We start from the raw sequence: 234407 nt of genomic DNA, 5'->3' as shown, positions 1-234407 counted from the left end.
AGGGGCGTGTGGCATCTGTGCTACAACTACTGCCCTCTCAGTCAGCTGCAGTGTCTGGCATGGGTTAAGGAGGGGCTGTGGCAAAAAACCTACAAAGTTTGAGTTGTATGGCAAATGACCATGTGGTCCTGAAGCTCCTGAGCTAACCTCTGTTTACATGAAACAACAAGCTTCAATACAATGTGATGAATGAAAACTGTTTCATAAGGTTGGTGACTGGTTATTTGTCTATACCTTATTAACTTTTACTGTTCATACTGTGTTTGGATACGCCTGTGAAAGCTTAAGCTATTTGTGAACTAATGATGTATGATCTGCGTGGGAGCACTGTGGACTCGCCTTGGCCAGGAGCTGAGTTTGGTAGGAGTTAGCTGAGTGTGGTGGCAAACAGGGTGGTGCAGGCGAGAACTGAGTATTTCTGTTGTGTGGGCTGTGGCTCAACAGCTGACAGAAAAGCACGTGAGGTGCTGGAAAGGCACACAGCAATCTGACAGGGGACTGATCTGATTAGTGGCCTGCGCTGGCATCTGGCTATGATCAGCAGTAGAGACTGGTGCGGGGGGAGATGTGGTGATGTGAATGTCTGACGCTGTTACAGCTGAGCTCTACTCATGAGCCTGATGCTGCTGCTCAGCCGTGCTGTCTCACTGGAGGAGTAATTGGGGATGGTCAGTTGTGTGTGAAAGATGTCCCTGACATTGCCTACCCCGGCTCAGCCCACTTAGTAAACTGAATGGAGCAATATCATGTCCTTTCCTCACTGTAATCTTGATTTCCTAAATTAGTACTCATATTGATCTAAAAAGAGAGAGAAGGCTAGAAAATTAAAAAAACAATTTAATTTGATTTAGTTAATTTAACTGTGGTGCTGCACTCAGAGATGTTCTAAAAAGGATAGTGGGTCAGACACCTCATTTCTCTGCTCTCTGTAACTCAGTTTTCTAGAATTTAAGACCCACAAGTACCTATGTCAGGAACTCATGCATAAAGATATAACCCAGTACAAATTCTATGCATTATTTCATCTTCCACTGTAGTTAGTTTGTGTTTCTTCAATATCCTTTTTGGGGAAGAGCTTTCTTGTTTTGTCATTTTCTTCTACTGATTCCTCATCGAGTCAGCTTACAGTTAGAAAGATGACTTTTCTAAACCAAATACCCTCTGAATTTAGTTTATATTCTAATCCGTGACCTAGGAACATGGAAGTGCTGAAATCCCTGGTGTAAGTGCAGCCATACCTTTTATATACTGGTTGCACCTGCATTATGAGCACTTAAAATAAGGTTCCTCTTTGTGTACTTACTTACACAGCAAAATAAACCCCAAACCTCCCCCCTTTTTTGTAACATCTTATTTTTTGGCTTTAAAATACCTTGTACAGTGGATCTGGCAGCTCCAGGTTCTGCTGCGTGTCTTGGCTCTGCCGTCTGTGGGGAAGAGCATCAGTGATTAAGGACACTGCTCCTCCTGCTACCCCTCCACACTGTGGGGCAGGAAGAGGCTCCTGAAATGGAGAGACAGTAGCCAGAAAGCAGTGAAAGGAGAAAAAGGGCTTGTGTGTGATGGATTAGGACAGAAAGCAACACCTGGGAGTTCTGGTGAAGAGCAGGGGGCAGTGACATGAGGCTTTGAGTGTAGATGAGAGGTAGAGAGTGAGGACGGCACTGGGTTGTGGAGGAGAAATGTATCTGAATGGTATGGTAGGGAGATCTTAGTAAATACATTGGGCTTTGCTTTCTTTTCACCTTCTGTCCTGTGTGCACCCTATTGTACTATAACCACTGGTTTAATAATCCGAACGTACTGCAGCACTTCCCAGCTAACAGTTACAGTTCTGATAACCCTACACACGTTTCTTGTTGATGAGTAGAAGAGTCCTTAGAACATCACTGTGCACCTTCTACTCTGCATCTACTGAAGTGACTGATGGTGTGTCCAACAGATGGGTTCACCGGTTGCAGATGTGAGATTGTCAAGTACTGAGTAAGGAACTTAAATTTTCAGAAGACAACACTTGGTCTTTTTAAGGTTCACAGTAGGTCTCTAGGAAGTATTGGACAACTGAGATGGACTGTCAAACCTCAGGCTACTGTGTCTGCCCTTTACCTGCCAGAAGGGGCAGAATGCTATGCCAGAAGAAAGGCTTATGAAAAACCCTATTAACCAGGGGACATGGAGCCATAAACACCAGAAGGGTTTTCACTCTTCATATCTTGACATGCTTTCAGAGAAAATAATCTGCCTTGGTGGTGCCTTGTGGTGTCCTGGCTCCAAAACGTTGCTTGTGCTCCAGAATGCAGAGTAGGCTCTGGTGACTTATATTTGAAAATGCACTTTGTAGTCTACATCCAGGCTATTCAGGTGGCTTGTGTTTTATATTGGGATGAGATGGAATGAACCACATCCTGGAAGTGCCTGTCCCTCCCACTGGAGATGACTGTGTCTGAGGTAAACATCTACAGTATGGACATCATTTGTCCAGGTGAGTCACGCTCCTTGTTTCTGTAAGTGATATACAAATGTAGGAGGAATCTTGACTGTTGAAGATGCTGAATAACCCCCCCACACACACATTGGCTTCCTCCTGACATGCAGAGGGTTTAACATGATTTTAAGTTGTGGGTTTTTTTTTTTGTTTGTTTGTTTTTTGTGGAATGAAGGGCTTCATCACTGCAGGTATGGGATGAATCCTTGTCTCACCTGCTTGTTATTCTTTATGTCTGTTGCAAATTGAGTTTTATCTTGTACCTTCCCCTGCCCACTGGTCATCTGTAGTTATCTGTGGGTTTCCCCTTCCTTTTTAATATGTAATTCCTGACTTGGCCAAGCTGACTGCTTAGTACAAGTTACATCCTTTGTTTGCAGTAGGATGGCTGCTGGCTGTGATCTTAGTTGGTTGTTCTAAAGAAAATGTCAGCTCCCATAAATCATTTTTTTTCATTACACTTGATTCCCACAGGATCTTACCCAAGACTTTTGTCAATTTACTGAATGCAGTTTCTTTATCTTGTTTTCTCCTCTCCTTTTCGGCCTCACCAGTGCCGAGTGCAGGGGAATGATCACTACCCTGGTCCTGCTGGCTATGCTATCTCTGATACAGGCCAAATGCTGTTGGCCTTCTTTGCTGCCTGGACACAAGCTGGATCATTTTCAGTGGGTGTCAATCGGGTCCTTTTCTCCTCAGCAGCCTACCAGCCACTCTTCCCCAAGCCTGTAGCATTGCATGGGGTTGTTGTGGATAAAATGCAGGACCCAGCACTTTGCCTTGTTGAACCTCATACCATTGGACACAGCCCATCAATCCAGCCTGTCCAGATCCCTCTGCAGAGCTACTGTGCTACTCTAAGATAAATTGTGCTTCAGAGGTGTGTGTTTTTCCCCAGCTATTCTAAAATGCAGAATGCAGACAGACTGAAGTGATCACACGGGTCCAAGTCTGATGAAGGTCACCTGACATGGATGCCATCTTAAATGTAAAAGTAGCTGCTCACGTCTACTGGTAATGCACATTTCATCTATGTGAAGAAGAAATAGTAGAAAAGGAGTTGAACAGACCCAGCAGAGAAAATCTGAAAAGTCATAGGAAAAAAAACCCTTTAGCTGAAGTTACGTCTTGCTTTCACTATACAGCAGCAGGTGTCTGGGGACTTTTATCAAATGAACACTTTGGGATTCATGGCAAAAGGATACTTGTCCTAAAAGTAAAACATAACCGACTGATAGTAATTTAAAATGGAGTCTCCTTTTGTGTTTTAAAATGCTGGAAATTGAAGCGGCAGTACTTCACATGAATGCTAGTACATATATCCAGCTTTTTTTGTTACACATTTGAGCAGCACTTTTTATGTCTTAAGTACTTCCGTAACCACCAGTTTACCCAACAAACTCTACTACTTTTTAAGAGAGCCTATGAAAGTAATTATGACACCTCCCATCCTCTCCTCCCATTTAAAAAAAACATGTCTGAAAACAGAAGCTTACACATTTGTTAGACTTTCACTGTATAAAAATGTACAGTGGCTTTATTGACATGTACATTCCATTATGTTTACAGCTGCAAGATATGAGGCACACTCAGTATTGCACTTCATTAAAATTTCAGGCTCAAACATAACCCAGAAGTTTAAATGAAACTGCTGTTGTAATTTAATAATTCTTATACAGGACAAACATTGATACCTTTATATACAGCATGATACTTGTTACATTTATGTCTTCCTAACACAATTGTTTTTTATAACAGTCTAGGAAATAAACCAGAATATTCCTCTTTCCCATCCCCACTTGTGATGCGTTACAATTGTACAAGATTACAAAAAGTCAGTATACAATAATCAATATTTTTTTCTTTCTCCTGAAAGCCAGCATCATTCATAGTCCACAGACACACAGATCCTTTAATAGTAATTATTTATTTGTAAATGTCCAATGTTTCCTAGGCGATGACTGTAATGGCCACATGCAAACACCTCACAAGTTTTGATGTCTCAGTTCAAAAAATGTCAATATCTCACAGCAAGAATTATGTACACGGTATTTGGCATCCTTCTTGCACTGTAAATTGTTCCTTTTACCTGGGTTATGAAATGGTCCCGTCCTCATCCCAGCTGGACTTTATTTTCAGGACACTTGAGGGATGAGGGCACCTGTTTTGCTCTGGTAAAAAAAAAATGCTAGTCTAAAAAGTGTGAGCATTTCTGCAAACCCCACAACCCAGAGCAAATTCTTCACCAGTGGGTGGATGGACAACGTGAAGTGGACATTCTGTTCCTTCAAGTTGTTTACCTTTGGGACCTACAGTGAATTTAAGGGTGAGGGGGAAAAAAAAAAAACAGAGAAAAGATTAATGGTTGCAGACAATGGAAACAAATGCGTATATATATACACACACACACACACGTTTCCTCAAGAAACACCATGCTAAGTGAATGTAACTTCCATAAGATAAATTTATAAGGCATCAAAAATGAAGGCTTAAGAAGCAGCAGGTAGAAAGGTGCCTTCACACAGTCAAAATCAAGAAGTCTAAAGGCTTAATAAACCAAGAGACAGTATCAATTAGATCTTACAAAACATGACCGAAAACTGTTAGCTCCTTAAAACACTTATGTCAAATGCTGAATTGGTATTTGAAGAAAAAAAACCCCAAAATGATCCAAGTGCCATGGAATTTAAAATAAATCAAGTTCAATGTAGAAACAGCTTATAGGGAGAATCACCCAAATAAGCTTAATCTCATTAATAATGGTGGGAGAAGTTCCACAGTCTAAAAGCAAAATCAGTAAATAGGAACAGGGACTAACACTGCAGGAAACAATCGGGTTATATACCAAGAACTGTATTTTTTGTTTACTTCTTTCATGTAAATACCTTTAAAAGATTGATCTCACTTTTTTTTTTTTTCCCAACAGCAAGGTAAATGATGTGATTGATTAAGATCAATTCAGTGGCACATGAAGTTAGAAACTAAGGCCTTGGGGCAGGTTTGCACATGGCAGGTACCTAGCTACAGATACAGCATTTAATAACATGTTAACTTTTTCAATATGAATTTAATGCATTGTCTCACCAGGTTGGACGGAGCTTTGAGCAACCTGGTCTAGTGGAAGGTGTCCCTGCCCATGGCAGTGGGGTTGGAAATACATGAGCTTTAAGGTCCCTTCCAACCCCAACCAGTCTATGATTCTATAATCAGGAGTCTGAACTGCAATTGGGAATAGGGAATTTGAAATGTCTTTCTTTATCAAAATATCTAATGTTTAAATGATCAGTGTGATGACATTGCCTGTTTTATTGCCAGAAAAATGAAAGAAAACAAAAGCAGGTATAGAACAAATTCTAGTATAATTCCAGGTACTGAACTTAAAATTTATATGCCAAACTCTGTGGTTTTCCTAAGGATTATCAGTATGAAGGGTATCAATTAGAACTTATCTCAGAATTCAGTGTGGTAAATTTGCTTTGTAAAAATACTACCTGCAGGACAGTGTGGGAGTTCTTCTTTAGGGATGCTTGTCATTCTTTGGAAATCATCATGGCAAGCATTGCAAAAATGTGTTGTCCCAAAACAGAAGAAAACAGCAACTGAACAGCAGTAGCGGCATTTGTACTCTAAGAAATCCGTACCGTGTTTGGGACACATCTAAACAAAAGAAAACAAAAACCAGTAACTGAAGTACCCATGCTGCAACAATGCAAGTACACACTTCTACATGCTGTGGTAATATTATACAATACATGTAATGACAAATGACTGTGAATTGCTGTACAGCTCAGGTACTTGGAGCTTCAGAATGAAGTAAAAACAGGCATCAGGGTTCTTTACTTACCTGAGCCCTTGAAACATCAGAGCACGCACCACAAATAAGCTCTCTTGGATCATAGTCATCTCCTTGTCCAGCCTCAGCATCACAACGAGCTTCACCACCAAAATATGCCTTAATTTTATACAAAAATGATTGCAGATTAAACCAGAGACAATTAGTATTTTAACAAATTCAATTTGTAAGAGGGAAATGATGAATAACAGCCATTACAGTTGTCTCCACTATTCTAGCATCTCTTGACTATGATTCCAGACACACGTTTTTGAGGCACTAAGACAGTATCTCTCGATCTCAGGATAAACAAGACCAAAAATTGTGCAAGATGCTCTGACCTACTGCAAGTGAGTGTAAGGCTTTTGAAACTGTTTGGATGCTCTATCAACTGTATGTAAGAAAGAGAGGACTGAGGCTGAAAGCAGCAGATAAGCATTCTACCAGGGCTTTTTACCAGCTGGAAGGATTATCAGGTTTTATGCACATGTGGGATCCTTTCTCACAAGATTTTGCTGTTTTCTACAGATTCTTTCTACTTTCTCATCATATTCTACCATGACACACTGGGCACAAAAATGTACCAACGATGAATTTCCTCGTCTACTAAAGCATTTTCACATGGAGTGGTGAGGTGAGGCAATAAGTAACTAACTTCCTTCCTTTGTTATCAGTTTATTAACTAATTAGACAACACAGGAAGTTCTTGCTCTCAGCAATTCTCGCCTTTTTGCAGTGATTGTAAAAGGACAGGGAAAATGGTCTTAAGGCAACTATGAGGAAGAAGGAAGTCCAGCTTCCCCCAAACTCTGCAGACTAAAAAGAAAAGGATAGTCCTATGGAACGTATGTCAGGGAATTAAAACTGTACATACATCACCCAGAGTCCATCAGGCTAGACCACACATTTCCTCCTTTTCCTTTTTCATTCTTCTAACACTTCACCCCCCCCCAAGTCAGTTTACTGCAGTTGCAGTGAACTCCAACTTGGCAAAACTTGTATTTCAGTGGAATCTTAGGTTAGGAACTTCCCATATCAGACTTAGAATGAAACCTGTATTTAGACTATTTTAATAGTCATGTAAAGTATAAGTTGGAAGTGGAGGAAGGGACAGTTGGTGTTCTAACACAGCATCATCTGCACATTGTTCTAAGAAGGCTACTGCCTCAATATGCTTTTGGTTTCTGACCTGCTCTGTATATACCTTTGAGCTTTACAAGGTAAGACATTATGTATGTTTAATTTGCCCAACACTTTGTTTTTATAATGATTTAACAATGTTTTCTTTTCCTGCTTCCCTCCTCCATACACAATACACTAAATATATGTTAAGACATTACTTTTGAAACGATAACATTTCATTTGAGAAAGTACTAATCCTCATACCTTTTTGCACTTGTAGCAAACATAATAGGCATATCTGTTCATAGCGTAGCCAGCTGGGTCATTATAAAATCTAACACCTGGTGTTGTGATGGCCTCGCTCTTGTGCAACCCTTCATACTCCAATCTCATTAGTGCTTTTCTCCTTACGTCTTCATAGAGTTCTTTGATTGGATCAAGCAAATCCTTTAATACTGTATGATTGATTTTGTTCTGAAATAAAAAAAACCAGCTGATTAAAGTATTCTGTATCTTTATTACAACAGCTGTGATAATCTGTATTATGGTGAAACACAAAAGCATAATGAATGTCATAAAACCTAAGAGCTCAGGTAATGGACATTTCAAAAAATTACTCATATAGTGTATGCCTTATTTGCTGCAAAATGCTTTTTTGCTGCAAAAATAATAACCAGGAATGCTATTTATATGGTCCTTTGTTACATGAAATCATCAGCCCTTACAACAGACTGTAATAACCACAGAGGGATGGTAAAGGGTACATGAAACGTGCACCACAGCACAGGAGTATTCTGACTGTATGTTTTCTCTAATTTGGGTCCTTTTTGACTTAACTGTGATTAGGACTAATGACTAACAGTCCTCATTACTGCAAGCTATTCATCATTTAATGATCACGAGCTATTCCGTAAGTTATCAACACACAGCATGAAGGAAGAAACAGAGCATGCAGAATGGCTGGTCATTCACAAATTTCACATTCCTAGGGTGTTGAGGTGCTCTCCCTTCCCTGCAGCTATCATATGCTTGTGCTTATAGCAATTACAATTTTGTAGAGCACAAGAGGAAGTTTTAGTAATTTAAGCTGAATCGAGTACATGTATTCTTCAGCTCTGTCCTCATACTGAAAAGCAAAGCAGCTTTAAAAGGGTTTAGTAAAATAGAGAAGCTAAGTTTTCTGCTTCAGATAATAATGTGCATTAAGATTACTTCCTCCCCTCCCCACTGTCCTCAAATATTGGGAATTTACAAACTGATGGTGCTAAGAATAAATCAGCATTAATATAATGTCTCCATTATGCTTTCTTTTTAAGAGGACCTTTACTTCAGGGAACAGTATGGAAAGGTAAGAAGATACATCAAGGATACCTTTTCTTTAGTGACATGAAAAATTTAAGGAAACAAGTGACGTACAAGTAATTTATATTGTGACAAGCAATATATTATTAATAAAAAATTAAAAATAGAGACAAGACAGTATTAGGTAGCTTGTTTGACCTAGGCAGTAAGCACATAGCTCATTTACCTTGCAAATCGGACAGGACATAAACCCAAAAGTTATCCTTGGCCCAAGCCATCTGTTTTCTAGTACTCGTTGACAGCATTGCAAATGGAAAACGTGGCTGCAGTCCAGCTTTAGAAAAGAATACATGTGAGTGAACAGTTCAGTTAACCACTGAAGTAGAAGATCAAATGGCAACATATATCAATTACAGAATTAAATCCTAGAAGACCCGTATTTTCTTCTTAACAGAAAGAATATAAAATGGTCATTTAAATTATAACCTTTCCACTCCAAAACTACCAGTGAACATATGAAATATATGAAGTATATCCATTAATTACCTCAGTTGTTTTACTTATTTATAAATTAGTGTACATTTTAATGAAGCAGACACAGCAATCTAAATTGATACAATCTGCTGTCTTGAAACAGCAGTAGTGCCAGACAGAAAGCTCTTTAAGTAATTTATGTACTGTTACAGTGTCTGTCTTGAATTTCTTAAAGAGTATGATTTAAAGGACTTCATATTTTAACTTCTTCCACAATTAATATTTCAGCCATAATATTACTCTCTAAATGGGGAGAAAAAAGATAAACCTGGATAGCTGGTGCTGCTGAAAGTGCTTCGGTAAAGCAGATCATGCACATGTCATCAGCATCTTGTTTAAGAGTTGTAGCATTCTTATCACAGCCATGCAAGCATGGCAAACAGTGCTCTTCATTCTTGACGCCTCCACATGGATGGCCACAGGGGTGTGTCTTGCTGCAGGCAATTTTAGCATACTCCTATTAAAAGTAAATGAAAGTAAATAATTAATCAATCCCTTTTTTCCCCTCTGGAAAATACCAGACCACTGGATGGTCTGATACAGTGTTGCTTTTTGAAGCATTACTGGTTTGTGCAGGAAAGAATCATGACTCACATTGTTTCACTGCTACAGCAGGTACTTGAGAAAAACTGCACCTTTTGTACAGTGTGTGTATTAGGATACATTTGACCAATCTGGCCAAGCCCATGTTCTATGCTTATGTAATAAATAGATTGTTAACACAAACTACTTTTATCAAGATTTCCAGTACACTAGGCTTCACGTTGACAGTGTGCATATTGTGAAAACTTAAGATACTTTTGAAGACAGTATTGAAACTACCCAATATTTTGGTCGACTACTGGTGTTTGTAGCCTGTAATTAAACTAAACACTTGCAAACTCAGAAGTATTTTAAATTATAATATTCATTATTAAAACCTTTTCATATGAAAACTCTGATTTAAAATGGAGCACAGGGATGAACAAGGTGTACTCAAAAGAAGAAATCAATTTGATCGTACAGTCTTTTCTATTTATGTAATTAATAATGTTTGATACTTGTTAATACACACCTGGCAATCTGTATCAGAACAAACGCTTCCCACTGCTGATAACTCTGTTCCACTCCTACATCCACAGAAACGACACGCTTCAGAACTGCTGGTGGTTGGCTTGCCTAAGTCCACAAGAGTAAACAAAACCAGAAATTGTTGTAATGAAACAGAAGAGACTGATATTCTAACTACAGACATTTAAACAACAACTGCAGAAAGCCACCAGAAAAACAGCAATTCTTATGCAGTTGAACTATTTTATTTTTATTAGCAAATGATTAAAAGCATTGCCCTAAACCAGGTAAAAACCCCAACTGATTTGATTCCCAACCCCTTGACAAATGCTCATTTAAAAGATAAAAATCATCAGGATAAAGAGCAGTAACAGTTGTTTTACCTGTCTGTTCTCTAAACTCCACCATAGCCTTCATAGTTTTAGAATCTGCTAGTGCCATCAGCCAGAAAAGTTTGGTCCTGCCACAACCCTCGTGGAGATCAACTTTGATAGCTTCTTCTTCTTCTTTGAATACCTGTCAGGTTAACCAAACAGGTAATAAATAGCATCTCTATATGTTACCTCTGTCACTGCTTTTTTGGGTTGTCATCAGATGTTTTATAGATTCTCTGGAGTTTGTCTACTGCAAGCTGCTTTTCTTTAGGCATTCTATAATTTGTATATATTGCAGAATGGATAAAGGTGTTTTTAGAAATAAAAATATGTAAGATTAATGCTGCACAACATTTTTTCCACTTTAAAAATATGGACTTATGACTTCGTAACTACTATCCAACTCATCTAGTAGGCCACAGTATATTAAAAGCACAAGGTAACACTAGAAATATCTTCACGTATCTTCACTATACTAGTAGCTGATCAAAGCAACACTGATAATTACGATTATAACAATATGTACTATGCAGTAACAATTACTTAAGTGTGTAATATTAATATTTTTGAGTTTTATATAAATAGTGGATGCTTTTGGCTACAATGAGGAAAATACGAAATTTTTGCAAAATCAAAAAACCGCATGAAATCCTTAGTGGACTTTATGCAGTTTCTTCTTTTTCTCCTTTCCTAGGTTTTGAAGGCAGTTCTGTTCTCATTCATTTCACCTGCAATGCAATAGAAGTTAGAATTTTCCTGGGTATGGGGATGTATTCACTCAATTTAAACTTTGTATTACTTCTAGAATCATGGAAATAACCCCTAATTACTTCACAGAGTATTTGCATAAGCAGATCACAGTAACTTACAAGCTGTCCTTTCTTGAAGGGAGAGAAAATACACTAGAGAGGAATGTATGACAGAAGATGGACAAAGAACAAAGCTAACAGAAAACAGGAGACAGGGAACATGACAGTTTAAATTTAGGTACTTAACACAAGAGATGTAAAGGTAAAAAGGTGGTGAATAAAGAGTAGAAGTTTAAACATGCTTTTAGAAGTAAATAGGAAAAAATCTGATAAGTAGCTATTTTGGACAGATTAAAGGAGAGATGTGAGGACTTCTGTGAGATAAGAACTTACTTTTTATCAACTGTAATCTGAACAGGCTATATAGGAGAAATCAGAGAAATAAATGAGACTAGACTGTGCTGTGCATGAAGGAAGAGTAGACATAAAAAAATCATCTTCTTGGGATGACAAAACAGGAAAATTTCAAAGGGGATTGCAAAGATTCTGGCAAAGAAATAGAAAGTAACAGATCCCCATGCAACTTCCAGGCCGAGTCTACACTGCCAATGCTGAGGCACCAAGGAGATCTGTAGAGTCAAACTCAGTGCCCATGACCTGATGTTTATATCACACGTACTCTAGACTAGCTGATCCCCTGCACTGATGACCATTAGCGCTGTGTCCCTTCATTTATCTTGTTTTGTTGTTTTTAGTCCTACCAGAAAGGAATCCAGTTCATGCACTCCAAAGCTGTTCTATAACACAAATCAATGCATGTTAAAGAGAGATAAATTTATCTGTTTCAAAAGCCCATTCCTGATCCTAACTAAAAAGCTGAGGTAGATACACTCTAGGAGAGGGAGAAGAGGAATGATTTCTATTAAATTAATTTTATTAATGTGTCGTTTTATATTTAGCTTTTGTACATATGTAAATAATCAGAGAAAAGGGAAAATAAAGGACTACAAAGGAGAAATAGTCAAAAAAGGGGAAATGTTCAGTAGTTTCACAAGTAACAGCATTAATTTCAATTAGAAAAAGAAATATTCAAAGGAGAATGTAGTTTCAAGTTTAGAGATTAAGAGGATAAAAGAATAACAAAATAAAACTAAATAGCAGAGTACAAAGCAATTTATAAAAACTCGTATAAATCAAACAGGTGAGATGTTTCAATTCTGAAAACAAGACCAAAAGAAGTCAGGAAAATTTCAAGGTTATGGGTATGACAACATACTTAGCTGTGAAAGACAGTGAGAGCTGGAGGAATATTGAAAAATAAGAGAAGACTGACATAAAGGAACAAGTAGGGACATCTGCTGTCAAGTGGTCTTCCTGGATATTTAAAAAGGTATCTACATTGAAAATTAGGGGTTGACAAGCACTGACTCATATGACAGAAGTAGTAAACGAGATGACAATTTAACAGAAGAACCAAAGTTTACTTAAGAAGTGCCTAGATTCTCATAAAAATGTTCTTAAACAATGTCAGAACAGGAGAGAAAAAAGCTTACGTAGCATAAGTGTTAGAATTAGGGACTGCTACAGATTTGCTAATCTTCAAAAGATAAAGGACAAGGGAATTTAACTGAAAAAAAAAAACAAACCTAAAAAGAATTCAATGGAAAATTATCTATCCCATTTCCAAAATGAGGGAAAATGCCATTTTCAGATTTGATGCTTGCTACTGCCTGTTGGTTATATATTAATAGGGGAAATGTACACCATGCATGCAGTGCCCACAACACGATGTCACGTGTACTCTACCTGTCTCTGATGAGTTTTTGTTCGCCGATGGAGATGAAGGAATCGGTCACAATCTGTACACAAGTTCCCACAGACATTACAAAGAATGATTGCGGCAGTTTCACCATCATCATGGTTATCACACATTGGCTGAAGGAAAAAAGAAGAAGAATTAATTCTATTAAATCCCTCATTTCCTTTCTGCATCTGTTTTTATTCTCTCCCCATTCATACCCCCAGATCAATAAAGGGAGTAAAGAGCTTGTTTAGACTATTAATTGTATCTTTAGAATCATCAGTATCTAAATAACTACTCAGGGACACAAACCCCTCCCCAATTTACTACATCAGTTCTTCTGATATTCTTCATCTCTTATTTTGCATGATGTAGAAAAAATGTGGCTTCCAATAGTATAGTTGAGACACTTTTCAACTAGTCTGAGAAAATATTTATGTGGTAACAATAACGGGTTATGGGCATGTTAACAGAAAGGTTCAGCTATGAGTACTTGGGTCAGTCAATAGGCAGGATATTTACCCTTCATTACTTTGATATGGCCTGTTTACTCTGTTCAAATATTAATCAAATCTGTAGGCCACCTATAACTCAGAGATAATACAGCTATAGTAATAAACTTTAAAATCCATCATAAAATTGAGTTGCTCCACTGATACATATATATATTTAAATTTAACACAGTTCTTTTTGCAGTTCAAAATATCTGTACAAACGATGAGTTCAAGGACTGATTTGATTATGCATATGCATACGTCTGAGAACAAGTTTCCATCGTACTCCCCGAACACTGGTTTCCATGATACTGCTCAAGCAACTTAGAATAGAATCCTTTCAACAACAGTCCTGGTAGGGGGACACACAGTTCACCTCAACATCTGAACATCCTGGTACAATATAGGAGTGGGGAATTTCAGACTGGGTTCAGCATCCCTGCTTGATGGTGTCTTGGACCACCCCTCTGACATTTCCAAAGCTCTGCAGAAGTCCCTTGACTTTCTTAATCACCTCAGCAGGGTTTTAGTCCTTGCTGCTGCTGCTGCTGCAGCTCTGTGTCTCCTGTGTTCTCATTCTAACTATACTAAACTACTTTGGAAGCTTCTTTGCTCTAAGCATCCTCAGCTGCTAGTGGAAAGTCACAATATCCCCTTGCCTCCCACAGGGATGCACCTAACCAAGTTATAATGAGATCAGCTTCATTATTTTCCTCTTTCCAGATGGGTATTAAAAAAAACATAAGCTTTTTGTGATACTGGAAAAATATAGATAGAAATTCAATCCATCATATTCCATATTAAAGTTATAAATTCTCTGGGTAAATGGTAGCTTTACTAAATCCAGTTTGAAAGTTTCTTTCTCTTTGGGGTAATCACTCTCCAAGATGGGGAAGAGGAAGCAAAGTTACAGAGAAGTTATTGCACAAAGAAAGAATTGACTCTATTATGTGACAGAGATCCAGAGAGAAAAAAGCTTTGATAGAGCATGTCACATCTGCTCTCAAAAATCCATCCTACAGGTGTTAGGAAGGCCTTGCTCCATCCTGAATACCAATAGAATTGCCACCTGTTTTAAGCTGGAAATTTGTTTTTCTGAGCAGTGCTTGTTTAGAACGAATACTTCAAGCATGTATGTACATCTCCACTGGGAACAAAAGGGAGCAATAAGGTTAGGCCAAATCTATCTTTCCCTATCATTCTAAGTTCTCTGACTACTGAATAAATCAAAATAAACACAAAAAGGTCTGATTCAGTCTCACCATCTGTTTCTGTTGTCCATCCTTTCCCATCCATCTTCCAGAGGATAATCTATCAACATGATCCTGATCAAGTACACAGAGGGATGCTAATGCCAGCCATAGCTATTGACAGGAAAGGTAGAATTAAATGTTTTAGAAATATATATATACATAAATAAATCCAAACAAAACTCCAAGCAAAAAATCCCCAAACAAACGAAACCCCCCGTCCAAACACTAAAGATCCAAACTTTGGCAGATAAGAATGTCACTGTTACCTATAAACAGTGTCATCATCAGCTGAAGCCTGCTCATACAATGCAAGTTTTCTATTTTCCACAAGAAGTCAAGCACACAATAAAATTCACTGACTTTCTGGGAACTACCTTGTTTCTTTCAGGTATGTCAACAACAACAGAACTTCAGCTCAATGAGACCATTTGGTTTCCGTATGTTCTACCCTTGCTGCATGGGGTGTTTGAGATTACCTAGAAGAAGGTTCTGAGCTAACTATTCTTCAAAGGAAGCTTCCCTCTTTTCCTCTCCAATGACTACAGTGAAATTTTAGAGAGACAAGCTATGTGATGGTAATTTATTGGCAGGCCTGCAATCCAAACTGGAATACACTTGTCAGGTGCATTTTCCAATGGTTTTGCTCAAAGGTTTGATTTCAACAAAATAGCTTTTGTAGAAAAAAGTCTGTTGGACTCCCAACCCCCAAAGAACACCTCTATGACACAACTAAGTTGACTGACAAGGAGAGCTAGCCTGGTGTTCAGGGCTCCTCTAAGACCTGCTTGAACTAACACAGTGACAGCAGGAGCTGGTGGTACTCTGAGATTGTGTCTTCCAAAAAGCAGAGAATATAGGAGTAATGGGATGAACAGGATAAGTGGCACAGCCTTTTGAGATGAAAAATAACATGAGTGTCAAATGCTTGTAACCATTGCAAACCTCTTCTTTTACATGTTGTTATTATGCTTGAGAAGCCATGCAATAATTTACAAGTATGCTTTTCAAGCAACCTAATAAGGTTAAATTAGTCCCAACTTCTATAAAAGATTCATGGAAGAAGTAAAGGGAAAGGAAAAAAACCCCACCCTATGTAAATAATAATGGGCTCAGCAAATGTTTTGTCATTTTGAGACTAGACAGAGGTGAACTTTAGCTTAATTGTCCTAGAGAATGTTTGTTACTGAGTGTTTCTGTAATAGCCTTGAGATGTGGCTGATGACCTAGAAGTCAAACTACTTAAAATAATTGTGTTGGAACAAGACAGCTGACACGTATTATGAAATTTTCTACACAAATGGGCTCATAAATTGAGTAAAATTTATCACAAATATCACAAACTTAAAAGGAGAATTACACCTCAAGGATAAAACCCCAAATGTATAAACATAACACTTTTTCTTCATTATTTGGGAGGTACCCAAGATGCATATTTAATCACAATTCGGTTTTTACTGGTGTATTTCTGCTACAAAGAATAAAACTGTATCTGGTGTGACACAGAGAAAGCAAGACTTATCAGGAGAAACACTACCTCTCCATAATGCACACAGGTAGATTTGGAGACTATAAACCATATACTTTATGTATTGTTTCTTGAAAAATCCTGTATAAGGAAGGTTTTTCTAAAATATAGGAAGGCTCCTGGATAGGCTCCTACTGCACATTTACAGTGAACTAATGTGAAGTGTAGTAAAATTCTTACCCTGGTTGTTGCAATGCACCTCACTGGTGATCTGTATTCTTCTTCCATTTTGGTCAGAGCTATGATGGTTTCAGCAATAGCATTCTTTGTCACACGAGACCAAGCTTCTGACAGATGGCCCTGTTAAAGAGGAAACTTAGTTTATTACAGCTTTTATTAAGAACAACTAAAACTGCAATTAGAGCTGCTACAAGCAACATCAGGTTAGCATCGCAAGATAGAGGAAGTCAGGGATGACTTTGACAATTCATGTGGTTTTAAATCAGACAGATCTCAAGTATCAGCTCTCAAATACTAAGGTGACTGACTAAGGTAGTCTCTGAGCAGCTACTGCAATAACCAACTTGGTGTAGGTAGAGGGCATATGATTTGAAGAATGAAAAGGCATATTCCTAAAGCCCCCCCCAGGAGAAAGATACAGAGCTGAAGAACAAATAAGTGACTGAACAACACACAGATTACAGTGGATCCCTAGAGAAACAGCTTCACTTGCCCAGTTTGGTGTTCCTGAATACTCTCCACAGTTTCAATATTTGAAACAAATAAAGAGGAGTACACAGAAAACATCAGAAATGTAGCATACTTTCTTAACCAGCCTTGAAGATTCTGAACCTATGGCACTGCCTCATACCCCAAAGGTCCTGATTCAGAGACCGCTGAATCCTAAATGTAATCTCTAAATTTCTAAACCTCACGCTAAAAGTGACAAAAATAGTTAAGACTCACTGGACTCTAAAAAGGAAGGCTAATAGTGACTGACTCGGATGTAGATACAGTTCTAAAAAGCTTCAGATAAAAGTTTTTAAACTAGGACCCCTCTATTCCCCCACTCCCCTTTGGGTAACAGGGCTGAACCCCAGAACAAGTTTCGAGTATGCCTAAACCACAGAGGTCCCTGACAAAACATAATCAGGAAACATTACTCCCACCCTTAAACAGTCTCAGTCAGGTCTCCCTCATCTAGAATGAAAGGGAATAAAGTCCAGATCTCTTCTTCATAGAAGAGGAGAGGAAGAACCTTATTGTTTGTCTGCTGAATACTTCAGAGTAAACTCAGTCCCAGCCATTCCTTTAGGAGCTGCTACTCTTTAAGCAACTCGGAATCTATTGAAAGGGATCTATATACACACCTGAGAGGACTACACTCCAGCTAAGTGACTTGATCCCTTTCTTTTTGTAATAAATATTTACATTCTCTTAAACGAGAATTCAAGACCCAACAGCCAGCACTATTGGAAAGCTATCACATATGTGGGAGATGGAGCCTAGCATACCCTGGATAAGCATACAAGTTGCCATATCTAACATCAGAGGTTTAAGAACTTTCCTACTAATTCTACACTGGTTTTGGAGAACCAGATATTAGCAGATACAAAAGTTTCACTGGTGAAGGTCTTGGCTGGAGGAGATGCTTAGACAACAATACAAGCATCTGATTCTAGTCAGCCAGCCATTATCTATTTCTACTGACCTCATTCTTTGATACCTGGCAAAAGCTTCTGCTCAGCTTAGTTTTAATCAGCTCTTGATTAAGGGACAGGCTCTCCCATCATCATGTGAGCCAAAATCCCATAAAACAAGGACCACAGAGTTTGCTTTAAAAGACTTGCCCAAAACTATTTAAAAATGCAGCAGAAGAGAATCCAGCATTTTCCTGATGTTTTCCTGCTTACCCAAAGCATACCTACCGAAATAGCTACAGATGATACTGACAACCCTTAAAAAAAGTCTTGACAAGTTACCCCTCCCTCAATTAATTCCCAGTATATGTTGTATCTTACACACCAGAAGAAGCAGGGTGCCTGAGGAAAACATATGGGTGTATACATACAGGTGCGCACCACCTTAATCCTGGCATTTACTATGTTCTGAGTACTTAATTGCCTTTGCAACTGCTATTTTGGGGGGTCCTAATTTTTATATGCAATTTCCTAAAATGTTGATAAAGTAAGCAGAAATAGAAATCCATCATGCAGAATCACAGTGGCACCTACAACAGACCTTTTCCCTCTAGTCACTGGACCATTGGAAGCAAAGACTAAGTGACCATTTTATGCAAGGATCAGCACTGCTGAGGGATGAGACACACTTTAATTGTAACTCTTAACTAAAGATGAATTGTGAGATTCTGAAATCTTGGTCAGAATCAACAGCAGCAATTGCAGAGAATTCCCATCCAGCTTCAGCAACTTTGAGAAGGCATCTCCTTAATCTAAACACAATGAATGACTTAGAAAACAGGACTCTAAAGTTGAACATATTGAAAAAGCTTTCAAAGATTAATCAAAGGGAAAATCTGGGTCATTTAGAGCATCTCATTGAAATAGGTACAGAACTAAGGAAAACAAAACCAACCTCCCATCTAAACTCTTTTCCCAGTAATATATAGAAAACCTGTTGTGTTTTGTTTTTTTGACTTTGGAAATAGGTGAATCACTTTCTATTGAATTCTTCTGCCAAAAAACTTGCCTGTAGCAGAAATAACTATGGAAGAATTCAACCCGGATGGTTAAAGTAATAAAAAACTATAAATGTAGATTTCAGTAAGACTGAAAGGCAGCAGTCTTAACATGCAGTCTTTACCAGAAATTCCACATACAAAATCTACATACAGTGACACGAAAACAACACTATTCTCTTACTCCACAGACACCTTGTGGTTCCAAGTGGAGTTCTGAGTGCTCAAGATTAAAAAAAATCAGGCTTCTAAGTTAATAATGTAGAAAATGACACACAATTACTGTTTACTTCTTAAGTTTCTGGGACAAGTGACTTATTTAAAAGCTTATTTCAAAACTAGATTTCTCTTTAGCAGAATCAGAACTCAGTTCCTATTGCTTCTAGGCCGAGACTCTACTTAGAAGACTATACCCTTTTCTTTTTCAGACTGACTCACGTTTAAACAGCTCAACCCAGTACTAAGTGTAACAGAAAGTAATTAAAATATCTACTCTTCATTATCAGAAATATCTGAATATCCTCCACACATTTAAAGGACAGAAACTTACTGCTGCCATGTCTTTAATGAGTTTAATAATGATCTCTGAGATCTGTGTAGGTGTTGAACCCTTCATCCACCAGTGGCTTTCACCTCGCCGAATATAGCTGCAAAGGACATGAAATAAATTCAAGTAATTAGTTACTACTTGTCAAAATCCAGCAGAGAAATTCATACTCAGTTACAAATTTTTTTCCATTTATAAAACAAAGACAACAGAACTGACTTCAAAGAATGTCATTATTTTGTGTTTTTAGCTTGAGAATATATACACATTTTTAAACAAACCTTGAATTGAAGATCATGGGAAGTGTGACTGTAGTAACTCCTTTGCCTGCAGTAGTACCAGCTGTCCCTGTTATTGTAGTTCCTTTGGCTTTTAGCTGTACAGTGAGGGCTTTGGCAATGCATCCCAAAAACATGTCTAAGATACCTAGTTTGTTCCAGTCTCCTTTTTCTGTTGAGTGAATGATATCACTTATATCTGCAGGCGGAAGAGACTTCACTCCTATAATGCTGGCCAGGCGACTAGGGGTTACTTCGGGCAAAACACGTCTTAGTAATGACGTTACCTGGAGAATAAAATCAGACCACCACAATTCTTACTGAGACAGCTGGAGTTTTCAAACAAAATCAAATAAGGTCTTTCTTCACAAGTTATTTCAGTAAGAAGGACTGAATCTACTCTCTGCACTTAATCACAAGCGTAAGAAATTCTGCAAGGTTTGTATCTTGCTTTGAAGTGCTTATTAATATACCCAACGAGACAATGACAGAGTCTAGAACCAGTCTCACTCAAATAATACTTGGTCTTCATATAATAACCAAAATATGCTTGGTACTAGAGTTAGGACAACTGTGATAGAGTTATTTGTACAACTCACTCTCAGACCCTTTCCCTACAGTGCAGTGGGCATGAGTTCTTCCTAAAAAATAAGCAGTCACCTCAGTAGTTTCCTTCCACACCTGAAAACTTAACTGCTTTTTATACAGAATTCTTATATGCAATAAATAAACAAAAACAGCTTTTAAACTTCATACTTTTGAGATATGGAAAATTAATAGCTCATATTTAAAAGGAGCACCTCTGGTTCTTGCAATTACATGTAATAATTTATAAATAAGGGAGACATGCAATGCATGAACTTCAATTTTGAAATGTACCACATAACACTGGTCTAAATTTAAGTACTGCCATCACAAGGCAGTGCCAACTTCAGATTTTGACCTTTCATATTAAAAAGGACTTTTTAGTCATTGTGACAGAAATACCTGACAAACTGAACATATGTAACATTACACGGATGAATTGAAATATGAACAACTGGGATGCTGTGAAGTAAGATTCACTGAATACTGTGAAGTTTAGATTCACTGAAGAATCCTTTGCAGCATCACTCCAAAATGAAAGCCGTTTCCTTGTGAAAGATCCCCATTAGGACACACAAAATGATTAACTGCTTTTGTGCATCCTACTTTATTTCAGTAACAGCCCCTGCCAAGCAAACCGTATGTCCCTTTATTGTATGGTTTGAGAAAGCAATTTATCCTGCCCTATTCCAAATCCTTCAGAACAGAGACATGAAAAGGGAAGAGTGATAATACTCAAAGGTGTTTCAGAATAGTTTGCTGACTGAGGTTCATAGTGACATAAGCATTAACTAAGCAGCTCTGGGTTCCTACACCCGAGTTCTAGCTCTTGGAGACAGCGCATTACAAACTTACTCAAAAGTGAATTTGCTTCAATTTCGTAACTGTAGCCGTCATTTTCTTCAACACTGTGCTTCCTACAAATAGTTCTATACAGTCAAATTTTGGTGATGCTGGACTTTTTTATATGTATTCATATATCAAACACGTAAAACTTTATCATCTTAACCCCATTAAAAAACTGGGGAAAAAAAATCCCAAGCCTGACACTTAAATTCCAAAAAAAGATTTTGTAATGTGTTGTTAAAGGCTCACCAGTTGTGCCCTCTCCTCATGACTGCAATAGCAAAAGGGATGGCTTTTACAGTTACTCTCTACGTGGAATACAGAGATGATCTGAACATCATTGGGAAAACATTTTTTAAAAGAAAACACACACAAAAAAAGAAGTTCAAATACATATTATACTATCATGCACACAATTACAGGATTTGAGACTTTTTCTAGGAATACCAAGACAAGGAACAGTTAGCACTCACCTGTCTCTGCACCCTGGGAGAAGCAGTGTGTAGCAATGAGAAGAGATCCTGGAGCAGAGTCAGCTGCTGAGCCAGATACTGCCGGCCTACGTTGGAACCGCTCAGTGCCAGAACCATTGACAGCAGCTCAAAGCAATAAGCATCAGAAGAGGCATCTTCATCGTTAGGCTGCGAGTTGGCGTTCTCTTTGCTGGAGATGGCATGCTCCCATTCTTCACGCACACGGGTTGCTTCCATTCGTATGGCCTGGACTATATGAGCACATACCTATCCAAACAGAAGCCGAATACATAACAACTCTTTACAAAGCGAAAAAGATTGCGTTTTATGTAACTTCACAACTATGACTAAGGGAAGCCTGTGAAATTTGGTCTGTACTTAAATTACTTTCAACATAAATTCAAATGAAGAATAAAGTTTAGATTTAAATTCAGAATAAAGATCAAAATTCTTCATAATTGATATTTAGATTTAATACTGAATTTGCTCGTCTTCATTCTGGAAAATTTCATTGAAATAAGTATTTTCTTATTGTAGTTTCTACCTTTTAATTTGCTTTTTGCATATAATTCAGGTTAACACTACTTCCTCCTTCCCCCCCAAAAAAACAACCAAAGAAATACATTTACTAAACACTCACAAAAGAAAAGGACTTACTAAAATACTTAGGCTCTTCTTTAGTTTACTCTTCAGGAAGCTTAAAAAATAAATCTTAGAAACTGTGTTTTCATTTTAGCAATAGCATGTTAAAAAGCATACTGAAGAGATTTGAAAGCTTTCTAGGATGGGTGACAAAAAGGTAGATTAGACTTACTAGTCTAAAAAACTTCAAAATTAATCCAAAACCTCTTGTATTACTGTGAAAATCTTTACAGCAATGTCTGTCTCATGATAGCTTTAATGAAGACAATATTAGAGATGCTTTAGTTGGTATATTAAAAAGAAAGTATTAAAAAAAAAAACAAAAGAAAACCCACTTTTTTAAGAAAAACAAAGATAAGTAAGAAGACCACAAAGCCAATCTTTCACTGGCTGCAGGAAATAATAATTTAATGATATATGCATGGATTACTTTTTTATGATTAAATTTTATCAAACCTAAATACTTTTTGATTACAGAAATGGGCTGAAAAAGTGCAAACTTAAGAATCTAAACTGTCACTGAACCTCTCCTAGAAATTTGAGGTGGCTTACTATAATGCTATTATTACCAGCAAACATGAATGAGTACCATTTATAACTCAACTATAAAGTTTTCAAATTGAGTATAATAGCATAGGGTTTTTTTTTAATCCTATTAAAATGGATTTTATTCAGTGTCAGTTTCAGCAGGTTTTTCATATAAAATACACACACATGCTATTTAAAATGTAAATAAAAATTTGATTATAAAGAACAACAGAAGAACTGAGGGTGTCAAATAAAAGGTTCTATATTCATTGAAAATGGGCACATTTATTATAACACACAAATATTTAAACTACAAAGCATTTCAGAATGAACAAACCTGCTTCTGCAAATTTGTCAGTTTGCTCCGGCTGAATATGATCCCTACCATGTGCTCCTTGAGGTCTGCATCTGATGTTGCCTTTATAAAAAGTGTATTTAATATTAGATCAAGGGTTTCAAGAACATTTCCTAATTACTGTAGCAATTGGCATGGAATGTCAACAAGCTGTTGTAAAAGTTTGTAGCTTTCTGTTACAGAGAAATAAGATATCTAAGCACAATCAATTTAACTATGGTTAATAAATACCCCTTAGATGTATTTACTTTCTTAGAGGAAATTTGATCATGAAATAAAATAGAACATAAATATAAAATAATCTATAAGCAAAACAAGTCAAGTATAATTATCCAAGATTCAGCCTCTTCACTGATTACTTCTGTAAAGCAGTGCATGGAATATACTTTTCAGTTCATACATTTCACAATAAAAGAAACAGGGAACACATAACTAAGTTACCACACAGCATGTGTGAGAAAAATACACTGTTAGAAATTAATAATTCAGTTATGGAACTTATTGTCACAAGGTTCTGGCTAGAGCAAAACCATCTATAATCTGAAAACCAGAATACCTTTCACTGGGGACAGTCCAATTTTGGCTGTTAAACACAACAGTCCATATACAGGGACTTCTTCAGGAGCAATTATGAAACTATTCTTGCTGGAAGATGGAAGACTATGGGATAAAAGGATACTAGTGTGGTTTCTTAATACTAGAAACACCAACAGAGCCCCTCCTGAGGCACAAGATAATAGGCAAGAAGGACTTTCAGGCTGATCATCGCTGCAGGTGTCAAGTATTTCTGTAATTGTAGGCATAATTGATGCTTCCATTAAAAGATATGCCCCAATTATAATTTACTAATAAAACCCAGTATCAATGATTAATTTTAAAAAATAAGCAATTGTGACCTTTTATTTCTGTTCTGATCTGAAAATTATTTAGCATAAGACATAGGACAAATACTGAAAATCATCCTGAGTAATGTTTTCAGCAAAGTATTATTGATAGAATACAAATAAATACATTGTGTACTTTTTCTTCTCCTTCTGGGGAAGACAACAATGCTTTTTCCTCTTGTTCTGGGGTTGGCTCAGCATCTCCGGAGATGAGTTTTCCAAATACCTGGAAGAAAGACTGTGACAATTAGCTTATCTGAAAGATAAACTTGTGCAAGTGTGACATTTTACATTATAATATAAACATAAAGTACTGCAAGTCTACAACTTACACTAACTTTCATAGTATTTAATGATTTCACATCATTAAATGATTATTATTTCACATAATTAAATGACTGTTTAATGACTTCACATCATTAAAATCCCACCTGGGATGTAATAAGTCGGAATACTCGCAGTGTCTCAGATTCACAGTTTCTTTGTTGAGCAACACTTGCAGAAATCTGGCCTGCTATTTTAATGCTTTCACCATCTTTCCATCCAAGAATTTTCACTTGTCGAACTCTTAGTGTGTTCTCTGGACCCTTCAATTCAATTTTGATGATGTGATTATCACCCCCAGGAAGTTCACTTGTTACCCAGCCAATATGTCTTGAATCCAAGTCTACCTATTAAACAGGAATATGGGAAAGATGGGAAATGACATAACATCAAATGAAGTAAGTCATTTACCTCTAAAACAAACCCTTCATATATCAATGGAGCCAATATAGTTTCTGAAATGAAATTTTCATCCTGTGCAGTAAGACTATCATGTGTAATTATAAAAACATTCAACCTCATGAATTCAAATTAAAAATAAACTTATAAACCAATGACATACAGCCATTTATTTTTTGTTTTTAAAGCCTATTAGAAATACTGGCCTAGCTACACCTTTTACCCTCTAAGCAACAGTTCACACATTCAAAACCACTTTGAAATATTTGCTCACTACTTTTAATTAGAAGAACACAAAAACCCCCAAACTGCCATAGTTTAAATGAAAATATAACACACGCTTATCAGTAGTTATTTCATTCCTGTTCACATAAAACCCTGCCACAGAAATTGTAACTCTGTGGAAGTCAGTGTCCGATATCAAGAGATGCAAGACTTAATAACTGAAAAAAGGACAAATGAACTGTATCAAATTCAGATTATCTTAAAATAAATATGCTTTTAAAAATACTGTCATATGATTTAAACTGTGATGTCACTACTCATAGGAAAAAAACGCAGTGCCTCACATCTTTGCTCAGAGCAACCCAAGTTGGCATAAGTCTCCCTTGGGTTGCTCTAAGTCCTCCCTCACATCCATAGGCTCAGTGATAATGAAGCTAACATCTGTTCTTTCCCATTTCTGTGCTAATGCTTAGTGTCTGCCACTGAAATGCGCTGCAGCAGACAAGACTGACTAATTTTTTTAAATACCGTGAGACAGAAATATGCATGAGTTAGGGTACAGTATGTGGGTGTGTTTGAAGATAAAAAAACCTGTTGGAGAAGCGACAGAAGACTGTCCAGCAAAGAGAAGCAAAGCTTAATCAAGTCCCACCTGTCTTCTGGGAGTGAACCATCCCTGGAAAAATGCCTGGGCACTGGGTTTGAGCAGACAGAAGTAAGGCCAGGGAGAAAGATAACAAACAAGCTGTACAAATGATCCTGAGTCCAGCACTTGAGTTCTGCCATGGCCTTCTTTTATTCAGCTAGATGGCCAGGCATACCATGTCAGTATCCTCACAATAAAATAATAAATGATAAATAATATTTTTTTGGGAGTGTATGTGTCCATCAATATTTTTCATCTACATATATACACTCACGAGAAACACACACACACACACACACACTTTAGATCTGTTTGCTTATATACACACTCACACTTCACTGTTTAGTATGAGCCCACTATACCAAAGTATTGTTTGTTCAGATTGGTAACATCTTTTGGAGCTGTATCTGTGCCTTAAATGCTTTCTGAGGCTATGAAGTAGAGAAAAGCAAACTGTCTCTCTGTAGTAAGAAAATGTGTCCTCCTGAAGAATTTTATCACTGACTGTCGATAATCCAAACAATAAAGTTTTGAGCCCAATATGGTACCTGCTTGCTTGAAACCTTAGGTATCTTTGATGGGTCACATCAGTGTCAAAATACACTGTTCAACGTACACTGTTCTATGTGTAAAAACTATGCATCTCTCACATAGCTTAGCAACAGAAGTACAAAGACTGAATACCATTCTGAACTTGAGTTTCAGTACAGAAGTCTTCAGTTACCTGAAGAATTAAAATGGCAGGATAAAATGTGTGCTATAGATATGTATTAGAACATGTAACTAGAAAAACTTGTGCTGAGGACAAATGATTTATTTTCTCCTTTCTCATGGCATTCTGCTAACTTTTAAACTGCATTTCTCTAACAAAAAATGATTCCATGAAGCAGATAAAAGGCAATGACAGTTTTACACTAGGCTGGGCATCAGAATATTGAACAATGAGTAGTACTACTTAATGCAAGTATTTCAGGTATATTCAGATAGAAGTACCCTAAAAGAAATCAAACAGCTTGTTGGTCCTTATAAAACACAACCTAAACAGTCTTTTTTTTTTAACTTTCTAGATGATCTCTTCTCCTTTCTTTGATGCTGTTTCTTCCAGCTATAGTAATAAAAAAAAACAATCTAAGGAAGATTTTATATCACCCTGTTCTGTTTCAGTAAAAGAGTAAAAGCTTGATCAACACTTAGTAGAAGGTGTCCCTGCCCATGGCAGGGGGAGATTGGAACGAGATGATCTTTAAGGTCCCTTCCAACGCAAACCATTCTATGATTCTATGACAATATTCAGTATATATGATTGAATTCCATCAGTAATAATACCGTATTTTCCAAGAATATTACGATGCCTGATACCTGTAATGTAATTTATCTACTATGAGGAATGGAAGCAATTTGCTTAGAATTTTCTCTGCTACGTAGAGCCAAAAAAATGACAGCAATTTTTCAGTGTCAACTATTAAAATGTTTACCTGCTTTATTCTGCAGAGATCTTCTACTGCCTTGCCAGTTAGGAAGGTCATTGAAGTCACTTTGTTCTGCAACAGACAAGCAAAATAAGAACAAAACACTTCACCTGACTTCTATTTCTTCTGTATTAAGAGAGTACATTCATAGAAGAGACAAGCTGTTTTGTCAAAAAAAAAGAAAAAAAATTAAAAATGATCAAAACCAAGACAAAGAATTCCAAAGCACAGCTCTCTCTCTCTCAAAAAAAAGAAAGAGTGTAATCTGCTCCCTTATTAAAGCTGGAGCAGAAATAAAGACAGACTTGTAATATCACTGCACAGATCAATAAACATGCAAACATAAAATAAATCTAGAAAATATTTTTGATTTTATGAAAACTCCTTATTTGAATGTTTCTATAAAAATTGTGAGCAGGAAAGGTAACTTATGAAAATATTAAATGCTTGAAAACACATTTGAAATTGAACATGCCACTGAGAACTGTTTCCCAGTCACGGGTTCATGCAAACTGCAAATTCAGTTGGATTGGTCTGATTCTACCAGGTACTGCTTTCAAGACCACAGGAATTACAAAGTTTACTTTGAAATGCGAGGTTCTAAATTAGAATTACAAACTGAACTGGACAAAGAAAATGGTGGTTCTTGATTGATAAATGCATACAGCTTTGACTATGTACCTTCAGTAAGAGACATTTCATTTCAATCTCCTCTTACCCCAAGATCTCTGGAATTGTCTACATGAACACACACATAACGTGCATTAATTCCTTTTACACAGTTAATTGTGATGTTTTTAGTTTTGTTTTTATCTTCATCTCCTGACTCCCAGAACGTTTCTGTAGATCCATCTGTTAAACTACCAATCATGGCAGGTCGGCTTGATGTTTTAATGTCAACAATGCTGGTTAGGTCTTTTAGACAAACTACTATACAGAGTTCCTGTGAAAACAAATGGAAATTGCTACAATATCTGAAAGCAAGCCCAAATACAGGCATTATTTACAATTCTTAAAACTATATAGACACTTCTGAAGGAACATACCCTTTGATTCATAGAATAAATTTGTCATTTATTGGTTCAAATTATTCAGTCCTTTAAACAAAGGAAGTATTAATACCTAACAGCTAAATATATTAATAAATGCCTAAATGTATTAATAAATACATTTATTAATATAAATATAGGAAGAAAACACTTTAAAGATATTCATCAGGAGTATTAATTTGTGCTCCTCAGAATAACAGAAGAAAAAAATCTAAGCAAGTACAAACTAGAAGTACACAGCATTTAAAAGATTAACTAACTCAAAGAACCCAAACGAATTACCTAAATGAACTGTAAGAGATCCCCAATTACTTTACTTGCAAACAAACTCTTACAAGCATTGCTCCAGATACTAAGGGTCAATATTTGAAACTCTGAAGCCAAGCATGAGAACCTGAATATCAGCAACAAGATTCCAAACTGAGACACATTCAAGGAAATACTACAATGCACAGAAGAATGTTTAATTTAAACAGAATTACCATAGGAAGTACAGGCTGTTCACAACTGACCTCTGCTTCTGAGAGGTATAATACTTGCCTGATTCATGACTTCAAAACCAGACTGAACACTGATACTGAAACTCTCTTCACTATCTCCATCATCAGATTTAGACAAAATATTGTTGATATGATGAAAAACATTGCTCTGGTGCAGGAACTGGTGATCCGATTGTTTGAATTTGAGACTCCAGCACCTGAAAACACATTAAGTGCAATCTGAAATTTTGCATATTGTTTAAAAGACACAACCCACCAGTGGAACAATTACACTTATGTTTCTCAAAATATGTTCTATAAACTTTTAACTTCAAATATTTGCAGTATCTTAAGTGGTTCCACACATCATTTTGAGGAAGGCAGCAATAAACTTCTCCTAAATTTTAACAGCTGATTATTGGTTATGATTTTTTTTAATAGTGGATACAATAAAGAATGTAAGAGCAAATATGTTTTTCTTTACACATCCTTTTTATACAATTATTCATATGTATAAACACATAGAGATCTTATATCTTTCCTACATGGAAAGACATGCTCCTTTTTACACATACACACAGTTGCCTCAAACTTCCTATCTACATTACAAAATCTTTTCATATATAATGTTACAGTGTTTCCAGCCTTTTGTGATTTTTCTTAATTTGTGCTTACCTTAAGGCCATTTGCTGTAATGCACTACCACTGGGAAGAGACATCATAAGATCAGAGATTGTCTGGAGCAGGCGATGAAATGTGTGGGGTAATGGGTGGGCTGCTTCGCCAGCAATCACTATATCTGACAGAGGATGTTCACATACTCTTGTGTCTTTTTCCTAAGATGCAAAGCAATTTGTATGTCAAGAGACTTTAGAGAAAATAGGTTAAGTAAGTAGAAATAAAAACATTTATGGTATTTGGTTGAAGAGTAACTGCAACAATCCTGTAACAAATGTAAATTTCAAAGCAGCTCCTGTCAGAGAATTTTTACAATAACATTTTATATATGAACACCTAACAAGGAATTTGGGAAGTATTCTGCATACTGCCATATATTTGTCACGAGTTAAAGATGTGAAAAACTGTGTTGCAATAATTTGAAAATAAACAAACTAGAAAAAAGTAACATATTCCAGCTGTAACAACTTTTTTGAGCAGCAAACCCCCGCCATAACAAACTTGGTAATGAAGCTAAGGCTATCAGATGCCTTATTTCTTCAGAGCTGTGGAAATGATGATTCTTAATTAAGGTGTGTCAGTATCAGAATGGTTGTGTAGTGGGACAAGTTCCACTGAGCAGTAAGTACAAAGGCAGAGGACTAAAGAGGATAAGGTCCAACAAGATGTGTTATGAGGAAGATTACCAGAGAAAGAGAAGAAGGTTCTGATCATGATACCCTATTTCAAAAGGCAAGGACAGACTGATCTATGAAGGACAGAAACTCTTTCCCCTGCTACTCTATTAAAAGAAAATCTGATCCTGCTTGAACCACAAAACCCAGGGAAATTTTTTAATTCTCCCCTTCATTACATCAAAAGAGAAGCAGCATTCTCACCAGAGCAGAAGTGACTTAACACTCCCTTCCAGTATCCTTTATCTTTCAGTCAGTAATTATCCAAACTACAGCTAAGACAATATTTCATTTATACAGTAAAGATTCTTATTTTGGAGGCTGACCAGGATAAGGACCAGTTACAACACATTTCCTTCATTCTAGCTGTGCTTTTGATGTAGCAGCTCAAATTACTACAGGCAGAAAACTGTTGGAGCCAAGCACAGGAACAATCTTCAGAATATAATACATAGAGCTACTGCAAATCAGCTTTAATGTATACATAAAAGAATTTGGCACACTTGATAATAAGTTGAATTATAATTCTGCATGTTGAAACAGTAACTTTGGAAAGCTGATATGCCACATAAAATTCAAGACAAGAATAGAGTTGCTCTGTAAATGACAACAGCAGTGTACCAGGGCTGCAATGCTGAAAAGACTCATTTCAGAACTTCTTTCAAAGCTGAATTAGATTTGAAGATAAAAATTACCCTGACTTACTGATAACACAAGCATAATTTCTTGAGCTATTCATTGTGGACATGATTATGTTTTCAATTAGAGCTAAATCTAGAAGAGATTGAAGATACTTTTTGGAAGAGTGAAATGGTAGGCTATACCTTTTTATGTGCTACATTTTCAGAACTATAGATTTTTCTATCTGTAGTGTATATATAATTAAAGCACTAAAAGACACAACAGACCAAAGAACAAAGTTTTTCTCAAAACATTTCCTTTTTTACCTGTTCTTTTTTTTTTGGGGGGGGGGGGGGCGGGAGGGGAGGGACAAAGCAAGAATAAAAAGCCAACGGTAATTTGTTTTGATCCTGGATCAGCAATGTGCGTATGCTTTTGCCTTTTGTTTTGTTGGGTTTTTATTTTATTTTTTAATCTGGCAATTTAAAAGAAAAATTTATTTATCTATAACTATCAAAAGACTTCAACTACAATTTAAGACTATGAATTTTTATTACATAATTAAGGTTCTGCTTCACAAAGAGAGGATTATTTTTGTTGTTGTTTGGGTTTTTTTCAACACATAATAAACTGCAAAATCCACAGAGACACTGTATTTACAAAATGAAGGCTCACTTGTTCTGCATTTTCTTTATTTGATTTATTTTCTTCATCTTCCTCTTCTTCAGGCTCTACAGGTGCAGGAGTCAGGGAAGCCACAAAATGCCACAAAATATCATGAAGAGAAGTTGTCTGAATGACATTACAAAGAAGCCAGTTGAAAGCCTAAAATAAAATATACACAAAGAGTTATCAATTGGTTACGGAAACCTGGAGTAAAACCATTTCTTAAACCATTTATGTAAGTAAGGAGGTGCACTGATGCTTTTGGACATGTAAGTAAGGTCTTCAAGTGAGAGGCTGAAACAGTTTATTAAAACGACAACTGTATTACAGGGGACATAGCAAAGTAATGTAGAAACACCTTAAACAAAAATAAGTTCTTTGACAAAACCTCTAAAGATAAAAAAGGCAAAGTTCTTATGTATTTTTAGGCACAATTATAGGACAAAGTAAGCACTCCTTACTAATCGAATCGGTTAACAAAGTAAATACCCTTTTTAATTTAGAACTCTCTAGGCTGAGATTTGGTTTCCTTGTTTGGTCTCTGCCATTGACATAATTAATAAAAAAAAAATCAGACACAAAAAAAATCAACCTAATGAGGGAAAAAAAAGGGTTTTTTAAAAATTGTAACATTCGTATGTTCTTCTAAAACTCCAATATTGCTGCATATTGATGTTTGGAAATTTGATGGGTGGTGTTTAACAATAGAGTTGTGGTACTTAATCTGAGAAAATCCACCTATATTTTCACGTTACAAACGCCTGAAAAATACCATCCTGTATACAGGTTCAGAAGAAATGCTACCAAATCTTAGCTGGAATTAAAAAAAAAAAAAGATGGCCTCAGCTTTTACTGAAGCAATTAATCTTTAATGGATCTTTTGTCTGCTCATTCACTAGCTACATAACAGGGGTAGCATTCACCCATATCAGAAGGAAGTTATGAAGTATCTAGATATTACCAACATCAAAACAATTCTAAAGAAAGACCTTAAAAAGATAAGTAGAACCAGGAAGATGCTCAGCAAATGAGGAGAAAACAGTACTTCTGTAACTGATTAATAGTATTTTTATCAGACATTTTCTACATGACAGATAAAACTACTGAAGGTTTACAGGCCATACTTCTGTATTAACACCACTTAAGAGTGACTAATATTAGTAAGCAAACTTTCAGAATAGGGTTACTGCACATCAAAAGTTAATTTTTAGAAGAAATATGAGACAAAATTTAAAAATGTCTCATTTTAATCACACAAGATCCATTAGTATGTTAATACCTCCATGGCAAAGACTCGGCAAGCAGATTTCCGTAAGGCTTGTTTCATTGCTACTTCAAGTCCTTCCAGATCATGATGCTGGATTACAAATGCCAATACTGGCCACTGGAAATTTCTCTCTCCTTTGGAAAGAGAGCTGTGGGCGGAGATTAACCGAGAAAGTTCAGGAGATGGATGTCTCAGGAGAGAGGACCCCACTTCTATTCAAAAGCATAAAAATATGCATACATTAGATTCTTTGTGCATTTTAATTGTATAGCTACAGTAAAAATAAAAAGCAACAGAGCAATTTTAGGACTGATATTTTAAATCATTTTTTCCATGAGGAAAATGCGTTAAAAAAAAAAAGCAATGTGGAAAAATGGTGTTTCAACTGAGAAAGAAAATACCACTTTAACTTTTACATCAAGCACAAATGATGCACCACAGATTTCAGAACCACGGTAATTTCTGAACTGTTTTTAGGTTAATTCTGTGTGGATTAACAAATAGATAATGTTTATTAATAAACAGAAATAAAAGCCATTACATGTAGTTACAAACCCCCCCTATTTGTCTACAGTTTCCAAGAAGAACTGCAAACCCAGTGCCATATCCTTGAATATCTTTTCTCCTGCTTCTCATGTCTGTGCTCTTACCTGCATCTCCACTGTTGACTCGTCTCCTAGGGATTGCCTTTACACGTGCTGGCAAAATTGAGTGCTGTTTGTCATACTCTGATGCAACAACTGAGTATGATCTTTGAAAGACTGTACGCTTCGCAAGATCTGTGTCTGTTATTGGACTGGTTTCCAAACTACAAAGAAATCAGTGAAGTTACAGACCCATTAATGAATATATAGGGTATACTTGAATTTGATATAACTATTAAAATAAAGACACATGCATTTCGTTATGGCAGTGATAGTACTGCATGAAACTGTTTCTTATGTACCTAATAACTGTTTAAATGCTGGAAAAGAAGGAGTATTAGAATTACACATTGTGAAAATGCATGTAAAGTGCTTTATAAACAAATGTACTAATATACACGGTAAGTTCCAAGAATTTAGGTATTTTTTAGATAGAACATAAACATTCAGATCATGACTAAATCGACACTTCAGACCAAATTTGCCGAGAATGCACGCGAAAACTTCTATGGGGTGAATTTTTAATATGCAAGCCAACTGAAATTTAGAACTTTATGTGAAGCAACATTATTAGTCTTAAAGACAATATTCAATTGCTATGGCTATGCCTCTGACATGTTTTACTCCTTACCTTCAGTGGACTTCTTACAGTCTGCAAAAGAACTCCCAGCTTCTGCTGTCCCTATAGGCCTCAGGAGACCACAGTGTCCACAGTTTCAATAAAGGAATCTACTAGTATGATGCACTCTTAAGGAGTTTTTTCAGAAAAGTTATATTTCGGAAAAGACTACATTGTAGACTGTAATATTCCAATAAACTGTTCTTGCAATCAGTATGAAATGTAACAGATTGCAATAAAAACAGATTAAAAGCAACTTTTCTCTTCATTACATCCTCATTATGAGGAATCACTGTCTGACACCTGAAAACACAGAGCATCTAAGCTGATTTCAGGCTATTATTAAGAAACAATAAGAGCCTTTTTTTTTTTTTTCTCCCCTTATAATTGCTTTAATTAGATCATAGTAAATTTAATGAGGTAAGAAACTGCCTTAACCTGACAGAAACCATCTAGCACTCTTGGTCCCAGATAGCACAAAATTATAATTTCTTCAGTGTTATTTTAACTTCTTACAGAATCAGCAACATTTACTTTGAAAAACGTAAGGTGATGGAATTTCCTCCTCTTCAAAATTCCCTTCAGAATGAGATCCTGAAAGGAAGATAACTGCCACTTCCTTTCAAAAAAGCCATTAATCTGCACTCCAGCCAGTTATGTTATAGAAGTACAGGGGGAAAAACACTGCAACAGCTATGGTCCTTGGACCATTGCTCTTTAGATCAGTTCTTCATTTCTGTAGTTCTGAAGATTCTGGAAAAATTGTATTTGTGTCTATGGGGAAATAAGCAGGCCTGGAATGGATGGATGGATAAATTTCCCTGAGGTATGCTAAGAGCCCTCACCAATTTCTAAACAAACTTTTTTGATATTCAGGTTGTAAACCTAAGACTTTACTACAGAAAAGTGATTTCAGAGATGGATCTGGGCTGCTTTTTTTTTAACTGGTGCTATGCTAATGCTTTAGCATTTGTATGTAGTACCTAGAGTTACAAGAAGTACCTTGGGGGCATAGATTTCATGTTACTTTCTGGCTCTTCAAAGACATTAGGGCTTGCATCAGGAGTAACTGAGATGTACGGTGCAGGTACTGAAGTTGAGCGCAGGTACCTCATCTCGTCCTGGAAGAGGTTGTCATCCTGGTACCCAACAAAGTTTTCATGATGATGCCTACATCAAATTAGATTTTAAAATTAGGATTAAGAATTACAAGTTCCTGAAACACACAAACACACAAGTCCTTTGTCAATACATTTTGCCAGCCAACGCTATTCCTTTACTCATCACCTAATGCATTTAAGCTGACTGTGACTTAAAGTGCCAGTGGAAAATATAATAACATTCTCAACCAACAGGGAGAGGGAAGCACCCTTTGCTGTAATTTAGTATTAGGCATTTCCATTATGTATTGTATGCGCAAATGTCGATCCATCATAAACATGAGCCACTACAGTGAAATCTACTTAGAAATACCAAGTAAGAACAAGTCTTCTGGTTTCCTTCCTACTATTTTTAACTGTGAAGAATGAAAAGCAGCACATATGTCTGGTACTAACACACTAAGTTAAACTCTTTAGGAAATTCTAAATTCTTTGAGTAGAAACTAAACTCTTGTTAAAAAAACATTCAGCATCCAAAAGGTACTCAGGGTATATTTGATCCTTGAATCAAATATGTGTAATAAATTGAACAAGATCATGGAAAGGGAAGAAAAAGAATAAAGATCATAAAGAATTAGGAAAATATCTATTTTTCTATGTACATATTAGTTTAGTTTATACACATATTTTTATCCAACACTATAAATAGTTAAGTATTAAAACCTATATTCATAAACGTCCTTTAATTACCTTGCTAAAGTCTGTAGATAGAGACATGGCATTTTAATGGGAAAGTCTTCAGAAATTCCCTCTTTGACACTGGGAAGTTGAGACTGGAATGCCTTTGCAGGGTGATAGCAGAGGATACTGGGCTCAGCAGCGCTACTCAGTGACAGTAAATACAGTGCATTGGCTTTAATCACTTGATGAGCTTCCATAGTTGGCAAGGCACGAGGAGTTTTAACTTGCATTGGTTTTCTCCTAGACTGTTTAATCTAGAGAAAATAGAAAAATGTATATTTAAACCATACTTCATCACAAGGAAGCTGACAGTGTCACGCATACTGAAGTTGCTTGGTGTCTCCTGTTATAAAATATTTTATATTACAAAATGGCACTTCCACTGTTTTCATAACTTTGCAAACTTTTAATAAACGGAAGCTTTGATGTTTGCCTCAGGATGAATTTTGTGTGCAAAAAGTTTCAACAAATCTAGTTTAAAAAATAAATTAACATTCTTCTGCCTATCTTAAAACACCAACTTTTTCATATGATTTAAGCATGAATTTGAAATTGGACATGGAAGATGAATACAAGCAAAACATCTTTCGTACTATTCCCATTAAAAACTGCTCTAGTCTGCCCAGTGTTTGGCATCTTATATCCAATCATATTGAGGATTAAGTTCATTAAAGAAACTATAAGCATATAAAGTTAAAACAGTACTCATATTTCAATAAACAAATAGAAGTTAAACGAGCTGGCACATGCTTTAAAAAAATTAGGTACTGCATTCTATACTGCAGTTATACAGGGATAAGAAAATAAAATTACTTTATAAAATTGAAAACACTACTGTTTGAAGGGAAGAAATCCAGTCAGAAGTAACAAGCAAAGCTTCTGTCTTAGTATTTTAAACCTATAAATGACACAAGTGGATATTCCAAAATCTTCTGAAATTATGAATTTTTTAAACTGGTCCTACCTTATTTTCAAGTTGTGAACACAGTACTATTAAGCAGATAAGAGTGCTAAGCATATGAAGATGAAATTAAAATACCTTCTCTCTTGCTGCTGCTTGCTTTTCACGGAGATATTTTTCTCTGCATCGATCACAAACCAAATACCAAGTGCTTCCTCCAATACCACCATCACCACAATTACCAGCCCATCCTCCACAAAAGTGCCCAATGCTATTATAACCTTGGCCACCTGCGTAACGGCCACAACCTATATTGAGAAAAAGACAGGAAAAGAGTTATTTCAAAAGAAGATTTATTATTATCTATTACTGTCAAAGAGGGATGAAGAAGGGGAAGGAAAATGCTTGTCTTTTCCTGGCCTTTCTCTTTCTGTATCTCTGAACTGATTAAAAAGCAAACTGCATGTCCATGTGTCGCACCAGTACCCAAAGAATACAAATGCATTTTAGTTTTTGAAGTTTTTATTATGAACTTATCCAAAGCATCAACAGCTCCCTGTTCAGACAGCTAAGGGATGGTAAGATCAGTATTATATATTAGCCAAGATTAACACAGAAATAATTTAACACAGAAAACCTTCTCCCTGCCTAACAAAGCTTAAAAGGGAATTAAGTGCATTCCTTTGAGATTACTGTTTCTCAGAAAGGTTCACGGCATTCATAACTGAATAACAAGGCTCCTTACTTTTGTTTTACTTTCCATACAGTGCTAAAACAAGCTCATACATCTTCAGCCTGACAACACAGTTATGTTTACAAACTAGAAAACACAGAAACAATTTTGTCTTTAACAAGGTTATTTATTACGAGCTACACTGCAGCTAATTCATTCTATTAGCAATCTCTTTTCTAAAGAAAACACAACCTACATACTTTTTGAACTCATTTGACTGGCTAAGATAATGCCCACCTAGCACTGATGTGCTCCATTTTCCTAAAAATAAAGTCCTAAAAAAAAAAAATCAGGGACCCAAATCAAGAGACAAAATATGAGACTGAGGTTGTGTTTTACCATACAAATCGTCTAGAGGCATGGACTAGATCTTTTTAAGATACATTTTAAACCCCCAAAATGAAGCTACTGATACCCAGTGCTGACACAGCAGATAAAGAAGTTTTCTACTATTTACAGTAGGAAAGTAATAGAAAATGTTTGTCAATGTAGAAACTCTAATTAATCAATCTCATTTTTTATTTCCAATTTTCTCAGCATAACTTCAAGTCCTAAAGTTTAATAAATGGCATTTTTCTGCTCTGAATATCTACTGTAAAGTTAGCTTGCTATTTTGGCCTTGTTTCAAACAACTTGCTTGAGCATCTTTGAAAGCTTAGATCCGTAACTACTTAAGGATAACATATAAAAACATGTAATTTCTACATTTCAGTTTTATTTTAGCTTATGAAGCAAAACTGTGTTATAATGTTAAACAAGACAGCCTGACATATTTTCATAACAGTAGCTAATACCAAAATGTGTATGTGCAATGTACTTTAAAGATGGAATTGGGAATTAAAAAATATGCATCTCTTACCTGGATGAGCTTGTCTCATGTGGTAAGTCACTGGATATGGATGGGATTCTCCACACAACTCACAGATGGTATCTTTTTCAGGTCCTCCCACTGCAAGCTGGGCCATCTCGCCAAAAAGATTTCCTCTTGGCCTAGTCTCAACCTTTTCTTTTTTCTTTTTCTCTTTTTTAGTTTTCTTGTTATCTTTGTCACTTTCCTTCTTCTTTAACACTGCGCAAGAACCAGGACTTGGAAAAATCATGTTTTGGGAAGCTGCTTTAATAGTTGCTAGAGAAATATCTTCCCAGAAAGCTACCAAGTGCTGCAATGTTAATGGAAGAGGAGACTTGGATTTTATTGTGTGGTGACTCGATGTTTCGAAGGAGGTAGTTTCAGTTTTTCCATCTTCACACTTTTCATGTAGAGGTGGTTCTTTTAACATTGAGAGAACTTTGTTTTTATTGATGCTACCCATTTTAGATATATCTGGTCCATGAGGCGAGATGTTGAACATGTTAAGAGCAGATGATATTTCCAATGAATGTCTATTTTTCAACTTTGTTTCTTTTTCCTCTGCAGGTTGTTGAGTAAGACTGCTTCGAATTGGTGCATGCTCTTTGGACAGCTCTGGATTAAACTTCAAAAAAGATGAACAAGCCATAGCATCATGAACAATACCTTCATGCCAGAGAAATGCAGCAAATACAGCTCTAGCACATTCTGCAACAGAAGGTGACATTGCTTGCTTGGCAGGCTCTACAGGCTTGGAGCCATCTCCTTTGAAAAGAAAGCTGGATTTTTCCTTTTTGGGTCTTGTGTGTCTACCAGCACATTTACGGCTCACTTTCGGAGATGCTCTCATGTCTTGCTCATCTTTCAGTGGTGCTTTTCCTATGCTGAAATGAACTTTATTAGAACCATCGTCCAGACTTCTGAATTCTGTGTTGTCTTCACAGGTACTATCTATAATACTGTTAGTCTTTAAAGTACTTGAAGTACATACTTCAACTACCTCGCTGTGAAGATTTTCTTGTACAACATGAGGGGAAGGAGCTCTATTTTCAGTTTCTGTAACAGGTTTTCCATCTTTTGCAATAGTTTTTGGTTTGGGTGAAGTGGACCTGCCCCTCAAGGGTTCTGTTAGCGGTACTTTCTTTTTGCGAAGGGTATCTGGATCTAACGTGTAAGAATCTGATTTGGAGCGTTCTCGAGGAGGATCAAGCTTTGTTTTTACAGGGGAAGGAGCTTTCTGAGGTAGAGTTTTGTCATGTGGTGATGAGGATCGTGGAGAACTAGCACCAGATCTAACAGCTGTAAGTGTCTTTGTCTTTGGAGAAGATGATCGGTTTCCTGGCCCTGGAGATTCAGCTCTCAGACCAGTAGTTGTTCTACCATCAGTTTTTAGTGTTTGCAAAGTGTTATGATTCGGAGACAAAGACCTGCTGTGAGAGTCTGATCGCAATTTTGCAGCATCTGATTTCAGCATAAGAGACTCACTGGCAGATAAGCCATCTGTATTTCTAGGTTTCTTCTGGTCAGCTGCAGCTCTATTTATTCGCACATCAAGCTTGGGTGACCTGCTGTCAGCTCTATGTTTTGATGACATGTCTGATTTTCCTGATGGAGAAATTGGTCTAGCAGCTCCTGTGAAATTCATTCGGTCACCTGTTTAGTATATTTTATAATTATTATACTTTGACAACGATACCTTTAATAATAGAAAACAACAATACAAAAGGATTAAAAAGATCTGAACACAAGATAAAAATCAAACATGTGCTTCTGTTCACAGCAAAATGAAAGGACATAGAGAGGGACTTTCTTTTTCTCTAGAATGTTTTCAACACATTTCTTGTCCCAAAGATACATGCAAACAAGTTTTAGGAAATATTTACAGAGAAACACTACTACGAAGGTATCAAAAGGTACAGTTCTCTGTACCCAAAAACAGTAGTAAAGGAAGCACAATCCTTAGGCAAATGTCAGGAGTTATCCAAGTTTACCACAGTTGCAACAGAAAACAGGGATTATTTATTTATTATCTCTGTGAGTTACAGCCTGACTGCAACAAGAGACTTGCAGAAAGACCAAATGTATTAGCAGACTTATTTTCTTTGATGCTCAAAAGTCAGGAAACGTAGAAAGTAAATACAGCTACAAGGCAAATCAAGTAAGAGGTTTACAGACATACCTAAAATGATTCACATTGATAATCTGAGGTATACACCTTTTAAAGGCCACAAACTATCAGTGTTCTGCTACCAGAACACAACCTACTAAAAAACCACCCAACAAACCAACCCACCTTTTCCAATCACTAAACTATCAGCTGTGATCTATGATGTCCTCTTATTTTGATGCATTAATTTATTGTTCCTTTGCACATTGATTTGTACATATATTAATCCACAGAACTATAAAAACTATGGGTAGCTAATATAAATACATAAACCCCAAGTATATGCAAAGTAGAAGCTCATTAAAGCAATCTGCTCCTAGTAATTCTGTGAAGACAGTCTTGTAGAATTGTATTTTGAAAATTAAGACAAGCAATGTTGAAATTACTGGTGAGCAATGCAGCAGTTGTGAATTAAATATAGCTGTTTCTCTACAAAGTGAGACTTTACACTGCAAAGTCTTGAAGGTACAGTTAAGTCCTTCTGATCTGGATGGGTTTTTCACTAGTTAAAGGTAGGAAATCTGTTTACTTCTTTTGAATTATGGGATCTGAATCATCTTCTTCCAGTTCTCACTCATGAAGCCTTATCTGTATGCTAGAAAATATACTGGAGCAGTTTCTCCTACTGTTACCTCTCATAGTACAAAAACAAAAGCAAAGCCTAGCAACCCAGATCTTTCCTGAAGTTACAAAACAACTGTTTTTTCTACCTCTGTATTTAAGTAGCTTATAATAAAACAAATAGTAACAGGAAAAAGTGAAGGATACCTATACTGGAATATTTGACAAGCTTGACGGCTAGCATACTCTCCTGGCTTCCCAGGAGATAGGACATGGTAGGAGTTAATACTTCTCCAGGCAGAGAAGAAATATTTTGTCTATGATTCAGAAACAATATGCCAAATATAAACAGCAGAATATAATGAGAACATCACAAACATGAATAAATTTTGAGAGCCTAATCCATCTTTATTCTTTTTTCTTATGAGTTCTGTAATTATTTTTTTCTTCAGAAGGAGGGGGAAGATGAAGGGAAAACAGCATGGTACATCATGATTTATAAAATGATTGTTTTTGCAAGAAAAAAGACCCAACAAACAAACCCAAAACTAGAAGGTTTCTTTCCAAGCATTTTGCTTATGTCAGCTCACTTATTCACCAGTTCTACTGACGAGCTATTTTGAGATGTCTACTTTGTGAGACACGAATTCAGAAATGTAAACAGTTATTACTTTAAACACACTTTTCCCACAAACAAATAAAAAGATTAATTTAAGGTCTGGTCATCTTCCAGATGAGAAAATTCTCTAGACAGAAACTTTTTACAGAATTCCTTATAAAGGAAAGTATACTGAAAAGTCAACAAGGACATAAAACACTGCAAGCCATTCAGCAATGTATCAAATTCAAAATATATGCATGACTAGTGAATATCAAGTAGGCCAATGTTCTCGAATGAAACTGCTTATGAAAGGCATAGCTTAACAGCAGCTTCCAGCAAGAAAAAAAACCACAAAACTTAAAAAGCAAAGGTTTCAGTTTGCATATATACAGATAAATAATCCTAATTCTACACTATCAGCAAAAAAAACAACCCAAAGCAAAAAACCCAAAATGAAAAGCTGCATAACCATGTAGCAAACTGCTTTAACTGCAAGCAAACAAAAAACCTTGTATTTTTTTCCCTTTCTTCTTCTATATTTCATTTGCCTGTTGTCTGAGAACAGGCCTTATTGGATCAGATTAACAGTCATCTTTCTGTTTGCAAAGCAGAAAGAATTAGCCAGATCACGTATCATGAAGTTGAGGCAACTCAGAAAGGCAACACTGAATGGTTATACCAAACAAGCTCCCAACAAAGACCAAACCTTAACATTTATTTTCAAAACATTATTAAGTGAATGAAATGAAAATGAATGGAAGGAGGAAAAAAAACCCAACCCAACAAACAAAACCCAACCAAAACCACTCACCAAAAAAACCCATTTTGAATGTAAAAATCTGAATAACCTTGCTATGTTGACATGCATACCCACCCTTCAGTTTGTGAGAGAGAGATGAAATAGCAGAGGCAGGCCCAGCTACATCACTAGTTTTGTAAATACGCTCACGAGAAGCAAGGCAGCAGGATGGAGTTTCTACAGTGGAAAACAGTTGCACAGAAGCAGCACAGATTCAATGGAAAAAGCAGTAAAGGCAAAACAAGCACTTCAAATGATATGCATCTCCTTTGTTAAATATTTGGATTTTGTTGTTTAAACTCCTGCATTAGTTTTAACTGAGAAACAGTTACTTCAAGATATTTTCCCTGAACTAAATTTTAAAATAATAAAAGATAATCTGTGATTTCAGCATTAGCTTCTAGGGTCTAAAAATATGTGTAGATTATTCAATGAGAGGTATGGTTTTGAGAAAATTAGAGACAATCTAGATGTTTGTGTTGGAAAGTTTCACTGGAAAGAATGAAGAAAAATATATTAAACCCATCAAAACTACATGTTTTCAAGTCTGAATGCACCTCAATAATATAATGCTCTGGAAAAGTTCATGTACACAATGTGAACTGTGGATTCTCAGTATTATCAAGAAACATAACTAGCAGAAGAGTTTCTCTATCAAACAGTAAAGACATAAACCCAAGTCTGTATCAACCCAAAAAATATTGTTGCCTTCAGCAAAAGTTAAATCTGATGCAATCCAAGGTAATTTCAGTAGAGAGGCTATTGACATTGAATCTGTTAGAGGTACAGCTCCAAGTGAAACTTGGAGTGAGATAACAGCAGGAACCTTTAAGTATCAAATCTATCATTTTGCATTCCTATAATCTAATTTTTAGTTATAATTCCAATTCCTGTTCCTTCATTTAGAAAAAGTAAGTCAAATTCTCACTGCGTTAATAATTTTAAAGAGATTTTGTACGTTAAAAGACACTTTTTTAGAGAGACCCCTTTGTACAACTGGAATAAGACACACGTATTGAAAATAAGTTATTGCAATTCCTGCACTGCTTAAGACATCTTTTTGTCTGGTAGTACATTCAACAACTTGTACATATAAATATATTAAACCCCGTATCTCATGCAATGAGCTACATTCTACAGACTCTCCAACAAGATGTTCACACATTTGAAGTAAGAATTTCAGTCTTTAAAACAACAAAATACTCTCTATTTTCTTAATCCAGGATTAACACAGATTTAAGAACAGTATTGCCTACTTTGATACCTAGAAATGATTTGGAGATCCAGTACTAATTATATAGCTTCTGAGTAACAGGATGTCACTCCACCAATTTTTAAAGGTTAAAATACAGAAAAAACACATTAAGACCACAAAGTAGCCGCAAAGGCAATCCTAAAAATGTCAAATTGATATACTAGCATTCTAATCTATAAATAATTAAACGAAAATCCATACTAAATCCATCTTCATGGATCCACATTTACACTTTCTTCTTTCATTCTATGTCTGAGAATACTTACATTGCTGGAATCTAGTTTTATACTGAACAATGTACTACTACTCAATCATTTCAAGGGGGCTGGCTCAAAGAGAATGAGTTTCCCACATGACCTCCTTGCTGCCTTGGTGAATGATCTGCATCTATCCATGATAGTCAGCCACAGGGAGCAGCTTTTGGTCAGCATTCCTTCTTTTTGAAACACCCTCAAAGACTACAAAAACTAGACATACAAGGTAGGCAAGGTCTGCCTCACATCACATTTGAATGAGAGTGTACCTTTAGTCACATGCTTTCCTTCAATATGGAAATAGCTCCAGCTTAACAAACCACACAATGTAGAAACATAAGAGTTCAATTCCTATGGCAGGATACAGTCTTCTAACAACTATGCTTACTTCCTCTGAGGAAATGCTGGTAAACCAATTCAGGAGCATGACATACCACCAGCTGGTCCACGTTAGCCTTTTTTAAACAAACTGGTAAAATGTCTCCGGAGAGTGAAGAGAAGTTAAAAGTTTCTTTCAAAATGCCACTGCTCTTCTGCATGATGATGAAGGAAAGCATTGGCCTTCCCTTTCGCCTAAGCAATGGATGCCACTTCATAAGGACACATTCCTTTTACTCACTCTTACTGACACGGAAGCTACAATAAGGCCTTTAGCTGAATTTCCTCAAGCATTGCAATCAATGTATCATTTTCACACCCTGAAATGCCAAATACCACAGGGACAGATGGAGAAGGAAGAAAAAGGGGAGAAAAGTATTTAATGCTGTTGTGATAGGGGTATGAGCCTGTGAGTGAGAGCAAAAGCTGAGACACAGTATCATTAGAAAAATGTTAGCAACTTTACCCATATGCAGGGCTTGGAGCACCAACACTTGAGCCACTTAATGTTATTGACCGAATGAAGTATTCCTGTGCTAGAAAGGTAGATAAAAAAGATTCTACGATTTTATAAATTGTAACTGCAATTTTTGAAGATGTGATAAGCCATATTTACATGCTTCTAAAACATGACATAGTTTGTGCTCTTCCTACCATCCCAGTCTCCCAGGGATGGTTTCGGATTGACTTGGACAACGTACGCTTCACACATATCTTTGCTAATCAAGTCTGTAAAGCCCAAGGTATGAAGTATTAACTTAGCTCGAATTTTCAAGAATGATGCTTCAGCAATACACAGCATCTGAAAAAAAAGTTAAACCCATACTCTGTCTGTTTTGCATGACAGTTGGGTCATTTCAGCATGATATGGAAGATATCACTGTGCCTGGCTGAGAATATTCTCTCCATTTTACTGAAACACTACTGAGAAGGGTTACAGGCTCCATACATGTGCTGGTCTTTTGTGCTCCCCTCTCCAACTTAAGAAATGCAGATAGAAGCGCTACAGGCAATGCCAGTGGTTCTAAATGCTCTCTAACTAGCACCTAGAGAAGAAAGGAACAAAGCCAAAAAGCAAATGGTCACGGCACTGAAGGGATGCATAGGAAATCCTAACATGAATGGTATCACAGTATCACAGTATGTTAGAGATTGGAAGGGACCTCAAAAGATCATCTAGTCCAATCCCCCTGCCGGAGCAGGAACACCTAGATAAGGTTACACAGGAACGTGTCCAGGTGGGTCTTGAATGTCTCCAAAGAAGGAGATTCCACAACCTCCCTGGGCAGCCTGTTCCAGTGTTCTGTCACCCTCACTGAGAAGAAGTTTCTTCTCAAGTTTAAGTGGAACCTCTTGTGTTCCAATTTGTACCCATTACCCCTTGTCCTTTCATTGTTTGCCACTGAGAAGAGCCTGGCTCCATCCTCGTCACACTCCCTTTATATATTCATATACACTAATAAGGTCACCCCTCAATCTCCTCTTCTCCAAACTATAGAGACCCAGCTCCCTCAGTCTTTCCTCATAAGGGAGATGCTCCACTCCCTTAATCATCTTAGTTGCCCTGCGCTGGACTCTCTCCAGCAGGTCCCAAATGGTAGGAGATGATCATGTACAGTGGGGCTATAGGCTTGATTGCAGCTCTGCAGCATGGCTTGGTGAGGGACCAGCCTGACAGGACACTCACTATGAATGTATTGAACAGCAGTTCAGCTTCTGCCTGGGCTGAGATGAGTCAGGAAGGCTGTGCGAGATAAAGCTAACATGGGGGTTCCAAAGCCTCTTCAGCATAAAAATCTATTCTTCATTTGCAATAGGAGCTCTTATGCCACGTTTCCTCACATCCAAGTCAAAAACTGGTGAATTCGAGGTCTCACACTTCCCAAGTTCAGAGTTCAACAGCCAACAGTGAAAATCTGGTGTAACTGATCCTGGACAGCATGGCAAGATCCTGTTTCCTTGACTTGTCATGTCTAAGGACTTTTATGACACAGCACACACTGCTGAAGGCTGAGAAACAAATCTTTCTTGACCCTTTACGTTTCCACACTTCATTTATACTCAGAATTCAAGCAGAAATTTGAGTCTTCTGTACTCTTCACAAAGTTCAGAGACAAATGAATCAAGCAACCGTTAATAATCTTGCAGCTCTGTGAGGCTGCAGTCCTGAGAAATCTGTCACTGATGATCCTACAAACTTCTCAGAAGCAAGCATTCAGAGGCTGCAGTAATTACAGGCTGCTTTGTTGAAATAATCAAGGTTGTGCTCTTTCTACCATCCCATCCAACTCTGTTAAAATAATCAAATAAACTTGTGCTCTTTCTGAAAAAAAAAGTCCTTCCTAAGTTTCCAAGTCAACACAGCTGTTCTTGAACTCATGCAGGTTATGCCATCTTTTGTAGCTTTCTTTGATTTCTATCTGTATAAAAGACTGACAAAAAATTAAACTACATGGCAAGAGCATCTTAATTTTGTCTGTCCCTCTGAAAAAGAAAACAATCTCCCAGCTTTTTTCCCCTGTGTGACTATGTATGAAAATTAGCAAAGGAATTAAATAGTAAACAACAACCAGCCCTTCATAGAGTTCTAGTAAATAACATGAACCTTTTAGAGGACAACTACAATCTCTCAGTGACAGCATATTTTATAATCATACCAACGTTTTTCTTCCTATTGCAAAAATCTAACTTAAGGAAATAATCTTAGAGGACATTCAACATGATCCTGATTTTCCTCAGAATCATGCTTCCAAATAAAATTTCTCCGTAGGAGGACAGATACCCAAGGAAGAACAGAAAAATCTAAGCGGGAGACTATTTAGGCAGATTTTCAATCAAGACTGGCATTTAGTATAAAACTTCTACAGCCATAGAAATCTAGGCTGGCACAACTTCTTTGAAAACCATTAAGACTGCTATTAGGTGCTTTAAAATAGCAGTTACTGACTACAAATGTTCATTTTAGTTTTTAGATCTAACTTTACAGCAAGAAGCACTTAAAGATGGAGCACATAATTTGAAACTAAAAGCAAGCATATCTAGGGCAAAATCCAAGTGATTTGATATGGAGCCTTGAGATGTATCGTTTAATGGATTTAAATTTTAATTACATGTTTGCTGACATGAGACTGAAAAGTACTTTGGAAATAATGAATGAAAATTGAATGCTTATACAGAGTTTCCATTACAGTTCTATTATAACCGCATCAGCACTGAACATGGATTAAAACCCGCACAGCAGAATTTGACCTAAATAGTAACTTTTCTGTCTCAATATTTTTACTGCATATATGCCTTGCTATTCTAATTAACCTTATATTGCAAATCAATTCATTACTTTCTAATATGTGAAGTCACAGATATAGTCATACATACTTATATAGTCATAGTAGAACAACTGCTTAAAACAATCTAGAGTCCTATATCCCTCATAATTTCCTTGACTATTAAATGAAAAACTGTATGAATTTGGTCTTAGGACTCCCTAACAATATTCTGAATTTAGATGGAGGAGTAATAAATTTGCAAAAGACTAAAGGAAGTTCAAACTGGAAATTTTTCCCCACATTATTCTTAAATTTTTATAGAAAAACCAAAAATTTTACTATTTCTCTCCTTTATGCATAATTTACATTATCTGCATCAATCTTAAATTAGATAACTGGAAGAAAGACCCTGTATCAAATCACAGTTAGTACAACAGTATATCCATTCTGGGTGATGATTTTTGACCTGCTGAAAGGGCAAAGAACCGTACTGATTGAGATCTTACACTAAGATAAGATCCCAAATCAGACACAAATTTGAAAAATTTTTCCGGTTTCATTATTATTTTATATTGTAGACTACCAGTGCTTTCCCTATTTAACAAAAAACATCCTCTTCTGAATAAAGGATCCTTACTAAAGCACAAACCATGGATGTAAGCTTACTGAATAGAGTTTATCTACATCTGTTGGCCAGACAAATCCATTGAGCAAGATCCTGTTGGGCAGCCAATAAAGAAAACTTCGACAGCTTTCCTTTTCATACAGTATAGGTCTAAATGCTAATGAGCAAATAATCTGAAATTTCAAAGAAGACATTTAGGATTATTTCTGATGCAGAGCTGAGTAAGAAGCTCTGACTTCATTACTCTGAATAAGAGAACTAAAAGTGATAGGAAAGAATATACAATTCACAAATTCTCAGTGATGGTGAGCTAATGCCACTGGCAAACAGCTGTTTTATTCAAGTAGATTTTAAAATATCCTGCTTTCAGGATGTTTGACTATTTTTGATTGTCTTTATAAATGTGAATTGGATATTTTAATCTAGTTATTATCTGAAGCATGTCACTGTCACTTCAATAAGATGAGCTGGCTAGATCCAGGACTGCAGAGACATAGAGACTGAACTGACTAACAGGGTGCCACAGAAATAAAATGAGGCATTTCTGAAGGACAGTTTACGGGAGACAGAAGACTAGTATTCCTGTGACCCATGCTATACCTGTTCTGTATATAAGGAAAAATTTACTGCAGTACGTGCTATCCATCATGAATGCTGAGCTTTTATTTCTCACTAATTAAAAACTAAACAGTTTCCTGTCCTCTCATCAGTAATAGGTTAACTACTGTTCACCTCAAGGTGCAAATTTTCATGTCCATGCCAATCCTATGAGCACTAAACTCACAGACTACTGGACAGAAGACTACTTACGAGTATTTAGTGCTAAGTTTTTCCAACTGTCCAGCTATATCCCTAAAGTTAGGAATGATGACAAAAACAAGAATTCAGAAGGTGAGAAAATGTAATACCTATGAATTTACTGAACTCCATTCCTGATGTTAAAAGAATTATCAACACTTTGTACCATATAAAATATTTACCTTAAGGGTAAACCCAGAGTTGCATACAATACTGAAAACACTCTCATGACTTATCCACACGCCAGAACACGTACAGAAGCAAAATGTTATCAATATAGAAATTTAAATTGAACAAGTATACTTCTTTAGGAGCATTATACCTCGCATGCTTTTGAATCAAGAAAAACTTAACAAAATAAAACTAAAAAGGTGCACTGAGGGATGATTAGTAGCTGGTAAGCAACTGAGAACAGCAGTGTCAAAGCTGCAGAAATGGACTGATGAAGCAGGTAAGGCTGACAAACTTACTCTGAAGCTGTGGCTGAGGCTGCTGGAAGGAAAGGGGCTGTCCGAACACAAATGGACTGTGGACTAGGGAAGAGGGAGGTTTTGCAGCTTGATCAAAGATGGAAGGAGCTGGGAGATTTGGCCGTGACTGAATGGAATTCAGTATGGCACTCAGTTGGTCACCTGTAGTGGGCAAAACAGTCAAAACTACAACCTGTTACCTATCATTCTCCAGAAAGGCAAAGTAAAATGGTGCTCATTCAAGTTTAAATGATGATAATAGAGAAAGATTAGAAATCTCATTTAGCCACATAAAACTCTGTTGTGGCTAAACTTAAAAATCTCACCCCATGCATGGTGTCGTGGTTTAAGCCCAGCTGCTAACTCAGAACCATGCAGCCACGCACTCACTCACTCCCTCCCCTTCTTTATCCCCCCGCTCCCAGACAGATGGGGAGGAGAACCGAAAGAATGGACACTTAACAATATAATTACTGTAAATGACAAGCAGGGCTCTTAAGGATCACATGTATTTTATTTCAATTATTTTAGCCATTTTAAAATAAGAGATTTATATTCACCTTACTAAAAAATGAAGAGCAGCCAAAGGAAAAAAAACAAAACAAAGAAACAGAAAACCCTAGCATTTTCAATAACACAGATGCAACAAAACATGCAGAAAAAGATTGGAAAAACTGATGAGAAGGGAAAGGTAACATGTAATTAGGCTTTGGCAAGTTGTATTTCTGTGCCAAGGATTTGGTAAATATTTGCTCGTTTTGCAAATATCTTGAACAGTATTCCATCATGCTGTTTTTCAAGATCAGATTGAAGATAATTCAAGAAAATCTAAGCACCACTTACAAACTGGAAGTGGTTTTTTGAAGAACTACCTGTATTTGTTGTGAGGCACATGAAGGCCTTCAAAAAACTAGCATGTTAAAAAAGTTTTTAGTTATGAATGCCAATTCTCAACAAATTCTATGTAAGCATTAGAAATACATGAAGCCTATAGTAAGAAGGCAAAGTTTAACATCCATGTCATAACTTGAAGTATACTTAGAAATATGAGCATTTTGCAAGAGTTTGAGAGCATTTCAGATTTGAATCAACACCAAGAAAATCCTAACAGCATCACTTTATTCTGCAAATTCATATAACTTTGGCAGCATTCTAGAAATCCTAGTAAAAAATTAGATGCTAATACAGAATTTACAACTCACAGAATTTACAGCATTTTAAGGTGATTATAATTGTCTTTTCATGGAATTAGAGAAAGATTGGAGGGTGTATGGAACCCTGCATTACCTGAGAGGTCCAAAATTTAATTTCCTTGATTTTTGATTTCAAAATTGAGAGAACAAAAAACCCAGAAAATAGCTGGAATGCCTTTCTAAATAATCATCTAAACATATCAGTAACTATTTTGGAGGTAGGACACCTCCAAACATACTGGAATCAGTACTTTAGCAGTGATCATTCCTACCTTAATAATCCAGATAATAAGTGACAAGTTTGAAAAACCACTACCAGTATTAAATACATCAGGCCTATTTCCTAAAATGAGTAATTATTTTAAAGGGAAGCACATCTAAGAAGAGGTTGAAAGTCATCTGCCCTCAATAATTGAATACTAAGGTGAGTAGGGCCATTTATGAGGAATACTAAAGGCTTGTCTGCAAAATGTAGAAGGCTAGAACAGAGAAGACACAGCTAAATCAAACAGAATGATTCTGGAAATTATGTCTTCTGCCTTACAGGTAGTAAACACAGTCGTATTACATGGAGATCTTCACATTTGACCAGCAGTTTGAAATACTTATGGATGGTGACTGAATTTTCACTGAAACTAGTGCATCCCAAAAGAAGTTTTCATAACAAACAAGCACCTAAAAAAGGAACTGCTTCATGCAGAAGTTCCCCTAAGAGATTGTGCTTGTGCCTTCGTTTTTTTTGTTTTCCACAAAACTCAAAGCCTCATAGACCTGAGAAGGCAAATGACTGTATGCAAAGTAATGATACAGATGAGGGCTTCTATTTTGGGAAAATAATGTAATTATTCTTCCAATCTAGTTGCCACCAACTCTCCGCTCTTGGGCAATTTAGAAGAATGACAGTACACAGAATGAAGTCAGTCATCTACCCAAATTGCTCACTCACACTAAACAGCACAGCCTGAGGGCATGTCAAGAGAATATTATGAATAAAATGGCATGGATTTCAATACCAGGAGTAGCTCCAAACTTTCTGTAACTGTAATATCCCAAAGAAACACCTTAGGAACTCTTTAAGATAGGATCTATTAAAAAGAATCATGAGGTCTTCAAAAACTAAGATACCTGTTAATACAGCATATTGATCTCCAAGATTTTATCTTTGGACAACAGAAAATGAAATATTTTCACAATATGCTTCTGCAGAAAAAAAATAATTGATGCTGAGAGACAACCTGTAATACTGCCTCACACACTGAATATCTTAAACACTTCCACTTCTGTGACTGAACCATTACTTTGAAAAGAGTACAGCTGAAGTGGGAAAAATAGTTCTATAAAAAAACCTATAAATCAAAAAGAAAACACTTCAACTGTTCCAGCTTTTGTTTAAAAAAATAAATAAAAGGTGGGTTCCTATAGGAATGCATGGACAAGTATGAACTGCTTCTTTATGCAGTAGAACACTGAAGTGATATAAAACTTTGTTGCTATGGAAACATCAGACTAGAACATGTAGGAATAATCTTCTCCCCTTCATCTTTTCTTTTTTTAAAACAAGTCTTAAATCAAGTTATTTTATCTAGAAGACCACTAGAAAGATATGCTGGTGTTAGAAACACATTGCACACTTTAGGCCCATGTTCGTAGCAGCATGGACAGACTACAGCGATATAAGAGCAGAATGACAAAGCTCCATGTTTCAGTAATATTTCTCAGGGACATCTGCCTCAACAAAAGTCCCTTCTGTATTACTAACTCTTCTAGATCTATTCAATGAATAAACAGAAGGTATGCAGTTTCAGTTTACTGAGACTGAAAGGTAACTTCAGTTTTACAACTTAAATCTCAGATGGTATCTTTTTATCTTGCCATCCCATTAGAGGCTCTTAAAAGGTCAGGACAGGTGAGAAGTGTTTACAAATGTTTCTCACCAATGTAAAGCACAGCTTTCTAAATCGAACAGTTTTCATTATCTTGTTTTACAAGTATGTATTTCTGATTTCTGCATTATAGTTTTGTATCTGCTGCTACAGAAAGCCTCAACTGTAAGTTACAGATCTTTGATGACCCTTTTTATACAGAGTATTTAGACTGAGTGATAGTAAAGCAGAAAAAAGGCAGTTGTAGCACTAACTACGTGCTTTGTAAAACACCTTGCAATTCACTGCACTACTGCTTATGTGTTTTGGAGATCATCTCATAGGGCCTAAAAGAGTAGGAAATGAGTAATAAAAATACACACAAAGTTAAGAAAACCATGATTTTTTAAAATATGAGTGTATAAACGTACCTTTGTTATTTCCAAGGCCGTAATCAAACCCTTGTCCATTACTACAGCTTGTCCCCTTACTGAAAGCTTGTATTGAAAAAGGGCTTGGGGGAGGAGTCTGAACATTTTGATCTAGAAGAATTTGTTCTGTGAAAAAAACCCAACATACCACTTCAGAATTAGACCTTCTTTGTAACTGGTTTACATTGGAATGATCAGTCACAAAGCAAAGGAGTGATATTTTTTTCCCCACAGATAGCACTCTTCCACTTATGCCCAATTCTCTTCGAAAACAAAAGCACATCTCTCTTAGGAGCTCATGCTCTAAAAACATAAAGATGAAGACTTAATACAGTGCAGACTGCTTTTATGTTTGACCGAGTTGCTGTCAATTTTGCTGTCATATGCCACTTTGGAACATGCTGGACACTTTGTTTTTCAGTGACATCACACCATTCAATGTTTATGCTCTAGACCGCAATTGTTATATTTGCTAGAAAACTACATTTCAGGCCAAAACTGCCTTTCAGAGTACAAACATTTACAAGATACACACAGCCAAATTAAAAAGAAAAAAAAATTAATTATCAGCTCAAAGAAAGCAAACGGAATTTTCTTAGTTGGAGGCAAATGCAGATCTTGCTGTAGTGTTTCAGCTGAAGCATCTGGATACCTGGCTAAAGACTTGTGGTTTCAGTAAGGCTTTTGTTTTGTCTCTGACAGAAATACTACTTTTTTTGAGAATTTTATTATAATTTTATTAAATAAGGAAAATACAAAAGTAATTTTAAAGATGGTATTATTTCTGGATAAAAACAGATGCAAATGCAGTTGGAGATCCTCCAAATACTAGTTATTTTCCTCTAGCAAAAGCATTGAAACTGATGACAAAGAGTAGTTCTAATTAATTTCACGGTAAATAAAAGCAATTAATTAAAATAATTTTCAGATGTCACTTAAGCACATTAGTTTCACCTGGTACTAAAATAGAGTAGGAACACGAAATAGGTTGAAATATTAGTAACTGCACTAATAACTACTGAAACTGCTGTAGGTAGATGCACAAGATACACCTATCTTCACCCTACTTATAAAAACATAGATTCATCTAGAAAGGAATAATACCAGACATGTCGAGGTTTAGGACAAAGTTTCTTTGAGGCTTAGGAAAGTTTCTAAAATGGTATCCCTATGCACTGTAAAAGTCCTGCTACAGCGTTTTGACCTCTAAGTCTGGAGCTTGCATTTCTGTTTTTCTGTGAAAACAATTCTGTACTTGAAGACATCTTTCATTAGAGAAGTATCAAGAAGCTGAAGACAGACCTTCAAGAAAGGGTCTTATTTAAATTCTTCCAAACTTGGGAATTCTTTCTTAAAGCACCGAGGAATTTCAGAAAAGATGAAATGACATCTGAAATTACTAAAACTAGAAAAGACTAAAAATACACAAAATACTGTGAAGGTATTTAAATTTAGGTTATATTTACTCAAAATAAGTACTCTTGAGTGGAAATTTCTGCACACTGCTTAATTTATTAACTTCAGAGAAATAATTTTCTACTGGAAAAGCAAACAGCCTCATATTAGAAAAGGAAATGATGTTTTGAATAAATATGCTTTCAACAGCAAGGTATTGTTCTAATTCACAAATACTCGATTTCTAGAATCTACTTGTGCTCTTTGAACTCCTTAGAACTTGACATTATTAGACATAACCAAAAATGGAGAATCTATGACTACAAAAAAGACACTGTGCTAAGTAGCAAGAAAACACTATTCCCCTGTCCATAATTTACACGTTAAAAGCTCCTGGTTGTTCCCCTTCTTCGCTGATAGAAGGATGGTTAAAATTATGATTGGTAACGGGTACAGAAGAAAACATGGGGAAATATTTTAACTATTATTTTAAAAAATATTTGAAGTATATTTCTAAGTAACTTTGAAGTCCAACTGTGCAAAGTAACTCAAATGAAAAAGTGTAAATAAATGTTATACCTGCTTAAAACTCAATTCTGTCTCTGCTTCTTTGTCGCGTTTAGATTGCTTAATTTTTAATAAGTTAGATTAAAAAAACAAAACAACAACTTGCCATCTTCATGTCGGAGATACTGGTTTCCACCTCTGTCTCTAGCTAACGACCATGCCTCGCCTTCATCACTTTCACAGAACTCTACCATGCTGTTCTTATCCATTTGCACCCATGTCCCTTCTGAATTAGTCACCTGATGCACACACATAAAAAAAGTGCAATTTATTTACTTTTCAGATAATTCAGTAGCATTATTCAGCAACTTCTTATAGTACACGAAAAACACATTCATTCCAATCTTTATATTACAAAAGAAATGTAAAAAAAAAAAAAAGGTTTCTTAAATTAAGGCCACAGGCTGAGGCAGACTGAAGTACCAAATCTACTTATGGCACATTTACAAAAATCTTAGACCTGTTTACGTTCAAAAGAAGCAAAACGCCAACACAACTTCAGAACACCCCAAAAAAAGCCATATAAAAACTTGAAGGAGATATTCATCAAAACATGCCTTTTATTGGTGGCTGCAACAGTAGAATTGTAATACCAAGTTCTTTATGCAAAGTTTGTACAAGTACTAATTTTTTCCCTGATATTATATTTAGGAAATAGCATGACACACTTCATCCTTAAGCCCTTCTTAACCATAAAATACCACAGCTGGGAACAGTAACAATAGTTCAGCGACTGAACAAATGAATACAATCAATACAGAGAAACAGAATGTGTTAATTGGTTAGATCCTAGAAAAAAAATCTTTTCAATTAAACAAAATTCTGTCAAAGAATACGACAAAAAAGTTGAGCATGAAACGTTATTTTGTGGCATAACAGTAACCGTAACAGAAATACATAAGCAAGCATATGCAACTGCAATACAATTTTAACATTATTCCAATCAAAACACACAGCTAAAAGGCAAAAGACATAATTGCATTAGTACTTATAATACAAACCAAGTTCATAGGTTAGTATTTATTGTGAGGGTTGGAAAAGCAAACCTGTACAGGGGCAGATTCTTTTGCTGTGTTTACTACTGTTATATACTGGTATCTATGAAGACATGAACTGAAGCTACAAGGATCCATACCTCGCCCACTGCCTTGACTTTGTTTCCCAGAACTAACATTCCAATTGGGATACCTCTAAGGTTAGGGCAGCTTCTGATGTTGTGACCTGATGGGCCAGTCTTCACTACCTTGTACACTCCAGGTCCACCTCGAAGGAATGGCATATCTTGTTCTTGCATCACTGCTTCCTGTGGGCAGTGTGAATTTAGGTCTTTGAAAAAATCATCAGTATTACACCTAGATTCCTGAGAAATTTAAAAAAAAAAAAAAAGGCAAAACAAAACAGAGTAAAACCTATTAATAATACCTTTGAACTCTTTAGATAATTAATACTTATTTTAAGACTACAATAGCTAAATTTCAAAGCTAAAAGAGGTACTAGTTAATATTGCTAATTTTAATGTGCAACGATGAACAACTAACTACTAGTATATTGGATATTAACTGGAAAGTCACCATATTACTCCTGAAACAAAGATGGTATAAACTTAACCATTTATATAAAAGTAGTATCTCATATCTACCACTATAGACAAATTATTTATTCTAAACCCTTTCACTAAACCTCATTTCATACTGACATTTATCAGTATACATGCTTTCTTCCTGCTATATTTCTGAAATTCTGACAAAAAGTTTGGGGCTGTGTAAAGGGAATTTGAGTATTATCTCTTTCCAAATGATATGCTTCTTTTGATTTAACATTTAGAATACCTTGTTAATTTAGAGTAAAGACAAAGAACAGCAACACCATAGATTCTTAAATGTACGTCAATATTAGTGCATATTTATTATTTTCACTATGAGAATAAAAATGGTCTGCAAATTTATTTCACCTGGTACCAATTACAGAGAAAATCTACACTGAAATCTGAAATGAGAAAACAATTTTTGAGTTTCCTAGTGAGAAAAACTGGTAGTTACTGAAATATTAGCATAAATTTTTCAGCCAGCCATAGCCTGAAGAAAAAGGCTCTTGTGCACAAAATACAAGGTACAGGAGTAAAGAAATGCATTTTTTTTCAGAAGAAAGCAAGTAAGAAGCAGGAGCGAGCTCTATTATGCTTATAATGCAAGTATTAGCTGCTTTTAAAGGAACAAGTGAAAGTTAAGAACTAAGAAATGCCCTATAGGATGAAGACAGTGGATCATCTAGTCCAATATACTGTGTTTAGCAGTGGCAACAGGAGATGCTCTTTAGAATTAGCATACAAGTCCTTAATAGTGGTCTGTCTTTTATACATCAACTACATTTAATGTCTTTTTATTATGGATGTTGGAGGCTATTTGCTATTTTCCTTAATATTTATTTATGAATTTGATTTCTATAGATTTATTTAATTTCTTCTGAATGTGCTGGTAATTTTTGCACCCGCAGTCTGTAACACCTTCCATGAGTTCAATTCCTGCTTTTTAGAATACTATCACCTGCTTTAAACCAAACTTCTCTATTAACTAAAAAGAAAATAACACATGTATTTTCTTAATCTCTTTAATTATCATACTTTCAGCTTTCTGGTCTGTGCACTATGTCCAGACTAATACTACAGTCTCTACAAGAAGCCTTTATACAAACAATGAATCTGTTCTGTAAGTACCTAACTTTCAAAGCAAGTTAATGAAAGCTGAGGTAAATTGGTTCAACGAAAAAAAAAACATCAATCTGTATGTTTTAAAGACAGATTAAATATGTCTAGATTTTGACATAATAATAAAGCAGTTTGCTATTTTGGGGAAAAAGATTAAGTGGAAAAACAAGTTTTTAAACCTGTAAACAAATACCATGTGGCATCTTCATTACAATGCCTTTGGAAAAAAAAACTTGATTCTAAATTGCTACAGAGCTACAAAGTGATTTAGAGAAGCACTTCTGCAGATGACTTTAAGTGCTTAACTGTACATAACATAACTTGTTCCTATCATTTTATAATTTAAGAATAAAAGGATTAAGAATGGGTTAAGTATTTATTAAATATTTGTGGCTTTCCTCATAAGAATATCATCTTATTAAATGCTGCAACTTAATGTGAACACTCCAATGACAAAAAAAAATTACTAGGACATGGTGCATCAATGAGAATGAAAGCCTTCATTGTGTTACTAGGCCATCACTCAATTTCTAATCTGGTTTGTTAAAAAAGGAAAATGCTACTTATGGGTTAAGGAAAATTCAATAATCTGCCCTGGTACTTTTTCTCATCCTAAAGGAAGAGACACAGATACAGCACCATATGCAAATCTGCCATTTCCTGTAAACATAATTCAAAGTAATATTTAGTGTGAAATTGAGTCATAATGTACAATCTGAAAACACAAGATACAGAGTGACTGTTCCTGTCATTTAACTCACCTTAAGGGGTAAAGCTTTGGAAGTCCATGTAAAAATGTCCAAATCCCTTACTCCTTGGCTAGCATTAAAGACATTCTGAGCAACAAAGTTTGAAAAAAAGACATATATCAACAAAGAAATGGGAACAGAGAAACACTGGAGGAAGAAGTTCGAGGTACTATAATGCAAACTTTCTCCACATGTAAATTTACTGGCAGATTGTTTTGCAAAAGGAGAAAAGTTTTCCTTTCCTGATCAAGTCACCCCAGTCCATTGCTCACCATGGCAAATCATCCATTAAACAAAACCAGTTCAGCATGTCAAAAGCTCAAAATGGATGTAGTGTGTCATGCCATTTACTGAAATTAAGAGCCAGACATTCCTTATAAAGCTGGAGACTTCGTGCAGAGAAAAATCCCTTGCTTCTGTTACAATGAAACAGTAGTTGGTCTCACCACAAACCCTGGTTTTGTACAGCAAGGTGGTCTGCTGTTCCAAAAGGTAATTTCAACTATTGTAAGCCAAATGCACATGGACTTTTAGTCACCAAGTCAGAACTGAATAGATGTAGAAGGGCTAAGCTCTCTGTTGCTGAAAGCAATTCACTTGCACAGAATGATTTCACCAGTTTGTACATCAATAATGCGCTCCTCACCAGAGCCAAAAATTTCAGAGGGCTGTAAGGAGAATACTAAGATTTCATCAGTTTCATAAAATAGAAAATGCATTTACTAGTTCGTTATGAACTATCATAAACTAAATAGAGCTGCCAGAGAGGCTTCATTAATGTTATAACAAGTAACAAAAAACTCTAGAAATGAGTACTGCTGTTCTGTGTATTTTTTCCTCTCGCAGAACAGCTAGGACAGCATTTATTAACCACTGGAAAACATGAGAAAGAAACCATTTTTTTCTCCATAAACTGGTTTCTACTAATTTCAAATAATTTTTCACTTTTCCTGTCAAATAAAAGGATTAATAGTATGTATACAGTAGTACTAATAATAGGTATTTATGACAGAATCCCTTTGGCACATCCAGATTTTTATCTCCACAAACAGGAAATGAAGTCTCATTTCCTATCCCCATTCTGCTAGGGAAACCAAGTGAAATCATTGGACAGCAGTCACATTAAAATTTAACAGTAATTAAAGAAAAGGCAAGGAACCCCTTTAAGCTGAAACAAGTACAAAACACTCTTGGCATGCCTTCCCTGTATTCCTTGAAAGACATTCACATGCTAAAGTAAGTAAATCCGTGTGTCTGTCTCATGACAGAAGTAAACCATTCAGTTACGTTCTGTTTGCCAAACATCTGCTTACAACAAGTTGCAGTAACACAAATGATTTCTGCTTTTGACAAACAGAGAGACTGTCAAAACACCAGGAGTTCTTTCGAATTTACAGTACCTCTACTTAAAACAGAAAGAGGTACCAATGCCCTAGTAAGATATGTCTGGGCCACCGAGGAAGGTGGGGAGGGACTTAGATAGGAAGACTGGCAGGGTAAAGGCTTATCAATTTGAAATAAAACTACAAAAACTATAAGAAGCCCATGCTTGCCTAATGAGAGTGGATTTCATAAGTATCCAACACAGATTAACTGACTTATTTTTGCAGCATGTCTCATACTTTGCCATGGACTTCTACAGAGAAATATGGACTACCTGTACATAAAATAATTAAGTATCACTTTAAAGATCTATTTTTGTATGTTGTAAAGCTGTACATGTAAAACACAAAGGAAACCAACAGTAGTGAAATGGGACCATGCCGGCTTCTCAACACTAAGATGATCAAACTAGAAGCTCTCCTTTTGTCTGGGAGCTTTAGAGCTTCCTGGCTATTACCACACTGTATGTTAGTTTAGCTGAACAGATCATGCATGTATTCTAGTTTTCATTCTGAAGAACGTACTAAATACAAGCTCAATATTTAATCCTTATGCTACTATCTGCAAATTTAGGTCCTTTTTTTCCTTTCAAGCTTTCCCTTCCAAAAAGAAAAAAGAAAAAAAAAAATCAGGAATTAATACTTTTTTTCAATAAAGTTTCAGGGGAAGAAAAAAAGTTACTTAAATTTGCCAGCAAAAAGTAGCAGATCATTGAGAAGTATTCAGAATCTCAGTATTATTAAGGCTTATGCCTTAGCTTTGAAAAAAACATCTCGACATTTTATTCAACATTATCTTCCTTCCCAACTGCCTTCCATCATGCCTAAAAGATGGTAGAAATCTCTTGTAAATGTCCTTCAATGTTTCCACAGCACATTCAGCTTTCCGAGGTTCTGTGACCAAACACTGCAGTCTATATACTAATTCGGGTTCTTTCTTCTACTGCAATAATGGCTTTTTAAAAAAATGCAGTTTCTCAATCCTGCTTGCCTGCCTGGGGGTTGAGTAATGTAATGATATAACTGGCCAGCAGGGTACAATATGCCTTATAGTAAAGTTTTATATTTAAAATTAAGTATCAAAACCATATTTAGAATATGATTTATTAGAAGTCATGTTCCAGAGTTTAATCAAGATTGAATTTATTGCTTCCTAATGTGTACTGGTTTATGACATTTGTACCTTTCCACTAAATACTGTGTGTAAGCATAAGAACATAAATGGTTAAGGAACTTCACAAGTACTTTCTCAAAAAGTTAACTGAATGTCACAAAAGAAAAGTGACTACTAGGGATGGAAGCAGTTTATCCAAAGTCGGAGTCTATTAAATTCATAGTCTCATAATCACATTGCCTACAATGGATTGGAAGCACAGTTTCAGATCCATGGCTGTATAGCAGTTTCTCATGAAAGCACAAGAGCAACAAGAGGAACAGAAACAACTATGCAGATTTTCTAAGCAGGTAAACGACCACAGCTCAGATAAATAGTAACTACAATGGATCTTCACTATCCTAAGATCATTTGTCTTTAAATATAACAGCTTTGGTCAAAATATACAGAAGAAACTAAATATTTAGGAAATCTATGATATTCAATGTTTGTTTTACCATAAAATATCTAGTTAATGTCAATAAATAAAATGTGGATACAACATATGTCTCAAGAGGACAAGAGGCCAAAATTAACACTGCTGCAAAATGCTGGGGTTTTTTTGTTCACTGTTCAATTAATACAGTGACGAAGCTTTACAGCTTGCTTTTAAAAATACACTTTTTTTACATATTTTTAGAAAATGTAATGAGATTTTATTTACTTAAGGGATGATCAAGATTTAGCAGAAAAAAAGAGTTTTAAGCTGAACTACAAAGATCAGGAGCTTACAAAAGAGTTTCTTGAATTTCGTAAAGTTGTGTGGTGCGTAATGCTGGAAAAGCATGCAGTAAAGGCTAAGGCACTCAGAAGTAAAGCCACTGAACCTTGACTTTTGTTCTGTGGCCTTTAAGAAAGAAACTATTAGAGAACAGTTTTTCCTTTTATCTCTTATTATTATGAATCAAATGACAAATCTTTATGCTTATGTATGGTCATAATGAAATCCAATAGTTTCAGGATGTGCTAAGTCCTTTCAAAAATTTGAAAGTATATGAGAGATGCAAATAAACCTTCCATCTAAAATTAGTTCAAAATACATCTCATTATGTACAGCTACATTGTTACAATAGTTGCTTCTGTTAAGATTTCTACTATGTTGGCCATTGCTTATCAGAAACTAAGCAAGCATGTGTTGTTTCACCTTGTGTCATTAAAGATGTAATGCAACTGGCTACTTAAAAGAAAATCAGGCATATCTACCTGCTCTTAATAGTCTAGTATCAAAACTAATTTACAACACCAATTAAGAAAAAAAAAAAAAAAAAAAGAATTTTATTTGAAGTTTACAGAAGAATGAAATGTATGATAATTAAATACTGTTTTTCACATTTGATTATACCTGACCTACTTATTCAAATAAAATTTTAATTCTCAAGATTACATTATCAAGATTGAATGTTATTTATGACAGCCATTTCCTTTCAGGCTTTTCTCAGGGAGCACAGGGTATGTTCTTCTCTAGAAGTAAGAGTGTGATAGAGGTATTTGAAAGTCATGTATGTGGTGAGCAGAAACTTCTCGCTAATCACATACATAACTGCTAAGCTCAAAACTATTCCCTTCAGCAAGTAAAAAAGAATTAGAAATAGTTAAACTAAAAAACAAAACAAAACAAAAAATCTATAAAATGTAATACCCATCCAGACTTACAATATTTACTGAAGTTAACTACTTAGTCAAGGTGATTTTACTTTTATCACCAGTGAACGGGTAAAATGCAACTGCTGCATACAAATATTGTTTTGTGGAAGTATAATATAGCAATTCTCATGTGCATCAATTTCTAAGGCAAAACATTTTAAGCAAAGCTGATTTTTTTGTCTGTGTTTTCATGTATTCTACAACAAATCAGGTAAGTATGCCCATCATCAGTGTTGAGGGTCTGATGGCTGACTACAGAAATACTTTGCTTCCCAAATGCAATATTAAAGTAATTCCCAAAATAATGAATAGTTTATAGACAAAACAGTGAATACGAAGATAATCTAGTCACATCATAGATTTATAGAGTAGTTTTGGTTGCAAGGGACCTTAAAGATTATCTAGTTCCAACCACTCTGACATGGGCAGGGAGCAACAGTGCTAGAACACAGGCTGCAGCCACAGGGGATTTATGAACTTTCACAGTTGGCTACTAGCAAACAGTCCTGTTTCACTGGAACAGCAGCATCAGCTCGCTCATATAAGATGACAATCAGATCTAAACAGCGGTATTTGCAGTTAGATCAGGTTCTCACATTCTACCCTGAAGAAACCACAGTACTGCCCATTTTAGGGAATGCACAAAACTGGATGAGCCAGAAAGGCCTGCACTGTAACAATTTTTCTGAGAAACACTGTTTTTTTAAACTATATCTTGTTTCCAGAAAAGAACTAATCTTTGAATTGTTGTGATGGCGATCACCATTAAAATTACTGTGTTACATCGTGCCTCCTCTTATAAGTTCAATTTTTTACTCAGTTTTGATGCTCTGGGACTCTTTGATTAGTTAATAAATTGATAACTCAAGGATTCAGGTGTGAAACTCACCAAAAATATACACAAAAAGCAACAGAGCCTGAAGAGCTTTCCCAGTTTTTTAAGAAAGCCTCAGTTACATCAATTCACTGCTGGCTGCAATACTCTTCTGAAATCATGGCATCAGTGGAACACTTTATGGACAATGAAATCGTACATCAGAAACATCTGGTGCAGACAACAAACTAGTTTGATTATACTTTTGTATGCTGTTATAGCAGTCCTTGCATTTTTGTTCCTCTTCTAGGACAAGAGGTTTCAACATAAAAGCCTCATACCTTTCTACACTCCACCCTCATTACACAACAGCCCTCAAAAATGCAAACACATATAAGGTAGTATTTGGTAACTAAAGTATTGTTTACCTCAGGACTCATTTGCAGCCTTAATTAAAGAAAGTCTTGTAATGAGGATAGAGTGTACCTTTTGGATATTTTTCAAAGGCACCTTTTACTTACGTCAACAGGTACCAGAAGGCTCTTGCCAAGATGTTGGTTAAAAGACAGACACCAGGCTTCAGTGTAACCATTCATGTTAGGAACATACTTCTTTATTGTCTCATCATTCAGCCTCAGCCAAACACCATCATCATTGTGGATCTATGGGAAACAAGCAACAAAAACGAGCCATGCCCTTCTGTAACTGTTCCAAAGCTAGTAAGGATTAACAGACTTCAGACAAACAAACAGCAGCAAGGAAGCAGTGATCACGACTATGCTGACAGAATTAAGAAATAGGTAAAGAGAAACATCAACAAAACCAGAATTTCAAAGCAATGGGAGGCATATCTTTTTAGAAGGCAAGGTGCAAAGATAAATTTAAATCAGCTCATGCAGTAATAAGAGTTGCTTTGAGAGAAGAGGAAAGTCAAGTCTTCATAAAGCTTTTTTAAGTTCCCCACTTGCCAGTTTTCCACTGCTTTTATAACTTAGTAAACTGCAGAAATATTCCTCACATATAAACTTATACTGTAAAAACCATACATGCATAGTAGTCTAACACACTAGTGATCTTTCAGAAGTGTAAGCAAAAGATGTAATGAATTAACACCTACATCTAAATTTTTATGTAGGGTTGAAATAGTAAGGTATGAACACCTTAATTCTTAGAGATATTATTATAAGATGAACTGTAGGAATTTTGTTTCCTCTTATTAGTCTGGAAAATTTGTTACACAGGTTTTCAAGTAAGTAAAAGGAAATGACAGCTTGAAAAACTAAATTAGTAAATATTTAATTTTTGTGATTTACACTGTTATGTTCTTAATTTGTGTATGTCAACATCTAAACATGAAAAAAACATTATTTGCATGAATTAACTTCACATCTTAGCCCAATTTTCAACAGAAATCCCTTAATTACCTCGTCAATGAAAGTGATGGATCCATTGACTTTCACTATGCCTATTTGCTCACTCTGAAGGGAAGGGTGGCTACGGATACGAAGCCCTGCACTGTCCTTGGCCACAAATTTGCGAACCTAAGAGAAGCAAAGGAAGACAGTAAGGAAGAAAAAATTGGAACAGAGCTCTCAAAGAGTAAAAGAAGTAGGTTTAATAGATTCTGAAATGCCAGTGATGAGATGGCAGTCTTAGAGTTACAGTTTGTTGCTAGTTTCCCATGGCTGCTGTGCGTAACTTCACTTTTTTACTATAACCAATAAAATCATAAAGTTAAGAAAAGCCCTGAAAGTGCACTGATTCAGCCTTAGAAAGATCTGTGTTATACCACACAATATTCACTACAAGCTTCTGATTCCTCTAACTGCTGCCCTCTATTCATTTTACTAATTCTTACAAGTTTCAAGGGTTTTGCCTTTTCAAATTTAGTATTTCCAGTAACTGATCAACCTGGGATTACCACTTCTCATTTGTGCTGTCAGCTTTTTGGCCAGAATGTGGATATTTTCTTTAGCTGTAGAGTTTAAACAAGCATTTAAAAATAGAGAAATAACAGATCTTTCTACTTCTTTATTTTTCAAATATCTCTTTCAATAGTTTCTCCCTTTTTCAGAGGAAGGTTAGATCAGATGCTCCTTGCGATTAGTTTGATTCACCACACCCCCAAAAATCTCCTAGTTGTTATTCACTATAATTTTTTTCACCATTCAAACACATTATCAGGCACCTATCCTATAGAGAACAAATGTAACCCATGCTTTTGGTCTTTGGTTTTAAGAAGTGGATATATTCTATCCATGCAGTATAAAGCTTTCTTCTTGTAAGGTTATTTTCAAACTCCACACACAAAACTGAAAAAGTATAAACTGTAGTATAAACTCTAACTTAACATACAGCACAGAATGGTATGGAAAGAATAAACTCAGGAAAATGTAATGAAAGGTTAACAGCTAAGTGCCTGATTTCCTCCCTCCCCACAAATAAACTATTTATTTTAAAAAATGGCATTTATTTTAAAGCTAATAAAAAAAAAAAAAAAGACAGAAACGTGAAGAATTTCAAGTGTAACTTACTCCAGAACGTGCACGGTTTTGTTTACTAACAACCCTGTTACTCCAAAGATCTAGATTTTTCAACAGGCAAAAGTAGGACTTACAAGGTCCTTGTAAAAATGTAAGGCTGAATCCCTGCTGACAGCACTCTCAACACAGAAAGGCCCATAAACAGAGCCTTGCAAATGAGGGTCCCTGCAGTAAAAATGTTACTTCAGAAAATCATACGATAAGAAGCTTAAACTTGAATTAAAACCTTGAATTTAGAGGAAGAAGTACTGGCACTCAAGATGTGGATATGCACAGGCCAGGAAAGAGCATTTTTCCCCTGTGCAGCAGCTAACTAGTTAATAGAAAACTTCAAGCTGTAGCTACAAACAGTTTAGTGATCAGATCCATTGACAAGACAATACAACAAAAAAAGAGATGAAATTATATTCCATTTCTGATCATCACGAAAAACTTAACTGTCTGAGTCTTCTTCCTGATATAGCACCTCTTTGCCTGGAATATTTCTCTATGGTTCAGTAACTCTGCCCTGTAACCCTCATAACCAGTTCATAACTAAATGGATTCTGACTAAAGGAGTGACTAATGCAGAAAGGCTCAGCAATTAAGGTACTCCAGTGCACAGCAGTTTTCAAGAGATTTGTTGCTGTGTTACCAGTTTTGCCACTTCCAATTCAGCTAGATCGGAACTGCTTCCTTCCTCTTGGTTCCAGCTACTCTGAATTACATTACATAGCTTGAAAGGTAATGTTTCCCTCAATAGAAGTGGAATGAAATTTTCTGCATGTTAGTTAATCCAAGTTTCACAGCCGATGAGGAGGAAGCAGTTCCTATAGGTCATATACTCCAGGCTGAGCAGAGATCACTATGATAATCTCCTTTAGCAACTTGAATGGTCAGCAAAAGTCTTTACAAAATTGTAATATGCTGTATTACTATATACTATTCCATTTTCATCTTGTAATTCAAGTAAGGTTTGACTACAAAACTGGAATGTTCCACTACCTTAATGAAAATATTTTGTCATTTGTAGTCAAGAACAGATCATTGCTGAGAATACACTGTTAGCATCCTTTGGTTGTATTAAATTTCAGGCTGACAATGAAGAGGAAGAAGCTTCTAACAATGTCCTTTCTCTCAGCAAAATGTGATTTGGTATACTGGACTTTCTCTGACTAATACATGTCTAATTTGTACTCTTGGCTTCGTATGCATGTGGCACAGTGCAATAATTACCTTTCTAGATTATTTCTAATACTACTGTTCACACATAAAGTATTCTAACCTGGTTTGTTATGTGATTATGTGATTTACCATGACAGGTCTAATGTATTTTTGCAGCAGGCTCTATAAAGCACAGAAAGATGGCTCCTTTTTCAAAGAGACTAGTGCTTGGAACAAGAAACAAAACATGCAAGCAGAAGAAAACAGGGAGATTTTTAAACACTAAGTAATGCCTCAGAATACCAGAGGCCTAACTTTTATCAAGAATTTTTAGCTTTCACAAAGACTATTGACAAAACATAGCTGCTATTGCATGAACCAGTCGTCAATTTCCACTGCAAAAATTCAAAAGAACCCAGCACTTCCATCCAGCAATTTATCTCATCTTAGACCAGATGCCTCTCGTGCTTTGGTAACAGCAAACAACACATATGATGACCAGCTTGGATAGATATCATTAAGCTCTGTGAGATGAATCTCACCCAGTAGGAATTGGAATTTTTAATTAAGATAATAAAGTAACCAGAAGTCTCCCTTCCAACAGAAGGGAGAAAAACCTAAAAATACATTTTTTTTTTTGAAAAAAAAAAAAAATAGGAAGAGAAATAATGTAATGAGGGATAAAAAAATTGTGTGGAAACTAAAGGTAAATATTTTTATTTTGAGGTGTTGGTGCAGAGAAAAGAATCTTGTTAGTAGCACAAGCAGATGCTGGATGCATTTACAGACTGGGGAACTGTACAACAAATTGCTGACTAGATTATTCATGTAAATCAGGATGTGCTGTATAGGTAAGAAGTTGGCAAGCACCCAATCATTTTTGTAATCGTGTATTTCTTAGCCCCCTTTGCAGCTATACCAAGATGGGGAAGGATAACCTTGCGGTATTTCAGAATTCCACATCTTTTAATACAGGTTTCTTCATTTGAAAAAGGATTTAATGACTCATTTAATACCCTTTCCTTTGCATTTAAGAGGAAGTGGATGATGAGGATGATGAGTGAGAAGATGAGGTCCCCTCATCTGGGGTATTTTCCTTATAGCACTGCCACAGCACCTTTTGGCTTTCCTCCATTCTTTATGTCTACTTTAGTCCCCCAGGGTCGAATGACAGGGTGAAATGGGGAAATCAAAAGCTACAGAAAGAGTAACTATTAAAAATAAAATAATGATGTTCTAAGAAAGATAGATACTACTAAAGAAGCTAATTTTGGATTTCATATTGACTGAAGAAGATCCTTATCACAAAACAAATTCTTTGTAAAGCACTTTATACAACTATTTCATAGTACAGTATCAAAGAACTAATAATAGTGCAGAATGCAGCCTAGAGGCTTTTATAATAGTTGCACAATATTTGTGCGACAATCCAAGGTTAAGGAAGTTTCTGCTGAGCTTCTAACAGTTTTATTCATGGACAGACAGAAAGAAAATGGAATGAATAGCTTTCACTGTATCCAGTATATTAATTTAATTCCATTTAGTACATTAAAATGGTTTCAAATACCTTAAAGTCCTGCAGTACTGTAACATGAAAGTATGTAGTAAACAATAAAATCCCACCCCCATGTAACTATCTGTTTGTGTTTGATTGTGGAGTTTGGGGTTTTTTTTCAGTTCTCCAAACCTTGTTTGGCTGAGGCTCTGCTTTTGGTTTAATAAGTTGGGTTCCTGGAGGTATCATTCCTTTTGGAGGATCTTTTACTTTCACTTCCAGTCCAGCATCTATAAGCAAACAAAGACTAAGATGAAAAAAAAAAAAAAGAAAAAAGAAAACAAACCAAAAAACCCCAACCAAAACAAGAGAGATATAACCTCGAGTAACAATCTTAAAAGAAATCACTGTTAAAGCCAAACTACAAATTAACGGTCTCAGTAGACCTTTTTTGGAGGGGAAATCTTTCCACAGCATGCTATAGTATCTCGTAACATAATCTCTAGGACTAGCAAGACAACTGAAAGACTTTCAGCAAGGAAAAAACCAAATGCATTTAAAAATTAGTGCAAATAATTGAGACCTGGTGTAGAGTCTCAGTTAAGATCACACTTTCTCAGTTTTCCACAGTAAAAGTGATACTATTTACTCCTGCATCGTCAGGAACAATTTCTCCTTTCCTTCAGTTCTTCTGGAGTTTTTTTGTTACTTGGGTGCTAAGTTTTGCTACGAACTGTAATAAAAAGCCTTGTGAGCACCAAGACATACATTTATCAGTATACAAAGTGGACATAATATAAATTTATGCTTAAGCATAGTGAAAAATAAATACCTATTTCAATGCCATCTATAGTAACATGAATGGTATAGAGACCAACAGCTCCAGGAGTCCAGTTTGCACAGTATGTACCATCATTATTGACTCTGATCAACATGTTTTCACTGGGTCTAGACATAAATACAACAATTGAAATGATTAAACAATTACTGTCCTATTGGAAACCATCTGTAGTACCTTTTTTCTCTGTCCAATGCACTAAGCCCTTATTATTTATTATGAAGTTATAACTCTCTATGCCACATTTATTTACAGCAAATGATGAAAGAATACATTCAGAGAGAAGATACCACAAATAGTGAATCAAAATTAGCACAATTAAGTATTAATGATTCTAAACAAAATCCCTAAATTTAAGAAAAAATATGTAAATTTTAAAAGAAAGAGAAAAAAAGCAATTTTTCTGCTTCTGCCCTTAAACAAGTTTATCTGGCAATCGAGGCTTGTGAATCTGGGTGTAAGCAGATATAACAGGGCATTTTAATTAAGTCCCTATTGAAAAAGGGAATTTTTTGAGGTTTACCTCTTTGGTGTTGGTGAAGCAAAGCGAAGTTCTTCAAAAGAGTAATTTTCATATGCCTATAAACAAATTAATATAATTAATAAATTATAAACATAAAATCAACAGTTACCAGTTATAGGACAGTCATGGATAAAAGAAAGCAGAGGATTTTCTCAAAGAACACAGTAATCTAACTTAACACTCACTAGAAGCATTGGTCAGGGAACCAGAAACAAATTCCAAAGCACAGAAACACAGACACATATATACGTACATGAAAAAAAGGACCTTCACTTTCTCTTTAGAACAGCCATTATTTAGATAATAAACTAAGTATTGCTAACTAAACCTTTGTTCACAGTGAAGTCCCTGAATCTGTTCTCACCTCACACTTGTATAAAAAGCCTTTGAATGCAGGTAGAGAACTGGAGACCATGTGAGGATAAAGCAAAATACGTTGCAGGTAAAAAACTGCGAACCAGGCCAGTGGATTTATCAAAGGAGTTTGCTTTCTACTGAAAGTGAAGAACATATTCACTCTATATTGAGGTGGTATTTCCATAGATTCCCACTACAAAAAAGACCTGGTTCACTTGCACAGTTTCCTGTGAAATTAATGTACAGAAAAGCCCCCCAATAAGTAACTAATGGTAGTAGTCCTAGAACTTCAAAAAGTCCCTCAGCAAGAATCTCTCTGGGCTGCAGTGGTTATATGACTCCTGTGTTAAATTAAAAACAGGGGAAGAAGAGGTGTTTAAATGTTCAATAACATTTGAACATAGATGCAGCTTAGCCATTTTGGGTCTCTATACAACATGCCATAATTTACTGTCATGAAGGGAGAAGACAGAGTTTGTAATCATATTTGGATGTTTACACCAAGTACTGATACAACATGCAGGCTGGTACGAAAGTCAGAGGACATCTGCATTTTACAGTAAAATGAATGTACTCGGTAATGCAGGGAGAGCAGTAGAAGAGAATGTTTACACTTTCTTGAATCAGTAAAGTTGTTAATAAGCTAATCAAATACAGTAGGTAACAAATCTGCATTTCCCGAAATTTCAGACAGCCCTTAATTTAAGCAGCAAAGTATCAGCTCTCTTGTGAATTAAAAAATAATGTTGAAGTTTTGGATGTAAAAGACTAACCTGAAAGGAACCTCTGGAAGATTCCCCAGGAACATGTTAGATATAGAAGTTAAGCATGTTTCAACGAGAGAGCTGATCCATTTGACAACAGCTAATTTCAACAGATGCTGTTTAAAATTTCTATTGATACAGAAATCATGACTTTACTGTGCTGAGCTCTGATTTTTTCCCTGTGTTTACCAGTTTTAGTTTCTAACACAGATTCACTGCAACACTCCAACTCTATATGGGTATGTTACTTTTACTTCCCCTTCACCATTTCAATAGCTGTTTTCATTTCTCCTGGGTGGCTCAGACTAGTTTGTTAATCAGTACAATTCAAAATCAAAGAAAACTTTTCTTTTTAAATGCTAATCCAGTTTATAATGGCTTTAGAGTTCAGGCAATTGGCTCTTTTGATGCACCTAGTTTTCTGCTGAACTTAAATATAACCAAAGTAATTTGTAATTAATGTATTTTTAGATTGTGACCAAAAACAAATCTACTTTTCCCCTCTCATTTACATGCCTTTTCACACTTTGAATGCTGAATTTTAGTTACATTGATGAAATGACAGTAATTTACCTTCATCATTGTAATAGCAATATAGCGAGCTTCTTTTACTATCATTGGCTCATAGGAAGAATCTAGCTTTGGTGAAGGAAGTCCTCCAAAGGTCATATCACTGGTAGGGGACGCAGCTGTTGCAGGACTCCCTGGTATCCGTTGTACCTTTTTAGCTTGTTCTTGTTGCAAAGATGTTTTTTTCTGAGAAACAGGAATAGCTTTGACTTCTACCTGCAGTAAGATATGGAATACAGAAGGTGATTCAGGGAGAAAACACACACACATTGTTTTTTATATCTGATAATGTACAGTGATAAAGTGCTCAGGGAAGTCACTATAAATCCAGCTGTGTCAAAAACCAGTGTGTCTACACCAAACAATTTGCAAAGCCAAGCACAGCAGCTCTGAACAATGTAAATATACATGAGAGAAGCACCCAACTGACTTGGCACGTGACTGTAAGAACAGTGTAAGTTCTGCCAGTCCCAGAGTATACCCTGGGAAGCAGCATGTAGTCTGGTTTGCTTTGTTAAGTTCTCCCACAACTGAAAATCCTACAGACTAGGAAAAGAGCCTTCCAAACGAGTACACAGATTTCAGAGTGTATCATCAGAACCTGCAAGATGTGGGTCAGCACTGGTGAGACTGGATCTTGTCTAGCTCTGCCACCCTAGTTTATCAGCACTGTACATTTATACTGTGCTCTTTAACATTATTTTAACTGACTTTTTTTCCCCAGAAATACCACAGACCTCCATTAGTGCACGTAACATTGCCAGCTGTACAGAGTTTGCTGAGGGAGAAGAGACTACCTGGAAAATAAGTTTATGCATTACTCTTCCTTAATCTGCAATAAAGTATGTTTAACTACTGCAGATTTTGCACAATTTTATCAAAATTTGACTTCATTCACCAAAGGTATTTCGGTGGTTTGCACACTGAGAGAGCCCAATAGAATGATTAAATAAAGGTTTCTGTTACTTTAATACATTTGTGAAGAAACACAGTAATTAAGTTGAAAAACGGATTCTTATGTCACCTTACACATCATCCCCATCAAACATTGCCTACAACTGATTATTTCCATATGTACACAAGTGTAGCTCTTTACAGGCAAGATATAAACTGCAGGAAATGGTGCTGGCATAATAAAAAAATTGATAATGTTGTGGACTCAGAGGTAAGAAGGTCTGACTACACTGAATTTATGAATGCCATTTTCTGCCCTATGCAGGAGTATTCTGTAAGTATCTACAACAAATACTAAAAGATGGCAAAATGAAGTATAATAGTTGTCAAGATTACAGTAATTACCTTCATATTAGGAACATGAACAACATCCCCATACTGGTCTTTTGTTTGTACGGTAATAACAGTTGGCCAGCCACATCGAATGTCATCTTTATTCAAAATCAATGATGTTTTTTGAGGATCAGCATATGAATCTGGCTGAAGCCACCTATAGCAAAGAAAACCACCTAACATTAAAATCCCATATAGCCCCTCAAAAGATAAATACTTACTCTGTACAAATTTCACTTCCAGCTAAGAGAAGGTATGAATACATAAGCAAACAATTCAGCCAAATAGTTTTATTTAACCAGTATTTACTATAACTGTTAAAAGTTCTATAGCTGGTTTTACAGGCATGCAACAGTGCATAGGTTTTAAAATTTAGCAGACAATGTAACATTTTCTACTTTGCTGTAAAACTTCAACAGTACAACAATGAAGCAATGGGTTTATTCATGCAGCACACAAACTTTTACCTTGCAAGTCGTCCACCACTTGATCCTGGTACACAAGCAATGAAATCCTCCAGAAATGACTGTTCATTGCTTTGTACCTGAAGTGGAAGATTTCCTTCGAGAGCTTCCAAAATGGTTGGGGAGTGAGACAGTGCCAAGCCCTTCCCAAGAATGCCAGAGTGAGATTTGCACACCTGTGTTTTTTTGCAGAGGTTGAGGTGGGGATGAAATGATGGAGACATAAAACAGCTTTTCAGTATCTTACATGTAGGCACTTTCCCATAATATGACACAATTACAGACACTCTGGGCACTGAAAACCATTCAAGGAGGAGAGGGGTGGATAAATTTTACTCTGATGCAAGTTATAAAAATAAAAGTCACCTCAGTCTATAAAACAATAATTTACATCAAAGGAGATTAAATGATCTTGAGTTAAGGGAGAATTTCTGGGGGAAAAAAAAAGGTAATATGAACTTTCATCTTAAGAGTACCCTAAACTACTGAACTGTGATCAGAAGAATGAAGAAAGCCATTCTGAAAATGTGACAAGTGAGCATGCTCCAAAGGAACACAAAAGGACACAGATACAACTTACAGACAGTCAGATCTCTTAAAGAAAGAATTTTTTTAATGAGGCAAAGTAAAATAAATCCTTTCTTTGCAAGAAGGGAAGTAAGGTGTCTCTAAATTGGAGAGACATCAATTTGATGGATGCACCACTCGGTGGATAAAGAACTGGCTGGATGGCTGCACACAAAGAGTTGTGGTCAATGGCTTAATGTCGAGCTGGAGACCAGTAACGAGTGGTGTCCCTCAGGGATCGGTGTTGGGACCGGTCTTGTTCAACATCTTCGTCGCTGACACAGACAGTGGGTTTGAGTGCGCCCTCAGCAAGTTTGCCGATGACACCAAGCTGTGTGGTTCGGTTGGTACGCTGGAGGGAAGGAATGCCATCCAGAGGGACCTCAACACGCTTGTGGGGTGGGCTGATGCCAACCTCATGAAGTTTAACCATGACAAGTGCAAGGTCCTACACCTGGGTCGGAGCAATCCCAGGCACAGCTACAGGCTGGGCAGAGAAGAGATTCAGAGCAGCCCTGCAGAGAAGGACTTGGGGGTATTGGTCAATGAGAAAATGAACATGAGCCGGCTTCAGTGTGCGCTCGCAGCCGAGAAAGCCAACCGTATCCTGGGCTGCATCAAAAGGAGTGTGACCAGCAGGTCGAGGAGGAGATCCTGCCCCTTTATTCTGCTCTCCTGAGACCTCACTTGGAGTACTGTGTGCAGTTCTGGTGTCCTCAACATCAAAAGGACATGAACTGTTGGAACAAGTCCAGAGGAGGGCCACGAGAATGATCAGGGACTGGAGCACCTCCCATATGAAGATAGGCTGAGAAAGTTGGGGCTGTTCAGCCTGGAGAAGAGAAGGCTGCATGGAGACCTCATAGCAGCCTTCCAGTATCTGAAGGGGGCCTATAGGGATGCTGGGGAGGGACTCTTCATTAGGGACTGTAGTGACAGGACAAGGAGTAATGGGTTAAATCTTAAAGAGTGGAAGTTTAGATTGGATATAAGGAGGAAATTATTTCCTGTTATGGTGGTGAAGCACTGGAATAGGTTGCCCAAGGAGGTTGTGAATGCTCCATCCCTGGCAGTGTTCAAGGCCAGGCTGGACAAGGGCTTGGGTGATATGGTTTAGAGCGAGGTGTCCCTGCCCATGGCAAGGGGGTTGGAACTTGATGATCTTAAGGTCCTTTCCAACTCTAACTATTCCATGATTCTGTGATACAGGAAATACTGGACAGGACTAAAACTGAAAATTTATTACTTCCATGCACACTCCTAGCTCACATTTTGAATTAGAACATGTTGGGTCTAAGAGCAGACTGATGGAAAAATATTTCTTCCAAGGAACATCTGATTCTTCCTAGATAAGTTTCTGGTTTCTATTCTGTCATCTAAGGCCTCTGCAACAGTGTCATGCAGTAGCACTGATACAGTTTTCCAACAAGTACTGTGACAACTGAATTTCAAAACAGTTGCCCTGAAGATAATAAAGGGAAGAGGGAGAATGTGAAAACTCCTTTTCGCTGTTCATCATCAGCTAGGGACTACCGACAGGGAGTTACTGACTAGCATTAGCTCCCATTACAACAAACAAAATACTAACCAAACCAGGACAACTGAAATCATATAATCTGGCAACTTGCTAAATGTTTCCACTCAACTGAGGAAGTGATTTTATTTCTCCAGTTACAAAGACATGTAGAGGATTAATTTTGGGAACATTTAAAATTTCCTAAATAGTGCGACTTCAGCCAAACACTTAGGCATTTTGAAATATACTTGGTAATATAACTTTCTAATTAATAATTAATACATTTTTCTCTAAGTGAAGTTATTATAAAAAAGATTAAATGTAAATACTAGACTTCTGTAAGACTTTCTTAGACTGTTTTATAAAAAGGTGGATTCCCTCCTATTATATAAACCTTAAAAGTGATTTGCTTAAGAATTGCAATGAATAAAAAGCTGCAGTATACCTGTAAGGCAGCCTCTTCAAGTATCTCAAGATCTTCTTCAAATTCATTACCTGCTGTAAAAATATAAGTATCTATTTTTCATAACAATAACACTGACACTTATTTACATATTATATAATGTTAACTCTTGTTTAGTGAAACCTTTTATATTGCAAAATTTAAACTTGCGTGAGGATGTGTAATATTGTTTATATAGCAATTGAAAGATGAGTATTTTCAAGTAATACAGTAAACATGCAGTACTGTGTAGTTCAGTGCGCAAGCAAGTAATTGTTGTTTGCCCATATATACAACAGTATACGTTACACAAAGCGAAAAATTGGCACTTCTTATCTCCAGGACAGTATGTATGGCAAATCTTTGGATATGACTAAAAACTTTCAGGAAAAGATTCTGGTAGGTCAAGATAGTTTTGGGGAAGCAATACCAACTGCTCCCTTTTACAAGCTTACCCTAGTATTTGAAAACCTGAAAACTCCGCACAATTTCGCTAATTATGATTTCTCCTTAAAACATAAAGCTCAAATACATTCTATTATACAGTACTTCTTTCTCACAGATGCAACTCAAAATTCTGACTCCAGGGTGACCAGAATTGCCAAACGCAGTCTTTTAACAGAAAAGCAAACCACATCAGGTTACCGTATTTCTACTCTCTCTCAAAAGCATGTCAGGAAATTCTAGTAGTCAGAAGAGGAAAGAGAAAGGAGAATAATCAAGTCCTAAGGCACTTTAAAAATCCAAAGAAATAGAGATATATAAAAACTCTGCTCTCAGAAGTAACTTCTACCAAATTTGAAATGCCGGTAATTACTTGCTAGTAATAATGTTAAATATATTTCCACATTGCTGTTCAAGTTTGATCTTTTGACACAGATCAGATCTCTCTTGGAAAGAAGCATCTTAAATTTAAAAATTAAGAGAACTGGCAAGGATGAAGTGTGACCTTCTGAAAAACCAACAACTGTTGTAAAAAAGCAGCTACCACTGTTGCCTAGAATTAATCTGCTTTATTCACAAGGTCTAGTGGTCTTGTAGATGAAACAGTATGTATGTATGTCATTGGCACTGTAGTATCAGCGACACTAACAGAACTTGGCTGAAGTCCTCAAGTTGGTGTAAATGGTCAGATGAATCAATTACATCAGTACTCCAGAAACTATTTGCAGGCCAATGCACCTATGCTTCCTCTTATGCAGATCTTACACAACCACTTTTATAGATGGCTGAGACTTGAGGAAACTTGACTGCATATTTTATTTCAGATTCCTTCCTTCTAAAAGCATACAAAGCCAATCTATGTACCACCTACATTCAAAATTAGAACAAAAAAACCCCAACAAAATGCTTTAGAGAGAAGTGTGATGTATTAGGAAACCTGGGAAATTAAGAGAGAACCTTTTTATTTTTCCTAACAGAGCATAAGTATAAATGGATGCTAGGTCAGTCAACAAAACTAAGGAGTTAATGCAGCTGTTTGGAGGATAAGAGAAGAGGGCACTATTAAAAGTACAGAATTGCCTTATACTTTTGAGAGAGAAATACAGATCTATCAGTGCAACTGAGGTGCCTATTTATGATATAAAGAATGTTGCACATTCAAATACACAAGCAAAATACCAAGTAAAAAAAAAAATTCTAATTAGGTTTTGTGGTTGTAACTGAATACTGATCAATGCCTTCCAGTTCATTAATACACATGTCAGTCTCTCTTGTTTGTGCCCCTAAATTAAAATGATCAAAAAGATCCTTCTATATGTTTTTCCTATACACTAATGTTAATTAGGAGGGAAGTTATTACACGGAATATGGCAGCACCAGTAGGAGTTCTAATTCATCTCCATATTCATTCGTTTTCATAAACTCACATTTTTTCTTACATTTTAAATTGCATTTGGATTACTGCAAGCTTATTTGCTGCATCTGCTGTAGAAGTGTGCGGGGTTTTTTGTAATTGTAAAAAATACCCCTATAGCAGCAATATTTTGGGCTATAAGGTCAATGGTCACTTTCAATTTTTAAACTAGCAATTTTAAATCTTGCAATTCAATGATGCAGGTATTTTACATTCAGAAAGGTGTGGAATGCAGGGAGAAAAACCAGTGAAAGCGAAATACAAATAAGATACCTGCACATTTGTGAAGTGCCACGAGGAAGCTGTAAGACATAGCTCACACACTGATACACTACCTGTGGATGGGGGGAGTTGGTTCAGATTTAAATGACTAAGTTTCCCTCCTCCCCATACACACTTGAAGGGGACACCACTCTACTATCTTGTTCGCTTAATTCAGTTTTAAGAATTAATTTCATATGATTATCTCTAACTAAAAGCAACATTAAGTCTTAAAGGTGGAATTAATTTAGAAAACCCAAAGTAATGATGAAATAGCAAAGTATGTTCTTTGAGTACTTACCAATAGGAAGTGCTAGATCTTTCTTCATCAAAGCTGCTGCACATGATCCTCCTAAATTTGCCAATTCCTTCTCCAGCTGAATAATACCCTTCAAATTGAAACAGATTTGAAAACAAAAAGTGTCTCAGAGAATAGGACGAGTATGTTTCCTTGACACTACTTTACCCTAACAGAGAGAGTATGTGTTCCAGTTTGAAGTTCCTCAGCAATATACTGTCATATTTTGCTGTGACATGGGAGAGGGTACCAAAATTTTTAACATTAAAGAGAAAGGAAACCTCCTAATACAAAAAAGCGCTACTCATACATTTTCAGATTGCAAAGCAATGCCTCTTCTAAGCTGTACCACGCAGGCTCACATTCCCATCTTGTTTAAATGTAGCACTGTTCAAAACCTTTTTTCCTTTCTCCTTTTTCCTCTTCCCTCTCTCTAGTTGGAGAGGCAAGGACGGAAAAAAATTCCATAATTTCCCTTTCTCCACTATATATCCTGGGTAATGCCCTTGAGGGTTTCTCCCTTCTAGTTGCACTGCAAAGTTACTTCTTTCTGTTGATGCTGCTGTTGTAGGGAATGAGAAGACTCCCTCCCACCCACCAGATTGTCACTGAAAACACATGAGAGTCTCTCCATGAGGAATATCATCAGACCATGCACATGATTTTCAAGTACCTGGAGGGATGGAAGCTGGGTGCAAGGAAGGGGTGCACCTAAGTGGCAAGGGAGGTTCTAGCTAATATTTACACCATGAAGAAATGTATCTTGATATTTTCCCTTCAACTTGTCCCAGCTACATGCAGGCACAACCTCCTTAACTCTGCTCACAAAAATTTGCTGACACTAACACCAGTTTGAAATTTTAAAGGAATCTGTGGGTGGATTAGCACACAACTCTGACAGATGCCTCTCCTGGAGGAAAAACAAAAACCAAACCCCAAACCAAAAAACACTACCAAAACCAGTGGGGGAGATAGGAAACCTCTCTATGATGGATTTTCTAGGCAGACTTACAGAAACTGGCAATATGTATAGTAGATAAAAATATTATTCTTTTGGAAAGAGCCTTCAAAATCAGTAACACTAGACTTGCCCTGTAACCTCTGAGATACCAATCACACTGAGAAGTCTCCAAAATGCATTTTAAGCTAAACCCTTGATAAACTGCATCTTTAGGACTTAAAACAGCAGGTGCTGAAATAGCAAGCAAGTAAAGATGTAAAATGTGGATCAACCCACCAGAGAGGTCTCTGCTGTATGAACACCCCTTATGAAAAAGGCAGATTTTACATATATTTTGTAGATTTAATAATGACCAGCAAAAAGCCCTCCTTTTCATTCAAAGCATAAATCTAAAATTTGTGCAAAAATCCTAGGTTTCAATGAAGTTTAATAGCTCAACTACACCCAATTCCTTGATGCACTAGCTCACAGTACGACACCTTTCATTTTTTGCAGAGACCTCCCTAACAATGAATGTCGTTCAATATACCATAGTTTGGTAATGGTACCAAAAGCTTGTTCTTTGGAAAGAGAGAGAAACAGATGTGGAAAAACTAATCCCACTGCCTTGAATTAGGTCTTACTGATTCCTTTTATCTAGAGAAAATGCAATGGTCACCAGAACATACTCTTTTTCTACTAGTGATAACACTTCCAAAAATTATCATCACAAAGTTCCCAAAAGAATGAGAAAGTCACAACTGTGTATCCAATTACTTAACTTAAGGCTTTAGCGTTGAGATGCAAGGTAGCTTTTCTATTTGTAAAATTTTAAATTACAGTTTTGGGGCCATAAAAAGGTATGCTTGAAAACAATTACTAACAACTTTTTTTTGGCCGATATAGTTAACTTATGTACTGGTTGGCATATTTTAGCACCGAGTGTGAAAAACACACCAGCAGCTTAGCTTGTACACGGCTTAAAAAAAATTAATGATGTATATGATTCTTCATCCTTTTTTTCTGCTTAAGCAAGAATTATTGTTACTCAAACACAGACTACTTAGATTATTTACAGGGTTTATAAATCTGATTTGGTACAAGCAAGGGAGACTGTTGTGGTTTAGCCCACCTGGTAATTCAGAACCACACAGCCACTCCCCCTCGGCCTTCACAGCTAATAATCTTGCAGTATGTTTTACTATCTGAATACTATGAAATTCTGAAGAATTTCATGTTTTGAAAACCTGAAGACATGATTTAGCTTGAGAAGAATCCAGGAATAAGATGAGGTAAATCTTCTGTGAGAGCTGTAGTGTAAGCACTTCACAAGGTCTGCAATGGGCTCAAAGACTCCCAAGGTAAAGGAGGGGCTATTTTTTCCAGCATTATTATAAAGCCTTTTATCATTAATCTCTTAAAATAACTCAAAATGATTAACTGGCCCAAGAACATGAAGAAATTTTATCTTCCCTTTGCAACAAGGCAACAGTGGTGGAAACGACACATGTTCTTAAACGCAAGACAAGGTGACCACTGCACAAAATCTCAGGTAGCCTAAATGAGACCAGCATCTCCAGGGAGTCTGAGAGCTCTGGTATGAGTGAACATGGAAAAATAATGCAAGTTTGTCATCCCACGACTGGCAGTGACAGCAAAATACTAATCACTGTGTATCTGAAAATCCCAATCCTTTGGATTTCTGATGGAAGATAAAGTCAAAATTCTAGGAAATTTCATATCCCACTGACATGCTATTTATTTGCAGACTGTCAGTTATTAAAAAAACAAACCAAAAGCCTTTCCAATAATATTCAGTTTTAAGAATTCCAAACAAATGTCTGTAACAAAACAAAACAAAACAAAAATCCTTAAAAACTAACATGAAATTAATTTAGAGCCATTTTGCTAATGTTATTTAGTCAGAAGTGGAAATACAAATATTAAAAAAAAACTCCAAACCAAAACAAAACAAACCCCAAACCAAACAAAAAACCTAGCCTTATAGAAGAGAATTAATGGATGCAGCAACTGTAGCCATTGCACTTTTTACTTACCTCATCAGATCCTGGACTAAATTCATATCCAATTGCATAACATTTGAAACCATAAAAACAAGCCTTTTCATCTTTCACATAGTCTGACGCAGTCTCCAGAGAAAAAAGAGCTTCATTTCCTTATAAAAAGTAAAAGGATACATAAAATAAATATATAAAAACTTGATACTTTTCCTCTTTTTGTATGTTTCTTCCATATGATCATATATGAAACCTAGGCTTTATAACATGTAAAGTAAAACCATGAATAACATGCAGATCAACACTTCAAACAAGAAATCTAATATAAAAATGCAACCAACTGATGTACAACAATGGTTCACAGTGCCTTGCCAGCTTAGATGAAGACACTTTTTCAACTTTGCTTTCTAAGATAATTTTGCAGAAAAATCAAACCTTTCATTATTTTAATAATTCACATTAGTAGAAAATATTGCAGTATCTATTTATTACCTGGCAATACTAACACCATGGTAGGCCATCCTGAAGATCCAGAGAATTTTTTCAGCTCTACCCATGAATTAAGGTTGTCATGAACAGAAGCATGCTTTGGTCCAAATCCCAGACTCTGTGCAATTCTAACAGGAATGAGTAAACGAAGAACATCCTCTGATTGAGCAGTGCCGCACTGAGTGTCAAACTCTATTGTTATCCACCTGACACATTCAGGAAAAGTCACCTAGAACAAAACAACAGTCTAATTAAATGCTTTTTTACTTTCATTTGGTTTTAACTCTTTAGGTTAGAGAAGTCATTCAGTTATGCAATTCTGTACATTTGTTTTGATATGCTTTAGATTAACATTATCCTAATTTAATCTCTGATGTTCAGATATACCTGAAATGCTTTACACCTTACTGAATTATAATTATGTGTTTTAATTTATGTTCAGATTAAGTACTTGTGTGCATGATGCTGTTTTGTGATTGTTTTTAAGATCTCTGAACAGGATCATTAAACAGAACAGCCAGAGACCATTACAAACATTTAATTCTCAAATGAGTTTTTAAATGCAAACTTCAACAGACACATTCAGTATCTCTTTTGTGTAACCTTAGAAAAGTACACAGCAGCTGAACTGCGCTTGTGAACATGGCCTGCATTATGACAGCGTGTAACTACAGAAATTCAAAGACAGCAACAACTAAGCCTAAGGCTTCAGATGAGATCTATAAACTTGTAGAACTATAATAAGTATCAGTGCATCAGGAAGATCATAGGGTAACTACATTTTCTCCCGTGAAGGTCTTGCTGTCTTACAGGAGAACCAAGTGGAACAGTAATTAATGAACTCATCCAGCTCTCTATTCCAGGTTTGCTGCCTCATGATTCACAGTCATGGAATCAATGTGACTGCAGAACTCCCTATTTCAAGAACTGAAACATGAGATTTATCTCTCAGGCAAGTAACGTATGCCTCAGCCCTTAAATAGAAAAAACACCCTTTCATTACTGACCTTGAGGAAAACCTAGTTTTAATGTAATAGTCATGGATGTAAGGTGGAACACATCCTACTCAGAGTGACCTAACACAGTTAAAGGCTTCAGAGATTTCTGCAATGCCAGATCATGGTCCAAGTCAAAGTAATTAATGAAAAATTTAAATTGGCAGACCAAAACCAGCCAGCATAGGGATCCCTACACCGTAATTAATTCAACTTGAATTGACAGTATTTTTACAAAGCATTGGTTTAGCATTAGGTAAAAAAGTCTGAGATATGACCGCATAATGTGTACATAAAGACTTTCAACTTCTACAATCTGTACAGTTAGAGCAAAGAAACTGTACATGACAGTAGCAAAACCTAAGACTTTAACCCTAGATACCTGCATTAGGGGGTTAACGCTACACTTGTTTCCACTCCTGTTTCCATTATACCTACTGGACAGAGTTTTCTCCAGAAAGCAGTACAGTAATTGTATATGAAACTGTCTCTGACAGCAGACAATAAGAATTATCATCCATGGCAACAATATTTTAGAGAGTAAACATTAACAAAATAAAACCCACGTGTCAAAATCTTTTAAGAAACTGCATAAACATTTGGAAATGGTGCTCACCTTATAGTGTGTAACACAGGCAGGTTTATAAGGATGCTCACTTTCTACAACAGCATAATGATTGGAGGTAGTACAAGCTGAAAGCCCTTGCTCTGGCTGGTTTCCAGTAGTGCTGTCTGTGGACTGATTTGGGTTAAAAGCTGGAGGAGCATATTTCTGATTCAGAACTGCCACAGAAGGAAGCAACTGTTGTACTAGGCCAAAGACCTCAACAGCAACCTGTAACAAAACACCACATACAATAAAGTATTATGACTTGGTAAAGACAATACTCACAAATACATTTCTCTACAATGGTTGTTTTGGATATTCTCAGAATATCACTACTGCTACAATTCATTCAGTCATTTTCCAGTTCTGCATCTACACGATCCTGACAGAAAAAGCATCACTGCATTAATCCCAATTACTCCTCTTGGAGACTTGCCAAAGCTAAAACACAAATCTGTACACAGATGCAAGATACCTTCTACTAAAAAGCCATTAACATTAACAAACAATAAGTATGAGCTGACAGAAAGCAAATACCATACTGAAGTCATAGTCCAGTTATATTTTGTATTGTAACATTAATACTGTGTTTTCCAAATACTCAACATACTTTAATGCAGGTAGCGTTAAGCATTGCATTACTCCGTGCAATCTTCGTAACATTTTAAAGGAAAAGAACACTTCTAAAGCAAAGCAACAAGTTAGCTTTGAAACTATTTTTAATTAAATGAATCTGCTAGATCTTATGTAGCCAGTCCTCTTTCCTCCCGCTTTAAAGAGAAGTGAAAAAAGAGCACACAGTAAATGAAAAAGCAGTAAAAGGCAACAGTGTCTACTAGCTAAGTTAATGACATTTGTAAATCTAGTAACAGATTTGAGGAGTGCTCCAGAACAGGCACATGGAAGAATGCTATGTCACTGAAAAGTAAGGTTATTTTTTATTTATAGCTAACATCTTCCCATCTCTAAATTTGACAGAAATAATCTTAATTTAAGGAACGGCTACCACTGCTTTGGATGTTTACTGTAAAGATATATAATATGAGATACATTTCATCCCACCAATAGCCATCAATGAGTCACAAATACAGATCCTTCTAGCTTTTTCTCTTTTTATACTGTTAAAGCCCACAATCTTTCCCTCTGCTTCCTTATGATATTTATTTTATTATGTCTTCGATTTAAGTTTTTAAAAAGTAACTTTTAAAACTTGATTATGTTGCTAAAATTCTTGACTCTGGAAAATTCATGAGTCACATGGTCAAATATAAACCACTACTTTATAAAACCGTAAGAAATCGAGATGCTCAGATTTTCAGAGTAAACCTTTGTAACATTCTTAAATTTCTTCAGTAATTTCTTTTGAGGAGCGTACCTTGGGAATAGCTGCTGCTACTGGTCCTATGTAGGCTATTATGAGGGGAAGCAGCATTGAAAACAGACTGGAAGAGCTGAGTAGTTCTGGAATGTCTTCAGCTAAACAAAGATAATTACAATACAGGTTATTATTAACAGATGTACCATGATTCAAAATACATTTTGGTAGCTTGATTTTTGTAAGTTATACTTCAAGTTTCTACACTGGCTTTTACTTCAAATTATTTTCATCCTAGGCACTGTCAAATTCTAAACCTGCAAATTTCACCTGAGAGAAACATCAGTATGTACAGTTTTCTGCTTAAAAATTTTCTCCTGAGTATAACTGTACTGCATTCTTTGCCATTTTGTGAAGCTGTGCTCATACTTTCTATGGTACAAAATCTAGCACAACAAGCTCTTCCCAGCCCTCCAAATCAATTTCTATTGCACTAGAGAATATTCTGGACATTTTGACTAAAATGGCTGAAGACAATAGCTTAAATACCATTCAGTTTTAAGGCTAATGCCTACATTTCTCAAAAATGGATGTTTAAGTGCTTGTAAATGCACTACATTGACCAGTTTTCCTGATTACCACCAATGTGCAAAACATGCAACAAAATTTGGAACTTACCCATCACAGCATATCATACGATCATAGAATGGTTTGGATTGGAAGGGACTTTAAAGATCATCTAGTTCCAAACCACTGCCACAGGTAGGGACAGAATTTATACTGTGTATCTTTTGCAAATAAAGAATCTTACCAGCTTTAATATGATACTTGCTAAATTGATGTGCAAATTATAGGAGGTATCTGCCTATGATACCTCAAGTGCAACTAAATGACTTGGAAAGTTACAGTTTGATACCTACAGCAATGAAAGGTTAGAAAAATATTCTTTGGAAAGCAAAGAGAGATATTACCATTTTTGTATTACTGATACAAAACACTGATTCTACTATTATCTCTTGCTATCAAAGAAAGAAGCTTTGAAAAGTAAATTCTGAAAGTCAGTTTTCAAAAGCCTTACCGTCTACAGCAAGAGCCCTGTGCAACAGGTCCTTGGCTGCCCGTACAACAGCACTCACAACAGAAAGAGCCCTGCTACAATTTTTATCTTCTTCATTAGCTTTGTTCAACAGCTGTGATTGCAGATCTCCATCGTACTCACTCCTGGATGGTGGATTAAAGTTCACAAAATACAAAATCATATTAAAAAAAACTGCATCTGACTGATTTTTGGCATAGAATAAGTAAAACAATTTATGATGAAGCAGTAAAGGAAACAAAGAAACCACGGACGACATTTGGAGGCAATGCCTCAGTTTTAGCCCTCTGCAATCTTTTCATTTGGCAGAAAATATTAAAAGCATTTTTCTGAACTGTTTCTTTTGACTAGATGCCTTTCAGACCACAGAAATATATTAATTGCTGTGCTCTTCCAAGCCCAATCACCCGTCTTGATGAAAACAGAATCATACTAAATGCATCACAGAAACGAATACAACTATTTGAAAGGATGATTCTGCAGTAACATAATCAGGGAAAAAGATTCTCCTTCCATATTCTAAAGATTAATTTTGATTTTGAAATACAACCGTAGGCTTACCCATAACAAATAGGTTTGTTTTTTTTTGTAATCCACTCTATGTCAAATTAGGTTCTCATAAACAACATTATCCATAAAATTATTTCAATAAGGTATACAGAAGATCTGGTTTGATTACTTTTTCAAAGCAGTCAAATGATAATTGCAAACTAGTTCAAGCCTTCAATATGATAGTGATTAAGCCTTGCCATAGACAACCAAAACCTCTTACTCAACATGTAAAACAAAACTTCCCATTCTCTTGCAGATTTCCTGAGTTTGTCAAAAAAAATCTGATCTTTCACAACACGATTCCAGAATATTAAGATTCCAGAACTTGCACGCCAGAATGCTCAAAAACTTTACTTGGAGCAGTTCTGTACACAAAAAGGATACCTGTCTTTCTCTATGACTTAAATTAGCCACTCTGACAAAAAAGCTTTTTTTTTTTTCTTTTTTCTTTTTTTTTTGTGTCAGTGTGTCCTAGAATTGTATTTTTGCTCAAGCCTTTTTAATTTATTAGTGACTGACAGTGAGTGCAATTCCAATTGGGTACTTTTCCAACAAATCTTTCTAAAGCTTTTCTGCCCTTATCAGAAGTGTGTTAACACACTCCTTTTGGTAGGGCCTTTTGTGGCATTTGCATAAGCAGCAATTCTATCTGTATTTGAGTGTCCTTAAAAAAAAATAATAAAAAATCAAGTGTTACTCTTACAAGCCCTGTTCTGTAACAGTTGACTGAACATTTGTTCCTTCCCTACAAACAACCCAAAACCTCAAATCATTATACATCAATCTGGAATCCTCAAACTAAGTCCATGACTATAGACACCCATCAGGTAACACTTAAGTTTCTGTCGTCCAAGCAAATTTCAAAACACATTCTGACTACAGGAAGCAGCATGCACATTTTCCAAACAGAATTTATTCTGTAACAGTTCTTAGTTCTGCTATTATGGTTCTCAAAAGCTTCTTAGAATTTTATCACAGTTGAAACAAAAAACCTGAGACTGTTCCAAAGAAAGCACTTCAGTGTGGGGTTTTTGCCATATGTTAGCTTATTTTTAAGTTAGAGTGCCTTGAAGCTTCCATTTACTGAAGTTTTCTGTCCTTTTCTGAAATCAAAGTAGCTGTTATTTCTCCTTTATTCCCACTTTTGCTGATATAAAAGAATATATATTCTAGGAGTGTGAATAAATGTTTTCCTTGTCTTTTTTCTTCCTTCTTATGTAATATGATACTTCATAATTATGAATCTTCATAATAGAATTACTCAAAATGCTGGAGGAATTCCCTAAACATAGGTGTCCAAGGTTCAAGGAGACCAAATCAACAGAAATATGATATACATCACTGTAATTCCATTCTTTCATAATCAATTACTGTCATTACTGACAGGCTGGATCTCTGAGTACAGCCAATCTCACGTTTTAGAAGTGCAGAACAATCTTTTATCTTCAAATACACCCATTACTACCATTTTGTTGGGAATATTATTTCTTCGTATTTTATCTTCTTTAACATTTTAAGAGAAACATGTTATTGTGATTTAGTCCAAAATATGTCACTTGTAGCATCTTTTCATGTTTTATTATGCATTGTGCATCTCACACGTAATAAAATAGAAAAGTAAATTACTATTTTTTAGTCCTTTGTTCCTTGGACATACTGTTGATTAGCCTTTTATGACAAAAACTGAGATTTGAATAAAAGATGTGACACCTTTTTTTTTTTCTGTAGAGATAGCAGTAATTCATATATTCAGGTGCTGACGTATTTTGAAAATCATGTCTTCATGCATATCAGTGTACATATGCACATCAAAAAGTAATGCTTTCTGCAGAAGCATTACCTTAAGTGAATTCTTACTATTACTATTACCCTGAAAGATTAAATTAAAGCTTCCCTGCAGGACAGTCAGGTATTTCAGTTTATCTTTTTCCGGCTGTTGCAATTTCTCTTTCTACAACTTTGAACTCCACAGTAAGAGAAGACAGCTCCTGCATAAACAGACATTGCTTCATTACATAATGCAATCCTTTCTGGAAACAGAGGAAGGAACTAAATGAAATCAGAGAGATAAACATTCCAGCAAGTAGGCTCTCAAAAATTTCATGGGTTATAGAAAAACACACAAGATGGAAGTGGTGCATCTTACCAGTTCCCCATACTACAGCTTTAAAGCAGTGGACAATAGACCTTATAAGAGAGGTCAACCATCAAATTATCTGCCAAGTCAAAAAAAAAAGAGAACCTAAAACAAGTGTGGAAGAAGCACCAGTAAAACTGCTGTTGCAAAAACTGTCAAGGCTGAAACTACACAGGAAGAATACAGTACTACTGCTAAAGAAACTCTTTCCTCAAACACACTCTAGCTGTATTTCTTTCTGTTACTTCTCAAAAACATATGTGGTATAATTGCACTACAATGGTTTTATTTACTTTTCTTAGAAATGGATTACGACAACACACAAACCTGTAATAAAGAATCTGTGGAATTTGTCCTCGTGTTTGGTTTGTGCCATTACTGCTCAGACTACATGTACTAAATGTAAATGTTACACCATCTGGACACTGAACTGTGGTCATTCCTCCATCTCCGTTGGCAGTCCGGCTTCCATAATTCCTCAAGCGAACTGCATATTTCACATTTTCCTTAAAAAGGAGAGCCAAAAATAGTACTGATTATACAACAAGTTAGACTTCATGGTACTGTGAAAGCTATTATTTTATATTAATACTGAAGAGCCTGAAAAGTCCTTCAAAACACTATGAATGAAATTAACTAGGAAAGATCCAGCATTTAACAAAAGTCAAAGCTGTTCCTTGTTCTCCAACAATGGGCCATAACTTAAGTAAAATATTACTCCTGATTACTTGAAAAGTGACCAGGTATCTAAGAAAATACACTACCAAATTGCATGCAAAAAAGTTGCACATTCAAGAATATTCTGAAATTACTGAACAGTTGCAACCTATCTTATGCTATTATCAAAACTGAGATTTAATATTTTTTTTTGCTGTTAAAATTTAAAAGAATTTGAACTTTTCAGTTAGTGTGAAAGAGACTCAATAAAGCAAGCATGTCAGGAGCAAATGCATACACAAACCCCCAAATTTACATTGAACATTCTGATTTTTGTTACCTAGAGAATTCATATGAAACCTACAGATGTGCACTTCTTTTATTTACCTTCAGTGGCACAACTTTGTCAAGTCTGATTTCAGCTATGTCACTGGGAGAATCATCTGTGGTGTAAGTTCCTTTAACCAACTCTAAAGATGTCCATCTGTGTGAATGAGTTGAATCTCCAGTATGATCACTCTGATTCAAAGAAACAATACTTTTATAATGTAAATACATGACACATTTATGCAACTGTTGCATGTTTTCTTGCATAAATTGTTACAGACATCATTACAAGTACACCAAAGCTGAAAAAGCTGTTCAGAATCAAGAGTAAAGCCCTTCTGCTAAAAAGGAAATTACTGAGCAAAGAAGTTAATTTACCATAGCAACCTATGCTTGCCCTCTGGAAAAGGTTAGAACAATCAGTTAAATTGAACAGGTGAGGTGTAAAAGAACAGAGGTTTTCCTTTGTTACAAGAACACACAATACGGTTTTCTCTAAGAGATCAACATACAAAACATCTGTAGCTACAGCCTGACCATGTTGGTAGCAACCCCTTTCTTCAACTGTTGGTTTAAATTGTTTTAAATTGGTCCCCTTTATTTCTTCATTTTCTTTGCAGCTGATACTAATTTACATTTAGCTCCAGCAAGTGAAAGACCCACTATACTTCAAATATTATTTGTCATAAATAAAGATTTTGAGACTATAATAAGGATAATCATAATTAGGTTAATCATAATCTATAAGGTGGCTACTAGATATGGTATGTAGCTAGCAATACCACAAAAATCACCACCACAGGCAAACAAAAAACCCCTGCTACCAGTGTACCGTTTCACTGGTAGCCTAGACTGTAAAGTAATGTAATAATATAGTATTACTTTCTAAAACGTACTACAAAAAACTCTGAGGTTACTTCTGTTCAAGCTGATTTTGCAAATGCAGTACTTACATCATCAACTAATACTTCCAACTCATATTCATGAATTCCTCCTCCACCATAAACAGAAAATCCTACTACAACTACACCAGGTTTATCGACAGAGAAACATATTGCATCAGGGGATCCATTTCCAGTATTCCAGCTTCTTCCCTGACTTGTTTTAGTGAATCGGTTTGGAGTTGATTTCACAGAATGGAGAGAATTCAGCCCATCAACCTGTATAACATTAAAAGCAAGTACCAGAAAAAAATTACATGCTAAACATTAAGTAACTTTAATAAAGTGAGGTGAACTAAACTATGAGATTTTTAACTGGGCAAATTTAAAAAATCAACTGACAAAACATATAAGATGCCACTAATAGGGCTTCTATTCAGTACTGACTAAAAAGAAAATGTAATCTCTGGCAACTGAAATTAAACTAGGAATAGTTAGGAATGTGATTTCTACTTTTTTTTAAAGAATTTAAATATGTATTTTATAGGATGAATAAGCTGCTATAAAATTTCTGTCACAGTGTGTATCACATTCATAATATACTTGTCCTGAAAGACTTCTAGTCATGATTTCATAGAATCTTTACCTCAGATCCTAATGCTGATGCTGTGAGCTCACTCACAATACTAGCAAGCAACCCACAGGTATTAGAAACCAGATGTGAAGAGAAAAGTTCGTTTTCTCTTCTAAGACTGTTCCGTACTGGTAGAACAACAATGACCAACATCTTTTCCAGCACTTCCCGAAAGCTTGTCATCCCTGAAACATTTTCTTCACTCTGCATTATGAAGAGAAAAATGACAAATTACATCATTCTTACAACATTCTTTAAACAAAACATTGATTTTCACATATTATAAGCATTAGATAACTGAGAAACCAGTGATGTCTTAAAAATATGGAATTGTCTAGAGGGTAAGAAAAAAAAATAATTCTCAAAGCTGCTAGAGAATCTATTCCTTTGTCAACAGATAAATAGCTACCTTTGCTCTCGTGAGACCTCACCTCAAGTTCTGTGTACAGTTCTGGTGTCCTCAACATGAAAAGGACCTGGAACTGCTGGAACAAGTCCAGAGGAGGGCCACAAGGATGATCAGGGGACTGGAGCACCTCCCGTATGAAGATAGGCTGAGAAAGTTGGGGCTGTTCAGCCTGGAGAAGAGAAGGCTGCGTGGAGACCTCATAGCAGGCTTCCAGTATCTGAAGGCAGCGTTACAAGGATGCTGGGGAGGGACTCTTCATTAGGGACTATAGTTACAGGACAAGGGTTAATGGGTTCAAACTTAAACAGGGGAAGTTTAGATTGGATATAAGGAGGAAGTTCTTTACTGTGAGGGTGGTGAGGCACTGGAATGGGCTGCCCAGGGAAGTTGTGAATGCTCCATCCCTGGCGGTGTTCAAGGCCAGGTTGGACACAGCCTTGGGTGACACAGTTTAGTGTGAGGTGTCCCTGCCCATGGCAGGGGGGGTTGGAACTTGATGATCTTAAGGTCTTTTCCAACCCTAGCTATTCTATGATTCTGCAGAATTCTTCATGTCAATGTCCTCCACAGTGTCTAAAAATAAACTCAAAAGCTTTTGGCTATGATGTTAGCAAAGAGACTCTTCTATGCAAACAGGTAGGATAAAACCTATGGTGGGATGATTATAAAAACAATTGTTCTTTACTGAATGAGTACTATGAAATCTAAGCTAATCTAATCTAAGCTTAGGCATTTACTGTATCTTCTACCTAGCTATAACACCCACTATTTTTTGAAAGTTACCCATACTGATAGTCATTCCCAATAAAGAAAAATAAAATCAGCTCTACTGATTGTGTCTTTCTTACCATGTTGTCTCTCAAAAATATCCAAGTAGTAAACAGATAGGAAAGACAATCAGGTCAAGCAAACCTGCAGAGATGCCTGCACAGAACTCTTTTTATCTTTAGCAGCTAAGAGGCAGCAGGTACCTAAGATTTTTGACAATACTATCTTTGCATTTAATAGTTTTGGTGATTTTCCTCTTCATTAACTTGCACAGGTGTTTTCTCAATCTGTGAAAACTTCTAGCATAATAATAGCCTACTGGAATACATTCCACAGCTTAACTGTGTATTTTATGAAGAACAGCATTCTTCAGAACTTACTTTTTGCTAAGGTCTCTGGTTGCTCCAAACTTTTGTCATTGGAAGACTCAACAATTATCCTTTATTTACCTTTCATGAATAACTTACAATTTTGTAAGATCTTACCCCTCTTGTCTTCCAAAGTAAAGAATACTATTTAGTAGTCCCTTATCTTTGATTATCATCTTTACCCTTTTATTCCTGTAAATTTATTCTGAAATAATAGAACTGCAATACTACGACATTTGGGAGCCCAAAGGTTTAAAAACCTTTGATAGAACTATATGAACTGGTCTTCTTTTGTCTACCTGCTTTGGTAACTCCTTTAAAAAATCCAATTTGAGACATGACTCTATTACCAAAGCTGTGTTGACTCTTCCTAAAAACACTGAATCTATCCATATGTTAATTCTTGTGATTACAAGAAGAGCTAAAAATTGTTGCAGAAAACACTATGCAATGGAAAACAACTCCGAACTGTACTGTTACCAATTTAATATTGCTCAGACATTCTCCAAACAAGAAATAATCAGAATACTTACGAAAGATGAAATTTGGACAAAATAATAGGTTTCTAAAACAGGATTTTTAGGCAAAAAAAACCACTCATACAAGTTGAGCTACATCCTTATAAAACTAAAACTTCAACTTACATAACTGGGTTTTGTTGCAAAGTAAAACAAGTCATTAAATTTTTAGAGTATATCCTAACCTGACTAAGTTTTTCCATGTGTGCAACCAAAAGAGGAAAACGATGGGCCAGAGCAGAGTCATTCTCAGTGCTGACTTGTTTAACCATTGATCGCAGCAATGCCTCTCCATCATAAGCAATTGGAAAGATAGAGGTCAGTTTTACTGAAGTATGGCAGAGAGCAGACATAACTGCAGCAAGAAGCCGGCTACTGGAGGTTTTGAAGTTTGCTTCCTGGATGTCCTAAAAACATAAACGGAAATCAACAGAATGGTACCGTTGCATTCCAAGTAAATGATGAACAAAGTAATTTTGAAACACACTTTCTAGTTCTATCACAAGAGCAATTTAGAGAGAGCGTTTCATATATTGATAGCTTTCCTGTTAATTTTACATTATCTTCTCTCACGAGCTTCCACTGAGATCTTTCAAATTGGAGTAATTAAAATTTGTTGATTGACATGCTTTAAAACAATAAACCAATTAAAAATTACTTTTGGAATTATGACATTCTTTGTATACAAAGCATGTATTTTAAATAATTTAATTAGAATAATAAAGAACCGATTCTTCATTGAATTTTTATATGCTAAATGAATTTCCATACAAATTCAAAAGGAAACTGTTTACATCTCACCTGAATCAATGCAAGCAAGCAACTACACTGTTTGAATGGGGATCGTCCATTCACAGTAAGCAAGACACTTAAAAAAAAAGTTGTTGATTGTAGAATAATATTGCCAGCTTCTCATATACCTTGCTGGATCAGAACACTATTGTTAACATTTAATAATGAGAAATTATTCAACTATTAGTAATGCGTATAAAAACCACCACATGTATGCTCCTAAGCAACATGCAGCAAGAGTAATCACATACAAAGCATGGTCTCGACACCAAAAAAGCAGGTGCAAACAGTTACCAGCACCACAAATTTTATTCAGTGTCTCAGAGAGAATTTTACTGCTAATGGAGACAGAAGTTCCTAAGCTCCTGTTCAACTTGTACACAACAGAATTTGAACTGCAAACTAGAAGAAACATCAAAAAAGGCTTTAAATACTGATTGGCTTATCTTTGTATAAAGGGAAAGCTAAGCTGTAGTATTTATTTATATCATTTTAATGTACCTGGTCCAAACAATTCAACAAGTCACAAAGACATGCCCACTGGAGAGCTGGTGTTGGATAAAATGAATGAAAACAAGCTGTGAATGTGTTATGACATTCCTGAAGAACAGCTTCTAAAAGAGTGAGAGGCTGACTGAGGTATCCTTGTGGATCATTGTCCAGCTTCACCATGCAATGATCAACTCCTTCAGATAAAATTTTTCTCAGCAAGGTTCTTGTTTTTCCAATGCAATCTGCTAATTTGCTTGTTTCTTCTACCACTGCCTTAGCTGTAGCTAGAAGGTTAGACAAAGAGGAGCATTAGACATAAAATAAACGAAACATTTTCATACTAAAATGCACATTGTACATGCAGATAAACCAACTAGAATTTAGCAACGCTGATAAAGCTATATTCAGTGAAACTAATTTCAGAAGGAAAACAATGAAGCGTGTTAAACTACATCACAGAAACCTGAATATCAGAAACTTCCAATTTTTCGGTCTTTCAGAATCACAGAACGGTGTCCCACAGGCAGAGGCACCTTCCTCTAGGCCAGGTTGCTCAAAGCCCCATCCCACTTGGTCTTACATAAGCACTGTTAACCTACAGCCATGAAAAACAGATACTGTCCTCCAATTTAAACTGTCCTCAAATTTAAATTGTGCTCACCAGCAAAGCAACTATGTACAAAACCAAACAAACAAACACTAAAAAACCTCAAAGCCCCAAATAGACCAAAAATCCTCAACTTTCAAGCCAAAAAAGAAATTAACTTTTAAATATACAAAAGTTAGTGTAAACATCTGGTGTTGGATGCTTAATTATGCAGATTATAGCAAGTGTCCCATTTCTGACAGCAAGCCTCTTAATTGTTCCAATAAAACCATCTGCGCAGGCAATTTCATCTGACAGCATACCATACATGAATACTTAGATCAAATTTTGAACCTTCTGTAGATTATTTGCTGATAAATATGAAACAAGCAAATTAAGAGGGCTGTGGTTTAACGAATACCTGATATTGGATATATTTCACAGGTGTAGACCCTCAGCAATCTCAGGCAGCAAGTGCCCACAAAACGCAACCTTTCTAAATCCAAAAGAGTAGCAGTGTATTGGAATCCTTTAAGTCCCCGAAGTTCTTCAACTCCCAGCACCAGTGTTGTCCAGCTCCAGTGAAGGATGCTCAATAAAGATTCAAAGCATTCCTATTCAGGTTATGAAAACCAGAAAAAACAGATTTTGTGGTAAAAACAAAAACTGAACTTTCAGCATCAGTGTAAGATGAGAAGCAAATAGCATTTATATCCGTGTTTATTATGAAAACATATTAATGTCTCTACACATCTACCATACAACACACAAATCCTATCTGCTTGAGAATAAAGAGCACTGAGAATGTAGGGAAGACTGCACTGTAATAGCATACTAAAAGCAATTTCTATATGTTATGAATGTTATATGTGTGTGGAAGTCTTCCAGTTATTTAAGATCTAGCAATTGTATTCACCTGTAATAGAGATTTTTCAATATATTTTACTTGCTTCATCTGCATATGAATAGTGTAATACTCACTTTTAACAGAATATATTTTTGTCATAACAGCGATGACTTATCAGGCCCATGTCCTTGTCTTTAAACAGTTAGCATTTGCAGGGTGATGGGAACTATATCATATTTACAGTACTTGAAAGTTCAAAAGAAGCACATAATAGTCCACAAAAACTCAGGGACTTAAAAAGTTTTGTTTTTCCAAAAATTGTTTTCTAGTATTATTAAGTATGGTTGATAGTTTCATAAAGTTGTACCTCAGAAGGCAAACTACAAGCATTTGGTATTGAATACTTTCAAGCTGCAGGTATACCTTCAAGCTGCAACAATCAAGTTAATTGTTCAAAAGTTAATTATAAAATATCTAATGCTTCAGAAAGCCAAAACTCTCCTCTTATCCCAAGTCAGATCATGAGGGATAACAGCAGCAAACTAATGAAGAGGAAGGATACAATATGAAGAATTAAAAGTAGTAAGAGTTCATAGCTTAGTGCATTTTTTTAAGCAAACATATATTAAGAGTAGCTATGATTATGCAAAAAAAAATTATTACTAAAAATGCAAATCATGTAGATAATATATTTGTAAAAGAAACCTGAACAGAAGGTAATTCTGATAATTAGAAAATACTGAAGAAAGGGAGAATACATAAATGAAAGCCAGGGGGCTAAGAAAATTGGGACTGTGTGTGGCCATATGGAAGCAGTAACTTCAATGTAACTATCTGTGGAGAATACTGACAGTACTGTAATACAGTATAAAATATAAACCAGGATGGAACTGAAAAAAATCATTGCTTGTAACACATAAGGAAGGGACCATACTTTAAAACACATGATGATTGAATTTGCCTTGTCCTGCACACTAATACTGCATTTCAATTAATGCAGTATTTCTCACAATTTGACTAACCTCCTTGTATGTGAAAAACTGCAGATTATCTTCTATTAATAGTTGCAGTTCACTGTGCCTATTAATACTCTTTTCCTCAGCATATGGAACTTAAATTGAATGCTATCTGATCCTCAGTGTACACTGGAATGTATCCAAGAGGAAGACAAATCTCACCAATGACAGTAATTTAAAAGCCATGGAAGACAGCATATAGTAAAGCTCCCTCAAAACTCAAAAAACCACGCTAATATTAATTGATTGGCAGGGAGTAAGGCTTGTACACTGACTACAGCCACCAAGCATGAACCCCCAAATTTAAGTAGGCTGAACTTTGTAAAACAAGTGTATTTCTAGGCTCTTACCCTCAGCTCAATATAAAGCTTAACATCTGAAACACTCAGGAAAAGTTAAAAGAAGACAATGTTATAAATATATAAAATTGAGATAAAAGATACATATACATTTCAGTTTAACTAACTTCTGCCTGATAAAGCAGACACAAAAATATCATTAGTTATTTCCACATTTATATCTTCCTGTTTTCCAAGTATGAATGAATTCGCAGGGAACACAGATTTTTTGATAATACTCACCACTGAGACAGTTCTGGCAAAAGATCTCTTTAAAATATGCACAGGTTCACTGGTTTGCTGTTTTCCTTTAGATGCACTGCCATCACTTGTTGGCAACCTGGAAGAGCAATTTAAAGAACTGACTTGGAAGTCTGCACCTTTTACTTTTAGCAGTTCTTACTGTTTGTATTATTCAAATGGAACAGAAGTGGAAGAAACTTTAAAGGTAATTAACAAAAAAATATTCAATTTCAGCATAACTTCTCCCAGTTCCTAATCGTTCTAGAACAGTAATGAAATATCTAAAATTCTGTTCAATTGACAGGATTATGACAACTGATAATAAAGTTCAGATTTAATTAACACATGAAATTATTACAAGTATTTACTTGTAATAAGATGACATTTTTAAAAATAGAAACATTATTTCTTAAAGAACAATAGTTTTGTGGAGGTAAAATATATATAGAGATACAAAAATACAGACAGCACTTATTACTACAGCACTTCTCCTTTTGTGCCACTCATAGTTCTTCAGCCATATCTTTCCTGGAATACTGTGTCCAGTTCTGGGCCCCTCAGTTCAAGAAGGACAGGGAATTGCTTGAAAGAGTCCAGCGCAGAGCCACAAAGATGATTAAGGGAGTGGAACATCTCCCTTATGAGGAGAGGCTGAGCGAGCTGGGTCTCTTCAGCTTGGAGGAGACTGAGGGGTGACCTCATCAATGTTTACAAATATGTAAAGGGCGAGTGTCAGGATGACGGAGCTAGGTTTTTTTCAGTGATGTCCAGTGATAGGACAAGGGGCAATGGGTGTAAACTGGAGCACAGGAGGTTCCATGTGAACATCAGGAGAAAATTCTTTACTGTGAGAGTGACAGAGCACTGAACAGGTTGCCCAGGGGGGTTGTGGAGTCTCCTACGTTGGAGATATTCAAGGCCCTCCTGGATAAGTTCCTGTGTGATGTACTCTAGGTTACCCTGCTCTTGCAGGGGGGTTGGACTAGACGATCTTCTGAGGTCCCTTCCAACCCTTGGGATTCTGTGATTCTGTGATTCCTTCAGAGGCACCCACTGCCATCTATCCATGGAAATCACTCAAATGATAATAGGTTATGCCAGGACTTTAAGTGCATCAGTCAAAATGAAGCTTTGCTCTGGAGAGATAGAGGTCTACAGACACAAAGCTTATCAGCCATAGCAAGCTGCTCTGATAAGAGACTCTGAAAAGGACATGCTTACAAAGGACATAGCAAAAGAACTGCTATGAAGAAATTCCAAGGTTCAGAATTAATGTGGGAGCAGATGGTTACATGTGTGTATATATATATGCATAAAATATAAAATTAGGGTTTGTATATATCTGAGGAAGTCTGAAAAATACAGCAATACAGCAAAAGAGCTCTGGCTTTTGAAAACAGAGCTACATAACGTTTAACATGAGAATAGTAAGTTTATAATTTATTGTAAAGGACAATTAGATGTTCCTTTGCTTCTTTGGATTATTTTTTTGCAGAATGGAGGGTTGGTGTTCATTAAGTTCATCTGTTTGATAGTATACTGCTCCTAAACTAAGGCCTACTAAATAGAATACTTCCTAACTAGTAAAAAAAAAGAATCATAGTAGGTGAAACCGTGAGGCTCTACAGAACTAAATGAGTCTCAGAACATAATATATGAAAAATGGCTGCAAGAAAAACTGTAAAGAAACAAGTGTTGTGATAACTGGTTTATTACATTTCTCGAAGAGACTAAATTTTCTTCAATTTTTTCAGATACTGATTTCCTTAGCCTAATGCAGTAATAATTTCATGGAACGTACACTTACTTTAACTAGGCTTCTATTTAAAAAACATGCCAATAAATTGTTATAAATAGATATCCAAATGTTACCTGTAGAGTAACTGTGGGATCTGCCCTGCATTAACATCTGTACCATTATTTGATTTCTTGGAACTTTTAAATTGAAATACAACACTGAAAGAGAAATAATCCAATTATTAGTCCAGTAATATTAAGTATCTCCTTTTGCATTAAAAAAAAATTAAAAAATAAAAAGAAATATACCCATCATCTGTAGTAATAGAGGCCTGTCCATGAGATCCACAGTCACTGCTGGGTCCTGACACTCTTGCCCAGGCAACATACCACCAGCCAGCTTGTAGGAGTACTGGTTCATCAAACATCATTGCATACTTCTCTCTGGGATAAAGAGATTTTGAAAAAGATACACATGAATTAGTTTTCAAATCAATCTTTAATGTATTCCACCCTGCTTCTAAAAAAAAAATGAGAATTAATGGAATATAGTTAGTAATGTCAATTATCTATTCATATGCAGAAAGTAAAAATATTTCATTAAAAAATACTTTAATAATTAGAAAAATAAATCAGAAGGACCTACAAATGCCTAAATCTAGCTTGACCTTGCATTTTGAAACAATCAGATATCAATGCCAGAGAGTAAAGAAAGACTGAGTTAAATTAACACACACAAGCATAATTACATTTAATACATGATACTGCAAACAAAATATTAATTATAAAATATTTATATTACTTGAATTCAATTCCATAAAGTTTTAGTAAATGACAAGAGCTTATATGTGAATTCTTTGGAATTACACATGAATATTTAAGAAAGTATGTATTTAGGAGTATTGATACATAAGAATTAAACCTAAAAGAAGTAGTCATGGATGATTTGAATGTTAAATTATTTCATAACAGGGAATGAAAAAGCAGCTAAAACGTGGCTAATCCCATCCATATGCACAAAATCTTCCAAACAGTAACTGCTTGTATTCTAATGAGCTGAAGCACAGTAACTCTTCTTTTGGTTATGATAATCTCATACTGCAGTAAGTTTAATGATGACAACACAAAGTTTAATGACAACACCCCTTTATGCTTGAAAGCATTTTTTTTGATAGAAGCATTCAAAAGATCTGCTGCAATGTCTTGTCTTCTCATCACAGGAATATGTGATTTGACTTTGATTTATACAAGAACAAGTGAGAAATGATTTTGCCTTCTTTTAATTTAGTGTCATAGTGGTCCGGTGAGGTATTTGGTGTTTTACTGCTTCACCCAATACACCTTGTGTGTAAGTTTTATGTCACCTGCTACAAGCTTCTAATGATGTAGATCATCTCTGATATTTAAAATGATTTTAAAATGTTCATAAATAGAGTAAAAATAAAGATCAAGAAGTAGGTAGCCATAGGTAAGGAAAACATCTTACCTAGCAGCACAATCATATGCTAAGACATCTGTTTCAGCAAGAAGGTCTCCATCGGTCTCATGGTCTCCTCCATCTGGACCCAATTCAAACAACTAGTGGAGTAAGAAGGTAAAAATATGTCTTAGGTGTTAGAAACCTTATAATACCACTTCTTCCTGTCTGGTATTCTGGAAACCGCCTACTTCTATTCCTTCTCCCCAGAAGTAATTGTCAGTTACTATCACTGACAGAATTGTGATTCACACAAATTCCCACCCGGAAGGCAGGATTTTATTACTATCATTAGCTGTCAAAAAAATAGCAAGTGACACTAACTCCCTCCCCACCCCCCCAAACCTTATGCCCAGATATATTCGTAAGTGGAAAAACTCCATTTGCAGGCAAGTCAAACAGAGCATTCAGGTAAGGCAAAGATGTGCAGAAAGTGCAGGCTTTTGTCATAGACTGAAATGCACTGAAGATCTACTAAACTTCTCTGGAAAAGGAGAGTTTGACTGTTTAGCAGAGCTAGTCAACAGCGTCATAAATGGTGACTAGGACAAAAGATGATACCTTTTGCAAAAGAACTTGGGTTTCTTATTCAAAAATAATTTTTGCAGTTTGAGGAGTTTGAAAAAGGACCACAACACATGACTTCCCTTGCAAACACCTATTTAATACACAGCTTATCCGCAGTATGACTGGCAATTCTTATTTTGGCTATAAGCTAATCCTAAACAACCAGAAACAAATTGAAAAAGTATTACTAGTGTGCTTTCACAGGCTTATTACCTTCAGTATATAAACATTAGTTATGGGTCATTCTTTTTTTTCTTTTTGTAAAGTTTCTTGGATTTCCTTATTAATTTGCAATATTTAATCACTGTGTTAAACTAGAATAAAGTACAGCTACTTATTCTGGATCTCCTGTTGACTTATGCAAATGCTACTGCTAAGCATATGCCATCTATTTCCCTAAAACAAACCTGAATACCTAGTCATCTGAAAATAGAAAAACTCAACAACCCACTAAATGTCAAGTAGCGACAAAAATGTATTCTAAATATATAAATCAGATCTAAATCTCAGATACTGGATCCTTCCCTTACATTATGTTTCACAGAGTTTCTGAAATCCTTATTAAATGCTGGAACAGAAATTACTCATTGGAAACCAGAGCTCTGTCATCACACCGTGTGTTTATGTGAGCTTTTTTATGCAACGTCAGGTTTGTTTATTTAAGTCAGCACACGTGCTCCAGCCCTAATCATTCTTACATTTGGTACAAACCAGAGTTAAGTATCTTTAGTGCCATTCACTCTCAGTTAAATAATCCCAGCTAAGAAGTTACAGATAAGCACTCTTTTCCTGGTTTTGAGAAGCAGTCCCTCATGCTAGTTAGAACCAGATGCAATTCTAGCTTGAAGCCCACACCACCAGTTTTTTGCAGGTAGACCTCCGAGCTTTGTATAAATAGATCACAGAACCTTTTAACCCACTACCATATCTGCTCAAGACACCTGTAAGATGGCATAGCATTTAATGAAGGTAAGACTGGGCCAATTCTTGACAAGAAGATTCTCAGATGTCTAATTCTCAGATGTCTAATTCTCAGATGTCTAATTCTCAGATGTCTATTTCAACCACCTTACCTGCATAAGTTTCATTACTTCTCACTGAAAAGCTGTGTTCTAGTTCTATTACAAGTGCTTTTAATGTACAGCAAACCACTCATTCATCAAGAAATAAGATTAATCAGGTTTTAGTTGGCATTTCTAAAGTTCTGATTTTGACATACAATATTGTTTAAAATCAAACTAAAAAGCTTACCTTTATTTTAGCAGTGTATTCACCCCTACCTCCAAATAGACCAAGACCACCTAACAAAATATCTGTATCAGCACAGAAACGGATAGCTTCTACTGAGTGGGCTGAATAACCCCAGCCTCCTCCATGACCTGCAGGAAAAAATAAAATTAAGAGCAAAAATACAGTTAATCTATCTTAGTCTTTCATTCTGCAAGCTGACTGGCTTGCGTTATGAAATTATGATGTGTACATACTTTCAAATCTGTTAACAACACTGTAGTCTTCTTTAGAATAAACTTTCATTACTGCTTGAGTCTCTTCTTCCATATTTGCTACACCCATTTTTAAGTCCTGCATAGCAGCTAAAGTATCAAGACAACCTAAAAGAAAGCAAAACCAAAAAGAAGTCAAAATTTCTCACTGTTGATTATAATCAGCAAAATGGAAATAACCAAATATGCGCTACCAAATATCATTGTAGCTTCTATTAGGTCAAGGGTCACTGCTGTAGAATCTCAAAGTTTACTACTGAAGATCAATTTCATTTAAATCACTCATTTCCTAGGATAACCGACTAATGTGATTAAATCTACTTTGCAACTTTTACAATGGTAAATAAATTACCAGCAACACCTTATTTTTTTTTCCTTTTTAGATTTTCCATATTACCAAAAAAAGAGCTGAAGTAGTAACAATTATGTGCAGATTTGAATGTCCCTGCCCCTAACAGATGGGGTTGGAACGAGATGATCTTTAAGGTCCCTTTGAACCCAAACCATTCTATGATTCTAATTTAAAATTTATCCCATATCTCACACACAATGAAGGAGGCAACACAAGGAACAGATCCCTCATCACAATCAGTGAGCAAGTAACCGAAAATGACTTCTAAAGCTGTGCTTTGAAGCACTGTGTATGTTGCATATGGCCAGTTTTCACATTAATATCATGGGATTATTTTTGTTTTGTTAGGCTGTTTAGACTACTAAAGGAAATCATATTAATGTTAGTGCCCCATTATACAAAATTAACCAGAGCAAATTCTAATTTCAGGTACTACATTTACTTCAAAAATTAGCTTATTTAAGATCACTTTTTTCCTGTCTCTTGGAAGCTCCAGGTTAATTTATCAGCATTGACTTTACTCTGCAGTCAAAAAAAACCCAAAACAGCTAAGAAGGTCTCTTGTTGACTTCTAATAGCAGCTTCCATCAGAACTCTAAACCCCTCCAGCACCATTAAGATAGCAGAAGATAATTATCTTGATTAAAAATAATGCGTAGTAGCCAGATCATAAGTGTTAAAGAGCAACAGTGAAATATTACAAAGTAAGATTTTAACTCAAAAAAAAGAGTCAGCTGTTAGATTAGGATTCACATATACATTAAGGGATGTATCTTTATTTTATCTAAGCTTCTGACTCATCAACTATAAATGTATACCTAGAATGTGCAAAGCTGCATGAGATCTCGTGGTTAGAGCTTTAGAACCAGTTGGTAGGGCAAGCTCTGGACTCAAAATACTACACCGGGATTGCATGTCTGGAGCTGAGGGAAGTCTGGAATCCGCAACTACTGCATTGTAACTCCACAGTTCCCTAGCATTTGGTCGAAACCTAGAGCAAGGCAAAACAGAGTTAAAAAAAAACAACCTTTCACCTACTAAAAAAAAATAGAATCTAACTGACAATTAACTTTTATAAGCAATTTAATGTAAAATGCAAATCATTACACCAAACACATATAAACTTTACCAGCACAATACGCTAGGAAACGGAAAGACAAAAACACTTTTAGTGTACTTCAAGTCAAACAGTATTACAAACTTACAAATTTCAGAAAATGTTAGATACTTTTCAAAGCTAATATTAATATGGTATAATCTATTAAGAAGCACGAATTAACTAGCAAAGTACTAGATATAATGGGAGTTGTGCTCAAAAATGAAAAAGATGCCAACTGAAAGTGAAATGGTTACCTTCAAATAAAAGTTAAAAACATCTTGAGATATCCAATATATTTTGTTTGGTCTTTTTTAAATGGATAACATCCCTTCATAATATTACAAGGGATTATAGAAAAGGGCAGCATAAACAAGGGACTACAAAGACTTTCTGTATTATAGATGAACGTGGAGAAATTAAGATTAACATAGATTAACATGGAGAAAAAGAAAATAAAAAAAGAAAAAAATATGTCATTGATGTCACTGTGTAAAAGGAAGAAACAAAACCCCTGGGAATGTTCTGAATAAGCACAAAAAGAATTTTGACTTGGTACGCTTTTCTAAATTGGGTTAAGATGGTCTAACTAACGAAGAAACAGTTTTGATGAAAAATATTATAGGAAACCGTATGTATTCAGGATTTCAATAAGTCAGCAATGTGCAAGTTTATACATACAGACCTACAAAATTATTTAACCACTCGAATTTCACTACTACCTGGAGAAGGTTATAAAGAAAATCTTTAAAATCTACATAATCAAGAATGCTGTCTCTCTGCACAGAAAAACAGAATTTAAAAAGGCATGAATAAAAACGTCCAGGAATAATTAATATACCAGATACTTCACTATTGAAGGGCATATTCATTAATGTCTCTCTCCTTTGTCTGTTTCAGTATTTCCTATTACATAAGAATGGAATTTTGGATGAATGCATCCAAAGTAGGATGCAAGTAGCCTACAGACACAATGATCTATTAAGGAGCTGATCCTACATGACACTATAATTTTCAGATGAATACAAACCAGCTGGCTCTCTGCTTTATTCTGTGATTATTTTTGTTTTGCCTAAGTCTTCAAACAGTTTAAACATAACTGATCACCTGCACTTGGTCAAAAGTCAGATTTCTATACCAATACGTGGCTAACATAGCTTTTAAATCATTATAGAAGAACTGGGTGTTACAATTCTGTTTTGGAACAAGCATTTTTGATCTATGCCTGCTCAAAGACTCCACTGAAAGCAACCACCCCTAAGAGTGTGAAATAAGTACAACCAGAATTTGAATGTCTAAGCCATCTAAGTAAGTATTTTTATGTTGACCTCCCAAAATGTAATAACTGAAAAGAATACAATTACTCTACTCCTTCTCCTATAAAGTCTTAACCAATAAAGAAGGATGAAGAGGTAAGATATAAGGCTGTGGAAGCTGGGTATGGCAAGAAAATTATTCAGTGAAGTGTTAAGCATATGAAAGCAAATGAGGGAAGAGTGAAAACAGTAAATAAGCTGAAGAGATTGGAGTTCTCCAAACATCATGAGATGGAAAAGAAAATGATGCAAAAAAAAAAAAGAAAACAAATATATTAAAAAAAAGGAAAAAAAAATACCAGGCAAGAGATGTTTGTTTCTGGCCTACCTGAACAAATCATCAGGAAAAAAAAAAAAAGTGAGAAAAGAAACATTTAAGACTAAATATTGTTCTTCATTTTCTAGGGAAATGAGCATAATCAATCTCCAGCCTCCCAAAATATTTTAAATAGGATTTCTATACTACAACTTTAATAGCTATAATCCACACTTGCCTCCAAATAACATCATAGACAGGATCCAGACACACACCAGAACCTTGAAGGTCTTCCTGCTCAGAATCATTAAATGTTTTGCAACTGCCATCTACTTTATTTATCAGAAGACATTTGAAAGGAGGAGGTTCTGATATTGAAGCTGGTACCAAACCTAGATCAGGGAGCAATAACAGCAGAAAAACATGAAGATTCCACTCATTATGTGGCATTAGTCTCAGACTAAAGCCAAAACACCACACAGTAGCAACTATTTGAAATAAAATTTACTCTATCCCAGCTGAAACCAGGACAAGCATTAACATAGCAGGGAAGAATATATATATTGTTACTGCAAAAAATAAACCACAGTAAGAATTAAATGCAAGAAAAGTTTAGATTTTTACATTCTTATTTTTAATAAAACTAATTTCTAAAGAAACTCGGATCACCATGTGCACTACAGACAGTCAAAATATCTTCCCTCCATTCACATTTTTGACCTGCTGCTCCTCCACTGTTCACATGACTGAAGCTATTTTTTCCTCTAATACTTCCATAAGCATTTAAATATTATAGAAGAGTTCTTGCCTATTATATGTCTGCTTGCAAATATCTCTGATGTAGCAAGCACATGAGAATTAATGAGAGCTTCATCGATCCTGAGGAAAGTCTGGTCTCCACTTGCTCCAATCCATGTTGCTTTGCGTCCATATTTGGAGCCTATATTAGGCATAGGTGCTGGTTTTGCATTCCAGTAAGGCATATCCAGAATTGGTCTACCAAGCTGACCTTTCTATAGAGAGAATACAGAATTAGTATGTGACACTAAGCCTCAAAGATTAACAAGTTATTTTGACAGTTAAAATATACAAAAGTAGTAATCTGGAAGAGATATCTTTCCACAAAATTACCTTCACAAAGTAATGGCTACTCTAAGTGAAGCACTACACATTTAAATACAAGGAACAAGTTATGACCACAAAAATATTAAAGACGACATTCTAAAACATGACAGACACAAAAGACACGAAGAAGTCATAAGTAGTTCTGTAAGAACAAGTATGAACAGTTTTGAAAAAAAAAAACCAACAAACCAACTTTAAATACTAGCATATTCCCATGAGTAAGTATTATTATTATTATTTCCTTACTGAGAAACTTCCAAATGTGAAAACCTGGCCATCCATTAGGAGAATAGCTGTATGGTTGCTCCCAGCAGTAACTTGTGTACTAGGACCTGGTAATGCCTGCACCAAAGTGGGACATCCTCTATATCAAAATAAATGAATTCTGTATTAATATATGTTTATGCAACATTTAACACATACATTAGCATTATAAGGATTTTAATCACTGTGAAATGTATTCACTATTTCACATACTACATGGAATCAGAGTCAATCAACACCTTACATATTAAAGAAACAGAGGTTTTAAACACTGTACCAGATACTTAAGTTTATGCCATCTTGTAACAAGGAAGTGGACCAAGTACACTCTCTTCAGCTAAACTCAAATTAGCATAGAATAAAACCAGTTAATTTAATATATAGTTGTAGGATTCCATTAATATTACTGTAGTTATATACATGTGTGTGTATGTACATGAAATAGACTGCAATGAACTGCAGCAGTAAAAAAATTCTTTTGTGAGGATGCTGGTGAAACACTTAAAAAAACCCCCCAAACTATCTGCATTATGAAGAATCAAAAGCCTTATGCATTTAGCACACCAATACAATTACCAGAAGCATTATTTATGTAGCCTTCCTGAGATCACTTTCTAGGGAACTATAAAAGAGAGGACTACCCACCTTATCAGCTTTCTAATGAATTATTATAATGCAATAGAATAGTGTGTTATTCTCCATTTCTAATGGAGAATAATGCATTCAAAACCTGCTCTCCATTAAAATCAGACTCAATAAAGAACAAACCTCTCCAAATGGTTTTCCAGAAAGATCTGAAATTCTAATCCATGTGTCTCACAGGTATAATAAATCTCCTATTCCAGTAAAAATAATGGAAAAAAACCTCAACAGGATGATCAAAAAACAAAGAAAGAAAACCTGAAGTGATGACTTGTAATACAAATAGCAGAAAAGGTAAAAAAAAAAGGAGATATTAAAACTTAAACATAATCTCAATCCAACAAAGTGAATAGAAGCCTACAAGAACTGCACCAGACTCTGAATCCCATAATGAATGCCTACCTAGACTTCAAATTTATTGTGCACTTAGAAAGAATGTGAAGAACCAGTTATTCCCAAATAACTCTGTGTTTGGGAACTCTAATCCCAGAGAACAGCAGCGCTATTTAAACTTACTTTGAAACACACTCTTTCAAAAGTAAATTAACCTAAAATAAGAACAGTTTGTCTTATGATGGAATAAAAAAAGCCAAGTGTCAAACCACAATCATCTAGTGACTGCTTAGCAGCTGATGTGCAAGAAGATAGGTTGTCTGCATATTCTGATTTTGGCTGAATTGCAGGTAGAACGTAAGCTGAGAAAGTAGGAGAAAGGAGAGGCATTGTGTTCAGCAGGGAAGGACAGATAATATGTGAACATCCAAAGATGTGGAACAGAGGAATGTAGCATGAAGACAGGTTGATGGCTTGAAGGAGGAGGAACACAGGTATACAGAAACAAATTATTCCTTTGTGGTGAATGTAGCTTCCAGTGGGCAGTTCTAGTGGAGACGGAGAGAGTGAAGAGCTGCACAAAATCTGGTAGAGGATGCACAACATGACATTCATATATATATTAGCCTTTTATGGACTACAGGCACATGGGTTTGAACATCAGTAAGATTATACACAGACACACAGAGCAAGTTCAGCAGCACCAACGATGAAATATCTTAAAACCAGAAAAAAATATCACATTTGTCTCCCATAAACTTTAAGGAAGCTCAAAAAAGCACTGATGCAGAAACACAGTATAGTTAAGAACTAATCCAAATGCATTCCCGTTAAAGGAAAATACTTTTATTACAGTTTTTTCTTCCTCCCCCTCAAAATTCCTCAAAAAAAAAAAAAAAAGAAAAAAAAAGGAAAAGCTGTGCATGAAATTCCCTTGGCAGCAGCAAAACAAAAATGGACAAGCAACTACTGTAAAGCAATGTTGTACGTCATCCTCTTAAACAGCTCTTTTCTTAAGCTAACCCAGTTTGTAGAATGACCAGCTAAGTGTATCAACTAAAGAACTGAAAAGGAAAAAGCTTAAGACACTCAACTATGTAAAACAAATAAAGTGAAATTACAGAAAAATTGTTTTCACTTCATGAAAGGAGGATGGATCCTGAAAAATACAGTAAGCCATCTTGACTGGTATACATGGAATTCAAAACCTGCAAATACAATTGGCTATTTCTCTATACCTCTAGAACTCAACACAGAAGAGCTCAGCATAAACAAGACTTAAGAGTCTGAGAGACTCTTTGAACAAAGTTTTGATAACTGCGGTTTCTCCATTTGAAAGGGAGAAAGGAAGAAGTTGTCTTCTGAGATGGAGCTGAAAGACACACAGATTCTTTGGCTCCTGGATATGGCACAGGTCAATCACTAAAGACCAACCTCAACTATACAGAAAGTAACCTAAGACGTCTTGGGAAGATGTAAGATTGCTAAATGAAAACCAGCAGATACACATGCATCAGCTAATTCAGGATCCCGCAGAAGGTCCAAATGCATTTTGGCTGTCCACACCAAAACTCTCTTCAGTCCTGAAGGGTAAGCATTCCTGGGAGCAGATGTGGTCTTTGAAACCTCATCCCACATTAACTGTTTGGACAATTGCATTTCATAGTACTTATTCAGGCAATAGCTGGCTGCCAGCTCCAGAATGATGTCACTTGGGGCAAATGATCCTAGTGCTGCTGCAAATTCAGGTTCACCATGAGCTGTTTACTTTGTAGTGGGTAAAAGGAAACCAGCAGTGACTTCTGCCAGTAGCAGGCAGAGCTGGACATCATGGCGTTAAAAAGAAAATTGAGATTTTTTTACATTTGAGGTAACTGGAGGTCTGGTGAAAAGACCTAAGTAAGACACACATAAGAATTAAATAGTCAGATGATGTACCTATAAACAGCCCAATCAAACAGAGATGATGGAACACGTTTTTTTCCTAGAGATATTAATTGGGTATAGTGTCTACACTTCATCTTCAAACAGAACATGGCTGACTGTCCATGGAAGGTCTGCTCAGTTTTCTTCCATGTCATCGTTGAATCTTCAGAAGCAAAATTACTTCGGGATTGTCTTACTTCAGGTGCTCCATTTCTCAAACTTCACTGCCAGATCATATTCTTGCTAACGTAGTGCTGAAGACAACAGTTTGCACAAGAAATTCAGGCGGTATTTGAACAATAAGAGAAAGATCCTAGGAGTTTTAAGTTCCAGCTTCAACAGCAACAAACAGGCCTTTGCTTACTTGAATACAAGACATGCTATTTTTCACCAAGATTAGATTTTGCAAAGCGTTTCTTGCTTCCACTTCCAACTCACCAGCATCTAATTTGATGAGAATATTAGCAGACTGACAAAACCTTCATGTAGCGAATAGCTCATCAACATCCACCTCTGTGGATTTTACTATAAGAAGACCACACAGACTAGTTTAATGGCTCCAACATACTGGCAAGGAAAAGATGGACTCCCAAAAAACAGATCACTTGCATTTTTAAGTGGTCCATCTGTGAATGGCTGAAGTGTTTGCTGGAGAAAAAAATAACACCACTTTGTGCATATGCTTTTTCCTCCACACCATTTCAGTCCTATTAATGGTTTATTAAGAATCACATTGCCCTGTTCGTGTGATGTTTTGCTTGTGTGTATAAAAAATAGTAGTAAATCCTTCTATTTAGAGGTGATATACACAGTAAATCTGTGTAATATGTCTCACTCCTACTGAAGTACAGGGAAGAATTTGTAGTGTTTACCATACTCTAATAGAGAAGTCCAAAATCCTTAATTAAGGAGAAAGCCATGCCGGGACAGGTGCACAAAATTCAAAATAGTTAATCATTTTCAAGACTTTAAAAAAGAAGGTCTCACTATTAAATCTTTACACTGCAAGACAGAAGTCTCTGAAAGGGTAAGTCATCAATTGCTGCGCAGGAACTTCCATAATTGCTTCATCTGGCAATGAAGATGGCTCACTCAGATGAAAGTGAGAGCTCCTGTATCTTCCCTTACAGTTCTTGTTTTCAGGGTTCCCATATTTAGATATACTAGCTAGGCTGTCTAAACATTGGTTCCTTTTTTTCAGGCTGTCTAAACATTGGTTCCTTTTTTTCTTTCTTTCCCTCTCTCTCAGAAATACAGCAGAGCATCAATTCCTGGACTCAGAAGATGTCTTCCTGAAGTCAATACAAGCAATGTGACACACTGCATGACTGACATACCACTGACCTGGCTGGAGCTGGCCATCTGAGCACCACTGCGTCCCAACTGAGGTGCAACTCTGCATAAGGATTCCCTGTTTCCTTCTCTGAATCCCTTACTGTGAGGATAGAGGAGAGATCTCTACTTAAAGCTGGAAAAAGAAGTACATCAATGAGGAAATCATAATTTGAATGAGTACGCTAAACAGCAATATAGTACTACAGCCAGTTCTCATGCACAGGACATACTCCAAATTTCTTCAAGGCTTTTCTCAGACACTCTCTAGGGTCTGCTGTAGAATGGTATAACAGTTAGTGCCAGGTCGTTTGTACCTCCTCAGCTTCTAGGACTGGTCAAGCACTATCTTTTGGTACAGGATGTTTCATGGTCTCTTCTAGGATCGAACCTGGAACTACATTTGGTTTCCATCCAGTCTCTGTCTAAATAAGCAACAGATGTGGGGTTTTACCACTTGAAATTCTGACAGATACAGCAGATAGCTCCGATGCCTTCAGAAAAGCCAAGCGATTTCATCAAAGTTGGAAATGCCACTGTTATTTGTACCTCTTCAGTCTTTTAACACAAAACTGGCCTTATTCTAAGTAGTGACATGAATTGCCAGCTAAAAGCCACTGTAGCTTGGAACAAGTGTCCAAAAACGTCCAGGAATGAAAACAAGTGATATGGCTCTACCATGGGCAGAAACACAGATTGAATTCACCAGTCCAATGCAAACTGAACAGGTAACAGTTTAGAGACTAGCATTATGCACAGCAGTCAATGCAGAGCAATACTTCTGGCAAACTTCCTTCCTTCCCTCTCCCCTTTTTGTTTAGTGAAACCAATGAAAATTTTAAGATGATGAAGATTTCTTCAGAAACTTGACAAAAGAAATTATTTGGAAGTCTCCAAAGAGATTAGGAGGATAGACGTTTAGTCATTTTCATCTCACTACTAAAAGAGAAACGACAGAACTGAAGACAGGTCACAGATGCTCCACTCTGTATGCCTTTCACATAAGAATACCAGGCATTACTGGACATACACGAACCCTTTGTGATTTCTACTATTCAAAATCCCATCTTACGTGTTATACAGTATATGTACGTACCCAAGAACAACATTATTACATTTCCTTTTATGGCAGCATGTTGATTTTTTTACTTTAGTGTGTAGATAAGATGCTAAGGATGAGATACTAAGGGTGAGATTGAGCTTCACATTAAAGATGCCTATATTTAATTATGTCACTGTAGTCAATGGAGATCATGCCCATGAAGTTTACAGAACTACACAGCATACCCAAAACAGTTAAGTAGTGGGTGATTAGTCAAATAGCTCTTCGCACTTTGTTGACTTCTCTATTTCCACTGACAGCAAAGAAAGCACGCATCACTCTCATACTGACATCCATAATAAGTGTCTATGTAATGCAGCTGAGACCCAAGCTTAGTAAACTTACTTTGGAGAGTAATAATAAACAAAAATGAGATTTTATCATAACTAAACTACTGTCAATGGTGTAACAGAAACAGGTTAATCTGGCTTTACAACACCATACTATTATAATTATTGCATGTGCAGTATTTTACAGAAATAATGAGATTTCAATGTCATTCAATGTCATTTCAATGTCATGTAGGGAGAATTAAAAGAGACAGAAGCATTTCAACTCAACTCAGTTATCAAAGCTCTGATACTAACTTTATGCAAAAGCCTTTATGTATTAAATTATACACTACAACAGTATTGTTACTGTATCTATATCTAGAGGGGTATGGAAAATTAAGTGCAGAACAAGAGCTTATCAATTTCATTTGCAATACATTTGAGTTTTCATGTTTGCCACTACACAAAACCAGAAATTCAGCCACTTTTTATGCAGCAGTACATCAATACACAATCACATCCTTTAACTACCAGCTCACCTGGAATTAACATCACCATGTCCAAGTTGCCCATGCTGCCCATATCCAAATGTGTAAACATCACCATTCTCCATCAAAACCACTGAAAAACAAACAAGAAGAATATTTTTGACATGCACTTGTTAATATGGTATTGCACCAGTGCTGGTTAGCCTTTCTGAGCAGCACAGTTGATGTTCCCTACTGAAACACTAAGAGATCTCTACCAGATTCCACAATCCTTCACAGCTGGCACCTCAATGAAGGGCTAGAACTCTGTGTCATGCAGATGTTTCCAAATGATTTAAAAATTGCTTAAAAGCTCTGATGTAACTCAATATATGATACTCATAGTCCCCTTCAATGTTGAAGGACAGTGTAGCAGACTATAAAATGATACTGCAACCTTTCCAAACTTTATCATTCCTGCGTACTTCCTTATTGAAAATTTAACACAAAGCAGTGAAAACGCATGGGAAGACACATGTGAAAACTTGGAAAAAAAATAACCTATTCTATAATTAACTTTTTTTTTTTTTTTTTTTTACCTGAATGATGAAATCCACAACTGACTTGCACAGCTCGCAGTTCACAGTCAAAGCGGACAGCCCCTGGTGGATACGTTGTGATTTTGCTGGTATCCTTCTCACCTCTCTCTCCACTTCCGTCTATAAACAAAACTTAGTTATATCCTCTGTTATAACTAAAAGAGTTATATTAGAAGAATAAATAGAACAATGTAACTCCCCACCCTGCTGTTTGGAAGGCATGAGAAAGAGCTTGCAGAGGAGTAAAAGAGACAGCTCAAAACGTGGTATCAAATTAGATGCAAAAGACGACAGAACCCCTACTTCTAAACAACCTACTACAAAGTCACACATTGGAAAGTATCACCTCTAAAGCAGAAACTTCTGAAGAGTGGGCAAAAATGACCAGCAAAACCGGAAATTCAAACAACTTCAGAAGTTTTGCTTAATGACTACCACTTTGATAAGTAGACAGAAAGCCCTGTAGTTAAACTCAATAAACACAGCTTGTTGTTTGGTTTTTTTTAATTCTTGTTAAGCATTTCACTTGACTCTAACTTGGCCATATAGCCCTTGTTTTTTGTAACTAACAACACAGCTCATTTCTAACAATGTCAACATGCTTACTACTAGCATGCCTGTTTCCTATCAAAGATGCACTTTTAGACATCACCTCTGTGAATTCTTTTAATATGAAGTGCATTATTAGTTCTTACAGTCAAACTGCTCTTACATCAGATTTAAGCACCAAAGTGACAAGGAATTGTATAATTTATAAACTTACTTAAAACCACTATCTTCTCCAGAAATCAGAATATTTAAGTCATCTAACAATTACACTGTAATTAAACTGCATGGTCACAGTGTCACAAAAGAAGGTGGTTTCCCAATAGTAGCTGGAAACCAACATGACAGAGAAACAGACAACATGCTCATCACCATTAAAACACTTATACCTGTGTAGAGAGCGGGCAAGGAAAGCACTAAAGAAAGTGCATTTTTACAATGAAAAAAATATCATGTATGACTTTAATCACATCATCTCTAGCCTAGAGAAATGAGAGAAAAAAAACCCAAAACTGCTTTCAAGGAACAAAGAAAGAGCTTGTTCAGTCTCAACAGCAAGGAAAGTCATAAACTATAAATCAGAGTTCTGCTGGGGGGGTGGGGAAAGGAACCCCCCCCCCGCAACAACAACAAAAGGGAAACATTTTCTTAGTGTTCCCGAGTTGCAGTGAGGGGGTGATGGTATTCCACTTCTAACTGACCATCTCTGAAGAAGAGAGAAAGTTCTTCTGAAGGTATTAAATACCAATTCTCTCCAAAGATGAAAACTTTTAATGCAATATGATCATACACACACAAAAAAAATAATTCTTACAATAACTGTCTCTTTAGACCACATAATTTGCCAACAAATCTCTGTTTAGTTCAGCAGCAATTACCTAAGTAAGGCATATCAGCCAAGTTACTAGTTAACAGCTGTGATGTTAGTACGCTGATTATGTATGCTTGTGAGGTCTGACATACTCTCACATTCTTCAAGTCTCAAATTCAAAAAAAGTACCTAACATGTCTCCTTATTAATGGCAGTGTATATAAACCTAGCAAAAAAACAGCGGCTCTGAAACATTTTTGTGCAACTTCAATCTTCTCAAGCAAAGAGCAAAAGCCTTAAGCAATACGCCTTTAGTTGCATTTTTAACTTTTTTTTGAACACTTTGCATTTAGAACAGGACTACTGGACTATGGAAATGCCAATATGGAACATACTGACATACTCCAGTATCATTTATTTCTATTAAGTCTTAGGCACAAGTTTTCATTGTCAGCTGTCTTTCTCCAATGAGTGCTTCAAACTACACTTCAGATGGAGTATTTTACAGTTAAAAAGTAAATTCCAAGTAAATTTTACTGAACATGTAATAAGTTTGTATTAACATTTGAAAAAATGGTTCACTTCTGGCTTGTTCCATCAGTGCAGGTTCAGTTTCATGTAGCCTTTAACCTTTTGAGGGTTCTGGGTTTCATATTATTTAGAACACTGTTTTCCCAAATACAGGGAAAAAAGTGGTATTTGCTTGCAGAATCTTAACAGATTCAAGGAGCTTACTTTGGGTTTTACTTGCTATTCAGTTCATTTCTACAGCTGAGAAAATTATAGACTTCCATTAATCTTTTTTTACTCAGATTGCCAGTGATGAAGTCCATGGGGATTGGAGATGTATACTGGGAATTCACTAGCTCATTGAAGACTGAGGAGGAAGCACAAGGTCATTTTCTTCTTAGTACTCAAAGCACTCCATGAATACCAAGAAGGTGGTATCTACTCCTTTCTATCTATACCTACAATGAAGGCACAGACATAGATCAGAAAGCTTATGATTATGCTTAATAAGTATTTTTTATAATAACAAGGATTTTGATACACAGGCCCTGTAAGTGTGAAACGAGAAGATGACAATAACAAGCTTTCCATAAAATGGGTATTTTGATGAAGTTGAAGGAGTTTTCAACCGAGCAATTCAACAGAAGAATTCCACAAATGAAAATCATGTAAATTTGATAGTATGTAAAAATACATATAAAATACACTCTTAATTAGGCCACAATTGTTAGCTCTGAAGGAGCTGTTCACATTCAAGTTTAAATATCATTACAGAGAAGTTCTGCAGCTTTAGAGAAGCAGGAATAGGTACCACCAAGTTTGGTACTGGCCTCATCAATACTACCAGTCAAAATAAATTTTCTCTGCCCAAAGATCTTGAAGGTCTGGTTGGTGTGAAGAGTTACAAGACTACTTTAGCAGAAACATCTGAAGTAAGAATGCCAGTATAGAAAGCATCATATTCAAAAGTAAAACAAAAGAACATGCTGATTTCAACATCATAGTGTGCTTTTACTGTAGTCAACATCCCTGTTTCAGATTGCTTGATAACTGCTTTTGCATTCTGTGTATAGCAAAAGGCATGCCTTTTAAGATGAGGTATACTTGTCTTTTTCACAATTCCCACCTTTCCCATTATTTTGGTAACATTCCACTTCACCAGTTTCCCTTTTTCCCCTGGAAGCTCTTCCAGAAGTTAAGGGGAATTTCTAGTTTCTAGTGTAATTTACGGCTGTCTTTTGAGAAGGAGTCTTCTGAGGCAGAGAAGGATGTCAAAGTTTACTTGTAAGGATGTTACAATCTTCCTTATGTGTTTAGCATGAGACACAAAGAACTAAAATAAACATTTCTTTTCATATCACTTTCCTCAACGAAAAATAAATGCTCAGTTCTTCAGAGCATATCTGACAAAATTTTTCAGCACAATACAGATCTTCACATTGTTCTTGTAACTCCAAGAAACAACGTAAACCTCAGACTGACACTAAGAAATATACCTCTCGTAAGGAGAGTTGAGCTGAAAGCTGAAAAAATACTAACACATACCAAAAAAATACAGATATACACAGAATGAGTATACTGCTTTATGCATTTGCCTGTAAGCTCAAGGGCTTGGAAGCAGTAAAACCAGCAGTAGTATCCAGCTCAAGAATACTGGTCATCAGCAAACTGTCACTCAAATGAGAGCATTTAGGTTCTGTATGTTCTGTCTTTCAGCATTCAATCTGTCCCAGGGAGACTGTAATAGGATATTCTATTTAATCCATCAAGATTTAAACCTCAGATGATAAGTTTTCCAAACAGATTGAACATATGTTATGCAAATAGAAAGGACTAGATTCTGCTTTAATTTCTGTAAAGTTAAGATGATTTCATGATCCAGTATGTTCATAACTAGGTAGAACCTATCACCCACACACTGAAAACAGATCCCAAAAAGCTTCAAGCTGTCACACAGTTTGTTTGCATACATGCCAAATACTACCACTAACTTCCGCTATTTCAACTGAAATGGCATTCCAAGAATTCTTTTCATACTTAGCTGTTCTTCAGAAAACAGTTGAAACTTCAAGGCCCTCACCATTTTAGGAGCTTTCTGCTTACTGTGATCAGGTCTATAATCAGTATTTTACATATTTATCCCTTACATATACATATATACAGACATGGCTAAATAGAGATACACACAAACTACAGACAGATTTGATACAGCTCAACTTTAATAAACCCTGCTGATCTTTTTTTTTAACGTACTGTCTTCCTAAGTTGGGGGTGAGGAGGAATCACATCTGAACGAATTACACTTTTAGAAATCTAAGGTACAATGAAGTGGCTTTCCAGACATACAAAACCATCAGAAATATCCTTACATACGTTTTGCAAAAGAACATTTAAATCAAGAATATTGTAACATAAAATCTGTACTTTGATTTGTATTTTGCCCATTCAAAGCTTGTGAAAAAAAAAAAAGTTGCTATTTACATATTTTTAAATATTTAATTTCTAAAAGAGGCTGGTTAAAAGATAACGCCAGTGAAAAACTGTGTGCTAGAATTAACAAGTCTGGAATTGATACATTAAAGCAATCACCCCAGATACACAACACAAAGGTTCAAAAAACCAATGCAAAAGTAATGCAGCAGTCCAAGTCACTGGAAGCTGTTTAAGTTTCGCACAGTGAAATTAAAGAACCTTAGGAATGAGGCAACATTAGAAATGAGGAAAGACACACAAAGAGACAATGCATATTTGGGGGGGGGGGGTGGGTGGGAAGAAAAGAAAATAAAAAAAAGATGATGCAGACTATCAAACATTTACACCTTTACGAAAAGGTCAACATTTAAATGTGTTTCTTTCTCCTCAGGTAACAAGATACTAACAAGAGGAAAGGCAGAACCCATTTTGTGCAGTTCCTTGAGAAGACAGATTCAGCGCACAGAAGTGACTGGGAAGATGGGCTTGTTTCCACCCTAGCCAATAAGGAAGACCAAATACCTTTGTGCTTGTCCCGTTTATGCTTTAGCTGTGCTGGATGGGGTCTGATTCTGGCTAGAGCCTGTTCTCGATGGTTCATAAAAATAGGACCAGGAAATACAAGGGGGCCTGAGGAGAAACATTTTGCACATGCATAGGAAAGCTCACAAAATGGAAACAGTGTGTTAAACAAAAATCAAATAAAAAGCAATGAAACAAATGAATAATAACTGTATAATAACCTTGTTTTCCTAAATTAGGAACACTAAGTAAACAAAAGTTGCCATTTCTTGGTAATAAAGCCATTTACTATGCAAAGAAACAATAAATATCCCATAGTAACAGTTCTACTTGAACTTGTAAGTATGGAACTGAACTCCAAGCAATGAAAAACTGTACTCCAGAACCTTGCCTTTTACTCCAGTGTAAGTATTGTACAAATTTTACAGGAAATACCTATTACTGCCTTTAACAGTTAAAAAAATAAAAAATTACCATGCCTTACATCCTACAACATTACATTCAAAATACTGATTTGGAACAGTCTCATCATATCAATGAAAAATCTAAAAACCATAACCATTTGTTTTAATTACTACAATTAAAATGCAGAGTTATCACTTATAAAGAACACAGCTACCCAAAGGCACCTGTTTCGTGAAGAAAATTACTCAAATCATAATTATCCAAATCATTACTTTTTCCTTATTACCTGTAAATTTTGAAGTCTATTTATTTTAAAATATTACCCACCTATGTGAAGATCTTCAAGAGAAGATTTGTATTTGAAGAAAGTAATGGTGTACGTATTTAAACCTTTTTCTAGACAACTTTTTCTTTTTAAAATCTAGACCCAAGCAGCGCTGTATGAAGTTTAATTGAGGCTGATTATATGTAGATCATACACAAGCGATTTCTTCCTTAAACCTGTCTTTTTTCATCTATTTTGAATGATAAGCATGACACCAAGAATTTCTCTGGAGGCATCATCTTCTTCCAGAAGTCTCATATTCAATAGAAACCATGAATCAGGACCAGCTAAATCTGCCAAGTGCCACTTGCCATTCCACAGGCCCCCAGACCTTACATGGATGTCCAATACCTCTCCCCTGCCTCTGTGCAAATCCCAGAAAAAAACACAAGCAGACAAACCCAACAAAAAGAAACCAAATCACCCAAAACACCCCAAATCAATATTTGTGTTATGTTAGAAATAGCTTATGCAAAACTTTGAAAACAAGTATTCCTCCCCATTCCCCCAAACCACCGGCAGTCTATTTCCATAGCTGAACTTTATTAACAAATTACCATAGGCTAACTTTACATAAATGTCCACTGCCTCAGGTTTCCTGCTGTCAGCTTCAGACCTTCAGTTCCTTCACTAATAGCAAACAGAATGGAAAGAAATTTAAGTGGAAGTTAGGCCAAATTTACCTAGTTGTAAAAACCTCTGATGAAGAAACTTGTCTTCACACACAGTTCACAAATTTGAGCATTATCTTAAGCATGATTTCTTTTGTGGTTTTTTTTTTTAAATCCACTGCTGTCCTGCAGTTTTGAGATTCATACATCTGTTATATACATATATATCCATCTGTGTGCACATGTATTAGCTAACATAATGCCCCCCAAACCTCATTAATCATGTACATTTCACACATAGATTTTTTTTGTTTTGGTTCAACTATATTTATCTGGAATCCCAAGAGTACGTCCCCTTGTTAATTATGAACTGCTTCTGATGGTAAAGGGTCACAGTTTGCTTTTGTTTTACCTTCAGTAACCAAAAACTGAAGTACAACAACATAATTTCACAGAACCATACCTGTTGCCCATTAAGGACAAAAACCTGTAGCTTTCTCTTGAAAGCATTCTTAAAAAAAGTCACGTACAGGTTTGATACTGCTTCAAGTAAAAAGTGCAGTGTTTTTTGTTTAGCTTTGGTTTGTTTGAAGTACTCTGAAAGAAATATAACCTCCGGATCCTAAAAGCATCCAAATAAATATTTAACTGAAAGTATACAAAGAAGCTATACTAACATTTAATGGAAAAAAAAAGGATTTTAATACATAGTTCTGCTGTATATTTAGGTGTATGTTCAGCAATGGATAGAAAACAGTGTTACTGACAAATTGATTCCAAGCTTATAGTGGCTTGGGCAGATGTTAAACAGATTTATATGGTACTCAGCCTACATTACTAAATTAAGTGAATTGGGTACACAACAGAATAAAAAACCTGCCCAAATACAAACAGGCTTAGATTAAATAGTCTCAAAACACAGCACCTCTGATTGAAATTAACAGATCTCCTGTGGGTTCTTTCGTTGTTCCGAGTAAGACTGATGGAAAATTATTTTCCCTTTCTGTAAAGGTATCAAAAGCTCAACCTTGGTTTTCTGGTTAATTACAGATCAAATCTGTAATCTCAATGACGATTACCTAAAAAGGATTTTACATCATACACTAAGAAAAAGAAGTAGTGAAATATCAGTGAAGCACCAGACCATTTATCACCATCTTAAGAGCTATTTCTTTCCTTATTAGTATCTTTTGCTTATTAGCTAAATATTTTTTGTTTAAAAATATATTTTCACATTATCCAGCCTTCTGAAAAAGTTATCTTCTAAATGGTAGGCTGAAATTTTTGACTACTACTAAATTCTGTTACTTCAAATGTCAGTCTGAAAAAGTCACAGGAACAGCTTTCAAGATTAGCTCACTCAGTAAATGGTCAAGTTAGGTTTATTACATTAATTGTACATGTAGTCCAGGGATTTCTGTAATCCATTAAAGCATAATTTAATGGACTGAAGACTAAAAAAAATAGGTGTTTCTTAGAAAGGAAAAATAACGTATGTTAGAATGTTCTGAATATTCTGAGGAAACTCAGGGAAAAAAGAGGCTTATAAAATGTTCTGAACATTCTAACATACAAAAGTTCCTCATAAGCACTGAATAAAGTGCAATTGCTCCCACACTCAGCTCCCACTACTCATATCAAGCCCTAAAACAGCTTGAAAAACAATAAACATTTCTTCATATAGTACATCAGCTCCTTCACTTCTCACCAGAACAGAGGCAGTGGAAAACTGAGAAGCATACATCAATAATTATGTTGAGCTAGTATGAATTAGCATAGAAGTTGTGATGAATATAGCTGGCTTCATTTCTCAAAAGGTCATACATCAGACTCAAAAATGTGGCACTGATTTTGAGCCCTCCTCACTGCTTGTCACAGCCATTAACCTAGAAGCAGCAGAGTAAAGCAGCTCTATTACTGTGGCAGAAAAGAAGCAAAACACCTGAAGACACTGCACATACTTGTTGCACCGAAAACAGCAAAGAAATATAAATAATATTAAGAAACTCCCATGGTTTTTGAAATTATAATTTTATTGTCCCAAACTGAAACACTTTTAGCTGCTGTTAATTTTAACAAATCTAATTTGTCACAAATAATTTTTTTCCAGAGTGAAGCAACACAAATAACTGATTCTAAACATAAAAATTATTTACTGCTTACAATTCTATCATAGCAAGTGATATAATCTGCTGTGACTCATTTCAGGTGACCAGTTAACAGAGAGTTTGCGAGTCAGGGTAAAAGGGAGAATAGCTATGGGGGACATTACTGTTGGGATCTGTTACAGGCCACCTGATCAAGAGGAATCTGTGGATGAAGCACTCTATAGACAGATAGGAACAGCCTCACGCTCAGAGGCCCTTGCTCCTCATGGGGGACTTCAACCGCCCTGATATCTGTTGGGAGTGGCGGTACAGCACAGCACAAGCAATCCAGGAGGTTCCTCGATTGTGTGGAAGACAACTTCCTTCTGCAAGTAATAGAGGAACTGACAAGGAGAGGTGCCATGCTTGACCTCGTGCTCACCAACAGAGAAGGACTCATTGGAAATGTCGCGCTCCAGGGCAGCCTTGGATGCAGCAATTATGAGATGGTTGAATTTGAGATCCTCAGGAGACTGAGAAAAGCGTGCAGCAAACTCACTGCCACGGACTTTAAGGGAGAAGACTTTTGCCTCTTCAGGAACCTGCTTAGTAAGGCAGAGGTGCCCAAGACTGCTGATTGATATTCAAGGGTCACCTACCGAAAGCTCAGGAGTGTTGCATCCCAACTAGAAAGAAGTGCAGGAGGGGGCCAGGAGACCTCCTTGGATGGATAAGGAGCTCTGAGGAAAATTCAAATGAAAAAAATAGGCTTATAAAAGGTGGAAGCCAAGGACAGGTGGCCTGGGAAGAATACAGAGATGTTGTCCAGGAATGCTAGGGACCAGGTTAGGAAAGCTAAGGCCCAGTAAGAATTAAACTTGGCTAGGGATGCGAAAGATAACAGGAAGGGAATCTATAGGTACATAGTGAATAAAAGACAGACAAGGGACAATGCAGGCTCTTTCCAGAACCTATCAGGAGAACTGGCTATACTGGATTTGCAGAAGGCTGAGGTTCTTAATGGCTTCTTTGCCCCTATCTTCACTGGCAAATGCTCCGACCACACCACCCAAGTCATGGAAGGCAGACACAGGGACTGTGAGAATGAAGACCTTAGGCCCACTGTAGAAGAGGATCTGGTTTGAGATCATCTTAAGAACCTGAATATTCACAAGTCCATGGGTCCTGATGAAATCCATCCGTGGGTCCTGAAGGAGCTGGTGAATGAAGTTGCTAAGCCACTGTCCATCATATTTGAATAATCATGGCAGTCAGGTGAAGTTCCCAACGACTGGAAAAAGGGAAATATAACCCCCATTTTCAAGAAGGGGAAAATGGATGACCCAGGGAATTACAGAACAGTCAGTCTCACCTCTGTGCCTAGCAAAATCTTGGAGCAGATTCTCCTGAAAGGCATGCTAAGGCACATGAAAAACAACAAGGTGCTTGGTGACAGCCAGCATAGCTTCACTAAGGGGAAATCCTGCCTGACCAATTTGGCGGCCTTCTATGATGGGGCTACAGAACTGATGGACGGGGTAGAGCAGTTGACGTCATCTACCTGCACTTGTGCAAAGCATTCGACACTGTCCCACACAACATCCTTGTCTCTAAATTGGAGAGACATCAATTTGATGGATGGACCACTCGGTGGATAGAGAACTGGCTGGATGGCCATATTCAAAGGGCTGTGGTCAACGGCTCAATGTCCAGCTGGAGACCAGTAACAAAGGGTATCCCTCAGGGATCAGCGTTGGAACTGGTCTTGTTTAACATCTTCGTTGCTGACACGGACAGTGGGATTGAGTGCGACCTCAGCAAGTTTGCCCACGACACCAAGCTGTGTGGTTTGGTTGATACGCTGGAGGGAAGGAATGGCATCCAGAGGGACCTTGACACGCTTGTGAGGTGGGTTGATGCCAGCCTTAGGAAGTTTAACCATGACAAGTGCAAGGTCCTACACCAGGGTCAGAGCAATCCCAGGCACATCTACAGGTTGGGCAGAGAAGAGATTCAGAGCAGCCCTGCGGAGAAGGCCTTGGGGGTGCTGGTCGATGAGAAAGTGAACATGAGCCGGCTTCAGTGTGCGCTCGCAACCGAGAAAGCAACTGTATCCTGGGCTGCCTCAAAAGGAGTGTGACCAGCAGGTCGAAGGAGGTGATCCTGCCCCTCTACTCTGCTCTTGTGAGACCTCACTTGAAGTCTTGTGTACAGTTCTGGTGTCCTCAACCTAAAAAGGACATGGATTTGTTGGAACAAGTCCAGAGGATGGCCATGAGGATGGCTGGAGGAGGGGGCTGGAGCACCTCCCGTATGAAGACAGGCTGAGAAAGCTGGGGTTGTGCAGCCTGTAGACATAACCATCACATTCTCCCTTAATTCAAGTGGACCACTGGAACGTATTTTTAAATCAGAGGTCACTGGAACAGGACTAAAACACACGAATAATTAGACCACCTAAAAGCCTGCAGTGTGGAAATTAGTATACTTCCAGCAGTTGTGCTTTCATGCCTCTGTCCTAAACTATACTCATATTTCAACACATTTGGTGGCAAAAGGAATGAGAGGTTTCTTTATGATTTTTTTGTTTTGTTTGCCTGCTTGGTTTAGAAATAAAATATTCCTCTATTTATTTAAAAAGCCTTCATAGTCCTCTTGTTCACATAACATTCAAGATCTACTGAAAATATTTGTGTTAAATAAAGGTCACGAATTGTAACTGAAGAATGATCAGCAACATTCAGTGATGGATCCTACTCCTGACTATCAAAAACTACACATAGTTTGTTCCTCAGTAATCGAGTGTACAAGAACAAGCCACACATTAACACACTACAACCCAGACATCATAATCCTGACAAACAAAACACTGTGTACTCTCAAAATGCTAATCTAGCCTTGCACTGTCTAAGCAATGTTTGCAGAGAAGTGAAAGGCTGAAACAGTTGTTTGGATTTTTAAACAGCTATTTCATTCTGTTAAGTTACTTATGCATAAATACTAGTTTTTGGGGAAAGCTAAGTTATAGTAATGTTAAAAAGAATATGCAGATTGCTTTTTCTTTTTTTTTCTTTTTTCAGGGTGCAGAACCTTTTTTGCATAGCAAAATGAAAACCTAGTAATTATTTAAATGTTCTTGGTCTCTCTTCAGGAAGAGCCGCATTGTAAGAGTCCTCAAGAATGGTGTTATCTTCACACCAGCTCATGGAAAACTGCAGCACTTGGATGGAGAAGCAACAAAGGTCCATTTTTTTCATCTGATTATGTAAATCAAGATTAATTATCAAATCAAATTTTCACACCTGATTATGTAAATCAAGATCTCTAAGTGTTTGTGAAAATCTATCCTCAGCTTTATCACGTAAGTCATTCTGAAGCAGAACAGAAGAATAATCTCCAACCCTTTCCCCCAGACACACCCCACTAGCTCCGGCAGCCATAAAGGTATGACGTTTCAATGTTCTTTTGCTACAGAATGGATGTGTGCAACAAGCTCACTAGCAATATCTGTTTAACTATAGTCCCTATACACCTATCAAGCCAACAATAACAACATATTCCTGATACTGATTCCCTGAGACTCTGTTAGAAAGAAAACTTTGTGTGTGTGTGTGTGTGTGTGAGGGGCTGGGTGGAGGGAGGGGAGTTATTTGCTTCCAAAAGACGGATGGTACACAAAATAGGTAAGTTGCTCTGGTTTTACTTCTAACCACAATAATGGAAGCAAAACTGGATGTTTCTCTGTTGCTTCCCCTCCCCCCCCCACTGAAATTTGCCTCTTGGCTCTGCCATCATTGTCTTCTTGGGCTGAACGGCAGCAGCTTCAGTAATGTCCAGACATTCAGTGAGGATTAAAAAAAAAAAAAAAATGACTGCTAGCTGTACCTAGTATTTGCCAGCAGTATGCAATGCAGCTCCAACATGACCTAGACGAAGGAAGAAGAAAAGGCTTCCCTTCTTTACCTCACAGCTAAAATTAACCACGAAGATTGAAGGAAAAAAACCCTCCAAACATCCTTTTCCATATGCACAGGACACAATAATCTTAAACTTTCCTGTTGCTCCTTGTTTGTGACAAGACCAGTAACTTCTTACATGCAAGTGAAATAAAGTCACAGTTCGCCTCACAAGGTTCACTGGCATCCTGTAAAGGAGCCGGGTTTGATTACAATGAGCATTTTGTATCTGACTAAAACCAGTTATCTAATTCCTAAAAGAAGAATCAAAATGGTATTTTACTAACACAAAATGGTATTTTACTAACACAGCAGGAACTTGAAAAGCGTAACATCCCAATAAAGTTGACCTTCTTCTCAACACACACTAATCTTACTAACCACATCCTCATGCTTCACTAAAGTATTATGATTTGTATCAGTCTAAACCACTCAACTTTATTTACTAGGCTAAGACACTGAGGTATTTTAAAGAGAGTGCTGAAAACCTGTTAAGGAATGTAACAGCAACATATTTCTTGTGGAAAATCAACAACAATTCCTGAGGCAAATAATACACAAGGTAAAAAAATGTTGAAACTATGCAGTGTTTTCTTGTTTGGTTATAACTCAGTCAGTGTGTCTTTTTTTTATGCTATTCAAATATTGAGAAGTTCACTTTATAAATCAAGAAATTCTGCTTACTATTATACAACAGAAATTCAGTAATTTAGAACAGTAATTAAATAATGTGTATTACAGGTAACTAGCACTGGACAGGCTTGCAGTCATTCAAATTCTTTGTATAAAAAGGCATATAAACACTTCAGTTGAAAATATGCTTTAGCATCTACATTTTAGATGACTATTACTCAGCTGGGAAACAAAAAAAGTCGACTATATGAAAGTGATACAAAAATGCTATTCTTTACATTAAAATTCTGATTCTTATGAGTAGACACGGAAATTTTTCACAGTTTTCCAAAAGCATGCTAAATAAACTAGCTATTTAGGGTTTCAGTTTCTGGTTGGTTACTGTATTGGCTCACCAGAGCAAAACTAATTAACTGCCATTCTCTGAAAACAGACTAAGAAGTTTGCTTGAACTATTCAAGCCTCTCATCAGTAAGAAAGCCACTTACCTCTTCCTTCTTCCAACCTATGTCTCCTATTTACACGCTGCCGCTTTTCTTCTTGCCGTAACTGAAGGTGTTCTTCAATATTTACTCCAGGAACAGGGACAGCTATGTAGATTAACAAAATAAAATACATAAACCTATTTCTAACAACTGTTATGATGGTAATAAACCCTAGACGGAGTGAGAGTAAATGAAAACCAAAGCCTAATTATTTCCTACTCTTCACATGGTGTGACGGTATTTAGAAATAAAGAAAGGAGTTGAGTAAATCTGGAAAAGAGTTTTAGGCCTCATGTCCAAACTGCCTGGTTTTCATGAACCTGCCCCAATTCCAACAACACTTAAACAGTATTTAGTATTTTTTTTCTATTAGGTATGTATTTACATTTAGTTATGAGCTGTCACAGTTATCTGAATTTTCCAAAAAAAAGTTTCAGAATGGAGAATTATTAAAACAAGCACAAACTTTGTTATATTTTAAAAACGTTTTAAATAGATCAGGTATTTTTTTGTTTTAGAATGCTATATAACTATATGCTTTGTGCTTACCAAAAAAGTATGCAATTACTTCAATGCACATGTATGTCGGTCTATAATCAGACTTACCAAACTAGCCAACTAATAGGAATTTGAAGCAAACTGAGAAATCACATTTTTAAAACAGAAAACACGACTTGAAAGAACACAACAATAAAACTACTAGTAAAAGAAAAACCTTTTTTCCAGTGTTTTTTTCAGCAAGTGGCTACTTCCTAAAAAAATATATACCTTATTCCAATATCAAACAAAAACTCCATCTGAAGCACTGCTTTTTTTCTCCAGACAAATGTGGTCATTGCCTTCACCTCAATCTACCCCCAGCCCAACAGAGGATCAGAGCTGTTGTCTACCCCATTAAGAGAGGAGTTAGCAAAGCAGAGGTTACCAAAAAAACAGAACTCCTCTCTGGTCATGCATGAGACTAGAGCTGTGAAGCAGAGCTGGTATTGCCACAGTCACCATCAAGATAAATCTATGATAGTCATACACAACCAAATTATAGTTAGAAATACTTGTATGGAAGTATCACGACTGCACACTGAGGCTATTTGGGGTCTTGAGTGTTAACTTACCAAGAGAAACACTTCCAGTTTCCATTTAACTTTGGCTTAATCTTTTGGGGAAAAAACCCACCAAAAATCCCACACTAAGTAGTAGAATCTAATTTTCTATTCCCTCACAACCCCCACGGTAAATTCGTGGTATAAATACTTTAAGTCACATATCTGACTGTTTTATGGTCCTTTTCTATACCAGATACTATATCCATACATCCATGCAGGATTAAGGGCTCTATGTAAATCTAAACATTACCAAAAAAAAGAAAAAGAAGGAGGAAAGTCGGATCTCCAAACACCTGTAATTGCCCAGCACCAAGAATACAGTATTAAAAATGCTGTGATGATAGACCTTACAAGGAAAGATCCCAAACTCTAGTTTCCAATAATCATACCAAGTGGTATCTTTTCCTCTAAGATGGGTATTTTTGGGGAGACGAGCTGGGGTGGAAGGTGTTTTGGGTTCTTTTTTTAAAGCAATTTTCACATTCCTGGCAGCTTTTTCACTCTGAAAATTTCTAAGACTAAAAAAGAAAGCATCTGCATGAAACAATATTCCTAATCTTTTATGTAACTTCAAAAAAACTCTGATAAAAGGATTACAGTAAAATTTTCAGGCTATCAAAACAGGACAAGAACAACTTCATAGTATCAGCATTAGTATCATAACCACACAGATCAAAATGGCACATGTCTACAAGGAAGGGCAAGTTTAAAATACTTCACTTACCAGTATGATGTCACTTTGCTATATCACCAATAAACAGATCTCTTTGGTAAGAAATATTTTATCCATTTCAACAATTTATACTAACACTGTCCTGTAATCCTAAAATCTCAGTAATTTTACTGGAAAGAAAAAACTGGATTATTTAAGATAGCTTTATCATAGAAAAGAATCAAAATCCTAACTGAAGAGAACAAACCTATTTCTAAACTAACGTGTTATTCCAAATCATGTTTCAGAAGTCAGCAGTGGGATTGAGTCTATTGAAGAGTATAAACAAATGTACTGAGGGGGAAAAAAAAAAGTATAGTAAGAAAGAAAATTAAAAGTAATCTTGCTAATTTTGTATCACTTACCCAGCAAGAGATCTAAAGGTATCATCTCTTTTACAGCATCAAGGATTCCTCGTTGCCTTGCTTCCTGGCCATCCAGTTCTCTAGCACACGCCTTGCAGCAGCCACATACAGCACAGCCCGACTCACCTGAGCCACAGCCACAGATTCTGCAGCAAAGAGAGTTGCTTCATCACTATCTTTTATTTTCATGCATTACCGATGCCTTGGTAACTAAAACATACATTATTAGTTTGTTCTACTGTGGATATGTCATTTTCCCAAGATAAACAGAAAGCACAGCAGTTTAAAACCTAGTTGCTGTTGTATGGTGCCAGGGCGCACACACTGACCATACATATCTGAACTGACTCCTCAGCATTATCTTTTCTCCATTCAATCAAACATAAACCACATGAAAACATAAGATGCAAACATGCAAAACATGCAATGCTGAAGTAATAGTAATGGCAATATGTAAAGCAGTGGCTCTTTATGCAGCTCAACCCTGAGGTGACAGATAAAAGCAACTAGAAAAGCAAGATAAAAAAGCTTCCATCATAGGATTAAGAGGGTTATGCCAAAGCCAGCAGCTCTGTCACGAGAAAGATTATACTGGTGCTCATATTCAATAGCTCCTAATAATGACCTATAGGCTAAAGAAATGTAAAGAAATGTGTTTAAAACTAAATCCCCTACAACCATCAAGATATTTAGAAAAATTTTAGCCTACTTGTGATTTTAAAAGCGCAGCTTCTTTTTAGATATGATTTCACCTCAGACTGAAGCTTAAGAATACATCAACTCAGTTTACATTCCACATACTATAGCAAGTGTATTTCTGTATGTTTCCTTACCCTCCAGGTACTCTGTCAGGACGCCCACTACTAACACAGCTAGCTCCATAGCCTGTGCAATCTCCACATACAGTGCACACCATACACTGCTCCAGCTTCCATTTATGCATGCCTGGAGGACACATCATAGACTTCTCATCTTTTTCATCCAGCTCTTCTTCTAGGTCTTCATCCATTGCTGTTGCCATGTTCTCAACTCCAAAACCTAATTAAGATATTGAAACAAGAAACAGCTGTTTTTGTGTGGCCAACATTAGCTACTGAGGAAGCCATGACAAACACCAACAGACCAGGTTTTAAAAGAAATGGCTAAGCATGCCTGATTTGCACTCTGCCAGCACAATATTTCTGAAACTTCTCAGAGCATGGGCATGGTATATAGCCAGGTTTTACAAATAAGAGGGAAATTAAGCATTTATATTCGGTATGCAAGTAACAGGTCATTTACTTGTCATATATAAAATACTCCAATCAGGCAAAGGTGAATCAGTATGATTTTTTATACCTATACTTAGGAGTAATGGGAAAGTTCACTTGTGTAGACAAAGATGTAGACTTGCATTTATGCCTCTTTAGGCAAAAAAGCCTCAAGACTAAATGCTGTTTGCACTTAGAAAATTTTTTCTTACTAGGAAAATGGCACATAGCTAGACAAGAAGTGATGAGTTTTGGTTTAATTCTTTTTTTCTTTTTTCTTTTTTTTTAACAGAAAAGCTTTTTCACCCACTAAAGAAGAGTAATTGAACTTTGTTTTTTAAATGTAACTAAGTATGTGCAAAACACTACATAGCCAACACTTAAAGTGAAAGCATCCATACCTGTTTGTTGTTTCTTTTAAGCATAAAGCATGCTGCATATACTTAAGCTTTAGTATTGGAATTATAATAAAATGCTTAGCTATAGTTTCAGTTGCAACCTTTTCCAGCAAACAAAAGTAAAAATCTAGGTCTCTTACCTTTTCCTCCCTGGCTCATGGAGCCTGTGTCTCGTCCACACTGTCCTTTATTATTCACTCCAAATGTCCAAACTTCTCCGTTCTTCATTAACACACAGGTGTGAGCTTTGCCCATGGCTACTTGAGTCACAAAATGGCCTTTCAAATCTGTGACTAAACCTGTAAGACATTAAAAATTTGAGTGATAAACTGCATTTTCTATGTAAGAAACAAACTTCACTGATTATTTGGGGCCTATAGGGACGCTGGGGAGGGACTTTTCATTAGGGACTGTAGTGATAGGACAAGGGGTAATGGGTTAAAATTTAAACGGAAAGTTTAGACTGGATATAAGGAGGAAATTCTTTCCTGTTAGGGTGCTGAGGCACTGCAATAGGTTGCTCAGGGAGGCTGTGAATGCTCCATCCCTGGCAGTGTTCAAGGTCAGGTTGGACGAAGCCTTGGGTGATATGGTTTAGTGCGAGGTGTCCCTGCCCATGGCAGGCGGGTTGGAACTTGATGATCGTAAGGTCCTTTCCAACCCTAACTATTCTACGATTCTGTAACAAAATTGCTGGTGGATACTCCAAATTCTTAGATCAATGTCAAGGAAGAAAACCAGCAATTACAAAAAACAAGTGCTAGAATAAAAAGTAAAAGCAGAATTAGGCCTAGACCATTTGTCCTGCAAAGGAAGGAAAGCCAAAGCAAACGCTGCTGCAAATCACTTGTTCTGAAAAACAGTTCTTAACTTCTCATAATACCACTGCAATTTATTTCTTTAATATTTCATTTCAGTTGAGATGTACTGGATCACCTGTGAAGTCAAACCAGTCTGTCTTGTGAGCAATGTATACGGCTTGGTTTCCTACAGCCTTTTTTCATAACATCTCATTTCTGTGACATTTCCCTGTGTGGCCTTTTAGTGTCAGATTAATACAAGAAATTATCTGTTTTTATTTTTTCTTCTTAGTGGAAGCATTCATTCAGGTATTTGTCACCAGTGCTATTATACATTTTTACAGAATCTAATGAAACTCTTCCCTTTCTATCCTTCTGTCATACTTAGCTGAATCAGCAGAAATTAGAAAATTCTATTAGGAGAGTAAGAAACACACAAACTTCCACAGGCTAAAATGTTCCAGACTTAATTATCACAGTTGAGAAATCACTTTAAAAACAAATATTAACTTACTTGTACTATCAGAGTAAATGGCATCTTTTCCAAACATGTAGAGTTCTCCATCTTTTGAAATTACAGAACTGCTGCCATTATTGCACGCTGTAGATATGACAATCTTTCCTTCCATTTTAATGATTTTTTTAGGTTTGTATGGTTTTGACTGCCGTCTGCTTTTAGCTTTAAATAAATAGATAAATTACAAGTCATTCTACACAAAAAAAAACAACAAACAAACCAACAAACCCAAACCCAAAAAAACCCAAACTTTCAAAGCCACAGTAACTTTTTTCTTTTTTCTGTTGTTTTTAATTAGGGGTTAGTTTTTGGATTGCCACTGACCAAAAAAGAAAAAAAAATAAATAATAATTCCATCTATATGATCTCCTGGTCTAATTTTTATTGAATTATACTGGTTTCTCTCAAAAAATCTTATGGCAAATGAAGTCATCATTAGATAGGTAACTTTCAGGAATGACTCTTGAAGGTTTTCTTTTTATATACATGTACACACACACACATATACTGAACTACCTTTGTGAACTTCACAAAGCAGAGCATATTAAAAAAGTCCTCATTGCCAACTGAGGAGAGTATGTATGGCAATATATGTACAATAAATCCACAAAGAAATGTGACACAAGTTCTTCTCTTTTTTTTTTTGTTTTTTTAAGAACATACTAAATCTTCTATTTATTAAAACCCCGATTCGAAGACTTTCAGTCACAACATATTCCCACAAGAGAAAAAAAAGGAGGAAAAAGTACTAACCCCCCCCCAACTCACCCCAATATTATTGTTTGCAATCTGTCCTCAAATGAAACAGTGACAACATAGCTGAAGACTGGATAGAACCACTCACAGCTGCCATTACTGCCTGCGAATTTTCATGCAAGTGAGAGAACTGTCAACTACTTTCACTTGATGAAAGTACTAACTTTCTACAAAGAACACACACACACCCTTGTCTCCCAACACAAATTTAAAAGAAATAGGGGGAAAAAAATAAAAGCTGTGCATTGTCACTTCTTAATTTGGCTCAGAGTGGGTAAGAGAACTGGGTAAGTCAGAAGAGAGCTGCACTTTCAAAAGAACTCAGGAAGACCTTGATCAGTTTCTCGAATGGACTTTTCAGTAAGAAGATCCGGTAAAGCACTAAATCTTCTCATCTGAATTTTGTTAGTTCAAACAAAAGCAGTGACAGCAATTTACTTCAAAGTGTTAAACTTCTGTTTCATCTGAAGTTGTAGCTTAATTAAATACCAACAAAAATAATCAATCCGATTGTGTTTTGGCTAACTTCCCAATAACGCCTCAAAGAAATATTGAAATTTGTGCCTGTAAGTGTATTTCCTGCAATCTTTTTCTTTCAACCTCTTAAATTTCCTTTACATCTACTGGAGAAAGTAGCATGATTCTGTCCCACACATGTTTAAGTAGATCTGCATTTACGAAGACTCCACAAAGTTACTACAGCACATACCAAGTTTGTTATCCAAATACTTTTACACAGGTGTGTAAAAGTACTACTAGTACTACTAACTTCCTTCCCCTGAATACATTCAAGAATCCACTCCATATGTATCACTGTATTTTAGTCACATTACATTGGAAACCCTGCACATTCCTGCGGAATACATTAGTGCAGTTAATCGAATTAATCTGTCTTCTCTAATGTCTGAAAAGTTCTGCTTGAAGATAGAAGAACATGCTTCTACCATTTCTAATCAATGTACTTCTCCATTATGGAAGGGGGCCTATAGGGATGCTGGGAGGGACTCTTCATTAGGGACTGTAGTGATAGGACAAGGGGTAATGGGTTCAAACTTAAACGGGGGAAGTTTAGATTGGATATAAGGAGGAATAGGAACTGGAATAGGCTGCCCAGGGAAGTTGCGAATGCTCCATCCCTAGCAGTGTTCAAGGCCAGGATGGACAAGGCCTTGGGTGATACAGTTTAGAGCGAGGTGTCCCTGCCCATGGCAGGGGGGTTGGAACTTGATGACCTTAAGGTCCTTTGCAACCCTAACTATTCTATGATTCTATGATCAACTGGCAAAACACCCATTTCCAAAGTTCTCTAAAAGAACTGTGAAGAGGCAAAAGTTTGGCTCTTCAGTATTTCAAAGCCCCAGGCAGACAGCATGGCCTCTTGACCACGCTTACGACTGCCTTTTCTCAGGACAACTCTAAAATAGCACTCCCATCACATAATCCAAACTGTAGTAAAAGTGAGATCAGCAACTCTTGCTGGGCGACATGGTGGCACTGGTAGTCAGGACCTGGGGCTCACATAAAATTCAAACCCAGTGGCATGCTTATCTGTTCTTGGAAAATGTTAATTAAACCCTTTATTTTCAACTTAAAAGGTGGTTAATAGGCTTTTATCAACCATTAGTCTAGCAAACATAATACGTACTTGATTCGCCATCCTCTCCTTTACTAGCAGAACCCGTGAAGAATATGCTCCCATCTTCAGCAACAAGTAAGGCATGTGAGCCGTCATGTCCAACAGAGAACTGAATAATCTTTGGAGATTTTGTGATTGGGAGTTCCACCCATTTTCCTGCTGAAGGACCACCTTGTTTGATACCAAGGCTTTGATATTTACCAGTATAATAAATCTAGAAGAAAACAGTTTATCATTTTCAGTTATGCCACAGCACTTAAAACTTGCATAATTTTTCAAGTTGCACTGTTTTTAAATCTTGTCATTTCAGTACCTCTACCCTAAATCCGTGAATTTCGCCTTAATGGGGGAAACATTCTGATTACTTTCTGCTTGTTTTAAAATGTGCTTTCTACTGTGCCATAGTTAGTTTTCATATATAATTGTTTGGCTAGACGAATTAAACACAAAAGAAAGAATTGCTCAGGAGAAACTACCTAGAGAAAACTAAGCATTTAGAAGGCTTCAGAAAAATGTCTGGTTTGTGCAAAACCAAAATGGTACCATGATAATAAAAAAAAATAAAATACCAAATTGCTACAACCGTGAATATGCTTCAACACATTTTTAAAACTTATTTTCAGTAAATTCACAGTGGCCACAGAGTACATAACACAGAATAAAATATTCCACATCAACAAACAAAACTACTAATATGGACCAAAAAGTTTCCTCTACAACCATGCTTCTCAATAGTACTATAAAATGGATGTTAACCTATGTGGGCACTTAGAGCCATTTTTATTGTTTTATAAAGTGTATTTCATACCTAGACACAGAACTTTAGGTATCAAAACTAGGAATTTGTTTATTTTATATTGAAGAGGCATTTGTTAGTCTGAAGATCAAACTAATCTGTCTTCTCTGATGTCTAAAGAGTTGTGCTTGGTCAAATGCTGCTCCATGCCATTAAATTTTATTAAGAAAACAATGGTTATGTTTATTTACAAACATTTTCAGCACTCGCACTGTTTTGAAAGCAGCAGAGCAAGGCCTTTATTCCAATAAACCCCCCCCAATTATGAACACAGGCAAACAAAGAACTATGCTCATATAAGTTAAATAACATTAGTTTCCCAAACTAAAATAGAAACACAGTAAATCATGTAAAAAGTCATAGTGACAGAAAGCAAAATTATTTTTACATTTCAATGAATATTCAAATGCCTCTGAAATACAGTCTCCACTGAGCAGAACCAACATATGAAACCGTTCCAAAGAAGTTTAAAGGAATGAATTAAAAAACTTTGCATAGGGGAAGTCAATAATTCTTTGAGGTACCAGAAAAATCAGGCTGGGATTTAAACAAATTACAGATTAGATTTACGCAAAGTTATGAGGTAAAAAATTCTGCAAATGTACATCAATTGTAGACAAAAGGTAATTCTACCCTTCAAATCTAAAACAGAGCCTCATACTGTCTCTAAGTGAGATCGGCTACAGCAATTTCTATAAACCCAAGCCACAGATTTCTCAATGTTTCCAACACCATCTGTTTATGCTTTCAAATAACCATTTGTCTTTTTCCCTTTAACAAGGGATCCAAAAATGTTTTTAAATACAGTCATATAAATTCACTCGAACATACTAGAAAGGCAAGAAAGGAATTGGGGAAAATAAATTAAAAAGCACTTAGAAATACATTGATGCAATTTGTTCTTTACTACGGAACATTTTCAGTACCTTTCCACTAGCGGTTTTCATTAGAGCAAACTCTCTTCCAGCACCAAGGACAGCTGATTCCTCATCAAACCCTGTACCTGTGCAAGTAAGACTGCGTTAACTGAACAGTTTAGACAGGCACTTTCACAGACCAGTTTACAGACCTAAATCTGCCAGGGAGAACATCTCATAATGAAGGTTCTAAGAAAGTCACAAGCAAAACAAAGTTTTGCTGCCACAAGACGGCTTACTGGGATAGACCTGACAGAGTTGTTCAAAGAGGAAAAGGACTAGCATAAGAAAAACTGGTCAGACAAAAGCTCCATGTATCAAAGATGCATTTGTTCTGATAGTGCCAAGAACAGACAGCTAACAGGGAAAAAAAAAAAAAAAAGCAAACAAAAAACCCCAAAGCAAAAGCCAACTGATATTTCTTCAAATTACCTTCACAGACAACAAGAATTTTGCGACTGAAATTCTGATGCAAAGAATTAATTTCCATGTATTTAGTATTTTTTAGTGCATTTCTTTTCCATTAATCCAGCCAGCAGTCCTTTCAACTTTCGTTAACTTTGACCCACAGCAAAGAGCTCTGTAGCTTAAATACCTGTTATAGGAGTGCTACTATGAAGTCCAAGCTTCAAATAATATTGTATTTATTACAGAACTAGAAAAACCACTGGAAAACCATGGATAGTGCTATAGACAAAAAGGTAGTTCAGACTGGGCATATGGATTACTATGAGTCAAATAAGCACTTTCAAAACCCTTGTACTTCTCCACATGTTTATAACTGAGCTACACCTTCTTGCACGTAATAAATCCAAACAAAGGCAAGGACAGTGTTTCAGTTTTATTATTTGAATTACTGGGCTTGTTATTGACCTTCAAAGTGGACTTACTGATAATGTGCAGGTCTTTCTCCAGATCAAATAAGGAGATGCCACATGCATGTAAGCATTTTCTAGCAAGCTTAAGCTGCAGTTCTTGTTGCAGTACTGGCTCAGTACTTGTTGCAAATATTCGCACTACAAAGCCATCCTGCAATAAATAAATAAGTAATTTTGTAAAAATCTACTTTATACTGTGGAATAAATGCATTAATTTACTTTTCATGGCCTAAGGACATCCATATAATGCTATTTCAAACTAAGTTATTAGAGGACACATTGATAAAGTAACATTTATTATAGAGGAGAAAAGAAGAAAATGCCAAACAGGATGAGCTGAACAGACCTTAAACATATTATATATATTGGCTTCTAAAAAAATACTATGAACACTAAGAGAATAGTAAATTGCTATAGAAATAATTAACTTTGAATTTTAATACAGAAATCTTGCTTTTGCAAGTATTTACACCTATATTTTAAGCCCTCTAATCCTCCTAATTCAGAGCCCAAAATTCTGGCCATGTTAAAAAAAAACACAATTGTTCTGTTAGCATGAAAATCGATTGATCCTGGTTTCCTTCCAGATGCACATCTGGCATCTCTTGACAACCCTGTCTCACCCCATACCTGTTTTACAGCTTTCTCTAAAAACAAGGACCTGTCCAGAATTAAGAACATAATAACTGTCTGCTTAAGAAAACAGAGAACAGCTAAAACTGGTTTTGCCCCTACTAGAAACATTTAGTTAGTTCTACAGCTTTGGCCAATAGGCAATTTTCATATAAAAAAAAATTCTACTGGAACATGGTATCTTTCGTATCTCTTGTATTAAATCTGGCTGAAATTCCCCAACAGGTACCAAAGCAATTACAGGGAATTAAATTAGAAAAAAAAAAAAAATTAAGCTCTAAGAAGCTTATCCCATAGAGGCCCTGAACAATAACATGTTAAGCAAACACTATTCCACATAGGATTATTTTCCTCAGGAAGAGCAACATTTTTTTTCCTGAAAACTTATCTGGAAAATAGAAAAATACCTGAAAAATCTACCAAAAATCAAAATTGTGTGGATAGATACCAAACTACTGCTCCTTTAAGCACAAATGTGGCAGTTTCTCACTAGTGATCTAGATACATGGATTTCAGCGTCAGTGAAGAAGAAGCCAAACAAGAAGCAAACAGGAAGCTGTAAGCATTGTAAAAAAAAACCAGTTCCATTCAGAGAAAAGTAGTTTACCCAATACATGTAAGACTTACATCTTTAGATGCTGCTATTTGGTTAATATATTCTCCATCAGTGAAAAGGATATTCTGCCCTTCAGTATGACAATCTGTAAGAAAAAGATGTAGACTGCAGTTTATATCAACATACATCCAGACACTGTTCTCTGCTTCCGTCTAATTTATTCTCATTACGGTTAGACTCTATGAGAGTTCTAGTTTGTCTAAAGAGAGATCTTACCATTCTGACAACATGCTGTTTTATGCTAGGATCTCCTCTCTCATCAAAAGCATAATACTCCTTTGTCCCCATAGAAGTTATTAAAGCACTCTCCACCGTATAAAACTTAAGAGCTTACTGCACAATTTAACTGCAAAAGCATTTAGTGTTCACCTGTGAGGGCTATTGTAAACTGTAACACAACTGAATTCTAATTTTCTGAGAGTCTTACGTGTTTATGCTTCTCCAAAGACTTAATGTTTTCTTTTAGTAGAGCCATTCTGTAAAGATTTCCCAGTCCATCATATAAACCCTACAGAAATAAATGAAATAGAACCAAACTGCCTGATCAAGAGGAATCTGTGGATGAAGCACTCTATAGGCAGACAGGAAAAGCCTCATGCTCACAGGCCCTCGCTCTCATGGGTGACTTCAACAACCCTGACACCTGTTGGAATGATGGTACAGCCCGTCACAAACAGTCCAGGAGGTTCCTCGATTGTGTGGAAGACAACTTCCTTCTGCAAGTAATAGAGGAACCGACAAGGAAAGGTGCCATGCTTGACCTCGTGCTCACCAACAGGGAAGGGCTCTTTGGAAACGTGGCACTGCAGGGCAGCCTTGGATGCAGCGACCACGAGATGGTCGAATTTGAGATCCTTAGGACAGTGAGAAGAGCATGCAGCAAGCGTACTGCCCTAGACTTCAAGGGAGCAGATTTTGGCCTCTTCAGGAACCTGCTTAGTAAGGCTCCATGGAATATAGCCCTAGAGGGCAGGGGGGCCCAAGACTCTTGGTTGGTCTTCAAGGATCACCTGCTACAAGCTCAGGAGTGTTGCATCCCAATTAGAAGGAAGTGCAGCAGGAGGGCCAGGAGACCTGCTTGGATGGATAAGGAGCTGATGAGGAAAACTGGAATGAAAAAGAGTCTTATAGAAAGTGGAAGCAAGGACAGGTGGCCTGGGAAGGGTACAGGGATGTCGTCCAGGAAGCTAGGGACCAGGTTAGGAAAGCTAAGGCCCAGTTAGAACTAAACTTGGCTAGGGATATTAAGGATAACAGGAAGGGAATCTACAGGTACATAGCAAATAAAAAATAGACCAGGGAGAACGTAGACCCCTCAGGAAGCTCTCGGGTGAACTAGCTACACAGCATTTGGAGAAGGCTGAGGTTCTGAATGACTTCTTTGCTTTGGTCTTCTCTAGCAAAGGCTCTGACCGCACCACCCAAGTCATGGAAGGCAGACGCTGGGCCCACTGTAGGAGAGGAATTGGTTCGAGACCATCTTAAAAATCTGAACGTGCACAAGTCCATGGGTCCTGATGAAATCCATGTGTGGGTCCTGAAGGAGCTAGCGAATGAAGTTGCTAAGCTGCTGTCCATCATATTTGAATAATCATGGCAGTCAGGTGAAGTTCCCGACAATTGAAAAAAGGGAAATATAACCCCCATTTTCAAGAAGGGGAAAATGGATGACCTGGGGAATTACAGACCAGTCAGCCTCACCTCTGTGCCTGGAAAAATCTTGGCGCAGATTCTCCTGGAAAGCATGCTAAGGCAAATGAAAAACAACAAGGTGCTTGGTGACAGCCAGCATGGCTTCACTAATGGGAAATTCTGCCTGACCAATTTGGTGGCCTTCTATGATGGGGCTACAGAACTGATGGACAGGGGTAGAGCAGTTGATGTCATCCACCTGGATTTGTGTAAAGCGTTCGACACTGTCCCACACAACATCCTTGTCTCTGAATTGGAGAGACATCAGTTTGATGAATGGACCACTCGGCGGATAAAGAATTGGCTGGATGGGCACACACAAAGAGTTATGCTCAATGGCTCAATGTCCAGCTGGAGACCTGTAACGAGTGGTGTCCCTCAGGGATCAGTGTTGGGAGTGATCTTGTTTAACATCTTCATTGCTGACATGGACAGTGGGTTTGAGTGCGCCCCCAGCAAGTTTGCCGACGACACCAAGCTGTGTGGTTCGGTTGATACGCTGGAGGGAAGGAATGCCATCCAGAGGGACCTTGACACACTTGTGAGGTGGGCTGATGCCAACCTCATGAACTTTAACCATGCCAAGTGCAAGGTCCTAGCCCTGGGTCGGAGCAATCCCAGGCACAGCTACAGGTTGGGCAGAGAAGAGATCCAGGGCAGCCCTGCGGTGAAGGACTTGAGGGTGTTGGTCGATGAGAAAATTAACATGAGCCAGCTTCAGTGTGCGCTCGCAGCCCAGAAAGCCACTGTACCCTGGGCTGCATCAAAAGGAGTGTGACCAGCAGGTCGAAGGAGGTGATCCTGCCCCTTTATTCTGCTCTCCTGAGACCTCACTTGGAGTATTGTGTGCAGTTCTGGTGTCCTCAACATCAAAAGGACATGGAACTGTTGGAACAAGTCCACAGGAGGGTCACAAGAGTGATCAGGGGACTGAAGCACCTCCCATATGAAGACAGGCTGAGAAAGTTGGGGCTGTTCAGCCTGGAGAAGGCTGCATGGAGACCTCATAGCAGCCTTCCAGTATCTGAAGGGGGCCTACAGGGGTGCTTCGGAGGGACTCTTCATTAGGGACTGTAGTGATAGGACAAGGGGTAATGGGTTAAAACTTAAACCGGGTAAGTTTAGATTGGATATAAGGAAGAAATTCTTTCCTGTTAGTGTGGTGAGGCACTGGAATAGGCTGCCCAGGGAGGTTGTGAATGCTTCAGCCCTGGCGGTGTTCAAGGCCAGGTTGGACAAGGCCTTGGGTGATATGTTTTAGAGTGAGGTGTCCCTGCCCATGGCAGAGGGGTTGGAACTTGATGATCTTAAGGTCCTTTCCAACCCTAACTATTCTATGATTTTATGATTCTATTATTCATTTTTCCATTGTTTATAAATTACACCAAACTACAAAACTAGGAATGCTGAAAAACTATAAAGCATATATGTGAATATATTGCACCTCTACTGAAAACAGGTCAGCTACTTCCAAGAACAACAAGGAAAGAATTCTGGAATTCTGCCCATATTTTGGGGAGGGGGGGGTGGTGAGGATAAGGAAGTGACCACTTTCTCAACAAGTCCGAAAGTATGACTCTACACCATCTCTTCTTCCCTTCCTGCTCTGCTGGCAAAACTACTAACATGGTATTATATGGCTTGTAAGGTGCTCATTTCGTTGATCACACACAGGAAAGGATCTCTACTACAGGACAGCTACTTTACACTCTAAATATCTGCTTCATAACAAGAACAAAAATCCAGCATCAGTCATTTTATCTAACAAATTTAATGTTAAATGAAGCACATACAACATCTTTCCAGCATACGCAGCAAGTTTGCTAGTTTTTCTAGGTAGCTGGAATGTTCTAGTAAAAATAATACAGCTGGAAAACCCCACAGGATTACACAAGCCCATAAACATGTTTACATTTTCCTGCTGTATTGCCCAGTCTAATACTGTATCTTACCAGAAGTAGAATATGCATTAGACCTAAGTAGTCAACTTCCCTCTTAGAGCACACACAGGTACAAATCACAAATGGAGTAAGCAGCAAACAAGATGGAGAATGGCAGATACACTGAAGTTTGAAATATTGCTGTCTCAGAAACAATCTCTAATAACCTCTGTCCAAAGTCAGTTCATGTTACTAATTCTCTATGCTGTAAAGTGGTACTAGTGATAAAACAAAAGAATTGTCTATAAGTTAAAGACAAGTTAAAAAAAAATAATTAAATGACATTTCTGAATCGTTATAGAAAATTGCTAAACTTTAAGAACACTTTAATGGCTGAAAATTAAATGCTCACACAACAGTCAAGGAAACAGAATGTTTTGGCCACCAGTGGATCCATATTACACTCCTGGCCAGCTTCCTGAGACATTTCAAGAAGAGGCAGGCCTCACAGTAAACATTTTTGGGTTTTGTTTAGATGTTTTGTAGGTGTGTTCGTGTAGAATATCTGAACAGGGATGTTTTGGGGGTGTGGGTGTTTTTGTTTGATTTGGGGGGTTTAATGTATATGCTCTTCTGAATCATTCCTAAAAATTAGCACTTAATAAGGTAACATCCAAGCCCAGCATTAATTATCAAATTAATGAGGAGAGCAGAAAATGGAAGGCAAGTGAAATATCTGCAAAAAGTAGAATATTGTAGTGCATCAGCTAGCAAGGTGCTCTTACTGTAGTTTTATTCAATCTGACTTTTGAAATTAGTCTGGGGACAAAGCTATCCAAGATTACTGTATGAAGATTACTGTAACAAAAAGGGTTTCTGTTTTACTTAAAGGACATTAACTACAGACATCTGTTAATCACAAGCCTCCTTAGAGGTTTCAAGAGAAGATGACTGTCAAGCACCACCTTTGTATTCAAATATTTATGCACAAGGTGGTGAGACACTGATACAGGCTGCTCAGAGTAGTGGATAACCCATCCCTGGAGGTGTTCTAGGTCAGGCTGAACGGGGTTTTGAGCAACCTGTCTCTGCCCGTGGCAGGGGGGTTGGAACTAGATGATCTTTAAGGTCCCTTCCAACACAAAACATCCTGTGAATCTATGACAGAGCATCTTGTGCCTGCTAGTAAGTACTCTTGAGCTTGTCTAGGCTAAACTCAGCAGTACTTTTCAGAATAAGTGACTAGTCCTGAGCACCAAGATATTTATGTGCAATTTCAAAGAACAATGAATCTACATAACATGTAACTTCCACGTAACGTGTAACTTCAACTTCTTCAGCTGAGCATAGCAACCTTTCTAAGCATTACAGTTAAGTTCAAGATGAAAACCTCCTCTGTAAATTCAGATTCAATCAGCTAGAAAATCTCATAGAACTCAGAGATTCCTTTATGGTATCTGGACTGGAAAGACAGATCCACAGCTCAAGGACAGTGTATAAAGCTTGGCAAAAGCGTTAGGTACAAGAATGCTGACACACAGTCTTGTAGCTCCAGATACCCTGTCAGATTTGCTAGATTTATCTATTAAAGCAGAAATACTTTGAAATAGAAGTTTATGGTTTCAAGAAGCTGATGTATCATACTGAGAAAGGAAAAGATAACATTCCATAGCTCACTGTAAGGTGATGTGACTTTTAGCTAGTATCAGTTCCTAACCATATCTCCTAATGAACTCCTCATCTCCTACGCATACCTGCATGAATAAATACGAATACCTTATTTAAATGCACTATCACCAACCCAGGCATTTGAAACACATTAACTCCAGATACAGCCATGTCTGAATACCTTACCAAGTAGGAGCCATATAAGTGTTCAGCTGTTGCCAAGGTTACTGCTCTCTAGTTCTATCTGGTGTGGCTTTTCAGAACTACAAGGTGTGAGTCATTAGCAGCCACTATTATTTAAGTGTTATGTATCTACTTCGGTTTCCTCAAGATATATACATCCCATTTCCCTTCATTCCTTCTAACAGGAAATAGAAATAACCAGAAGTGGACCCCTTTGAATTTGTCCTAGACAAAAGAACAAGACCATCTCTGCTCACAATGTAACAGTGACAGAAGCACAGAAAGTAAAAATAGCAAGTTCAAGGGCTGAAATACAAAGGATAGGCATTATGAAAACACCTAGCATCCACTTTGACACCATCAGAAACCATACAAAATGCAACTGTGTGAAGTACTTTGAGGGATTTATGAATGGGGTATTCCTGCAGTTACAAAATTTCCTTTTGCACTGAAAGATTAATACATTTTTGTTTAGCAGGCATGCTGTTGTTTAATTTGTGACTTTTTACAGTATAAACACAATACAGTCTGTCTTGAAGAATGACACTTGTCACTGAGATTTGCAAAAGAAAGCTAGCAGTTCAGAGGTGTAGACTTTCAATGTGCTCAAGTGTCTCTCAAGACTTGCACAAATAGCAATGACTTGTTTACCAGGGGTAACATAATTGAGAATCTCAAAGAATCCTATTTGTTGAAGAAGCTACCTTGAGGTGAATAAAGTAGAAAACCAGTTCCACAAACCAATTCAAAAATTACTGTTTGTGTTAGAAATACAGAAAGCCTGGAGATTTTTCCTGAGATTTCAATCAGTGCATTTTTATTCATATCAGGATGCAACACAAAATCTTTCTTCTGATGTATAGAATAAGGTTGTAGTCGTTGTAGAAAGATATTCTAATGCCTTTCTACTGTTTTGAGTGACTAAGAACAGATATGTTTTTCCAGAAGGTCATTAAAGGATGTTCTGAGAACATCCTCATCTTTAAAACAGAGACCCAAGTTACGAGGCTCCTTTGCAAAGGACACAAAGAACAAATGAAAAGCCCAAACAAAACTACAAAAAAAAATCCAAAACAGATAAACGAAAACCCACAATTTAAACATCAGGAGCACTGTTCCTCAATGTTCATTAGCCTCCTTTGATTACTGAATACATTTCTACCTATATTAAAAAACAAATGGGTTTGGCCATAGTTTACTACCTAGATGTTAGAGCTACTGAACACAAGGTCATAGCTGAGCCAAATGCTCAAAGTTTAAACAAGGGGTGAAACAAAAATTCTTTAAGAAGGGAGTTAAGCTCTTGGAGTCTTCACATTAAAATGAGCATACATTCTAAAATGTTGCAATATTCTTGTAGCAGTCAGAGTAAGATGGCAGACCTCTGAATGAAATACTGCAGTTGGCCTAGTGCAGCAAACCAAAGTCATAAAAAAGCAATCTCTTCATAATCTCAAAGTCTGTCTCAGTTTCTCTTCTGCTTACCTGAAAATACATAGCATGTAAACATGCTATGCTATATAACCATCTTCTCATAGCTGGAGGTTCTTACCTGGCAAAGCAACTGTACCGTCTTGCTCCAAGGTTTCAGGGTTTATTCTTACGGCTGTCATACTGTGATTATTCGCATCTCTATATAATAAATAACCCTGGTAAGAGTAACAAAATATATATTGTTATGGAAATATTCTTAATTACATTAAAGGGTATTGTCAAGAGTGGAAAAAAAAGCACATCACAGGTATTTTTTAAAAATTTTGGAAACCTTTTAGTTTTACATTAAGATTACTTAATTTTATCAACTTTTTTCCACTAATCAAATTCTACAGTAAAAAAGGAAATTTGACCTCTTTCCTCCACCATTTTTACATGCTGTAGATCAGCATACTAAAGATCATATACAGCTTTTGAAGCCATACATAGTAATGCTGTTCTTCATATGTGCATATAATTACAGTTCAGATCCACAGCCACAGTAAAAAAAAAGTGTTCCTGTTCCCACTTTCCAAATCAACAAAAGATTCACAAGAATTCCAGGATGGAAATGCATATATTACCCGATATAGAAAGGTGATCATTAATAAATACGTGCATTAAAAACTACAGAATTCTTCAAAACCCTTGATTAACTACTTCGACCCACACGCTAACAGGATTCCATGTATTTATTCTCTAAGCCCTTCAAAGAAATGTCACAAAGTATATGGTGATTTTGGTGACAGCAGCCATGACACAAGGTTACATACAATGAGTTACATACACTGCTCACTTCCTATCTCATAGCCAGACCTAAGGGAATGGACATATTGAGGACTACTAATTTTCTCTTTCTGGTTCTCCATGTGCAGAATACCTTCATTTCTCCAAAATTAACTATTCTGGTCAGCAGTCCATGTCAGAAAGTCTCCTTTGGTATACCAAAATAGTGTCCTCTCTCTGTTCATTTGTGCATATATTTGCAAGGTTTCATTCAGTCACCAGTTTAGAAGGCTTCTCAGTATAAAGATCTCCCTACCCGAAACTCACATTTGAGGTTTATTGTTTATACCTATAATTCTGAGTGCATGTTTAAAAAAAATACCGTCAAGTGAGGTTTTGTTAGCTTAAACAAGATTGGTTCTATGTGCGCATAACGTGCACAGATCCGTAAGAGAGGCAATACGGCAACTTTGCTCTCCTATCTTTTTTGATGCTACAATGCTTGTGGATCCTTAAAAAATTTTGAGGGTGCAGGGCAGGAACATATTTGCAAAATTTACACTTAAGAAGCATTTCAGCTATAAAAGCAGCTACAGAAGAAGACTACTTAAGGGCTCTTATAAACACATTCAAGGTGACTGAGGCCACGAAAAAATAGTATTCACCTGAAGGAGCGCTGCAGAGGCCAATATGAAAAATGACTAAGTAATGATCCTGACAACAGCAGTGTCACAGCAGAAGATACAACAATGGCTTGCACTCACTTTAGGCACAATTGACCTCCGGTGGGGCTTCCACACATATAAGAATGGATGCATTTCACAGGGAGGTCATTAAGGCTTAACCTCAGAATATCTTCATCTGTCAAACCTAATTATAATCAACAGAAAAATCCAACCAACCCTTTTGCTTCCATCTAAACTACTTGAAATTTCCTGACTAAATCAATCTCTGTGAAATTTGAAAAATCAAATCCACACAAACTAGGAAAAATAAGTAAAGAGCATTAGACAAGAAAAAGTTTCAGTCTAAAATAACTGATACGATGAAGTTAGAAAAATCATTTCAATTTGAGCTGACTTAACCAAGCACCTGAAGTGAAATGAGACTGAAGGCACATCTTAAGCTCTTTCATGAACACATACTTAGCAATAAGTGCAATTTACACATCTTCCTACAAATATAGTCCTAGAGTGACATTCTTCCAACTAACAGCATCTTTGGGTACAGTCACTGGGACTGCATACACCTGTACAAGCACTCAGAGAAGAATATCAAATACATTTATAGGTATGTACAAAATGTCCAAATGCGTAACTCTGTATAGTGACATTGCATGGATCCTATTATTTTCCAAACTGACAAAATGGGCTCCTGAATGAAGGCATCTGCATACGTGTATTGTGCCAGTATTCCCTTTGGTGACCTGCTTTGATACTAAACAAAAACCGATTTTGTGTGTATATGCATATATACGAGACAACTGCATAATAGAATACATATTTGTTCTGAGCAATTTAACTTCAAAAACATGGCAAGGAGTGCACTTAATTTCATAATGGAACAATGAAATCACTCATAAAAATTACTTAGTAGTTATAAGATAAAGTAAATTAATTATTTTCTGAAATTAAATTTGTGTTTTGTTGTGGGGGTTGTTTTTGTTTCTTTTGCAGTTTGCTGTCGGGTTTTTTAAGAGTGAGGAAGAGAACACATATAGTGGTAATAACAGGATTCTAAACACCCCACAATTTTTATAATGAATGGCAAAGGTATAAAAAAAGCTGGTTGATATTCCAGAAACTAACTCTAAGAAAACAAAATATCTAAATATAGTTAACTCTGCAGTGGTAACATGAACAATTATCTCTATTTATGGCTTATGCACCCTCAATCCTCCCCCAGTTAAAACAGCATTTCCTTATTTTACTGCAAATGCTTTAAAGGCAATTTATTTTCATGAATAGATACTTCAAGTATTTTAACACTATTTTTTTGCAAAAGCATATTTTTACATCCACCAACTTCCTCAAGAAGCATACATCAACTGACTGTACAAATCATAAATTTATGTGTTAAACCATCATATTGTGAGAAAGCCTAGAGTGACAACACCAGTGAAACTTTTCATTACACTTTTCTATATGTCAGCTCAATCAGATGTTCCTCATCTTCCACAATTTAAAAGTCAGTACCAAAAACCTGATTTTTACAACTGAAGTCAAAACAACAGTACATTATCCATGTAAGCTTACTCTAAGCCAAGATCTACTTAAATTACTCATGAGGGATGGGGGGTGGGGTGCATGTTTTAAGTATTCACCTACCTGAGCATAGCCTAACCAAGACTTTTTTTCCTTTCTGTTTTTGATGCGGGATGTAGAATTGTATATATGGCCCTGGAAAGCAAAAAAACTCAATCATTTAATAAATATCAGAGTAACTATTTTACAAATAAACATCTACTGTCTAACAATGTATTGAACCATATTGACAAGCGAAAATTTTAAGAAAATACTGTAAAATTCACATAGAAATAACCAGAAAAATTTAGGCAAACTGCAGCAGAACTGATCATTAGTAAGCTCAAAGATTCTCAACGGAAACAGGACATCATAAAAGTTACTATTTTAACTGCCATTCATCAGGGAAGAAGTAATCACATTACCCTCACTGTCCCGCTATATCCAGAACCGATTTTGTAAAGTCCATCTTTACACAAGAGATAGAGGAAAAAGCCATCACTCTGAAGTAGGCACTGGTCATCATCATCTACAGATATTTCTTTCAATGGCCATTTGTGCATCAAGGCTGCCTTCTTTATCCCATTACTGAACCAGTCCTGGATTTGGATTTTGCCCACCAGAACTGCCTGTACACTCCGTTGAAGAGAGTTTAAAATGGTCGGCACCTAAATGGTAAAACAAAGAGTAAAAAACACAATTGTTTTTCAAATGGTGCATTTTCTGTTCTATCTCTAACTCAAGAAAGACAAAGAAAAACCTACTCTTATTGCAAAACTAGCAAGGGTAAAAAAAATAACTGAAGTTACACGATAGATCTTCTCAGAACTCATGTACGCATTATTTACATAAACCCCCAGATACAGAGAAGTTTTACTGCAAGACCTGAATAGTCTGACAAGCATGGCTGCCATTATTGGTGAGGATAGCAGAGATTGCTTGCAACGTCCTTCCTGTCTCTCCCCATGCAGCTACCAAACTGAAGAGGCAAGCACAGGAAAGTGCTGTCAAGGACTGTCCTGTACTGTCATTCATTCCTGTGCTGCGGACAGTTATCTCCAGAAGAAGCTGGAACAGGGATTCTGCAGATAAAACACAGTAATTATACAGACAAGTCACAAAATCACACAAAGCAATTTGCCAGTCAATGTGAAATTAAGATTTACAAAAAATACATCTTTCCTCAGCCATTAAGTTTAGCCCTAGAAAAGAAAGCATCCCATTTAAATAGGCCTAAAACATCCTGACTTTTCATTCTTTTTCCACCAGAAAATGTTGAGTCTTGATTATCCCAACAGCCAGAGAAGGAAATCAAAGTCCTTCCATTATAGTGGAACACATTAACAAGAAATGGGCCACTTATTTTACCTGCCTATTCAGTCTACCTCATCACTAAGACAGTGTGTAGGTCTTTATAACTATGATCTATGTTGAAGCACATCCCATTTCTCAGAAACAAGCATTTCAAATCAAAGCTTGAAAATTATTCTGATCGTGTGCCTCTTCAAGCACTGCGTAGTGACTGAACATCTGTAACAATCAAGGTGAGAACTGAAATCCACCTCAATTTTTTTGATTGTATATACAAATAATCACCAAGGCAGCAATCAAAACAAAGCCTTCTTTGTAGCTTTTTAATACTCTGCATCAATACAAAATAAAAGCCTTCTGGAACAAACTATCATGTTTGGAAATGGAATACTGTTGAGCCATAATACAGGAAAGCATACACAAAAACTCTTAAGATGTATTTTATTTTTTATTTTACTTTTAAACAAAGGATGCTACAGCCTAGACTTCCTCACAGTTCTATAAACCAGTAAAAACTATGAATTAACAAAAGATAATTAGATTTTAACTTAGACGGCATAATTACACACTCAAAGCCATCAGAAGTTCAACTTTTATTTTCAGTATCATTAAAAACAAAATTAATTTTCAGGGAAGCTTTTGGATGACCAGAGGAAACAAAGGCAAGAATTCTTAATAGCTTTATATAAATTGCAACATTAATTAGCTAAGCTATACATCACAACAGCAGATGGTAAGTTCACTGTAGAACTATCTTCTTTCCAATAACACCAAGTATTTTATACCTTCAGTAAGACAAATGAATTTGTAAGGTTGTACAGTTTACTATGTTTCACTGAAATGTTACATTACACAGCAACAAAATCCTTCATATATATACACACACATACCCCTTTACATCCCAAGATTACCGCTCTACAAATAATTAATATTGAGAAAGTACTGGTTACACCATAAGGAGTTTACCCTCCAGAATAAAGTCAGTCAGCTGAGAACAAGCACATTACTATCTCACAAAAATACCTGCAAGAAACCATTTTATTCTGTCCAGCACAGTAACGGATACATATTAATACAAATACAGTAATAGATGAGACATTACCTAGGACTTCAGGAGGTTCCGACTGCAGGCCTTCTGGTTGCTGGCCCTGAAGCACATTAAGTAGGGCTTGTAGGCTCCTGAGACACAAAGATGGATGAGAAAATCTTGTCTCCTTTATCAGTTCAAAGACTTCACATAATCCAACTTCAATGATCTAAGGAAGAACAGATATTTCAGAGTAACTGTTGGTATTTTTGCATCTTCACCAATAAGGGTATATCCCAACGTTCACAGAACAAGATAGTTATCTGAATGACAAAAATGTAATACAGAATACAAAGGCATTAAATACAAAATACGAAAGAATTAAAATCAAGAACTCACCTTACACAACTGTACAAGCAAATACTAGAAGTAATGTCATTATATGAAAGTGCTTATCTAAGCAGAGTAAAAGTTCCCTGAAAAAGGTTGGTTTTTTTTTATAATGTAAGACAAACTGTGCCTCTGAGGCCTTCTAATTTCTATGCAGCTTGCACTTTGACAGACCTTTTTCCTTACTCATTAATGAGAACCAGCAAGCAAGAATTGGCTCGCAGCCTGAATTCCCAAATCGAGTAATGATGCATTTGACAGCTGATACTGGCAGAACTAGTACTTTCCTCTTCAAAGCCTCTGAGATTACTTTTTGTCACAAAAATGAGGATTAATTGCTCGTCACTGGAACTCCACATGTACTTGGACATGCATTATGCCAACAGATACAATATCTGTAAAAGCACTGGTACAGCCACTCCTGATTTTCCCTTTTAGAATTGCTGAATATTCTGAGATTACAATTATTCTCTCCATTGAATGCTTCCTTTCACTTCCTTTCCAAAGTATGTGGCAATGATGAAAGTGAAAGAAGGTCGTTAACTAATTACAAATAAGCAACCTGTCTTGGGTTCAGCAGCAGCAGTCATTTTTCTCATTCTCAGAAGCTGGTGCAGTGCTGCAGTTTTGACTTTCAGCCTGGGAACAGCACTTATAACACCAATGGTTTTAGTTGTTGCTCAGTAATGTTTACTCTGACCAAGGACTTTCTGAGTCTCATGCTCTGACAGGGAGGAGGGGAAGCCAGGAGGAACCAGAGACAGGACACCTGACCCAAACTAGCCAAAAAGGTATTCCATACCACAGCACATCATACCCACTATATAAACTGGGGGCAGTTACCCAGAAGGGCTAGATCACTGCTAGGGTCAGGCTGGATATCACTCAGTGGGTGGTGAGCGGTTGTATTCTCTTCCCTTCCTATTTTCCTTATCATTATTATTATGGTGGTAGCAGCAGTGATTTGTGTTATACCTTAGTTACTGGACTGTTCCTATCTTAACCCGTGGGAGTTACATTCTTTCAATTCTTCTCCCCATTCCTCTGGGAGTGGGGGGAGGAAGAAGGGGAAGAGCGAGCTGTGCGGTTCTGAGTTACCGTCTGGGTTTAAACCTTGACACACCTGTACCTTCAAAACTTCACCATGTGTTTCTGTGAGGACCAGAGCCCCAGTGCTTAGAGAGTTTAATGAATGTTCACCCCTGACTAAAAACTACAGAAAAAAAAAACCTGAAACATGAAAATAAGTTAACGGAACTGCCACTCACGCCTAAAACAAATATAGTCTGGCAGGCAATAGTAAGTTCTACCGGATGCCCCACAAATGCCTTTTCTGTCATTCAATTTATTTTTATTCCTGTCTTCCTGAACTTATTTTACCACCTGTTTGATTTTTGGAGGAATAATAGAAACATAATCAAATCAAATCTTCAGAGTGCAACCGCAATTTTCCTGCAAATTACACCTTTCATTTCGTATCTTCAGTGCAGTGGGAGAAAGCACATGCATAGAATCTACCAGGGTAAAAATATCGACAAAATAACAGCATGGATGGTTTTTCCAGGATCCAAAACTCAGTTATCATTTTTTTATTTCTTTTTATAAAAGCAAATAGCGATAGGACAAGGGGGAATGGCTTTGAACTGAAAGAGTATAGATATAGACTAGATACTTGGAAGCAATTCTTCATTATGATGGCAGTAAGCACCTGGAATAGGTTGCCCAAAGAAGCTGTGGCTGCCCCACCCCTGGAAGTGTTCAAGGCCAATCTGGACAGGGCTTTAAGCAACCTGGTCTAACGGAAGGTGTCCCTGCCCATGGCAGGGGGCTTGGAACTAGGTGATCCTTAACATCCCTTCCAACCCAAACCCTCCTATGCTGATCTTGTAGGCTAAAAAATAAAATGCATTGTAGTATATTAAATGCACTGTAGTAGGCTAAAGAATAAAATGCAACTGAGTAGTTTATTGTATTCTTCCTGATCTTCAGACTGAAAGTCTCATCTAGCAGCTGACAGAGGCAGCTGGAGAAAGCAGAGAATCTAACAAATAGAAAAGATAATTTTATGAACTTCGCTACAGTAGGAATCAACAATGGATAGTTCTGCTGGGATTTTGCCTGATCTGCACAGGTTTTGGGTTGTTTGGGGTATTTTTTTAGTATCTGAGATCAACAGACTGGGTAGGCTTCTTAAAACAGGTCTTTTAACCTTAATATATGTATATGTATATTATATATATAGACACACATATATATAATGTCTCAACTGCTCCAAACTGTGCACTGAAGGATAGAACAAGAAAAGTTCATTTCAACACATCTTTAGCTTGTTCTCGCTCCTCTCTTGACAGGTCTGAGCCAAAACAAGTACTGCTGCAGCCATAGCCTCTGTGTTGCAGCCTGCCAGCTCTTACTGATGATGCTCTCCATGCAGCCACGCAGCTCTCCCATTCCCTTGCAAGATCTTTGAGACTTCAGATCAAAAGTGTAAACCCATCTTATGAAAGGTTGTCCTGGGTTTAGCAGTGGCAGTCATTTTTTCTCCTTGGTAGCTGGTGCAGTGCTGTGTTTTGACTTTCCGGCTGGGAACAAAGCTGATAAAAATGATGTTTTGGTTTGGCCAAGGACTCTGTGGGCCTCATGCTCTGCCAGGGAGGAGGGGAAGCCGGGAGGAAGCAGAGACAGGACACCTGACCCAAACTGACAAAAGAGGTATTCCGTACCACAGCACGTCATGCCCAGGAGGGAACCGGGAGTTAGACAGAAGGGCATGGTGGACTGCAGGGTTGGAGGAGGTATCGGTCGGTGCTTGGTCAGGCTGGGGGGTCGAGTTATCGGTCGGCTGGTGATGAGGTGTTGTATTCTCTTCCCTTGTTATTTCCTTTATCATTACTATTATTGGTGGTAGCAGTAGTGATTTGTGTTATACCTTAGTTACTAAACTGTTCTTATCTCAACCCGTGGGAGTTGCATTTCTTTTTGATTCTCCTCTCCGTTCCCCCAGGAGTAGGGGGAGGGCAAGAAGGGGGGGGGAGTGGGTAACAAGCTGTCTGCTGGGTTTAAACCACGACAAAAGTACACAAAATTCTAGCCTGGACACAGACATTATGAGATAAAAGAAAGTTTCCTACCATTTTTTCTAAGCCACCCTCTTTTTAAACCTGCACCACTTTTCTGGCTTATCCTTCTGATAAGCTCGCTAACACCTTTAACCAATATCAGTGTTTTAGTTTCCACATGCAAGTGTTCTTGGAACATCCTTCTGGGAACTTCTTTCATTTCAAAATCTCCTTAAGACCCCACTGAATTGTTTATGAATGCTAATAGCTACACTGCCCTTTATTTATATTTCAAATGCCACATCTGCAATCATTCGCTAATTCACTTAACACAATCCACAGGGAGTCAAATGCAGCTCATAAACAAGGGGAATGGCTCTAAACTGCAAGGGGAGAGACAGGAAGGTGATATACTGGCACAGGTTGCCCAGAGAAGCTGTGGCTGCCCCAACCCTGCAAGTGTTCAAGGCCAGGCTGGATACAGCTTTGAGTAACTTTATCCAGTGGAAGGTATCTCTGCCCATGGCAGGAAGGGTTGGAACCAGGTGATCCTTAAGGTCCCTTTGAACCCAAACCAGTCTATTTACTCTGTGACTTATCAACCATTCTTTTTATTCCTTTTCAATTCTCCACCACTATATTTGGGTGCCAACTCTGCCCTTCAGATAATGCTACCTAAACACAAGCACCTATAAAATTCTAATTTTCTAAGCAACTAGAACATTCTACATAATCACTGCTGCAAGAACATTTTTAATTCAGTGTCTGGTTTAGAGCAAAGAAAAAGTTAATATGAATGCGCTTTTTAGACTCAGAACAACAAAAGGAAGCAGGATTCATAGCATTGATAAGCTAGCAATAATCAAAACTAGGCGCACAGAAGTTACCTAGTGCAAAACCAGCGAATCAGCAAATTAAAAAAAAAAAAGAAAAAAAATCAGTAATATATATTATAAGCACAGAAGTAGTGAACAGTAAAAAATCTACCCTGTTGAACTGTAATGTCCAAATTCTTAATGTGCATTACTATAGTGCCAAAAGGCACTAAAGCCAAAACGGGATGATCAAAAAACTAAGGTAGTAAGAATAATAGGCAATTACTGCAATTACACATATACCTGGCAAATCATCATAGAAAACACTCCACCAGTTGAATTCCAATAGCAGAAAGATTTATTCTTTTATAGGGTAAAGCAAAAGAAAGCAGCCTTTATCACTACAGGTAGTAGCCTCTCACAGATTAGAGCTGCCTTGTTTACATTTTTTGTAGAGCTTTGAGGCTGTCGGTTATTTTCCACCACCAGTAAAGGAGTACATGCTCAATGTTTACCTGACATTTAACTGACTTAAAATTAATTACTGGGATATACAGATCTTCCTAATTCAACAAATCAGACAATTCTGAACTAGACTGACTACAAATAAACTATAGCTATTTTCTAAGCAGCTGGCTTATAATGCTGCTCTTTATTCCACACAAAGAACATAACAACACGGCATGCTCTAAGCTATATTGAGTTACTTGCCTTTGGGAGTTTAATAGGTGGCTCTTTGGATTCCTCTTCTTCATCACTGTCCGAATCCCCACTCTGTACACTGTTCTTTGAAGCCAGAGATACAGATGCTTCCTTTTTTTGCCACTCCAACACACAATGGCGGACATTGCAGTAAACATTAAAAGCTGAAGGATTGCTGTGTAATTTGATATCTGGTATGGTTATGGTACTCTCTATGTTTTCAGTCTGAAAAACAAGATTAGTTTTAAGTTTATTAGAACTTTCATGCTTTGCTAAATGTAAGTAATCTCAACAGTCCGAAATTTTGGCCAACCAAACGAGTCTCAAGCTGGGGGATAAACTTTCCTGTTGAAGTACCAATTATATTTCAGGGAAGAAAGGAGGAAGATGAAGATTTTTTGCTATATTCCATCTGGCTTTAGTACCTGCCTCTCATAACTTGTTGAGGACACTGGGATGGAAAATGAGAACAGCTCAGGATGTGGAATGGTCCAAACATCTGCCACAGTAAAAAGTCTATTATCTTCTTAACAGGATCAGTTGTCAAGGTTTTTTAAATTATTACTGGATTTTAAAAGCATCATTCTACTTGTTCACTTTAACCTCTTATTAAATAATAATAAAATATAAGCTAAATGTAGATTAGAAATTAAAAACACCGTTACTTGTTTTGCCATTAAATGAAAACAGATGGCAAGTTCAAAAACTCCCCTGGCAGGATGTGGTGGATAATAATTTTGTGACTAATAAATACCTAGTGGACAAAGTACTGAATAGAAAAATCTATCAAGGCCTATGGCATCACAGGACACCATCCTGTTTTCACAAGCCCCAAGCGGCAAAGTAAGAGTTGGGAAACTGTTCTGAGAAACTACCACTACCCCATGCCCCCACCCTACCACTACCCTGCCCCTCCTGCCCTTGGCATCTACTAGTGGTACACTACTGTCAGCCACTGTCAAGACAAAGAGCCTCCACGAAGCTGTCATTAGACTTGGAAAATTATTAGGAAAAACAAATAATTCTAAAAACATTTTTTAAATTCTGATCTCTACTCTTCCTTTCTGCTACAGTAAGGTGGGACAAGAAATGACAGACTTAAAAACCAAAAAGCAAAATGCCACAACAACAAAAAATCCCCATGCAGGGTTATACTTCCACTGTGCATTACCAAATACTAGGCTGGTTTGAATACAAGCTCTGAAAAATTGGACTTCAAGCATATAGGAGGAAGCAATTCCCTGTAATACCTCGATGTAAACAGAAGGCACAGAGACTACCTAAGGAAAGAAGGCCTAGGTTAAGCATGAAGGACAAAACTGCTTCAACATGCAAGGAAAAATTTGGACATACATTAGGCCAGACTGAGTCACGGTCATGACTACCATCACAACGCTATTTTGGTTTGTTTCTTGTATTCTTCCAGGGCAGTGAGGGTGGAGGCTTTTTGTCATTTTATTTAACAGGTATTGTGAATGACAACCTTCATTTGGCAGGAAAGTATGTAAAAAAATGTATTACAGTGATTGGGAACTGATCAGAGTGGAAATACACATCTATGAGAACCGTGATAGGAAAGAGGACTTTAATACAAGACACGGGAAAAGAAGTTTGAGAACCATGAAGTGGATAATGTTTTAATGGGGTGGTTTATTCTGCAATATAGTAATCACAACTTTGTATATCAAAACACAGCAATAGTTCACAACACATTTTTATCTGTGGTTATTATTACCAGAAATAGCACTGGTTTCTAAGTTAGATCATTTAATACCATATTTTACAAAACTTAAAAAAAAAGTCAAAATAGCTTCAAAATATTTTAGCTTACACATTTCATTTTACTTTTGACTGTATTATTATTTGAACTGTACTGGTACATATTTGCCTATCTTTCCTTTCCATTATTACTACAAAATTATTGCAAGCTAAAACATCAAGAAGCAATGACTTACTCTATATCCTATTTTATACAACACAGACAGTGTGTTTATTTTTTACCTGTGTCAGTGTTAGCAGTAAGCACAAAACAATAAAGATGGAGTGGGGGAAGGAGGGGAGAAAAAAAGCAAGCTGGAAAAGGTTCCCTACAAACTTATTGGAAGCGTGGGGGCTTTCTTGCTTCTTTTTTAGCGCAACGTAACTTCTGCCATTAGGGCTTGAAAGACCACATAAGTTTGGTCCTTGTTAAGCATGGGTGTCTTTGAAATAATAAAGCTGATGTTAAAACCCCACAACAACTCAAACCTCACATTATTCCAGTATCACAGTGCATCACAATAGATTTGGACTAATATCAGTGATGACCTACTACATACTTTAAATTTGGCATCAGAAAACTAAACAGCTGTAACATACGACTCCTCTGTATGTCAAATATCCATACATACAATCCAAGAGTTTTTCCAGCTGCTGCTAAGGCAAACACACAAGGTAAGCTTTCAGCTTGAAAACTAACACAGCTGAATTCAGCTTAAAAAAAAAAATGAAGAAAATTTAGTAAGTTTCCTATGCATTTCCTAGTTTACTGTCAGTTACAGGAAGACAAAAGTATCTGGAATCTCTGAAATATCTGTCTGAAGTTCGCTTATCTAATTAGTATCAGAAATTGCAAATACAAAATCTATGAAGAGTTTCCATTCTGGTTTTCTTGTTAGGAGTTCAGCTTAGCCTTTGTTCCAGAACAGCCTCAGTTTTGTAGCTCACATAGCTTCTTTTGAAATACGTTGGCCAAATTAACCAGCAGAGATAATTTTAGACATGACAGTGCTAGACAAAACATCAGTGTATGTTTTCTTGCCTATTAATAAAAAGCTGACTAATTTTCAGAAATTAACTCCTTCCTTATTCTTAATACAAATATTATAAAGTCCCTCACCTAATGTGTAAGCTTTTAAATAGTACTTTAGCTTTTAAATAGTACTTTAACCATTCTATCTTTCTATGTTCAGTGTCTCAGTCTTTTACAACAGGGCAAACTACAGTTATATACAATAATATCCTACCCAGACTTCAACAGCACAATATTCTCCAGAACCCAAAACACCCTGCTCTATCTGAACAGTGCAGCACCAGAATATATGACTCATTAGTTTAATTCCTAGGTGTGATGCTAACCCACTGTCTACATTTCTTATTTCATACCTCTATTTTCTCTTCACAATACCATATCTGAGATCTGTAAATTCTTTGAAACTAGAAGTATATTATACTTCATTATGTTATACACTCAAAAAATACAGTAGCAATCCTAACACAGGTACTTAAGAATTTTGTCAGTTTAAATGGACGGGCCTTAGGACTGCATGAAATAAACCCCTTTTTGAGCAGTAAGCTGAACAATAAGCGTTGTAAGAACATGTTAAAACTTAAGAATAATTATGAGTTTCACCATTTACCATCTTTCACTTGAGGAGAAAATAAAAACTCTACTGAATTAACATTAAATGTGTAAGTATACAGATGCCTGGGATGCCTAAAGGCAAAAAGGAAGGTGCTGAATGACAAACAGTTTCTGGTTGGAGAGCAGGAACAGAACTTCCAAACATCACCTTGTTCTCTCTCCCCCCACGAACTTCACTATAAGGTAAACACCACTGACAATTTATTCATTATGGATTTGCTCAAGTCTCTGAGGAGCTTAGACTGTAATATTTATCATTTCTGGATCTTCAAAACAAACATCTGTTCAAAAGTGGAGGTGTATAAGCAGGTTGGATTAACATCACTTCTTTTATTTCTTTTACAAAAGGCAGAGATGGAGCTGATTAAAACAAAAAAGAAACAGAAAATGTTTCCGCTCCTCTAATGCACATACTCATTCAGTGAGCACTTTCCATTTTTTATTTTCTTCAACAATGGCAGTGGAAAGTATTAATAACAGATATCAGAAATTTTTTCCATATGAGGCAAGTTTTTTCTTTTAGGTTACAGCAGATTCCTAACCTCACTCAGGTCAGATGCACTGATGAGATCAAGTTAGGAAACTGGGACTTCATCTCATCATCAACAGGAAACTTCCTTTTCTGCAACTAATGATAGCTATGGCACTGGGTTACTCTTCTATGCTACCAGCAGTACAATCTTGCTACCAGCTCCTAGATTTTGACTTAGAATAGACCCCTCTGAAAATCTAATCACTAACTGTACCTACAGAACCCCATTTAATAATTCTTACATCAAACTAAAAAAGTCTATTTTAAGTTACAACAATTCTCATAATGATACTGCAATTTATGTTGGCACAAAGTACTTCTACATTGCCAAGGAAAATGGTAGAAGATTAAGACAAAATGTTAATTGACTTCTAAAAACTCACTGCAGCAGTTTATTAATTTTGCACATATCTAGCATTACTAATAATCCAATCAACTGCTCTAGAGCTATGAGATACATTATTTCAAAAACTCCACCCTATAGCTTGTTTCTTGGTATTAAGAGTATCGAGATTCACAGAAGTATGAAATAGCTTCACATGACACTGTGCATACAGTGAAAAGCTACAATCATATTTTCTACATCTCCAAATGGCCTTTTCTTAATGGCTGTTGGAATTCTGTGATCCAAAGCACTTACCAAGTATAAAAATGACTAGAAGCCCAGCTTCTAGGATGTCTTAGTGAAGACCAGATGATAGGCTCTAACTTTTTTGCTCTCCCAAAGCATTTGGATTCTCAAAATATAAAATTGCTACCACTTTAAAAAAAAAATGAAAATATGGAGCATCAAGACTGGAAAACATAATGATGCTTTTTGATTTAGTGACTTTCACATGAGCTGTAAGAAAGTGGGACATTCTGAAATCTTTGTCTTTTTTGTTTCACTTGGTACCACCGTGAACTGAAAATGCAACATCTTAATCTAGATACATGATGAAACATAACATTATAGAACGTAACAGATATCCAGTATTTATCACATCTTCTGTCTCAAGTGCTGCAAAACTTTATTTGTGCTAGACAAAACATTTTAAATTAATTTTGATGGAATGGAAGAGCAATTTTTAAACCCAATGTCATTCTCACAAAATGTACAATATTATGCTTCAAAAAGAAGAGTCTGAAGCCATACAAGGTGAGGTAACAGTGGTGAAAGGTCATTTTGATGGTCAGAAGGACTAACACATCTTTTTCAGATGAACAGATAGAGGACTTGTAAATGCAAGAAACCTAATTAAATCACTCAAAAAAGTTTTCTGTATTTTAGGTAGACAAAAGAGCAGCAGATTATGTTCTCCAAACTTTTAAGAAAAAATTAGAAAAATCTTTCTCTTGAAGTTTTAAGGGAAATTAAAGAAAGAACAATTCAATCCTGAGCTACTGTATAATGAAATCTAAATACAGGCCTGAGAAATTGCAATGCCAATGTACGTAAAGAATCACGACTAGACCCTTAATATATAAAGGCAAAATTTTATTTCTTGTGTGCTACTTTTTTTCTAAAAGTAACACAGAAGCCTCTTATATAAAAGAGGCTCTTATCTAGAAGGCAATAGGCTATTCTACAAGAGAAAGAGCGAAGTGCAGAAGCCCATACTCTGATGTGTGACTTGTCCTCGTAAACATATAGTCTCTGCTGAATGGAAGGATGTAGCAGAGGTTAAATGGCACCGATTTGGTTCATATAATAAGAGCAACCAGACTCACAAATACCATTCTCATTTAGCCATTTGTAATGTTCCTGTACGCTCAGGAAGCACGGAAAAAGAAACCCTCTAGTCTCCCCTTATACTTGTCATACACGTAAACAGTTTTCCCAAAAGATTACATCCATACATAGATTATTTTCTGACCAATTTATTTCCTTCCTCTTGAACCAGATGACTGGAAAAACTGTTTATTCTCAGATGGGATATAAATAAACTATAGTCTAGGAAAGGAAAGTTAATCTGTTGTTAAAGATAGATAAGGCTAAAATAACCATCTGATCAACCTGTGCATAACAGAGCATAGAACCTCACCAGATTTTTCTTTGGACAGTTCAAACATCTCTTGGAAAGGGATGCCCTCTTGAGGTTTAAACACCAAATAATACAAAAGCCATTGAAAACACTACAAATTATTTGAGTAGCTATGAGTGTTTTTGATGAGGCAAATATTTATCCCAGTTGATTCACCTTATACGTCTAACCGTTAGCTTAAATTTGTCTGCTACATGAAGTGTTCTTTCCAAAGGTTTTATTCCTTCCATTTGTATAAAGCTAAAGAAGTCACAGTTTACAACTTTTGGCTAAACAGGTGGAAGCTGGTTAGCAAGTACACTCCCTGTCTCTGTTGGACTCCAGTTTTTCAGTCTTCTTCAAATAACATATGAGAACAAAAGACAGTGAACTGGTTTTTCATCCAGTCTCTCAGCTAAATGCCCTAAGCAACACCTTTATGAGTTAACAGGAAAGTGGGAAAACTCCAAGGAGTAAAAAAGGAGGAGGGATAGAAAACAGCAATATTCATAGTGTTGAGGTAAGTTACACAGACTACAATTTTCTACTGATGACTGTTGCCAAAAAAAAGGAAGTGGGGAGGGAAAAGGGGCCATGGGCAGGAGTCCAAGAGACTACACCCACATCTAATAATCACATACTTGTCTCTGTGTCAAAGTCACTCTTATTCAGCACTGGATTTTGAAGCCAAAACACACTGCACCCACATGGAAAACTTTTATACCTTCGTTAAAAAAAGAAGATAATAAACCATAAAACCAAAAGTTAACAGTAGTTCAAATACAACGATCATAACATGACCACAGCCTAGAAAGACACTAATGCACTAACTATTGGGCTGCATTAAACACCAATTAAAGTTTTATATTTAAAATGTTATAACATTTAATGATTAAATGGTAGAAATAATTTTTTTTCCAGTTGCTCAACAATGACTTTTTTTTCTTTTTCTTAATGTCCTCTCCTCTTCAACTACTAAATTCTCATATTTATTAAATGCAGGGTATAAATAACAAATTTGGGGGTTCCTTTGGCTTATTCTTAATTTAAGGCCTTCCCAGCCTCTACCAAGCCTATTAAGAGAAAGCTCCAATGTCTGTTCAGACTGAAAGACCCTGGTTATTAAAAAAACTAAACTAATGCACACAAGATCTCTTGCTCAGAATGTCCAGTAGTGATGGGCTTTTCAATAAACCCTATCATAAGGCTTCAAATGGAAACATGCATTTGCCTGACGATACACACATCTGGTTTCAGACATTCCACTGTAAAAATTATTATTGTGATTATTCTGCACTGGTAGGTATGCAGATGCATTGAAAAGCATGGTGGGGAGCCAACGAAACAAACCAACCAACAAAAAAAAAACAAGGCAACAACCAAAACAAACAAAAAACCCCAAAACACCTCACTTCGTGAGTAAACAAAGTTTGATAAAGACAGTCTCACATCTTTAGGTTACCTCTGCCTTTTCAGCTACATTCTTCATGCAATACACAATTTCCTGCTATCATGCAGGAATAAGCTGGAGTACCTTCCTCTACCTCAGTGACTCAAAATACCAATACTCTGCTGGTCAACCCTGGCTTACCTTAAAGGCTGTCTAGAATACAGGCATCACTAAAACACACGCAAAAAGCCATTATGCCTTTCAAAGACAGATAAATCTCAATACTTCAAGTAGAAGACGTTTTAAATCCAAGAAAAATCTTGTAAACAACCCTCCATAGGCATGAAGTTCAAAGATGATCAGTTAGTGCCAAATCTGTAAATACTGACAAGAACCAGCCTTTAGGATGCTCATATTGTCTTTGGCCATTCAGAAGGGTTCCTACCAATCCATTTATGCAATGCAAATAAAACCAAGAAGCACATTTGACTGCCAAGCTTGCAAAGAACAGAAGTTCTGGATTTAGCTTCTACTTGGCAGTTGAACTAGGGCACCAGTATCCAAAAAGACAAGGTTCCCTTTATATAGTAACAATGATGAAAGATGAAGAGTTATTTTAGAAGCACAAGTTCCTGACAGTAGACAGAACACACAAAGACTAACTACTTTCTGAAAAAATTCTTCAAATTTCTAACTTGGTTTTCTGTGTCGACAGTGGGTCTGATAATATCATGACAGGAACAGGGCTAAAACTGCTAGTATCATAGCAACTGAAGAAAGGGCTGGAAAATTCAGTTTCGACCAGAAATATTTCACTGTACAGTACTGAGAAGAGAAAGTGAAGATAAGACCCTTTTATACCATAGTCTGGAGCTGCACTACTTGAGATAAGTAGAACAATCTGGTAAGTATCCAAAAAGGCAATACCAAGTGAAGAGATACAGAACTTGCTTCACCCTCCCAAAATCATCTGTCTTGAGATAGAGGAACTACATGAGGTGTGGCAAACAGGGATAACATGGCCAGTCTGATCTACAGTCTATTTGTATTATAAGAGCATTCAACTGTATTTTTACTGGATATTCCAGTGGTTCTTCAGAACTATTCCAGAAATGAGCTACTCTACTGACTACGCTGGGAACGTAGGAAGAAGCCTCTATGTCTGCAGCAGGCCTTCAAGAAAATCCCCCCAAGACTCCAGCTTAAACAGAGAAATAACAGCTCTGTAATACAGAAAGAATGCAGTAGAGCAGTATTTTAAAATACTGCTGCTTCTGCCTAGATTTCTTGTCTGCAACAAGTAAACATTTCAATGAGGTTCACTGTTTCTGCTACCATGCATTTAAAGGGATGGGGGCAGAAGTTACACAGGGAGAAAATATTAAAAAAGTATCATCTATTCCATTATGGAGGAATTCCCAGAGGTAACTCTGGCTTCTTAGACAGTAAATGCTCCCTTTTGCCTTTAGGTGATATGGACAGAACCCCTTGCAAGAGTAGTCTCCAACTGTTGGCTAGACATGCATCTTTTAGAACTTAACTGTAAGACCAACATGTCTAGCTGAATTTACACTTTAGGAACCAGAGAACATAAAATGTTTTTCATATTATTTCATGATGAACATTAGTAGCAAACACAGTTGAATAAGGTTAACATTATAATCATGTAGAATATAGTAAACATACAAACAATACTGGCCTATTATTATCTTTTCTAAACAAATTGCTAGTTACACTTTTTTCCCTCATATTTCTCTCGTTGAAATCACTTTCATTTTTGAGTCAGAACCTTGTCCAGTTAGTTACAGACTTACCTTGTTGCGTGTTTTGACTTTCAATTTAGTCTTCTGTTTTCTTTTCAATTTTTTCTTGCTAAAAAGTTTCTTACTTCTGAAAAAGAGGAGAAAAGCCATGAGAACAAAAGAACTAAACTCCCTTCCATGCCCCATGGTAAACAGCAGCAACAGCAGAGGAAAAAAAATCCTAAACGATATAAGCCCTTTAGAGGAAAAGAAGTCCTCTAAAATATTTTCTCCTAAGCAAAGGAAACCAACAGAGGCAGAATTTCAGAATATAAAGCACATAAAATGATAGTTTCCTAATGCTTCACTGCTTTAGGGGCCTTTAGTCTCATCAATTTAAGCAGAATATATGCTAGGACAGACAAAAAAACACCTGTATTTTATACTGTTTTACCCTACTGTTTCTATTAGAAGTCCATTAGTGCCACACCAATGCTAGAAACAAGAATTACTGATGATCCTCATTAAGATAACCTGTTCTATTCTACAGAACACATGTTTTGTGAATGCTTTACCAGATAAAGATTCAAGCCCTCCAAGACAAAAAGGAAGCTTTAAAAATGTATTATTTGGCAGAAAACTCAGCTGGTGGAAGACACTGCAATTTCTGAACACAAACTTTTAAATTTTTGTCTGGACTTTTCCCAACCTCAGCTTACAGACTTTTCATTTCCATTTCTTTACATTACAGCTAACATAAACTCTTCTAATCCTCTTCTGCCCACACCTCATTCCTGTCACATTCTCTCTCCTCCATTTTACTACTAATTTAAATAAATGATAACACCCCCTCCCCCAGACACCATATACACACACACACACACGATTATTTTGTCACCATCACTGAGATTACTCCAAGATGAACACTTTTTAAGCTACTCTACGTTTCTCTGGTCTGTTCAGATTACAAACCCTCTGCAAAGAAAAAACAGATGTCATCTGTGCAGCATACAACTCATCCTCTACAGGACTTTAAACAACAGCTACTAACACATTCTGCATACCACTTAAAACATTACTCAGATAGTTCACAGTCCAGAATAGTTGGGAAAATAAAACTATGGAATCTGAAAGTCACAGGTAGAAGGGAGTTGCACTTTCAGGTAACAAATTTGAAAGAGACTGAGAATCAGGAGAAACTTGGTATTTTATTCAAAAAAAGCCCTGGTCTAAATAAAAATTTCAAAAGACTAAAAACATACTGATTACTAGTCTCTCCTGTACAGCATTCAGAATGCAAGAGAACACAAGTCTCATGGTCCAGCAGTCAAAAGGTGGTGACTAAAGTCTGAACAATGGCCTGGCAGTCAGAAAATGAACTCAACACCTGCAGAGTATCCCAAGAAAGCTACCTGCTAGAAATTTCACTGTGTTGTCCATCTTCACCTATTAACAAAGAAGTAGTACACTCCTCACCAAGACACTTCCTGAAGAAGCAAACCAACTCACCCCTTTTCATATAAGGAACAATTCTGGAGTTAAGTGATTCAGTGATGGGGACCCCCCCTTCCCTCCCCCAGGAACACTTCACCCTCCCAGGTAAATTAAGGCTTATAAGGAGAACCTAGGTAACCTCCCAAAGTTCCTTCAACAGCACAGTTTCAATATATAACAATATACAACCTATTTAAGGAGGGTTTAATGCAGTTAATTTTATTCTACTGTCAAACATGAAGAACAGTGCAGTCCTTCCCATTCTGTAGCCATTCGTCCTCCTTCTCTGGACCACATAACCTTTTGTCAAAGTCCTGATAATATCCTGATTTATTTTTGATTTCTTTTGAACTCTCTTGGTTCACACAAGTAAACCACATTGACCTGAACTGAAAAAGGGACTTACTATATGCTGTCAAGAAGAGGAAGAAGAATTGCCTCATACGTCTTCAAAGTCACACTTCAAACTGTATTTCAGGTACTATTTGGCAGCTTCACAGCAATATGCGATGGCAGACCTATGTAACCCAGACTAACCTGAAAACGCTTTCCTGCAGATCTGTAAACTGAGCTTCCAATACCATTTAGCTAGCTGTGCCTTTTATGCCTCTAATTATGCCTTTTAAACACAGTTCAACTTGCACTTTCCAGAGACAACTTGATAAGCATTGCTTTTTTTTCTTGTATGTTTTGTTGGGGTTTTTTTGTTTGTTTGTGTTTTGGGATTGGTTTTTTTTTTAGGGACACTAAAATTGCCAAAACATTTCAAATTTAATCCTGCTTGACAAAATCCTTGCAAACTTTCCAAATTCATTATGGTCTGCAAACATTCTAAGCACTTTTTCTTCTTGTAAATATGTCACAGGATCAATCCCTGCATTTTTGCATGTATTTGTATGTATGTACACATCTAGAACTCCCACCATTTTACAGACTAACCTCATCTGTCAATAATACCTAGACAACATTTTCTCCAATTAGCAAACAGAAGAGATCAGCAATGGGCTTTATTTCCTCTTTCTGATTCCAAGTGGTGGTGCTATGATCATCCATACATCAACCATTAAGCAAGCCAGAAGTACAAACATTTCCTAGTCATTCCTAGTATTTTCCTAGTCATTCCTAGTATTTCCTAGATAATTTCTAGCAGTCACTATCTTCGGCAGGTCTTGGGCTTGAACTATTTTTCACATGGGAACAACTTGGGACATATAGGAATGCCACATCAAGAATCCACATTATCTCCCTATTTTTTCTTAAAACAAAACCTCAAGGATACTGAAACCCCAACATTCTTGTTGGGAAGCATACTTTCCCCCTGTATCCAAATGAAATTTTAGAACTAGTGATTAATTAAAAAAATAAAACACCCTCATCAACACTGTGGATATGATTGTCCACACTTCTACTGCTATATACCATCATGCCAAGAGGTTTAAATATTCAGATAGAAAGGATAAAACGTGGGCAAGTATATTCACGAAAAACAACATTAAGCAGATTATGAGTAATTTCCTGTTGGAAACCACATGGGTTAATTATAAGCCTGACTTTTTTGCTGCTTGAAGATCAGCAAGACCTGATATGGCTCAGCTGGATTTTTTAGCTAAATTGTTAATTACGTTTTGGGTTAACAACTGTAAATTGCTATAAGCTGACATTTGCAGAAGTCCTAAAACTCTATGCTGACAATTTGCTTCAGTGGCAGAAGGCTTTTAGCCTTTAACTGAGCTGTTGATACCATTTAATTCACACAAACACTGATTATCAGCAAAGCTTAGGTAGGTTTTCTGCAAATTGCTTCAAGCCATTTAACATTTGAGACTAAGTTAGCAGTTTTCAATTGGACCACAAACGAAGTGCAAGTCAAATGAGTGCAGAGCATGAAGATTCCTTGACAAGAAAATACTTGTGGCAAATGGACCCAAAGACAGAGTTACAACCTTCACAGAAAAATCTGTTCAGAATAAAAGCAAAGGCCTCAAATATTCAGCCCTGGAGCATGGAACAACTGTCTCAAACCAAAGGGGGAAAAAAGGGGGAAGGATGGGCAACAAGCAAGTTCTGTACAACTTAAAATAGCTGTTAAATTATATGATTACAACTTCTATTCAGTTTTGTAGCATCTGTCACTGAAGAGAGTAAAAACATGCTTAGTTTATCTGTTTTCAAACCAGAAGCAGCATTAACTAGCACTTGCAATAATTGCTGCATTATTAGGGGGACACTCTCCAGTCGTCTCAACACCATTGCTCTTCCTCTGTTCAAAAGAGCTGAGGGAAATGCAAACAGAGCCTCAAAGTCACAACAGTCCTGAATTGCAATTCATAGGCTTAAATTTGAGAAGGAAGCTTTGCGTGTTGAGTGCACTCCCACTCAATATTGTTACTCAATTACTCAATATAGGTTAACACGTTAACCTTAGGTTAATAGTGTCACACCTGCACAAGCTCTTCTAGGCTGTATATTACACTAAAGGTGTCACTAATGAATGGAAAAAATACTATTCTGTCTCTGCTGCTGAGGTAGAATAAGAACAGCACAAGCGTTATTTAACTACTGTCTGACCTAAACCCTTTGTTTCTATCTGAAACATGCTACCAAAGGTCACAGCAGCTAGTACAGCATTAGACACAGTCATTCTATTGTTGATTAAATCCTTGAGTACACTTCAGAAAAGAGTGAGTTTAATAAGCCATATGCTAACACATACGAGAATTTTAAAAGCTTCCAACTGACTTCGACTCAGTGTATCTGTCTAAACTTGCTTGCTCTGGTTCAATGGCTAAACATCTCGGGGACGAAGTACACTGTTGACAGGAGAGGTCTACAAAAGTCATGCTGTACCCAGACAAATGACAATTACATTGTATTATTTTATTTCCATAGGTGCTTACTCTGCACAGTTAGCTTAAGCATTTGAGGGCTAGTGGAAATGCTCTTAATAGGCAGCAATCATTCAATAACACTGACATGAAAGTCAGATTTGTGGTGTCAAACAAATCTGTCGTTCCCTTCACTTGGTTAGTTATTGCTGCTGGTGGTCAATCAAGTTGAACAAGAAACAGCAAGCATTTTCTTCTGAACAGTCCAAAGTAAAATCCCAGGCTGAAACCATCAAGTATCCAGCAACGGCAAATTATCACTCATGTAGTCACCATCACATCTCAGGGTCTTTCATCACAGCATCGAGCTCCTTAAAAAGCTTTAAATTTACCAACACACTTTACACAAGGGCAGTAAAATGCAAGTACTGCCATGAGGACATAGGCTGAAAAGTAATGCTTCCTCCACAGCTTCCTCACTCATAAGGAATAACAGTGCAAGATCAGCAGTACTCATTTTACTGTGCAGCAATCACATAATGACTAAATCACAGATATCAGACTAGTGCCGTTCGACAGCTTTCTTTGTATGGTATATTATTGTCACAGAGGATCTACAAATTACAAAACACATTATCCAGAGGTTGTCACTACATGATAGAATATCATGTTCACCATAAAGGCAGTGGTACTACAGGAAGGCTAACTGGTCCAAAGTAGTTACAACATCAGCCACAGTGCCACATCTTACCTACCTTAAGTTCTGCCCACAAACTGACAGAGGAGTACCTGACTTGCAAAAATCTATATGCCTTTGTGATTTGCTCCTTGAGTAAGCATATTACAATATCTGACTGCCCCCAGCTTCTCAGCCTTTTCTTTACCAGCACCCAGTAACACAGAAAAATACCACTACTCCTAAGTCACCGCTGGAGAACTTAAGTACTACAGACTTACATACAAAAGGGAGGTGGGGAATAAAAGCTGTTTTGACTAAACAAAGCTGCATCAACACAGAATGACTCCCCAGAAAATGTGATGATGTTACTATTCTCTTCTTTTGATCACTGGGAGGTACGTATTATACTTCAGGAGAATACAGCAAACACAGCAACTTCCACTTTCCACCATTCAGTTTCCACCATGGCTCTCCTTTACCTTCCCATGTTGAAACTTCACCAGGACTTTCATCACAGTTGTTGCGAAACACATCCCTGTTCTTTTTGTGACTCAGAATATGCAACAGCTGATGGTAAACCAACTGAGAGTTTAAAGATTAAAATTAGAGAGTAGGCCAGTATTACCAATATTGTTTTGGGTGTCTACTATACACATTCTGATCAGGGAGAAGTAGATCAGAAACCTCACACTGACAGGTCCTCATCCTTATGGGGGATGTTAATTGAGCTAACTATCCCAGTATCTGCTGGAAAGGAACACAGCAGGGCACAAGCAATGCAGGAGGTTTCTGGAGTGCATGGATGGTAATTTCATGACACAGGTGGTCAAGGAGTCATGGAATGAAGGCACTCTGCTGAACTTGACACAAGAAAGAACCAGTCAGGTGCATGAAAGCTGAGGGCAGTCACGGATGTAGTGATAATGCAGGTGAAGTTCAGGAAGCTCAAAGAAGGAAACAAGGCAAAAGAAGGATCACAACCCTAGCCTTCAGAAGAATAGACTCTGGCCTGTTCAGCAATCTACTTTGAAGACCCTCATGGAATACAGTCTCCTGGATAGAAAGGGGTGCAGAATAGCTGGCTGATAGTTTCAAGGATCACATTTTCACACATGCAGGAAGTCAAAGGAAGGCCTGCATGGATGAACAACAAGCTCCTGACAAAGTTCAAGCATAAAAAGGAAGCATACAAGAGGTGGAAGTGAGGTGAAGGAAGCTCAGGTTAGGGAACATTTAAGTAAGTCACAGGACCTGACAGAATGTACCCACAAGTACTGTAGGAGGTGGCCAATGATACTGCAAGGCAACTCTCAGTCTCTGAAAAGTCACAGTGACTAGCATAGGTTCCTGAGAACTGGAAGAAAACAAATGTCACTCCTATCTTCAGGAAGGCCAAGAGGGAAGATCAGGCAATCCAAACACACAAAGGACAGGATAGCGAATAGTCAGCTAGGATTTATGAAGAGGAAAGCATGCTTGACCAACCTGGTAGTCTTCTACAATGAGTAGGCTGGCTTAAGGCCTGACTAGAGAACAGTGGATTTTATTTTAACTTTTAGTAAGGCTTTTGACACTGTCAATCATGACACCCCCATACACAAACTGATGAAGTATAGGCTAGATAAATGTGAATTGAAGAGGCCAAACTGCTACAGTCACAGGCTTGTGAGTGATCGGACAGAGCATACCTTCAAGACAGTTTGCAGATAGCACAAAACTTTGAGGAGTGGCTGATAAACCAGAAGGTTTTGCTGCCATTCAGAGGGAACTTAACAGGTCGATGGAATGGGCCACCGGGAGTGTCATTAACAGGGGATTGCAAAGTCCTGCATCTGGAGAGGAACCACCTCAGGTACCTGTACACACTGTCAACCAACTGGCTGGAAAGTAGTTTTAAGGGAAAAAAAAAGCTATAGGTCCTCATGGTAGCTATAGTGAACATGAGCCAGTAACACTGCCCCTGAAGTGAAGATGGCACACAGCCTTCTGGGCTGCATTAGAAAAACTGCTGACAGGAGGTTGAGGAGTTGGCTCTTACATACTACACAACACTAGCAAGACTACATATGGAGTACCATAATTAGTTTTGGTCTCCCCAGTACTTGAGAGACTCACTTACTGGAGCAAGTCCTGAAGTTCCATTTTAACATAAGAACTGTAAGAGTGGTCAAACACTGGAACAGGTTGCCCTGAGAGGCTATATTCTTTCTTGAATAGATTCATCCTTGAATATATTATCAATCCAATTTGACAATGTCCAGAGCAACCTGATCTGGTTGATTCTAATTTGAGCAAGAAGGTTGGACTAGACAGTCTCCAGAGATCCCTTCTAATCTCATAAATTCTGTGATCCCTCACTGTTTGTTTACACACTAAAGTAAAATTTGACTTCAATAAATGTGCTTGTACATTGTGGAAAGAGTACCTTTTTTTCCTCATTCCAAGTTTAGCATTTTTCCTGGTGTCATGCCATGTTTCTGATTATGCTTCCAAGTAGAGACATACTGAGCTTTTCATCTGTTCACCATCTGGATCAGCAAACATACAGCAAATTCAGGCATAAGAGCAGACTTCTACGGGAATTAGTCAGCACAATCAAACCTACAACATTACATAACCCTTACAAGAGAACAACGTATGAAAACCACTCTACCACATTTAAAATGTGTAAGACAAGCCAGTCACTTGAATTGATCCACACTTTCTTGGATATAATCAATGCCCAAGGGTATAATAAAACATGCACAGCAAAGAACAAGTTTACATGCAACAACCTGGAGTTTCTCTGTGCAGATGGATCCACGTGGACATAGAATACAGAACCTTTAACAAAACTTCTCCAAACTTCAGTGGCACAGGACATTTGTGAATGTCCCCAGGAAATCTAAAATACAGTTTGACAAGAGAAGGGTACTCCAGAATCATTAAAAACAGTGTCTAGAAAGGACCCCAAAAAGCCAGTCTTTCCATTCCCTGGTCCAGCACAGGCCTAGTCAAATTCTGCTTCATTCTTTACAGGCATTTTCCTTGTGGAGATACTCAGTCAGCTGATCGGAGCTAGCCCAGCTAGAGCCGCAGCCGGCACGGTTCAGCGACCGCGAGGTTCAACTGAGATTAGGAAAATCAGAGGGGATAGCACAAGGGCATCGTGATTCCCGACATTTCCCAATCCCCGAAGCCCCGGCAGCCCTTGCGAGAGCGGCTGACGTGGCGAGGGGCATTCCCACAGTGACGGTGACCATCCCCCTGGCCCCTGCCTTGAAAGAGCCTCTGAGAGGGCAGCAACACGTGGCTGCCCACCAGGCGCAGGGAGAAACAAGTAGGTCATGTTGCTGACCAATATGGTCTCCTCCAGAAAGAGAGCTTGCAGTAAGAAGACTGTAGCAACTCAGACAGAGACTCCGTCCCAAACCGTGGCTCTTCAGGTCTCTGGATGCAGGGAGTGCCAGAGCCTGCTACTGCTGGCGGAGGGAGGACAGCATTCCACCTGTGTGAGGTGTGAGCAGGTCGAAGATCTGCTTAGCTTGGTGGCAAAACTTAAGGAGGAGGTTGAGACGCTGAGGAGCATCAGGGAGCGTGAAAGGGAGATCGACTGCGGAAGTAACTCCCTAGCGGGCCAGTTGGAATGGCTCCAGGGAGATACCCCCCAAAAGGGGATGGACCCCCTGCCCTCTCAGACAGAGGGGGATGGCCCGAGACAGCCCCACGCCCTGTAGCTGTCGCGCGGAGGTAGGGGACCAAAAAGATGACAAGGGTTGGAAGCAAGTTCCAGTTCGGCGTCGTGGGAAACCCTCCTCCCTTCCTGCCCTGCTTCCCCAGTTGTCCCTCTGTAATAGGTTTGAGGCCCTGGATCTTGAAGGACATGTAGGTGAGGATGTGGTGCAAGGCCCGCCTACAAGGCCACATAGGAAAAGGCTTCGCACCTCAAGACTGCCTCTGATAAGAAAGAAAGAAGGGTCATTGTAGTAGGCGATTCCCTTCTGAGAGGAACAGAGGGCCCAATATGCAGAGCTGACCCTCATCATAGGGAAGTGTGTAGTCTGCCTGGAGCCCGGATCAGGGATATCACCAGGCCGATCCCCAACCGGGTGCACCTGACAGACTACTACCCGCTGCTGGTCTTCCAGAGGGGTGAGGGGGAAGCTGCTTCCAGCAGTCTGAGGGGGATGAAGAAAGACTACAGGGCCTTGGGGCTGATGGTAAAAGACTCTGGGGCTCAAGTGATCTCCTCACTCCTTCCATCTTCCACTGATGATGTGGGACGGAATGGGAAAATTCAGTCCATAAACGATTGGCTTCGAGGCTGGTGCTGCAGGCAGGGCTTTGGATTCTTTGATAACGGCTGGTATTACAGGGCACCAGTCTGGACAATGGCATGTGGGAAAGGTTTATCTCACAGAGGCAAAAGGATGCTGGGGCAAGAATTAGCAGGGCTCATTTGGAGAGCTTTAAACTAGATTCGAAGGGGGATGGGGTTGTAGCTGGGCTTGCCTCAGTGGGACAGCGCTCCGGAATTGATGAAGACTGGGAGGCCTCCTGTAATCCTAGGGTGAAATCGGTGTGCTCGGCTCGCTCCCTGAAATGTCTGTACGCCAATGCGCGCAGCATGGGAAATAAGCAGGAGGAGCTAGAAACCTGTGTTAAGTCAGGAGATTATGACCTGGTGGCAATTACAGAGACGTGGTGGGACAGCTCACATGACTGGAATATAGTCATGGAGGGCTATGTCCTTTTCAGGAAAGACAGGCCAGCCAGGCGGGGTGGTGGGGTTGCTCTTTATGTGCGAGAGCAGCTACAATGCGTTGAGTTCTGTCCGGGGACAGATGACGAGCGAGTTGAGAGTCTGTGGGTGAGAATTAAGGGGCAGGCTGGCAGGGACGATACTGTTGTGGGTGTCTGTTACTCACCAGACCAGGGTGAGGAAGTTGATGAGGCCTTCTACAGGCAGCTGAGTGCGGCCTCACAGTCACAGGCCGTGGTCATCGTGGGGGATTTTAACTTCCCTGATGTTTGCTGGAAGGACTACTCGGCAACCCAGCCGCAGTCCAGGAGGTTCCTCCAGTGTATGGATAATAACTTCCTCATGCAAATGGTGGATGAACCAACCAGGAGAGGAGCGCTGCTCGATCTCATCCTCACTAACAAGGAGGGTCTGGTCAAAGGAGTGAAGGTTGACGGCTGCCTTGGTTGCAGCGACCACGAGATGGTGGAATTCAGGATCTTGTGTGGCAGGGCCAGTAGAATAGCAAGTAGAATTGCAACCCTGGACTTTAGCAGGGCAAACTTTGGCCTTTTCAAGCAATTGCTAGGGGAAATCCCATGGGCAAGGCTGCTTGAAGGTAAAGGGCCCAAGACAGTTGGTTGACATTCAAGGACTGCTTTTTCCGAGCACAAGATCAGAGCATCCCGACATGTAGGAAGTCAAGGAAGAGGGCCAGGAGACCTGTGTTGCTAAATAAGGTATGCTAAAGTGGAAGAGGACAGTTTACAGGTCATGGAAGGAGGGGCTGGCCACTTGGGAGGAATATAAGGCTGCTGCTAGAGGATGTAGGAAAGCTGCTAGGATGACTAAGGCCTCCTGAGAATTAAATCTGGCAAGAGGGGTCAAGGACAGCAGAAAGAGCTTTTTCAAATACATGGCAGGTAAAACTAACACCAGAGGCAATGTAGGCCCGCTGATGAACGGGACAGGTGCCCTGGTGACAGAAGATACAGAGATGGCAGAGTTACTGAATGCCTTCTTTGTCTCTGCCTACTCTGCCGGAGGCAGTCCTGAAGAGCCCTGTACCTCTGAGACCTCAGATGAAGTCAGGTCAACGGAGCGGTTTGCCTTACTCAATGAGGAATGGGTTAGAGACCAGTTGAGCAATCTGGACATCCATAAATCCATGGGTCCAGATGGGATGCACCCGCGGGTGCTGAGGGAACTGGCAGAGGTCATTGCTAGACCACTCTCCATCATCTTTACCAAGAATTGGGAAACGGGAGAGGTGCCTGAGGACTGGAGGAAAGCAAATGTCACTCCTGTCTTCAAAAAGGGCAAGAAGGAGGACCCAGGTAACTATGGACCAGTCAGCTTCACCTCCATCCCTGGGAAAGTGATGGAACACCTTATCTTGGTGCCATCTTAAGGCATATCAAGGATAAGAGGGTTATGAGGGGCAGTCAACATGGCTTCACCAAGGGGAAGTCATGCTTGACCAATCTCATAGAATTTCTTAAGGAAATAACACGGTGGATGGATGATGGCAGAGCAGTGGATGTGGTCTACCCTGACTTCAGCAAAGCGTTTGACACAGTCTCCCACAGCATCCTCACATCTAAATTGAGGAAGTGTGGTCTGGATGATCACGTAGTGAGGTGGACTGTGAAATGGCTGAAGGAGAGAAGCCAGAGAGTTGTAGTCTATGGGGCAGAGTCTAGTTGGAGGCCTGTATCTAGTGGAGTGCCTCAAGGGTCAGTACTGGGACCACTATTATTTAATATATTCATCAATGATTTAGATGAGGGAATTGAGTGTACTATCAGCAAGTTTGCTGATGACACTAAGCTGGGAGGAGTGGCTGACACGCCAGAAGGCTGTGCTGCCATCCAGCGAGACCTGGACAGGCTGGAGAGTTGGCCAGGGAATAACTTGATGAAATATAACAAGGCAAAGTGTAGAGTCCTTGTAGAGTCCTGCATCTGGGCAGGAACAAACCCAGGTTCCAGTATAGGTGGGGGAACGACCTGTTAGAGAGCAGTGTAGGGGAGAGGGACCTGGGGGTCCTGGTGGACGACAGGATGACCATGAGCCAACACTGTGCCCCTGTGTCCAAGAAGGCCAATGGCATCCTGGGGTGTATTAGAAGGGGGGTGGTTAGTAGGTCGAGAGAGGTCCTCCTTCCCCTCTACTCTGCCCTGGTGAGACCTCATCTGGAATACTGTGTCCAGTTCTGGGCCCCTCAGTTTAAGAAGGACAGGGACCTGCTGGAGAGAGTCCAGTGCAGGGCAACTAAGACAGTTAAGGGAGTGGAGCATCCCCCTTATGAGGAAAGACTGAGGGAGCTGGGTCTCTATAGTTTGGAGAAGAGGAGACTGAGGGGTGACCTTATTAGTGTATATAAATATATAAAGGGGGAGTGTCACGAGGATGGAGCCAGGCTCTTCTCAGTGGCAAACAATGATAGGACAAGGGGTAATAGGTACAAACTGGAACACAAGAGGTTCCACTTAAACTTGAGAAGAAACTTCTTCTCAGTGAGGGTGACAGAACACTGGAACAGGCTGCCCAGGGAGCTTGTGGAGTCTCCTTCTCTGGAGACATTCAAAACCCGTCTGGACACATTCCTGTGTAAACTTATCTAGGTGTTCCTGCTCCGGCAAGGAGACTGGACTAGATGATCTTCTGAGGTCCCTTCCGATCTCTAGCATACTGTGATACTGTGATATTAGACACTGCTAATGATCACTTTTCCACCATGTCCTCAGCAATCCTACTAGAAAGCTCTTTGTGAGGGCTTTTCTAAATTGTCCTTATGGCAACTAAACATCTCTCTCCCTACATATATATAAATATATACATATATATATATACCCTCTCTGTAGAAAAATCAGTTTATTTTCCTCCTTTTCTATACCTAGATTTCTTTTTCAGGTCTGAGGAAAAATAAGTCAATTAAGCAGTCTCAGTTCCTTCAGCCTAAACCACAAATCATTTACCTCACTGATGTCTAATTTCACTATTCTCTTATACTTGTACTTAGTCCTTCTTGTTGAGGGAAGGGGGAGGGAGGGGTGAAAGAGAGAGAGACACAGAGAGAGAGAGAGAGAAAATAAGCGCCACAATCCTGAAGTGCAACTAAAAGGTTGGTAATTAATTCAGGTTTCCTACTCAAAAGAATCCCTCTCATGAATTTTGGGGGGGGGGGGGGGAAACGGGGAAGGAAAATATCTGAAACACTCCAACACAGCATGACACTGCTAAATCACATAGAATCATAGAATAGGTAGGGTTGGAAAGGACCTTAAGATCATCAAGTTCCAACCCCCCTGCCATGGGCAGAGACACCTCGCTCTAAACCATATCACCCAAGGCCTCATCCAACCTGGCCTTGAACACTGCCAGGGATGGAGCATTCACACGCACTTTATAATTCTATACAATGTGTAGAAGCTGTCATGAGGAACTTCTACCTCACCTTTTATTCAGTGTTGGTTTTACATCTGTGTTTGCTAGTTAGGTTTGGGGTCTTGGGGTTGGTGGTTTGTTTTTTTTTGGGGGGGGAGGGGTGTTTGTTTTTTTTGTTGATTGGATTTTTGTTTGGTTTTGAAATTAAGCATTTGCTGAGGTTATTACTCCAGTATATCTGTAGTGTTTCCTAGTTTTGAATCTTCTATGAACTTTTTCATCCACCATCTCAATTCCCACAGTGGAATTGTCAGTGATGAAGACTAACAGTTCAGGACCTAGGACAGATCCAGATGCAGAACAAGAATTACTGCCTCTTTTGTACTTCCCTGGACAGCCCCTTGACAGCTCTTTCCAGAGCACCCCTCCAGGGTGGTCTTATGTGTAGTTTTAAATCCACCTTACAGTAGTTTCAGCTAGAACAGGGGTGGTCAAATTGACAGGTGGAAGGCAACACACCCAAAAACTCCACTGTACTAGAGTAACTTCAGTCATTCTTTACTCATTTTTTAGTCACACAGTTTATCAATTTATGAATTCTCCAAGGTAATAATTCTCCCAAAAGCTTTGAAATTGCCTCAGTCGATTTTTCCAGCCACTCTAAGGGGGAATTTCGTCATACTTATGAAAATACATAACTACTTTCTAGCCTGTTCTTTCTTTGTTCTTGCCTTCAACACTGTAATTGTTTTAACTTATAATAAGGCAGAGCTACGTTTTCTATCAGATATGCCATCAGACTTCTTAGCCATGCAGAAAACCAGGAGGTACTCTCCTGATAAACTATTACAAAGTGCATTTTGAGTTTTTTCCTTATCTTCTGTAAGCAGGTAACTATCTGACACATGATCACATAGATGAAGGGCAGAGAGACATTAAAGCAATTGCATTCTCTGCTGGGCTTCCCTATTTCCCATGCCATTTACTCCATCCTCCAAAATGCTCCAAAACAGCTGTTAATTTGTAATCTAGCTTCAAGGCATCTTAATATCAAATACAATAACGGAGAACCATAGGTGATAAGTACCAGTGCCCATGTCAGCAAGAGACTTACTATTCACTGTCTCATTGCTACAGAAGCTCAGCTGTAAGGGCTTCAAAATATAAGAAAAGCAATACTAAAGAAAAAAGGGTTATCAGGGTTGATCAGAAAAACTGAAGAAATCTCAAAATTGGGGGACCATTTTATTGCAAGAACTAAGTTGCTTTATAATTCTGGCTCACATGAGGGAGTTGACGATAAGAAACAAAACAAAGGAAGTAGGCAGAGCTTTAATGGCCTAATCAAAAGCTGGAGAAGAGGTTTTATGACCAGATAACTAAATAGCAAGAAAAATGTGTGGAATCTGGATGTTGGCAAGGAGATGGAAAGGTACCTGTAACAAAATGCAAACACTGAATATGGCTATAAAATAAAGTTGCTGCTTTTCTTGCCTAGTCCCTATTTTGGAACCTCTCCATATTTACAGAAGCTACAGTCTTCACAGCCTTCTATGAACTGGGGGAATGCTTTTTCTTGAAAGCAACTACTTCTTTTAAAAGCCTCTATATGCAAAACATCCTACATTTAGCTAAGCAATGAGTATTCTTCCAATGAAAATCCCTGTTCGTTTCTCCAACCTCAATGTGATCTCTTCGCTGTTATTTCAGCTGCCAAGAATTCAAAGTATGTACAACGAGAAACTGCCTCACAACACGCCTCATAAAGCAATTCAAAGTAAACAACTCACATAATTAAAACACTATATACCTTCTACAAAGTTGGCATACATAATGTATCAAGGGTAGGTTCTTTAAGATTACATTTGTAACTGTAAAATCTGAGATATTCAGAAAATGGCTCAAGTACTAGGTCCAATCTATCCAACTAAACTTTTAATTCTGCCCTTAGCTCATTTGTAGGTTACTCCATCTAACTCCCTTTAACACAAATCTATCAATGTGAAAGTGGTTCAAGTCAACTGGACCCAGCAATGTTTCACGCTTATAGAAGCTACCCTAAAGCACCCTAAAACCAAACTTTCCTGAGTCTTTCTTTGCTTTACTTTTTGCCTTTACAGATACGTCCCTTTTATGACTAAGTAGTAGCCACAGGTAATCATTCCTTTTACAGCTGAAATATCCAATCTGCTTTCAACCACAGGGAGACAGTGTCAGCAGACTGCAAGAATAAAGAAGGAAAATAAATAACACTCAAATAAATCCAATCTTTTCTTGTCCTGATAAACAAAATGTCTGCTTACAGACAATAGCTCCAAAAGCTTTTTAACACTTCATTTCTCGTATCACCTACAATACTATCTATCAAGTTTCCAAAAGGACTTGACACGATATGATTAACTGGAAAGACAATACACAAATACGAACTGAAACATGGCATACAAATACATATCACAAATACACAAACTCAGTGTAATGCAAAACTAAGTATTAGCGAGCTTTATGAAATATACATGCATAAAAAGTGTTATGTTATGCCATACACCTAAAATTTTACCTTACAAATCACAAATAGAAACAGAAAAGAACCCAAGAATTTCTGAAGAAATACACTCATCTAAATCCTTTCACTGTAACTTGGCAACAAAATCTACAGAACTCTTCAGAAAAAAAAAAAACCACCTTTTGCTAATACTGGTTAGTATCTCTGGGTTTTAGAATATCTCTGACAAGCAAACAATTGCTCTGTGAAGCAATTAAAGAAAAATACCTCCATGAAGCACTGGTTTGACCTTCCTTTGCTCTTTGCACAGTTGTGGCCAGGGTAGGAAAAATAACAGTTACTGCTTCTGCCAATATCACAGCAAAAGCAGCTCAGTTACATGGCAGTTGGCTCACAGACCATATTTTGCCTGTTGTGATGCGGTAGAAGTTTGACTATGACATTTGCTGCAAAACAAAACAAAACAAAACAAAAAAGTGGAAGACAAGCTGCAGAAGAAGAAAGCTAAGACTTCTGTAGTAATACCCCCAAACTGGGGACTAATTGCCACTACATACTCACCCACTACCTCAAGACCTTAAAACAGCTTAAAATGCTCCAAGTAATAAATTACATTTAGATCTCATTACCATGCAGCTCTTCCTACAAGAATGTTAGCACAAACATGTAGTTTAAACTTATTTAAAACTGCAAGTGTTGCTACTCTTCAGTTCCCCTCATATTCCCTTTATTTCTGTTGAGCTACAGCATAGAGGTTCAACGTATGTTTCTCTAAATATATTACAAAAAGGGAGGGCTAAGGAGAATCTCTATCCTTTATTGGATACAGGGGAAAAGAGCATCAAAAGCTAAGGAAAAGGGTGAGGTATTCAATGCCTTCTTTGCCTCAGTAAGACAAGCTGTTCTCTGCGTACCCAGCCCCTGAGCTGGAAGACAGAAAGAATGAAGCCCCCCTAATCTGAGGGGAAATGGTCAACTACCTGCTACACCACTCAGACATACACAGGTCTATGGGGCCAGACAGGATCCACTCAAGGATACTGAGGGATACTGGCAGAAGTGCTCACCAAGCCACTTTCAGCCATTTACCAGCAGTCCTGGCTAACCAGGGAGGTCCCAGGTGACTGGAGGCTAGCAAATGCGACAGCCATCTACAAGGCTGGAAGGAATATCCAGGAAACTCCAGGCCTGTCAGTCTGACCTCCGTGCTGGGGAAAGTTATGGATCAAATCATCTTGAGTGCTATCACACAACACGTATCAAGACCAATCAGCATGTGTTTATGAAAGGCAGGTCCTGCTTCACTAACCTGATCTCCTCCTATGACAAGATGACCCACTTAGTATATGAAGGAAAGGCTGTGGATGTTATTTACCTAGACTTCAGTAAAGCCTTTCACACCATTTCCCACAGCATTCTCCTGGAGAAATTGGCTGTTCATGGCTTGGACAGGTGAACTCTTCACTAGGTTAAGAACTGGCTGGATGGCAGAGCCCAAAGGATAATGGTGAGCAGAACAAAATACAGTTGGTGGCTGGTCACAAGTGGTTCCCCAGGGCTCAGTATTAGGGCCAACTCAGTATACCAACTTTATCAATGATCTGGGTAAGAGGATCATCTGAGTAAGTTTGCAGAAGACACCATACTGGGCAGGAGTGGCATCAAGACACTGCTTGTGGTTAGGAAGGCTTTGCAGAGGGATCTAGACAGGCTGGATCAATGGGCCAAGGGCAACTCTGTGAGATTCAGCAAGGTAAGCCCTGGGTGAAGCACTTGGGTCTAAACAGCCCCATGCAATGCTACAGGCTTGGGGAAGAGTGCTTGGAAAGCTGAATGGCAGAAAAGGACATGGAGTGCTGGTTGTCAGCTACCAAACATAATCCAGCTTGTACCCAGGCAGCCAATAAGGCCAAGAGCATCCTGGCCTGTATCAGAAATAGTGTGGCCAGCAGGACAAGCGCAGTGATCATCCCCCTGTACCCAGCATTGGTGAGGCCACACCTCAAATATTGTTGTCCTGGGTTCAGCAGTAGCAGTCGTTTTTCTCCTTCTCAGTAGCTGGTGCAGTGCTGTGGTTTTGACTTTCAGCCTGGGAACAGCGCTTATAACACCAATGGTTTTAGTGGCTGCTCAGTAATGCTTACTCTGACCAAGGACCTTCTGAGTCTCATGCTCTGCCAGGGAAGAGGGGAAGCCAGGAGGAAGCAGAGACAGAACACCTGACCCAAACTAGCCAAAGAGGTATTCCATACCACAGCACATCATGCCAACTATATAAACTGGGGGCAGTTACCCAGAAGGACTAGATCACTGCTCGGGTCAGGCTGGGTATTGGTCAGCAGGTGGTGAGCAGTTGTATTCTCTTCCCTTGTTTTTTTTTTATTATTATTGGTAGTACCAGTAGTGATTTGTGTTATACTTTAGTTACTGGACTGTTATCTCAACCTGTGGGAGTTACATTCTTTTGATTCTCCTCTCCATCCCTCTGGGAGCGGGGGGAGAGAGAGGGGGGAGTGAGCAAGCGGTTGTGTGGTTCTGGGTTGCCAGCTGGGCTTAAACCATAACAATTATGTTCAGTTCACTACAAGAAAAAACATTTGAGGTGCTGAAACATGACTAAAGAAGGTCAACAAAGTTTGTGAAGGATCTGGAGAACAAGCCCTCTGAGGAGTGACTGACGGAACTGGGCTGTTTATAGTTTGGAGAAAAGGAGGCTGAGGAGAGACCTCTCTACGACAACCTGAAAGGAGTAGAGAGGCGTCCGTCTCTTCTCCCAAGTAACAAGCTACAGGAGAAGAGGAAATAGCCTCAGGTTGTGCTAAGGGAGGTGCAGATTCGACATTAGCAAAAAATTCTTCACTGAAAGGGTTGTCAGGCATTGGAAGAAGCTACCCAGGGAAATGATTGAGTCCCCATCCCTGGAAGTATTTAAAAGACGCGTAGATGTCATGGTTTAGGGTCATGGTTTAGTGGTGGACTTGGCAGTGCTAGGTTTACAGTTGGACTCAATCTTAAAGGTCTTTTCCAACCTAAATGATCCCATGATTCTACATTTCCAGTAACGAGGATCACATATTGCAATACACCTCTGCTGCAAGAATTGATTGTTCAGCACTGTGTATTTGTTCCCTGTGACACCTCCTGTTAGAAGATAAATAAACCTCATATAGATCCTTTCTCCTTATGCCCTCTTTTTCTAAGAATTACAGAATCATTTAGGTTGGGAGCTCTTCAGGTAAGACTTTTTTCACTGTGAGGGTGACTGAGCACTGGCACAGGTTGCCCAGCAAGGTTCTGGAGTCTCCACCCTTGGTGATATTCAAAGCCATCTGGACGCAGTCCTGTGCCACCGGCCCCAGGTGGCTCTCCTTGAGCAGGGGCAGTGGACTACTGGGAGTACTTTTCATCAAGGGCTACAGAATTTTTTTAACTCAGCAGTGAGAGTCACTGAAGAAGAAAACAGTTCAGCTTGATAGGTAGATCTCAAAACACCACCAGAGAGCACAATAAATTTCCTTCCTAAATAATAAAATCTTGGTATTTTTGATCGTCAACAATGACAATATTAACCTTAGATGACCTCAACTGTTTAAAATTACTAATAACATCTTCATTTAGTAAGCCTCAGATATAAAGCTAGATCAACTCAGATTTTTAGTAGAGGGCAGCAGCTCAACAGCCATTTTAACAGCCATGTGCACTGCCCTCCAAACCATTACCAGCTTATGCACTATCTTTTTTGAATTACTAATCAAGTATTCTGATATGAATTTTCATCTAGGCCAATATAAAAGGAAAGTCATGGCACTTCAGAAGTATATCTACAAATGGAAAAACATCAAAATCCTGTCACCTAAATCCACAAATCAGGGTAAGGAGCATCTTAATCCAATTAGGACAGGCTTAGAGGAAAACAAAGCCAGACTAGTAAGACACTCATAGTTTCTTTTCTGTAATTATGTGATGTTTATTATTTGCTGCACTGTCACCTATGAAATTAGATCTGTAAGAACACATATAAGGAAAACATTCAACTCCATTTTTTCAGTGTAAAGTACTTTTGTATCTTTTACGCTTAAAACATTTTTAGGACTCTTGATTAAAAAAAATAAAAAATAATAAAAAAATAATAAAAAAGGTCATATAACCATAGCAAATATGAAAATATCCACACCTTTGGACACTTTCCTGCCTGAACACAGACACCAAAACAAAAATGCATACAACGTTATCCTACAAAGAATCATAGCAGCAGAGTTTTAATTTAGGGAATATGCTCTTCCTGTGAAGTTTAGGGGGAAATGTACTTGTTCAGAAAGGCACGTTACCAGTGGTTAATGACAGTGTAACTTCCTTAGAGTGATTACTGTTGCAAGTTGTCCTGGGTTCAGCAGTAGCAGTCATTTTTCTCCTTGGTAACTGGTGCAGTGCTGTGTTTTGACTTCCGGCATGGGAACAGAGCTGATAAAACTGATGTTTTGGTCTGCCCAAGTGCTTCCTGAGGCTCATGCTCTGCCAGGGAGGAGGGGAAGCCGGGAGGAAGCAGAGACAGGACACCTGACCTAAACTGACCAAAGAAGTATTCCATATCACAGCACGTCATGCCCAGGATATAACTGGGAGTTACCTGGAAGGGCTAGGAGACTGGGGGGTTGGGGGAGGTATCAGTCAGTGCTTGGTCAGGATGAGGGGGCGAGTTATCGGTCGCCTGGTGATGAGGTTTTGTATTCTCGTCCCTTGTTATTTCCTTTATCATTACTATTATTGGTGGTAGCAGTAGTGGTTTGTGTTATACCTTAGTTGCTAAACTGTTCTTATCTCAACCCGTGGGAGTTGCATTCTTTTGATTCTCCTTTCCATCCCTCCGGGAGTAGGGGGAGGGCAAAAAGGGGGGGAGTGAGTGAAAGAGCTGTCTGGCTGGGTTTAAACCACGACACAAGTAAACCAAATCAATCCTACATTTTCTTCACTGAATCACAGAAGATGCAATCACGAAATGCAAACTGGAAACTCACACGTACAGCTGTCAATGGTCTACCCTGTGTAACAGTATATTCTAGAAATAAAACGGGATAGAGAATTGGTTGGTTTGAAGAGAAACAGAATAGAGACATGACTATTCTGATAAAATGCAGGCATAATGCAGATGTATGAGCATATCTGTTAGAAAGAATAATACACTGGCTAGTGGGAAAGGAAAGGCAAAACTAGGTAAGAGGTGAGTCATAAGTAACTCTATGAATAATTCATGGTGAAACAATCAAGAAAGGAGGCCGAAAGAATAAAAACAGGAGAATAAGGTATTTGTTTAATAACAAGCTTATCTCAATATAATATAAGTGACTGGCTGCAGATCTGTATTAAGACAGTTGTCCTATTGGCTCAGCAACAGAAAAGATGAGTGATGTTTATCAACTGCAACAAGGAGAACACTGGATAAGTGAAAAGCTCAGGGTCTGACCTTATTAGGATCAAAACTCTTAGCTAGACATTCTTCCAGACTGACAAGAGATCATGACCAAAATAATCTACCTACTATAGCATCTGTGGATTTAAACTACAAACAATAGACTTATACTTTTTGAACTTAAATTACATTCTCTTTGTATTGCCTTTGGCTAGGATAAAGTTAATTTTCTTCAGGGTAGCCTGTATGGTGCTTGTATGTTTTGGAATTGTGATAGAAAGAAGTGCTGACAATACACCTACGTTTTAGGTGTTGCTGAACAGCACTTACAGACAGCTAAGAACTTCTCTGCTCCTCATTCCACCAACCAATGAGTTGGCTGGGGGTGTACAAGAAGTTGGAAGAGGGAACAGGCAGGACAGCTAACCCCAAGGATATCCCGTACCATGTGATATGCTCAGCAATAAAAGCTCCAGGGAAGGAGAAGAAAGGGGGTAACATTCAGAGGTTTGGGGCTTACAAGTAACCACTAGGCACAATGGACTCCTGCTTTCATGGAGATGGCTAAACATCAGCCAGTCAATGGGAAGTGGTGAATGAATTCCTTATTTTGCTTTGCTTGTGTACACAGCTTTTGTTTAACATATTAAACCACCTTTATCTCAACCCATGAGTTTTTGCGTGTTCATCCCTTCAACTGTCTCTCCATGCCACTGTGGGGGAGTGAGTGACTGAGCAGCTGCGTAGTGCTGAGCTGACTACTGGGGTTAAACTTCAACAACCTGTCACAGAATTGATAAAGTATTTTCCAAGAGTTCAAAAACCTGAGTTCAAAACTCATTATCTCAGACAATCATGCATGGGAAGGTCATAAAAGTCAAGGAAAGCTATAGGAAGAAACTGAAAATAAGGAATAGTACCCATCTAACTACAGGACTCCAGTTTTATGTAGGGACAAAGAAGCTGAATTTTTGTTTCTTTTCTAGAGGTGTACACATCCTGAGAGTATTCTCAGGCCAAAGTAGTTCTAGATATACTAGATGCAAAGAAAGAAGTTTCACACAGCTATAATAATAAAAACTAATTAAGTCCATCAACACATTCATCAGTCTGAAGGGATGCAGTGACCTATAACATGCTATTTACTATATTTTGTAAAACAAAACAAATAGAAAAAATATATTAACGTATGAGAGATTAAATCTAAATGTACAGAAATCATATACCTTCATTTAGCCACTTATGGCACACAGAGCCATTCTCCTGTGCCAGTTTCCAGTATTCATCCCTTGGAGGGACACAACAGTAAGAATTAGCTGAGAAAGACCACTGGGAAAGATTAGCTGTGAAAGAGCCTACTACAATATAAAAAGTTTAGTTAGTTGGCTACTATTCAAATCAGCACCTCAGCGTGAAGCAGTGTTTATGGCAAGCAGGGTAAGAAAGCAGAAGACGAAAATAAAACCGTGTGCCTAAGAGATGCTGCAAGGGGCTAGTTTCCAAAGCAAATGAAGTACATGGAAAACATGTTCACACAAAGTACTTTAGTACCAAACACTGTACTGCTATCGTATGTGCTTTATATAACATATCCCATATATCTTTAGATTATGGGTTTGGTGAAATGTACATAGTCATACATCAGAGAAGAATTTAACCCAAGAAACATCTTCAAAATATTTTGGCCAGGAGGCAGATCATAATATGGGAGGAAAAACAAAACCAACACTCCACAACTGACGGTTAACATGGCGGAAGCACTGATTCAACGTCAAGTTTTTAAGAAGCACATTTACTGCATTTAACACAGCTAGCACTGAGGAATGGTAATTTCTTAAATTGGTCCAGCTCCCATCTAACTGATTATATTTCCTACCTAAAAGATCATCAGCATGCCAGAACAGATAGCATAATTGAAACTGAAACTTTAACTGGCATTTCCTTTTTTTTAAAAAAAGACAAAAAGCACACCCAAAACACCCCAACACAAACCTACAGCATAAAAGAGAAAAAAACCAAGTAGAACATGCATGCTGTTTTTACATCAGTAGGTGTAAGAATCCCAGGGACACACAAATTAGAAAGCCTGAAGAAGGTTGTGAACAGGAAACCAGACTTTATCTGAAAAGTGGCAACAGAGCTCACGTACCTTTAAAAAAATGGAAGCAAAGTCTAATTTCAGTTAAGCAAAAATAAGCGATTATTTCTTGAATTGCCAGCTGTAGCCATTTTGAAATAAATTAGAACAAATAAATCAGTCGCTGCTTAAAATATTAAGCAGACTTAACCACCATCGTTGTAAATCTAATACGCTAATTCCTCTCCAGTCACACTTAGCAGTTATTATGTTTTCATATTAAAATTCTACATTTTTGTGAACTGCAGCAGAACATTCAGGCAATATTCACTCGTGCCAAAAGGAAGAGAATTCATCATCCACATAAAAACACCCATGAAAATCATGCAGTGACCTCATATGAATCATGAAATCATAGAATAGTTAGGGTTGGAAAGGATCTTAAGATCATCTAGTTCCAACCCCCCTGCCATGGGCAGGGACACCTCACACTAAACCATGTCATCTAGGGCACTGTCCAACCTGGCCTTGCATTCACAGCTTCCCTGGGCAACCAATTACAGTGCCTCACCACCCTCACAGGAAAGAACTTCTTCTTTATATCCAATCTAAACTTCCCCTGGTTAAGTTTTAACTCATTACCCCTTGTCCTATCACTATAGTCCCTAATAAAGAGTCCATCCCCAGCATCCTTATAAGCCCCCTTCAGAGAATGGAAGGCTGCTATGAGGTCTCCACGCAGCCTTCTCCAGGCTGAACAGCCCCAACTTTCTTAGCCTATCTTCATATGGGAGGTGCTCCAGTCCCCTGATCATCCTCATGGGCCTCCTCCAGGCTTGTTCCAACAGTTCCATGTCCTTTTTACGTTGAGGACACCAGAACTGCACACAATACTCCAAGTGAGGTCTCACGAGAGCGGAGTAGAGGGGCAGGATCACCTCCCTCAACCTGCTGGTCACACTCCTTTTGATGCAGCCCAGGATACGGTTGGCTTTCTGAGCTGCAAGCGCACACTGCTGGCTCATGTTCATTTTTTCATCGACCAACACCCCCAAGTCCTTCTCTGCAGGGCTGCTCTGAATCTCTTCTCTAAATACAGAAGTATTTACTGAGAGTATAACGCTAATACCTGAGCCAGGTAAGTTGCCACTGTTACGACCTTTGCCATTGTATAGATATCAAGACTTACAATCATACTCCCACAAATATTTTCATCAGCAAACCCCAATCTTAAATTCAGAAAGGATAAATTATTTTAAAAGCTTAAAACACATTAAGTATGGTAGATCCAGAAAAGTAGCAACATTACCAAGAGATCACCAAATACCAAGAATTAACCTAGCAATAAAGGGGAATTACGTACAGCCTTACCTATGCTTGAAAAGCATATACAAGAATGCCAAAACCCAAGAGCGGGTAATGAGAACTGAAAAAGAAGCAATAATCTGCTGTCATTAATATTTACTTCAATAAAAAGACACTTCCCAAAACAATTACTATATGAACATTAAAAAGGCTTAACCCATAACGACCAAAATATTACACAATGTGATTCTGTCACATGCAGTAATTCTTTCCCAACACCTTCCTTTTAAATGAAGAAGCAGAAGGATGCATGACTACAAAAGACAAAGGTGTCTTTTAGCACCAGTTGGCTTCAAAGGCTGCCTCAGCCTCTATTTTTGTGAAAAGGATATGCATTTTTATCAGCTCCCAGAATGAATATTCTTATGGATTTCAGGGTGGTTTGGGGTTTTTTTATTTATTTTTCACATAGTTTATATAAATCATATTACTTTTACACATGCACAAATAAACATTTTAAGACTCTCAACACATTATTACCTTCTTTTCAGCTTCTGCACAAATATAAACCATGTTAGACTAAGTGACTACTATAGGTTTTTAGAAGAACTACCATGATAAACTGTTCTCCTTATCAGAATATAAGGTAAAGATGGCAAGTACAAATAGCTAAACCCTAAAAACCAAAAGCATAATACAGTATTAAAACACTAGTATATCCACAGAATCCCAGAATGGTTGGGCTTGTTAAGGACCTTAAGATTATCTAGTTCCAATGCCATGGGCAGGAACACCTTCCACTAGACCAAGCTGCTCAAAGCCCCATCCAACCTGGCCTATTAGCTGCAACCTATATATTGCAGCTAAAAAGCCTACAGCAGACAGCAACTCCTACCAGCTTTTCTAATGCACAGGTTAACACAGAGACACAGGTTAACACACAGCACACTGTTCTTCAAACAAAATGAAATGAAATTTTTTTACATAATGTCAAACTTTTGTTTCAGTACAATGGCATTTACAAAACATGAACTGAAAAACAGATGAGAGTAGAACAACAGACTAGACTAGAATATTTCAGTTGGAATGGAACTACGGAGCAAACCTTTTACAGGAATAAGCAGGAAAATGTTATACCTAATGCATTTGTCAGACTTTATTTGTACAATCGTATTTTCAATCATCAAATGAATGCTTCCAAACTTTCTGCAATTACAATTTTATATTAAAGAAGCATCATACAGCTTTTATAAAGGCTTTAGATCTGAAGAAATTAAGGTTTTCCAGTGTGTCTATAATCAAAATAACAAATTTCACATATCTAAATCAATTAAACTCGGCTTCTACAAATTCTGCAATAACTTGGCAGTACAATGGTAAAGTGTTTCAGTACCATTTCTCCAATAAATTTTGAAAAATATACACTTAAAACACCACAGGGCCGAATAAGCATTTCATTACTAAGCAGAAGAAAGGGCATAAGAGAAGACTTTGCATCAACTTTGAAAAGCCTGAAGACTAACACCTAATGATGAATTTTCTCCAGAGGATGCATAATTTACTACTATGAGTGTGGATGAGCTGGCCTACTTCCAAAAATTTATTTTATCATCCCGTAGAAAGAATCAGTTTAACATGAAAGAAAGTTGGCTGCCTCTTCTTCAGCCAAAACTGCTGGAACAAAACCAGCCATATGATTTCTGGTTAATAGCAGAAATCTTAAGATTTCAGTCATCATTGAAATGTTCCTTGATCTCAACAAGGGATGGGGTACCAACACATTGACTCCACACTTCCATGGATGCAGCATCCACAGCTTCTTTGGGCACCCTGTTCCAGTGTTTCACTGCCCTCAAAGTGATTTTTTTTTTCCCTAATAATTAAGGTTGCAGAGGGGAGATTTAGATCAGGGAAATCTAAATCTCCCCTCTGCAACCTTAATATTATTCAGTGAATACTGCTACATCTCTGATACCTAATGTTACTACAGAAATCCAGATACGGTCTTCAAATTTTTATTTCTATCTGTATTTGACAAAAAGTCTCATAGAACACATACTTAAGTCACATAGAACAGATACTTCTGGTAGTACGTATGTAGGTAAAATAAGAGTAAAGGAACTGAGAGCTCAGGGAAAACTCCAAGATGCACAATTGGTAACAGCAGCAATTCAGCTAGATAGCAATGTTTGTCAGTCAGTATACAACAGAAAAAACTGTATCTGAAGACAACAGAATGTGAAAAATGGGTAAGTACCTTACTGTGAATACCTTATTTAGCAAACGCAAAGCTTCAGGACTGAAAGTAGTTAATAACTTACATTACTTCAGTACCAGAGCAGACTTCCCATTTCATCCACTCAGAATCCAGCGTATGAGACCACACTCCAACAACATGAAATTTTCACTTGCCCTCTGAAGTTCATACTTCCTACTAGTGTTTTACAGACTTTTATAGCTACATTAACCATTATACCATTACTAGTAATTTTCATATTTTTCAGTAGACACAAAGCAGAGACTACAAATTAGGCACACTCACAGTTGACTTATCTTCCAAACCAATCTTGACAAGTAAATTTCCCACTGCTAGTAGTACCATAACAGAATTTTTAATACTGTTATCTAAGCAAAGACAGTTGCGTGTTAAATTGTAGAATTAGGCAATTTTATGAAAGGAAACAGAAAAAGCGTTAGGCTGGCACTAGTGCTAAATCCAGCAGTTTCTGCTCCCACCACTGTACATAGATCTTTGTGTGGCCCTTCATCTCACACTGTCACAAGCACAACCGCAAGGTGAGCCAGATCAGGGAATTAGTCTGGATTACAACAAACTATTTTTGCCAAGTTAATTTTAACCCAGATCAGGTCTCTAATCTACTACTGCAAGAAACTATATAATTATGTCAACGTGGCAGGAGGAACAAGCACACTAACTGAACAGTCCCCTTTGGAGACTGAAGACTTTACAACACTGCAGCCCGCAGCACATGAGGAAATGCAAAGCACTGCTACTTCTGTTTCAAAGCCAATTACTGCATCCTACTCAACATATGATATTCATCACTTTCAGATGACAGCCAGCACAAACACCTTGCAAATGTGATTGTAATCTCACTTGTGACTTTCAGACAATCTCCACAATGTTTCATTTTCTTGTCTACACACAAGCATTTTCAAATTGCACTCTAGTTCTTCATAAACGTTAAAGGCAGGTTTGGAATAAAAGCACTCAGTGAGGCAAGTATTGGTGACACCATGTGAAGTGCAGAATACAATTCTGCAGACTTGAATCAATGATTCTTTTGAAATTGATGTATAGCAAGTAGGTTGCACTACCATTCTTCAAATTAGTCTTGGAGCACAGGAAGAAGTGTATTAATGTTCATAAGCCAATCCATTTAGTATTTTAAGTTACTTCAAGATATTTTTGTAGTCACAAACACTTATTGACAGATTAGGAGGCTTCAGATTTTCCACATTTTCTCTTATAAGCTATATTATCTTAGCCTCCAATTAATTTATCTGGCACTGTTACCTACTGTAGCAATTAAATGCAGTCCCAAATCTCTTTAAAGCTTCTCTTCAGAAAATGTTTGTGATTTTTACCATGTTTGTCAAAAAGCATTTTTGACCATTTCTGTTCAAGACAACCAGGTGGCTAAAGTTCTCAAACCTTCAACTACAATATTTTGACACAAATATGGAAAAAGGGTGGTGATCATGAGCAGTACCTTGGCTGCAATCAGTCTGATCCATGAGATGTTCCAGGCGAGTACCACAAGATAGCTGGCAACCAGACTACTATTAAACATCCTCCCCTCGAAAGTCCTACAATACACATTGGTTGTATTCACTAGTATTAACTAAATGTCATTTACTTGTCAATAGCTTAATATAACCCGTTTTCTCCATGTGAGGAGTCTAGCTTCTTTGAATGGTTCCAAGATGACTAAATCTACCCCACAAAAATAAAGACATACAGCAACTGCAAATGTTACTGTTTCTTTTAACTGGCATTCTCCTAAAAAGCTGCTAATAAAAAAACAGAATACAAAATAATGCCATTTATGGTACCTTGGAGTTAAAAGTAATTCTTTAAAGAATGCCAATTAAAAGAAATATTAACATTCACACCCACCTAAAGCTAGCATTTTCTACAACTGTAAAGACAAGAGATATCAGCTTAATTATCTTGAAACTGAAAAACATGAAGGGCAGAACAAAGTCAAGACTACAGCTTTAATACAGACACGTTATGGCAAAATTCAGATAAATATCTGAATACCATGGAGCAATCACATCGCTGATCTCCTTGCATTTAGTAGTTCCCTTGCAACTAGCCCTTGCAGACCCAGGACTAAATGATACAAAGTTCAAAAGCAAGAAGAGAAGATTTAAAGGAAAAAGCATGACCACTGAACTAAGGAATATATATGGTAAGAAAACGCTCACAGGTCTACATAGGGGAAAAAAAACCTAGCTTCCCTGTCATACACCCTGTACTCAGTAATTGCAAAGATGTCAAATGCCAGTGTCAACAGTCCACGTTTGCAGTGTTTGCCATAAGCAAATTGGGAAAGTTATGTTACTCTTTCAGTTTCTTATGCTAACACCACTCTCAGGCACAGACTTTTGGGGTGGAAGGAGAGGAGATAAGCCCTGTTGCTCCAGTCAGACTGAAAAAAAACCCTAAACCGAAGACGCCAAGCACCTAGTGCTTTACAACCATTTACAAAGTTAAAACAACGCGCTGACTCAAAGCTCTATCGCGATCTGACCACTCACATCACAGCTCAAGGCCGGCAGAGGCCGAGAACACAGGAAGGTGCCAGTTTCGTGTCATCTGCATCCTCACCACCTCTGTAGGGCAACAATGGGGAGCGCCCCGGCACTAAGGGGAGCCGGCCCCTCGCCCCCCTCATGCAGGCCGGCCCCGACCGGGCACACCCCACCCTCGCCTCCGCCGCTCGGTCTCCAGATTGGGGCTGGGTCCGCGGGTAACTACCAACACTCGCCACCTCTCACCGCCTGAGCCCACAACCGCCTCCCCAATCCTGCGCTGAGGGGAGGAGAGGGCATCATGGCCAAAGAGCGGCAGGCGCAACAGGCACCCTGCTGCGGCCTGGGGACGGAGCCCGAGAGCCAGCTGGCAGGACCGGCGGGACAGGGAGTCCCGAGAAGCACCATCCGCCGGAGGGACATGGGCACACCCCCCCACACCACCCCCCGACAGCGCTGCCCAGGGCTCAGCCTCCCCACTGTTACCGAGGCCGCGTCCAAGGTGGCGGAGAAACAGATTACCGAAAGTGGCGTAAAAATAAAGGAGGGCAAGCAAAGGCTACTCCGACATACGACAAGCACTAAGGTCCCTCTCTTGGGCGGCCCCGCCAGCGGGTGCCCTCGTCAGAAAACACGCGGTTCAGCCCGTTTCAGTGGCACCACAGGCCAGACCGAGATCTCAATATGGACACCCCGAGTGAGGAAACGCTCCATTCCCCGCGGCGGCCAAGGGAGAACGGGTGGAGCGGGGCTTTACATCGCGCCCCCCCCCGCCACAAGGCGCGGCGGAGCCCCCGGCCTCCGCGCTGGGGGAGGGGAGCAGACACAGGTAACCACACCACACACCCTCCCGGCCGCCCCGGCCCGCAGGCAAGGAGAGTGTCAGCGCCATCTGTACGATAACGCCGGCCAAGCTAGCGTCCGGGCCCGGTGGCACCTGGGCAGCTACCGCGTTACATCACCGCCCTCTCCATCCCCCGGGGCCCGGCGGCGGCCACATGCAGAGGCAGCGGGGGTAGCCGCGGGAGGAGGGAGAATTGGAGGGCGGCTGCCGGGAGAACGGTGCACTCACGGGACCGGGAAGAAGGGCCGCTCCCAGCCGGCGATGGGAGGGGTGGTGGCGGCTGCCGAAGGCTGCCTGTCTCACCCAGGAGGGAGGTCGGCGCGCGTTACCTGCCCGAGTGGCTTCCCAGCTCCCGATCGCTCAGAGCCGCCGTGTAAATCTTCCGGTATCTGTCGGCCAGGGCCTTCCCGGAGAGCAGCAGCTGGTAGCGGCTCCGGCAGCCCAGCGACGGCGCCGCCAGGGCGCCAGGCAGGGCTCCCAGCCCGCCGGCTGAGCCCTCTTCAGGCCCCATGGACCCCGCCGGGCCGGAGCGGCTGGAAAGGAAGAAGAAGCCGCCCTCGGCCCCGGTGCAGGCGGCGGCGGCGGCTCCCGCAGAGGCGGCGGCGGCTGCAGCGCTCATCCCCCTCCCCGCCCGCCCCCTGCTGGCTGCGCTGCCTCCCGGCGCGGCGCGGACACAGGCGGCTCCCGCCGCCTTCACCGCCGGGGCCCAGCCATGGGGAGGCCGCAACAGCCGCCGCCGCTGCCCTCGGCTGTGCACATCCACCCGGGCTGGGGCCGGGGGGTGCGGGAACACCCCTCTTCTCCCCTCAAGCGGCGGCTCGGAGTTCCAGCTGCCCGCCCGCCCGCTTTCTGCCCCGAGCGCAGCGCCAGCCGCCGCGCCGAGCTCTAGGCAAGACCGTACGCCTCCGGGAAGGGGGCTGGGGGAAGCAGCCGTTCGCTTTCCCCTTCCCGCTACGGGGATGTGGGGAGTTGGGGGTGGAGGCCACCGGCTGCCGCGTCCCCCCACAGTTTCGCCTCGGCAGCGCCGCCGCCCTCTCTCCGCACAGACGCGCCGGCCCCGCCTTCCGCCCGCCTCCCCTCCGCGGCCAACCCGGCCCTAGGCCGCATGCGCTACCCGCGCGTGGCCTTTGCGCGGCTCCTGGGAAATCCGGGACTGAGTGAGAGCTCGCACCTGCGGCGAGGGGAGGCGGGCAGAGAGGTCTCTGGGTACCGGTCGAGATCCCGGAGGTCGTGCTCATGGGGGGGGAGTGTCTGAGGCTCCGCTCAGAGTCTGTCCTTCACCCTAGTGACATTCCCTGCCCGTCTGGTTTAAGTGTCCTGCTTAAAAGCAGAAGCTCCCGGTTTTAGCGAGGACAGCCGTTGCATTCTCGTCATGTCGCCATAAGGCCCCACGTCTGAGCATCAACGTACGGTTTGTGTGCAAGAAGCCTGGTGTGACCAACTGGAGAAGCTATGCCCCAGTGCATTAATGCCGCCTCCCCCATGCCTTGTGCTTGTGCTTTGTAGTGCTAGCTAGGCAGGGTCTTTGCCAGGAGCAATAGCCTCTTTTCCTTAATACAGAGTTCACTAAATCCAGTTGTTACAGGGGGCCAGGATTTTCTTAAGTTGTCTTCTACTCTGCTCTCATGAGACCCCTCTTGGAGTGTGCCCAACATAATGACATGACACTGTTAGAGTAAGCCTAGATGAGGGCCACAGGGTGATAAGGCTGCTGGAGCACCTCCCATACAAAGACTGGCTCAGAAAGTCTGGGCTGTGCAGCCTGGAGAAGAGAAGGCTGTGTGGAGACCTCATAGCAGCTTTCCAATGTACAAAGGTGGCCTACAGGGATGCTGGAGAGGGACACTTCATCAGGAACTGTAGCGATAGGGCAAGGAGTAAGACCTTCAAACTTAAACGGGAGATTTTGGTTGACTATGTAGAAGTTCTTTACTGTGAGGGGTGTGAGGCACTGAAACAGGGTGTTCCATCCCCGGCAGTGTTCAAGTCTGGGTTGGACAGGGCTTTGGGCAACATGTGCTAGGGGCAGGGGAGTTGAAACTAGATGATCTTAAGGTCCTTTCTAACCATTCTGTGATCACCAGCTCCAGGATACCTCACCTTCTTTTCAGAGGATAAAGGAGGCTTGGCAGCAGGCACCTTGGCAGTAGATCTTACATCCTTTCACCGAGGATACTTTCTTATATTCACATTTCTTACATTGATTTTTATTTTTTTTTTATCTATTGGAATTGTAGCACTTCAGTTATACCACACTTTCTGGTATTTTACACAGCTAAAAATTTCAGGTGTACCGGCCAGAATACATGTTATGGGGCGGGGGAGAGAAGTCTGCATGCCAAGTGTGGCTTGGATGGCAGTCTGATGAAAACTCATCCAAAGAAAGCGTGTGCTGTCATATTTTCTTCTTTTTATTCTCCCCTCCAAAAGAGGACCTGAATAACGTCTGGAATTCTGGTTCTGAATACACATAAATATATTTGCAAACACTTTCCTCCCGCATAACAGCAAACATAAAAGGAGTATGCAGCTGTCCTATTTCTTAAGCTAGTGTATTGCCCACTGATGCTTAAGCATTCAAGCCAAGTTTCAAGCACTTTTTTACAGACAACTGGGGATGCCAAAACCAATAAATTCATACAGGTTTTCTGAAAGGTAGCTGTCCAGGTAGCAGAAAGACGGATTTGTACCGTCACTGAAGAAAAAGCTACTTTCTAAATGCAGTTAGTGGAACCAGAGACCATTCAAGAAGGATTTAAAATGCTACTTCAAAAGCTTTCAATTACAATTCTTCTACTGTAGTTGGAGAAAAAGAAAATAATAATCTGGCAGTGATAAAAGGAGACACAAGAATTATGCTCATCACCACCAGATTGCATTACCTCTGAGAATTGGAGTAACAAGTCTGTCTAGCTCCTCTTTTAGGATTACCTAAAATCATTCCTACAGGCAAGAACTGGAGGAAGAGAGAAGGAAGAAAGGGAGAATAAAAAAGAAAAAAAACACACCTTTTAGCTCATTTTCATGTTTTAAGCTCTGCTGCATTAGTTCCAAACCTTTACCAAACATACTCTGCTTGACAAATACACAATCTTCTGGTGTAACATTGTCCATTGCATCTCAAAATCATTCTTCTGCACTAATGCTGTCCTAGCCATCTTAATGCATGTGCCATAAAAGCCAAGTGCTGGCAAACTTTTGTGAAAGTGATGCAATTTATTGCAGTTCTTGCCTATTGCTCCAAACTGTGGTATTTGTCTGGGCTTGTGTTGTAGACCCACATGCAACATGGTAAGCATTATTTTTGCAAGTTGCAAGTGCTACGCCACATCTCTTTTCTTTTTTTTTTTTTTTATTTCAAGTCCTTTTTTGCTTTTAGGGTGATCTTGCTGAGTGTCCACAGTGCAAAGTCCACCTTCCATAAGCTTCAGCTTGCTATGAGCAATAGTGTTTGACAGTGCAACTGAGATATGCCAAGCAATAATAACTCTGCATGTTCTTTATAGTTTACCTCAAGGTCTCTTGACTCAAAATACAAAGTAGTCTCTAACTTGTGAGGACTTTTGTTTGTTTGTTTGGGGGTGTTTGTTGTTTTGTTTGGTTTTGTTTTTTTAATATGGTTGCAATACTCATAATTCATATTCTTGCTCTGGACTGATTCTGAGCAATAATAGCAGTACTGTACCACATAAGAATGCTACATTTCATCTAGACCAGCCTTATGCTAGGTCTGATCTTGACTGTACTCTTGTAGTTAGCATTAAATTATTACAGGTTCAATATTTTGTTCAATTTTTGTCTTTGTTGTTTGCATTTTTGTGCTTTCGTGTTTTCTTCTTTGGTTTGTTGTGTATTGTTGGGCTTTTTTTTTAAATGGTAGTATGGTTTTGAAGGCTCTGTTTGCACCAGATTAGCCTTTTACTTCATGTAGCTGCAGAAGATCTAGCAGTACATATTTGAAAGAGGGATTTATTATACCATCAAAACAAACTCAGTCAACTGAAAACCACTGTTAAGAGCTTTGCAACCAGAACATGTCTTATTTCTGACAATACTCAACTTTTTTCCTGATTGCTAACATCTGCTTGCCGTTATAGAATGAAGCACTTCGTCAGCCAGCCTCTCCCTTTTACTGTAAGGTGGCGTTTTCAGCAGTTGCATTCATTCACTTGGCACCTTTATAAATAAGTTTTAGCAGAACAAATTGTTCAGGTGTCATCCAGAATCAGAGTCTGGCAGTCTGTCTTGTTCACTGTCACTGCTCACATGGATCAGCATTGTACCAATGTGAGTTTCAACAAAGCAGAACAAGAAGGTAATTTGAAAGCTCCTCTATCCTGTGTGACGAATCATAAAGGAGAAGGTTCCACTGTTTCATAACCTAACCCTTATATTTTTCAATTGTATTTCCAGGGCTTCATTTATTTAAGCTTTCAAAAGATGGTACAAACCAATATAGTAATTTCTTAATAAGTAAGTGAGGAGTTTGGAATAAGATAACTTCAAAGTATGTAAGCTAGACAGTTTACATATCAAATTGCAGCCAGGGAGCTATGAATCACAGAATTCAGTACTTGTGCAATAGAACTTGCAATTTACTACAGTCAGGTGATATTAGAGTTCTTTGTTCACCTGAAGCTACTAGCTCTTAGCATCACATTTTCTTCATAAATAGGTTTTAAAGCAGTAGAAAGGGGGGGATGGGGAGGAAGTAGTCTCCTGGTCACTAAGCTTCTGTCACCATCAAGATGTATTGTGAGGCTGTTAATTTGATTAGTTTAAAAAAAAAAATCATCACATGTTTACAACAAAGCTAAAGTTTATTTTTATGCTCTTACTTCATAACATCCATTTATCTTCATTTTAAGTTGTCAGCATTTATTTTGAGACTTCATTATTATGGAGGGAGCCAAACCCACAAAACCGTACAGCATCATTCTTTTCCTGTGCTTTTTTTTTTTTATTATTATAAGGTTTTCTTGAATGATAAAAAGCACAGGATGAGCACCATACTGCCTCTATATTAGAGACAAGGCTTTCTCCATTCCTGCAAGGGAGATGCTTGCTCCTCCCTATCCAATTGTTTTACAGGTCAAATAGCGACACCAATATGCTTATTCATGTTTAGTTTCTATATATAGCATAAATGAAGGACAAAGGTCATATATTTTAAAAATACAAAAAAATTCAACTCTCCAAATTTGTTTGCTTTTTCATGGCTTTTTTGCAAGACAAGTTTTCCAAATCTTAATTTCACATACATGCAGAAAAAAAACCAAACAAAACCTTTATTTATTTATTATCCCAACCATCCCATATCCCAGAGTTTGCTACCCAAAAGGTCCCTCTGTGCACCCCTTCACTTTTGTCTTCACTTTCTATTGTGTCTAACATGTAGACTTTAATTTTACTTTAGCCAAACTCCTTTAAATGGTTTCTTTAAAACTCAGTACACATACCAAAAAAAAAAAAAAGGAAAAGTAAAAGCTTACAGTTCCAGCACCTGAACTGTATTCGAAACTAAATTAGCTTGGCAGACATAAAGAGCCCTCACAGTACAAACATGTTAATCTGCAAGCAGTAATCTTGTATATCCCAATAAGAAAAATGTGACAAGATTATTTCCATTTCTACTGTGCTTTCACACAAGACTGCAATCACATTATTCAGACTTCTCAAACAGGTAAAACAGGTAAATTTTAAATTCAAATTCCAGACTCAAAGCAGGATGCTAGGGATTATATTTAGGACAATTGTGTTGTCAGTGAAAGCTTTGGAAGTCTAGCTAGGAAACTGAAGGGATGGTGCTGTGATCACAGAAGAAAGCAGTCTAGGGTGCTTAAAAACACACACAGTTATCCATGAACATATATTTAGTAACTGTAAGATATTTAAAACCATTTTGTTGTGCAACTGTAAATTAAATTAATCCCTTTCAGGCTTTGTGTTGATTTTAAAATGCAGAATCCCAGGGTTCTGTTAAATTAATAGCTCAGTGAACTTCTCAGCTACAAGTCCAGTCACACTGAGGCTTTCTAGATGTGAATCATCACGTTGAATTTACAGAACTCAGGCTTATGCATGTACCATTTGCTGCACTGGTCACATTATTGTCTGCAAGATTCTTTCTTTGTATTTATTTCCTGCCCTGAAGACTTATAATTGCTAACTACTACACTAGTCACTTGACAGATATATATCAGTAGGGCAGCCAAAAGGAACTTCCCACTTCAGCCAAACCTGAGAACAAGCACTGTTCCTGATATTTCTAGGAGAATACAGTAAACATTTAAACCAAGAGTCAAGCGTGCAATCCACAATTTGTTATTCTAATTAGATTGTAACATTTTGCAAAGCATCTGGACAAAGCCTACTTGGTAATTGTTTGTGTGACATTCTCCAGTATATGGATTTTGCCAGTTCTGCCCTGAGGTACTGCAGTTTCTCATACAGTTTAGTAACACACTTCACGTTGGGAATTGGTTCTTTGCTCTGGAGGCTTTTGACTGACCTGAGAAGACAGGGAATAGATCTTAACCCAGCTGGCTTCCACAATCCTTGTTCTCCTGTCTGCTCCCGTTCCTCTTTAGGAGTCCACTTAATTTTCTTCTTTGCTCCCCAAAATTCTTGTGTTAACAAATGGTTCTCTTCACCTGTATTTAGAAGCATCAGATGCTGTGCCTACAACTGTATTGAAGGCAACAGTTTTGAAGCATTTTCCTTAGAACACCACCCACTGTAGATTAATCCAAGTCCTATTACTGTTGTATGTTTTACCTTCTGTTTTTCTATTTGTTTTGTTGTTTGGTTGGTTGTTTTTTTTTGGGGGGGGGTTGTGTTTTTTGTTTGGTTGGTTTTTTGTGTGTGGTGTTGGTTTTTGTGGTTTTTTTTTTTTTTTTTTTTTTGTTTTGTTGTTGTTTGTTTAAGCTTTAGCATGATTTATATAGAGGCATCACTTCTGGAGACTCTGAAATCTCAGATTTTACAGTTTAGCATAATTTGACATCTACATGTTCAGGTTCTATGAACTGTTTATAACGAGGCATCTGCTGTGAACAGGTTATCAGGATTTCTTTTCTTTAGTTGGAAAATTAGGCGGGGAAAAGCCCTGTGGGTACTCTTACAGCCTCTGTGGTACATGATCTCTCAAAGGAGGTCAAGAAAGCCTTTGCAAGATGAGCATTTCAAAGCTGGTAGTCTGAGTGCACGACAACATGCTACTTTCTTGCATCTTTGTTTTCCTGAGTCAGAGTTTTATTTTATTTCTTTGTCTCTGGTATGGAGCATAACTCCATCATTCCTTATTCATCTTCTTTGCTATCCTTTTTACAAAGCCAACAGGGCACAGATCCTCCCTGATAAGACTGCTGTCACATTTTATAACACCTTATCTTTTAAGCTCATGGTGGGAAAGCATATTCTCTTTCTCTACTGCCAGCTTAGATCCACTGAAGAAAGATTGCTCCCTATTTGGAAGGAAGTCCTAGGTAATACAACTAGAGAGGGCAGGGGATTAAAAATAAAAAAAATAATAATAACTAAAAAACATACCTTCCTCCCCCCCCCAAAAAAAAACAAAACCAAAACAATAAAGAAACACAAAACAAAACAAAACAAAAACCAGCAACTAGAACCAAACCAAACACAAACACAAACCTCCACAGCCTCTTTATTCACCTTTTTGAAAAAAATACAAGAAATATAAGGTCTTGATTAAAACTGGGGATTTGAACCAGAGTGAGTTTTGGTGTCTCACTGTTTCATGTTTGGAAGAATGCTGTAATCATTAGGCTACCAAATCCCCGTGAAGGAACATCTACACTGAGCAAATTCTAGGTACACGGTATTTCAACACATAGTATTGTGAATAGTGAAACCATTTTCAGAGGTAGAGTTAACACAACAATATGTGTTTCTCTCCTTCTAATCCCACAGGAGTTTAGAACAACAGATGAGAAAACAAAGAAACCACCTCTCTCTTCCCATCTCCAAAAACCTGCCAAACATCTATCTCATCAGTTCCTTCAAAAGAAGTTCACTGTGGTAATGTAAGACAAGGAAGAAACCCAATGATATGGAGGATGTACCATAACAGGGGAGTAGAAAAATTGAAAAACGGGGGAGGGATGAGAAGATAGTAGTTCATGAACACAGTTTAACTACAATTCTCATAGAAGTTATCACATCAGGAGAGATTCAAACAAGAATCTAGTTCTGTTTGCCCTCATATAGGTATCACACTAATAAAACAACAAGAAAAAAAAAAACAAAATACTAAAAACACCCAACCCAAACAAAAAAAAAGTACCCCAAACATCAAGGATCAAAGGAATACTTGGATTATTTTGTTTGGGTTGTTTTTTTGTTTGTTTTTTTGTTTGTTTTTAATACAAACTTGTGAAATCTGAAGCATCCAACTTCAATTTCTCATGAGGAAGAACAGGGTAACCTATTTGAAGACTATCATGTTTTAAGGAAAGCTGATTTTGAAAGTTACTAGGTTCATATAAAAAAAATCTCTCTTGGGTTTTTCAAGGTATTTATTAAATTAAGAGTTCAAGAGTTCTGTCAGAGGGATGATTTTGGAGTACTATAAAAACTCTAATTTGAGACCAGATTGTAATATGAATCAGAAGTTTTGAATGTCTCCAGACAGGGAGAATCCATAGCTGTCCTAAACATCCTATTTCAGTGCTCTGCCACTCTAATGTAAAAAAGTTCTTCCCCATGTTGAGGTGAAACTTCTTGTGTTTTAGTTTATGGCCACTGCTCCTCGTCCTGTCACTGATCACCACTGAAGAGTCTGGCACCATGCTCCTGGCACCTGCCTTTAAGATACTTGTATGCATTAATGAGATCCCCTCTCAGTCTTCTCTTCTCTAGATCAGACAGGCCCAGCTCCCCCAGTCTTTCTTCAGAAGAGAGATGCTCCAGACCCCTGATCATCATTTACTAAAATTGAAAAAATACAGAAACACCTTTGCAAGAAGTAGAGCCTATAGTGTGAGAAGGAGACCTAAGCATCATTCTGCATTTAAACAGCTTCTGTATTTGGGAGAACCAAAAAACACACTTAAGAAATTTAGACAGTGCCCTAAATGACCCATCTATCTTCTTAGAACATATTAAAATCCTCTTTGGACGAAGGTGGTAGCTATAGCAAAAAGTGGCTTGTTCAAGAAACAGCTATAGCCAGTGTCTGAAATGTTAATCTAAATATGAATGAAACACATACTTGATTCTAATGGGCATTTTAATATGTATTTCAAATGTCACGAAGAGTTTTAGGATAAAGAATCATTATGAAAGCAGAGAGGTAACATGATCAGTCTTTGGAAAGATTCATCCCAATATGAATGCCTGAGAACTATATACAGTTTCTTGAAAAAGTGCCCTAACACCAGTTACAACCTACCAAACAGTCCTTGATTTTGCTATCCCTTTTAAAGTAGCTTTTGTTTGGGAGGGAGGAACACTTGAAAACATTAAAAAAAAATCAAGAAGCCTACCTAGACAGGGGTAGAACAGGAAAGGAAAAACTTGAATTCAACTCAAATGGATAAAAATCGCAAGCAAATAAATGATAGTACTATAAACAGAGCAATGACAAATAAAAAGTAAGGTCACACCAGAGCACCAGAGTTATATATGTATATAACTCAAACATCTGCATTCATCAGCATTTCTTACTTCTGTCTCAAATCATAGAATCAGCTAGGTTGGAAAAGATCTCAAAGATCATCAAATCAACTGTTACCCCAGGACTGCCAAGTCCGCCACTAAACCGTGTCAGTAAGGGCCTCATCTACATGGCTTTTGAACACTTCCAAGAACAGTGATTCCACCACTTCCCTGGACAGCCTGTTCCAATGCCTGAGCGCCCTGTCAGTGAAGAAATTTTTCCTTATATTCAATCTAAAAATGCCACTTACCCACTTACGTAAACTTACTTTCTTGGAGTACTTACATTACCATGAAGCAGTCAGGCAGTTTTCATTCCATTATCACTTAAGACAGATATTAGGACGATCTACAGGGCTAAGCTTTTTAAAACTAACTGATCATAGAGGCAAACCACAAGAAGAGCTCTAAAAGCCCTGGCTGAAGATTCAAGAATTTTTATTTCTCCCCCACTAGAACTGTTCTGACTCTTAAAAATCTTCTAAAAGGAGAGAACTAGAACACTAAATTTGTGCTAGTATCAGAAGTACAAACAGAATGACAAGAATAATTACTCTCTAATTTAATGTCACTCTTCAGGTAGCAGAAAGGACTGTAGTGCTAGACAACCAAAGATGAAATAGCATTAGTTATGCTTTTGTATAAAAGTAGGTCTCATTAAATAAATCCTCTTTCTCTCTTTGACAGAACTAAAGGTATGGGCTTCCAATATTCCAACTCAGACATCAACACTATGTGGACTGTAAAATAAAGTATTAATTAGCTGATTAATAAGTACTTAAGATGTATCAGTATATGTGATTTATCCTGTAATACAATTCAGTTCTGCAACTGTGAATGCTTCTACCATTGTCCACTCTTATACTATATAGTAACTACAGTAACTAAAAAATCAATACTGTATGAAATAACAACAACAAAAAAACCCCGTCGTGGTTTAAGCCCAGTCAGCCATGCATCTGGGAGGGATGGGGAGGAGAATTGAAAGAATGTAACTCCCACAGGCTGAGATAGGAACAGTCCAGTAACTAATGTATAACACAAATCACTGTTGCTACCACCATAATAACAATGATAAGGGAAATAACAAGGGAAGAGAATACAACTGCTCACGACCCGCCGACCGATACCCAGGCCAACCCGAGCAGTGATCTAGCCCTTCCGGGTAACTGCCCCCAGTTTATATAGTTGGCACGACGTGCTATGGTATGGAATGCCTCTTTGGTTAGTTTGGGTCAGGTGTCCTGTCTCTGGTTCCTCCTGGCTTCCCCTCCTCCCTGGCAGAGCATGAGACTCAGAAAGTCCTTGGTCAGAGTAAGCATTACTAAGCAGCAACTAAAAACATCAGCGTTATCAGCGCTGTTCCCAGGCTGAAAGTCAGAAACACAGCACTGCACCAGCTACTAAGAAGGAGAAAAATGATTGCTACTGCTGAACCCAGGACAAAATCCAACAACAAACAACAACAAAAAGAAACCCCCCCCCACCCCCCCCCCAAAAAGAAAAAAAAACCAAACCAACAAAAACCCACCAACCAGAAAACCTCCACAGAGCAACATATTTCAATGCCAGGCTAATATTTATGTTGTAGAAATCATTAGCCATCAGGTAAAGGAGCAGCCATGGAACTTTTTAAGTAGAAAGTAAGCATTTGGGTTACGTCTGTATCTGTTTACATGCCCTGTATTTTTGTAGCCTACAGAGCAAGTAGTACAATGAATTTATGTTATAAAGTTTAATATTGCTATATTCCTCTTCTATATTTTTTAAAAAAGCTTCTTAATTAAGATTGATTAACTATTGAGAAACTATAGAGCAGGTGGATTATTAGCCAGTTAGTTTAAGTTTTAGTTTTGAATACCCTTGCTTTTTAAAAACTGGTATAGCAACATCTACTAACTAAAACCAAACCAAACCAAATCCAGAAATACAAGAATGATATTCAGTTAAGTTTTACCAAGAAATGAATCATCAGATTTGTGAATGCTATATCTTTATGTTTGTATAAAGCCATACAGATACAGGTATTTGGGTCAATATAAAAAAAGAAATAGTCACATACAGGTGGAAGTCATATACAGGTGGACTATCTCCACTGCTTTCTTCCAGAGCCACTTATAGGTGATGAGAGGCTAGGACTGTTCACAGCACAGTGATCAAAATAATCTTGACGCACTATGTGTAACTGTTGAATTTAGGGTAATCTGACAAGTCTCTTAGCATCTCCTTCCATTTGACAGTTATTGGGGAAAAAATATTTTAATTCAATGAAGTAAAATATAAATTCATGATGAATTGTAATTATGATGATTTATAATATAAATATTGATGAATTTTTCAAGTATTTCCTGCTCACAACATTCACAATTGGAATAAGCTGAAAGATGACTTGTAATATCTTTTCTAGGGTAGTCATCCTTGTCATTAGATAGACTTTTTTATCTTACTTTAGGCATCTAAAGGTTAGGCATCTCAGACTAATTTCGCTTGAAATTTAACTAAGTACATCACATATCTCTATCTATCAATAGCAGCTAATAATCAATATCCTCCAGGCAGGGTTCGCTCATTTTAATCACCTAGATATGTATTAGCTATGTTGCCTACACTAGACAAGTTATTTCCATAGTAAAAGAAAAGAGGTGCGTATCTCCAAAGACCAATTCATCCCACTGTTTTAGGCATCTGTTTTTATGGTGGAATGAATTGCCCCCTACAGGTGCCTACCATATTTTAATTAGAGCTTATATAGATAAATAGTACATAAAAGCTTTAGACATCTTTTTAGACATCCTTTAGTTAGGCATTTATGATGCTTTTCCAGTTTCTTTGCTCATCCTGATGCAATGCAAAGTATCAAAATATGAAAGCATATATTGTTTATGGTGCAAGTCTTTCTAGAACGCAGTGATGGAGCCATGCTTTTGATTTCTATGGTTAGAAGGCCATTTACTTTGATAATAGGTGAGCAAATTACCTTTGGCTATGGCTCTGTTCTCTTTGTAAGGCAAGTAAAATGAAAATATATTTATTCTCTTTAGCCGTTAAACTCTTACTTAGTCATTTTCACCAAAAGTCTTCCAGCAAGACTTACCAACCTCATTCCATGACCTCTACAATAGAAAACGTTGTATTTCAAAGTTCAAGAATCTTGCTACTGTCATTTTATTTTCCACATCAGTTCAAGTTTAGTTGAAGCTATATCCCAGTGGAGTCCTCAGACCTTAATTATTAGAGTGCTCTTAGCTTCAACTCATCGTATTAATTTTCCGTTGCACTTAAGCCGTTTTTGTTGCTGTGGTGGTTTTTCTTGCTTGGTTGTTGTTTTTGCCTGTTGGTGTTCTGTGGGGTTTTTTTGCAGGGTTGAGTTTATTTATTTAGTTATTATATATAAGAACTTCTTTTGACTGCTACTTTAAGTTCCTTGGTCAGCTGATCCCTTAATATGTCCTGGTTTTAGGAAGTTCTGCCATGTGTCTTTTGCTACTAAAATGTATAATTTTGTTTTTTCTAGATCTTTTTTACCTCATGAGTTTCCAGAATTTTACTTCTGCTCTGTTCTGAGAAAAATAGAAAACTGGGACTTAATTTATTGTTGTCTGAACCTCAATTAATATGTTTATGCTAAGGCTGTCAGCCATTGCATTTGGCCTCATGCAATTTTTAAATATATGTGAAGTTAAAGTGGTCCCTCTTGTGCAGTAGAATTTTCCCTAACATTAAAGAACACACCAGAAATAGCTCTTACAAATTCCAGACCTTCTAATTTATTTATTTATTTACTTAGCACAACTCTATAAAAATTATGATGAAGCTATTATGGCTATTTGGCTTTGCAGAAATGCAGTGAGGGGAAATACAGATCTAAGAAGTTTGCTTTATTTGGATAAAATGAAATGAATTATGGGCAAGCTAATAAATATAAGTTAGTTTACTAGCGGAAGGACTTTAATTACCATTTAAAAATCTTACTGATGTCTAGTAAGGAAAGTAAAGCTATATCTTTATGAAGCTGGAATGTCTTGGATGTGTAGTAATTTGCTTTTGAAAGCATCCGAGTTCAAAGTTGACTTATATTGGTAACTTAGCATGGCAATTTGGTAATAGAAGCTAATATAAATTCAGTTTAAATGTATCTATTAGTAAATAATGTCTTAGAAATGCTTTGGAAATTAATATGTTAATTATTAGTTAATTATTAGAGCGAGGTGTCCCTGCCCATGGCAGGGGGGTTGGAGCTTGATGATCTTGAGGTCCTTTCCAACCCTAACTATTCTATGATTCTATGTTGGGTAGTTTAGGAATTCTGAAAGGCATAAAGAGAAAAGAAACACATTTCTTTGAAGAAATATGTTTCCCCATAATTTTTTATTAACATGAAGCTATGCTTTTTACCATGTTATTTTAGAAGTAAACCAGCAACCAGGCTGGAGCTTTGATTCTAGTAATTACATAAATTTAAATTTGCTTCTTGATTTCTACTGAATTAAACTTGTAACTTCCTTTAATAATCCTAAACTGACTAGTCCAGGATGAATGCAGCAAAAGAAACAAGTGTTGACTGAGTTCTACCTTGTCAAAATCTGAACTGACAGCCAAAATTTTATAGCTTTGACCACTTTCTCTGTAAAGAGATGGATCAGCCATTACTACACTTTGGAAAGGTAGGTCATAGAGTCATAGAATCATAGAATCAACTAGGTTGGAAAAGACCTTCAATATCATCAAGTCCAACCATTACCCCAGAACTGCTAAGTCCACCACTAAACCATGTCACTAAGGGCTTTATTTAGATGTTTTTTGATAGCTATCAGGAGATAATAAAATCCAAGGATGCTCATCAAGGAACAATGATTAAAGAACAGAGAAACAGATTACTAAAATGTTAAGAACATTAGCAAATTGAAATGAGATCTGCCAGTCAATCTGATAAAATTAGCCAAAGAGATACAGCTGCAAACTAGATTGGCTCAACTGCTTTGGGAAAAACCTAGAGTAATTTAGTTAAAAAGGGAAGAAAATGAGAAATTGTTATCCTAATTAAGGTAACCCTTTTAAGATTGATGTTGATGACTAGGACGGAAAACTCTTTTAGGACTACTCAACTTGAAACAGTGCTTCATTGCTTCACCTGACTATCTGGTTTACTTACACAGAAGAAAGAGGGACATTTCTGCTTTTTCTAACTCTCCTTTCTGCTCTACAGATTACAGTTGATTCTGTAAGAGTCAACAGTAGCTTAACCAGCCAGCATGTTGAAACATTGCAGAGTTCAGATTTTTCCAAATTAGTTTTAGGCAAATAACCAAATATCCAATATCAACAATGTAATTGCCTTTGACACTCAACAGTCAGTGGGTGATTCAGATGATAGGTGGGCTAATTTGCCATCTGGACGTACTAAGAGAGTACACGAGGACATTCATGTCTATTCTCCCGTATCTTCAAGTAGAGGCTGTGGTGACCTAACTTACAGTTCTGGAACTAGATAGGGTAAATCCACAGCCTTTTTCTGGTGTCATTCAGACTACAAAATCTTTTAAAAGTATGATAAGGTTTCTCACATTTCAACAGTAGAAAATCTTAGTCTGATAGGACAGGCCTTTCAATTAGTATCAAAGTAACAAAAATTGTCCTGCTGGAATATTTCCCATGAAAGAAGGCTTCTTCCTGTCTCTCCAATCAGAGTCTGAGATGATGAGGAAGTCTGTGTGATGAATCTGTTTTCTAAGACATGTTATACACATGGGAAATCTTGCTGAAATTCACAATATTTGTTGTAACTGGATACAGTTTCTCACAACTTATATAAACTGCATTCAGCTACATCACTAAAGAGTCCTGTGATTTGGACTCTGTAGTCCCATGCAGAGGTGTAAAGACCAGATTCTCTCCGGCACTATTTTTTGTCTGGCTGAATGGCTGGCATTTGAATAATGAGGCTTCAGGTTCTTCTCCCTGTATTTGTCATCCTAAAGATAGTAAACTGTAAGGTAAGAGGCCTTAATAATGTGACTGCATCAATGAACCGGTATAATGCGCAGGTTTTTCCATAGTTAAAAGAAAAACACAAGTTACCTATGCAGTCGCAAAGCAGACTGCTTTAATGAATTTTGGTCAGTTAAAAACTGTAGGGTTAGGCTATTTGGATACTAATGATCTTATGACAGTCCTTTGTGGGGAATCCCTTTGTCTAGTCCCGTGCAAGTTTAACACAGAGTTTCTGAGACTCTGCCTGGGGCTGTCTGAAATGAGTGGTGGGATTCAGTAGTCTGCAAGTAGTTTACTCAAGACCTTCATTCCATTTAGCAGGCTGAAAAAGTCACTCCGATAATTTCACCACGGCTCAAATTGTGCAACAGTTGTCCAGGAATGCAAAGAAAGGGAACCACTGACTTCTCTCTCCAGATCTCCACAAAACCTCAGGTTGAGTTTGGTCACGTGGGTGCATGTCCCATGTCTACTTTGCTGAGTCAGGATGCTCCATGGCAAGTCCCGCATCTTGCAACATGCAACTACTGTAAGCCAGCTGTTTCTGGCTTGGCAATCATCTGCTTTGCTCTCTACCCCAGACGAATGCCATGGAGCTCAGCTCAGGGGTAAAGTTCAAACAATCCCACTGGACTTTTTAATTCTACCCATATCTTAAGGGAGATGCTGCTTAAAAACTTGAAAAGTACATTACTGACTTTTAATAAAAGAAATTATTGTACTTACATCCTTATTGCTTCTTTGACTGACTTTGATGGTTTCAGGAAAGTAATCTAGAGGGAAGTCTGCAACAAAGCCTCAGAAACCTTTGAAATGCTGTTCTGTCCACAACTGTATGTAGCTTTCGAAATGAGTTTGCCTTACAGACAGTTTAGAGATGGGGAGCATGTTATACCAGAGTTTAATGGAGAAGGGCACCTGATTTATTTGTGAGTCAGAGGCTGTTCCCATAGGAGAATATTTGCTGAAGAAGTTTTTAGCCATTAAGTGGGAACAAAATTGGTATAATATTTTTTATTGAAAAATATGTCAACTCTTATCAAAAATAACCTCTCCCTTTCCTGAAATGGCCAAATGCAATTAGAATGTTAATGACAAATTAATAGGTGGTTTTAAGACTGCTACTAGAAGCATACAAAGTGTTGGACATACAATTGCACATAGAGACAGCTGTCAGACTATGTCAGTACTTCAGACATGAGGGCAAGGAATGGTTTGGGCTCTACAGGTAACATTAAGAACATAGGAAACCACTAAAACTACTGTTGCACAATGCACTTATTCTGTGTGTCCAACTTGGAAAGCAGCATTAACACCAGATAGCTGGAAGTGAGCTGGGAACAAATAGCTATTTCTTCGTAAGACTATAAATAGGAAACAATAGGCTGGTTGATGTCAGTATGAAAGCCAGCACCTTTTGAGTTCAGTCTCTGTGGTTCTAGGGTTCTAGCTTAGCCTCAGCTCTGTTCAAAAGCTGATCCTAAACTTGGATATTTAATTTCTCTAATAAAAGTTCTCTAAAAGAACTCTCAGGTAGATTTCATGTTCTGTTATGCCCATTACATTTTTTTCCTGTGAAAGTGACATCCCTTAGCCATAGAAAACTCCCACCTTCTGCTCTTAAAAGAAGACTGGGAAGAGACTGTTATGCTGAAGACTGTATTATGTTTGAAAGTAATGAAAATGATTGAATAAATGTCATGAGGAGTTCAGTGTAGCTCACATTGGCTCATTATTCAGTTGCTTTTCAAAATAAATGTAATTTTATGTTATCTTGAGAGGAAATCAGATACAAAGTAGACTATTTTAAAGGTGGAATAAAACTAAGTGAATATAGGTTCCTGTATAATTTTCTGTGTTTATGAGAGAATGCTTTTATCTTACATCTGTTAGTTGGCTTTCCTGTTACAGACTTTAGGAAAGTATTTACCTTAGAAAGAAGAGACAAATTCAGCCACCATCTGAAAACAAGCTGCAAAGAAGCACTTTCTCCATGAAAAAAAAATAGTAATAATTAGGAAACAGGAGGTCAACAGAACCCCAAAAACACATCAAGCAGAACTCTCATTAAAATCAAAACCAAAGATAAGTAAAAACTGCATGAGAAAGGACTGCAGGATGAGATGTTGAGATGTGTGTACAGCATAATGGGGTTTAACTTGTGATACCTGGAGTTATGGTGACTGTAAATTCCTCTGAAGAATAAAAACCCAGGTAATTCAGAAAAGCAGGGTGATTGTTTTCAATGAGCTTAAATCATTCTATATGCTACTGAAAAATGGCTAAGCTTCCAAAAGTAGAAAATATTGAAACCCACATCTCTAGTATGTTAGCTCATCATTGTGGGAACATTTGAACTGATACTGTCTTTGGTGTAACTGTATTCAGTTACAAGGTCATCCTTTGACTATGAAGCCCTTTTATGAATCAGAGTGTTTATTCCAGGTAGGATTGCCAGTTTCAAAAGTAAAAAATAAAAAATACAAGGATTAAAGCAAAATCTAAGAAATTCCTAACTTTAACTCTTAACTGAATATTTTTTGAAGCTTTTGTAAGATTTTGAAAACCATGTGAGAAAACATGAGTACTAACTTACCTGTGTTCTTGTACATACATGGTGAAATACAAGAGGGCCACAGAGTGATCTTGAGCATGCTACTTAAGTGTTAACTCGGTTGCTGTCTATGTGTTGGATTAACTACATCCAAGACATATCAATTTATCAAGGAACCAGCACTAAGCAGTGCAGATTTGAGATGGTTATAGTGCCATTTGCCCTTGGCTTCCTGGCCACTGATGTAGGCTAACAGTATGGGCCAAGTTTTTGTTTAAATATATTTATTTAAATGCTGTTAACAGCACTCTTAAATGCTCTTCTGTTAGTGCCCAGGCCAAATACATTAAATATATGTTTTGTGGCTTCTTTTATGGTTTCCATTATTTTATCATCTTATCTACTTGCAGCAAAGTGTATTTAGCAGGCTGAAGGCTTACAGAGCAGCACAGAGCACCTGAGAAAGCTTTTAATTGAAAGTAAACACCACCAGTCTCTTCCTTAGAGAACTCAGCTGGGCTCATGCTTTTCTTTCATAGATTAACCTAACGGTTAGCACAGGTGCCAAGGAAATGAGAGACTTATATCCTATTGTCCCTTCTAGCTCAAAGGGTTGTAAACAGAGGATCTGTCAAAAGGCTGGATAGGGGGATACTCTTCCAAAATTACAGAGAAAAATCTTCTTTCTTAAACTCTTTCTTAAGAGCCATGTACAAATAGCAGAAGGGTATTTAAGGTTGAAGCCTAAGGTGTAGTATTCTGCCACTTGTATGGCAGAATACCACATTCCAAATCACTGTTTTGTTAATGAGTGTTTCACTGATGCTGTATGTGTCTCTTTTAATAGAACTGGAAGTTTGCAGATTTTTTTGCCCCCAGTTATTCCTGGAATACATTAAACCTACTGAAACAGTTTAGTTAACAAAAACCAAATACTCTTTTGAGTTTTGCACATATTGCTTAAACCTCAAAATCCCATGATGTTATCATTTCCCTTGCTGTGATAATCTCTCGATTTCTTTCAATTTGTCTCATGTCTTGGGTGGAAAATGAGGAGGACTTTGGTGGATCTCAGTCCCTATGGGAAGTCAACCCACAGTTTCAGAGACCCAAAAGCTCTGGGCTTCCTGCACATAAAATTCACTATTACAGTGAAAAGTTACAAAATGTCACATGATATCAAAACCTTTTCAATCTTTGCATTCAGTTTGAAGGTGTAGACTGTGTCTAGAACTCAGTAACTTGGGTCTAAAATAGCTAAGAGACTAGGTTTATCAGTGAGTACTGTCTATTCTATGCTACTTGCCAATAATTATGAAGAAACTTGTTGTATGATAACTAGAACAGACAGTGTTAACAGTTAACAGGAATATTTTTTCAGAGTATTTTTGTCATCCATGTAATCATGAACACTGGGAGTAGTGTATTTGTTGCAAATACAAATACCCTACACCTGGGTTGGAGCAATCCCAGGAACAGCTACAGATTGAGCAAAGAAGAGATTCAGAGCAACCCTGCAGAGAAGGACTTGGGGGTGCTGGTCGATGAGAAAATGAACATGAGCTGTCTTCAGTGTGCACTTTCAGCCCAGAAAGCCAACCGTATCCTGGGCTTCATCAAAAGGAGTGTGACCAGCAGGTTGAGGGAGGTGATCCTGCCCCTTTACTCTGCTCTCGTGAGATCTCACCTGGAGTATTGTGTGCAGTTCTGGTGTCCTCAACATAAAAAGGACATGGAACTGTTGGAACAAGCCCAGAGGAGGGCCATGAGGATGATCAGGGACTGGAGCATCTCCCATATGAGGACAGGCTGAGAAAGTTGGGGCTGTTCAGCCTGGAGAAGAGAAGGCTGCGTGGAGACCTCATAACAGCCTTCCAGTGTCTGAAGGAGGCCTATAGGGATGCTGGGGATGGACTCGTTAGGGACTGTAGCAATAGAACAAGGGGTAATGGGTTAAAACTTAAACAGGGGAAGTTTAGATTGGATAGAAGGAAGAAATTCTTTCCTCTTATGGTGGTGAGGCACTGGAATGGGTTGCCCAGGGAGGTTGTGAATGCTCCATCCCTGGCAGTGTTCAAGACCACGTTGGACGAAGCCTTGGGTGAGATAGTTTAGTGTGAGGTATCCCTGCCCATGGCAGGGGGGTTGGAAGTAAATGATCTTAAGGTCCTTTCCAACCCTAACTGTTCTATGATTCTATGATTCTAATTACAGCCCAATATTATTCATATGCATTATATGCCCTACATGCTAGTGAGTTTTAATTAAATCGACCATCTAAAGATTGCAGTGAGTGTTTTTTAGAAAAAAACATGAAGGAATGTTGCTTTTGGGAAGGGTTTTTGCTCTCCATGCTTCCAAGAGCACAAAATGCAAACTTGCTCTTAGGTAAATGGCAGGTCTTCACCCTTTTGGAACTGGAAGATAGTAATGGAATGAAGGAAATGGCTGTCTTTGCTAAAATAACCTTCAGTTATTCCTATTCAATACAAAAGAACACAGAAATCCGAAAGACTAGATTCTTCAGTGAATTTGTTGTCTGGGGGATATTTTTCCTGCATCTATGTTAGGGAAGAAACTAAATATATGAAGAGAGAAAGAAAAAGTTACCACTTGTAGTGTTTAGATATTTAAATAATCCACAAGATTGCAGTGATTTTTAGCACCCTGGCAAGTTTCAGCAATCTCCTGTTCTCTTGTTAATATCATAATGTACAGAGAAAGATGTAGCATTGGGAGCAATATTTCTTAGGGAACCAATCTGAAATCATTTTTTATCCATAACAAACTACTACATCTATTTCCTCTCCTCACAGAAACTGTTAAGCTCAGAGTGAGCATTGCTATGGTGATAATGTATTGACTTTTTCTCACAGAGCAAAGAAACAGAATCTCCCCTATGTCTAAAAAAGATGGATTTTTTATTGCACCTGTGACTGGTGCCTTCAGTCCCTGCCAAGAATGGCTCCCAGTAACAGTAACATTAAGACATTTGTTTTCAATACAGCAAAAGTTACATTAAACAGTATTAGTAACTATTCTAAAAATTAAGGCCAAGCATAGCTGTGAATAATGAAGCAGTACAAAATATCCCTTAACTTTTCAGGTGCAACTGTGGCTCATTTTTTTGAAATTAAAACAAACAAAAAAAACCCAAAACAGAACAAATCAGTTTATGATAGAGGTAGTACATTTGCATCAGGAGAAAATTACTTTAGGTAAGACCAAGGTAGCAGGCCAGAGCCATCCCTCGTGTAAATGGGAACTCAACCACCCTCCACCTTCCATGCATCAAAGTAATGAAACAACCCTATGATACAGAGAGGACTAGGGTATGTATGTATGTTACAGATACATTCTTGGCAGTGGCATGGCAATATTTGGGTTGTTTTTTTGTTTTTTTTTTCCTAAGCTTTGCCAAAGCCAGAGAGACACTTTGGTGCTGTGCTGGAGCGGGGATGTGTGAATTGCCAACTCAGTGGCTATAGAGATGGGTGTTTCATGTTTCTGCTCCTGAATCTTCCCTTGTAAACCTAAAGCTGAAAAATAACAGCATAAATGAAGAACTACCTAAACACCACCACCCCCCAAAAACAAACAAACAAAAAGAAAAAAACAGCAGCACCAAAGAAAAGCTATGTTTTTAACTATTTAGACCATTTTGAAAATTATAGATAGGCCTTTATATTATTATGGAGGTTATAGACCCAGGATGTTCCAAATATGCAGACATTCTTTCAGATGCCAGCTCTTTATCAAGTTTATCTCACCTGCAGATGGCAGAATAGGTAAAAAGTGGTCATCATGTATCAGTCTACTTCGATATCATACAAAATACACAGATTATTTCTTATATGGCTGCCTTGGAAACTCTGTGAGTAGAAGGCTGGAGGAATAAACCACTGTCAGAGTTTGCTTCTACGTCTTAAATAGATTTCTATGGATCATTTTATTGAATATGAAGATCTGCTTGAATTTCATCTTTGATTGCAACCAGTAGTACATTTATAAACTCATTATTTAAAAATAAACATGAAAGGGTTAATATCTGACATTAGCATGAAACTTACTGCCTACAACATAGATCAGACTAAAAATAACTGTCAAAACACTGAAGTTTCTTCAAAAATGCTCATGAAACAATTTTTAACTAATAAACACAGTCAAAATGTAATTCCCCAAATTTAACGTTAGAAAGTGTAAGACAAATCTAACATTTTTATTTGTCAGTATAAGTGATTTTGTATAAGCATTTTTAATTTGACATACCCATCTACAGGAAGGGCCCAAGAGAAGACCCATGCAACTACAGGCCCATTAATCTTACTTCAGTTCCTGGGAAGATAATGGAATTAGTCCTCTTAGCAACTATTACTATCCAAATGAAGCATGTGATTGGGAAAGTCAGCACAGTTTTATCAAAGGTGAATCACGCCAGACTAACCCAGTCACCTTCTGCAATGAAATAACACCTTCTGCCAACACGGGGAGGGCAGTGGGTGTTGGACTTCAGTGAAGAATTTGACAGTGCTTCCCACAGCCTTCTTCTAGACAATCTGTAAAGATACAGATTGGAGGGATGGTCTGTGAGATGGGTAGAAAACTTGCTAAAAGGCTACACTCAGAGAGTGATGATCAATGGTTTTTACTCAGGCCGGCAGCCTGTCACAAGTGGTGACCCCTACGGATCGAGCTGGATGGTGGGATCAAAAGCACCCTCACCAAGTATACTGATGACATCAAACTGAGTGGTGAGGTGGAGACAACAGAAGGGATAGCCATCTGACAGAATGGACAAGCTGAAAGAGTGGGCTAGCAAGAACTGTTTGAAATTTAACAGACAAGTGCAAAGTGCTGCACTTGGAGTGATACAATGAGGATCAGGATACAGGGTACATGGTAGGATCTGTGTGGCTGGGGAACAGCCTTGCTGAAAAGGAGCTGGGGTCCCCATGTACAACAAGCTGACCATGAGTCAGCAGTGTACTGCTGGAGCAACAATGGTAAGTAGGGTCCTGGGCTGCATCTACAGTGTGTTACTAGTAGAGATAGAAATGTAATCACCTCACTGAACTTGGCATGTGTTAGGCTGCACCAGGAGTACTGCTTGTTCAGTTGTCTTGTACAAAGACCATGTCAAGTGATTTCCTGGCTATATTGTCATTGATGGTATGTGTCTGGGAAAAATTGAACTGCTGTTTTAACTAGGTGTTCAGATGAACATCTGACATCATCAGCTGCTGAGTTACAGGACAGAATTAAATGCTCCTCCTAACTGAATGTGTACAAGTTTATCCATGGCAGTTTCAGTAGTGGGTGATCCCACGTGTGGCCTCTGTGAGGAGAGGCTCCATGTCAGACACAGCCAGTTACAGGCAACTCAAACAGATCCACCTGCTGCAGGGCACATCTGAGCCCATCAGCCAAGATCCTGGTGCCTTGGGGCATCTTTAAGAAAAGGCAAAGCAAAACCACAAGACAGAGAGAGGAAAACGGTGAGAAGAGTGAGAAACAACAAAGGGAACACCAAGGTCAGAGGAGAGAAAGAGGTGCTCCAGGTGTCAGAGCAGAAATTCCATTTCAGTCTCGTGAAGTGGACTGTGATGGAGCAGGTGGATATTCTTGAGAGACTGCAGCCAATGGAGAGCCTACAGTGGATCAGGGGAAACGTGTGAGAGGGAAGTAGCAGCAGAGAGAAACCACCATGTACTGACAATCCCACCACACTCCCTGCTCTGCTTAGGGTGTGGGGAGGTAGAGGTATTGGAAGTGAAGTTGTGAGTGAAAAAGCAAGAAGGGCTTAACTTTAATGTTTATCTTTGTTTCTCTCTACCTGAATCTATTAATTGCTAGTAAATTACATCAATTTTTCCCCAGGTTGAGTCTGGTTTACCCATGACAGTAACTGGTAAATGATCTCCCTGTTTCTGTCTCGACCCACGAGTTCTTACATCCCACTTTTCCCCTTGTCCCACTGAGGACAGGGAGTGAGTGAGCAACTGGGAGAGTTTTGGTTCTTAGCCAAGGTTAGCCCACCACAACGTTTTGAATCAAAATAAATTATTTTAAATGCATATTTCAGCAGTTGTTATGACGGTCAATGCTAGTTGTGTTCTCTGTTTTGTTGTACAAGGATCATTATTATTAATTAATTGGCATGGGTTTGTTTTGTGCTGAGTATTTAAAATTTATATTAAATAAATGAAGAGACTTTGGAGTTCAGAGTAAGTCTTTAAGATTAGATGCAATTAACTAAAACAGAACTTCTAAAATACTTTTGTGACCTAATTAGAGGAAGAAATAGAATATTTTCACATTTTTGTGGTAGGGCAGACATAGATAACAAGCTTACTATAACAAATGAGTTATTTTTATTAGCTCATCTGTAGTAATTTTGTGTCAAAAATTCTTGGTCAAGGACACTGAATCTTACCATTCTGATCATGACAGATGCTATAAATCATAAGATCCCACTGAACTCGATATCTTAGAAACCTGAATCTCTCCTGAGAGAAAGGTATTGCCTGGTAATCTGAGCTTTGTATTATGAATCAGAAATATCTTTGTTTTACCTTACCAGACTTCACTGAGGTCTCCAATTAGCTAGTGTGGGAGATATCATGAATCAAAAATGGAGCATTTATCAACAATCAATGTTGCTTTTCATTTTAGACTGTACTGGTATGTAATAGTAGGAACACCATGTCTTGTTTTGGTCACTATGTTTTTCTAAAACTTTAGGTGAACTAGAAAGAATTCAAAGGAAATCAAAAGAATTATGAGTGTTAGAAAAGCTTACCTGTGAGGAAAGGTTGAAAAGCTTACTGATACCACTTTGAGGCCACTTTTATTATCTTTAAATGGCCATGGTGATTGAAGGAGCTCCCCGATGACTGGGTAAAAGCAGATGTTATATCCATTTCAAAATGGGCAGGAAGAATGATACAGTGACCTTCAGGTCAGTCCGCCTCCCTTTAGTCTCTCAGAAGAGAGAGAACATGGAGAAAGACCTCATGGAAGTCATTTTCAAGCATGTGAAGGGTAAGAATATGTTTGGGAATAGGCAGCATGGATTTACCAAGGCCTTTACCTTGCTTGACTGATTGCCTTCTTTGATATTACTGACTCTTTGTATCAGGTGGAGAGAGTGGTATATGTCACTTGTCTTGAATTAAGCAAGGCCTTTGACATGGTTTCCTATGACAAACATACAGCCTAAAAGTGGATACTGAGTGGACTAGAAACTGGGTGAAAAAGTTTCTGGAACACCAGGCTTAATGGGTGGTGGTCAAAAAAATTGAAGTCTAACTATCAGTGATACTCCTCAGGGGCCAGTATTGGGACTGATTCTACTTAATACTGTCATCAATGACTTGGATGATGAAACCTTTAACAATGCAAGTTTGTGAATGACACTAAAATAGCAGGGGGAGAGCAGTGAGGAAGGAGGGCAACACTGATGAGTACGCTGGAGGGAAAGGCTTGCCATTCGGAATAACCTTGACATACTGGAGTAATGGACTGACGGGAACTTCTCTTAGTTTAGGAAAGGCAAATGAAAAGTCATGCATCTGAGACAGAACAACTGCACACAGCAGTAGAGGCTGCTGACATAGCAGCAGTGCAGAAAAGGACCTTGGAGTGCTGGTGGACAACAAATCGAATGTGAATCACTGCTGTGCACTGGTGGTCATGAAGGCCAATCTCATACCAAGATACATTTATAAGAGTGTAGCCAGCAGATCAAAGAAAGTCTTTATTTCCCTTTACCTGGCACTCTGAAGGCCACATCTATTGTATTATGTCCAGCTTTGCATGTCCCAGTACTAGAGAAATTTAGTCCAGCAAAGTGTCATTAAACGAACTGAGTGTCTGGAGCATATAATATATAAGGATGAATAAACCAGATTTGCTGGGTCCAGAGAAGAGAAAGGTAAAGGAAATCAAATAACTGTCTTCAGTGACCTTAAAGGGCCTTATAGAGCCAGATTCTTGTAGGACATGCACAGTAAAAAGACAAGAAGTATTGGTCACAGGTTGCAATAGCAAAAATTACAACTGAATGTGAGGAAAAAAATTTCAGGGTGAAAATTGCTAAGCACCGGAACAGATTGCCAAGATAGGTAGTAAAATTTCCACCCTTGGAAGTTTCCTTGAAGAGCCTGATGTAACCTTGAGAGTTGCTCTGCTGTTAATGCTCCTAGAAGGAAAATTGGTCAAGATGTTTTTTGTTTTTAAAAATAAAATCTGGTCTTCCCTAGGAACATTGGGCATGGAGATCTTTGAGGTTCTTTCCAGACCTTCACTTCTATGAATCTTTAAGGCCATCTCTGAAAAAAACAGAGTTTCACAGCATCTAGCTGTTGGATTCTTTGATAGATACTGGAAATTATGCCCTGAATGAAGTGCTTATGTTTTGTCTGGAGTTCTGGAGTATTCCAGCACTTAAGGAGGGAGTCACAAAAGTAGTGTGCATTATACACCATGGAAGGTAAGCACAACATAAGTACGTAGAACAGATCTATTATCAGTTTTAAGTTTAGGGAATTTATCCCTTTTGTTCTGAACTCCCAGTGTGGACAGTTTCTTTTCACACTGGTAACCTATTCCAGGAGCACTTTGCCTATGTAAATATTACAGAGCACAGGTAGAAACTAGAAATTGAGGTGTTCTCTCTTTTTTTAATCAGCTGCTCAATTGTTGGTATACTCAGCAAGGTTGAAGATGTTGTGGGAGTTAATGCCATCAGCATTTCTTAAGTGCTTTGAAGATAAAAGGCAATATAAAGCACTAATTATCATTACTAATCATCATCACACCAAACTTGACTCACTGACTGGTTTTTCAAGTCTTAAAAGGGTTGTCAGCAATCTCTGCAAAACTTGAAAACCTTTTTCTCACAAACAGAAAGTGGGAGCTGGAAAGCACTGATGTAAAGCCAGTGTACAGTTCTGGGTTTATCTGACTCCAAGCAGAGTAAATTCAGTGTTAGGTGAATCAGAGGCCAGCCTTTGATATGGGACCATTCTCTAAGCCAAGAAAGGTAATCGTTAAACAAATGTAGTGGGGCCAGACTCATAACTTGTACAATTCTATGAAATCAAAAAGTCTCCTTTGTAGGACCTATACCTACTGAGTCTGCTCAATAGGTATGATTGATTCCCTGGCTTCTGTACTTTGCCATTATAGACATACACACCTGCTGAGGATATTTTTCAGCTGAAAGTGTTGAACTTGTTCTCATGTGATTCCAGCCACATGGGTATGCCTGCCTCTTTTCCATCATGTATTTTTGTTTGGGCTTTCTTTTTTTTTTTTTTTAAGGCAGATAACGTAGGGTACAGCCATGATTAATTTTACGGCTGTTGTCTATGTGTGAACTAGGTGTCTTCGACCTAATAATATTACATCAAAAGCTAGATGTAATAGATAGCTATCCAGAACTGGAGATATTCAGATATCAAGTGTGGGTGTCCACACTTACAGGGCATTGCAGTCTCAGGGGATGAGGTTAATAGCTTTCTAGAGTCCATTGACTGGACAAAGTATCTCTCTATTAAAGTAATAGAAGCCTTCAAATTTCTGTTAACAGGAAGACCACCTACATTATAGAAACTTAGATTTTGGCAGGTTGAATCTCACCTGTTTTCATCAGGCACTTTTATGTTAAATGTCCCCATTGGCCTAATCAATTACAGTCGCACTGAGCAGCCTAATACACATGAGCAGAATTAACCGCTTCTTGAAGTGCAATAGAAGGACCTTAATGAAACATTAGTGATGCCTCTTCTTACTGTTCTGGGAGAGTGTGCCATGTGGTGTTACCCTTTCACACACAACTACAGATGTTAAAGTGTTTGGGAAAGAAATAGGTGTTTGGGCTAAATACCATCCTTTCCCTGAGGCATTCAAATCTCTCTCTAGGGAGAGTCAGCCTAAACAGTGGATGATCTGTTTTGAGAGCAGATGCTTTCCATCTCATTTCCCAAAGAGGTGCCAGCTATTGCAGCTAGAACTTCAGTTTGTTGCACCATAAAATGATAAATGAGTTTCTTCCTGGGAGAATCATATGACCATTAGATTGTTTTACAAGAAATGTCATTCCATTTTGTGAGGAAGCTGATCCCATCATTTATCATTGGGCAGGTATTTTTATCAATTAGGTATTCCCTGATGTAACATTTGATAGCCTGCCACTTCCACTGACCTATTTGAAAAGACAGGATTTGCTACACCTGCATTTTGTGCCTTGCGCTGCCTGTGAGACTGAGCCTGTCACGGACAAAGGCAGAGGACTGCTTAATTGCTAATCATAGCTAGGCTTGGGCCAAATTACTTAGCTGTTTAAGACTGTTGCACTTCTAGGCACTCATTTAAACTCAAACCATGTGAGGAACCTGCAGAAGTTAAATGGTTATGCAGAAACCGAGGGAAGATTTTGAGAATCTCAGTTTTGGATTTATATGTACAAGTATATATACGTAAGTGCTTTCTAGGCCTCTACCCAAGACATTATCGTAACTACTAAAAATAATTCATGGCATCTGTCTGCACACACAGTTTTAAATTAGAGCTGTTTCTCATTCATAAACTTTCATGTGTGTGTGTGTTCAGGGTAAGTATATTCTTGATACCTTCATTGATTTCTGGGATGAACAGGTCTGACAGTGACAGGAGGCAAAGCTGCTAACTTCTGCAAGATTCAAAGGTTGAATGTATTTTCTATAATCCCTGAGAGTGGGAAAAACCGGCCTTAGCCTACTAATTATCAGTGTTAACACGTAATATATAAATTAAAACATGAGATATAAACCAAAACATGCATTTCCTTAGACAAGAGGGTTTCCAGAAAAGTAAGTATTTTGGCACTGTTCCTGAAGGAGAAAAGATAAAAACAGTATTACTCTAATACGTGAAATTCACAAAGAGGCTTACAATGTTAAGGCTCTATGGGCTTTGAAGAGAAATGCTGTTACAGACAAAGGCTGTATGCAATAAGCAACTTACCTGTTTAAAGTTATATGTCTGAGATGCTTTTAGCATCCTTGACTATGAGCAGTGCACAAGAAAGCTGGGCTAATGACCTGAACTTCCTATGCTGTAAAAGAAGGAATTTGGAGCTTCAAAGTAGGAACCAGTTTTCATGGAGCTTCATGGAACATGCTGCTATGGAATAAAAGCATTTAGAAATTTAGTTCTGAAATGTACCTGAATTCTACTCTTCTCTGAAGCTTTGGTGCCCAGCACAGGCTGCACAGAAATGTCTTTTTATGTTAGGACTGTACAGGCTTGAATTGTATGTAAAAGACAATATTAATCTCTTATTTTTTTCTATTAAGTAAAAGTCATGTTCTATTTAAAAAGAGGTGTAGGCTGATTTAATTTACTCTACTGTCTTTTAAACCATGATTTGGGATGATATCCAAGGCCAGCTGATACAGGAAAATTTAAGTCAGATGGATTTATCTTCATAGTTTGTTAGCGTGTTTTTATGTGTAGTAAAACTATGTAGGTTTTCAGATGGCCACCAAAATGAAAACTTAATGTCATAGTAGCATTATTCTTGTCACAGCTGCATAGTTTCTATAATCCATGCACAGCCATTCATGTTCTTGCTTACAAGATGCTGAACTTCTTTTGCTTGCAATTTCTGATTCTATTTCATTGTTGTTTTGAGAATACATGAGATATCCAAGAGGCTAATAAAAGAAGGAGGAGTGAGTAAATACCATTTCAGATGAGTGCAGAAGACATTTAATTTATACAGCTTCTAAAGATCCAAGTGTTAATCCAGATTCCTAATAGGCTTTTCTGGGAGCTGTCTGGGTCTGCAGTCATATTCCAATTCCGGATCCCAGTGGAACTTGGACAAGGGTATAATATTTGTTGAGAAAGCTGGAAGGCAAACAAACTACTTGCAAACACAGAACAAAAAATGTTGCAAGGAAGAGATGGGTGGCAGAATCCTCCTATTGTCAGTGAGGCTGCAAAAGCTTGTTATCAAGTATGTGTTACCATTTGGGGGGAAAATAATGACATTAAAGGATAGTTCATTAGTCATGCATTTTGAAATAGAAAGTGCTGAGTACTATGAATGGTTGCAGTCATCAGAAATGATCTCTTAATTTATCTGGAAGTGATAACAGTTACTGACCTTAAAGCAAAACAGAGCTTCTTTGGAATCACATGGAAGTGAGCTACGAAAGAAACAATCAACAGCAATCAAAACCCATCTATGTTATAAGCTAAAACCCAAGGTAGTTGAGTTTAGAAAGCTAAGATGAATTTTAGATGGAGAATGGCCTCATATTTTCCTAATTAAAGATAGGTGAGATTTGAAATGGGGCTGAATCTTAACTACAAAGGCCTTATAGTACATATAGTGTCATAAAGAGAAAGTTACTATATTTCTTTATAGTATATTACATTGTTACTTTTTAGTTTTCTACTTATAGAATAAATCTCTTCACCAAGAAATACACGTTTATATCATTAGTTATATATATATATATAACTACACCACAAGATAGGAAGGTGAGTCATTCAGAAGCTAGTATCATCACATCAGAGCAAAAGTTGTAGGCATGTATGTCTTAAAGAATCATCATCACATTTCACTATCTTAGCTGGTACTGATGTCTCAAGTTTCATGTTCACTGACTCACTGATTTAAACCAAGAGCTCCTATTTCTGAAGAGTGACCTCACTGTCAGGATGTGAGGAAAATGGTAGCAAAAAGTGTTTCTGTCAAACCTGCACTATTTACTTGGCAGAAAATAATTCAGTTTTTATTATGCTGCCGAGAAATAAAGAGGGTTTTTGAACCTAGTATACTGACTAGGACCTCAGAGGGCAGAGACTGGTATTCCAATTACTGAATTGTTTACGAGTGTTAAATAGGTATAGGCTAGTCGTTGGTGTTTATGCAAGTCTCATACTCTTCTGAGATGGGAGATAGTACTGCTTAAGGGAAAAAATTATTTTATTCACTTTTTCAGACTGAAGATAGACGTATGGAGAGAGCCTATCGTGAATTCAATTCAAGAAGTTAGAAAGTCAGCACTGAGCCATGTTAGCAGCAGTGTATTCTCATCAGATTTCTTAAAGTGCACTAAGCCAGGCTAGCTTGAGTAATCAAAAAACTTAAGTCTATTTTCATATAGCCTTAAATGAATAGCTGAAGGTGGTAACTTCTTAAGCCAGTGGAATTTTATCTTTAGGACTGCATCTGACAGTCAGTGAACTTTTATTACATCATTACTATCAAACACAACAAAGTTAATATCAAAGGTACTATTAAAGAGTTAATCAAAACATCTCTCCTAATCAGATGTCGGATCTTTTTCTCTGGTTGTACAGCCACCCTTGTACTGGGCAGATTAAGGTTTTTTGTTTGGAAAAATTGCCTTCTTCAATTTTTATTCAATGTGATTGATTCATTCATTACAGCTAGCTTGGCTACCTAGGCGACGCTGTATACTAATGTCAATACACTTTCAAGAAGACAAGTATTAACAAGTTCTTTGTAAGTTCTTCACAGATCACAAAGAGACAAATAATATACATGGCAAAGTAATAGAAAATACAGAAAGTTGGAGGTTCCATGTGATAAGGAATTTCAACTTCATTATAAAGTGTGTTTAAAGGTCAGTATTAAATTCAGTGATACTAAACTTTGGGTTCTGAACATTATCAACTCAGAACATTTTATACAAACAGGATCAGTATTTCAAATTAAAGTAAAATTTGGGAAACAAAATTCTTTCTCAAAATTTCTTCATTGGTCAGAAGTTATTAAGGCTGCCATTTCAGGATTCTTTATTTTAATTAAAACAAATGGCATAAAAATTAGAAATGGTTATAAATAAACTAGCTTCCTTAATGTTATTGTTAACTCCTTTAATAGAATGCTTTATATTCCTTCCCCTTCTTCCTGCAGTTCTACTTTCTCTTTTTCCTTTCCTTCCTTGCTTTGTGATTTCTTTTTTTCCTTTTTGCTCTCCACCACTGTTTCTGACCTGTCTCATTCATAGTTTATTTTTGACCATGTATGTCTTCCTGCCAACTCCTCAACTCCAAATGGATTTGCAGGAGTACCTTTTAGTGTCATTTAAAACTTTAATACAAGACTGTTGCACAGTTTTCTAAGTCCTGACTCCATTGTTACTCCATTCAGTTCCAAACTCCTGATGACCTTGGTATGTGCAAAACCAGTTCCTACAATTAAAAATATAAACAATAGCATAGGCAAGCTAGGACACTGGGAAAGTACAGAATAAAGCTTCTGGCTGAGAAGAGCAGTGAGTGAGTATGGTCAGCAGCAGTGGCAGGGAAAGGTGGAAAAAAGGAAAACTAAGCTCAAAACAAAACGTAAGGTGAAATACACATTTCTCATAGTTTCAGTCAGTAGAAGGCTATATTAAAAAACCTAAAGCAAGCCAAACATTTTTAGTGCAACAAGGAAAATTAGAAGAAAGTGTACCTTTCAGCAATTTCAATACAGAAACAAAGTATTGTTCATCATTTTTTAAATTAATTCGTTACATTTTTGTAATTCCTAAGCCTACTTATAGACTCAAACGCTTTATGTATTTAATAAACAGTTGTACAATTAATCTAAAATTTTGTCGAGCTAGACAAAAAGTTTACCTACTTGAAAGAGTTCACATCCATGAGAATTATGAGAAACTTTATATAACTTTAATGTTATATAAAACAAGGAAATCTTGCCCTCTTCAATACTTATTTTTAATTGTGTGTTTCTGAGAGCAGGTATTCTACCAGATGCTACTTCTGATTAGAATACTACCTGATATGGATGTTTTATTATTAGCACATCTTTCTGAACTTTCATTTCTGTTGCCTCTGTTTTCATCAGTCTCATTATTAATATTTTTTCACATTCTGAGTAAGCGTCACCAAATCCTGTGCACGTGTTGATAAATTCCAGTTAACAAATACTGATTTTATGTATGGAATATAAGAGACGTTCCCACTTATTTTTCACTTCTCTAGCCATGTTCTGACTAGAACTAGGTCATAATGTTATTGTATGTAAGACTTAGATATGCGTCCTGCAACTTTAAAGGTTTGATTTATTTTAAAAATTTGTGTTTATATTGTGAATTAAGTTTAGTTAATTCAAATCCTTTAACTGAATTCTTTTGCTGGCTGGTTTTGTTGGAAGTTGACACAGTACTGTGTTCTTTTCATGGATAATATTAAAGTGCAGAACTTGAACAGAACTCTAAAGAACCCTTCTAAACTAGATAAATATGATAGACTAGATAAAATTATGAGCAACTGAAATGTCTGAAAAACACCTACATTTAATGCTTTCATTTTTTTTACTACAAATTGATTTCTTTACTTCCAAATTATAAATTACTGTAAATGCAGCTATAAATCCCATTCACAGGAACATGACATATTGAACCATTGGTAGTTCACATATTCCCTAGTTTTTTTAATAATCCAACAGAAGACATTTGGTCTTGCATCATCTAATTATATGATCGAATTGCATTGGGTCTTTATCCTCATACTAGATTAGAATGAGAACATAAACTAATAAAAGTAAATTAACTATTTTTATTTCTAGAGACAAACATCAAAATTTATTGCGACATATATTTGCTTAAATAAAATTACGTGCAAATCAGTGTTTTTCAGAAATTGTTACATGTCATGGGAGCATTGGAATAAAAGATCTGCCTTTTAATTACAGATAATTAGCAAAATGTCACTGGTGTCTTTATTACTCACTTTGGTTTTGTAATGATACAGAAATTGCTGGTGAATGAAATGTGGGTGATAGTCCCTGGAAATTAATCAGTTTTGTAGATCCTTGACTCAGAGAAATCGAAATGGAAAAGGCCTTTCATGGTGAATCATCTAATATTTTAGATGCTGTCCATTAGAACATTTTTTTCAGTATTTTATGTTGCAGCATTTTAGTGTGTTAAGTAAAGGAGCTTATACAAGTCCCCCTTGGGAGATTATTTCATAGCCTAAGAGATGTCATTGGTCCTAATACTACTTGTTTTATTTACACATGTAATACCAATAAAATTAATTGGACAACAAGTATTTGCTAACAAGGAGATTTAATAACATTTGCTATTATTGCTACTCTTCAGTATCGGCTGTTTTTCTTAATCATGCTTGCAAATGGAGATATGCTCAATTTGTTACCACTAAGTGGGCTTTTTCATTAACATAAAAAATTATTTAGACATCTTTTGATTTTGCATGGCCTTCTGTGTGGGCGCTTACTGTCATTTCCAAGGGAGCTATATAAAAGGTGAATATACAAAGGTTATTAGCTTTAAAATTATTCATTTTTTATCCCTTTTTTTTTATTATTTTTATTTTTCCTTAACATTTCTTAACAATTTAGCAATAAGTATCTGATTGCTTTTTGGCATCAGTATTGCTCAGTAATACAGCTTAGAAGCTGTGACTGCATAGCTTAGTGTGGAAGTACTTAATATGAGTTGAGTCATGTGAGAAATCTGTCTCTTGAATATTTTTATTTTCCACACATTAATTCTTAATTTTCTATATATAATTGTTTTGTGCCTCCCCTGGAACAATTACTAGTTTAGATCTTTCTCATTCCTCTCTTCCTCAGCAAAATTTTCAGATGACAGTATATTGCAGCAGGAGACAGACAAGAAAAATACTGTAATAAGGCTACTGATCTACCATTTAAGATTGATGCCTATATTGACCTCAGCAGCTTTGGGAACATGTATGTGAATAGCATAGTAAGAATATAAACCCAGGTAAAACGATTGTGGAATAGAGGGGCTAGAATCTGAGAAAAAATCATGGATGATTGTGACCATAAGAGAAGTGACCTACTTTAAAGTACAGTAGGGAAAAAAAACATGCTTAAGTTTGAATTGCTAACAGAGAAGGCTGATGAAAGGAGCTGGATAAAAACATGAGAAAAAAACATTTCAATTTTTATACTCAATAAATGCCTATTTCTTTAAATTTCTTTAAATTCTTTCGTTCCTTTCCATTAGCATTGTAAGAATGGATACAATCTATCAGAAATGTATTCACAAAAGAAAATGCCATGGACATATATCGTGCAAAAATCTAAACACAACAGTCTTTGGACTGAGTATTTATAGGTCATCCTGAGAGCTTTTTGAGGGCTTGCTAAAGATACTAACAAGAAAGTACTCTAAAAATAGAGAATTTAAAGGAATCCCACCAGTGAACATTAGCTGAAAACCTGAATGATTATACATGTATCCAGGGTGGATACACCTGCTTGCAGACCCTCTTAGGAAGTAGGTGAAGGTACATCCACTATTGTGAAGTCTTGATCTATGGGATAGACATAGAAAAATCCAATGGTGGAGAGCACAGAAGAGAATTGAAGGGATAGGAACAATGCTGACCAAGAGAAGTGGACTGGGACACCTTCGAGGTGGAAACTGGCTGTTGGTTCTCTCTGCATTGCCTTGCAACCAATTAGGAATTTTCTTAAATCAAAACCTGATGCATTTCCCTGTGAAGGAGTGAGGAACTAGCCTCTACTTCACTAAAAAAGCCTAATTGGTTAATACAATTAACACATGGAAATAGAAGTGAGAACCATTGTAATATGAGAAAAAGAAAAGGGAAGAGATTCATGGGTCATTTTGAAATCTGCTCAGCCAAGTAAAATTCACAGTAGGAGGTTCAGCAAACTGAATGGGACCATCTCAGAGCCATTAGCATGTATATCTGAGAACTGATGCAGAATGGATGAAGTTCCAAAAGACTCTAAAAGGGCAAAAATAGCATGGATTCTTCAAAACCAGGGAGAATAAAGTAGACCAGGAAACTACATACAGTTTATCCTAACTTACATTCCTATAAAACTACCATAATAAACTCATTGAAAGCCAAATGGAAAATAACAGCCTTCATCAATTTGCACATTACAGATCATGTCAAACCAAATTATTTGACTTTATGACAAGGTAACAGGGTGATGGATAAAGAAGAAGCAGCAGATACAATTTTTTTTGACCACTGAAAGGCTTCAGGCACCATTTCACATGACAGTTTCACGCAGAAGCTAGGTATCTAGATGATCCCACTTGTAAGGTGGCTGTGTAGCTAGGTGCAAAAGTAAAGCTTGGAAGAATGGTTTCAATGGCTTGCTGTCAAACTGTAGGGATATATCAAGAAATATCATCAAAATGGAGGAATTGGGTATCTCTAAATACCTGAACTGATCTATCAGTTTATCAACCCTAAGCAAATTAATGAAATTTAAGGAATTAACTGGGAAAATGCTTAGGGATTGAGGTCTGTTGCACTGTAGAGATAGTGGACATTCTTACTAGACTAGACACATTTAGCCAAGTGTTGAAAATATCAGCATTAAGTCCATAACATGTGAGGTTGTAAGGCAAAACTCTTTAGTGAGAGGGTATGAATGATCCATGACCCAGCTGTCATTAAAGGAATGAATGTGGGTTTGTACTGTAGATGAGTTTTTACAGAATAAGACTGAGTGCCTATGATCTCAGATGAACAGATTCAAAATTAAGCTAGATTTTAATCTATTTCTGAAATTCAAAGACTGGTCTTATGAATACCCTCATGTATTTAAATGTGAGGCCTCTGCATTTTTACTCCTTGAGCTGATATTCTAGTGAGATTTCTTCCTGGAAGAATTAGATTACTCCACTCTGAGTCACACGAGAGCCTGGGGTGTGTAAAATATTCAGTATAAGTATGATTAGCTCTGTATAGAATGACATAAATGTGAAGGTGCTCTGCACAAAAATGATTGAAATTATTTTAAGGCAAGTTTGAGGTATTAACATTCCCTTAATTAGAACAGAGACTGTATTTACATAATTAATCTTGATTATAAATGTTCAGATAAGGCTCTGGGAAACTGTACTGAACCCTCTTCAGAAATGGTTTCACTGCCTTAATATTCAGAGACATACTAAACAATGTGTTGGATTTGGAAGAAATTCTTGACTCTGAGGGTGGTGAGACCCTGGAAGAGGTTGCCCAGAGAAGCTGTGGCTGTCCCATCCCTGGCAGTGTTCAAGGCCAGGATGAACAGGGCTTTAAGCAATCTGGTCTAGTGGGAAGTGTCCCTGCCCATGGGAGGGGGGTTGGAACTACATGATGTTCAAGGTCTTTTCTATCCCAAACTCTTTTATGATTTTATAATTCTATAATATTCAAACAAAGTATAGTCTAGATGAAGATTCGGTGAGGTGGACTATATTTTTGCTTTTACTAGGGCTTTTAGATTATAAAGTTATATAAAGATTGGCCTCTTGAAAAAATGAACTATTTCTTGATTTCATATTAATAGTTAATCCAAATGGAACAATACTGAATTGTGATTGTATAAAATATTTGCATTGGCAACTCTGAATGGCATGCATGAAATCTGGTTTGTCCCACTGATTTTCTTTGTCAACTTGTCTTAGCTAAATTGCCAATGGCAGATTTTTAAACGAGCAAGACCTTCACTTAAATAATGTCATCATGAGTGCAATCATATGCACAACATGGTAATCTCTTTGTCATTTTTTTTTTATACCTTCTATGTATAGCTATTAATATTTTTTTGTGTTGCCTGATGCTTGACAATAAATTGAAACCAGTAAAATAAAACAAGAAAACTGACAATCTACAGTCTACTTTCATTAGTAAGTCTCTGAAGCACAAGTTCAGCATTTGATAGATGAGTGACTCTTCTGATTCTTAGAATATGGCATGTACAGAAAATCATGGTACACTGACTTTGGGGTTTTTTTTTATTCTTTATGACCTTTCTGCCACTTCATTTTGTGAAGAGAAAAAGAGTTTTTTTCTCTATAAGGAAAATATTCTAATTAGAACTATTATGTATATAAATATAATACTTTTACGTAATAATCAGTGCCAAGGACAATTGGGACTGTGTATTGTCCCATGACTTGCTCAGCTCTAAACAGGAATCAGTTGAAATTTAAGCTCAAGAGAGGATCCAAGAGCTCTTTAAAGATCATGCTGTCTAGAACTCATAAGGTATTTCTTTGAGCTCCTTGACTATTTAATTGAGTTATTAGACAATGAGGTGGCTAAAATCTGCCTAAAAGGTCCCTTAGAGGGACCTAATCATCCAAGCATTTTAGTCAGAGTTAACCTGTCTAAATTGCACTGATGTGTGCACAAAGGTCAGTGTTTTCATTTTCAAAAAAACATGACGTGAACAACAGTGCCTTGTTTTTTTTCACCACTGCAACATGTAAGAAAGACATTGCAAACCTGAATTCATAGCTTCTGCTGCCTGAAGTGATTCGGTTGCACAGATCACCTTTCATAAGAACACATTCTCACTATCAGTGTATCTTAGTTTGTCTGGGGAGTGGTGTCTCTGTTCTTCTGGAAAGAAGAATATATTGCAGTCAAAAATGTGAAATGGAGGTGTAGACGATATGTCAGACAACTCAGTAATCCAGTGACTGAGGTTTTCAGCCCAGATGATGTGGAGGGATCTGTGCTGTCTTTTTAATCAAAGATTAAAATTATGAAGGAAACTGTATCAATTGTTAAGTCCTTATGAAAAAGAGGAATTTCATTGGCATATTTTAAGGGTAAAACCTGCCTAATAAGTTGCCTACTTCATATGAAGGGTCAGATATTGTAGGTCCTTAGTGGCTATAGTTATGCAATCTGCAGTATGAAAGAGATCTCTTATGTGTGTTTATTTATATGGGTGTCTTTTCACTCCTGTTCCAGGCTAGTTACTTATTCAGTGCCTAGGTTGCTGTCCAGAGACACCTAGACCTTCCCACTGGCCGCATTAGTACCCATCACATCTCTGGCAACCTGAGTAATTCCAGTAAATCAAGGTGCTTAAATATTACACATTGTCATACATAGTATCTGTGATCTCAGGCACGCAAGGGAAGGAAACATGTGTCTTCTACATCATAGGGAAAGGCTCCATCTGCAAGGCTAATACACAGAGTGGAGACACACACTAGTAGCATAAAAATGTGGACTATGAATTCCATGTAGATGAATGGGATTTCATGTGCAAATAAAATAGTATTCAAAATATATTTTAAAAAGCTTTCTTTAGGATAGCCTACTCACTGCTCTAAATTCAGGCAGCCCTTCAGGCACTCTGCATGAAGAGTAGACTCCTTATTACACAGACTCTGAGTCTATGTAATGGTGCTTTGCTGTGCTAAAGTCCTTTCTCTGAATCTAGCCCTAATCCCCTTATCCTGGTATAATATAGTAAGCAATTTAGAAGAGATAGTAAGACTATCAATAATCAATAAGAAGAGATAGACAGACTCAGCAAGACCACTCCACTGCCTGAAACAATTTCTAGCTGCCTTTTAAAAATCAACAATAATTTACGTTAGCAGTTATCA

General features: G+C 37.6%; 1 protein-coding gene across 1 annotated transcript; it reads right to left on the bottom strand.

The window, feature by feature from the left end:
- Positions 1-4000: 4000 nt before the first annotated feature.
- On the bottom strand, positions 4001-195813 carry MYCBP2 (MYC binding protein 2). Its single transcript, XM_061367719.1, has 83 exons — positions 195101-195813; positions 164818-164893; positions 155685-155900; positions 150785-150938; positions 149257-149453; positions 148797-149039; positions 148456-148527; positions 145482-145578; positions 138518-138591; positions 137270-137408; positions 136389-136465; positions 134676-134880; positions 132272-132436; positions 131098-131256; positions 130143-130347; positions 129310-129455; positions 127133-127234; positions 118628-118735; positions 113767-113886; positions 113240-113321; positions 107076-107193; positions 106513-106717; positions 105943-106096; positions 103855-104027; positions 102667-102792; positions 102434-102561; positions 100625-100716; positions 99448-99582; positions 99274-99357; positions 97402-97498; positions 95379-95571; positions 94381-94655; positions 93273-93494; positions 91037-91228; positions 90463-90669; positions 89570-89701; positions 88853-89031; positions 85819-85961; positions 84801-84901; positions 83435-83653; positions 81827-82052; positions 81374-81492; positions 78380-78467; positions 75963-76012; positions 73438-73610; positions 72983-73127; positions 71687-71899; positions 69993-70048; positions 69464-69579; positions 68824-68921; positions 64875-64991; positions 63972-64112; positions 56140-56364; positions 55111-55243; positions 53043-53168; positions 38392-40035; positions 36938-37107; positions 35908-36152; positions 35060-35227; positions 33445-33602; positions 32807-33006; positions 31537-31686; positions 29564-29724; positions 28950-29106; positions 28079-28303; positions 27367-27432; positions 24729-24968; positions 24425-24523; positions 23396-23476; positions 21889-22155; positions 19988-20271; positions 19710-19806; positions 16702-16821; positions 15006-15107; positions 13255-13383; positions 10709-10841; positions 10330-10433; positions 9544-9732; positions 8968-9075; positions 7704-7913; positions 6330-6437; positions 5977-6142; positions 4001-4794 (listed from the first exon to the last, which is right to left on the bottom strand). The coding sequence occupies exons 1-83, from the start codon at positions 195388-195390 to the stop codon at positions 4679-4681; spliced, it is 14025 nt and encodes a 4674-aa protein (XP_061223703.1). The 5' UTR covers positions 195391-195813; the 3' UTR covers positions 4001-4678.
- Positions 195814-234407: the final 38594 nt, after the last annotated feature.

This window comes from Neopsephotus bourkii, unplaced genomic scaffold, assembly GCF_033783945.1.
Source record: "Neopsephotus bourkii isolate Nb327-2 ecotype Australia unplaced genomic scaffold, CSIRO-AGI_Nbou_v1 NB_1394, whole genome shotgun sequence".
In the NCBI taxonomy this organism is placed as follows: domain Eukaryota; kingdom Metazoa; phylum Chordata; class Aves; order Psittaciformes; family Psittacidae; genus Neopsephotus; species Neopsephotus bourkii.
Note: the sequence above shows the minus strand (reverse complement) of the source record. Positions and strands in the feature narration are given on the sequence as shown.

Bases quoted from the DNA above. Each gene is read 5' to 3' on its own strand.
- MYCBP2 (XM_061367719.1), bottom strand. From the start codon at position 195,390: ATGAGCGCTGCAGCCGCCGCCGCCTCTGCGGGAGCCGCCGCCGCCGCC. The intron at 37,108-38,391 runs GTAAGAGATGCA...TTCTCAATATAG, and splicing joins CATGAGACAAGCTCATCCAG to GTTGTGGCCGTTACGCAGGT. The intron at 10,434-10,708 runs GTAAAACAACTG...TTGTGGACTTAG, and splicing joins GGAGTTTAGAGAACAGACAG to GCAAGCCAACCACCAGCAGT.